At 43.2% G+C, this 288358-nt stretch overlaps 1 protein-coding gene across 1 annotated transcript; it reads left to right on the top strand.

Annotated features, from left to right (window-relative positions):
• Positions 1 to 89372: 89372 nt before the first annotated feature.
• Positions 89373 to 243978, top strand: LOC146780139 (vomeronasal type-2 receptor 1-like). The gene is made up of 6 exons (XM_085637124.1): positions 89373 to 89383; positions 92716 to 93007; positions 94296 to 95117; positions 111482 to 111706; positions 211064 to 211187; positions 243074 to 243978. The coding sequence occupies exons 1-6, from the start codon at positions 89373 to 89375 to the stop codon at positions 243976 to 243978; spliced, it is 2379 nt and encodes a 792-aa protein (XP_085493250.1).
• The last annotated feature ends 44380 nt before the right edge of the window (positions 243979 to 288358 follow it).

Raw genomic sequence — 288358 nt, 5'->3', positions numbered from 1 at the left:
TTCTCTATTGCCCCCTCTGCGTTGTGCAGGAATATTGTCAATAACAAAGTACTTGAGACAATTCAGGTCATTGTTATGGTATTTTTTAAAATGTCGCGCTACAGGGTAGCTAGAGTCATTGTTGACAATGGCTCTTAAGTGCTGAAGGATCCTGATATGGGCTTGGAGTTTTGTACTGCCTATATAGTTTAGTCCGCACGTGCAGTTTAGGACATATACCACGAATTCTGACCTATATGTGTAGTGGCCCTTAATTTGTCTTGCGATGGGGCTAAAGGGAACACGGTATTCAGTGGTGTTCTGACCGAATTTGCATGCCCTGCAGCTTGTGCATTTAAAGAATCCATTTTTTGGTTTAAGCCACGTGCTATTAGCGGGTTTGTCCCTGTTGGATCCCGTGAGTTCTCCCTTCATCGTTTTGGCCCTTCTGAATGTAATCACCGGTTTGGGAGGTAGCATTGGAGCCAGTACACCATCTGTAAGTAGAATGGGCCAATTTTTTGAAACAATGGCCCTTATTCTGTGGTGTTGCTTATTGTAGGTTGTATGTATATATATACACATACATATATATAAATGCATATGCATATATGTGAATATGTGAGCGTGTAGAGAAGTAGAGAGGTAGAGGTAGAGAGGTAGAGGTAGAGAGGTAGAGAGTAGTAGAGAGAGTAGCAGAGAGTGAGTAGGAGAGAGTAGTAGAGTGAGTAGTAGAGAGTAAGTAGTAGAGAGTAGTAGAGAGTGAGTAGTGGAGACTGAGTAGCAGAGAGAGAGTAGTAGAGAATGAGTAGCAGAGAATGAGTAGTAGAGTGAGTAGTAGAGAGTGAGTAGTAGAGAGTAGTAGAGAGTGAGTAGTAGAGAGCAGTACAGAGTGAGTAGTAGAGAGTGATTAGTAGAGAGTAGTGGGGTAGTAGAGAGTGAGTAGTAGAGAGTGAGTTGTAGAGAATGAGTAGTAGAGAGAGAGTAGTAGAGAGTGAGTAGTAGAGAGTAGTAGAGAGTGAGCAGTAGAGAGTGAGTAGTAGAGAGTAGTAGAGAGTGAGTAGTGGAGACTGAGTAGCAGAGAGAGAGTAGTAGAGAATGAGTAGCAGAGAATGAGTAGTAGAGTGAGTAGTAGAGAGTGAGTAGTAGAGAGTAGTAGAGAGTGAGTAGTAGAGAGCAGTACAGAGTGAGTAGTAGAGAGTGATTAGTAGAGAGTAGTGGGGTAGTAGAGAGTGAGTAGTAGAGAGTGAGTTGTAGAGAATGAGTAGTAGAGAGAGAGTAGTAGAGAGTGAGTAGTAGAGAGTAGTAGAGAGTGAGTAGTAGAGAGTGAGTAGTAGAGAGTAGTAGAGAGTGAGTAGTGGAGACTGAGTAGCAGAGAGAGAGTAGTAGAGAATGAGTAGCAGAGAATGAGTAGTAGAGTGAGTAGTAGAGAGTGAGTAGTAGAGAGTAGTAGAGAGTGAGTAGTAGAGAGCAGTACAGAGTGAGTAGTAGAGCGTGATTAGTAGAGAGTAGTGGAATAGTAGAGAGTGAGTAGTAGGGAGTAGTAGAGAGTGAGTAGTAGAGTGAGTAGTAGGGAGTAGTAAAGAGTGAGTAGTAGAGTGAGTAGTAGAGTGAGTAGTAGAGAGCAAGTAGTCGAGAGTGAGTAGTAGAGAGAGTAGTAGAGAGTAGTAGAGTAGTAGGGAGTGAGTAGTAGAGAGTAGTAGAGAGTGAGTAGCAGAAAGAGTAGTAGAGTAATAGAGAGTGAGTAGTAGAGTGAGTAGTAGAGAGTGGTAGAGAGTGAGTAGTAGAGAGTGAGTAGTGGAGAGTGAGTAGTAGAGTAGTAGAGAGTGAGTAGTAGAGAGTGAGTAGTAGAGAGAGTAGTAGAGAGTAGTAGAGTGAGTAGTAGAGAGTGAGTAGTAGAGAGAGAGTAGTAGAGAGTAGTAGAGAGTGCGTAGTAGAGTAGTAGAGAGTGAGTGGTAGAGAGTAGTAGAGAGTAGTAGAGTGAGTAGTAGAGAGTAGTAGAGAGTGAGTAGTAGAGAGAGTAGTAGAGAGTGAGTAGTTGAGAGTGAGTAGTAGAGAGTAAGTAGTAGAGAGTAGTAGAGTGAGTAGTAGAGAGTAGTAGAGAGTTAGTAGTAGAGAGTAGTAGAGAGTGAGTAGTAGAGAGTGAGTAGTAGAGAGTAGTACAGAGTGAGTAGTAGAGAGTGATTAGTAGAGAGTAGTGGAGTAGAAGAGAGTGAGTAGTAGAGATTAGTAGAGAGTGAGTAGTAGAGTGAGTAGTAGGGAGTAGTAGAGAGTGAGTAGTAGAGAGCAAGTAGTAGAGAGTGTGTAGTAGAGAGAGAGTAGTAGAGAATAGTAGAGAGTGAGTAGTAGAGAGTGAATAGTAGAGAGTAGTAGAGTAGTAGAGTAGTAGAGAGTGAGTAATAGAGAGTGAGTAGTAGAGAGTAGTAGAGAGTGAGTAGTAGAGAGTAGTAGAGAGTGAGTAGCAGAGAGAGTAGTAGAGAGTAGTAGAGTAGTAGAGAGGGAGTAGTAGAGAGTGAGTAGTAGAGAGAGAGTAGTAGTGAGTAGTAGAGAGTGAGTAGTAGAGAGTGAATAGTAGTGAGTAGTAGAGTAGTACAGTAGTAGAGAGTGAGTAGTAGAGAGTGAGTAGTAGAGAGTAGTAGAGAGTGAGTAGTAGAGAGTGAGTAGTGGAGAGTGAGTAGTAGAGTAGTAGAGTGTGAGTAGTAGAGAGTGAGTAGTAGAGAAAGAGTAGTAGCGAGTAGTTGAGTGAGTCGTAGAGAGTGAGTAGTAGAGTAGTAGAGAGTGAGTGGTAGAGAGTAGTAGAGAGTTGTGAGGTGATTAGTAGAGAGTAGTAGAGAGTAAGAACTAGAGAGAGTAGTAGAGAGTGAGTAGTTGAGAGTGAGTAGTAGAGAGTGAGTAGCAGAGTGTAGTAGAGAGTAGCAGAGTAGTAGAGAGTGAGTAGTAGAGAGTGAGTAGTAGAGAGTAGTAGAGTGATTAGTAGAGAGGGAGTAGTAGAGAGAGAGTAGTAAAGAGTAGTAGAGAGTGAGTAGTAGAGTAGTAGAGAGTGAGTGGTAGAGAGTGGTAGAGAGCAGTAGAGTGAGTAGTAGAGAGTGAGTAGTAGAGGGTAGTAGTATAGAGTAGTAGAGAGTAGTAGTGAGAGAGTAGTAGAGAGTGAGTAGTAGAAAGTAGTAGCGAGTGAGTAGTAGAGAGTGAGTAGTTTAATTTAAAAGGAACACAATGAGGAGGTTCATTTTGCCATAGAAATTATGATTAGTGCGGAAAAAAGAAAATTAGGGCACATTTTGAGTGACTTCTCAAATCCTCTTCTATTTCATTAAAGAATTCTGACATGCAGACTGAAACATGCACTTTCAATACCAGCAGCAGACTTCCCTGGTGAGCAGTAGCTTTACTACAGTGATCTAATAAGCAACTAGAGTGCTAACATTCCGAATTTATGGCAAATGTGTGACACATCTGAATGCCTTCTTGATGGAATGAAAGTAAAAAACCTGAGGAGACTGTTGTAAATGAGGAAATTAGGAAACTTGAAAACAAATAAGTCTCCCAAGATGGCCACCAGAGACACAAGAGTCCAAATGTAGCACAAATATCACCAAGATGTAGCCCAAGTATAGCCCAATGACAGAATGTCCCAGAGTGTTTTAAAGAACAACTAGAGCGCTAACAGTCTTACTTGTGACAAAAGTATGGCACACCCGAAGCCATCTTGATTTGAATAAAGTGGTAACACTTAAAACATTTAATTTGCAAAGGAACAAAATGAGGGGGTTCATTTTGCCATAGGAATTATGATTAGTGCTGCAGAAAGAAAGATTAGGGCACATTTTGACTTCTCAAATCCTCTTTCATTTCATTAAAAAATTATGACATGCAGACTGAAACATGCACTTTGAATACCAGCAGCAGACTTCCCTGGTGAGCAGTAGCTTTACTACAGTGATCTAATGAGCAACTAGAGTGCTACCATTCAGAATTTATGGAAAATGTGTGACACATCTGAATGCCTTCTTGATGGAATCAAAGTAAACAAGCATTGAAAATGCAATAGGTCTCGCCCTCGTTTAAGTTAAAGCAATTCTGTTTGTAATTAGCTGGCTTTTTATCTTTGCTTTTATTAGTGTTTTTCAAAATTTCATGTACATAACATGCATATATGTATATGTATGAATGCATTTATATTTGTATTTATATTGATATGCAGATTATATATATGTTTATATATGCATGTATATATATACACATACATATATATAAATGCATACGCATATATGTGCATATGTGTGCGTGCAGAGAGAGGTAGAGAGAGGTAGAGAGGTAGAGGTAGAGAGGTAGAGGTAGAGAGGTAGAGAGTAGTAGAGAGAGAGGTAGAGAGAGGTAGAGAGGTAGAGAGTAGAGGATGAGTAATAGAGAGTAGAGAGAGAGTAGTAGAGAGAGTAGCAGAGAGTGAGTAGGAGAGAGTAGTAGAGTGAGTAGTAGAGAGTGAATAGTAGAGAGTAGTAGAGAGTGAGAAGTAGAGAGGATTAAGGATCAGCTCCAGAAACAGGGCGCGAAGAAAGCAGTGGGGCCCGGCACCGACCCACAGGTGTCCCAGCTGAGCGAGAGAGAGATGGACGCAGACGCCGCACGTGCAGAGGACCCGATTGCAAAGGGCTTGCTGAAGAAGGTATTTAGCTCACTCCGAGACAATTTTGCGGGCCTAAGGCAAGACGTGGCCTCCGACATTAAACAGCTGTGAATGGAGCGTAAGGAAGTGGGAGATAGAGTGGGCACCCAAGAAGGTAAAAAAGACCACAGGGATAAAACACTCACCGAACATGCCCGGAAACTGGTTGACCTACACGAACGAAATGAGGAGCTTTAGCTCAAGCTTGAAGATCTGGAGAATCGCTCAAAGCTCTCTAACATCCGCCTCAAAGACGTGCCTCTCCAAGCGGAAGGTGGCAAACTGGAGGACTGGGTACTTCGCTTTTTTAAGCACGTAGCACCAGAACTGAGGGACACGGATATTACGCTTGACTGCATCCACCGTGCCGGGAGGCCCACCTCCAGCCCCGGCCAGCCCCAGGACATTCTCACCTGCCTACACTCCTACCGACAGGAGGAGATCATCATGACTGCCACCCGGGACCAAGCGACGGTGGAGTTTGAGGGGCTTCAAGTAGGTGTCTACCAGGACCTCTCACCATTCACTTTCCAGAGGCGCAAAGAGCTGCAACCAGTCACAACCTTCCTACGAGAGCAAGGAATCCGCTACAGGTGGGGACACCTGTTCAGATTGTCCTTCGTGTGGAACAAGGAGATGCGCGGAGTAAGTAACATGAAGGATGCAAGGGAGGTCCTTGGGAATGCCTTGACAGAGAAAGTCGACTGGGAGGAGCACGAGGAAGACCCATCTTCTGGGCAGGCCTGGGCGTAGTTCATGGAGTTTTGCAACGCGGAACTCCGCAAAGTTATAAAAATCTCCGTGAAGTTCCGCGAGTGGCGGAGTGCAGTGCAAACTGCAGTTTGTGCTGATATTCCTGCCACTCGGGAGAAATTCTACTCGAGAACTCACCGTTCGCAAGCGGGGAAAAAATCCACTGCAGATCGCGAAGCAGAGTTTTCTGCACTTCGCGAGCTCCGTGGAGTGCGGAGTGCAGAAAACTCTGCAAACTCTGCGAACAGAGCAAAGTTCGCCGCCCAGGCCTACTTCTGGGAAGCCATCTAGATCGACAAGGAGAAGAGGCGTCTGGAAAGCCAACAACACGAAGCCTTCTGAAGAGGAATGTCAGAAGGAAAGGGAAGCTCTTTTGTGAGAAATTCAAGCTTGGGAAGGTTCCAGTGACCAGGCCAAAGATTAAGCTGCCATCCTGAGAGCCAGCGGTGGAGTAGAAGAGTCAAGTCCAAGACATAGAGCTGTCGGCCTTGGTGAGGGGAGCCCCACTTCCAGAGGGTTGATGACCATTTGTCAGATACCTGGACCCTTGCACGATTGTGCGACCCATCATGGATGGAGGTTGTTATGGAGTTTCACTTGCTTTCTCTTATTTCATTCTATCTCTCTCCTCTCTCTTTCTCTTTTTCTTCCTACCCATAGGAGATCTGAAGCCCCCACATGGACAGGTAGGGTAATCCTTCAATGTTGGATATTTGGGGGGGTCAAGCAGGGACAAGAGAGGCTGGGCGTTGCTTATGCGGGAGGCGGGAGTGCTGCAGACGTTAGAATGGTGCAGTCAGGGGCTCCTGATGGTATTCTTGCCAGTGGGATCCACGAAGGGTTCGGGTTGGCAACGAAGCCCACACAACACCACACCCATAGGGTCTACTATTTTCCGTTAACTGGAAGGCGTTTCATACTGCGGGTAAGAGACGGTGGGATTATGGGGCCCCCCAATAGAATAAGGCAGGTAGTGGGGCGCAGGAGCTTAGGCGCAGAAGGGTTCGCAAGCCAAGGTCTGGATGCGGCGCAGGCGTACACCCAAACCTCTTTCCATGACTGGTCTTAAGGTGGTTATGATGAGCTTCAATGTCAGGGGCCTTAATTCATGTGTTAAGAGACAAATGCTCCTTGCCTTGTTGAGAGATGCCAAATGCGATATCTGTCTGATACAGGAGACCCACCTCCTGCGAGCTGACTGGAAGAGACTTCGGTCTAGATGGTTCGACTGACAATATTTTTCATCTGGACAGGGAAAGAGGGCAGGGGTGGCAATCCTATTATCCACGCAATTCCCGGGGACTGTTGTGGGGGTGCACAATGAGGTAGCAGGTAGACTATTGGCATTGAGGATAGCGATGGGGTCGCGCACCCACACAGTAGCCTTGGTTTATAGTCCCTATGAACAGCAGGAAGCCTTTCTCCGAGACACAATACACGCAGTTCTGGAGTCCCCGGACGAGGACTTGCTAATTGGTGGGGATTTTAATTTGGTTCAGGATGCCCAGCTGGACAGATCGGCGCTTAGAGCGGGACATTCAGGTTCCATCTCGGGTACTCTACTACAGAGGTTGGGGGAGGCTGGGCTTAAAGATGCCTGGAGCCATCGCATCCCGAGCACTCGGGAATATTCCTTCTTTTCGCACCAAACGTATGCTTGTATAGATCTCTTTTGGACCACCCGCGGTCACAGCAGCCACAGAAGACTTATCTATCGGGGTGGCGGCATTTTCGAACCATTCCCTGATTGTTTTAATACTGCTCCTCCCCGGAGGCTCTCCTCTGCAGGGTTCGTTGAGACTGAACCACAAGTTGCTCACATACGACTCTAACATTGCCGAAATACGGGGAGCCATCAAAGCCTATTTGGAGGTAAATGATGTGGGTTTTGTAGGTATTGACACACTCTGGTATGCCCTGAAAGCAGTCCTCCGAGGACGCTGTATAGCCATCGCAGCGGGCCTGAACAAAGACCATAGAGCCATAAAAGAGAAATTAGAATACCAAATTAAGGAGCTGGAGGGTGCCCACCATCGTACTGGGGCGGTTCAAACACAGCGGTTACTTACTTACCGTGAGGAAAACAGTTAAGAGCCCTGGATCTCGACCAGGCTAAATACGCTCTGCTTCGTACCAAGCAGCATTACCACTTCGGGCCGAGACGGCGGCACAACGGGTCGCGGAGATTAAAAATGACAGAGGAGAGATCCCAAGGTCGGACAAGGATATCACGGCCAAATTCGAGGCCACTACACCGCCCTTTACTCAGCAGAGTGCCTAGATCTGGCGGCGGCTAAGGAATATGCATGAGCTGCACCGGTGACCCCTTTACCGGCATCAGATGCGGTCTGACTAGATGCAGATATTAGACTCAAGGAGATCCTAGGAGCTATTCAGGGGCTCTCCACCGAGAAAGCCCCTGGCGAAGATGGCTTCCCAGTTGACTTCTATAAAATCTTTGCTCCGGACCTTGCCCCCCTTTTGACTCGCCTGTTTAACTTCTTTACCAGGACCGGGAGGCTAGTCCATGGCTGAGGTTGTGGTTATCCCCAAGATTGTGCATCATATTGCCCTATATCACTGCTTAATATGGATCTGAAAATATTTACAATAGTTTCAGTGTCGAGGCTTGCTACCCATAAGCAGGGCCTGGTCGATCCGGATCAGTCGGGCTTTATCCCGGATCATAATTGCAGCGACGGGACCCAGCAATTATGTCATCTCCTAGATAAGACCCAACGCACCCAGACCCCAGCGATCCTTCTATCAGTGGACGCCGAGAAGGCATTTGACCGGGTCGACTGGCCTTACCTCCATCAGGTCCTCCACCGGTTCAGCATAGGGGAGAGATACATGCAGTGGTTGAACTGTGTGTATCAGGGTCCGCAGGCTCGCATCAGAGTGAACAGAGTGACCTCCCGGCCCTTTCAGATCGGGCGAGGTACGAGCCAGGGGTGCTCACTCTCCCCTCTCCTATACGTGCTCTATATGGAGCCTTTTGCCGAAAGTGTTAGTCAGCTCCCCACAGTCACCGGGATTCGGATGGGAGATAGAGAGCACAATATTTCGCTCTACCCGGACAACGTGGTGCTCTTCTTGACTCGCCCGTTATTCTCTCTCCCCCCCTGTTGGCAGAGATCGATACATTCAGTGTGGTGTCGGGATTTAAAATCAACCTGAAAAAAAGACTCAGGCTCTTAGCTTAACGTTTGATTCAAAAGTTGGTCGCACTCTGCTCGTCACACCAGCAAGTTTCGAGGTAGTTGCCTCTCGTCAGCAGGGAGCAGGTCAGTGTAAAGGGGTGCCGCGTGGACTGCCAAAATGTAATTAAAACACGTGTGGACACGTGTTTTCTACATACATCGTGGCATAGGCGTACTCGCCGTCGCCACTACATCTACCACAGTTGCTTGGGGCAACTAGCTGGTGTGACGAGCAGAGTGCGACCAACTTTTGAATCATCTTAGATTAACGTTGCCTACTGCCGACCAACACCAAATAGCGACGCAGTTCTCATTCTCTTGGGCCCCTAGAGGTATCTCTTATTTGGGGATCCTGGTCTTCCGGACAACTGCGAGGATTGCCCAGGTGAATTACTCGGAGATATTGGCTGCCATTAAGATTACGATCTTGCCCCGTCTTCTCTACATAATGCAGACACTCTCCTCATGCCCACCACGCATGGCACTGGCTCAACTACAGTAACTAGTCGATGGTTTCATATGGGAGGGAGAAAGCACAAATTGCCTGCCACCTGACATATCTGAGGCAGGAGGATGGGGTCTTGGGGCTACGCATTTGAGGCGTTATTATGAGGCAGTGCAACTTTGTTGTAGAATGAAGTGGTACCAATTAGAATCCCAAAAACATTGGTGATTTATAGATAGATGAGTGGCTGGAATCCACACCTGGAAGGTCCCCTGGCTTCCCAAATGACACCGTCCACTGGTTTTTGAGATCCACCATGATGGTATGGGATAGGGTACAGGAGAGGTGTGACTCTCGACTGCCGTGTCGCCGTTGACGCCTTTTATATGGAACCCAGACTTTCCTCCGGCTTACATAGGGAATGCGTATGTGAAATGGCAGGAAGCTAACTGTAAACGCTTAGGCGACCTATTTGACATGCAGCGAGCCAAAGATTTCCCCCAACTGTTGATGGGTTATGGGATCCCCAAGGAGGTGTACTGGCAGTACTGGGCGCTTCGCCACTGGGTCACACAACCACTGGTGTGCCCACATGCAGGCCGCCCCCTCACCAAATTCGAGCTTTGGTTTGTCACCCTGCTACTCCAATAAACGTATCTTATCAAATATCCATAATTTACTCAACAAGGCAACAAACCCCGTCAAATCCCCGGCTCAGCGAAGGTGGGAATCAGAGTTGAAATGGGAATTCTCCCCAAAGTAGTGGGAAGATATCATCCACAGGGCCCAGGCTTCTTCATACAGTACCTCGGATAAGGAATTGCTACTAAAGATTGCGCATTATTGGTATTATACCCTGGCACGTATGGCCCACAGGAGACCCCGGAGCAATGACCTCTGCTGGTGCAACTGCGGACAGGTGGGCACTATGACTCACATATTATGGCAATGACCTAAGATACAATCCTTTTGGGACACAATCCTACCCGTTGTTGACCAGATCTATCAGACTGTGCTACCCAGGTTTACTAGCTACATTCTGTTGGGACTCCCTAACCCTCTGACATACCCCTTAAAATCCAGCAAGTGGAGGGCGATCACTTTGGCACTCGGAGCGGCCAAGCAGGTGCTACTAGCAAGGTGGGGCACGCATGACATCCCAACAAAACTGGACTGCCTTCATAGAGTTTGGGAGGTAGTGGGGATGGAAAGGATTACAGCTGGTATTAATCGTACATTGCCCAAGTTTGATAAGACCTGGGGAACCACGGTAGCCTACTTGTCCTCTGAGTTCGTTGAGCTCACCTGCCCCGGTTACTTAAGGGTCCTGCAGTTCCCACCACCCCCCCCAGATGAGGCTGCGCTGCACGTTAGCTAGAACCCTACTATGTCTTGCATTGGGCAATGGGTAGGCCCATATCTCTCGTCTCTCTCCTATCTCTCGGCTTTCCTCCTTCTCTCTTTCTCTTTCCTGTTGCTCTTCTTATCTTTTAAATGTTGCGTATAAGTCATCCTATTCCCCACTGGACAATGGTTGTTGGTGGGTGTGATGTTCATTATTTGCAAATAAAATTCAATAAAATGGATTAAACCATAAAAATGTATACGCATCACAGACATGTAGAGTTCCTCAAATGTGCTAGTACAAGTACCACATGTCTACTCAGGGGGACTTTGTTTTTCTCTGATTATGACTTGTGATAAACTGTAGACCAGGTCATAAAATCCTATGGCTGATGTTCTATCACAACATGATGAACGGGAAAGTGATATTACTTAAGATTGTCAATCTATAAACAAAGAGGCTTGGTTAAAAGAGCAAGAAACTTAGACATGAAAAACTGGTTTGTGGTAGCAAGGGAAATCTTGTTATGTACCATCAGATAATTTATGACGAAAGGCTATGGCAGGCTCCATTATTTAAAGATGGCTGGATATCTTGGAATTGCTAAGACTCTACCAGCAATAGGAAGATGCTTTAGGTGGTTTAGTTTATTTGTTGATGTTAAGAGTTAAGTACAAACAAAACAAATAAATTAGTTAATTGAGGCTTTTTCATGTTCTACCGTACCTTGGAATATGATGTGAATGGATAATATTGTAGAATTGCCCAAAAGGCAGGGTTACATAGTAATTCTAATTGTTGTGGACCATGCAACTAAGATAGATCATTTTCTATCCATGCCTGTTTTCTCATCGAACACAGATGGTTTCACAACATATTATTCAATTGCATGGCATGTCAAAGATTCTACTTACTGATCAAGTATCTCAAATTATTTTAAGAAATCTGGTAAGGCCCATGTACAGAAATGAATATGTAATTTTGTCTACTAGTTACCATCCTTAGATGGATACATATATGGAAAGATTCAACCAATGTATGAAGCAGAGATGTCAAGCTCTATCACAAAAGGAGGACTGCAGCAAAATATTGTGGCTGGCAGAGTTAACATGCAATAGCACATAACACTCATCTTTTGAAATTTCACCTTTCTTAGTTCTCCCTGACAGTTGGTCCTCTGGCAGAGCAGTGATAAATAAATTAATAAAGTAAAATTAAAATAACTGGCACTGAAGGGATCTACCTTGAGTGTGAATTTGATCACTGTGAGAGAGCAAAATGCAATCACTCAATGTAAAGTTAACCAGTGGCTTAAGAAGGCTGACCCATTACCTCATGTTGTATGCTATGGTGGGTGGAAGCAATATGTGAATGACAGAATAGAACAATCGATGCAAGCTGGCTGAAAGCCCTTTTAAGTATTTATATTACACATATAGTTTTAGTAAAATGAAAAGGTATTGGCTAATGCCAGACCTAAATAACACATGAAAAACAATCACTGCAAAGGGCTGGTTAAAAGGCCATTCTCTAGCTGTATTGTTTCTTGTACGTTTTTAAACTATTGGTAACAAATGCTCTCTCTGTGGGAAACATAAAAAGAAGACATTCACAGGCTGGATTTTTGATTTTTGCTTCTGTGAGATCTAAACGTGCACAGTGAGAACCCCAGCAATCTGGAAGCCACTGCTCTCCTGACAGAGCTATCCACACTTGAACTAACCAAAATTAATGATGCGCCCACGCACGTAGCAGGACACATCCTAGATATAATCCTCTCGAATTCACCTCACACTATCTACAAAACAACCTGCCCCCTGAATTGGTCAGATCACTCCAACATTGAATTCTGCTTAGTAGGCTCCAGAGAGCACAAGGGCCAGAAAGCACAAACTTCCAGAGCTACAGACAGTGGCATAAACTAACACCCAATCTCTTCAAAGACACATTCACACCTCCCCTTAATTCAGCTTTGACACAGTAGAAAAACGCTTAACAGATTTTCATAACAACATAAACTTCACATTAGACACTTTGATACCCCTGAAAAGGTCCCTAGCGATCCCCAAACGCCCCCAGACCCCTTGGTACACCACTGACCTCCGGGCGGAAAAGAGCCAATGCAAGAAATTAGAGCGACTATGGCGACAAACCCATGACCCCCTTGACAAAGAAGGTTTCAAATCTGCCCAGACCAAATACCATAGAAATTTGAAATCCGCCCGCAAGAAACATATCACCAACCAACTCGAGCAGACAGACAGACACCCCCAAAGCCTTTTTCCAGGTAATCAACACTTTCATCAATCCTAAAGCCTGTAACACGGAAAAAGCACCAACTCAGTTTCTATGTGACAGTATAGCAGGATACCTCACACAAAAAATGTATAACATCTACAACAAAATAACTGCTACCTCCAGCTCTCGCTCAAACCCCGGTTCCGAACCCCCTAGAGTCTCATTCAGCATTAACAAACTAGAGGAATTCCCTTTGCTTACCACCAAGGACACGGAATCCCTGCTGAAAAAGGCTAAATCAGGATCCCCCACTGATCTCATCCCAGCCAAAATCTCCGGATTACTCGCCGCTCAGCTTGCTGCCCCCATCTGCGCCATTCTAAACAGTTCCTTAAAGGAAGGCAAGCTCCCTAAAGAGTGGAAAGCTGCGCAGATCCTGCCCATCAGGAAAAACACCAAATTGCCCCCTGATGTTATTTCTAACTACTGTCCCATCTCACTGCTCCCTCTCCATAGCAAACTACTTGAGAAACACATTAACACTCACTTGTCCTCATTCATTAAATCCTCCAACAGCCTGGACCACTCACAGTCTGGCTTCCGCCCTAGACATAGCATGGAATCGGCCCTGGTAACAGTCACAGACAACATCCGAATGCTTGCGGACGGCGGCCGAGCAGTGATTCTCATACTGCTCGACCTGTCCTCAGCATTCAACACCATCTCGCACCAGATCCTGCTGGAGAGACTAAGAGCCATAAGCATTCAGGACAACGCACTAAAATGTCTGACCGATTTTCTGAAGGAGAGAACACAAACAGTCAACCTCGGTCCTTTTAAATCCCAGACCACCACGGTTTCCAAGGGAGTCCCCCAGGGTTCATGCTTAAGCCCCACCTTATTTAACATTTATGTCACCCCACTCGCATCACTTCTGAGAAAACTAGGGTTCATACCAATAACCTATGCTGACGACACACAACTACTCCTCTCCTTCGAAAAAAGATTCACAAACATCGAGGCCACCTTCCCGGAGGGCATGAAAACCATCCCTGAATGGATGAGCAACAACTTACTCCAGTTGAATGCAGAAAAGGCTGAAATTATGTTATTCAAAGATGCAGTAGCTAGATGGTCACCCGACTGGTGGCCCGCTGTACTGGGCCCAGCCCTGTCCCCAAAACAAGTGATTAAGAACCTAGGAGTCCAAATTGACCACAAGCATAGCTTCGAGGAGCATGCCACTGCAACCACTAGGGCCTGCTTCCATGTTTTAAGACTGCTTCGCAAAGTCTTCCCCCTTCTCCCATCCTCCACACGGAAAACCCTGGTACTAGCACTGGTCCTGAGTCGCCTAGACTACTGTAATGCCCTGCTGATCTCAGTCAAGGAAACCTCCCTGAACAGACTGCAAGTAGTCCAGAATATGGCTGCCCGCTTAGTGACCAGTGCCCCCCCAGAACAGCTTCACTTCCCCTACTCCGCAAACTACACTGGCTGCCCATATGCAAAAGAATCAATTTCAAAGGTTTGCTGTATGGTGTTTAAAGCCTTAAATAAAATGGGACCCAGATACCTGTCAGACAAGTTGGTCAGATACACCCCCCCCGAACCCTCCGGTCAGGGTTCAAAGATCTCCTAGTCTTACCACACATAAAACATACCAGATTAGGAGGCAAATCCTACACTTACCTAGCCCCCCAACTCTGGAACCAACTACCCAGGGACATCCATCTCTGTACCAACTACCTGTCATAAATAAATAAATACATAAATAGATAAATAAATAAATAAGTATGCTGTGTGTGTTTGTAATTGGGAGAGTAGTTGAATAGATTAATTGTTTTAGTTTTATTATAATGAATAAATATGAACCAAAATGTCTTCCTTTAACCACTGTAAAGAATACAAAGTAGTATCAGCTCATAGCTTGACTGCAGACCCCCCCTTCCCCCCCGGAGGCCTGGCCAGGCTGGGCATGGTGCAGGCAGACTTGTCTCAGGTGCTGCTAGTTTCAGAACCAGACACTTTCCAATTCAGTAATTATCTCAGGTCCCCTGAATTGCATAGTTGCTTAAAGACAGTCATTTCATAATAGGTTATTAAAAATAATTGCAAGTCTTTCCCTGCACCATTATTAGATGGCTCTGCCCAGTTTGGTTGTGTAACAATGTATAAAGGATCACTGGGAGCATTTGCGGTTCAGTGCTGGAATTTACATACACAGACATCATGCATTCAGACTTGACACCCCTGGGAAATATGGATGTGTAACGTTTGTATCTGACTCCATCAGAATCTAAAAGGCAACGCTTCAGACTGCCACTGCTGATCTCTCATAAAAGAGCCCTGTACCTACTCTTGGCCAAAAAGGTCCTCTCTCCTTGGCCCCTCTTCTTGATTGCCTTGAATCTGCAAAGATTGCAGTTGGATGTCTCCTGCAAAATCCCTCCTCTTCATGCTGTCTGCCATGCTCTGCTTGACTACTGGAGAGACTGGATGTGGGATACAAGGCCTGCAGGCAGAGGGGTACACCAAAACCGGGGACTTCATCTTGGGCGGCATCTTCCCTCTTCACTTCAGCCGCTTTACCTCCACCTTTGCATTTTCTGAGATGAAGGACGCCGTTCAATGCCACACGTAAATTTCTGTTGAATTGCATTGTGTGTTTAATGAATGTATTCTATTTAATGAGGGAATCTTTGCTATGTGTAGGGGGAATCAGGGTTCCCTGTCCACCGAGAGTGCCATTTACTATAACATTCCTAGGTGGTAAAATGCTCCGGTATCTAAAGAATGTCCCAACCCTAGGTTTGTGCATTTCTTCTCTGATCCAATAATGAAGTACTATTCACTTTACATCCAAACCTTGTTAGCTTTTCTAAATGGGAGCATTTTTAAAATAAAGCGGGTGGTGTGATGCATGTATTCCTAAGGCACACCTGGCATTTACACATCACATTTGATTTTTTCCTTTCAAGTTTTCTTGATGTAATGAAACATTGCACTGCTCGCATTGATAAAAAACCAATGCTGCCATTCTTTCTCAATGCCAGACCGGCTTTAGGCCAAGAATAGGAACAATCGGCCAGGTGTTTCAGCTGTTACTTATCTACTGGAAAGTAGTGGTGATCACAAGGGCAGTCTTTACCATGCATTTATCGATCTAAAGACTGCCTTTGACCTGGTGCCTAGGAGCAAACTGTGGCTGGGGCTCAAAGAAATGGGCATCCCTCACTTATCCTCAACCTGCTGGTCCTGCTACATGAAGGAAACTATGCCCAGGTCAGATGGGGGGTGCAAGGACAACTGATAGAGCATATCCCTGTCAATAGGGGAGTCCGACAGGGTTGTGTTTTGGATCCCACCCTATACTCTCTCTCTATATGAATGGGGTGGTCAGCCTTCTGCAAGAAGATCCAGCAGATGCACCAACCCTGGGAGGCGATAAGGTACCAACCCTCCTGTTCGCTGATGATACCCTGCTGGTGTCTAAGACCCCAGCAGGGTTTCAGCATCTACTTAACAGGTTTCAACTCTTTTGCGACAACTGGGGGTTGGTCGTTAACACTCTAAAAACCAAGTTTATGGCCTTCAACCCCCATAAGTCCTACAAAGGCAACCCATTTGCTGGGTGGGACACCCCTGGAAAGGGTCAGCCCCTTTGATTATCTTGGTGTCCGACTCATTGACAAAATGTATTCGAAGCCCCACTTATCAAAGATGCTGATGGGCCACAAGCGAGTAGTCAGAGCTCTTGGGAGAGAACATCGCTCCTCCTACAGCAGACCGGTAGCCCCAGCCCTCCAGGTTCACTACGCAAAAGCTGCTGGCACTGCGCTGTATGGAGCTGAGCTTTGGGTTTTTGATACCACTCATGATCTTTGTGGATCTGAGTACAAGTTTCTTAGGGACTTGGTGATGTTGCCACAAAACATTCCCTTTACCCCTTTAATGCCAGATATGGGCAGGTAATTGATTGGCGACATAGCAAGGTTGCACCTGCTGCACTTTTGGGCTTGCACTAAGCGGACCCCAGAGCTCCTTCCCTATGCTGTAGCTCTCACTGAGGTTCTACAGATGGACACCAGCTGTAAAATAGGCTGTATCTCCAATGCCAGGAAAATAATGACAGCTTTGGGGCTCCAAGCGCATTGGAACAGGCAGGAACCACCAAGGAAATGGGAGCTCAAATGTCTGTATTGGGAATGGATGGATCGTCTAGAAACCAGCAAACCAAATGTGGGTTGACTAACAGCAGTATTCTATCTCCATAAGCAGACTAGACATCTTGAACCCTTTCTTGATGTAATCCAGGTGCCTCGGGATAGGACGCTATACATTCACTTTAGGTTTGGCAAACTTCCCGTCTGCGAGACAACCACAAAATGGCACCCACCCAACCAAACACAAAAGGGATGTTCATGTTGCAGGGCCCAGATAGAAAGTGTTGCCCACCTTATGTTTGCATGCACGGCATATAACATTCCGAGGGGCGAGTGGTTAAAACCGATTTGCCGGCAACTAGGTACTCAGGACTTTCGGGCTGCCCTGCACATCCTTAGGTCTGATTCCAGACCTTTTTTTGCGCGTTGTGTGGCAAAGTTCCTTAGTCATGTATGGCGTATTAGACGGAATCCCGCGATAGGAATGGTACAGCATTCTGCCGAATGATGTCAATACGCAACTAATGAAGGGCTCTAAGGATGCTTATTTAGGTTCTAAAACCACATCTTATGCATGTGCACTCTCTGTTCTCAACCTTCGGCGCTGTGATCCCAAGGAGGGTTGGAACTTTTTAGAAGGTCTGTTGTGGTTTGTGACCTGAGCCCATTGCAAAGGATTTTATCATGAAGAATTGTCATGCGGTTCCCCCATGTAATTTTAATGGTTCAAAATGTATATTTTTACTGATAAGAAGTGTATTAATTTTTTAATTGCCTGGTCCCAGTAATAGCATTTTATACTGAGGGCGCAGCGGTGTACTTGGATGGATTATTTGTATATATTATTTGTAGTATGTTGCTGTATGATATGCTTCTCATGTGCCTCTTTTATAAAATGTTTTTATTAGCTTTTATGACACCAGTTGTCTAAATAAAGCATAGCTGATTTCCTCAGGTGAAAACTTCACATATATGTAATAGGATTTTTCAGCAAAGAAATTTTGAACTTTGGGACATACTTACAAGGTGATTGTGCCACCAGGACGTCACTTTTAGTGAAGTTCTTGTGGTGCAATGCCCTGCTCCATATTTATCAATTGATGTTAAGCCACTTTTGTGGTTAAATGACGCTTTGTAAATATGGTACTCTTTCTGTCTGCATGAGAGGGGCATGCAATGGGTGTTGCTATGGGTGTTCCACTGCAACACCCATTGCTTTCTTATGCTGTCCCAGATTTACAAGAATGTGTGGTGCAGTGAGGAGAAATACTTTTATTTCGCCTCATTTTTGCTTTTTCTATGTGTTCTGCATTGTGCAACACACTTAGAAAGAGCAAACCACCATAAATGATTGTTTATGTGCAGGAAGGTGTCCCTATCATTAATTAATGACGATTTGCTACTTTGATGTGTGCTGCAACAAGTGTCAAATTGCCATTATTGATTGTTTATGTGCAGGAAGGAACACCTTCCCTCACATAAACGATCACTCCCTGCAATGTAGGCACCCTTGCACTATAGTGCAAGGTTGTCTGTGTTGGCGCTAGGCAGCTATTTTCAGCACCAGCACTAGGGAAAACATAGGAGTGCGCCGTATTGTTGTAAATGTGGCACATCCGTACATTTTGGAAATGCTGAAGTGTGGCAGTGTAAAATTTGCCACAGCTCTGCCCTCTGCCCTTTCCTTGTAATTATGGCCCATTGGTTTTACAAGATTTGTGCCACAGTAAAAAACTGGTTATTTTTACTTCATACCTTTGGTAATAACACTTCTTATTTTGTTTTCCGTCGTGGGCTGACAATGGTCTCTGCACTTGCTACTTCACATTTGAAACCCTTTTTCAGTGGGGTAGAAGCAAGGCACATGTTTCCTCACATACTTTATTTTGTTCAGCACACCCCAGCTAGGTCCTTGCAATCTTTAAGTCCTAACAGTCGTTTTATGTATCTCTAGTAAAAGTAATGCCATAAGAATTAGTAGGTGCCCTGAATATGAGAAACTGAGCCTGAATTCACTGGATTTTGGGCTAATTGTGAGAATCATTATGTTGGAACCAATTCCTCTGTTTGGTATGCAAAGTTGCAAAGATGTTTTTGCAACCTTCATAAAAATCTATGGAAAACCTTTCTACCATCTACAACTCTATAAAGTGGTTCTGCTAAGGTATAGTTACCAGAAAACTGGGTCTTATCTTGTTTCATATCTCTACCCTGCAAAATCTGACACCTTCCCCAAGTTTGGGCTGGGGGAGTTCTCTAAGTGTGAATATTAGCTCACTAAGAAGAGAAAACACTTTTCATAGACATGGCCATAGAAAAACCAAAAATGGCATAATCTACACAATGGGTAAAAAGACTGAACTTCAAGGTCGAAAAAAAAAGTGAATCTTTGTGTAACCTTAAGCTGAAGTGTTTGGTTTGCATGGTCTGAGTAATATGAAGTTGTATCTCTGCCCACTGTTCAGTGTACTAGAGCTTGGCTGCTTTACAGCAACGAGGGACGGATATTATTTGAACTGAACTCATCTCCCTCACTCCATGTTGACATAACATTAATTATAAAGAAGCAACAAGGCTGCAGTGCCCAGTCTATTCCTTGTGCCTTGCAAATGTGGTTGACTAAACAACTACTCCACTGAACACATTGTTTATTTTTTGGCAGCAAATACTGTGTGGATTTGATTTGTCACAGAATATGCAGCAGGGATTAATGTAATCCTACAAAAAACAATGTGTTCTGTCCTCAATTCACACTCTCTGGGAGATTTAAATACAAATCAATCTCTTACATACATCTATTCTCTAAAAAAACAAAGCTTACAGGGATGTTATAGCTAGGTTTACATTTTACATGCACAAAACCATAGAAATTCAGCAGTTATAGTTAGAGTTATCTCAAGTAACTGTAACTTGTGCCCTAAGGTACCTAAAACTCGTACCCCCGCCATGCGCAGTTTTCTCATCAATAATTTCATAGCAAATGTTGCAATGATAATATCAATGATGTCATAGATGACGATATCAGGGATAAAATATTTGGGGTAATTAGCAGTGCATGGCGAGGGCGAGAGTTAATTTAACATCAAGTAACATTTAATTACTATACATTAATCTAACTGCTGCCACTTTGTGCACTTGCAGTGTGGGGTTGGCCACAGGGCCTGACCTGGGCTCTGTAGCCAACCCCCCCTCATTCAGCCCCCTTCCCAGGGCTGATTTCCTTGAGCATCTTATTTCAGAAATCAGTGATAGCATGAATACTCGAGAAGACAACAAGTCTACAAAGTTGTGAATCTCCTCCAAACAGAGGAAATGTGTCTTAACTATATGAAGTAAGTGCTTCAAGAAGTTAGGATCATTTGTCCTTTATGGAAGTGGAGCTTCAACTGGGGCACCTACTATGTTTATATTTGCAAGTGCTTCCCATTGAGGTAGCTTGTCAAGAGATGCCTGACCATTCTCCTCAGAGAGTAAGGAATGGGATGAGAACAATGTATATATTATGACTCTCAGTGTGTAATGCTACATCATCCGCACAACTTCTTAACATTCCTTGGTGCATACTGGTCAGTCACTAGCCTACTTCCTCTCTTCTATGTGTGCCTTGAGTTTGATGGAGACAACAATTGATATATCCGAGGTTTGCAAGCAAAAGCATGAATTAGGGGTTTCCAGGGATGGAACCCGTAACTCCAATCTCATCCTTCAGCAACCCTTCACTTCGTCATCTACACTCCTTAGTAGTGAGGAAAGCAACAACAGAAACAGAATGTAGGCAGGTCACTTGTTTCTGCATTTTCTGGACAAAAGTTCATCCTAGCAATGTTTTACGGTAGAGCAGGATCAAATGGTACATGCTGCCACTTCCCCAGCCTCATAATTAGTTCAGTGAATAAAACTGACACCCATAAGGGTATCAAAAACATCCAGGTGATAAGTGGTGATTTATCAATTTTAATTTCGCCACAGACAATGCTATTTTCAAATAAGCAGAGATGCCTGAAACTTTGGCAATGCAAAATTCTTTTGGTTTTAATGTGCCTCTACTTTTCACAGTTCTAGGGTGTAAATAAATTTTCTGATTTACATGTTTTGCCAAATTGAACTGTCTGTGTTAAACCACACATCGCTGGCATGGTTCTCCCCCAGGCGTTTTGCTTTCTCAACTTTTTTTTACTGAACCTGATTTTGTTGGCATTGGGGCTTTGTGCACTTTACCCTGCTAATCAGAGGTAAAGTGCTTGTGTTCCCTCGTCAAACATGGTAAAATTGGTATACACCTGACCGGTGCATTTAATTTTCATATATGTTCCTAGTAAATGGTACTACATGTACCCAGGGCCTGAACATTAATTGTTACTAGTGGGCTGAAGCACTTATTGTGCCACCCCCTAAAGTAGCACTGACAAACATGCCTACAGGACTGCCCCTGCAGCCACGTGTACAGTTTTCAAACAGCCATTTCGACCTAAGGTAGGCTGCAAAGACTCATAGGGATTAGACGTACACTGGGTTACCTTAGTGCACTTAAGGGATAACTTCAGTTTGGCAGCAGGTAAAGTGATACGTCTTCCATTCCTTTGAATTGCAATCTAAAATCCTCTTCAATGGTAATTTCCAATTTTAAGTTAGTATTCTGAAAATTACACTTTCAGAATGTTGGCATTGGCTGAATAAACCAGATGTACTTTTCTGCCAGTGTCCATAGTCATATGGCTGTGAATAGCGCTTTTGTGGTCTGATGTTTATTCAGTCCAATCATGGGTATGAAAGGGCTTGGGTGTAGATGGTAGTGGGTCTTCCTGGCAGGATGGTAGGGGATGAGCCATTCCCTGCCTTGAATACACTTCAACCGTGCCTGCAACACACACGAAGGAGCCTGACACCAGGCGTACCCTGACTTTTTTCCAACTAGACAGGTTGGAGTCAAACCCAGCAAAGAGGGGAGAAAGGGCCAGAATTAGTGTGGGAGTAGGCCAGGGGTTCCCTTAGGAAGATTCAGAAGAAGGCTGCCCTGCTGCCTGAAGAAGGATGATCTGACCTGCTAAACTTTGAACACAGGTTCCTCTGAAGTGACTCCAAGGGTCAGTTGGCTTGTTTTCTATTTGAGCTGCAGGGACACAAGAAGCTTCCAGATGCCTTCCCTGCAACTGCACAGCTTACAAGCTGAGTGAGTCCTGACCCCATGTTCCTGTGCCCGTGGTTGGTGTCAGTGTATCCTCCTCCTGCCCAAAACTGCAAGAACTGGACACTTAAAAACTTTTCTTGAAGTTTTTCCAAACAGAGACAGAGGCTTCCAAGGGGCCCCTGCCAAATTGAAAAGTTTCCAAGTCTAAACATAAAGGACTTAACTGGTACAGAAATCAATGAACAGCACGTCGTCAACAACCCCTTCTTGGGCCTGGCCTTCGCCCGCCTGGAACTTTCCCACTGTTGCCATCGAGAGTCTTCCACACTTCACCATGCAGGTAAACATTTCACTGGTACAAACCTGATCCTAGTATCTTTCCAGCGCTCCATCGCAGTCGGCCTGAACGTGTGACTTTGACCCTGTCTAACACAACCAGATAATTGTGGTTGGCGCTTGCGTCCTTCGGTGCTATTTTTCTTAAAACTTTACAAATTTATATAGATAGTTCTACTAATTACATGTATAAGTTCCATGTCATTTTATTTATTAAAATGTACTCTATTTGTCTAATTTGGTCTGGGATTTTCCGTGAGTAGCACTTTTACTTTTTTTCTGATTGAGTGCTGCATAAATACTTTACACATTAGATCTAAGGTAAGCTTGTCTGCTTTGTGCCAAGCTACCAGAGGCTTAAGCACAGGTTTATTTAGTGCCTTTTATGGTTCTCCCTGACAAGAATTGTGTTTATTATTTGGTGTGGCTCTCACCCCCTTAAACTAATAACCCAGTTTCTTACTGTCTGCTACTGTATTGACTCTCATCATGCTCTCCCTCTTTCCATACTAACTGGCAGAAGTAGGTAGGATCAGAAACCATAAAATAAATGTCCCTCTCAAAATTTCAATAACGCTCCAATGCACGTATTCCCATCTTGCACCTAGGAGACACCATCTATCCTGTTATGACCCCTACTCACACCCCAAGTTTCTGTATTTCTGCTGGCTGGTCAAAATATCAATCTACACAAATATCACTTTCACTGTATTAACTAATACTATATAATCAAGTAAATATATATTTACTTTGTTTATCTCCAAATTCACTTACCTTGACAATATAGTTGTAGTTGATATAGTGGATGCAATATTTTTACAGTTTGACATTTCAAAGGCTAAATGCCACCTGCTAACAGCAGCACTTATTGGGCCATCAATTGCAGTGTCATAGAAAACATTGCTCTAGCCCTACCACATGTAGTCTGACAGCAGCAGCATTAACCCTGCTGCGCGGACCTTTCAAAATCACTGTTTTGATAGGCAAGAAAATGTTATTGTAAAGTGGAACATGTGTGATATTAGGAATGGCATGTTTCCCCAATGAGAAGGCCCAAAACAACATTGCCATTGGTCAAGCTGCAACTGGATCATAGGAAAAGTAAAAGTATAGATTTTATACTTTCATCTATCATTTTTTAACTCACACGAGCTACACACTACACTCAAAGATTTAATTTTATATTTAATAAAAACAAATCAAATGGGGAAGTGGGATCTGTATGAAATATATTGCAAATGTATCTTTTCAAAAGACACCTTTGCCCTTCCTGAAGCTCCTGGAGATTAATACACTGTCCAGCTACAGCTCAGACCGTACTTGGCCTGAACGAGGTGTGAAAACTGCTGCCAAAGCAGAAACAAAGGCTTGGGTGTAGGGAGAAATGTTTTTTCTTTTGCAGGAAGACAAGTTAGGGATAACTTAAAGAGGCCTGCCCTGTCACAAGGCAGGTTTAGGTGCCACCTGGAGAGGGAGGAAAGCTACCCCAAAAAACAGTTTCCAGTAACCACAGAGGTGGCTGCTCATTACCCTGTCCATGCCTCTCGGTCATCATACAGGTTCTGAACAAGGGAAAAAGATTTTTATCATCTTGAGTTATGAGATTATTAGGCACTGTGGGATTGTTTGCAGTAGGGCAAACAGGAACTGCTGAAAAGGTGGGCAGGTGCTTCTGGAATTTTCCACATCGGTTAGTGAATGACTGAATGAATGAATGACATGTATTTATAAAGTGCACAGCTGCCCTATGAAGGGCATCCCTGCATTGCTCAAAGTCAAAATATGACATTCTTTTGAGCATACATTTTTTGTAATGGAGGGAGTGCGAAGGAGTCACCCCTACCCACTAGCTGGTGCCAGGCATACATTTGTCATGCCCAAGCACCCTTTTCAGAACACTTACTGGAACTTTGGAAAATCAGACAAGAACTGGGCCTGCTGTCTGTGACGTGAGATAAGCCCCAAAGGACTGTACCTCCTGCTCTCTCTTGTGCAAAGGACAACTAAGTGGACTCCAAAGGTCAATTGGCTGACCTCCTGGGTGGCTACAGGAACAAAGCAAGCTGCCAGAGGCCTTTTCCATGAAGTGCCCAGCTGACCAGTGGCAACTCAACATGGGCTGGGCTTCACTGTTTGCCTCTGTCTGACACCCGGAGAGTTTCTAAATGACCTCCACTGAGGTTCTGCGGGCCTGAAGTTGTTTGGGTATTAGAAGAATCCTTGTAAATGTATGGAAACGTTTCTTTCAGTGCTTCAGGTCTTCAACGGGACCTGCCAGGAAATGTATCTGACCAGCAGTTCCACAGTGTTGGACTGAATTTCAGCTTTGTCTTACTCAAAGGTCACCACACCTCTAAACAAATTACTGTTATGTTCTGAACTGAGAATTAGAAAAAATGTCAATGCTTTTCTTCAAAAAAGTTATAATGTCCTTTTCTAAAGTGAGACTTTGAAACTTTTTCAAACTTTTTAACTTCCAAACTTTCACCTGGACCAATCCACCAGATGTATCAGACCATTGCAGTTGGCCTCAAATCACACCTAGTTCTTCATACATTGCCCTAAGTTAAGCATGTCTGCTCTGTGCCATAGCTACTAGGGGCTTGAGCTGTTGAAATGTAGGAACTTGTGCTTGCTGTTGAGTGAAACATCTTTTGTGACTGCGCAACACTTGGTCCATTGCTCATCTGTTATCGGACGGCCCAAGTCTATTTCCCAGTCCTTGCCGATCTTATCATTGTTTACTGGTCTCATATTAGCACAAGTTTTACATAATTTGGAAGTTAAATGCGAACTGTTTGTGCTCTCTATTATCATCGTGAGAGGGGAAACGATTCGGGCTCAACCGGGAAGTTAGTCAGAGTGGCGCGTAACGTGGACCGGATGCGGCCTAGGGCAAATCTATCCATAATGCTACTAGCTTGGAAGTGGGCATCATCCGAGAGCGAGAAGATGTGACCCCCAGGATATAAATCGCCCATTGAGGAAATTTCGAATGTTGTCAGTGTGCTGCACCAGACGTTCACCAGAGATCGGGACCCAGCGGGCGTTGGGATGGGCAAGGCAGAGGAATATAATGTGGTGGTGCCGGTCAACCATCTCAGTTTATCCCATGCCCAGCTTGTAGTGGAAACGGTTTGGATGTCTTGGGGGTTCCTGGGAACGCCCTTGGGTAGGACAGTTGAGAGCCTCTCCGGGAGAACAAAGTCAGCTTCAGGCCGAAGATACGGTATCCTAGCGTCTGGATGAAACCAGGCGTATGCATAGCAGCATTGGGCCACTAAATAATACAACTATAAATCTGGGACACTGCCCCTCTGTTGTAGGGTAGAGTTAGCACGACAATCGGACCCATGCCTGTTTTCCACCCCTGACCATAGTGTAAGGAGAGCGCGGAGCATCCGCAAAAAAGCCGCTAGTGAGGGGAATTTGGATATTGTTAAAGAGGTATAAGAATTTGGGAAGTACCACCATCTTTAGGATCGCTACTCGGCCAGTGAGCGATAAGGGTAGTCGGAGCCGCTTTTCCACCTGCGTTTCTAGTGTGTCAATGGCTTGCCCATAGTTCAAGCGAATGATATGGGCAGCATCCAAGTGAATATGGATTCCTAAATATTTGAGCGAGTCACCGCACCATTCCAGCGTGAATTTACACTCCCATGGTTTTGCGCTCAAAGTTAAAGGAAATATAACGGATTTGTGCCAATTGATGCCAAGGCCAGAGAAGCAGCCGAATCTGAGAATTTCTCTGATCAGTGGGACTTAATTTACTTGGGGTTCCCTAACATAGAGGATCGTATCGTCCGCACAAAGCGAGACCAGGAGAGGGCCGGTATTGAATTGTAGTCCCCGATGCAAGTGTCGCTCCTGAAAATGGCGTATTAACAGGTCCATGGCCAGGATGAACAATAGAGGGGACAGAGGGCAGCCCTGGCGGGTACCGTGGGGAAGCCGAAAGGGCCAGGAGAGCATGCCATTTAAGCGAAGTCTCACCTTGGGTTTACTGTATAACAATGCGGTGGTAGCAATGAATCTTTGCATGCCCATGCGGAACAGTACAGAAATAAAGAAGGGCCACTCCAAGGAGTCCAAAGCTTTCTCCGCTTCTAGGAGGATTGCCGCTGCAGGGACTTCAGGGTTAATCCTGTGTAATACTGAAAAGTGTATTCTAAGATTGAGTGAGGTGGACCAGTGAGGGACGAAGCCAGATTGGGCCGGGGATATGATAAATCCCAATAATTGGGACAGGCGATTAGCGATGACCTTGGCTAAGATTTTATAGTCTAGATTTAGGAGGGACAAAGGTCTGTACGATCCACACTGCGTGGGATCCTTACCGGGTTTGGGAAGTAGGATTATGACAGCCTCATGAAGTGTAGGGGGAAGCAATTGTTTCTCTAAGGCCTCTGCATAGACCTCGATAAGTTGCGGTGCAAGCAGGTCTTTGTATTCCTTATAGAAGTCTCTGGTGAAGCCATCTAACCCAGGCACCAAGGAGCCGCGGAGGATGTCGATAGATCCAAGCACGTCTGCAACTGAAATGGGATCTGCCAAAAAATCTTGCATGTGTTTTTCAAGGTATACTAGTGCGATTTCGTCCAGGTATTCTTCCTGTGCCTCGTGGTTGCTCCCTAACTTAGTGGTGTATGGTGCCGAAAAATAGTCAAAAAATTAATTACGAATGTCTGATGTGGAGGTGAGGGTGCGGTTGTCAGCAGTATGAACCTCGGTGATATAGGCCTTGTTGTACGTTGGTCTCAGCATCTGAGCCAGTACCCTGCCAGGCCGTTTGCCCTCTCCGTATTGCCGAGCTGTCTAGAATTTGCCCAGGTACAATATTTCCTGATCTGCTGTTTCCCTGTATTTGTCCAGAAGGGCCAAGCGTTGTCCCTTGGCAGCGGGGTTGATCGAGTGTGTATAGAAGCCCCACCTAGTGCTGTGAGTTCTCGTTCGATGTGTGATAACATGTTTTGGAGATCTTTAGTACCCCAGCATGTTTGGCAATACAAGCACCCCTGATAACAGCTTTAAAACCCTCCCATAGGACTGCCCAGGAATCTACTGATCCGGTGTTAATGGCAATGTAGTCCTCAATAGCCTCGCATATCTCCGCCTTAAACAGGTCATCGTTAAGGGTGTGAGGAACTTCGATTTTCGATCACGATCGAATCGACATGCCATTTTGTGGCCCGCCGCCATTTTGTGTTGCCATCACTCAGGCAGCACGGCGAACAAAGTCTATTCTGCTTTTTCTGTAGCCTGGTGTCGAAATACGCCCTCGGCCTCTATTTGCAAAGCTGGTGTTAGAACTAGCCGAGTACACTAATCCCTGTCTGGCTTTTCTAATCCGCGTCTCAACTATCTGTTGGCTCACACTATTCTTTGCTGACCTTATCTTACCGACTGGCCTTCACTGTCTCCTGCTAGTATTCTCTCGTTTCACGACTGTCCTCCAATACACACAAACGTATCTTGCCACCTGCAAGTTAGTTATGAATCTGTAATGTATTAGCCTGAGGGTGGGGTGACAAACACAGTTGGAGGAGAGGTCTCTTCGAGTCATCTGATATTTCTGTTTTCAAACCTTTCCTATTGGTTCCGCCTTGTTTTCCAACTTTCCTTATTGGCTCCTTCTTATATGCTCTGAGAGTGTATTTCGTTAATAATTGTAACATTGTATAGTATTTAACCTGATGCGCCACAGAGTGAAGTGGCAGTCTCCTGAGAACCTACTTTGTGTACTTCTAGGATAACTGTACTAGCTGCAGCTAAATAAATCCAATCTTCTAACGCCGACAGAGTGTCCCATGTCTCTGTGTAGCGAAGCAGGTGAACTCCGGAGACCTTGGGCGTACCCTGCGCCGCCAGGCCCAAAAGGTTCTGGTTCTTCAACTGGCGCCCAATGTGGGGCGGCTTTAGTGGTACCGGTTCTGCTCGAAGGTCGTGAGGAACCCCGCAAGAAAATTCCGGAGGGTTCGCGAGCCACACTAAGCGACCCCTGTATGTCGAAAGTGGTCCGACGGTCTTTTCCAGCGCGGTTACTCCTTCCTGACGGCTACTGACGACCGCTGCCCTGACTGCCGCCCTGCTTTGGCCCATTCCTTTGATGATGTATGGTAAGGCGAGACGATAGACGGGCCTCTGTTGGTGGAAGAAGACGTCCTTAGTTAAGTATTTTCGTGGGTCGCGCCCACAATTTTGTTCTTTGTTTAATTTCCTTAGGTTTCTTAGATTTATATTTTGCAAAAGATAAAGCCGAGGGTAAGTGCATTTGTGCTCCGTAAACTGAGTTTTACTCCCTTGAAGTTTGTGAACAGTCCAGAGACATCTCGAGATGCCTGGCCTGACTAAGTTTGGAAGAATTTGTTGTCTTGGTTGTAATAGGGACTCCCGACTTGAGGACTCTTGTCCGATTCCTTCGGTTGGAACTCCCACATACGAGCTCTATTCAATCAAAACATGGTATCGGCCCCATTGCCTTTAACGAGACATGGACTCGATACACGAAGAAAGATGGTGTTCTCAAATGGCTAGAAAACGGTAGCTTCGATCCTGATGTGCTAGATCATTTAGAAGCAGTTTTGTTCAAAAGAAAAGCCAGGCCGGCAATGTTTGACTCTTTACGCCTTTGGCGTAAGGAAGCCAAACAGAAAGAAATTAAACAAGCAAAACAAGATAGGAAAGCACAGAGTATGAAAAGTATACAGGCTGCCCAACAGTTCAAAAATGATGAAATTGATAATGCGACTGAAATTTCAGAAAGACAACATCGTATGGCGATAGATAAATGCTATCCGGTGTTGCCTGTTTCTCCTTCTGATAATAAGAAAGATATAGAAGAAGATCCCCTAATGTCCCGTTAATTAAGGTTGCCTCCGCCCTATGCGCAAAATGCCAATGTACCTCAGCTGTTACAGCCTGCTCAGCTGCCAGTAGTACCTCCGCCGGTTCTGGCTCTTCAGCATTTGCCTCCTCCAGTATTACCGCCCTTGCCGGTTTTACCATTAGTCTCAACTTCTTTGCCTTCATCTCCTGATCTCAGATCTCCTTTGCCTTCTGCTCCTCCTGCAATTACCAGTTCTTCTCATGTCAGTTCCCCTAATACTCTGTCTCCAGTTCTAATGTCTAATTCACCGTCTGTGCGTAAGCGTCTCACAGACTCTGTCACTAGTATTCTATCTCCTTTCTTTGGAGCTTTTAATGTGTCTCCGGCTTTTGCTCAAAGACAATCTCGTAGTCAGTTCCCAGATTTTGAGGAACGAGAGAAGCTAGACTCTCTTGCACAAAGATGGATCAAGAAGGGTCCACAATATAGTGTGCTTGATATTATGCCTACCTTTTTGCAATGGAATGCGCCTACGCAAAGATATGTTTTCAATGTAATATGCGACATTCTCATTAAAGAATGGGAAGATGTGAGTTCAAATCCGATCTCACAAGATCTGTTAAATGTTCAGGCTGATTTTGAAAAAGGACATATTGTAGGTTCTAAAGTTGAGGAAGCTGTAAGGACACTTATCTCTTATAGATCCTTATTGTTTTCTCAGATTTTTCTTGATTCCGATCCGTCGGTTAAACTGACGTCGAAAAATTACCCTATGAGAGAGGTTCCTCCAGTTTGGAAGGAGGCAGTTGCGGCTGTAGGCGCTAATGCGCCTATTCCTGCTCATTTCCAACGTATATGGGTACATGTCCCTTAGAAGAGATCTGAAGTTTTGGCTCTTATACAGACTCTACCAGATCCTCGTAAGAACCCTGCAGGTTATTATAAAGAATTATCGCAGACAATTGATGCTTGCATTATGAACCTAGCAGACATCGATATGTTGATGGAAAATGTAGTCCCACAGACAATATGGGCTAAGATTCGTAGAGAGGATCACGCGCAGGAACTAGGAGCTACTTGGGATGTTATAACTAATACAGATAGAGACCAAGTGGGTGGCGCAAAGCCTGACGCTCTGATCTCGGAACTTCCTGGTAGAATTATTACGTTAATGAAAACTATGATGCCTGCACTGAGAGTTAATTGGGATAAACTAGCAGCATGCAAACAAAAGAAAGATGAAAGTGTCTCTGACTTCTTTACTCGTTTCGAGGAGACATTTATCGACCACAGTGATCAAGACATGGCTACTGAGGGTGGACAGCGATTATTCGTGGACAAATTTGTATTCAATTTGCTTCCCGAGCTGTCACACAAATTAAAGGATTCAGAAAGTTCATGGGCTGTTTCTTCTTCAGCCCAGATATTGGCTACTGCACAATATTATGAAAATAGGGACAAGGAAGAAAAAGAAAAGCAAGAGAAAAAGACAAAAGAATTAAAAACAAAGGTTCTCTTGCAACAAGCCTATCCGCCACGTTATGCTCAGCCTCAAATTCAGCAGCCTCCGCAGTTTCAGAGGTTGTATCAAAAACCTGAGCCATACAATCCGCGACCTTTGTTAGGTCCTAATCAATGTGCCTATTGTAGAGAGGAAGGTCATTTTAAAAATAGTTGTCCGGTTTTATTGCAGCGCAATGGAGCGTTATCTGCTCCACGAGGTCGTGCTGGCCTCCAGTCAGCAAACAGAGGTAGAGGTCGAGGTATGTTGACTCAAGAACAGCGTGCCCTTCCTTCTCCCAATTCCACGAACTACTTTGATCAGCAAAATGTGAGATCTACACAGTATTACAATGAAGACCATTATGTTGAAGGAGAGAATGAGAGTCTTCATGCTAACTAGGACAGCCATGGACAAAGTAAGGGAGTTGTGCCAATCCCAGTAGATCAAAATGGTCCTTATGTTAACATCACTACAATGGGTGTTTCAGAGCCATTTCTTCTGGATACTGGAGCAATGAGAAGTTCAATTATTCATTCTAAACTCCCTGGGGCACCTTTGTCTGGCTTAACGATTGTTTCTGTAGGATTCTCTGGCGCCCCTGTTCGCAATCCAGTTTCTTGTCCTTTGCCTATTTTAGTTGGTCCCTTTGATTTGGAAGCTCCACTTCTGTTAACAAATGGTTGCGGTGAGAATCTGTTGGGTCTAGACCTATTGAAAAGAATGCATGCTACCATATATTGTTCTCCTTCAGGCGTACATCTTACTCTAGGACAGAAATTGATCTCCCCAATGTATTTGTCCAAAGATCAGTTCCCTCCTGAATTACTTTCTCTTCCAGCAGCACTTTGGGCCACGGGTCCGAACGATGTGGGTTGTCTTGAGATTCCGCCTTATGTTGTCACTCTCAAGCCCAATGTTGAATTACCACGCATCCCACAGTATAGAATTTCTGCTGAAGGTGAGAAAGCGCTTTTGGAAATCATTCATGACTTGATTCGGAAGGGTGTGGTTGAAGAAACAAGAGGTAACACATGCAATAGACCTATTCTTCCTGTTCTTAAACGCACTGATCCTTCTCAGCCTCCTGTGTACCGTTTTGTAATTGATTTGCGAGAAGTAAACAAAATTGTGATTCCACAATTTCCTGTTGTTCCAGATATCACTGCTTTGTTGACAATGATACCTTCCACAGCGACTTGGTTTTCTGTTATCGATCTAAAGAATGCCTTCTTTAGTAGGACTGGGCGGCAAATTCCGTTCCGTTCGCGGAATTTGCGGAATTTTGGTAATTTCGCGTTCCGCGGAGAACGCGAAATTGCCCAAAAATCTGCGTTCCGCGACTTCGGGAAATTTTTTGCTTGTTGGCGTTCTCAATATGCGTGTTCACGAGATATGTTACCCCGAGCACGTAAACAGCGATCGCGAACAGGAAAAAAGTATCGCGAACAAGCAATTCCGCGTGTTTGCGGAATTTCTGCGTGTTCGCGGAGATTTTTTACCGTTTCGCGGAGATTTGCGTAACGCGATTCCGCCAATTCCGCCCACCCCGATTCTTTAGTATTCCCATTGCAGAAGAGAGTAGGGACATTTTTGGTTTCTCTCTTGGAGGCCGAAGTTTCCGGTTTAAGCGCGCACCCCAAGGCTATTGTGAAAGTCCCTCCATTTACAGCCAAGCTTTAAAATGTCATCTTGATACTTTTCACTTGCCGTCTGGTGCTGCTCCTATTCAATACATGGACGACTTGTTAGTCGCCGCTGATTCAGAAGATATCTGCAAAGATGTCACTGTTGCTTTGCTGCGCCACTTATTTAAACTGAATCACAAGGTTTCACCTTCCAAACTACAATATGTTTGTCGAGAGGTTACCTACTTGGGTCATCTCCTCTCAAAGGAGGGACGACGTTTGACACCAGAACGAATACAGGCGATTGCGTGAATGTCTGTACCATCCACACAAAGGGAAGTACGTGCCTTTCTGGGTATCACTTCTTATTGTAGACAGTGGATCCCTAACTTCTCTCTGATCGCCAAACCTTTGTTGGCACTCACTTTAAAAGATACGCCTCAGCCCCTTCCATGGACTGATGAGTGCCAAAAGAGTTTCACTGACTTACGTACCGCTCTGTGTTCTGCTCCTGTACTAGGCACTCCAGATTACACTAAGCCTTTCACGCTCTATGTGCATGAGAGAGAAGGTTGTGCATTGGCAGTTTTAGCACAGCAATTTGGAGACAAACAGAGGCCATGTGCCTATTTTTCGGCTACGTTGGATCCCATAGCTAAAGCTTTGCCCAGTTGTCTTAAATCGACAGCAGCAGCAGCAATTTCTATCCAACAGTCTGCTGGAATGGTGTTGGATAACACTCTCATTGTCATGGTGCCACATGCAGTGGATACTTTGCTAAACAGAACAAAAACACAGCATCTTACGAGTACACGTTTAACTGGTTACGAGCTGACGCTTTTGGCTAGTCACATACACATCAAATGATGTAATACCCTGAATCCAGCTACTTTGTTGCCACTTCCAAATAAGGACAGAGTTGAGGATCAGCATGATTGTTTCTTCCGTACTGAGGAAGAGACAAAAGGAAGAATTGACCTAAGAGACACACCGCTAGAGAGTCCGGATGGGACTCTATGGGTAGATGGTTCTTGTTTTAAGATGCCTAATGGAGATACGGTTTCAGCCTATGCTGTAACTACCTTACACACGATTGTGGAAACTGCACGTATTAGACACAATTCAGCGCAAGCAGCAGAATTGATGGCATTAACGAGAGCTTGTTTATTATCGAAAGGGAAGAGAGTGAACGTGTACACTGACAGCCAATACGCCTTTGGTGTAGCGTTCAATTTTGGGCGTCTCTGGAAGGAGAGGGGTTTCCTCACTTCACATGGCACCAAAATACAGCATGGTCAGTTAGTGACTGATCTCCTTGAGTCACTTGCTTTACCCACCCAAATAGCGATAGTGAAGTGTAGTGCACACAAGAAGATTACGGATGATGTTGGTCGAGGAAATGCATTTGCAGACGAAATAGCAAAGAAGACAGCGAGAGATTCAAAGAGTCAAATGTTTGTGGAAGGTCCTGCGAATTGGGTCAGAGAGAGAGGAATGTATGAGAATACAGTGGAAAGCGTGAAAGCGATTCAGAAAGAGGCTTCAGAAAGGGAGTTGAGCAAGTGGAAAGAAAGTACGGGAATGTTAGATGAGATGGGTTGTTGGCTTTTACCAGATGCCTATGTTCTCCCAGTGGTTACTATGGCTCATGGTCCAGCACACTTAAGTGCAAAAGGCATTTGCAAACTTCTGGCACCAGTGTGGCAGAATGAGAATATCCCAAAATGTGCAGACAATGTAGTAAAGCACTGTATTGTTTGTTTAATGTACAACCCAGGAAAGGGAACCCCAACTCTAGCAGGTCACTTTGCTCCTCCAACATATCCATTTGAGGTGTTGCAAATCGATTACATTCATATGGAGTGATGCAACAACCTCAAATATGTTCTGGTGGTAGTATGCGCCTTTTCAAGATGGATAGAAGCATACCCTCTAAAGGATAACACGGCCCTATCCACAGCTAAAATCCTTCTTAAAGAGTTCTTCCCCAGGTTTGGTTTGCCGCACATTGTCTGGAGTGAAAATTGGAGCGAATTTGTAGGCCAAGTCATGCAGAAAGTTTGTGCAGGTCTTGGTATCAAGCAAAAGTTTCATGCGGCAAATCATCCATGATCAGCGGGTTTAGTAGAGTGTTACAGTGGAACCTTGAAGTTAAAGTTAGGAAAGGTTCAAGCAAGTACAGGACTCAATTGGCCTGATGCTTTGCCGTTAGCTCTGCTATCCACCAGAACTGCAGTACACTCTCGTTTGGGACTTAGCCCTTACGAAGTGGTATTTGGCCGTCCGGCCAACGTATAGGGAATACCTCGCCCTAAGAAATTCTCAGACTTGCCATATCCAATGTTGATTGATTATCTGCATGACCTCACGACTAAATTGCGTGTTCTTCATCAACAGGTTCAGAGTGCTCTGCCGGAGGCCTCCACAGACCCAGGTCATTCCATCCGACCAGGTGACTGGGTGTGTGTGAAGAATTTTCAGAGGTCCAGCAATTTGCAACCCAGGTGGCGGGAGCCTCGAATGGTCTTGTTGACTACAAGGACAGCAGTTAAAGTCGAAGGAAAGAAAAATTGGATTCACGGTGTGCATTGCAAGAAAGTACCTTTGCCTTTTGATCAGGGGGTTCGTAGAGGGGTTGGTGACTGTGAAAACGAAAAGACTCCACGATTCGTGCCTTTTAGTGATGCACACCTGAATGGGACACTGTCTGAGAAAGAGGACGACAACATTTTACAGAAAGCAATTCCATCGTATCGTCGCTTGGATACGACTGAACCACGAACATTGTTCCAAAATCAGAATGTTCCAGGGAAAGAACACTACAACTTGAGACCCAGGCCAAAGAACATTTAAGACCTTTCTTCTCCCTTGTGTAGTATTCTGTCCCGGTTGCAGGGTCACGGTAGGAGTCTAGGTCACGACCTGAGTAGTGACAATAGGTCTGCAGGATCTTCAGTGTCATAGGACAGTAGAGCATCGTGACTTCAGTGATTGAGGAAGATTGCCGTGAGCATCCATTAGTAAGATGGAAACTACACTAAGTAATAAAGAAAGAAGAGATTAAATGAAGAAAACATCCTGTAAAATAATGTACAGTCGTTTTAGTATAACTTTATGTGTTTTTTTATATCATTATGTATTGTTATGGCGATTATTGGTTGGATAATTTATGCTTTGCAGCCAAAAAATACCTCCCCTTCTTCCTTTTTGCCTTCCTCTACTATCTCTCCACACCTCTTTTATACTCTCCCTTCACATGAACTCGTCAGAAGAACTGAGTATTATAACAATTCCTTTATCCAGCTATTACATCAGCACCAATTAGTGGTTAATACAACTGATTGTTGGGTGTGTGGTCTTATGCCACATACCACAGAGAAAGGAATGCCAATCTAGTCCTTCCTTTTTCTTATGAAGATTCTGCTTGGGCTTACTTCGTCATCTTCTCTAATGCTTATCAGAGCAAATTCAGACGACCTATTAATTCACATATTAATTATCCGGATTTTAGTCACAGTTCTTTGATTAAGGGTATGGTAGTTATGGCTAAAATCATGGAAAACAGCAAAATATCCGTTGACGAAAGAAAAGCATACACTAATTGGAACATCACCCAATATATGTCGAGTCTCAGTAGTAAGGTTGGAAAAGGAAAATCCTCGCCAATCTGGACTATACCACATCAGGGTAACTTCTGCTTACAGATCAATGATCGCCCTTCTGACACTACACAAAGGAATAACTGCTCCTACACGTACGTTTATTCCTCTCAGAACTCGCCTCCTCTAGTGCCTTCTCAAAGCACCTATTTCATCTGCTATGATAGAGCTTATACTTGGTTACCAACGGGTTTCTCCGGTACTTGGTATATAGCTTTTCTTCTTCCCCCTACTTACACTGCTTCCGCAAATCATCACCGAACCCGATATGGCAGAGGGATTATTGATTCAAAGGACACAGCAGGACAAGAAGGAGGAGATTTCCTTAAAGGTTTTCTTCCCTTCTGGGGTCCAATGGCTAACAGCAGAAATATAAGGCAATTGGTCCGTGTCGTAGAGACTACAATAGACACAATAGACATCACTGTAGGAGCCTTAAGTAATATCACGGCAGAACTACAGGCGGATCGTCTTATGACCTTGCAAAATCGAATTGCCTTAGACTTTGTTCTTGCCGATCGTGGTGGAGTGTGCAAATTGATCGGGTCAAGTTGCTGTATTTTCATTCCCAATGACGCTCCGACAGTATACCAAGCTATCTCCAAGTTGCACATAATCTCTGAGTCTATTCATCAGGATGAAGGAGATTGCTCTTTAACGGAATGGTTTTGGGGACTACTGTCCAAATGGGGTTGGAAAGCATTGACGTTCCTTGGTATAATCCTGACCATTATATTTTCCTGTTGCCTTTGTATGCACTGTGGTCCCGCTATCTGTGATCTTTGTGCTACTATGTGCATCCCAAAACCCAAGCCACAAGTAACAGAAAGCATAAGAATGATGTTACAGCAACAGCTCGATGACCTCATGGCTATTGATGTGGACTCAGATTACCATGAGTTTATCTTGCCTGAGTTCTGGCAAAAGGAGGGTCTGAGGAACTTCGATTTTCGATCACGATCAAATCGACCCGCCATTTTGTGGCCCGCCGCCATTTTGTGTTGCCATCACTCAGGCAGCCCGGCGAACAAAGTCTATTCTGCTTTTTCTGTAGCCTGGTGTCGAAATACGCCCTCGGCCTCTATTTGCAAAGCTGGTGTTAGAACTAGCCGAGTACACTAATCCCTGTCTGGCTTTTCTAATCCGCGTCTCAACTATCTGTTGGCTCACACTATTCTTTCCTGACCTTATCTTACCGACTGGCCTTCACTGTCTCCTGCTAGTATTCTCTCGTTTCACGACTGTCCTCCAATACCCACAAACGTATCTCGCCACCTGCAAGTTAGTTATGAATCTGTAATGTATTAGCCTGAGGGTGGGGTGACAAACACAGTTGGAGGAGAGGTCTCTTCGAGTCATCTGATATTTCTGTTTTCAAACCTTTCCTATTGGTTCCGCCTTGTTTTCCAACTTTCCTTATTGGCTCCTTCTTATATGCTCTGGGAGTGTATTTCGTTAATAATTGTAACATTGTATAGTATTTAACCTGATGCGCCACAGAGTGAAGTGGCAGTCTCCTGAGAACCTACTTTGTGTACTTCTAGGATAACTGTACTAGCTGCAGCTAAATAAATCCAATCTTCTAACGCCGAAGCAGGTGAACTCCGGAGACATTGGGCGTACCCTGCACCGCCAGGCCCAAAAGGTTCCGGTTCTTCAGGTGCGGCTGGGGAAGTGCCACTGTCATTCAAAGCCCTCGGGGCGGGGGACTTTTAGGCTTTACAGGACCAGAGATTGATATGAGTATGTCCTAGGGAGTGTCTCAATTGAGACGCACCAACCGGAAACATCAGGGGAAAGCAGCCAGAAATCTATTCTCATCCAGGTGTTGTGTTGGCCTGAGTAATGTGTGTGGTTTGTAAGGGTAAGGTTGCGTTCGCACCAAATGTCCAGAAGCGCAAACTGTTTGCAGAGCCTATCTAAAAGGGCGCGATGCACGCGTGGTTTAGTGTCTGAGCCTGTGGAAGTGCAATCTAACCTGGGGTTCAGCAGCAAGTTGAAATCTCCACCCATTAGCAAGATCTGTGGCTCCAGCCTCGCAAGCTGAGCGTGTAGGTCAAGAAAAAAGTCAGGGGGGTCAGAATTCGGGGCGTACACGCATATCAGAGCAGTACTGCAGCCCATCAGAGACCCTGTGACAATTAGGTACCTGCCCTCATCGTCCCGGATAATGGAACCAAAACTGAAGGGGACCCTCTTGTGGATCAAAATGGCTGTCCCCCTAGCATAGTTGCTGAAGTTGTGGAAGTATCTATACACGCCCCTGCTGGCACCAAAGCGTGCTGCGTCAGTTCTGGGAAGGTGCGTCTCCTGCAAGTAAGCGATATCCACATTATGTCTCAGGAGATAATGGATAACCTGTCTTCTTTTGCGAGTGTCGTTGAGACCTCCTACGTTCCAGGACACCAGGGACAGGTCAGAGGGGCCCTCTATATTACCCAACCTAGCCATCTGAAAAGCGCGTCATACTTGTCATAGTAAGAGAGCGACAATAAGAAAGGACTTGCGACAGTGAACTTCTCTGCAAACAACAATAAATGCATATGTAATCATGAGAATCCTCCCCCACCCAGACACACCCCGAACGGAGTAGGGCCAATCCCAAAAGAAAAGCTGAACATGAATTACCAATCGACTTTGTACTTACATGATGATCCCCATAAACGGTACCCCAGGGCGAGCAAAAACAAATCCAAAGGATACACCATGGGGGGTGGGAACACAAAGTCAATCAACCAGCTATTTAAAACAATATAACAGGATGGATAACTGTATTTCAGCAGCCAAACGTGGGCCTTGTAACAATGTTAACTAATGCCAGAGCCGGAGAAGAGGTCTGCACTGGCGTCTGAGCCACTATGTCGGGGAGAATGCCTCCCTGTGACCCCCGCAGTCTGATTGTTATTCTGTTTATAAACCTGACAGAATTCCTGGGCCTCAGTAGGAGTGTCAAAAATGCGAGCCCTGCCTTCCACATTATTATTATTATTATTTATGAAGCTTGTAAAGCGCACAGCTACCCCCAGAGGGGGTGTCCCGGCGCTGTAGACTGCAGACTTTGAAAGAGAAGCAATTTTAAGGGATGGTGAACAGCCAGGTTTTCAATTTATTACGAAAAAGAGATTCTGAAGGAATAAACCTAAGATCTAGTGGTAGGCTGTTCCAGAGTTTAGCCGTCATTTCGGTGAATGCCCTACCGCCCATTCTGGAGCGGCGAAAGCGAGGAACAGTAAGGAGACGTAGGTTGTTCGACCACAAGGATCTGACCGATTGGGATAGCACAAGTCTCTTTCTCAAGTAACCCGGGCCTGACCCATTAAGGGCCCGAAAAGCAAGAGTCAGCATCTTGAACTGAATGCGACGGGAGATGGGAAGCCAGTGTAACTTCTTACGGTAGGATGCAACCGACTGACGGTAGGGGATATTACCTATCAGTCTCGCCGCCGCATTCTGAACGATCTGAAGACGTTCAATTTGGTACAAGGGGGCACCGGCATAGAGACTGTTGGCATAATCCAGATGTGACGTAATCAGGGCGTGGATGACAGTTCTACGGGCATCCAAAGGAAGGTACAGAAAGATCTTTCTAATCATACGCAGATTCCCGAAGCAGGCTGCCGTGACCTTATTAATTTGAGCTTTACAGGAAAGAGCGTTGTCTAATTGAAAGCCCAGATTACGAGCTGTTTGGTCAGGAGTGGGAGGGGGGTTAAGCACAGTCGGCCACCACAAAGTGGCAGGTAGAGTAGTTTTCTGATTAAAAAATAAGACCTCCGTCTTATCGGTGTTGAGCCTGAGATGATTAGAAGTCATCCAGGAGCATATATTGCCAAGACAATGGCGAAAACTGGTGAAGCTGGAGTCAGAGTGATCTCTAAAGGAAAACATAAGCTGAGTATCATCAGCATAAGAGATCACTCTGACCCCCCAGGACTCCACCACCTCAGCCAAAGGGGCAAGATACACGTTGAAAAACAGAGGGCTCAGTGCAGAGCCCTGAGGCACACCACAGAGGAGGGGTTTACCCTCTGATTCGAACGGTTTGAGAAGAACCTTCTGAGTTCGTCCTGTAAGAAAGGAGGCAATCCAAGATAGAGCAGCGCCACCCAATCCAATCTGCCTCAGACGATCCAATAGAATTTCGTGGGACACTGTATCAAAAGCGGCGGATAGGTCGAGGAGGACCAACATGGCCTCCTCGCCCCTATCCACACACTCCCGGATCGTCTCAAAGACCTCTAATAGAGCAGTCTCAGTACTAAAACCAGTTCTAAATCCTGACTGTGAGTCATGAAGCAGTGAATTGGCTTCTAAATAATCTGCCAATTGTAACTGCACAGCCTTTTCCAGGACTTTCGCCGGTTTGGGGAGGAGATAGATGGGGCGATAATTGCAAAATTGCGCCGGGTCCGCATCCACTTTCTTCAGAATGGGGACTAACATGGCCTCCTTCCAAACAGTCGGGAACTGGCCCGTGCGCAATGATGAATTCCAAATAAAGAGGAATGGTCTGACCAACAGGGGAGCCAGGTTTACCATGACCTTAGCAGGGACCGGGTCTAGAGGGGAGCCAGACTTGCACTGGGTAAGCAGATTAAGTGCAGACTCAGTAGTAAGCTCTTTAAAAGCCACCAATGACGATCTCGCAGAGTCACTGGCACAGGAGATATGGGAGGTCAGCACAGTAGGAAAAGAAGACGTAATGTTGTTAATTTTGTCTTGAAGTACACCGACAAACCATTACATAAAGCCTGGCTAGAGGAATTCTGAGGCATCATAGCGGGGGGCTTAACAAAGTCCTTTACAATATTGAAGAGAGTTTTAGAGGAGTTATCTGCATTCTTGATTTGTAGAGCAAAGAAATCTCTCATTGTGGATTTTTTTTAATTTAAAACATTTTTTTAAAGCAGACTTGTAGATAGTTTTAACTTTCAATCTGGCGGGGAACAGTATAATGTATCTTAAACCCAAGATCCTAAGAGTGGCCGTGACCCCATTGTATTTACGACGGGCATTCTGCACCATGGCAGTGAAGTCTGGGTAGAATGACAATTTAGCCCCTGCCAATCAATGTCACCACACTCCCTAGCAAGCCTCAGAGCCAAATCACGGTTCTGAAAGTTCATAATGCGTGCAACGATGAGTGTGGGAGGGAGACCAGGATTAGGCCGAGGCCCCAATGATCTGTGCGCTTTATCTACCACAAAGCCAGAGGTGAATGATTCCTTGCCAAACAGATCAAATAACAGAGTCTCGACAAAAAGGTCCATGTGGCCAGTGGTGGCTGTCTCCGGAAACCCAAGGATGCGTATGTTGTTGCATCGACTACGCGCTTCCAGGTCCTTGTTTTTGGTTTTTGATAGCCACTTCTTTGAGGATACGCTCTACACGCTCCAGTCTTTTAATGGATTTGGCAGTCCCATCCACAATGTCAGAGATGCAAACCTCTGCTACATAGAGTCTCCTGCTGTGCACCTGCATCTTGGTCCCCAAGCTGGAGATATTTTTGTCAAGCAAATCAAACCGACTGTCCAGTGCTTTGAAGCCAGCCCTCATCTCCTGGAGCAGAGAGGCGGACAGGAGGAGTCATCTGCATGGTCAGTACTTTCCGCATTTTCTGCCATGTTGGAGCTGTCTAACGGAGCCCTGTCAACCAGTTTTTCAAATGGGAGTGTTTTTCGCTTGCGGTCTTTGCGGCCCATGCCGCGAAAAATCAAGATTGATAACCAAATGTAATAGCAGCCCTCCAGACAGCGCTACTTGGTCTCTGTGCACGACCACTATGGCACCACCATGCAATGAAGGAAACAAAGCAAGAATGGAGTGCTAGAATGGAAGGAGCTGTGATCACAGGCAATCCGGTGGAGAGGCAGGTGCTAATGTGTGAAGGTGGGAGGAAGCAGAGATCAGCACAGTGATACAGTTATGAAGTCTAGGCAACCCTGCACCAGTCTAACTGTGGCGATCTTTCTGCAGCGCTGAGAATCACTTGATGTACCAGAGACCAGGGGAGAGCAAGCATACAAGGCTTACAGTTCGTGTATCTGTTTGGTGAGTTGTCTGCGATCGTTGTTGTAGCCTAAGACGTGTTTGCCGGGAGGAGGGGGTCCCGCAGCGAAGCGCGCTGTTTTCGGCCCAGCGCCGGTATACACTTCAGGGTGCCAGTAGGTAGGCAGAGAATATGACCCAGGGGTGCAGGTGCCGGGCCCTGCTGCTGTACATGTGCAGTACTTGTGCCAGAGTTGATGGGAAGAGACCGCCACCTTGCAGAGGCTGTGGGCAAATAGACGGGCGGGCGCGGTCTCTCCCTGCAGGAGTGAAAGGCAAAGTGGGTGGCGGGCCCTCGTCAGGCCTTCTCCCCCCGTCTTGTGCCTTGACTCGTCCAGCTGGGCACCGATGGAATCGGCAGGCGGGCCCTGTTCCCGCCTGCGCCCTGGAGTGGGAGAGGTGAGAGCAGGCTATGTTTGAGGAAGCCTCGTTCCAAGCCCTACGGGGCTGGGGGGGGCAATGCGCAGCCGTTTCACATCCAGCGGCCGATCGCTGCAGTCTCGGCCCGGCTCACCTTGGTCCGCCATGTCACAGCTTGCAAAGGCCTGCCAGTGCGCCGATGGCGTAGTTCACTTCATTGTAGGCCGCACCCCCTGGCGCCTCACGGAGCTGTATCTTCGAGTTCAGGGGCACCTCCCATCCCGTTTTCAGACAAACTGGGCCCGGATGCGTTCAGCTCTTCAGCGCTACACGTCTCGTGGCATTATTCCGGCTTAGGTCCAGGGAATAGGTTGCTGAGCTGGAGTGCCCGTCGGAGCGTCAGAGACAGGCGGCCATCTTAGTCACCAGCTCAGCCACGCCCCTCCCACATATCAAATGTTTCATACAGCTATCAACTGTAGGCGCTCTTCCCCCCCAGTCCTTCACCATGTCCCTTCTAGCCAACAGAATTTCATAATTGCAAAAAATTTGGGTTATTTGGGTTTAGATGCATTTCTAAATACTTCCAGCTGTGCCATTTTCACTGAAATATCAAAAGCATCTGCAATCATATGATGAATCTGGTTTCCAACCTCTATCTGAAAATTTTGTAAGAGTCCCACCAACTTCGTAAGAAGGTAACTACTTTACAGTGCCTCCTTAGGCAATTACTTTCTGGAATCAATCCACATTTTAACAATTGTGTTCTAGTGCAGTATGCCCTAAGTAATATTTTAAGTCGCACCATTCTGAAACCCTCCCTGCAAGCTACTACTCATGGTTATTGGCATGCCTCTGAACAGTCCGAGTTTTTTTACTGTCCCTAAGTCCTTGGCCCATGTCTCATAACAATTTTTAAGCAGTTCTTGCATGTTTATAAGCAGTGTTTTGCAAATGATGTGCAATGGAGCCAATAGTTCTAAAATTTCCAACTGAAATCCTTCTTTACCTTCCATATTATCTAGGGAGTGCATTCCTAATGCATGTTTCATCCGAAGATATTTTTAATATTGGGTGTCACTTAGTTCACCTCTTTCTTTCAGTTCCTTATCTTAAATAATTTAAGGCCTTTGCAGCTCTGGAAATTACCTAATGTAGAGATACTCATAGACCCTATTTTCTAAACCCCTCCAGGGTCTGCAGTTCTTATAGTCCAATAAAAACCCACAGTGGGGCTTCAAAATTGAGAACTCCTTCTCATCCAATTTCCGGTTCATCATTTGCAAGAATTTAGCTGTGCGGTACGGTCAAGTGTTTGGTACCATCCCAACGTATAAATCCTTTTAGTGCCTGCCTCACCGGGCTCATTGTACTTCTATCTGCCATTATCAATGGTCCATGTTCGTGGAAAGTCCTGTTTACCAAGCATCTTTTACCCACAAAGAGTATATATATATATATATATATGTATATATATATATATATATATATATATATATATATATATTCAGTGAAAAAACCATAGGTTTCACACACGTTATAGTTAGCTGGACATTTCACTCGTAAAAAACCAATGATATTCCCCCGTTATAGTTAGTTAAGCTAACTATAACTCACGCACCCGCAATCCACTGCTGATGACGTCACATATTACATCACTCATGACATGGTCAGTGACATCACTCATGACATCACTGCAGACAAGTCGCTTTCAAATAAAAGATGGAACAAATAAGGAATACTTTGGCGAAAACTTGGATCTTCTGCATGTAGTCTTGTAGTCCGATACTCAGAAGCTGGAATCTGTTCTGGACGTTCATCGTATCGTCCTCCTTTTCCTGTAGGAAACAGCTGGGGAAAACATCGAGCTTCCAAGCTCTCCTCCCATACACTCACGGGAGCTCCTTTTGCTTTCTTCATCTGAAACAGATCAATAGTGTCTCCCATAACTTCTTTTGAATGAAGAGGATGTATGCTAAAATGTTCATAAATTTCTTCTTCCTTTGACTTGTCCACTTTTTCAATTTGTCCAGTTGGTGTTTCTGTGTCTTCTTGTAAATCTTCTTCTTCTTCTTCTTCTTCTTCTTCTTCTTCTATATAAATTGATTCATACCATTTGTTATTCCTTTTCAAATACAAATTTGCTCTTTGTACTTTCCGTACATCTACCAGCTCCTGCCAAATCTTCTTATTCTTTGGAGGTACACCATTAACCAGAATAACTAATGGTTCAGTTTCCAAAGTATCTGCATCAATAGTTTCCATATTTTTTTTCAAATCCAAGGGCAAATACACCACTCTACCTTTTAAACCTCTCAGTAAATCTGAAGGAGGTAATTTACCAGTTTTGGGTTCCATACGTACTATGGTCTGGAACAGATGAACACATTGAATGAGTATAGACTCATATGTATTTAATTCAGAAAGTTCTGCAGGAACTTCAACCAATTCTAAATTATTATGTACAGCTCTGGTCGGCATTCTATTTTCTTCTAACTTATTATAACAGTATTTACAAATACGCTGATCTTCACCCAATTCAAAACAATTTTCAAGAAATATATATGTTGCAAAATCCTTCCACTTATAATTATCTTCATTTTCACTTTTTCTGTAGAGATCAACATTCCTGGTTTGATTTCTATAATGAGTTCTGCGGCAACAAATACAAGTAATATTTGGTCTTTAATTAGAGATTATTGCAAATTTTGTCATTTGATCATCAAATTTCTTACTTACAGAGGGTTCTACATTCTCTTCCACATCTTCCTCAATAACTGTGTCATTACCTGCACTGTCTTGTTCTGGACCAAAGTAACTAAACTGAATTTCATCAGTAACCTTCTCTACATCTGATACCGATCCACGGAACAGAGCCCTATTCAATTCATCTAACTTTATTGCTGGACTTTTAGCAAAATACAATCGTCTCACAAACTTTCTAATTTCAGTATGATGAACAGCCAGCATCCTAAAATGATGAAAAACACTTTTACACACTTTTCTAGATAGACAAGCCAGAGAATGTCCCTGCAAACCAGTATTCTCTCTCACTCTGCATGGATCTAGACTTTGAAGCACCTTAATCTTCTGTTTAACACTTTTTTTACTATATTCTCTTAGAAACTCACAAAATTTATCAATAGATTCCTGACGCACAGTGCAAATACTACTACAATTCCAAGTATACACTGGGGCTTTAGGACGTCTCCCCATAACCTCATCCGCCATCACTTGTTCCTCATCTCTTGGAACCATTTTCTCCTTCTCCATTATACAACCATTTTTCACTTCATAAGCACGACCTCTGGTGTCAACTGCATGCAGCAAACTATTACTTTGAAGATAACTCTCTTCATTAAAAAAAGGTTCACTACTTGAACTATGCATCCATTCTCCTAAAAACACTTTACAAAAGTTTGTTCTTTTCACTAGTCTTTTCCTTTTGCTTTGTGATTTCAGTACATTGACCATTTTATCTAATGTACGCATCCTGTTCAAAATTAAAATGAATAGTTTCCTTTTTAATTCTAAAGCCTTTGCTACAATGGCTTCAATTTCTTTTTTTCTCTTATAAAATTTTGCTTTTTTCTTATATTTCTTCACATCCTTTATCAAATTGGACATAACTCTTCTCTGAAACATTTTTCTACGAATCTCTTTAAACGCTGTTTTTCTTTTTAAGTTAATCTTTATTGTTTCTGAAGGTATATTTGCATTAACTAAATGCTCAATTTTTTCCTGTTGTTTTCTATTTAAAACATTATTTCCAGTACAGACATTTTGTATATTTTTCCTTTTTTTGAAGATATTTTTAAAAAAATCTTTTGTCTGCTTACCAGAAGACTTTCTCTTTTTCCCAACATGAGCATCTCCAACTAACTTAGGTCCTCCAGTTGTCTTCAAATATAGATTTTTTTTGTGGTTTTTCCTTAGTCTGGATTTTGTAGGCATCTTAAATTTTGTTCACTGCTCTTCAGCAATACCTGAAAAAAACTAAAAAAAAATTCCTTTATTTTATTTAAATATATTACTATATTTTTTATGATCTTTTCAAATCTTAAAATACTATGTACCCCTTTCCTACAAGTGAAAATCACAATAAAACCATCACAAATTAAATATCTAAAAACAATTCCTGTGTGCACACAGAGTCATGGTTTTATACTAGGCAGAAAACGAAATTTCTTTGCCAATTTGAAAGCACACTTACTACTCTTTTTTTGGCAAGTGATAAGTACTTTTACAGTCTGACACATTTTCAATCCACTTTTCAGATTCTGAAAACAGCACATGTCCAAACAGCTTTTTCAGTGCAGGAACATGTGTAACCTGGGTGAATGACTACACTCCAGCAAAGGCAACCAGCCTTAGTGATGAGGAATGTATTTGCATTACTCACTTCAACCTCAAACCCCACTCGGTTGTGAATACTATGCATGATTCTACAGGATAAGCAGCTGGGTGTGTGCAAAGAGTCTGCTTCTGCAGAAAAATAGCTGCCCCTTTCCTACTAATGCAAATCTAAAATTACCAGAGTAATACGCAATAAATCTCTGTCAACAATTCCTCTTTGCACACAGAGTCATGGTTTGATATTAGGCAGTAAACGAAATTTCTTTGCCAATTTGAAAGCACACTTACTACTCTTTTTTTGGCAAGTGATAAGTACTTTTACAGTCTGACACATTTTCAATCCACTTTTCAGATTCTGAAAACAGCACATGTCCAAACAGCTTTTTGAGACCAGGAACATGTGTAACCTGGGTGAATGACTACACTCCAGCAAGGGCAACCAGCCTTAGTGATGCTGAATGTATTTGCATTACTCACTGCAACCTCAAACCCCACTCGGTTGTGAATACTATGCATGATTCTACAGGATAAGCAGCTGGGTGTGTGCAAAGAGTCTGCTTCTGCAGAAAAATAGCTGCCCCTCTCCTACTAATGCAAATCTAAAATTACCAGAGTAATACGCAATAAATCTCTGTCAACAATTCCTCTTTGCACACAGAGTCATGGTTTGATATTAGGCAGAAAACGAAATTTCTTTGCCAATTTGAAAGCACACTTACTACTCTTTTTGTGGCAAGTGATAAGTACTTTTACAGTCTGACACATTTTCAATCCACTTTTCAGATTCTGAAAACAGCACATTTCCAAACAGCTTTTTGAGACCTGGAACATGTGTAACCTGGGTGAATGACTACACTCCAGCAAGGGCAACCAGCCTTAGTGATGCTGAATGTATTTGCATTACTCACTGCAACCTCAAACCCCACTCGGTTGTGAATACTATGCATGATTCTACAGGATAAGCAGCTGGGTGTGTGCAAAGAGTCTGCTTCTGCAGAAAAATAGCTGCCCCTTTCCTACTAATGCAAATCTAAAATTACCAGAGTAATACGCAATAAATCTCTGTCAACAATTCCTCTTTGCACACAGAGTCATGGTTTGATATTAGGCAGAAAACGAAATTTCTTTGCCAATTTGAAAGCACACTTACTACTCTTTTTTTGGCAAGTGATAAGTACTTTTACAGTCTGACACATTTTCAATCCACTTTTCAGATTCTGAAAACAGCACATGTCCAAACAGCTTTTTGAGACCAGGAACATGTGTAACCTGGGTGAATGACTACACTCCAGCAAGGGCAACCAGCCTTAGTGATGCTGAATATATTTGCATTACTCACTGCAACCTCAAACCCCACTCGGTTGTGAATACTATGCATGATTCTACAGGATAAGGAGCTGGGTGTGTGCAAAGAGTCTGCTTCTGCAGAAAAATAGCTGCCCCTTTCCTACTAATGCAAATCTAAAATTACCAGAGTAATACGCAATAAATCTCTGTCAACAATTCCTCCTTGCACACAGAGTCATGGTTTGATATTAGGCAGAAAACGAAATTTCTTTGCCAATTTGAAAGCACACTTACTACTCTTTTTTTGGCAAGTGACAAGTACTTTTACAGTCTGACACATTTTCAATCCACTTTTCAGATTCTGAAAACAGCACATGTCGAAACAGCTTTTTCAGTCCAGGAACATGTGTAACCTGGGCGAATGACTACACTCCAGCAAAGGCAACCAGCCTTAGTGATGAGGAATGTATTTGCATTACTCACTGCAACCTCAAACCCCATTCGGTTGTGAATACTATGCATGATTCTACAGGGTAAGCAGCTGGGTGTGTGCAAAGAGTCTGCTTCTGCAGAAAAATAGCTGCCCCTTTCCTACTAATGCAAATGTAAAATTACCAGAGTAATACGCAATAAATCTCTGTCAACAATTTCTCTTTGCACACAGAGTCATGGTTTGATATTTGGCAGAAAACGAAATTTCTTTGCCAATTTGAAAGCACACTTACTACTCTTTTTTTGGCAAGTGATAAGTACTTTTACAGTCTGACACATTTTCAATCCACTTTTCAGATTCTGAAAACAGCACATGTCCAAACAGCTTTTTGAGTCCAGGAACATATGTAACCTGGGTGAATGACTACACTCCAGCAAAGGCAACCAGCGTTAGTGATGTTGAATGTATTTGCATTACTCACTGCAACCTCAAACCCCATTCGGTTGTGAATACTATGCATGTTTCTACAGGATAAGCAGCTGGGTGTGTGCAAAGAGTCTGCTTCTGCAGAAAATAGCTGCCCCTTCCTACTAATGCAAATCTAAAATTACCAGAGTAATACGCAATAAATCTCTGTCAACAATTCCTCTTTGCACACAGAGTCATCTTCTGATTCTATGCAGAAAACAGTATTCCTCATTTATACCAGTACACCTTAATTTATGGTGAAAACATAGTCCATAATATTTTACATGTTCCTTACATTTAAATTTCTACCAAAACACAAAATGATAAACACAACTTCAACAAAAGGAATTCCAATTCTATTATTCATTTCTAAATTTACCACATACATCCCCTCTCAAACTCATAACTCACCTTTAAAATTAGTTAGTTGTGATAGAAATGTGGCACTCAAACAGCAGATTATCAGAGCCAGGATCTCTGTTCTGTACACCTCTCTCCTCTCAGCAGAACCAGATAATGGCAATGTTCCCCTCTCTTTTTCCACACATAGACATGTTAATTTCAAATCTCAGTGCTTCCCCCTTTTTTTCAAATGTAATCACACATTTCTATTGGTTGAAAACCAACCCTTTTCCAAAAGTACCCTTCCCCCAACTTGACTTCTGCCTAGTACCCTTCCCCCAACTTGACTTCTGCCTGCTACCATAGCAACAGCTCATGGAACACTGCTGTGTGGAGTCAGGTCAGAAGTTCACCACACAATGTTTCATTTCCAAAGAGCAAGAGTGCTTGACTTTTCTAACCTAACAGCAAATCCATAGTAATGTTCTTTGGTAACACATTTTTCTGTACCAATACAAAACATGCTTCTATAAATTGACACATACAGCCTAGTTTTTAGTGTAGAATGGTATGAAACAGCCAATGAGTTCTTTTTATTTAAAACAAAATATGTATGCCTCCATTTCCAAACTGTCTTTCATTTCTTTTTCCCATTCTACTGAAATACACCTCCTGAGTGCATCCAGATCTCCTTTGAAGATGTTCACAGTGTGGATTGTAGGGCACAGCTATGTCTTCTGGAGTGAAAAGTATGCAGAGAAAACCGGTATTGTGAGAGACCTTGCTTTGCCAAATGTAGACATTAAATGGATTGGTCAGAGAGGGTCTGTTCCCTTCATCATTGAAATGTACACCGTCTCCTCTATAAATGTCTTGCATGTTGTAACACAAGTTGTTGTGATATATAGAACCCATACCATAGTCTCTGAGGAAAGCAGAAACAGACTTATTGACGTGCTTTCTTGCTTTGTCAATCTGCGGACAAAATTGGTTGGACCAGTTCCACTTTTGCCTTTGGCATATATTAGAATATACAAAGGCAGTTTGTGGAAAAAGTTACATCAATTGCAGAAAGGTGTCCTTAATAAGCATTTCCAGACCTACCCCAGTTAAAGTGCCTAGGTCATTACCACCACAGTGCACAATAATAAGGTTAGGCTGTGGGAGATGTAGAAAGGTTTTCACCAAAGGCATTAATTGGTGCCACTTTAACCCTCTCTGACCAATCCATTTAATGTCTACATTTGGCAAAGCAAGGTCTTTGAAAATACCTCTTTTTTCTGCATACTTTTCACTCCAGAAGACATAGCTATGACCTACAATCCACACTGTGAACATCTTCCAAGGAGAACAGGATGCACTCAGGAGGTGTCTTTCAGTAGAATGGCAATATGAAAGAAAGACAGTTGAAAAATGGAGGCATACATACTTTTTTTTAATAAAAAGAACTCATTGGCTGATTCAAACCATTTTACAGTTAAAACTAGGCTGTATGTTTACATTTTTAAAAGCATGTTTTGGATTGGTACAGAAAAATGTGTTCCCACTGAACATTACTTTGGATTTGCTGTTAGGTTTGAAAAGTCAAGCAATCTTGCTCTAAGGATTAGAAACATTGTGTGCTGAACTTCTGACCTCTCTGCTCACACCAGTGTTCCATGACCTGTTGCTATGGTAGCAGGCAGAAGTCATGTTGGGGGAAGGGATGATTTGGAAAGGGGTTGAAAGTTGCAACCAATAGAAATGTGTGATTCCATTTGAAAAAATGTGGGAAGGACTGTGATTTTACATGAACATGTATATGTGGGAAAAAAGAGAGGGAAAATTGCCATTTACTGGTTGTGGAGAGAGGAGAGAGGTGTACAGCTCTGAGATTCTGGCTCTGATAATCTGCTGTTTGAGTGCCACATTTCTTTCTCAACTAATTAATTTTAAAGGTGAGTTATGAGTTTGAGAGGGGAAGTATGTGGTGTATTTTGATATAAATATTAGAATTGTCATTCTTGTTTTAAAGTTGTGTTTTACATTTTGTGATTTAGGAGAAATTTAACTGTCTTGAACTTGTAAGATATTATGGAGTATGTCTTCACTGTAAGTTAAGGTGTACTGGTATCACTGAGGAATACTGTTTTGTGCCTAGAATCACATCATGAGTCTGTGTGCACACAGGATTTGTTGTGAGAGATTTAATTTGTGTTGCTCTTGTTCTGTTAGCCTTGCACTCGCAGAAAAGGGGCAGTTTGTTTGCTTAAAGTGTGATGGTTAGCATTCAGCAGAAATTAGTTACTCACAAAAAAGAGGCAAATGCAAACACATTTAAAAATAGCATGGTACATTTTCCTACCACTTTAAAAGTGGTGTTTTAAATTTTATGTTAAGGAAGATATTTAAGTGCCTTGAACATGTTAAATATTATGGAGTATGTCTTCACTATAAGTTAAGGTGTACTGGTATCACACAGGAATAATGTTTTCTGCCTAGAATCACACCATGACACAGTGTGCACACAGGAATTGTTATCAGAGATTTAATTCGTGTTGGTCTTGCTCTATTACACTTGCACTCGCAGGAAAGGGGCAGCTTGTTTTTTGTAATACATGGTCATGGTGTCAAGGAGCTGTTTGGACATGTGCTCTTTTCTGCTTGTCTAAAATATAAGAAAAACGTGTCAGGCTGTCACCGTAATTATCACTTACTCCACCACAGTACTAAATGTGCTTTCAAATTGCCAAAGAAAATATCGCTTTGTGCCTAGAATCACACCATGAGTCTGTGTGCACACAGGAATTGTTGTCAGAGATTTAATTTGTGTTGCTGTTGGTTTGTAAAACTTGCACTTTTAAGAAAGGGCAGTTTCTTTTTTCAACTGTGTTGCTTAGCACTCAGCAGAAATCACTATCTGAAAAATGAGAGGCAAATGCAAACACATCTGAAAATAGCATGGTACTTTTTCCTACCAATTTAAAAGTTGTGTTTTACATTTTATGTTAAGGAAGATATTTAAGTGCCTTGAACTTGAAAGATATTATGGAGTATGTCTTCACCATAAGTTAAGGTGTACTGGTATGACCCAGGAATACTGTTTTCTGTCTAGAATCACACCATGAGACAACATGCACACAGGAATTGTTGTCAGAGATTTAATTTGTGTTGCTGTTGTTCTGTAAAACTTGCACTCGCAGGAAAAGGGCAGCTTGTTTTCTTCAACTGTGATGGTTAGCACTCAGCAGAAATCACTATCTCACAAATGAGAGGTAAATGCTAACACATTTGAAAACCACAGGGTAGATTGTCCTTCCACTCCTGCAATGGGTGAGGTAGTTCCTACATGTTCAAAACTCCAATTAACCTTTACCAAACATGTACTCTTACACACATATCTGCAGTCTTCATGCAGTTGAAAACGTCTCCATGCAGATCTCTCTTGCAACTGACAATACACAGTCTCAGAAACACACTGTTTGCACACATGCAGCAGCTTCTCCTACACTCCCATGCATAATACTCAGCTGTGTGTTGTGTTTCAGATAGCAGTGTGTAACGCCAACAGATTGAATGTCACTAAGGCTCTTTTCCTTTGCTATACTCTAATCACTCACAATGTAACACATGCTGATGGCCTCAAGTAGCTATTAGGACATGTGCTCTTTTTTGCTTCTCTAAAATATAAGGGAAATGTGTGAGGCTGCCTCAGTAATTATCACTTGCTCCATCCACAGTACTAAATGTGCTTTCAAATTGCCAAAGGAAATATCATTTTCTGCCTAGAATCATAGCATGAGTCTGTGTGGATAGAGGAATTGTTGTCAGAGATTTTATTTGTGTTGCTGTTGTTCTGCAAAATTTGCACTTTCAGGAAAGGGCCAGCTTGTTTTGTTCAAATGTGTTGGTTAGTACTCAGCAGAAATCACTATCAGAAAAATGAGAGGCAAATGGTAACACATTTCAAATCAACAAGGTAGATTTTCCTTTCAATCATGGAATGGGTGAGGTAGTTCCTACATGTACAAAACTCCAATTAACCTTTACCAAACATGTAGTCCTACACACATATCTGCAGTCTTCATGCACTTGTAAAAGTCTCCATGCAGATCTCTCTTGCAACTGACAATACACAGTCTCCAGAAACACACTGTTTGCACACATGCAGCAGCTTCTCCTACACTCCCATGCATAATACTCCACTCTGTGTTGTGTTTCAGATAGCAGTGTATAACACAAACACATTCAACGTCACCAAGGCTCATTTCCTTTGCTCTACTCTAATCACTCACCCTGTAACACATGCTGATGGTCTCAAGTAGCTATTAGGACATGTGCTCTTTTTTGCCTCTCTAAAATATAAGGGAAATGTGTGAGGCTGTCTCAGTAATTATCACTTGCTCCATCCACAGTACTAAATGTGCTTTCAAATTGCCAAAGGAAATATCGTTTTCTGCCTAGAATCACAGCATGAGTCTGTGTGGACAGAGGAATTGTTGTCAGAGATTTTATTTGTGTTGCTGTTGTTCTGCAAAATTTGCACTTTCAGGAAAGGGGCAGCTTGTTTTGTTCAAATGTGTTGGTTAGTACTCAGCAGAAATCACTATCAGAAAAATGAGAGGCAAATGGTAACACATTTCAAATCAACAGGGTAGATTTTCCTTTCAATCTTGTAATGGGTGAGGTAGTTCCTACATGTTCAAAACTCCAATTAACCTTTACCAAACATGTACTCTTACACAAATATCTGCAGTCTTCATGCACTTGTAAAAGTCTCCATGCAGATCTCTCTTGCAACTGACAATACACAGTCTCCAGAAACACACTCTTTGCACACATGCAGCAGCTTCTCCTACACTCCCATGCGTAATACTCAGCTCTGTGTTGTGTTTCAGATAGCAGTGTATAACGCAAACACATTCAACGTCACCAAGGCTCATTTCCTTTGCTCTTCTCTAATCACTCACCCTGTAACACATGCTGATGGTCTCAAGGAGCTATTAGGACATGTGCTCTTTTTTTGCCTCTCTAAAATATAATGGAAATGTGTGAGGCTGTCTCAGTAATTATCACTTGCTCCATCCACAGTACTAAATGTGCTTTCAAATTGAAAGAAGGAAATATCGTTTTCTGCCTAGAATCACAGCATGAGTCTGTGTGGACAGAGGAATTGTTGTCAGAGATTTAATTTGTGTTGTTGTTGTTCTGTAAAACTTGCACTTTCAGGAAAGTGCCAGCTTGTTTTCTTCAAATGTGTTGGTTAGCACTCAGCACAAATCAGTATCAGAAAAATGAGGGGCAAATGGTAACACATTTCAAATTAACTAGGTAGATTTTCCATCAAATCTTGTAATGGGTGAGGTAGTTCCTACATGTACAAAACTCCAATTAACGTTTACCAAACATGTACTCTTACACACATATCTGCAGTCTTCATGCAGTTGAAAAAGTCTCCATGCAGATCTCTTTTGCAACTGATAATACACAGTCTCCAGAAACACACTCTTTGCACACATGCAGCAGTTTCTCCTACACTCCCATGCATAATACTCAGCTCTGTGTTGTGTTTCAGATAGCAGTGTGTAACGCAAACAGATTGAATGTCACTAAGGCTCTTTTCCTTTGCTCTAGTCTAATCACTCACCCTGTAACACATGGTCATGGTCTCAAATAGGTGTAAGGACATGTGCTCTTTTCTGCTTCTCTAAAATATAAGAAAAATGTGTCAGGCTGTCACAGTAATTATCATTTGCTCCTCAACAGAAGTAAATGTGCTTTCAAATTGCCAATCAAATATCGTTTTCTGCCTAGAATCACACCATGAGTCTGTGTGCACACAGGAATTGTTGTCAGAGATCTAATTCATGCTTCTCTTGTTTTGTAAGACTTGGACTCGTAGAAAAGGATCAGCTCATGTGATAGGATTTGAAAAGTTGAAAAAAAAATTGTAATGAATTAAAAATTACATAAAGGTATTTTTTTTTGTTTTTTGCAGGTATTGATGAGCAACAGTGAAAAAATATAAAGATGCCTATAAGGTCAAGAAAGAGAAAAGAAAAGAAACAACAACTATATTTGAAGACAACTGGTAAAAAAAAAATAGGAGGAGAAGCGTGTGTTGGAAAACAGAAAAAGTCGTCTGGTAAGCAAACTAAAGAATTTTTAAAAAATATCTTCCAAAAAAAAAAATGATCGAAAGATAAATTCAAACAGTGTTTCAAGTACAAAACAACAACAGAGTCGACAGCAAAAACAAAATGCTAATGTAGACTCAGAAGTAAGAAAGAGTGACTTAACACGGAAAATAGATTTTAAAAACATTCGTCGAAAAATGTTTCAGAGAAGAGTGATGTTAAATTTGCTAAAGGATGTGAAAAAATATAAGAAAAAACACAAATTTTATAAGAAAAAGAAATTAATTGAAAGTATTGTTACCAAGACATTGGAAATAAAAAAAACTATTCATTTTAATTTTGAACAGGATGCGTAGATTAGATAAATTAGTCAATGCAATGAAGTCACAAAGCAAAATGAAAAGAGAAGTAAAAAAAAAATAACTTTTGTAAAGTGTTCTTAGGAGAATGGAAGCATAGTTGAAGTACTGAACCATTTTTTAATAAAGAGATTTATCTTCAAAGTAATAGTTTGTTGCATGCAGTTGACACCAATGGAAGAGCATATGAAGTTAAGGATGGTTGTGTAATGGAAAAGGAGAAAATGGTTCCAAGAAATGAGGAAGAAGTGATGGCTGATGAGGTTATGGGGAGACCTCCTAAAGCCCCAGTGTACACTTGGAATTGTAGTAGTATTTGTACTGTGCGTCAGGAATCTATTGATAAATTACGTGACTTTCTAAGAGAATATAGTAAAAAGAGTGTTAAACAGAAAATTAAGGTGCTTCAAAGACTAGATCCATGCAGAGTGAGAGAGAATACTGGTTTGCAAGGACATTCTCTGGCTTGTCTATCTAGGAAAGTGTGTCAAAGTGTTTTTCACCGTTTTAGGATGCCCGCTGTTCATCATACTGAAATGAGAAAGTTTGTGAGAACATTGTATTTTGCTAAAAGTCCAGCACTAAAGTTGAATGAGTTGAATAATGCTCTGTTCCGTGGATCTGTATCAGATGTAGTGAAGGTTACTGATAAGATTCAGTTTTGTTACTTTGGTCCAGAACAAGAAAGTGCAGAAAATGACACAGTTATTGATGAAAATGTGGAAGAGAATGTAGAACTTACTGTTAGTAAAAATTTTGAAGATGAAATGACAAAATTTGCTATCATCTCTAATGAAAGACCAAATATTACTTGTATTTGTTGCCGGAGAAGCCATTACAAAATTCAAACAAGGAATGTTGATTTGTATAAAAAAAGTGAAAATGAAGATAATTATAAGTGGAAGGATTTTGCAACATATATATTTCTGGAAAATAGTTTTGATTTGGGTGAAGATCAGCGTATTTGTAAATACTGTTATAACAAGTTAGAAGAAAATAGAATGCCAGCAACAGCTGTACATAATACATTAGAATTGGTTGATATTCCTCCACAACTTTCTGATTTAAATACGTATGAGTCTATACTCATTCAATGTGTCCATCCGTTTCAGACCATAGTGCGTATGGAGCCAAAAACAGGTAAATTACCTCCTTCTGATTTACAAAGAGGTTTAAAAGGAAGAGTTGTCTATTTGCCATTGGATTTGAAAAAAAATATGGAAACAATTGATGCAGATAGATTGGAAACTGAACCATTAGTTATTCTGGTTAATGGAGTACCAACAAAGAATAGGAAAATTTGGCAGGAGCTGGTGGATGTACGAAAAGTACAACGAGCAAATTTGTATTTGAAAAAAATAATAAATGGTATGAAGCCATTTATATGGATGAAGATGAAGATGAAATACTAGAAGACACAGGAATACCAACTGGGCAAATTGAAAAAGTGGATAAGTCAAAAGAAGAAGAAATTTATGAACATTTCAGCATACATCCTCTTCATTCTAAAGAAGTTATGGGAAATGCTATTGATCTGTTTCAGATGAGGAAAGCAAAAGGAACTCCTGTGAGTGTATGGGAGGAGAGCTTGGGAGCTCGTTGTTTTCCCCAACTGTTTCCTACAGGAGAAGGTGGACGATATGATGAACGGCCAGTACAGATTCCTGCTTCGGAGTATCGGACTACAAGATTATATGCAGAAGATCCCAGATTTCGTCAAAGTATTCCTTATTTGTTCCATCTTTTATTTGAAAGTGACTTGTCTACACTATCTTATGCAGTAAATCACATTTTAAAAACTGGAGTACATCTACATAATGTGTCAGCAAAGGACTTTCTCAACAAAGTGCTACAGCGAGATGATCATTTGGAATCTCAATTGATCAATTTGATGGCTTGTCAGCGTGGAAATAATGAATATTGGTACCGACGCCATGGAGAATTGAAGTGTATGTTACGGAATTTAGGAACTCCTACATGGTTCCTTACCCTGAGCTGTGCTGAGTACGCTTGGGATGATTTACTGGATTTTTTGCGAGAGGCAAATTCAAACATTGAAAACATCCAATACAAGACAGCAGGAGAATTGTGCTCATTAGATCCGGTTAATGTTTGCAGATATTTCAATCATAGATTTGAGGCTATGATGTCCTTCATCTGCAATAAAAAAAATCCACCTCTTGGAGAAGTTGTGGATTTCTTTTGGAGAAAAGAGTACCAAGCAAGAGGTGCTCCTCATATTCATATGCTGTTGTGGATCAAGGATGCCCCAAAATTTGGAACAGATGCTGATGAAGCAGTTTTATCTTTCATTGAAGGATATGCAACATGTGCTATACCTAAAAGCACAGAAGAGAACAATTTAAAAGAGAAAGTTTTACGTTTCCAAAGTCATCGGTGTGGAAAATACTGTCGACAAAAGTACAAGAGTAAAGATAAATTCTACACAAAATGTCGATTTGGATTTCCACGACCTGTTCTTTCAAAAGGAAGAGTAAACAGTTTTATGTCAGCTGTGCGACATACTATTACAAGAAAATCGCCTAAGATTACCTACAACCTAAGAAGAAAAGAAGAGTCAAAATATATAAATGACTACAACCCAGTCATTTTATCCATGTGGAATGCTAACATGGATATACAGTATGTGGCTGACAATTCTATTGCTGTTGCTCGGAATGTCACATTTTACATCACTAAATCTGAGACAACGGAATTGAAGGAAATGTGGGAAGAAATTTCTCACGAGAAGACTGTCAGTAAGAAGCTATACAGTTTCAGTTTAAAGATGTTATCGCATCGAGAAATTGGATCCTACGAATGCTCAGCTAGGTTATCATCTGCAAGTCTGTACTGGAAATCCAGAAGAAGAATTTGGGTAAGTTTAGGCCTTGCAGGAATGCAAAATCGGGTACTGAAATCTATTTGAGAAATTGAATATTTAGCAGAGTTCGAACCAGAAAGTACAGACATTTTAAGAACAAACATGTTGGACACATATTACCCACAAAGAAGTCATCACCTTGAGGACATGTGTCTTTATGAAGTGCTGCAGAACTTCATTTTTAAACGGAATGCCACAGAAGATATCAACAATGGAAAATATAAAGTCAGTGGTGAGGAGGGATGTTTGGTGAAGCAAACAAAAGGAAGTTTGATAAATCACCGGAAGCTGAGTTGCGACACTCCTGACAAAAAGGAATTTTACTACTTGGCACTTTTGCAGCTGTTTAAACCATGGCGTTCAGAGGACGAACTACTTGGAGAATTCCAGAGTTATGAAGATTCCTTCAATGCTAGGAAAGACAGCATAGAATGCAGTACTTTCACAACTTATGTTCAAATGTTAAATGAAGAAATTGAACAAGAAGCAACAATTGCAGCTGAAGTAGCTAGAGACAGTTCTCAAGACAGTCAAAGTTCTGGGACATTCAGTCAAGATCCTCTAGGACAACCAATCGTAGAAAATGAAGCAGCAATAGCCATGAATGAAGTGGAAACAGCTATGAATCAAGCTCAGGAAGATTTAGTAGACTTAACATATTTGGAGCAGCAACTGAATGAAGAACAAAAACAAATTTATGAAGAAGTCAGGAAAAAAATTGATCACGGATTACTACATGAAAATAAAGAGTGCTCATGCACATCTTTTGAACCAATGAGAATGTATGTAAGTGGACAAAGTGGAACTGGAAAAAGTTTCTTAATTAATGTAATTAAAAGCTACCTACAGAAGAAAATGGATTCCATTTTGTCTTGTGTTGTTACTGCTCCAACTGGGTTAGCAGCGTATAACATAAAAGGAGTTACCTTACATCATTTGCTAATGTTACCAGTAGAGCATGAGAACAAAATACAGTACCACAAACTAGCAAGAGAAGCATGCTTGGAAGTTTCAAGAGTATAAGAAATTGAAAGTACTTATTATTGATGAGGTAAGCATGGTATCAAACTTAATGCTTGCCTTTGTGCATTTAAGAATGCAGCAAATTCTGAATACGGAGTATGACGTGTTATTTGGAGGAAAACACGTCATAGTTTTTGGGGATCTTTTGCAACTTACTCCAGTTAAAGGACAACCGGTATTCCATACTCTTACACATGAAGACACGAAAATATCGTTAGGAAGTATAGGTAATGTAAATATTTGGACATATTTTGAGTATAAGGAACTCATTACCAATATGAGGCAAACCAATGATGAGGACTATGCAAGTATTCCGAAAGATATAAGAATTGGACTACTCACAGAATAACTATTATATTGACAGGCAAATTGGCTACTAAATTGGATTCTCTGGAGAAAAACATTTCAAAAACAGCTGGTTTGGAAAAGAATCTTTATGTGTTTATGAACTGTAGAGTAATTTTAAGACGCAATTTGGATGTAGAAAAAGGTTTAGTGAATGGAGCTATGGGTAAAGTTGTGGGTTTTGTAAAGTACCAGAAAAAAGATGGAATTGAATTCTTAAAAATAAACTTTTCTCAGATTGAAGAGGTTAAAGTCATTAGTCGTTGTTCAGTTCATTTTTTGCTAGTGAAAGACTTATATGTACGTAGGAAGCAGTTTCCGATTTCTCTAGCATATGCTGTAACTATTCACAAGTCTCAAGGATTAACTGTTGATAGTGCTTTTGTAAACATTGGGTCTACTGTGTTCAAAGAAGGCATGGCATATGTTGCTTTGTCACGCGTGAAAAAATTATCTGGTTTATTCATGATAGACTTTGATGACTCAAAAGTAAGTGCTGATGCAAACTGTGTAAAGGAGTATAATAGATTAAGAAAAAGCTATGCTCCTCATTTAGGTCAGTATCCTGTGTTTGAAAAATGTGTTGTTTGTCGGAAAAGGAGATTTGAGAATATCTGTAATGAGGATGTACAGAAGAGAAAACAAAAAGATAGTGATCGACTGCAAGCAAAAAGAAAAAGGACAGTGTGGAAGAGGTTGTTGGTTGTCATTTTGAAAATAGCTCTGGTGTCAACTGCTACGCAAATGTAGTGCTGAATGTTGTATATTATCTTGAAACTTTGCAAGAGCAGATTATACTAAAACATGAAAAAAGATTCTGTTCTTTGCTGAGTCTCCTTTATGAGAAGCTGAGTAATGATAAAAAAAAATAGAAAGTGCTTCTGATGTTAGAAATCTATTAGATGTATGTTCTGGATGTACACAGTTTACACAAAATGTCCAGCAAGATGCACAGGAATTCTTGATGTATATCCTGATGGTACTGGAAGATGAAGGAGTAGAAGTAGAACATTTATTTGGTGTCTCTTATACATGGGAACATTGTTGTGATAATTGTATGAACACAAGCAGTAGTAATGTACATTCTGAAAGGTTCATATATTTACCATTACCAGAAAGTAAAACAGTGACTTTTAGTAAATTAGTTAAAGATGCTAATCACAACATGGAATGTTCTAAATGTAAATCTGAAATGTTGTCAACGTTATTTTTAAAGAAATATGTAATTTTAATGGTACAACGTTGTAGAGCTGATGGAACAAAATTGGAAACTTTACTAAAGAAGTTTGTTGGCAACCAATTATCTATATCTGGAAAAACTTTTGTAGCAGTTGCAATCATTTTTCATGATGGTCCTTCTATAACTTCTGGTCATTACTCAGTTTATCTTAAATGTGAAAAAGGATGGACACTGTGTAATGATTCTCAATTGATTTTCAAGCAACGTTTGCCTTATGATTTACCCAATTGTTACTTAATTTTTCTGAAACCCAAATTTTAAATACTAAAATCAGCAGCGGAAGAAAGCATTATTAAAATTTAAAAGGATTAAAATTGGATATTTCACTCAAAAGGAATTTTAAACTTACCATTTGGCCTCAAGGAAAGGTAAAACAAACAATTGTGGACTTCTTTGACAGATATTATTTTGGAAAATGTTCTTTTGCAACAAGGTTTACAGACGTTATTTCTTGTAAATTGTTATTGTTCTTAAAAGGTATTTTTGACATTTCTATTAAGGTATGTTTTAGTGAGGATACATTTGGGGCTTTTTTAAACAATCTTTCAGATTGTTTTTTTTTTTTGCCCGCTGTTAAATGATGAATACAATTGATTTCCCTATTTTCAGTGAAAATCAAAACTTTCTGAAAACAGCAAAAAAGGGCAAAAAATTGCTTTGCTAAATATGAAAAAACATGTACTGTTTAATAAAGTGTATTGTTGAATGTTAATACTTTTTTTCTTTTTTTCAGAACTAGAAAGAAAATTTAGAAGATGTAATTCAGTTTCCTTGCAATTAAATAAAAACATTTATTTCTAAATAATTTACTTTGATGGTCAGGTAAGTTTAACATATTTGTATGTGTCACTGCTTTCGTTTCATGCTTCCTTTTCTTCACCTCTCCTTACTCTGCTTTTCTCATTTCTCTTCTCACTCTCTCTTCCTGCTTTACTACTCTTTTGTAACTCTCTCACTCCTTCTCTACTACTCCCCTACCTTTACTACCTCCATCACTAATTTTTCATCCATGTTTCATCCCTGTATCCATATGTCTTAGTCTTTTTAACTGCCTTACTCCTTCTCAGTTGTTTGCTCTCTGTCTCTCTATCTGTCACTCTCGGTTTGTCTGTTTTACCCTTAATTTCCGTAACATCTCTGGGGCACATTTACAAGCCACCTGCACCACCAGTACGTCACTTTTCTTGACGTACTAGTGGCGCAGGGTGCTTTTCCATATTTACAAGGAGAGGATAAGCCACTCTGTGTGTCTTTTCCTCTCATTGTAAATACAGCCAATTCAAATGCAGCACTAAAATGAGCTATTATCTTTTTTGATAGGTTTAGGGTACCTATAAGTAAGTACTGATGCAGAGTTTAAAGTTTAATAGGAAGACTCTCTTCCCTTCATGTGTGAAATGTACACCATCTCTTTTTTAATTACTTTGCCACTCCCCTCTCTTTGTCAGGGAGTCCCTGAAGGTTTACTTAAGGTGAGAAAAATTATTTTTTTTTTTTTTTAAAATGTCATTGGGTGCGCGCTGCGCGCTGCGCGCACCAGAAAAAAAAAGGCAAATAGATTCAAAAAACAAGTTTTTGTGTTTTGATTTTAGGTGGCTCTAAAAAGAGCCCTTGAGTTAATGTAGGGACAGAGGAAGAGAAAAACGAAAAAAAAAAATAACAAAACTATGGCCTAGTGCAAGGGTGCTCCTCAAATTTCCTCTGAATGAGATCAATACTGCTCTCACCCATAGTAATAAGAGTACCACAATCCATGCACCGTGTACTCATCCTCCCAAAACAAGGATGAATATCCAGAGGTGTGTTAGAAGGTGAAGGCACCATCGCAGAAGAAGTGCTCGCCTGAGCTGCCGAAGATGTGCTCGGCTGAGCTGCTGCAGATGTCGTCGGCTGAGCAGGTGGAGGGTTTGCTCCAGAAGCTTGACGAAAAGTCACAGGATGCATTGCCTCAATGTGCCTCATCATAGTGTGAATACTAAAAGAGTACTTCTTATTAGCATTCCCACGTGACAAGGTGCACTGACACAGTGTGCAGGTGACCTTTGGTGCATTCACCTTCTTTTGTCCCTCAGGAAAAGTGAAAAACTGCCATATAAAGGAGTCTTTCTGCTTCCTCTGCCTCTGTCTCTCAAGAGTGTCCTGCTCACTCTCAGAAGGTGGCTGGTGCTCTGCCATTGTCTCACAAAAACAGAGTAGCTCCTTCTCCAAGGGAATCAGAACTAATAATGAGGGGAGTGGGTGTGGTTTTGGACGAATGTGGAACAGAAAGTACTTTGAACCAATGAAAAGTGATGTTTCTTGATCACATGACTTGCCATGAAAGTAATGAAAACCAATTAAAGTGTTGTTTTATTATTCACAAAACCCGAGGTGCGCGCACGGAGCAAGCTCAGAGCGCGCACCGTGCAATTACGAATGTGCGAACGCGTACGCGCGCATAAGTATTATGCGCGTACGTAATGCGCAAACGCAGCACGCGCGCATGCGCGAACGTCAGCGCGCGTACTCTACGCGTATACGCGAGTGTAGCACGTGTAGCACGTACGCCGCACGCATGCGTACGTACGCATGCGTACAGGGTTCGCGCTGCGAGCGCGTACTAAAACGTACGTATGCGTACGTATATAACGTACGCATGCGTACACAAAAAACATACGCATGCGTACTAGGTGCGCGCTGCGAGCGCGCACTAAAACGTATGTATGCGTACACCTGCATACATGAAAAACGTATGCAAACGTACTAGGTGCGCGCTCTGAGCGCGCACCCTAAGAATTTATAGAAAAAAAATAAAAATAAAGTGGACATAAGTTAATAGAAGATATTAACTATGCTGTTCAACTTTATCCAAATTCAAAGTAAAAAAAAATGACCCACACAAAATTAAAGGAAACAGATAATTTATAAATGTATACATAGGGAAATTTTTGAAAAAGAAATATATAAAAAATATATTAAAAAAATTAAAAATTAGCATTTAAAAAACCTTTGAAATTCACTGAAAAAAACATAGGTTTCACACACGTTATAGTTAGGAATTAGCATTTAAAAAACCTTGCAAATTCACTGAAAAAACCATAGGTTTCACACACGTTACAGTTAGGAATTAGCATTTAAAAAACCTTGCAAATTCACTGAAAAAACCATAGGTTTCACACATTTTATAGTTAGCTGGACATTTCACTCGTAAAAAACCAATGAAATTCCCCCGTTATAGTTAGTTCAGCTAACTATAACTGGCGCGCTCGCAATCCACTGCTGATGACGTCACATATTACATCACTCATGACATGGTCAGTGACATCACTCATGACATCACTGATGACATCTCAAATGACATCACTGATGACATCACTGATGATGTCATCCATGTGAAAAATTAGCACATCTTCTCACACCCTAATATAACCTTTGATACACCGACTCAAAATTTAAGATTTCCATTCTCAAAACCATACGTACTGCAATACCAATAGCTACATACCCACTTATTAACTCTTAGGTCTACATACACCTCCACTCCTTCACCTGTACAGTCACTCATACTTACAGTCACTCCATACAAGACTATCATATGCATTTATACACCTATATAGACACTCACACACTACCAATCATGCATAGAGGTACTCTCAGTCCTACTCAATCATGCAAATATTCACACTCCCATTTACTCACCTATGTGGTTATACACACGCAAGTTCACTTAGTCATAAAAAAGTACCACATTCTTACCCTCTTATAGAATCATTCATACAAGCAAACACTCATCCATACAGTCACTTTCACAATCACACACTCTCATATCTACTCATTTATATACTGTTACACGCACATATACTGCCTTTTACATATGTAGTTAGTCACAAATGTACTACTGAGATATACATTCAATCCCTAACACACCCATACATACACTCACTCAACCATACAGTCCATCACAGATGCACTCTTAAAACCATGCACCCATAGAATCACCCACTCACACATTTATGCATAGAGTCACACACACCCTACCCACACAAACACTTAGGCACCCATACAGATACTCAGACAACCAATCAATAACCCATATAGTCACTCATATAGCTATTCACAAAACCATGCAGCCACTTATACACCACCAACAGACACATACAGACATTCACACAGTTTAGTCACTAGTCTGCAATAAGATACATTTAATGACTCACTTACAGAGTCAGTTACGCACCTAGAAAATCATCCATTCACACACTTATACACCCACTCATTCTTCAACAGGCCTTTCCCTATATATATTAAACATATTAAAATTGGTCAGAAACACACATTCACTGGATGACATCATCAGTGATGTCATCAGTGATGTCATTTGAGATGTCATCAGTGATGTCATGAGTGATGTCACTGACCATGTCATGAGTGATGTAATATGTGACGTCATCAGCAGTGGATTGCGGGCGCGCGAGTTATAGTTAGCTGAACTAACTATAACGGGGGAATTTCATTGTTTTTTTACGAGTGAAATGTCCAGCTAACTATAAGATGTGTGAAACCTATGATTTTTTCAGTGAATTTGCAAGGTTTTTTAAATGCTAATTCCTAACTATAACGTGTGTGAAACCTATGGTTTTTTCAGTGAATATATATATATTTATATATATATTTATATATATCATATAAATATGAAAACACTTACAAATCAGTGGTAATAGAAAAAAAATGGATTTTAAATACCCTGTGGTGGGCCATGGTCTGGAGGGTCAGCCCAAGCATTTATAAAGGGGAGGGGTCACATGGCCCCTCTATCAAAGCCATTTTTGGTGCCATTTTACCCATCCCTTGGGCTGCTTTCCTTTAAATGTGGAGCGGGGTAGGCAACCCCCATTCATGAGCCTCTTTAATGTCCCAGGGACCCCATCTGTGAGCCCAAACTAATAATTTTAGGGAGGGGCATGGCACCACACTTCGACCATGTGCGGTGGGGGGGGGGTTGGACACTGGTGGGTGGGTGGACACCATTGCAGGGTTGGACGCCCGTCCTGTCCCGTGAACTCCACAATGTACATGGTGATGGACAGCTTACTTTTTGTTAAAAGAACAAAGAAATTAATCGAGAAAACAAAGGTGAAATTGACGTTATAGTTGGAATTTGTAATAATATATTAATTTACATTAAACAAAATCTTTAGAAATTTACTGAAAAGCATGTATATATATATATATATATATATATATATATATATATATATATATATATATATATATATATATGAAAAGCCAAAGGTTAAAGCTTAGTTATAGTTAGGAAAACTTATTTTCTTTATACAAACCATGTTTAAAAAACACAAATTATAAAATTTCGAACGTTATAGGTATAACTTTCCTTTACCATTCATCCACCTGTGGAAAAGTGGATTTTCCTGATCAGTTATGTCCCCTATCTTGGACCCCAACGGTTCTATATGCATGTTGCAAACACATGTATGCTCCCTCCAGTTTCAGTTTCGAAGACGCAAACACATGTGCGTCCACCATCAACATGTTCTCTGTCAGATCCGCCATCAATGGGCTGGATATTCGATTCCTAAGTATGAAAGGCCACCGACTTTATATGGCTAAGTTACTCCATTTTTACAGTTCAGGCGAAGTAGGCCCGATTCTGTCCTCACAGCCTTTCCCTGCTCTCTGTCTCTGACAAGCGTCAGCTTGAGCTCGCATCTGTATCCATGAACTTTGTCCTATTTCTTGTGCAGCTAACGGTGCTTGCCTCGGCCAGTTTTGCCTGCCTGCCAAGAAGCTGTATTTCACCTTCGAATTATCTACTTTGCTCTTCAGCCGATGCATTCCTGTCTAGTGAGTTAGGTAAACATTTCCTTTAGCTCGCGAGCAAAGGGCTTTGCCTCCCTGTCCTCATGCAAGTAATTCATAGCCCAGTTGCCATGGAAAGTTTTCTGCCTCTCGCATCTCATATAGACACTTAGACGTTTGTGCACGCACACAGTCAGTATAGAATAGATTCTGTCCGAGAGTCCTTCCTTGTGGATAACATAGTTCTTTAAACATAGGATGTTAGATATGATTTGGGATTAGGTTGACTTGACCCCCCAGACTTTTCGTCTCCACATGTAGAGTTAATGTCAAGTCCCCTTCACCCCCCCGTTGCACGTCAATTACACGTCATGCTGCTGCGCGCGCATCTATGCCAAGTATTATCTTATAGATCCACCTATATATGATAATCCTAACCAATCATGTTTCCTTTTTTTCCTTATTACGCCTAGTTTCGATTACGTATTTACTATGTCACTTTTCTTATCAATTGTTACGCCTTCTGCATTCGTTTCATTGTAATGTATGTTCTATAAAAGCAATTTCTTGTCAATAAAATATCGTACTTCACTTCCTGAACCTTCTTGGTGACGGAACCTGAAGGCCGCGACTCGAGTCGGCCATTTTGGAATAAAGCCCATTCAGAAACCTCTTATACCACGGATTCTGCCTCTTATTATTCTGAGCTATTTTGATTAAAGATCCAGTATGAAATTCAGTCAGGTAAAGAATTTATTTACCACATAATGGCGCCCGAATAGGGACACTTTCTCATCTCACGCGCCGGCGGTGCGTTGCAGGCCCGGTCTCCTGCCACAGCTGGACGGACCATAACGCGTACCAGCAGGATTTCCTGTAGCTCCCTCCGGTCAAGCGGGGGCGACTGAGGCTGCGATCAACCCAGACGAGGCGGTGAGAAGCGCGAAGTATCCCGACCAGAGCCTAGCTGAGAGAGCAAGATCCGAGGTATACAGAGGCCCACCAGGTTTTCGAAGTCCCGATGTCCAGAGGGTCCGATGTCCGAAATCAAGTCCAGTCCATTCTCCGAGGCCTTTTCGTTGTGAGCTACTCGGTGAGTACCATCGCCGGGGAGGCGTGTTGACGCGCACATAGGTTGTGCCGGTCAAGACGGATTTGGGTACACAAATCCGGTCTGCACTGTTTAGCAGTGTATATGTACGGTTTAGCCGTATATCAAGTATTCCGAAGTATCTAGTTATTGTCAAAAATTCTGCTTGGTGATTAGTTACGCAGACTATCATCATTGTTGGTCATTTTTTTAAATGTTTAATGTTTAATTTCTAACGTGTTAAAATGTCCTGCATATTGTGGTATGAATGATTGTCCATTGTGCATTGTTCATTATTGTGTTTTGTACTAAGTGTGTTCAAGATTAAGTATCAGATCAGTTGTGTTCAAGAGTAAGTACCAGATTAGTTGTCAATATGCCGCTCTTTTCGAAGTTAAGACAGATCACTACTAGAAAAGGGGTGCTTGAAGAGGCAGTTCCTATTCCTCCTAGGGACACTCCAGGGCACTTCATGTATCACAAGCATGGCTTAGACGCCATATTATTCCTAGATCTATGGGTGGACTACACCAGAGAGTTACCAGAAAATCAGAGATGGCCCGTAGCTGGGACCTGGGATGCAGAATGTATCATGAAAGTAGAAGAAGAGTTGTGGAAGAGGAAAGCTAGACAGTCACAGAAAGACGCTATTGAATTATGGCGTAAAGAATCGCATAGGCGCACCGAAAAAGCGCTAAGACAGGAAGAGAGAAGTAAAGAAAGTGCAAATAAGGTTCGAGAGAAGCAGTTGATTGAAGAAGGTACACGAGTACAAGCAGAACAAACAGAGAGACAAAGAAATGCCCTTATGAAAGGAATGTATCCCCTTCTGGCCGAAGGATTGCCTAAAGCCACTGCGGCCATACCAAAAGACTTGCCACCCCCATTGTTTCCAATAAAGGTACATCCTAAAGGACATGCTAGAACGGCAGAAGATATTTTTCTTTCCTCATATCTAGATGACGCAGTTCCCGAATATGCTAACCCCGCACCGCATAGACCGTCTGCTGGGGGGGTTCAACGTCAAGATCAAGCTGTCTCTGTGCAACAGCAAGCTCCGACACAAGTCACGACACAAGCTTCGGCAAGCACATCTGCTTCCGCGTCTGTCCCCGCAACTGATTCTACAGCCGTGTCTACACCTGTAGTGGCTGTAGCACGTTCAACGAATCCTTTCACGTCTGACACCTCAGAGGGGGCTACTGGAGGTACTACTAGCCTTCATTTCACGCCACCCAGAGGGAGTAAATTTTCTTTCCAAGAACCAGTACATGCACATACGCCCAAACTTGTAAATACCCGTATGCTTAAGGATCTTATGATAGATTGTAGATATGATCCGGTGCCCGGTAAAGAGGACGAAATGGTTCTAACATCATTACGTATTAGACGAGCTGCATCGTTTTTAGGGAGGCTGCCAGGAATGGCTATGCATTTAGATAACATATATCATTTTGTCCAAACAGGAAAAGATCCTGAATGCATTAACAGAGCTATGGAATATCAGAAAGTAGAGATACAAGGAGAATTGTTACGTTTTTTTGTAAATTGTGTGATCAGAAATCAAGACAGACCGGGGGTAGACCCGGGAATAATGCAAACTCTGACTAAGTGGAGTCAGAATATCTCGGATGGAAAACATGATAGACAAGGAAGTATAGTAGCCATGTGCCGAAAAATTAGGAAAGAAGTAGAACACATACATGCAGAGAGATTGGAAACGGATGAGTTCGAGCAGGATGAAGAGTCCGAATCAGGAGATTCAGGGAGACAGCCAGACACCATAGCCTATGTAGGCAGAGGAAGGTCCTGTAATAATACCAGGTGTTTTTCTGATCCAATTCATTCTGTATGTCCAAACAATAGCAGAACCTATCCGACACCTATAATAAATATGAAATCTCCCGAACGTTTGTTTCAAGCCGCAGATAAAATACTCCGGGAACGAAGGGGTTACCACCTCCTCGATTCTATGGACGAACAAGAATTAGCAAGGTCAGCTGTTCATTGGATGGACAGTCCCGGAAAATATGGTGATGTGACAGTCGCACACACGTTTTTGAACCTCAGTCCAGATGAACAACGTTTAGCTGGGATCTATATGATTCAGCAACTTCTTATATTATATAAGAGCCAACATGCTGATCCTGGTCCCTTACCAGATATATTAACTGAACTACTTGCGGATAGATGGAGAGGTTCTAGTAACAAGTTAATTAAAGAAATACTAATGTCACGTAAACAGTACGTTCTTTTTGTAAGTCCAGATCCTTTCTCGAACCCCAACAAAGAAGGAACACCGTACTACATGGATAGACAGAATCCCTTGCGAGAAGTACACCCAATAAAGGGTGAAGACAATAATTTTCACCGTGTATTTGTATACACACCCATAACAAAAATCGAATTGTTAGAAATGAAGAAAGTAGTACCAAGTCATGACAAGGACCCAGCGGGTTTCCACCGAGAAATTAAAGACATGTTACTAATGGGAGAATACACCTATCCTGATATTATGACGATATTAAAGGTGCTAATGCCTGCTGGCATTTATGAAAAACTGAAAGAAAAAGAGTGGGAAGTGGGAGACCAAAAGATAGATTGGGCAGCATTAGAAACAGAAGAGAAAGCCCGAACTGCAGGTTCAGGACTCGGGGATAAAGTTAAAGCATTACCAGGTTTACTAGTACAGGTACTGCCACGTTTATTAACTACGAAAAAGGAAGATTGGGGTGCAATCACAGCCTGTAAACAAAAGCAAGATGAAGACACAAGTGATTACTATGCGCGATTTGAAAAATGTTTTGGTATAAACAGTGGTATAAAAGCAAGTAGTGACTCATATCCGCATTTATTTGTGACAAAACTAGTAGAAAATGCATTGCCCCCAGTGAAGAATAGAATATTGAAATTCGAGAGTACCTGGCAAAGTAACACTCCGTCACAAATGCTACAAATGTTACAGTATCATCACAATAGAATTAGGGATGAACAAGAACACGAGCATAGACGCATGAAGGATACTAAAATGAAAATGCTAGTCTCTCAGACAGTACCAGCGGATGGTCACAAAAAGGGTGTGACACATTCTGGAGATTCTGCAGTTCCTGTAAAAGGAACCTGCAATTACTGTAAACAACTAGGCCATTATGTACACGATTGTCAAATCCTGAAACGTAATATAGCCACAGGTATTGCAAAAGAGAGACCACGGTTAGTTAGACAGGATCAGAATGAACAAGGAGCTATGCAGCATGGACAGTCCATGCCAGTTCAGCAACAGTCCATGCCAGCTCAGCAACAGTCTATGCCAGCCTCACAGCAGCCCATACAGTTTGTGCCAGCTGCACCGCCGTTGCCTACTGCTGCCACACAAATAACTTCACGACAATTGTACCAGAACGCACAGTATGAATATCCTGAGTACCAACGTTATGCATGAACCAGCCTAGAGAGGGAAGTTGACTTACCCCTTATCGAGATTCCGGTAGATCAAGAAGGACCTTATGTACATAGTGAATTATTAGGTTAAGACAGAAAATTTTTACTCGATACAGGGGCAAGTCGAACAACAATAAAACGTAGTGAAGTTCCAGGGGCACCCCTCTCAGGCTCTCAAAATGTTTCCCTTGGTTTTTCAGGAAAACCTATTGTTAATGAAGTATCACAGCCACTTCCGCTTACGATTGGTCCCTTAACACGAACTACTGACTTATTGCTTACCAAATCTTGTCCAGAAAACTTGTTAGGTATAAAGACATTGAAAGCCCTAGGGGCTATTATCTGTTGTTCTCCGGAAGGAGTAAGGTTGTTTTTACGAGATTTTAAAGGTCATTATGTATCCAGAGACATGGATCCCCGACTACAGACTTTACCAGCGCATCTATGGGCACAAGGCCCTACTGATGTTGGTTGCATGAACATTACACCATATCGAGTCACATTAAAGGCAGGAGTGGTATTGCCACGAATGCGACAATATAAGTTACCGCAAGATGCTGTAGCGGCTTTACTGAAAATTATTGACGAGCTAGTTGCCCAAGGAGTGGTTGTGGAAACCAACTCAAATGTATGCAATTCACCGATAATTCCGATTCTTAAACGAACTGATCCTATGGCCCCGCCAGTATATCGACTAGTTATTGATTTGCGCGAATTAAACAAGTGCATTGTGCCACAGTTTCCTGTGGTCCCCGATATCTCATCATTGTTGACAGCTATTGATTCTCAAGCCACATTCTTTACTGTAATTGATCTCAAGAATGCCTTTTTCAGCGTCCCAATAGATCCGGAAAGCCAATATTTATTCGGATTTAGTCTGAATGGACGAAGCTTTAAATTCACACGCGCTCCTCAAGGATTTACAGAAAGTCCCAGCATCTATAGCCAAGCACTGAAACGAGAACTTGACAGTATACACATGCCAGTTAACACTGCACTGCTTCAATACGTCGATGATCTGCTGATCACCGCACGAAGCGAACCCGAATGTGAAAAAGCATCACTGACAGTTTTACATTTTCTAGCCGACAAGGGGCACAAGGTGTCTCCTTCTAAGCTGCAATTCTGTGTCCAGCGAGTTATTTATCTTGGTCACTCGTTGTCCAAGGAGGGAAGGCAGCTTACACCAGACCGCATTCAGTTAATTGCAAACATGCCAATACCCAAGACACAAAAGGAAGTACGGGCTTTCATAGGCCTCACTTCATACTGTAGACAGTGGATCCCTCAATATGCATTTCTAGCGAAACCACTCATTCAGTTGACAACACAGGAGGCAGCCACGTCGACTGTCCTCCCTTGGACTCAGGAACACACACTAGCTTTTGAGAGCTTAAAGAAAGCTCTATGTCAAGCACCTGTTCTAGCGACACCATGTTACAGCAAACCTTTTACACTCTTTGTTACAGAACGTGCAGGTACTGCTTTGTCAGTGCTCACTCAGGAACAAGCAGGATCATGTAAACCATGTGCTTATTTCTCTAGTACATTAGATCCCGTAGCTCAAGCTCTTCCTGCGTGCCTGAAATCAGTAGCAGCAACAGCTTTAGCAATCAGACAAAGCGATGCCATAGTATTAGGACATCCATTGACAGTACAAGTACCACATGCAGTAGAGGTTCTTGTGAATCGAACGCAAACACAACATTTGACCATAGCAAGACTTACTGGTTATGAACTGACATTGTTTCAGCCACACATAGAAATCAGACGTTGTAATACATTGAATCCTGCTACACTTTTACCCGTAATTGGAGCAGACCCACTAGCTCATGATTGTGTTGAAGTTATTGAGATAAAGACGAAACCCAGACAAGACTTAACAGACGTTCCATTATTAGATCCAGACCTGACATTGTATGTAGACGGGTCATGCATGAGAACAAGTACAGGAAATTTAGTTGCCGCGTATGCAGTCACAACAGACACTGAAGTTATTGAAACCAACTGCATAGATACCTTGTCAGCCCAAGCAGCGGAGCTTATTGCTCTAACACAAGCCTGTATTCAAGCCACAGACAAGAAAGTCAACATATATACTGATTCACGTTATGCATTCGGAGTCGTACATGACTTCGGGGTGCTTTGGCGAGAGAGGGGTTATTTAACTTCTCATGGAACCCACATTCAGCACGGGTCCCTCATTCATGCTCTGTTAAATGCAATCCATTTACCGACTGCAATATCAATTATGAAATGTAAAGCACACACGAAGGTTACTGATATCATTTCCCAAGGCAATGATTTAGCTGACAGAACAGCTAAACAGACTGCTCAGACTCGTACATCCGACATGACAAAGCCAATAGTTCAGACACCAACACAGTGTATGACGATTAAGGATCCCATACTTGACGTAATTGACATACAGACACATGCCACAGCAGAAGAGATAAAGAAGTGGACTGAACTAGGAGGGATCCAGACAGATCAAGGATGGATGACGAAGGAGAAATCTGTGTGGTTTCTTCCTGACTCCATGGTCCAAGCAGTTATAGCTACAGTTCACAGTCCAGCACATTTAGGAGAGAAAGCTATGTTAGACAGTATTCAGCACATTTGGTTCAACAAACATTTACGAGCAGCAGCTAAACAAAAAGTTCGTACCTGTATGATATGTTGCCAGTTTAATCCAGGAAAGAGTGTCCCCGTAGAGCAAGGTGGATTTCAGCCTCCTGACCATCCTTTCGAAGTCCTCCAGATGGATTACATCCAGATGGAACGATGTCGAGGATTCAAATATGTTCTCGTAGTTGTCTGTGCTCTCTCCCGTTGGACAGAGGCGTACCCCGTATCAGATTACACTGCCCCGACTACTGCCAAGCAGCTAGTTCGAGAATTCTTCCCACGGTACGGTTTACCACGTGTTGTATATTCAGATAACGGTCAGCCTTTCTCATCCGAATTAATGAAACATGTTTCACTCTTGCTAGGATATCAGTGGAAATTCCATTGTGTCCGACACCCCGAGGCAGCAGGTCTCGTGGAACGACATAATCAACTTTTGAAAATCAGATTGTCTAAAATATGTCAGGAAAAAGGTGTGGACTGGATAGTAGCCTTACCAGTTGCACTGTTTTACATGAGAATGGTAGCACACTCTCGAACAGGGCTATCCCCTTATGAGGTGATCTTTGGTAGACCACCGAATATGTGGGGGACGCCTATACCCCGTAAAATAACTGATGTTGACTGTAATATGCTGACAGATTACCTGGCTTCCTTGATGTCTGCACTACAATCTTGTCGTTCACAGGTAGTCGCAGCTTTTCCCGACAACACTGAGGTGAAACCCCATGACGTAATTCCCGGCGACTTCGTTCTCGTCAGGAATTTTGATCGGAAGACTCAACTGGAGCCCAGGTGGAAGCTTCCTAAGTTGGTCCTGCTGACAACCAGAACAGCTGTGAAGATCGAAGGGAGAAAAGGCTGGGTGCATTCCAGTCATATCAAGAAATTTCATGGACTTCCTCCTGATATAAACAATCCTCCTCCCCGTGTGTCTTCCCCCATTGACTCAAAGCTACTTTTGGCTGAGGCCAGTAGCACCGAACTATATAAACTAAAACTCAGGTCCAGACCCAAACCGTCGGACGATTTGATTGTTTAAGTCCTCTCCAAGGTGAAGCGGTTGAATCTGTCCCGACATGTATCCCTTAGGTCTGAATCATGTACAGTCCCGAACAATATTGAAACGACATGCTTACTGTAAATTACTGCGTAGCCACTGTATTGTGACTTTATTAATTTTGTTTTTCTTGAGTTTTTTAATAGTTACTGCAAGTATATTGTTGCATATGTATTATCCTGTTTCTAAACGTGCTTTCAATATAACTGATGAACATTCTTTTAGTGACCTACCCCCACATGAGTTGTCCTATAGACTTGCGCTGCGTAATAACACTTTCATTAGTATGTTACATCATTCTCATCAGACTAGTAATGCCACTAATTGTTGGGTGTGTGGTCGACTCCCTCCCTATCAGAACAACAAAGGAGTTCTGCCTTTCTTTCCACATCCATTCACATATAATGGCACCTGTGGAGCATGGTTTAGTTTATTGAATTCCATAGATTCAGACACAGCAGTTTATCAACACCATTGGATATGGGGAAATCTGAATATAGTGTTATACAAAGTCTGTCACCCTGACAAGGAGGGTCATCCTAGTAGAACAGGAACGGATCTAGAAAACGAAGTATACAGATTAGGTAATTTTACACCTAATCTCATGATTCTGAATGTCGAATCCGAAGTTGAGCTAATTTTACCCACCATGTCAGTATTTCCAGTTAAAGGTGAATTATGTATACGAAAAGTTGGTTCCATACATATGGGCCACAGCAAATGCACCATTACAGTAGAATTTAGTGATGAAGGCAAATCTTCATTTAGAGCTTCACGCCACTCCTACTTCATATGTGGTCAGACTGCCTATATGGGTCTACCACCAAACTGGGATGGTACCTGTTACATAGCATTCCTTTTGCCACCTGTTTTCCTAGCTCCACCTGATTATTATCGAAATACTCATTTAGTACACAATAGAGAGCGAAGAGATCTCCCAGTTGTCGATTATACTGAGACGGCATGGGACAAGTATGTAGATTTCAATAAAGGTATCTTTCCATATATAGGTACAATTTCAAATAGTAAGCTGATACGTAGACTAACTAAGACTCTTGAAGCCGTAGTGAATGAGACTATAGCCGCCCTAGGCAATCTGACAGAGGAACAATCAGTGATGAGAATTGTTGTCCTTCAGAATCGGCTTGTCCTTGACGTCATCTTGGCCGATAGGGGCGGAGCTTGTAGGGTCATCGGATCCAGCTGCTGCGTATTCATACCAGAAAATTCGCCATCTGTATATAAAGCTATAACCCGCCTTCATAAGATTGTGAGCCAGATACACGAGAATCCAGGCACTTGGACTTGGTCCGGGTGGTTGTGGAGTGTGATATCAGCCTGGGGATGGAGAGTTCTATCCTTCCTAGGTATTGGCCTTCTTATACTCTTCAGTTGCTGCTTATGCCTGCAATGTGGACCAGCGATTTGTGGTCTGTGTGCCACATCGTGTATTCCACATCAAGGTTTTCGTTCAAAATCCCGGAAGAAGAAAGAAGAAGAAATGATGCTCCATGAGCAAATCGATGGATTAATGAAGATTGATGTTTCTTGACGGGCAAGTAGGGGACAAGGAGGGAATGTGGAAAAGTGGATTTTCCTGATCAGTTATGTCCCCTATCTTGGACCCCAACGGTTCTATATGCATGTTGCAAACACATGTATGCTCCCTCCAGTTTCAGTTTCGAAGACGCAAACACATGTGCGTCCACCATCAACATGTTCTCTGTCAGATCCGCCATCAATGGGCTGGATATTCGATTCCTAAGTATGAAAGGCCACCGACTTTATATGGCTAAGTTACTCCATTTTTACAGTTCAGGCGAAGTAGGCCCGATTCTGTCCTCACAGCCTTTCCCTGCTCTCTGTCTCTGACAAGCGTCAGCTTGAGCTCGCATCTGTATCCATGAACTTTGTCCTATTTCTTGTGCAGCTAACGGTGCTTGCCTCGGCCAGTTTTGCCTGCCTGCCAAGAAGCTGTATTTCACCTTCGAATTATCTACTTTGCTCTTCAGCCGATGCATTCCTGTCTAGTGAGTTAGGTAAACATTTCCTTTAGCTCGCGAGCAAAGGGCTTTGCCTCCCTGTCCTCATGCAAGTAATTCATAGCCCAGTTGCCATGGAAAGTTTTCTGCCTCTCGCATCTCATATAGACACTTAGACGTTTGTGCACGCACACAGTCAGTATAGAATAGATTCTGTCCGAGAGTCCTTCCTTGTGGATAACATAGTTCTTTAAACATAGGATGTTAGATATGATTTGGGATTAGGTTGACTTGACCCCCCAGACTTTTCGTCTCCACATGTAGAGTTAATGTCAAGTCCCCTTCACCCCCCCGTTGCACGTCAATTACACGTCATGCTGCTGCGCGCGCATCTATGCCAAGTATTATCTTATAGATCCACCTATATATGATAATCCTAACCAATCATGTTTCCTTTTTTTCCTTATTACGCCTAGTTTCGATTACGTATTTACTATGTCACTTTTCTTATCAATTGTTACGCCTTCTGCATTCGTTTCATTGTAATGTATGTTCTATAAAAGCAATTTCTTGTCAATAAAATATCGTACTTCACTTCCTGAACCTTCTTGGTGACGGAACCTGAAGGCCGCGACTCGAGTCGGCCATTTTGGAATAAAGCCCATTCAGAAACCTCTTATACCACGGATTCTGCCTCTTATTATTCTGAGCTATTTTGATTAAAGATCCAGTATGAAATTCAGTCAGGTAAAGAATTTATTTACCACACACCACCTTCAAATTATTAAAGTAGTAGACCTTGTGACACACTATTTTTCAATTTTGTCATTGAATTTCAATATTTCCTTGTCACGTTGAACAGTAGAGTAGGGTGTTGTGCACTATCACAGAGTGGAGTAGAGTGTTCTACAATGGAATAGGGGGAAGTTGAGTGTCATATGGTGGAGTATTGTCAAGTGGAGTGTTTTAGAGTACAGTAGAAGAGAATGTAATAGAGTGGAGTGCTGTGTCATATAGTGGAGTGCTGTGTCATATAGTTAAGTGGTGTATTGTAGAGAGAAGTTGTGTGCTGTGTCGTTGATTGTCATACAGTGTAGTACAGCGGTGTAGAGTGGATGAGTACAGAATAGAGTAGAGTGGCATAGAGTGCAGTACAGTGTTGCAGAGTGGAGTTGCATATAGTGGATTAGAGTGTTGGACAGTGGAGTGGTGAAGGGTGGAGTATAGTACAGTGGCCTAGAGTGGGATACAGTGGAGTATAGTGGAGTACACTGGGGTGGGGTGGGGTAGTGTAGAGTTAAGTAAGTGTCATCGAGTGGAGTGTCGTAGACTATCGAGGTGTGGCCTTCAGTAGAGTGATATAGCATACAGTTGAACAAAGTGTCATAAATTGTACTACCGTGTTGTACAGTAAAGTGTGCTAGGGTGTTGTACAGTATTGAAAAGTGATGTACACAACAGTAGAGTAGATTGGCATACAGCCTAGTTGATTTTTGTAGAATGGAGTGGCATACAGTACAGCACAGTGTTATAGAGTGTGATAGAGTGGATTGGCATACAGTGTATAGAGTACAATGGCATTGAGGGGTGTAGAGTGGGGTGGCACAGTGAAACAGTGGAGTACAGTGGAGTATTGTGTCACAGTGGGGTGCAGTGGTGTGGGTGCAGAGCACCATAGAGTAGCATGGAGTGGAGTGTTGTACTGTGGCCTACAGTATAGTATGGTGTTGTTTAGTGGAGTGAAGGGAAACAATGCAAAAAAGGAAATGCTCAGTACATTTTAGAAATGTGCATAAAGTTAAATAATTCAAATGTTCATCATAGCTAGATATACGGTGTCCCAAATAGTTTTATTTATGTCACAGAAAATCCTCTGAGTGCCACAGCTGGCAAATCAGCGATACTTTGCAGGCCCTACTTGCGAGTGATTTTATATGATTGCCAGAAAACAACATGAGACCTTACTAACCCTAAATTACATTGGCTGGGCTCAAGTGCGATGTTTGATGAACATAAATAAAACTATTTTGTGGACCGTATTATGGTGCCCACATCCTGATGAACTGAAAAGATGAAATAATTATGTGTCTATCCAGCTGTGTTGAACATTTGGATTATTGAACTTTTTTCAAATTTCTTAAACATATTGAGAGTTCCCTCTTTTGCGTTGTTTTCTGTTTATGTTTGCGGGTTTTTGAGCAGTGGGATCACAAGAGGTTGAGTGCAAGCTCTGCATATCGAAGTACTGACACGAGTGCGACCATTCAGGACCAACACTGCTCTTTTTAACTGTGAATATTTCAGTGGAGTGAAGGGGTATAGACAGGAATAAAGTATTGGAGAGTGGCATACAGTGTAGTAGAGTGTTGTAGAGTAGAGTTGCATAGAGTACAGTTGTGTGTGAAACAGTGAAGCTGCGTAGACTGGATTGTTATACAGTACCGTGAGGTAAAGTCTTGTACAGTAGAGTCGAGTGGAGTGATATAACATAGTGTGGAGTAAAGTGCAATAGAGTGTGTTGGTGTGTTGTAGAGTAACTTGGTATGGAGTGGAGTGCACTGGTGTAGCGTAGGTAGCAACCTCCTATAAATTGTTGTATAGAAAAGTGTCATATAGTGGAATAGAGTGCTGTACATTGGAGTGTACGGGCATAGAGTGGAGCATAGAGTTGGAGAGGGAATGCATGGGGATAGAGTGAAGTATAATGCCGTAGAGTGCCATGAAGTGTGGTAGACGTTTATAGTGCGGTCTTATACAGAATGGGGGAGAGTGCCATACAATGGAGCGGCGTAGACTTGAGTGACATAGAGTGGATTGCTGTAAAGTGGAGTACAATACAGTTGATTAGCGTACAGTGGAATACTGTACACCAGATTTCAGAAGAATGGAGTGGCATAAAGTGGAATAGTATAGAGTGGAGTGGAGTACAGTGAAATGATGTAGAGTGGAGTAGGGTGCAGTGGATTAGAGTAGAGTGGGCTGGCGTACATTGATGTTGGATAGCGTAGAGTCAAGGAAACTGTTATACAAGGACAAGGAGCTCCTTCGAACACATCTCTCTTCCACCAACTATGACCCATCTCCAGACCCCACATTGGCTTCAGCTAATTACTCTAATTGGCTTAACAATGCTTTTAACACCTTAGTACCGCGGAAAAATATCTCTAAACACAGAACCATGCCAACAGCCCCATGGTTCTCTGAGTTGCTCAGATTGGAAAAGCAACACTGTAGGAACCTGGAAAGACGTTGGCGCAGAAATTGCGACTGTAGAGAGAAGACCCTTTACAAGGAAGCCCTATCCAAATACAAGAACCTCATAACCATAGAGAAGAGCAAATACTACATCAACCAAATTGAATCGACCCAAAACTCTACCAAACAACTTTTTCAGGTCGTCGCCAAATTATCAGGATCAGAGACCATCCCTCCTCTAACCCCCACTCAAGACCAATGCTCCACTTTGGCCCGTTCCTTCCAAGACAAAGTCAGCAACATCTATAATAACTTCACTTCCCACTCCAAGGCAGGTCAGGCCGATTCATCTACAGACAAACACGTTACTCAACCTTCCCTCACATATTTCAGCCAAGTCTCCACGAAACAGATTATAGATCTCATTTTATCTACCAAATCAGGCTCCCTGCTGGACCCTTGTCCGGCCTCCACCCTAAAGCTATTCCCAGATCTATTAGCATCCAATTTAACCGGCATCTGTAATGCCAAGTTCACAACCGGCTCTTACCCTGATATTTGGAAAAAGGCCATCATCAAACCACTGCTGGAGAAACAACACCGGGACCACCTAGACCCCAAACATGACAGACCTATCACAAGTCTACCATTTCCGGCAAAAATATTTGAGAAACTAATGAACCAACAATTAGCCAAATATATTGAAGACGACAGTCTCCTAGATGAGACATAATTTGGCTTTAGGAAAGGTCACGGAACAGAAACCGCCCTTATCAAAGCGGCCAACATAGTAAGAACCATCCTAGACCAAGGGGGCACGGCAGTTCTGGTGCTGCTGGATCTGTCAGCAGCCTTTGACACGGTCGATCACACCACACTGATCGATCGTGTCTCAAACATAGGCGTGACTCACAAAGCTAAAGAACTACTAGCCTCGTTTTTCTCCAATCGCAAACAAGCTGTCGCCCTTGGCCACTTCAAATAAGCACCTTTTTCTGTCCCATGTGGTGTGCCACAAGGTTCATCCTTGAGTCCGACACTCTTTAACATTTATGTGTCGGACCTAGCCCGGGTCATCAGAGCCCACAGGATGGAACTTACCTCTTACGCCGACGACACACAACTGTTGCTCAATATCCATAATGATGGAGGAGCAATTGCTACCAGCTTCCAAGAGGGAATGCTTGCAATTAGCACCTGGATGGCCAATAATTGCTAAAAGTTAAACTCCGACAAAACGGAAGTTTTGATCTTCGGAAAGCTCCACCCGGTTTGGTCTTCTACTTGGTGGCCAACCCCCCTGGGCCCACCACCACTCCCGGTAACCAAAGTGAGAAATCTAGGTGTCATGTTCGATGACAAACTCTCCTTTATGCCCCATGCCAACTCAATTGTTTCATCAGCCTTTCACACGCTAAGAATCGTAAAAAAAACTCCTTCCATTCCTACCCCTTGGTGCCAGAAAATCCCTAATAAGCACATTAGTTTTGTCAAAAATCGATTATTGCAATGGTCCCTTTCTCAATGCACAGGCAAAGGTCACCAATAAACTTCAGATGCTGCAGAATGCTGCAGCTAGGTTGATAACAAACACCCCCAAATACCGGTCAATTGCTTCACAGTTCCGGAAACTCCACTGGTTACCAATCAGCGGCCGTATAAAATTCAAAGCTCTCTGCATCGCCTTCAAGGCCATCCCCAAAAATGGACCCCACTTTCTAACCAAAGCATTCTGTATCTATACCCCCAATAGAGCCTTGCGCTCTTTAACGGCCACCCTCCTGAAGGTCCCCCGGACAAAGAAGATTTCCTGGGGTGACAGAAGATTTGTTGTTGCCACAGCCAAATTATGGAGCACCCTTCCCACTCACATCAAATCATGTCAAAATCTGCTCTCCTTCAGGAAACTCTTGAAGACCTGGCTTTTTGACCAATAAATGTCCATCACTGATCTCATCCTCAAGACACTCCTTTGCGCCGAGACCCCATGGGTATTTGTGCACTCTATAAATTGCTTAAACATAAACATAAATTGGAGTGGTGTACAGTAGAGTGGGGTGCTGTGTCATGCATTGTTGGAAACTGCCATAGAGTGAAGTAGAGTGCACATTTAGGCAGTGGAGTGAATGGGGAAAGAGTCGAACAGTCTAGTAGAGTGGCATAGAGTGTAGAAGAGTTTTGTAGAGTGTAGTCATATAGAGTGGAGGAGAGTACACTTGACTGGAGCAGAGTGGAGAAATGTACAATGGAGTGACATAAAGTGGAATAGCGTAGAGTGGAGTAGCGTGGACTAGAGTGCCAAATATTGGAGTGGCGTAGAGTGTACTAGTGTATGATGTAGTACCATACAGTATCATACAGTGGAGTGGTGTACAGTGAAGTGGTTTAGACTGGAGTGGTGTATTGTGGGGTGGGCTAGAGTGTTATAGCATACAGTAGGGTGGCGTGTAGTGGAGTGGGATAGAGTGTAAAACCATACAGTAGCAGGGCAAAGATTGAAGATGTGTACAGTGTACTATAGTAGAATGGATTGGCATACAGTGGAATAACATAGAGTGGAGTACAGTGGAGTGGCATATAGTAGAATAGCATAGAGTGGAATAGCCTAGAGTAGAGTGGCATATAGTTGAGTGTTGTAGACTGGAGCGCAGTGGAGAAAATTGAAATAGCATATAGTGGAGTGGCATAGAGTGGAGTGGCATCCAATAGACTGCCGTAGAATAGAGTGGCACAGAGTGGAGCATCATAAAGTACAGTGGTGCACAGTGAAGGGGTTAGACTGGACTGTTGTACACTTGTGTGGGGTAGAGTGTAACAGCATACAGTGGAGTGGCATGCAGTTGAATGGCATCCTATGGAATTGCATAGAATGGAATCGGGTAGAGTGGAGTGGCATACACTGGAGTGCCATAGAGTGGAGAAGCATATCGGTGAGTGGCATGCAGTTGAATACCATAGAGCAACGTGGCATACAGTAGAATGGCGTAGAGTACAACTGCATACACTGGTGTAGGATATAGTGGAGTGGCATACAGTGAAGTGGCGTACACTGAAGAGGTATAGAGTGAAGTTGCATTCAGTGTAATAGCATAGAGTGGACTGGTGTAGAGTGAAGTTGTGTGCAGTGTAATTGCATAGACTGGAGTGGCGTAGAGGGGAGTAGTGTATAGCAGAGTAGCATACAGTGGAGTGGTGAAGACTGGAGTGTAATACAGTTCAGTGGGAGTAAATTGTAATAGAAAACATTGGAGTAGTGTACATTGGAGTAGGGTCCAATTGAATGACGTAGAATGAAATGGCATAGAGTGGAGTGCCATACACCGGAGTGGCATAAAGAGGATTAGTGTGCAATAGAGCGGCATACAGTGGAATAGCGTACAGTGGAATGTTGTAGAGTGAAGTGCCATACAGTGGAATGGAGTAGAGTGGAATTGCGTACAGTAGAATGGCATAGAATGGAATAGTGTATAGTGGAGTAGCATCCAGTGGAGTGGCGCACAGTGGAGTGGCATAGACTGGAGTGGCATGCAGTGGTGTTGTGTACAGTATCATTGAGTAAAGTGGAAATGGCATAGAGTGGATTGTTGTACAGTGGAGAGGTTTAGAGTGGAGGGAGTAGAGTGGAATAGTGTATAGTCAAGGGGCTAGAGTGGTGCGGCATATGGATGTATGTGAAATTTAGCAGCAATGTTAATTATGGTGTTACAAGTAACGTAAAACAATTAATTGTGCTGCCTTGCGTTTCTTCTGATTTGCCTATTTGAGTTTCTTTGTAAATCTGAAATAAGTTTGCATTGCACATGCAACACCATGAGTGATGCAAGGTTATCTCAATCCAATAATACAGCTAGGCCTTAGGTATATTTTAGGTCATGGTATACCGTGATAACACTGCATTATACCTTGGTACATTGCAATCACAAGCTAGTATATATTTGGGTAATGGCTGTTTTTTGAGAATGAAAAGGCAGACATATTGTTTTTACTACACTTTGGCTATATTCAGTGTTAGGGCCCCAGATATAGGTAAGTAATAGATGCCTACCTATTACCACTTTATTAAAGTGGTAATAAGTAGGGAAATGTATTCCTATTTTTCTCACCATTTGAGCAGGGACTGCCGGGGCCTTCAGGCTCCCCCTGCGGTCCCCGACATGAGAAACTGGGTGCCCTGGGTGGGACAAGAGTACCCAGTATTGTGGCCAGGCCCTGGGTAATAGGCTCCCCGGGGCCAAAATCAGCCCTGGAAAGGGATGCCACGTAGCCCTCCTTCCTTTATTAAAATTGTTTTTTCTAAAATGCAGGGCACTGGGGGATGGGGTACCTGGGGCCAAAATTGGTCCAGGGAAGGGGGCTACATGGCCCCCCTTTCTCTATAATAAAAAAAATGGAAAAAGCTACCGGCAGGACGCTGGAGACCCCGCCCCTTTCTGCATCACTCTGCAATCGCGCCTCCTGGCATTCTGCTAGTTGGGGGACATAGTCCCCATTGCTGCTCAAGGTCCTTGGGGGGCATCAACACCTCCTGTTACCTTCAGTAAGTCCCACAGAGTCGGATTGCTGAGAGGTGGTCTGAGGCCACGGTCCCTTTCTCCACCAGTCTGCAAAGGTGCCTCTCGGTGCACTACTCTTGGGGGTTGAAGTCCCCTTGGATGCTGAGGGTCCTTGGGGGACAACAAGCCATCCTGTTACATCCAGTAAGTCCCTCAAAGTGCGATTGGTGGTAGGGGGCCACGCTCTTTTCTCCATCACCCTGCAAATGTGCCTCCTGGCACACTGCTGGTTGATGGAGGATGTCCCCTTGGATACTGAGGGTCCTTGGGGGACAACAAGCCCTCCTCTTACCTCCAGTAAGTCTGACACAGCAGGATTCCTGAGAGCTGGTCAAAGGCCCACCCCCTTTGTCCACCACTCTGCAAACACAACTACTAGTTAAACAAGCATTGGCATAGCCAATAGGTCTTGCCTTTGGGACCTTATAAGTGTTTAGACATGCAACTGTTGATATTTTTGCACCAAGGATATTGTGCTGCAATAAATATAATATATGCAGATGCACAGAATCTAATACACTATTTTTTTTCACCATTGTTCCGTGTGAGGAGGGACCATGACTCACAAAAGTGGCCCCTCCCCTCCCTCAGCAATCCTAATAAAGTAACATATTATTACGCTCTGCACTTCTTCATACACAGGTTATACTATGGCGTCGTTTCGTGTTACTCTTGGGTAAGCCACCTCGCTGCGTCTGGAAATTGTAAATCTGTGAAATGTGTAACCAAAACGTGGAAATTCCCTCCTGATGCACACAATGTTGGATCTGTGGCCCCTGTCCCACAATTATTGTGTAGCTAGGATCGCTATGTAAACACTGACGCACAAGTCCTGACAGGGCGAGCGTCTCTGAGCTCTGTCACTAAAAGAGCGCATTAAGTGACCAGCACTTCAAATGGGCTGGTACCTGCACGTCTTTAATTTGAACTGAGGGAGTACCGGCACTTCTCAGTAACAAGCAATTACTTTAAAGAGTGAGTACCAGCAGTTCTGTATTTCCATTTAAAGAACTGTATTAGTTAGTGGGTGTGTGGCATGGTGCAACAGGCAGCGCCGAAGAGACAAACGTGAGTTGTGCCGGAAGGCGGAAGTGCTGTAAATATAGACACCTGTCTCTAATATATCTCACGTTTTAAGAGCAATCCGTGAAGAGGCTCGAACACACGCATACGGTAGACTGATGTATGTATGCCCTTGTGTGCTGTAAGGTACACTAGTTACATGCAAATATATCAGTTAGCATTTGTTTTATGTAAAAATGTATGTATTTAGAATGTAATGAAATGCAATGTAACTAAGAGATATTTAGACACACGCACACACAGTGATGGCACTGTCGGATTACGTCATTTGAATCTATGTTTCTGATTACACCTCTTATGAGTAACATATTTATTGGGGCCATTGATTGTCGCTGGTGTGTTGTAAGTGGGATAAAAAAAACTAGGGGGGGTGTGGGGGTTCTAAAAGGGGCGTGGCCGGTGTAATTAGGGCATGGCTTAAAAAGTAAGCTACAAATATGTGTTTAGCAAAGTGTGCTGCCCGACTGGTAATTTGCTGCTTCTGTCATCGCATCCAGCTATATAATACAACAATTAAAATCAGACCCAATGATTGTAAGTTGCATAAGATAATTAAGCATCAACTATGGCTTCGTTGGATATAATATTGAAAATGCTTCAGTTCTGAAATGATGAGGCTCATTCTGAGGGCAAAAATGCAGAGCCCGGTAGGGTCCCGTCTCAGCACCGGCTTTTCAGAACAGCCAGCGCTGGGCACCGGCAGGACCAGGCCCACTTAAAGCCATGTTTGTAAACATATACAACTTTATGTATGAATGAATGTCCAGTTATTTACATCCATAGCCATGTTTGTGTGTGTTTGTGTGTGTGTGCGCTGTCTGTATGTGTGCAGTCCCAGTAAAGTGTATAATGTTGTCCTCCTTATGCCTTAGGCAGGACTCTTTGACCACTATTTCAAACTGTTTACATCTATCTGCAGGTTGATTACTCGATCTGCAGAGAGCATAGATGTGCCCGGCTGCCTCGTGCCACACGCGCATTGACACATATGCAGTGTGGCTCGCGCCTCATGCGCAGATAGCCATTGTGCACGTTTACATCGCATCCTTATTCAGTGTCTTCCGCTGCTCCCTTGTGGCTGCGGGTTTTGTAAGAATGCCATCTGGGACCCCCACACACACACCCCAGGATAATTGTATTTGTTCTCCATTATTAGGGAAGTAAAATTAATTCTAAATATGATTTTTTTTTATGAGAAAAGATTCATTGACAGTGGTAAAAAATAACATTGCGCTTCCAAAAAAGAAACACAATGTAGCGTGCATTTTGAGAGAATGTGTATTTTGCACAATTGCAGGAATTGCTTTTGCTACACAAAAGCCATTTGATAGACCACATGCACATTTAGACATGGCTTTAACAGAACAAAGCGTAACTGTTTTCTTTTGTTTACATGCAAATGGTTTTCGTACGTGGAACTGATTTTCCTACGTGCAAATGATTTTTTGTTGTTTTTTAACCAGAAAAGTGTAACATCTAGAAAAATCACCTGTAGATACCTCCTTAGGCTAGGCTGTGTTTAGATGATAACTTGCAAGGGCCATGTGTGACCCTTGGGGCGAGGGGGCATAAACACAGACACAAACACTTGCTCACAACCACACACTCCCAAACACACACCCTCTCAAACTTATAAAGAGACAGACATACACACACACATGCTTACAATAACACCCTCGCACTTATCACTACACACAGACACACTCACAAATACACACACCCTCTCACGCTTATCAACACGCACCCAATCACACTGTTTCTGATTGTGCTGTGATACAACTCGGTCCACAGTCAGTCACACCTCACGCAGACATATTTTTTGACACGTCATTGGATGAGGATGTCAATATCTGTGCACTTCAGAGTTTCGATGCCGCGGTTGAAACTGTCTAAGTGTCTGTTTCTGCCCCCAGCTCGTCGCTCTCTGCAGTATGGTCTCTGGTTCTCTGGTACAGGGACCACACACAGGGTCGACTTGTGGGCCAGATTTGTGTGTGTGGGGGGGGGGTGTATGATGCCTACTTAGTTGCAATATTCTCCCGTCATGGCCCAACTGAGAAACTGATCGCCGCCGTCTGGTACATAGGTTCGTCTCACAAAGCTCACGCGCAGATTGGATGGGCAGAGCGAGCCCGGAGGCAGAGATGCAGACAGACGGGGGCAGTAAGGGGTAGAGAGATTGTGGAATGAAGTGTATCTGAGAGAGAAAGCGAGAAAGATAAAGCGAGAGAGAATTAAAGAGAGTTGAAGAGAGAGAAAGAGAAGCAAGAACGGAGAGAAGCGACATGAGAGTGCTAAAATGAGGTCAAGCTAAGGTGGAGTAACAGCCAGAGCTGCTGACTTTGGCACTGAGGGAACCGGGTTCGAGTCTCGCTGTCCGCTTAACATCTTGTGATCATGGGCAAATCATGTAATCTCCCAGTGGCTTTAAAAAACAAGCACAAGCGCGCCTCGCGTGGCAGCAGGGGGAGGGGTGAGAGGAGGGGGCCTGCGCAATTCACTTGCGGGAGCAAACGGCTGATGCCGCGATAATTGATAACATATGGCACCAGCCGCTCGCTCCTGCAAGTGAATCTCCACACGTGCACGCGTTGCCATTGAAAGCAATGGAACGCGTGCACGTTTTTGCCCGCAAAGCTGTGCTGTTGACTAAAGGTCTCTCCTAAGCAGCGCATACACGCTGCATAGGCGAGACCTAAATACCATAGAAATTCACTTACAAAAAACAAAGGTTGCAGGGATGTTCTACGTAGAAAGTTGATTTTAAAATACCTTAGAAATTCATTAAAAACAAAAAGGTTACACGGACGTTATAGTCAGCAAATAGAATTTAAAAAAAACCTTAGAAAATCACTGAAAAAACAAAGGTTACAGGGATGTTATAGTTAGGCTCATATTTCACTCATACCAGTGAAATTTAGCAGTAATAGTTACCTGAGCTAACTATAACTTACACCCCTGCCATGCACTGCTTATAACCTCAAATATTATAATCACTGATGACATGGTCAGTGACATCACTGATGATATCACTGATGACATCTGATGGTCACCTCCTTAATATGGCCCTGGCTCACAAGCAAGGAGGTTATAAACCAGCACAAATGCAAGCCGACAGAGGGGAGCATGCCATTGCCAGTTAGAATCTGGTAACTACGCACTCCTAGGGGGCGCCGACCAGGATGGACGTTTCACTCAACATCTGAGCCTGGGGCATGAGAGGTAACAAGCAAATCAGGCACAATGGTGACAGCTCAGAAAGGTGAAGAGACTGAGCAAGAACATATCATGGTTCAAAAAGTTCAACAACCCAGTGGAGAAGCGAGAAGATGACGAAGAGAGCCAGAAGGAGCTGGATACAATGGCAAGAGAAGATTTCATTTACTAACAATCAGGGGCTCAGAAGTCACTAGGTCATGTCCGCCAGGTAAGCACGGCCACCAGGCCGGGGATCAGTGTGAGCCAAGAAAGACCGATTCATATTCCCCAGAGCCAACACTTTGATCTGCGCCCAAACCAAGCCTAGCCAAAGACTGAATGGCTTTATATGTTGAACATAGATATAAGAGAATAAAGTGGGGAAGGGATGTAGTGAGCCACCCAGCCACTATGACTCGCCCCTATGACCCGGGAGTGCAGCACCATAACCCTCAAGGTCGGGCGCAGCCGAGGGTCCAAATATTAAGGCGTTCGACCGTTTGTGATCTTACTGCCTCTACACCTGTGTAATGCATATTTTGTGTCGACCATTTTACATAAGCCAACTTAACCATGTTTTAGAAAGTGAGCACAAGCACTTTAGCAGTGGGTAGCACTAGTAAAGTGCATAGAGTCCTAAGGCTAACAAAAATGTACTCAGGAAAAATAGGAGGGGTGAAAGCAAAAGGCTTGAGGGTGCCCCAGCAGAGAGGCCAAGTTCAACACCTTCCCATCATATCAGACCTTTGAGTGGCTTCGCAGGCCCATTGTACTCATATTTGCCATTATGGAGGGTTCAATTGGGATGCTGTATGCAAAGTTATAAACAAAAACTATTTTTTCCGGAAATCTGGCAGCACTATTCTGTATTATTCATAAATACTTCTGTGTAATATCATCATGGCTGTTCTGATTGGGCCTCATCCCACAGCAGAGTGCACAAGGTGCTACTGATTTTTCGGTAGTATGTATTTGGGACCATGTAAGGAGTATTTTTAACTACATATATCAAGTGTGGTAACAAAATAATTTATAAAAGTATGGCTCTACCTATCATTGAAAGCAGGATTTTCCTCCAGTTGGACACATCAGAGTCAAATCTGTTTAGGAGCACCCCCATAGTCATTTTCTATGAATCAGTCTTTATTTTCAATCATGTTTATCTCCAGGTATCTTAGCCCTACCTTGCTTATTCATAGTGCATATTCTTTATAATTTTAGAGGAATATATAATATAGAGGATATATGATTTATTTATGGCAATTATAATAGAGGCCTGATTAGTTGCCAAAAGTTCCAGTAATCTTAAGTACTTAGGGAAAGTTTGACATGGTTTGATAAATATAAAAATATACCATCTGTATAGAACAACTAGGCCTGGGCGAAGCACTACGCTACGCTCGCGTAGTTTGCGAAGTTCGCGCTACTTCGCACTACGCGAACTGCACGTAGCACAGTGCGAACACGCGTAGTGTAGTGTTGCGTAGTGCTGCGGTCATTTTTTGCTTGCTCGCGGTCCTCAACTTCAAGTTGGCGACCGCGAGCAAGCAAAATGACATCCTGGCGAGACTTTTTCCTTGTTCGCGATCGCGAGCATGGAAAATAAACCTCCCGGCGAGATTCCCAACGCGAGGAGGTCAGGTTTCTCATTGCGAGGGGTCGCGTATGCTCGCGACCGCTCGCGATGAGAAACTACCAGTTCGCGGTGATAAAGCTGCCGCTCGAGTAAAAATCTACTCGAGCAGCAGAAAACTACAGCTCGCACTGTGCAAGATGCCATTTTCAATGATTGCACAGTGCCGGTTGCTTGTCCGCACTGTGCAATCATTGAAAACAACATCTTGCACAGTGCGAACATGTTACTACGCAGTTCGCGAAGTGCTACGCGTAGCTCGCGTAGTGCGAACTTCACTTTGCGTAGCTTCGCGAAGTGCTACTTCGCGAACTACGCCCACCCTTAAGAACAACACTGAGTCCAGTGTACAAATGCAAGCCTCTAATTAGGGAATCTCTTCTTCACCAGGAGGTGAGTGGTTCCACAGCCAGGGCAAACATCATTTGGGACCATGGGCACCCTGCCTCCTCCCTCGAAATAAAAGGATGGTCTCAGAATTTGCACTCTTAACCAGTGATCTTGCATACAACAATGTATCCATTGTATATATTTTGGACTGAATCTCATCTTTTCCAATAGTAGCTTTAGGTACGGACATTCAACAGATTCAAATGCCTTTCTGGCATCCAGTGACGATATCACTATCGGTGTCTCTCACCATCTCTGTTTTAGCTAACCAACCTTACGAGCAGGATGTTTATGCCTTGTGGCTCTATGGGCCTAAACCCGGATTGATTAAGGTAGATTCATGTATCTAGTTTTGATATAAAAATCCTCTAATTCCATGTAACACTTTTGTATTGATCATTACTTGCCCATCTAGCCTGTAACTTCCCTATCAGAATTTGCAAATGTTACTTAGCATGTCTAATATCACTGCTCTCCCCCTACACCTACATCCCCATCACTCAACTTTCCTTAATTCCCAGTGTCTCTATTTTCTACCATACTGCATCTCAACTCTTCATACACAAGTAATTAAGGGCCAGATGTGCGAAAATTTTATTTTGCGCCTTGCAATTTGTGACTAATAGCGATTCGCAAATTGCGAGTCGCAAAATAAAATGTACAACAGTGTGTTTAACATTATTTGCGATTCCCAATGGGGTCGTAAATTGTGAGGCTCATTAATCCCTCCCAGGGATGGTGGCCTTCTGGGCTCAGCAGACCACCATTTCTGGGACTGCTTTGAAATGAAGCAGTTTTTTTTAAATGCAGCCCGCTTTCCTTAAAGAAAAATGGGATTAATTTTTTTTAAAAATGAAACGTTTTTCTTTCATTTTTTAAGGGCAGGCAGTGGTCCCTGGGACCACTGCCTGCCCTTAAAAAAGATTTATGCATGCATTTGCAAAGGGGAAGGTGTTCCATTTGCGAATACATTACCACCTACTTGAAGTCGGTGGCAAATGTGTTTTGCGACTGCAATTGCGGTCGCAAAAATTTAGTACATGGTTTTGAGACTCACTATTTGGAAGGGAGTGCCTCTTCCAAATAGTGAGTCACAAAACCTATTTAGCGAGTCACAAATAAATTGCGACTCACTAAATAGGAGTTGTACATGTTTTTGCACGTGCAAATGGGTTCGCAAACCCGTTTGCGCATGCAAAAACGGGTCGTACATCTGGCCCTTACTACTTTCCCTCAGTTGACTCACATGAAGACCAGGGATAAAACACCCATTTTAAACTGCACTGTCTTTGCACTCTCTTGATGTATCACATACTTATCTGTTTATGTCTATGCACTGCTAATATCTACCTATTAATCTGCCATGGCATTAAAAAAAGCACCTTAAGTGCACTGACACCCATCCTTGTGGCCCCAGTCCTTGCAATATAAAATCTAAATACTAACTAGAATAAATAAAAGATCACTTATGTACCAGAGGGTCTTGCATGATCTTTGAAATGACTATGAATATTGGTCTGTGTTCCTGTCTCTTCTAGGTTTCGATCCAATTTATACCAGAGACTTCTGGCTATGATATTTGCTATAGAAGAAATCAATCAGGATTCTTCTCTCCTCCCTGATGCCACACTTGGATTCTGGATGTACGACTCTTGCGGGGTGGTGCAAAGGACGCTGAAGGGTGCCTTATGGATGCTCACAGGCAGAGAAGAGATTATCCCACAGTACCGCTGTCAAAAGACCTCACCACTTGCAGCAATCATTGGAGATGCCGCCTCACTTGCCAGTATACCCATGGCTAGAGTTTTGGGGTTGCAGAGACAACCACAGGTAAGGTAATGCTGGATACTTGACTATCAACCATTCTAAGGCAATGCCAATGATTTACTTTCATTAATTCTTGTTTGTATGTTTCAGAATAATATACGTCTATAAATAATCCATTTTTATAGAATCAGTACACATGATTAGCAGTGATAGATATTTACATACATAAATCTGCTAGGATAGTGAATGATATGTGAGAGTACCATAATATGATAATACAGAATCGAGAAGTTGTCATTCACAGTGGTGGCAGTGCTGGAGTGGTCAATTTAATGAGGTCAGACTGTGTTGGATCTTCTTGACAGATAAACTGCCTCTTTAGGGACCAGATAATGTTTGCAGAGCTAGAGTAAATCTCAATACCATTGAGTGATTGTGTCTGCCAGGGTGATTTGAAAGCGAAAAATTGAGGATACAGAAAAAGAGTTTAAAGCACTGCTATGCTGCTGTAATGTGAAGTGGAGTGGTTGGTTCAGAGTGTAGAGTAAGATTACTGAATGAAAAATGTGGGGGGGTTCATGCCATATATGGTATGAAAACCCAGAGGGAAGAATTTGTGCAGACGCCTATTTTGTCTACTGACCCAACCTTGCAGGTGACAGGAGGGGATGAAATAGCGCAAGAGACGCTGAGTGCAGTCCATGTGGCAAGGTTGAGTCTCATGAAATAATTGTGTGAACAAATGAAAAAGGTTTTGCAATAGCTAGTTTGTCTCTAAAAACATAGTGGCGAACATGGATTTTGGTGAGTGGATTGTGGCAAGCAGTTTGGAACAAACGAGCAGCAAAGGTTGTTGAGGTGATTCAGGTCACCTACATGCTTCAATCAAAGAGGATTCAAGGTTCTAGGCTAAGGGTGAGTTGATTATGACAGTAGGAAGAAAGGACATATAACAAATCATGTATGATGGGAAATGGCTCTACATTCAATTGAAAAGAATTCAAAGCACAATTGTAGTGTGCAAATTCAATTTCAATTATCATCCCAGGAATCAAATTCCCAACACTTTCCATAGCAATAATGTATGATGATCTATCACTGGGCTCCACAAGTGGAGTCCTGGAGTTAACATTTCAAGGCAACACTTTAACTCTAAGATTAACTCTATAATATGCCTTCCAAACAGACATGTAGTTTACAAGATGCAAACCACCATCAAGCATATATTTTGTACTTGTTTTTTTAAATTTGTGCATACTTTCTAGGTTGTGCTTATTTTTAGAGACATTTGGGCTTTTTTTGACATTTTATCCATTTTCCGAAATGAATATTTTGTCTTTTTTATTTTCAGATCAGCTATGGATCCACTGTCTCACTCCTCAGTGACAAACGGCAGTTCCCCTCTTTCCTGCGCACTGTCCCAAGTGACGAGTACCAGTCCAGAGTACTGGCTGATATTATTGGTCACCTTGGCTGGACCTGGGTGGGGATTGTAGCAGAGGAGAGTGACTATGGGCAACTGGGCAGCCAGATCCTGAAAGAGGAACTGGGCAGGTATTCAGCATGTGCTGCTTTCCATGTGGGGCTTCCAGTGGTCTACTCAGAGAGGAGAGTTAACTATCTCATTAATGTGATCAAGGAATCCCAGGCAAAGGTTATTGTGAGTTTTTCTAACATGCAAAGCATGCTTCCTCTACTGAAGGAGGCAGCAAGACTCAACCTCACCGAGAAAGTTTGGATCGCAAGTGAAGGCTGGTCAGAAAAGGAGCACTTCTCAGACTCGGAGTTCAATAAGGTTCTAAATGGCTCCCTAACACTTGTATTCCAGAAGAGTTTGCTTCCGGGATTCCGAAATTTCATACTTGGCATTCAACCCTCTCTTACCTCTTCCGACATTTTCTTAAGAAGCTTCTGGGAAGATGTCTTTGGTTGTCAGTGGCCTACAAATGAGACAAAAAGAACATCTACAAATGTTAAAGACTGTTATGGTACAGAGGAGCTAGGACGCAACATCTCGTTTCTTGATGAAGCCAACTTCAATAATGCTGCTCCTGCTTACAAAGCTGCCTATGCCGTGGCTCATGCACTGCATGACCTGCGTGCTTGCAAAGATGGGGAGGGCCCTTTTCAGAACAAAAGCTGTGCAGACAGAGATCACTTTGTGCCCTGGCAGGTGAGGATATGGATTTTTGTGGAAAGGTTGATAGGTCTCTCAAAATCCCTGGTAGAAGTTTCCCAAGAGACAGGAGACAGTGGCATGGGTGACTTCTTTTGATGCTGGGACTTACCTCCTCTCAATTCTTTTACCTAAAAAAATGAAAGAAACCATTTAATATAGGCTTTTCAGTGGCCTTACAGTGCACATATCATGAATTTTTTTAAATAACAGTAGGTGAATTAAAAGTATTCGATCCAATAGAACTTCACCAAAAAGGCAGCAAAAGCCCCTGAAAAACCCCTACATAAACTATAACATTCGGAAAAATATTCTGCAGTCTTTGATGAAGAATAACAGTTGGATAGTTTTCAGCTGAGGCTATCTGGTAACAGTTGCTTATAGAGCAAGAGCGATCAAGGTAAAATAGGGTTCATCTAAGAGAATAGATCAGTACGGACAACATATTACACGACAAGGTGGCGGTAGGTGACCTGACACTGTCTTTACACAGTCTGAGATGTGATGGTACTCGGTCCAAATTAGCATTTCACATTTGAATGCATTAGTAAGCAGAAGATCAATAAATGTGATCAAACTGAGAAAGACACTCCTCTGCACATCCTCATTCCATTCACAGAAAACCTGCAAATTTAAATACTCTACCCTCAATGCAATATCAGATCTCTGAGACTTTCCCCTCACAGAGATTTTTCACAGTGCCTGCTTGGGAGATATGCTGTGCTTCCATTAATCCCTCATCTTGTTCTCCTTGTCTCAGTCCTGACTATATGAGGCATCCTCCACCTTAAACAGAGCTTTTACAATGCTTGTTAGATCTACGATATTAAAGTATAGTCCTTCTTCCTTTTCTTACAAGTGGAGTTGAAGAAGGCTCCTCTCCCTTACCTTGTATCCTGTGTTTTCCCAGTCTTTAGCAGAGGTAAGCCACACAGTGCTGTCTTTCTTTGTGCTAGCTTGTTCCATGTGATATTTCTTAGATTTATAATGTTGTCGACAGAGACGCACCAGTGAAGTTGAGATACCTGCACTGCAGCTGACGCACTCCTAGCTCATGTGCAGAGAGCTATTTGGGAGCCATCTTCGGGGTATACCGAGCTCATGTTGGTGTACTTTGTGCGACAGGTATGCAAAGGCTGCAGATATTGTTCTGCCTCTTCTACCTCAGGTGGAAGTTTGGGAAGGAGCAATATTATTTGAAAGGATGCCACTATAGCACAAATCTTGTTCACCGGCATCTTGCATGGAGGGGAGAAACACAACCTCCAAGTGCAATTATATGGAGTAGGCTTCAGAGGAAAGGCAAAGCGCTGCATATTTCTTGAATTGACCTGCAATGCCTAAATAAAGAGGCGGTCAACTCAGCCCTCGAATAAAGAGGCAGAGGGATGATAATGAGGGCACTGAGGGTGATCAGAAGAACAACTATGTGTAGTCCTCCCAAATACGAGATCTCTTTAATCATAACATGGAGACCATGGGTTTTGATTAAAGAAGAAGGGTTTTATGCCCAATATTGTGGGACCCAGGTGAAGGATTTGCCTGTTCATGATGTCATTGAGCAGTTGTTGATCAGGTAATGGAGATATATAGATAAAACGCCCATCCCTCGCTTCCTTTACCAAAGATATCTTTTAAAGGATTTTTATACAGAATGTTCTTGTATTCGGAAAGTGAATATAATTATGGAATGAATGGCGTCAACTTCAACACTGGCCTCAGAGGATTCCACCTTACCTGATGTAGTGGATAGGAAGGTCAAGGCTACACTTAAAAGGTGATTTAGGGCTGCTCATTTCACCATTATAGCAAACACATATGCTGCTTGTAAATAATTTCAAGCAATTGTTTAATGCTCTGCAAGAGAAGAAGGATCCTATGTCCCTATAGGCCAAAATGGTTAGTTCCTTTCTAATTTGTCATTTGATGGGCTTTGGGCAGCATCGTCTTCAAAAGGGGCAGTGGTTACTGGGCCCCGCCTCCTGTGAACGACATCATGGAAATTAGAGGCTGCACTGTGATCTCTTATTGAAAAGCTGACTTTTACACGATCAAACCTATTTGGTCCGGAATTTCATGATTTAGTCTGAAAGGTGGCTGAGGAATAGAAGATCTTCAAGCCCTTTCAGCTCTTTGAGAACACAAACTATTTCCTTGTGAAATCACAAAACAGGAATCTCAAGACAAGTGTCCCTTTCATGGCTGAGTGGTCATTGTAGTGGGGCTGCATATGCTTCTTAGACCTGACTAGGTAGTGTCCAGGATCAAGGACAGTCAGGTAAACGACGATCACAGAGTTGGAACGAGGTTTAAAGATTTTTCCCATCTTTGAGAGATGTTCATTTCCCTTTGCTCCTACTCCTCCAACAGCCCATTTTGATCACCTTATACTACAGAAAGACAATTGCAAGTGACAGTCCTCGCATCTGGGAATGCAAGCATTATTAATAAGGCGGCAGTGATTCTGGTGCCAATGCATGAAAGAGGAAAAAGATATTACTCTACTCTGTTTTTAGTCCTGAAGTCAGACGGAAGCTACCATCCAGTTTGGATCTGAAAGCCTTCATCGAGTATGTTTGAGTAGAGAATTTATGAATGGTGTGACTGCTGACAAATACTCCTTTGATGAAATGAGAAGATGACCTCTCCACTTTAGATTTACAGAATGCTTACTTCAACATGCCCATTCACAAAGTGAGTCTGTGTTTTTTTCTTTTCACAGTGGAGGGATAAGCATTCACAGTTTCAAGCCCTTCCTTTCGACCTGGCAACCTCTCCTATAGTCCTTACAAAGTTATTATCAGCAGTTGGAGAACATCTACAATTGGAAGGGATCATAATTATGCCATACCTTGATTATTGTCTGTTTGTCCTTTCCTTATGACTCAGATGTGAAGAAGGTGACAGAAGTGTTGCAACAGTTAGGATTCATTATCAACTTCAAAAATTCTCATCTCCAACCAGAAATGACTAAGACCTTGTTCTATATCTTATCAGTCTAGGGTGGACTTTTCTTCCTCAATTCTGGAATTCTGTGCTTCTGTAGTTGAAAGTGCAGGTTCTGATGGTAGCGGCATGGCAGTAGTCCCCTGAGCATGATTCCATCTGAAGCCTCTCATGAACCACCTCCTTCTGCATTGGTCCCTGAGCTCTCATGATTTTGAATACCTGCTGCCTGTCACTCCTTTCATATGGAACAGCTTGAGTTGGTGGTTAGAGACTCATAAACTAACACAAGGGGTTCCTTTCCATTATCCTCCTCAGATGTTGTTAACCACAGATGCCAGTCAGTGAGGGTGGGGAGGAATGTTGGGGATCAAGAAATTCAGGGTGATTGGTTGAGAGAAGAGAGCCATCGCTCCTCAAACTGAAAAGTTGTCAGTGGTTTGGTTAGCATTTCAAGCTTTTTCTTGCCAGTTGGAGGGTGCCAATGTTGTTGTGAGACCAGACAATCAGGTCACCAGATCTTTAACTTAATCAGCAGAGGGACATGAGATGCAAAGCGTTGAAAGAGGAGACAACCCATATACTTGGGTGAGCGGAGGAACACTTCTTGCACTGAAAGTAGTGTACATCCAGATGAGGTTGAACTCTAGAGTGGGAAGCTTGAGCTAGAACCTTCAGTCCTAAGTGAGATATCATCTGTCTGTTCAGGAGTTCAACTACATTTGTGCAACTTTCTGGACACCTTAGATGGATCTGTTTGCGTCCCCTCAGAACAGGATGCATCCAGAGTTTTTCACAGAGACAACCTGTCCCCAACTTGGGCGGTAGATGCTCTATCAGTTGCCCGGCCAGAAGGTCTTCCATATGCCTCCCCTTGAGTCCCCTCTTCAGAATACTCGGGAGGAGAGGGTGTTGGTAACTCTGGTGGCCCCATTCTGGCCTTGCCACTCCTGATTTTCTCTTCTTCTGTCATTGTCCAAGACAAACTTTGCAAAACTCACTTCTACAGTTTCCTCTTCCTCTCTTGATACTTGAGAGGGTAGTTTGCAGCAACAGGGGTGTTCAGAACTAGTACAGAAGAATATTCAAACCTCAAGAAAGCCCTCAACATTTGCTCACTATAAGAAGCATTGGAAATCTCTTTTGGTTGTGTTGCGAAAGTATTGGATCGAATGTCAGTGGATCCAGATAAGATCCTTGTTTTTTTATGGGACAGGTTTCAGAAAGGTCTAGCATCTTCTCCATTGTCTTTTCAATGGTCAGAAGTGAAGGCTTTAAGAATCAATAAGGACTAGTGTGTGCTTTCTCCTTTGGTGATGAGGCTTCTCAAAAATGTAGGTTGCAAAGGCCTCCAGCCCCCTGTCAAGTCTAACATGGAATCTGTAAGACCTGGGGTCTCCAGGCCCTAAGGGGGTAACGTGACACGAGCGGCTGGGCACCCAAAGGCCTGTGTGTTAAGCGACCATACAACACACGCATCCTCTGAAGCAGTAAATGCACACAATAATGGACGCCACAAAATAAAGTGAATGCAAATTAATCAGATTTTATCTAATCAAAGGAGCACACACGGTAATCTTGGAGGGCAATGTATCTTAATTTGTACACATTAACATTTGCATTACAGCTTCTCATTACCTGTACACTTTAGCATGTGCATTACAGCATCTCATTACCTGTACACTTTAACATGTGCAGTACAGTATCTCATTACGGTTACCTCAGCAATCCCTGCAGTATGAACTTCCCTAGTGCTGCGGGCCGGGGCCTGCACATGTGGCGCTACTGGGACATAGAACGCATTGAGCACTGGTAAATACGATGGAACGATCAGTGCTACTCCAACATAGAACGCATTGAGCACTGTTGAATACAAAGGAATGATCAGCGCTACTGAGACATAGAACGCATTGAGCACTGGTAAATACAATGGAATGATCAGCGCTACGGGGACATAGAACGCATTGAGCACCGTTGAGTCCTGTGAACGGCAGTCCCCAGGAGAGGGTAATCCCACGGAGGGGAGACTCACAATTACGGCGGGAAATCCCACGGAGGGGGGAAAGTCACAGTCTCTGCATGCGGTGTCGTTCCCACTTGGCAGGGGGCGCACCGGGCCTTCCCACGACTCCCGGGGAGCAGGGGGGGGCGAGTCTCAGGCCACCACACGGCTGCGCTACCTCCCAGCCCCCGGGGGTTACCTTGGTCTCATCGCTCGGTTCCGCTCCGGGCCCTTCTTCCGATGCGCGCAACGGCGCGGGACACTCCCGGACACTCGCTCTTCCTTCTGACTCTGCGACGGCAGCGGCGGGGCCCCGGGCTTCTCCGCAGGCCCCGACTTGGCACTGACACTTCCCTGAGGCCTACGGGCCGCGGCGGTGATCGCGTTGCGGGTCCTCGCACCAGGGGGGGTCATAAATTAAGCGGGAGCTCGGCCAGCTCCGCGCTCGACAGCAGATCCGCATAGGGGGTCACAGGTCAGGTCTGGCAGCGCAGGAAACACAGCGCCAGTACCTGGTCGATCCCCAGCAGTCAGGCAATCAGTCGTTTCATGAAGTTACAATATTCGCTTTGGCATGAAGTTTCAGGATGTCGCTTCTGCAGTTTCAATATTCAGTCTTTGTGGCGCAGATGATACTGGTGCCCTTGGGGTTCTGTTCCTTGGGGGGTAGGGGATGAGTTGGCGACTAGGTCCTTCCTAGTCAGGCTGGGCAGAGGTTCCTTGGGTCCTCCTACTGCTGGGCAAGATCAGTGGGTTTCACAGGATCCCTCACTCACTTAAGAGGCAGCACCTAAGCCCTGTCGCTCTCAGAGGCATAAGTCCCAGGCTAGGCCCTACCGCCTACACTCCGGCATGGATTCTCCAGCTCTGCTTCACCCCAACTGGCCAACTGACTGGAAAAAGTTCCCTCCCTCACTTATGTATCCCTAGGTCAGGTGACCTCTAGACAAGGCGGCAAAAGTAAAAACCACACCTCCCTTCTAGAAGGTTCCAGCACATTCCAGGAGCTTCCCCATTCTACCTATGGGACAAAAAAGGCGGGCTGGTGTCGCAACATTGTTGTGGGGTTCCAGCCAGCTCCTGGCAGCTAGGGTGCTACTATGAAAGACCACTCTGCAGTAGCAGGGGTCTGTGGCAGCCATCTTGGGAGAAGGGAGCACCTGCACCTTAACACTGGTTGGCAATGAAAAGGCGCCCGGAGACCTAAGTCCAACATCAAAAATGAGGGTGGAAAAAATGAGGCACGATCAAAAATAGATGGGGAGACTACCCTAGGGCTGACAGGTCCAACAGGATCTATCCAAGTTTCTGAAACTGTTAGAACTACATCCTTTTAAGCCCCTAGAAGATGCAGAATTGGGGTCATTATCACTGAATGCATCCTCCCTCATTGCCATCACAATCAGAAATATGTTTGGGTGATATTGGATCTCTGGTAATTTCTTATCCATATTCGTGTTTTATTCTCGATAGAGTGGTTCTTAAATTGGATCCTAAATTAGTACCTAAAGTACCTTCTCTTTTTCATTAGTCCCAAGAGAGTGGCTGCCAGTGTTTCCCTCAGAGGTTAATTCTGAGATTTCTTATTCCCTTGATGTAATGCAAGCCTTAACTATTTATCTACAACATACTAAATTTTTACATTGTCAAATGCTCTGTTTGTTTTGCATTGGCATGGCAAATAAGGGTAGAAATGTTTCCTCTCAAACTATCTGGAGGTGGGTCCACCAAGCTTTCTCTCAGGCATATATAAGTCTAGGTGATTTATCCACACCAGCGGTTCAGGGGAGATCAACTAGGGCTGTATCAACATCTTGTGCAGAGCTAAGGGGTGCCTCAGTATACATATTTGACAGGAGGCAACATGGTCAACCCATAAGACATTTGTAAAGCACAACTAGGTTAGATCTCTTTCAGAATTCTGATGGTAATTTTGCTTCCACTCTATTGAAATCAGAAATGGTGTTATTCTTGAATAAATCAAGTATTTACTTGTTTATATGAGTGGACTGTCAGTGCAACTTATTGTAGCTTGATAAGTCCTCATATAGTCAGCTGGGACTAGGAGGATGAGATGAGAGTGTAATGACTCAATTACTTACTGGAAATCTTCTTTAACCCCATTTATTGTCCTCCTCGTCCCAGTCCATATCCCTCCCTCCCCGCAAGGATTGCACCTTTATGTTTGCGCATAGGATTCACAGTAGACAAGGTAACGGGGAGCAGCCTTCTTCAACTCCACTTGGTGGAAAAGAAAGAAGGACCATACTTTGATATCATAGATCTCACAAGTGTGGTGAAAGCTCCGTCTGATGTGGAGGACATCTTATATAGTCTGGGATGGGACAAAGGGGATGTTGAAATGGCGTAATGAAGATTACTGATAAGTAATTGAATCATCACTTGCAAAAGTCCCCTTGCATCACACTCTATCGTTAAGTTTTCTGATGTGTCTCAGTCGCCAGCATAGAAAGTTAACTTAACAGAGCTACATTCCCATTAACACTACAGACAGCATAACTTCACCAAACAGTGTGAGGCTGGGGTCTGTGATGGAAACCTTGCAACTACTTGGAAAATCATCCGTAGCATGCCAAACAGAAATGAACATTTAGTCTAACAATTGCATGTGGATAGGTTCTGTCTAAACCCAATTTTGCTGTGTCTTCTCAGAGCCATGATGCGCGCATCATAGAATGTCTCATTTTTGGGACTAGGTTTATGGAAATTACGGACTTATTCTCCAGGGAAATTAATGATATTGAAAATGTTATTGTTAGCCAAAAATATTGAGAGCAACCTCTAGAAAATAAGCAAGATAACTCTGAATTGCACAGTACTCACAGTGGCATTGTGGGATCTGTGGCACAGAAAGATACAATGATCAATACAAAATATCAGTGTGTCCAGTGTAGAAGCTTAGATTAGGAACGGGCTTCTAGGAGACACCAGTAGTTTTTGCTTCAGCTCTAATAACAACTTTGGAGCTTATTCTTCTCAATCTCCCATTAATGCTGAAACAGGATTCCATGTAAGGAGGCACTATCCTATGCCATTTTTGTGAATGCGCGGCACTTATTTGCATGTGGTTACTTCTTGGCGGGAGTAGTGAACCGATCTAAAAATTATTAAATGGAATGCAGCCTGAGCAATTTACCAGTGGCAGAGACTTTTGCAAATATTTCATACATGACCTTTTGTTGCTTTAATTTAACACCCAAAGTGTATGGACATACCCATACGTGAGTCCAATGCTGACAGCCCAATCGGATCAAAAGATGAAACTTGTCTTGGATTGTTTGTGCTCCCATTCAGAGAAGACATGGTTTGGCAGTTCGGCCTGGACTGTTCTATCTGGAGCAGACGCAAGACTGATTTGCATTTTGTTACTCACCGCGGGAATGGGACAGCAGTCAAAAAAACATGGACTGTAATGAAGCCCAAAAAACTGCCAGACCCTGAGACTTTTCTGAGCATTCCATCCATCACCTTTGTTGTTTCACATGTGTTATTTGCCCATATGTAGATTTGTAGAACAGTATTTCCTCACAAGTGTATAGCAGTTAAATCCTGGTGAGGATTTTTATAGCAAATAGCATGAGCTTTCAGTGTGCACACTGGGTGCATTGCATGCAACTAATCAGAGCTTTACATTTTACACAGCAGAGCTATTTTTTATCAGACACGTAAGAGTCCCAGCACAAAAGAGCTATTCCACTAAATGCACAGAAGAAAAAGCATGACCAGCTGATCACTGGGAAGGATATATATCAGACGGCTGAAAAATATAAGGGATTTTGTTGCTACTTCTGACATTGGATGATACAAGTTACAGAGAAAGGATAAGGAGAGTCTGTTAGGTAAATTAAAACAGAGGCTAGGTAGAAACAAAACAAGAAAGTTGTTTTGGCTACTCCAGTATTACTCTTCAAAAGAAGGAAAAGCTTATAACCCAGCTACTTGAATCCACACTGCAAGACCTTCATTACTTTCTTCTAAGCCTTGGCGAATTGTATGTAATTTCATATAAATGAATTCTGCAAAATACCAAATAAATGACACAAAATCACTCTTTATTACCCAAAATGGATGTAAGATGCATTTAGCGCAAAAACAATTAGCACAGAAATTTAGAGTACATTTTTCATTTCATTCTCAGTGTTCCCAAGCTCTCACAATCAGATTTTAACCTGAACAAAATCTAAATTATGTGACGCGTAACATCATAATCTCTGGCATTTTGCTTACCAAGTTTAGTACAAACTGCCGCAATTTACCCAAGAGTACGTCAGCGTAAACTGAATGTTGCCCAAGCCTACTTTCTACCTGTACAAGACTGTATTGTCATCATCACCTGAAAGCTCAAGCTATGACTCCTCCAGAGTCTGAACCAGCAAAACCAATTAGCACAAGTCTGCCTTGAGCTTGACCCTTCTGGTCAAATTGAATTGCTCTGAAGTGTCTGCCAGCAATTTAAAAACCTTGCATAATGCCAAATAAGTATATTAATATCAAGGAGTTGAATGGGTACATTCTAAGTGTCATGACCCCATGCATTACAGCATAAAAACATTGGACTTTTCAAGTGAACCAGTCTGAATAGTAAGCCAAACTTCATAAGATAGGATGCCCATAATATTATGTTATATCTAGACATAACTTTAAATCAACAGGCAGAGCTGAACATTGCTGACAGTTCCCTGCAAAGTTGGATTTCAGATTTACAGACACAATTGTAACTAGCCCAGCTGCTAGAAGGAGGCACTGCCAGTATGATATTCAGAAGATGGTGAGTGAAGAAGAGACTCAAAAGTCAAGAACTGAACAAGTTAATCAAAGAGAAAAACAGTAATAACATGAAACAGCATGCTTCTTTATAGAAATTACAGCCATTATAAAATGAGAAAATACTGCCAGTGAACGACTCTCCCCTGATGATGGCAAATTCATTACCACTAGCAGCAAATGCATTATTAATGGCAATCATCATTAATTAAAATATATACTGTCCAAAACACATTTTAAGTTCTGAGTTTCTCTTAAAAATGGGAAACGCCATAACCAGCTTATGAAATGTGACACTTTGGCTATGTGTGGCCATTAAACAATGATGCAGGAGAGCTTTGTCCTGCCCAGTGGTACATTTTGACCATCAAGGGATGTGGCTAGGAAATGAAAACAGCCACCATTTTTAACCAAACATCTGAAGGCACCATCTTTACTTCTTTATTCACCCTTACAATTGTATTTATTTTTGTTCTCCCCAATGTACATTATCTCTCCGTCTCTACTTTCTCTTCAATCCCCATTCATGCTGTATGTCGAATTTAGTTATTGTACAGTAACTTCAGTATCATGCATATATCATTAAAGTTCTATGTACAGAATTGTAATAACCTTGGGTGAAATGGCACTACAAAAAAATACACTTAAGTAAATGAATCAAAAATAAATAAACGCCATGTAGCGACTGAGGCAAGAAAGCCCCATACTCCATAGAAGAGAAACCACCCTTTGACCCACCCATTCAACTAGCTACCCGTTCAGATACCCATTCTTGAATCCTTTCACCCTTACATCCATGCATCCAACCACCCATTTTTTTTACCAGTCAGTCCATCCACCTATTCACCCATCAATACATTCATTCATCTTTCCACCCATCCATCTTTTCATTGTTTTATCTGCCCACTCATCTTTTTACCATATATCTCTTCTTCCATATTACCATCATTATCATTGTACCACCTTACCATAAGAAATCAGTAGGAGGCATTGGTTTCTCAGTATAAGCTGCCAAGCTTTAGAACTTCTTGCTAGACTATTCCCTTGATAAATGCACCACCAGCAGCCAGGCGACAGAGCCCAGAAAACAGACAGACCTTCAAACCCAATCCTCAGCTTACAACCCACAAAGTGCACACAGCTCAACCAGAAAACTGCTTTCATTATGCAGGTAAGCAAAAAAGGGCTGACCTATGGGTCGCAATGACATTATATAGTCATGCAGTTCCATATATAACTGTTATGGCCTACAATAACTCTAAAACCATACTATACAGGGATCAAAAATGAATTGTAAGATATACCTCTTAAAAACACATAATCCATATCTTCTATGAGGGTTGTCAATCACCATTAATGTACAGTCAAAAAACTAACATCACCAAATAAATGAACAGGCATGGAACAACTGAAGAGATCTGAAACACATTACTAAACAGTTTTGGAGGACTTTAATCCAGTCTATTCACTAGCTACTAAATAGCTATACAATTTGACCCTTCTTTACATCTCTAATAGATTATGAGATATGGAATAATAGTAAAAATGGGCATTCCTACAGATCTCTCCACATCTCACTCCCTCCAACATGCCAGCTCAGGTACACAACTATACACAAAATCTCACATTGGACAACCCAGTGCAGCAACCAGCTAAGCACATTAAGCAGACTATATCATATGAAAAAACGTAAAAGGACCAGCAGAGCTGTTTAAAAGCTAACAGCATACTGAAACCATAAAAGTGTGTGACTTTCCCTTTCACTTCATCATCCAGGATATAATTTATTCTGGCGGTAATTCAAGAATACCAGCATTAATATTTAACTGCTTACCACCTTACAATACCATATGAGCTATAAGCTTTTCAACAAATCTCAGTTGGCATAGCTAATCGGACCCAATCAAGATTTGCAGGAAGAAATTCTGTACCAACACTTAGGACCCAATTCACAAACATAATGTTAGACCAACAGTTGAAGTTAAACCCAAAGTCTAACTTTACTACTTCTCAGTATTCACAAAGGTTAGTTACTACGAGTACATTTTGACTGTTATTCTAACTTTACCTTTGTGAATACCGAAAAGTAGTAAAGATAGACTTTTGATCTTACTTTACCTTTGTGACTACCAGAAAGGTGGTAAAGTTAGACCAAAAGCCTAACATAGACCAAAAATCTAACTTTACTACTTTTTGGTATTCACAAAGGTAAGTTACTATGGATAAAGTTAGACTTTTGTTCTAACTTTAACTTTGTGAATACTGAAAATTATTAAAATTAGACTTTTGATCTAAGGTAGTTTTTTGGTCTAACTCTACCTTTTTAAATGCCTGAAAGTAGTGAAGTTAGACTAGTGATCTAAGTTAGACTTTTGTTCTAACTTTACCTTTGTGAATTGGGCCCACAATGTATCATGTTCATTCGTCCCCACACACTGTTTAGGACTGCAGCCTTGCGGAAATGATGTATAGCATATCAGAAAAACTTTTTAGTTTTTCTAAAAAATTGCAGATTGGAGTTTTTTCTTTAACAAAAACAGAGTAACATCACATCGTGCCTTGATATGGCACAGCACGACTAGGCCATGTAGCATATTTACAAAATGGACACCCACCTTGTTCCTCTTCCTCCTGCACTTAGTCAGTTCCCCACCTACAGTGCCCTTTGTTAGGACAGTAAACTATAAAATAGTAAACAAATTGTTTAATTGAAATTTGTATAGGTATGAGCAATGTAGCAGATGAAATTCACTGGCCTGACCTTTGTTGTTACTGCTAATGAACACTTCTTTGGTTTCAAAATCCCATTCCTGCAATGCACTCATTTTATGCTATACTAGGTTACCAGTGAGTGGCTAAATAGACACCATTTGTATTCCTGTTATGCAACCCACTGAGTTATCCCCATAATGTGCAGGCTTCAGCTAGCAGGTGTGACTCCATTTTGTATTTCGGAATCCTTATTAGTAGAGGTGGGCGGAATTTGCGTAGGTGCCCTACGCAAATTATCGCAAAATTGCTCTAAATCTATGCGAGAACGCTGAACTTTCGCGAAGATGCAGAAATTGCTTTTCCCGCCCGTTTGCGATGTGTTTTTGCATGCTTGCGGCGAAATATATCTCTAACTTGCCCATGCGGTCGCTAATGGGCGCGCGTGCCCATCTTGCTCGCGATGCTTATTTCCTGTTCTGGGTCGAATGACGTGTTCGCGATCGCAAACTCTCGCTGGATAGCACGACCGGCTAGCAACAATCCAACATCTCGTGGCGCACGCAAACGGATAGGAAAACTTGTCGGCGAACGCAGGGATCCAGTAAGTCGCTACCGTGCACGCGAGAATGCATTTTTAAAGCGCAAACAAGAAAATACTTCCGTTTTCGCAGCGGACCGCGGAAGGTTTGACATCTCCGCATTCTCCGCGGAACGCGGAAATGCCAAAACTTCACAACTTCCACAAGCGGAACGGAAATTTTCGCCCAGGCCTACTTATTAGGCTGCTTAGACTGTGCCTGAACTAGGCCTCATTATTTCTATTGCTTGCCTCAGCAGAATACTGTATTGCATTATTATTTTCTCTTCTGTTCAAGGCTGCTTTCCGACTTACTAATGAAAAGGCCATTTGCATACCTACCCGAATGTGTAGTTCTGCTCCTACGTTAGGAGACGCTGGGACTCTGCGCGGTAACCTTGAATTACAGATAACATGTACCCATCTGGCAGGTGGTAGCCCATCCTTCTGTGCCTCCTTTGTTCATGTTCGGCCCAGGCCGGTAACTTTCCACTCTGGGCGTGGTTGGAGGCTCTTGGGAAGAATCATTACGTGTTGCAGACTGTTGGGGGGGTCAGTCCCTCGGCAGATAGGGTGCAGGTCAGATTGGACTCCTCTGCATAGTAGTGCTAATAAAAGCTTGTTTGTGTTCTCGACTGTCTGAGTGACTCTTCATTACTTGGGTAGGCATAGCAGGTGGTTGAAAGTAACCCGGGTGGCCCCTAAGGGCCACTTCCCTTCACACTTTTGTTTGCGCACAGTCTGCTATCAGTATGGCATTATAACACTTTTGCTGGTCTAAAGTGTTACTTTTAAAACATTTCCATCTTGCATCTCTGATTCTGCTTTTTTTATGTGGATGCAGAAAAAAAATTCAACATCATAATTCCACATCTTGATTGGCAGAATCATGGTGGAAACAGCAGCCATGTATTATCTGTGTTAATTAATTACGCATCCAATAAAAAACGGTAGTGGTGTGGGCTTCATAACACTGAATCATCGATACGAGGCCCAGGAGAGAGGGGCCAGTGGTGCAGCAATGGTGTCATAGGGCCTGGTCAAGCAAGGTAAATGATTCACCACCCTCCCCCATCCAATGGCTGGGCAATAAATTGTAGCCATAAATTGGGTACATTGGGCCCCATATGCCCCTGGACTCTGGTGCCACTGCAAGTTAGCTCATTCCCTGAGGTTCGCAGCAATGGTTGTGTGTTATGAGGGCAAGGAAAAGATCTTTCCTTAGGCTGCATAGGACCATGGCTCTGAAGCCCATGGAGTAGAGGCCAAAGGTGCAGTAATGGAGCCATGGGCCTAATTTGGGTGTATTTTGATGACATTACTTAAGTGCCTCAATGCCACAGCATGTGCTACACTGTTACATCCCCCAGAGGTGCCTCCTCTCCAAGCCCTAGCAACTATAGCGAAGTGCTGCGATGTCCAGGGGAGGATCTGGTTCTCCTGGACCCCCATCAGAGCTGGATCATGGCTTTAAGGCCCATGGAAGAGTTGGTACTGGTGTAGAAATGGCAAGCAAACCAAATTAGACCCCCTCCCAGTTGGTGGTCAGTAAAAACAGCCATAATTTTGTTGAATGGGATACCTAAGATTCCTGAGTCAGGGTGCTACTGCACCTGCTGCAGTACTGATAGATACACCCATCCATGGGGCCCCATTCTATGAGCCTCACAGCAATGACTTAGCGCTGTGAAGCACAAGGGGGGGTCTCCTCCTTTCCTAAGCCTTGCAGTGTACGACCAATGGCTGCAAGCTTAAGAGGAAGAGGGCCGCTTCTCTCCCTCACAACACTTGAACATGGCTGCAAGACCCATGGAAGAGCACCCTACTCTGCCCACAGGCTGCACAGTAAAAAACAGCCCCAAAATTGGTGGATTGGGGACTAAACACCACTGGGGCCACTGCACCCAGTAGACTACTGATGCCTATGGTTGAAGCATGCACATAGCCATGGTAAGGTGCTACGACTACCAGTAAGGGATTCTCCCTTCCCCGTGCTTGGCAGCCATGGTATAGCACTGCAAGGCCTAGGAGTGGGGCACCCCTCCATGCAGTCTCAAAGCTATGCACAAGCACATTGAGGCTCAGAAAAAGCCCTAGGACTGACAGCCAGTATCTATCTTTACAAGGTTCCGGGGTAGAGGCCACATTGCCATGGGCCTCGCAGCCATGATCCATCACTATGAGGCACAGAGCAAATTGTGTGAAGTCCAGTGGTGGGAAGCCATTTTCCGTGGGCCTCACAACCATGGTCTTGTGCTGTGAAGCATTTGGGGAGGCTGCCCCACTCCCATTGGTGTCAGAGCCCTTATCCAGCACAATGAGGCCCAGATTCAAGTCTGCAAGGACCTCCTCTCCAGGGCCATTTAACCATGGGCTAGCACTAAAGGCAGAGTGCTTCCTCCCTTTGGCTTCGCTGTAATGACACAGTGCTGTCAGGTCCAGGGGAGGAGGCCCCCAGGCATGGTTTAGCGCTGCTATAGCCATAGGAGAGTATTCTCCCCAAACCTCACAGCCATGGTCTAGTACTGTGAGGCCCAAGGGAGGGGGGACACACTCCCAAGGGCTTCACAGACATGGTCTAACTCTATGAGGCCCAGATGGGGTATTTCTCTCTCTCCTTCTGCTGGGCCTCACAGTACCAAGGGTAATAGTTGCAAGGTCCAGGAGACAGGATCTCTACCCTTTGGGCCTTGCAGCACTATACCAAAGTTGGGGGGCACCCTCTACTGAGCCTCACAGTGATGACCGAGCTGTGGGAGGCTCAGGAGAGGGGAACCTTTTTCTCTTTCTCTCTCTGCTGGATCTCGCAACTATGACCCAGTGAGACACAAATGAGGGAGAGAGAAAAAGAGAAGTTATTTATGGCACACTGGTGCAGGGCCACCTGTGATGGGCTGAGCATCGTACCCTGGTTAGCTGCCCTTACTACCCATGCCTGTGAGGGATGTCAGAGTGTATCAACAGAGCAGCTTCAACAGCTGGAGACCCTCTGTTGTTACATCTCTTTTCTGGTTTTCTGACTCTTTGAAAACATATAATAACTGAATATTTAAATTGGTAATCTATGCAAAGGACAACAAAAATGAAAAGATATGCCATAAGTTATGTGCTGTCTTTGTGACAGGAAGGATCCTGGGCCAGCAGCACCATGCAACTGAGGGGCGGCAGAGGCAGACTGTTAGCTCAACAACATTTTGGGTGGATTGTAGGTTTTAGAAGCAGCCTAAAGAAGGAACATATCTGCACAATAAATACTTTATTGATTTGCATTAGCACATTCAGAGGATTAAGAAGTTAATTACAATGCTAAAATACAGCATGACCTTTTTATCTTCACAGCTGCTGCACTATGTGAGAAATGTTAACTTCCAGAGCACAGCAGGGCACAAGATATTTTTTGATTCCAATGGGAACCCACCACCAGCCTACGAAATACTCAACTGGAAAATAACAGCAGAAGGAGCAGCAGAGAATGTGGTGGTGGGAACTTACCAGCTGGAACATACATCAGAGCCAGTGCTGACCCTTAACAACAGCCTCATCCATCTGGGCGTGTTTGAGAAGGTGACTAGAAAGGCCTATCCGTAATGAGCTTTTAGATTCCTATGGTATCATCCAGGGCTCCATGCAACCCAAGTGCATTTCCTTAGGAGGGAACCCCTAAAAGGTGGTATTGTTTTGTTTTCATGCTTTGGCACTTTGAATACGTTTTGTGCTCTTTGCATACCAACAGGAGGGGGGGGGGGGTGAGACCTTGTCTTTAGGGCTGACTCTGTTGGATACTGTGGGGATTTCATGAGGGGAGATGTAAAGTGTGTGTACAAAATTATCGCTACAGTGACTATTATGCTTGGATAAAGTGCCCTTTTCAGTTACTATTAATGGTGAAGGCTCAGCAGTTTTCTATGAGGTCTGATTAATATTTTGGATTTGATTGTACAACTGACATGCACAATTGAGCCTTGAAAAACTCAGCTTGTCCACTTCCCATTTCCTTCTTAGATACACATGCGCCTTGGCCTATAACTTCTAAAAGTGCTAGAAATAAACTAATGAATGACTGGTACTGTGTTCTTTGCCCACAGCCTGATTTAGTGTGCCCTGTTAAGAACTTCAGTCATAACTGTACTGTGCAGAGAGGATGAATGCCCTTTAATCAGGTCAAAAGACTTTCACACCATAAGCATTATCTCTGGTCAATTACCAGAACCAGCATAAGCATTATCAGTAGGTTACCTGCTAGATTCTGCTGATTACCAGGTATATTTTGGATGTCTCTGGCAGCTTTAACTGTCGAAGGAGATATGTATTAATCAATGGAAGAAACAATGTTTTCACTGTTTATTTTCCAGACAACTATTCTGGCTCCATATTTGTAGCAGAACTGGCTGTTGATAATTAAGTGCTATTGCCCACGCCTGTGGTCAACAGTGACTATTAATTACTCTCCCCATAATTATGGGTCTGAGATTTTGGTGATTCAGGTTGAGATTTAGTTCCCAGCCAGATATGTTCACACCTGTGGGAAAATACCCCTTTTTGTGTGGTCAACCCAATTTTCTTTTTAATTATATTGCTGGTTTTATGACTTTGTACACTGAGACTTTGTTGTTCAGTGCCCAGTGCATGAGATCTGACCCCTAAAACATGCAAACATCGTTTAATTCCTGCATTACATTTTAACTCTCCTGTATGACCATATTAAATAGTGTAGAAACTACACCTGTGGCATGGAAAGTTAAATATCACCTGTGGTCTGCAGCACTTATTGTGCCATCCACTAGTGTGACAAAGAAAACACAGCTTCAGGCCTATCAGTGTAGCCTGTCTGCTGCAGCAGTTTACACCTACAGTCATAACAGGGGAAAACATTCATTAAAATACTAATACGTCACTCCTCAGTAGCCCTTGTTGCACACAAATTAGGGTGCCTGGTATTTGAAGGTGGGGCATGTAGAAATATATTGTTGGATTGTCCCTACAGTGACAAGTGCCCAAAAGCTGTTTTCAATGTAGAAGACACTGGCTGTCGAATGAGGAGATTTATAGTGCAGATTATTCTATTAACTTTAATGTCACTGGTTAGGAAGAAGTTGTAGAAATGTATCAACCAGTATGTTTAATATTTAAAAAACATCTAATTCAATAGTGAAATCACTTTTTTAGTAAAGTGGAAAAAGTTGCCCCGGGATACTTTTCCTCATTTACTTAGGAGTGTCCAGGAGTCACCCATACACACTGGCTACCTCATCCTCAGCTCAAAAGAATACACTCTGGACCTGTGTAAGAACAGAAGAGGACTGCATCTGCTGCTGTATGAGGCTTGAAGGGCTGGCCTTGCTCCATCTTATGCCAGGACTTAGAAGTGGGCTCCAAGGGTCATTTGACTGTCCTTCTGTGTGGCTGTAAGGACATCAATAGCTGCAAGAGGTATTTTTCCCTAAAATGACCAGTGACTAACTGAAATTGGAAAAAGACTTGATCCTGTTGATGGCCTCTGAGATCTGTGATGATTAGTGGTGTTCAGAAAGACCTTTTCTAAAATCAGAAAAAAATATGGACTTAGGAAAATGTTGGATGTCCAGATCTCCGGTGGACCAACCACCCACATCAATCTGCCTAAAATGGAACCCCACCGAAGAATAAAGTCAGGTTTGTCCCACCCTGAGCTTTTTGCTGGCTGAGAATCCAACTCAGCGGACACTCGCACCAAGCCTATCCAACTTCAGTAAAACCTTCCCTGAATCAGCTTGCTTCCTTGCTCCACTGGAGGAATCAGAGTTCCAAAAAACAGACTAAAGGGCCAAATTATATCTGGGTGGATGGCCCATCCTCTGCCAGGACAAGAAGTGTCAACTGTCACATTTTGAAATGTCCATCAGCCTTGCAGACAGTTCAAGGAGGTTCCTTCCAATGCATTATAACTTTGCCAAATGGCTCCATCAAATATGATGGAGCCATACTGAGGTTCTGAAATTTGTCGTTTCTCGATCGTATCCAGACTCCATCTTGTGTTTTCCACCATCTTAGGTTGCCCTCACTCAGGCAGCTGGTAAACGAGATGTTTTTGTCATTTCTGCCCTTGCGTGTCAGGTAGCTTTTCGTCCCGTGTTTATTAACTAGTGTCAGTGTCTGGCCGAATACACTAATTAATGTCTGAGCCGGATAATCCCCGCCCGAACTATTTGTTAGCTCACACCATTCTTTCCACCCGCTTATCTTATCTACTGCCCTTCGCTACACATCTCATGCATTCTCTGGTCTCACGACTGTCCTTCTAGAACATACAACCATGTTTTCCTTTCTTGTAAACTGTATCATGTGGATTCTCTTTGCAATTTACTTAAAGGGGCCGGCAACAAACATCACGTGGAACCCGAGTCAGTTTTTAGCTTAAACCATTGTTGGTAACATTTGTCGATGTCTCAAATTTTATATGTGTTTGGGTTATACATTGGATCCATTGTATTTCACTGTATAAAAGTTTGTGCGCCACGGAGGTCAGGAGCAGTCTCTTGTGAACCCATCTCTGTGTGACTTCACGGACAACTGTACTAGCTGCAGCTAATAAAACTCGATCTTTTACGCCAGACGGAGTGTCCAGTGTCTCTGTATTGCAAGGCAGGAGAACTAGAGGATTTCAGGCGTACTCTGCGCCGCTTGGCCCTTAAGGGTCAGGTTCCTCAATACTGCAAACTTCCAATATTATTGTTTCATGTTTCCTAAAAGAAAATGCCAAAGCAGGATTTTCTTTTTGAAAATTAAAACAATAATGCCCCGTCACCTTGAGAGTTTACTTCCATGTTGACTGAGGCATCTGCACTTTTCTGTGCCCCTTACTTCCAGGTTATTCCTGGCTGTGATGGACATTTAAATATTGCTACATGTATGCTTATTTAAATTAGGTAGGCTGACATATAACCAAACTTCCAACAACCCTTACTCCGTTATGCCATTGGAAAAGTTTGACCATGGCAGAGATTAAGTTGTCTCCACCATTGTCAAACTATGGTCCGTCCACACTTAAGGTGGGCAGACGAACCATAGTCTTAGAGGGAAGGGAACTCTGTCGCCATTGCAATGGAGTTCCCTCACTGCCAAGATCTAATTCCCTCCCTAAATCTTAAGGTGGAAATCTTGATTGGGAAAGGTGCCACAAGTACCCAGCCGACTAGAGGACTTCTTTAGGTGCAGAATTGTACTTTTCTGGCTCAGAGTTACTGCTGTCAAAACAAATGGCTTTAGCGAGACCTCACTCAAACCCTATTCCTATTCGACTTCAAAGTGAAATTGTCAGATACAGTCTGCTGCCTTGCACTGCTGGAGCATCTTGACTTCTATTTCAGAGACTAAGTGGCTGACTTAGAGTTTGGCTGAGTACCCTCTCTGCCAAACTGAAGGTCCATTCATCTGATTTGTAGACAGGTGGACCTTAAGTATAAAAGCAAAGGAGTCTACTCCATTTCAATCGCTGACATACATAAGGGCCATTGGAGGTTTGGCCATTCGACATCCCACACAAAAAAGATACAAGGGACACTTCAAAGGTAATTTATAACTACAATTTTTAGATACAAATGGCCAACATGTGTTTTTTACAATGATCATCACTACTTTGCCTTTACACCTACATATTACCTTTGATCATAACAATTTTCGCCAAAATCTAAAAACATGGCTGTTCGACCTTTAGCTCTGTCCCTCCTATACTGACAACTCGGAGCCGTCCGCCAGCGCCATGAGACTTTCGGGTGATTTGTGTGTTAAATAAATGTCCCTGATTTGATTTGACTTCAAGAATAGACGTTTTTCCATGAAAATCATTATTAAGCAAATGCCAAAAAGAAAAAATCAAACATGGGATATATTGAATACTATAAATGTGAAATCCAATATTCATACTGATCAATATATACCTAGCAAACAATTTTCTCATTTCTGAGAGACGGTTAAATCATTTTGTCCATATAATTCCCCAGATTACCATCAGAATCTATTCTTAAAACAACTATACTTAATACATTTTATATTACTGCATTTCAACTACTTTGCAAATCTTATATCATTAAGAAAATCGTTACTATTCTCTGGCAACACTAAACAATACATTTGAGAATCTCTTTATGAAATGTAACTCCAGTTTAACATGTGACATAGAATTCAAATGAGACAGACACCTGATAATACTTCACAACAAAGTAGTAGATTAAGGTATTAATTGCATCAAGGTTTTCCACAGACCAAAAGTTTTTATCAACTAGTGACTTATTTGATATGACATAACAAGAACTCCATCCGCAGACACCAACAACTCATCCGAACTGCCAAAAGGACCTCCTTTAAGGAACGCATCGACAAAAACGCACACAACAGCAAAGAGCTCTTCAACATCATGAAGGAACTCTCCAACCCTAGCTCCAACTCTAACGACATCCTGCGGTTGCAAGACCTCTGCGACTCCCTAGCCACCTTCTTTCCCTGCAAGATCGCAGACATCCATGACAGCTTCAACAACCAGGCCCCCCTAACAGCCACGGACACCTCAGACTCACCTCCCCCCAGCCACACTGACTTCCTGCTCTCCTGGACCCACGTCAACGACGACGACACCATCAAAATCATGAACACCATCCACTCAGGCTCACCATCCGACCCCTGCCCGCACCACATCTTCAACAAAGCAAGCTCCACCATTGCACCCCATCTCTGGAAGATCATCAACAACTCCTTTGAGACCGCCACCTTCTCAGAGAGCTTAATGCAAGCCGAGATCAACGCCTTACTCAAGAAACCCAAGGCGGACCCTAAGGACCTCAAGAACTTCCGGCCCATCTTCCTACTCCCGTTCCCGGCGTAGGTCATTGAGAAGATTGTCAACAGACAACTCACCTGCTTCCTCGAGGAGAACAACACCCTGGACCCATCCCAATCAGGATTCCGCAGCAACCACAGCACCGGAACTGCCCTCATCGCCGCCAACGACGACATCAGGACCTTGCTGGACAATGGAGAAACCGCGCCCCTCATCCTCCTGGACCTTTCAGCCGCCTTCGACACCGTCAGCCACCATACCCTATGCATACGCATCTACAACGCAGGGATCCGCGACAAAGCCCTGGACTGGACGACCTCCTTCCTCACCGGCAGAACCCCGAGTCTCCGCCTTCCTCCATTCCGGTCTGAAGCCACCAAGATCATTTGCGGCGTACCCCAAGGATCATCCCTCAGCCCGACACTTTTCAACGTCTACATGGAAGCGCTCGCCAACATAGCCCGATCTCACAACCTCAACATCATCTCATACGCCAACGACACCCAGTTGATCCTCTCCCTCACCAAGGCCCCCACCACCGCCAAAATCAACATCCACAAAGGAATGAAGGCCATTGCCGAATGGATGAAGAAGAGCCGCCTGAAACTGAACTCTGACAAGACGGAGGTCCTCATCCTTGGCCTCACCCGCTCCGCCTGGGATGGCTTCTGGTGGCCGGCCACACTGGGAGCTGCACCGAAACCCACCGACCAGGCACGCATCCTGGGGTTCATCCTAGACTCCTCGCTATCAATGACCCAGCAAGTCAACGCCGTCTCCCCCTCCTGCTTCAACACCTTCTGCATGCTCCGCAAGATCTACAGATGGATCCCCACCGGAACCAGAAGGACGGTCACCCAGGCCCTCGTCAGCAGCAAACTGGACTACGGCAATGCCCTCTACGCGGGAACCACGGTCAAACGCCAGAAACACCTACAATGCATACAGAATGCCTCTGCACACCTGATCCTCAACATCCCCCGCCACATCACAGCCCACCTGAGAGACCTGCACTGGCTCCCCGTCAACAAGAGGATCACCTTCAAGCTCCTCCCCCATGATCACAAGGCACTCCACAACACCGGACCAGCATACCTCAACGAACGACTCACCTTCTACACCCCAAAACGCCAGCTTCGCTCCGCTGACCTCGCCCTCGCCACTGTTCCACGCATTCGCAGAACAACCGCCGGCAGCAGATCATTCTCCCACCTCGCTGCTAAGACATGGAACACCCTCCCCTTCCACCTGCGGCAAACCCAGGACCTGCTGACCTTCAGGAGACTTTTCAAGACCTGGCTGTTCGAGCAGTAGCAGCACCCCCCCAGCGCCTTGAGACCCTCACAGGTGAGTAGTGCGCTTTACAAATGTTTGATTGATTGATTGATTTATAATCTCACAGTATTTTGTAATTATTGGTGACATATTCTTAATACACCATTCTTTTCTAAATGGGTTTACAAGACGTGGTGACAATGAAAACTCTTCTACCTTTATTTAGGGGCAAGCAGATATTCTTGAAATCTCCCTTGCAGATTCTTTTCAGGCAGGGAAATCAATTGTTCCCAACAAAGCCCCTGGCCAAGACTGCATTCCCTTTGACTTGTATGCTTCAGTGGCAGATATTTGGGCCACACATTTAAATCTTATTGCGAGGACAATTATGAGGAGGGGTCCAATACCTAAGTGTTGGCACAGTGCAGAAATCATCCCAATTTATAAGAAAGGCCAGTGGGACAATCCCAGTAACTACACGCCTATCAGTTTACTAGCTGGGCTCCAAAAGATCTTTTGTCGACAGATACTGGGAAAACTGTCGGACTGGGCATCAACAAACAACATATTTACCAACCTGCAAACAGACATTTGCCCCAAAAGTAAGCACTTGAGATCAAATTTTTAGGTTTAATTTGATCTACTCGAAAAGCTGTTTTACTTGGTAAAGGCCATTTATATGTCATTTTTGTTGATCTTAATTCAGCCTTTGACATGGTTTCAAGATTGAAACTGTGGGAAGTTCTTGGCCACATGGGAGTACCAACTAATATTTTAGAAATCTTGATAAAGATTCATGATAATGATCAAGCACAGGCGAGATAAGGCAAGTATGGGGAACAAACCAAAGCTTTTAAAATAGAGCAATGAGTTAGGCAAGCCTGTGTTTTAGCCCCGACTCTCTTTTATTTGTATGTAAATGACCTGGCAGAAACCTTGGATTTCCAAAATTATAATGCTCCCAGGATTGGTGCTGTAAAATACCAAGGGGCAGATTTATGAGGGACTTGGGCCCCTTTTACGCTGCCGTTGCGTGACGCAGCGGCGGCTTAAACCCTGCGCCATGTTGCGCCCCATTTACATCGTGACGCATCTATGGAGATGCGTCACGGTGTAAAGCCCTGCGCCACATGAAACCTGCGTCAGGTTTCATGTGGGCGTTCCTACTCAGGGGGGGCGTTCCGTCGCAGGAACGCCCCTGAAAAGTGACTCAGTGAAATCTATAAGATTTCACTGAGTCACTTTCCCAACGCTGATGCGTCAAAACCCTGCGCCTGCTTGAAGCAGGCGTAAGGCTTGACGCACCATGTTAGGGATAGGGTAGGTTGGAACAGTGCTGGAGTTGCGTCGCGCTTGCGACGCAATTTCAGCACTGCGCCAACCTTACGCCGGCAGAAGCGTCACCTATCTGCTTGTCCTTGCACCACGATGCGCCGCATTGTAAATGCGGCGCATGTGAGGTGGCGCAAGGGCAAACTTGCGTGACGCATCTTCCCTGGCGCATCCATGCTGATTTGCAGGGATGCGCCAGGGAACATAAATCTGCCCCCAAATGCTGTTATTTGCAGATGACACTCTGCTCATCTCAAAGACCCATAGAGGCCTCCAAGAAACATTGAACCATTTCCTGCGCTGACCTGGGTCTAGAGTTGAACATAAATAGGACCAACTATGTGGTTTTCAACCTCTATAAATCTACAATACCAAAAATAATTGGCAACAACATACCTCTAGAGCAGGGTTCGAATTATAGGGGTTACTTTGTCACATAACCTTAGTTGGAAGGCAGAAAATAACAAGAGTGCATTAAAATTGGAGCAAGAGGCCGAGGCAACTCTGAGGATGGCAAGAAAGTTGAAAACAGCAATTGTAGCACCTGCACTAGCGGTTTACAAGATGAGGGCTAAAAGTGCCACTCTATATGGAGCAGAGCTTTGAGGCCACACTGCTACAAATGAGCTGTCACTCATAAAGAACAAATTTCTCAAGTGCTTAATGAAACTCCCAAAAAGCTCTCCAACATTTCCACTAATGCAGGATATGGGCTTATACCCCATTGCATTTACCATTCAGCGGAGGCCATTAATATTCTAGCACAGGATATGGTCAACACCACAGCTTGAATCCTATTGAGCACCCATGGGAGAGATTTTAAAAGCATCTGAGCATCTATGAATTCCTTGGGTGTTGTATGTGCAAAAAACATTCTGGTTTTTAAATCTTGAGAACCTCTGGGACTGTCCCGATGACTCACCCTTGACACCAAGGCAACTAATTAGAGAGTGGTGCAGGGAATATTTCTGGGGAGGAATGGTTAAAGATTGCAAACCAGGGAGCTTGACAGATCAAATCCACAACCATAAGATTGTGCCTTTTAATGAACCTCCTCTAGATGTCATCCAGGGTGAAGATCAGATATGGGACCCTGCACACACTAGAGCTTACAGCTGATGGGTAAAAACGAATAATTCTAATACTATCTGCCCTGCTTGTAATAAAGCTCAAGAATCTCTAGAACATCTTGTTTTTTTGTGAGGCCTATAAAGTAGGAGGTGGATTATCTCATTATGTAATTTACTAGACATCAGGTCTCTTTATCCAGCTTTGAGAATAATGGCAATTGATAGGCGTTAGGTGTTTTCGTTTTATAGTTTAGATACATATTTACACACTGCATGGCCAAGCCACAGTAGAAGGACGGAACGCTACTTGGGCAACTATTCTTAGTTAATCCACCAATACTTGGTATTTTATAAGAACTAACCCAGATCAGTGTATGTAAAACAGCGACCAAATCACAATAAAAAGCACTGTTCTAGGGTTTTAGATCATAATGTGTAATAATAAGTTGGAAAGGTTGCTGCTAATTTGATTCTTTTATAGTTTTTATGAAATATATCAGGAAACACTCACTTAAGAATTGTAAAATATGAATTATTGTGTACAGCTAAATTGTGCTAAAACCAACCTTATTTGGAGGATGTAACTGATTGTAGGATAAATTATTGGATTTTTATATTTTTTAACTACTGTACCGCAATAACTGTGCTCATTTTATGTGTGCTTTATGGATTTTTAATCTGAAATAAACAATTACAAACAAAATACTAAGGTGCCAATTCCGATCGGGTAAAAAATGTTCCCGTACCACTCGTATCCGTATTTTTTTACATACAAGTCGTACAAGTCCCGTACAAACGGCGAAGTACGATTCGTACCGTAAAATTACATACGAATTGCCTCGGGAAAAGTCTACGAGACGTCCCCGGACAGATTTACGTACGAGTCGTAAAACTGAAGTCCGAGCGCTCAAGTCCGATCCTTACCGGCGTCCCGAATACACAAGCGTATGGAAAACGTCCCGTACGGAGCGAACTTTGTACGACCACTAGCCCGGGTACACTTGGGCCTGGGGTATGAGTCGTACGGACCCCCACCCCACCCGCTTATGTACGCGCTGTAACCCAGCACCCGCGTATGTACGCGCCGGACCCCCCCACCTCAGCACCCGCACCTGTACTCGCCGTACCCCAGCACCCGCGTATGTACGGGTTGTACCCCCCCACCCCAGCACCCATGCATGTACGCGCCATACCCCAGCACCCACGTATGTAAGCGCTGTACCCCCACCACAGCACCCACTTATGTACGCGCCGTACCCCCCACCCCAGCACCCGCGCATGTACGCCCCGTACCCCCTACCCCAGCCCCGTACCTGGAAGCACCATACCACAACACTGTACCCCAGCATCGCGTATGTACGAGTCGTACAACACCATTGCACATGTGATCACTGTACAACAACATAGCCATGGAAGCACCTTACCTACGCGAAAAAGACTCGTACTGAACCAGGACACTGTAAAACAGCACAAGGACCGTTAATTCGACTTGCACAAAACCACAAAACACGTCTACAGGACAAAAAACAACTAAAAGACTGACCTGGCACATCCAAACAGTCAAACAGAGGCCCAAACTCACAACCACCTCTTATAACACACCCACCAAAAGTTCAAACACAGCCACACCCACAAATGGACCAATAAAAAGGGCCCACAATCACAAACCATGAGCCTTTGCAACAGACCCACTGCTGACAGACATCACACACAAACACCTGCACCCATACACCTTAACTTACACACCTTCATACAACCTTCTTCACACAGCCCCCTCTACACATACACACACACCTACACATTCATACTCACACACCCACAACCATCCACACCCACACCCCACACCGTGCCCACAGACAAAAATCCAAAGTTCACAAGGGAGGAGCTAACGAAATCACAGCTCTTTGGAACATTGGTCAGACAGACCAGCATATCCCAAAAAACTAGCCTGTGGCAGAGGATCGTCGATCGGGTGACTGCTGTTGCGCCCATCAGAAGGACCAGGAATGAATGTCAAGCCAGGTGGTACGATCTGCGCAGGGCAGTCAAGCGCAAAATGAACGAGGAATACGCCCAGAGTAACATCACAGGAGGTGGGCGGCCCCACAGACCGGTACATTACCATCCCTGGGAGGAGAAGGTGATGGCCCTGCTTCCGCCAATGGGAGTACACGGAGTCGAAGGAGTTCGAGAGCCTGGTGAGTACACAAACAACTCACGTAACATGGGGGGAATGGCATCCACACCCCAACTACAACAAATGCACTCACCTACCCCCAAGCCCTGACCTGACACAACCACACTCTAAACAATGCTCAGGCCACTAACATGAGTATGCCTCATTCACAAAGCAAGGCCATGCCATGTCCCAGCCTACACAAACCACAAACCCAAGACAGGATGTCCGGGATGCTGGGAGGGTGGGGATCACTAAACATATTGTACAACTCAGAAACAGACACCATTGCCCTCAGCCCATATGGCCCAGGTACATACCCATGCACCAGGCGCAATGCACAGGGACTGGCAAAGTACTGACAAGGTATCTGACACTTGGCCCTGCTGTAGGCAGCACAAGGCCCTCCTGTGACAACTGCAAAATCTAACACAAACACAACCAGCTCAGATATCTAGGACAGGAACTCACACTCGCTGACATGGCAGCATGCTCCATGGGGGGACAGATACATCACCTGGGAGACCAACTGCCAAATCACACTACACCCACCAGCAGGCACCGTCAATCAATCAACAATCGATCAGGGTACTTGTAAGGCGTGCTACTTACCTGTGAGGGTCTCAAGGCGCTGAGGGGGGGTGCCAATACTGCTCGAAGAGCCAGGTCTTGAGGGGTCATCTGAAGGCAAGTAGGTCTTGGATCAGTCGTAGGTGGGTTGGGAGGGTGTTCCAGGTCTTGGCGGTGAGGTAGTAGGAGAAGGATCTGCTGCAGGTGGGCGTACGTTGGATGCGGGGGACAGCTGCGAGGGCGAGGATGCCAGAGCGGAGCTGGCGGGGGGGTGTAGAAGCTGAGTCTGATGTGCAGGTAGACTTGTCTGGCAGTGTGGAGTGCCTTGTGTGTGTGGCTGAGGAGCCTACAGGTGATCCTCTTGTCGATGTGGACCCAGTGCAGGTCTCTCAGGAGGGGGGTGATGTTTCTGTGGCGGGGGCATTGACGATCACTTGTGCCGAGGCGTTTTAGAAGCGTAGTAGCCGCCATTGGTGTATGGATGGGAATCCTGCGTAGAGTGCAGTGGTGTAGTCCAGTTAGCTGCTGACGAGGGCCAGTGTCACTGTTCTACTTGTTTCGGGATCCACCAGTTGATCCGGCGGAGCATGCGTAGGGTGTCGTAGCAGGAGACGCCGTTGACCTGCTTGGACATGGAGAGGGAGGATGCGAGGATCAATCCTAGGTTGCGTGCGTGTTTGGTGGATGTCGGTGATGTCCCCAGAGCGATTGGCCACCAGGAGTCGTCCCAGGGTGAGGGTGTGGGTCCCAGGATGAGGACCTCCGTCTTGTCCGAGATCAGTTTCAGATGGCCACTCCGCATCCAGTCGTCGATGGCCCGCAGACCCTCGTGGATGTTTGTCTTGGCGGTGTGAGGGTCCTTGGTGAGGGAGAGGATGAGCTGGGTGTCATCGGTGTAGGAGATGTCTTAGAGGTTGTGTTGGCAGGCCACTTGTGTGAGGGGGGCCATGTGGATGTTGAACAGCGTCGGGCTGAGTGATGATCACTCACCCCTCACACAAGCACACAACCTCGGGGAAGCCAAGGGAGTCACACACTCTCACAATGGACATGTGACACAACAAGATCAAGCCACAGCCAAAAAAGCATCCAAGGCCAAATGCGACATGTCAAAGACCCTGGATAACATTTCAATCAGTCCCCTGCAACATACCCATCCACAAGTGAACATTGATGTGAATGCTAGGCACATACAACTACCTGGAGGAACTGTGGCAACCAGAACATGTATGAAACATGGATGTCGCATGAAACAGCATTAACATTGTCTCTCTCTCACACACAGGGCAACGTCATGGATCTCCCCCCAACACTGGGGGGGAACAATCACAGGCCCAGGCTCGGCAGGAAGATGATCCCACCGGCAGCGACGACTCTCAGCACTCTGTGGATGACCCCAACCGACCTGGACCCTCTGGTGCCCAAGCCCCTGCAGCACCTGCGTCAGGTACATCTGTGCCAACCACCACCCCCATTCTTGCCACATCCCAGGAGACACCCAGGAGCCCTGCCCGCACAGAACAACTGAGCCAGTCTGACCTGGAGGGACAAGGTTCTCCGGCCACCCAGGAGGAGGCAGACAACCCTGCAAATGGCATCACTCAGGGGTCCGGTAGACCCGATGTGCCCACAACGGCAGGCCAGGCTCGTGTGGGCAGGGGTGGTGGGAGTGGAGGCAGGCGGAGGCACGAACCTGACCAGCCAGCTGAGGGAACCGGTATGTCACACATACGCCACATCTTGGAGACATACCGGCGTGACACCAGGGGCATCAGCCAGGTAGTGGGGACCCTCAACGAGATTAAGAACCAGCAGGCCGAGCAACACGCCAGTCAACAACAACACCAAGGACGGATGGAGGCAAGACTGGCTGAGCTCCTGGCAGTGCAAACGGACATAAGCCGTTCACTCCGTCGGATCGCCAACAACATGGGCAACCCTCCCTGTGCCACCAGGCGAAGACCAGCACCAGCCACTGGGAGGGAGGAGGCGGAGGATTCGTCCGACGGAGCATCCCAAGCATCGTCAAGGCCTGCATCTGAGGGTCCCGCAAGGAAGGGGGGTTGTCCACGGAAAAGACTGTGAGAGGCAGCGGACCATCCACATCTCCCTGGTCACCTGGCCTGGCACCTGTCCCTCTGGCGCAACAGCAGCACCTCATCCAATGACATTCTCTGCCACATGGACTTGCTGGTCACAGTCTGACCAATGATGACCAACACTGTGGTCTGGACTCTGATGACTCCAACTGACAAGGATGCCATCTCCCCCTGTGAACTTTGGATTCCATGCACACTGTATAGCACCTATTTGTCCACACTAAACAGGCCCCCCACCGAGAATAAATCTCTTTTTCTACAATTACATGTTGCATTCATTTTGCATGAGTACACAACCTATGTGTGGGGAAATTTCAAACTATGCATGAGTGTTGAACTAACTCCAGCCATCCATACCCTGGAATCTGAGTCTGGGACAGGACACACATGGGTCACAGTGTATCATACTATAAAGACATGGAGCACAATACTCACCAGTGATGGCCTCAAGCTGCTGAGGGGGGGCATGCATTACTGTGCAGACAGACCAATTGGGAAGAGTATCCTGAAGGCGTAGAGGTCATGTGGATGTTGCCGGGGAGGGAGTAGCAGGTATGTCTTGCCAGGTGGGAGAACTATGTCCTGCATGCTGGAGTACGGTGGATGTGAAGAATGGTGGCCAGGGCAAGGTTAGATGCGCGGAGTTGGCACAACGGGGTCTCGGATGACAGACGGCCAAGGTTGGTGTGGGGTCTGGGTTTGTGGCCTGCCTCCTGAGTGTGGGTGAGGAGTCTGAAGGTCATCCTGCAGCACACAGTGATACATTGCAGCTATCTCTGGTGGACGGTGATGTGGCTGGGGTGCAGGATGTTGAAGCTGAGGTGTGCACATGCAGCCTGGATGTGGACTGGTTTCCCGGGAGTTAGGATGTACTTGCTCCGTAGAGGGCGGGGCAGTAGTTGACATGGCTGGTGTCGTGGGGCTGGGGCATGGTCTGTCTTTCCCTGGAGTGGATCTATCTGTGGATCATGTGCATCATGCAGAGGGTGTTGCACCCTGAGGTACAGATGCTGGTGATTAGCATGGCAAATGTGAGTGACAAATCCATGATGCACACGATCTTGTGTGCGTGGCCACTGGGTGCATGTGCAGGGCTCTTGCGGGTGGGACACAAGCAGTTGACCCACCTGTAAGGGGACAATCCTCAGATGATTACCTCAGTCCTGTACAAGTCCAGCCTCAGGTGGCTGATGTTCAGCCATTCATCAATGGATCTCATGCCTTCTTGAATGTTGGAACTGCCAATGGCTGCATCTTTGGTGAGGGTGAGGAGCACCTGGCTGTCAATGGCATACGAGCTGATGAAGATGTGCTGTGTGCATGTGATGCCGGTGAGGGGGACCTGGACACATTGAAGATTGACACGCTGATAGATGATACCTGGGCCATGTGCCAGATTATGCCACTATACTACATGCTGAAGGCTTAAGTCCCACTCTCATGGCCTTGCTGGTGTACGGAACCGGTGGGGAGTAGGAGGGACATTACCTGGTTGGTGTGACAGGGCCTGGAAGGCGGAGCAGCACTGTGTAGGCAGTTGGAGTTGCACAATCACCATGCAAAGGTGTCGTGTGTGCGCCTAGGGTATGCCTCAGAGCAGGCGGTAGCTCCTTGGATGGACAATGCTTGGAGGGTGGCTGCAACATCAGACTCTAGTGTGATGTGGGTCATGTAAGGACATGAGGGTCGTGCAATGTGCACGTTGCATGCGCTTACGGTCCAGCCTTTGGCACCGCGTGGGTGCAACAGTGGCACAGACAAGCTGATGCCAGCAAATGAATGGGTGGAGGGAGGAAGGGAGGAGCATCTTTGAGGTGTGTGTGTTGCCGAATCTGTAAACTCTCTGTGCCCTTGCTGCAGGGGCCGCAGCAGCAGGCGGCATGACCTGAAAACTATGCCACTAGTTGCACACAAAGACAAGGATGTCAGAAAGGACTACTGCAACAGGCGTATGTAAAGGAAGGAGTGTCCGGTTTCCCATGGCACACCCAGAGACAATGGATGCACAATCACCAAAGATGACTGACACCGGATCATTAAACTGAAGGATGAGCTGCGCACAGGATACACACCCTCAGCAGGTGTTGACAGTCTGTTGTGGTCACCAACATGCCCAAATACATGCACAACCATGGACATCATGCACAATGGATATTCAAATCCCTGAAGAACTGCATGCATGTTGCTAAACTACACATAGACTCATATGCACAATCTTTGACAACTATGCCAGGGATGCCGCATGCAAAGTGGCAAGAGACCTGCATTGACAGAGATGAGGCACCTTGGAGGGTGAGGAACACCTTTATTACTCAGGTTCACACCTAGGGAAATACATCAATATGAACAGACTCACAGGTCATTTGGCAGAACATGTGGGACCTACACTGGACACCCCCTTCACAACACAGATGCTGTAAATCCATTGAACTGGCACACAAGTGAAGGGTGTGAGCCAAACACCCCCTGCTGCACACGGAGGGGCTGCAATTCCCCATTTATCCTCTAATGGGGATGTCCCACAATATGTCCACCCGTAGCATCCCGTATGTTTCAGAGGGAAGTTGTACACACATTGATGCCTTCATCAGAATCCACAGTCCCATCACAGATGACTGCTACGAAGGGTGACTATCAATACATGGGAGTCATGCAACATGTCATGTGCCCCATGGAGAGTCAACATGTATGTATAGTAGCACAACATGCACAGGAGCAGTGCCCACACATTACAAACACCTACCAACACCAAAATGCCGTGCAGCAATCCTTAACCAAATAGACTTTTCCCCATGTCCATGCATGGGACGCTGATTCAGCACACGTTGCAATACTCATGAGAAATAGCGGGAGGCCAACGATGACACGAGCAGACAGCATGCAAAACTACCTGGGGATGACAGACACACAAGAAGTCAGGGAAGAGATTGTCATCCGCATGCATGGTCATTTACTCTACAGGAATAAGTGTGTCAACATGCTATATTAAAATTGAGTGTCTAAACAAAAATGTGTGGAAGGACATCATCACTCGAGTGACACATCTGAACACATATCTAAGTCACTTAGCATACAGTCAGCTGGACACACACATTGCAACACATGCCACACAAGGCTCCAGGCGTGCACACTCAGACCCATGGACTCACCATTATGAGAAGAAGTTGCGTATGTGCTGACTCCGGATGTCGTCCTCCTCCTCCTCCTCATCCTCACTTGCCTCGTGACCAAGCCCTTCATCCTCCACGGGTGGATGTTCCTGCTCATCCGGATCCAGGATGAGTGGCACAGCCTTCTCCACTGCCATCTTGTGCAGCATGCAGCACACGAGGACGATCTTGCAGGCCTTCACCGGTGCATATAGGAGGGACCCGCCTGTCTTGTGAAGGCACCGGAATCTGCTCTTCAGAAGGCCAAACGTCCTCTCAATGACTCGCCTGGTCTGCCCATGTGTGTTGTTGTAACGGTGATCTGCAGCTGTTCTGGGGTTGCGGAGGGGCGTCATCGGCCATGGCATGTTGGGATAGCCAGAGTCCCCTACATGGAAACATCATGTAAAGAAGTGTGTCAGGAGATGCCGTAAGATACAAAAATAGCGCTAAACAAAGGACAAACAGAGTATACCCACCAACAAGACATGCTCGTTCGTTGTGCAGCCCCAGCATCATTTCTGGCACCCTGCTATGCCTCATGATGTAGGCATCGTGTGCTGACGCTGGAAAACGTGCACAGATATGGGAAATCAGCATGTTAGCAAGACACACCACAAGGGCATTTATAGAGTGGTAATGTTTACGGTTGCGATAGGTGACCTCCTGTGCCTGTGGTGGTACCAAAGCCACATGTGTCCCATCAATAGACCCAATTACATGGGGCATCCCTCCCAGGGCATAGAACTCACCCTTGACACCTGTCAACTGCTCACGAGTTGGAAAATGGATGAATTCATCCAGGTGCTCCAACATGGCTTCTAAAAATCATGCAGGACACGGCTGAACATGGTCTGTGACATGCCACCCACATCAGCTATGGTGAATTGAAACATACCGGTGGCAAAAAAATGTAGGGCTGCCATCACCTTCATCTTGGGGGTCAGCGCAGTAGGCTACCTGTGTCGCGGTTGGAGGTGTTGTTCAAGCTTTGCGGTCAAGTTCTCAATCAACTGTTGCAAGAAGCGGTAACGCCTTATGCAGTCACGTTCCCTCATGGCACCCAAGTCTGGCATTGGTCGGGGGAGAGGCGATGCCCTGCAGAAAATTGGAAGGAATAACGAAGAGTTAGTACATAACAACATCAATGTCAATGAACTGAGCACATGCTCAACTGCTACTACACATCTGCTAAATACAGAGTCAGGTCTGTGCAATACATCCAGGACATGTATGCCAGCCAGGTGATACTCCTACGACAAGCCAGCTACACCCGTTGATAGTCAAGTTATACATGACATGGCCCGAAACTAGCTGTGGGCCAGTGTAAGTGAACAGCCAGAGACATCACAGGAGTGAGATACATCCACATATCTGCATTTGAACGATGTCATCTCATACAGACTGCTGGCGGCAAGCTAGACAAACAGGTCACATGTCATTGGATATGTACAGATCATACACATAGCAATGAAGGGGTACACGTGAAAAACGAAAACACAGACATGGATACGGCGCAGATATGTCCTCTTGTCATAAAATCATCTTTGAAGCATCCAGACACACGCAACGTGTGAATCCACATGTGGCATGGTGTGCGTATATGTGTGCCACCCCATCTACACACAGACATATGTTGGATGCAGCAACAGCAGATGCAGTTGACGGAACACCAACAGCAAGCTCATGGGAACACATGACACACACAGGACATAGTCACATCGGGGCACGCTGGTACTTAGATGTCAGGTGTTAGTGTCCCTGTCCCTGGCATCAGGGGACATTTGCGGGTGTTGGTGACTGTGCCATACCAGTGATGCAGTACTTGACACATTTGTACTACATGCACACATGTGCAAAGTGGGAAGGGGAAGTGTGGCACATACTGCCCCATCACACATGACATGTGTACACAGGGCATCACACATCTATTGTGCTAAAACATGAGGAGACATGTGCCATATCACTGCCTGACACACCTAGGCCCTGCACATGAAGGACTGCAATTACTATGACTTGATGTACAACCGTGCACGAGTCTGACACCTCCATTCCATTTGTGTGCGCCTCCTATCACCTGTGTAAGATGTGAAACGCACCGTACACACGCTCTGAGGGCATGTGAATGGTCTGTATCATCACATTGGTGTTCCCGCCGGAGTACGGGTGTGTGTACGGACCGTGTGTACAGGTACGTGTACAACCAGTGTGTACACTGCCGTAGTACACGTAGGTGTACACACTGGTCGTACCCATACGTGTACGACCATAGTCCACGTACATGTACACACTGGTAGTCCACATACGTGTACACACTGGTCGTACACGTACGTGTACACACTGCTCGTACACGTACGTGTACACACTGCTCGTACACGTACGTGTACACACTGGTAGTACACGTACGTGTACACACTGCTCGTACACGTACATGTACGACCAGTGTGTACACGTACTTGGACTACCAGTGTGTACACGCATGTGGACTACCGTAGTCCACGTACGTGTACACACTGGTCGTACACGTGGATGTATGACGTTACAACGCATGCTTTTACACCGCATGCCGTTACAACGCATTTTTTACACCGCAAGATCTGTTACAACGCCAGCCTTTACAACGCATGCTTTTACAACGACGTACACTAGATGGAGTGCTGACATTAGAAATGTATAATTTACTATTCTAACTCCAGTCCACGTTGCAGTAGGGAAGGTGTTTGGATAGTAAAACTACACTATTTCTAATGTTAGCACGCCATCTAGTGCATTTCGTTGTAATGGCATGCGTTGTAATGGCATGCGTTGTAACAGATTTTGCGTTGTAATAGTTTCGTTGTAATGGTAGTGCGGTGTAAAAGTTGCGTTGTAAAGGTTGTTCACCCGTACACGTACGTGTCAAACGCACTGTGCAACTGGTGCGGTAGGGGTATGTGTGAAACGCACCGTACCTGTGTGTGGATAGCTAAATTACATAGGGACACATGAGGGACAAGTATTAGGGCCTAAATGCATGCTGGTTGTCATGGATACCGATTTTTAAGTTCACATTTTCAATCATGTGGCCTGGAAAAGGCAGTTGGCAACTAAATACAATGTTGCAAAGTGGTTGTTGACTTCACATTATGCTCAAATTTTGAACCATGCAAAGGCCCTTACTGGGGTATGTTTAAAGGGATTGGAGGAAACGTAGGATGCAAATGAGACTGACCAATCACTCTGTACTCCTGTAAATTAAACAGCCCAGCAAGGCAGATATAAGGCAGCCAGAACCCATGAGAGGGCACTTGCCTGCACTACCTTTCACTCGACACCACTGCTGCTGCTTGTGCTTCCTCTGGCACCATGTCAGGGTCTGTGCGGAAGGCCCAGCCTTTCACCCATGAGGAGAATGAGGCATTGCTTGATGCCATCCTCCCACAGTACCCCAGCCTGTATGGGAGACCAGGGGAGCAGGTGTGTGCTGACTCCACTAGCTTTGACTGTGCACCTTTTTTGTGACTGTCACTTCTGGCATTGTGTCCAGGTGTGACAGACATGCAATCCCCAGGGGGGGAATGGCTTATGTCTCCCATGCAGAGCATGATGTAGTTCCTGTGTGCACTACTCACTTGCATTGTGCTTACTGTGACATACACTGCATAGTGCATGGCACATTCAGCCTGCCCAATCCTTAGGGCAATTTTTGTCCTATAGTCCAGAGGTGATTCACTGGCCCCCCCGGTGTGACAGGTGACTGTACCCAAAGATGTGTGTGAGTTGAGTGGAGCTGTGGTGAGAGTGTCCAAATGATGTGTACGCCCCCTGGACATTGATGTGTGTGAATGTTCCTTGTCATGTGGGTGAGTGTCTATGTGGAGTGTTGCACCACAGCTGCATGGAGGAGGCAACAGCTCCACCCATCTGATGTGAGAAGAAAACCGTGCAGAGTGTCTGACTTGCTGAGCTAGCACCACACCTGTGACACCCCACAGGCAAGTGGCACATGTGCAGAGTGAGGTTTGTATCCGCTGTTGCCAATGGCAGGTGATTGATCTGGGCCTGTGTACTCTGCTGGGGTTGCGTCAGTGGCCTGGGGCATGTGACTGCTTGGAGGTGCTGTCCATCAGCCTGGTGTTGCATGTGATGCACAGCATGTGCCATGATCAGGGAGTGTGTTGCACCCCTCATGCCACCTGTGTACATCCAATGCCATGTAGTGCATTGGAGCTTCCACATAGGCTAATGTCCCTATGACAAAGGTGCTATTTGTTGCCAGCATACTATGCCCTGTTCAACATATTAAAGATGTTCAAATGTGTGTCTCTGTGACATGGAGCAGGTGTAGTGATGTTGTCTCACTTTGTCATCCTCACAGGTAACTGCCTACGCCAAGGGGGGGATATGGAAGCGGGCCATCAGGGCCGTGAGATCGGTGGAGGGTCACAGTTGGCGCCTCGCCCAGGTGAGGAAACGCTGGCAGGACATCCGGTGCTGGTCCCGGAGGATCGCCCGGTGGCAGCTGAAGGACTCACCTCCACACAAGCACGGCGGGGGCCGACAACTGACCCACCAGATGAAGCGTGTCCTGGCGGTGGTCTTCACTGACTTGCATAGGCCGTTACAGGAGTTGCAGCAGCAGGAGGGGGGTAGGTGCATGTGTGTTTGTTGTGTGTCACCAGCTTTTGGAAGTGCTCAGTCGCCTGGATACACAGCGAGGGTTAATTTGTGCAGTGCATATCCTGTTCCCCAAAGTCAATCGGTGTTGTTCTTCCTCCCTTCCCCTCCTTGACATGTGTTCTCTGGTCTGTGTGTAATCACTATTGCACATGGTCAATTAGGCTGGCAGTTAATCCAAGTGCACATTGCTTTCTGCATCATGTGGGGGGGGTCTGAGACATGTGTTGTTACCTTGCCTGTGCCCTGTCCTGTTCAGTCATTTGGGGGTCCATATTAGTTGGCAATGATGCTGAGTCTCAACATAGGAGTGTGAGTTTTCAAATGAACAGACTTGCAGCATGCATGACCGATGTTGTGGCCTCAGACATGATGTGCATAGTGCCGGGACGGTAGCTCATGTTACAGTCAGATAAATCCAGGACCATGGAGCAGTGTTCCCACTACAGTCCCCTAAGACACCCTTGCATCGGAATCATGTGTGTCATCCAACACTGTGCCCATTCTCTGTGTGTTCAGCATAGTTAGGCCTCTGTGGCATTGTTCCCTGCCCTCATTTGTATTTATCTAAAGTATGCTACATGTGCCCATTGTACAGGCTGACCCCATTTTGCTTGTGCATCCTCACACTGGGCAGTGCCTGTGTGTCTATGTACAACTATCTGTTGATGGTTGTTGGTCACAAATATGTGTTGGCAGCCTCACGAGGTGATGTGGAGTGCATTTAGGAATTCTTGATGCACATTTGAGTAAACCCAGATTAAGAGGTGTAACTTCTGGATCTGTCTCAATAACATTGTCTCAGGTATGGGGGGTTTGTGCAGGCAAGGCTTACATGTCCAAACCTTATGTCTCCTTGCCGGGTCTGACCTGTGTGTGATAATTGTCTGGACAGACACTCAACATGCAGTGACCCAGTCATGTATTCTGGGTTTAATGTTTGTGCTTTGCACCATGTGTCAAAAATGCAAATACATGGCTCATGCTCATCCATTTTTGCCACCAGTGTGTGGTCGAGATGCTACGTAGTTTGGTCTGTGTGTGCTGAAATCTGTGTGGACATTCTTGCTTGCCATGAGGGTGTCTCCTCAGTGCAGGTGCTCCTTATCCCGACACATTGCAGGCCCATTAGCTAATGCATTGACCTGTGTTTGGACATGTGTGCCACTCCACATGACAGGCAGTGGGTCAGATGTGTTGCCAACTGTGTCATCTTGGTACGGATGTCCATGTGACAGGTGACATGATTCAAGTTTTTAGTCAATAAGTATTGTACCTTGGCACTCACTACACTTGTCAACATGTCTCAATTTTTCATATGCTTGATTTTGCTAGTTGGTTGTGAAGGACAATAATGTGCCTGCATGACAGATGTCTCCCAGGGAAGTGCAAAATAAAGTACTTTTACACTTTCCGTGGACACGCTGGCACATTTTACTGGAAGGCACAGTTTGATTACCACTTGTTTTCTGATTATACATATCCATGTTCACACAGTGTGTTTGCATGTGTGTAAGTCCTTTGTTGTTGCTGATACCAACTTACGAGTGTCAAGTCATCCAGACCACCATGGTGCCATGTATATGTACTTACTGATACCCCATTTCTTCTTTACACTGGCTTATTAGAATTCGGCTGCCAGCTCATACAATGACTGTGTAAATGTATTTTTGTGTGCACATCATTGTGTGACTTCTGTCATACAGGCACACATGTCTTCTGTTCACAAAGTGTCACATTCACACATTCTAAAGATGTCCATTGTTTAAAGTGTTGTGAGTCCCAAGGGATTGCAATGTTTTTGGCTATGGTTTTCAAAGTACTCACAGGTCTCAGAGTGTGGGGACACCTTCAGCATTGAGGTGTGTTATTTGGCCTTGGGTGCACCAATACTGTTTCATTCACAGTGAACAAGAGGTGGCATGGCTTCATAGTCTTGCTGTGCTCAACTGTCCCCAGACACTAGCTTCTCAGTATAATTCGATATCAAGTTATTTGCTGTTGTGTAATGATCTCCATTGTTTCCAAGTGTCATGATGGGTCAACAAACTGGGGAGTGCAGGGTTACATATGTGCGGACTATTCTAGATGTTACTATTGATGCATTTCCTGATATGCACTGTGACATTTTTGTTTGGACTCATGAGTCTGTTGTATACAGGTGACTGATTATTTTCTGTCTCTTCACCTTGCCCACAGCATCATCGGAGGACACCGAGGGAGACACCTGCACGGACGTGGAGGAGGGATCCAGCACCACTGCCACCACTGCTGCCGAGTCTGCGGGAGCAAGTGGCACGGAGGGCGAGGGGAGTCAGGCAGAGGACCTGTCTAGTGACAACACTGACTATGACGCTGACGGGTCCGAGGCTGAACTCCTCGAGGGGGCGGAGGCTGCTACGACACCTGGCAGCAGCACTACATCTGTCACCACCCCCTCCATTCCCATCACCGCCCTCCCAGTTGCTCCGGTCCCTTCTGTGCTAGGCAACACAGTGTTTCCTTCGTGCCAGGCACTGCACCCCCTGCCCCTGTCCCCCCTGCTGCCCTCACTGCAGAGTCTGTGGACATTCTGCGGAAGTTGCAGGTTGGCCAGACATCGATGCTGAATATCCTCCATGGCCACACCCGAATGATGACACAGATGGTGTCGTACATGGAGGGCATGTCATCAGCGATGTCTGACCAATGGATGTTGCAGAGGTCCATGGACTCTTCACTGACGGCAGCAGTGAGTCTCCTGCAGTGTTTCGGCCCCCCTATCCCTGCACCATCCACACTTCCCACTCCCATACCTGTCCCAAGCACACACAGACATTCCCAAGCATGCACCCCACCAGACACAGGAAGCACACCACCACGTAAGGGCAAGCGCACTCCTCCTGGCACGCACACTCAGGGGGATGAGGGCACACCCACTGGGTCTGCGGCACACAGGCATACACGCAGCCACAGTCCGAGGCCGCCTGGCGCACTACCCAGTCCCTCCAAAGGCACTCCCCTCGGCTTCCCTACCACACATCCTGAAAAAGAGTCCTACTTGGCTGTGCTGGGCCTCAGCCCCTCTGGCTCTCCAGCCCGCAAACGGGAACGGCACTCCACGGGTAGGGGAGTTGAGTCCCCCCGCCCACCAGTAGTGCTGCACCCCATCACTCCGACCCCCTCCCTCCTTTGAGGCTGTGTTTTCTTCGGGTGAAGGGGAGACGCTGGACGACCTGGCAGCAGTGTGCAGCGCCGAGCTGACCTCCACCTTTGGCGCTGTCCCACCCCCTGTGGTGGAGGCGTCCGTCCCTGCACCCACCACACCTACCCTTACACCACCTGTCCCTGCGGTGCCTGGTCCTTCCCGACATGATGCCCCCCCCCCCCCCAGTTGACGAACCTGAGGGTTCTAATGTGCAGGCAAGCTAGGGGAGACGCGTGGCCATGTGTCCCCCCCAAGGACTTCTGATCTGGACTGGCGATGTGCCTTTGTAAATAGTGTCCTTAAATGCATTTTCATTTAATGCTAAATAAAGCATTTTCTTTTCAGTTTTGTGGAAATGTGGATTTTCCTGATCAGTTATGTCCCCTATCTTGGACCCCAACGGTTCTATATGCATGTTACAAGCACATGTATGTTTCCTCCAGTTCCAGTTTCGAAAGACGCAAACAAATGTGCGTCCACCGTCCACATGTCCTCTGTCAGATCCGCCATTAATGGGTTGGATATTCGATTCCTAAGTATGAAAGGCCACCGACTTTATATGGCTAACTTACTCCATTTTTACAGTTCAGGCAAAGTAGGCCCGATTCTGTCCTCAAGCCTTTCCCTGCTCTCTGCCTCTGACAGCTTCAGCTTGAGCCCGCATCTGTATCCATGAACTTTGTCCTACTTCCTGTGCAGCTAACGGTGCCTGCCTCGGCCAGTTTCGCCTGCCTGCCAAGAAGCTGTATTTCACCTTCGAATTATCTACTTTGCTCCTCAGCCGATGCATTCCTGTCTAGTAGTTTAGGTAAACATTTCCTTCAAGCTACCGAGCAAAGGGCCCGGCCTCTCTGTCCTCATGCAAGTAATTCATAGCCCTGTTGCCATGGAAAGTTTTTCTGCCCCCTTGCATCTCATATAGACACTTAGACGCTTGTGCACGCACACACAGTCAGTATAGAATAGATTCTGTCCGAGAGCCCTTCCTTGTGGATAACATAGTTCTTTAAACATAGGATGTTAGATATGATTTGGGATTAGGTTGACTTGACCCCCCAGACTTTTCGTCTCCACATGTAGAGTTAAATGTCAAGTCCCCTTCACCCCCTAGTTGCACGTCAATTACACGTCATGCTGCTGCGCGCGCATCTATGCCAAATATTATCTTATAGATCCACCTATGCATGACATCATAACCAATCATGTTTCTTTTTACTCCTTATTACGCCCAGTTTCGGTTACGTATTAAAAGTATCGTTTCTCTTATCAATTGTTACGCCTTCTACATTTGTTTCATTGTAGTGTATGTTCTATAAAAGCAATTTCTTGTCAATAAAGTATCGTACTTCACTTCCTGAACCCTCGTGGTGACGGAACCTGAAGGCTGCCACTCGAGTCGGCCATTTTGGAATAAAGCCCATTCAGAAACCTCTTATACCACGGATTCTGCCTCTTATTATTCTGAGCTATTTTGTTTAAGGTCCAGTATGAAATTCAGTCTAGGTAATATTTTATTTACCACATAATGGCGCCCGAATAGGGACACTTTCTCATCTCACGCGCCGGCGGTGCGTTGCAGGCCCGGTCTCCTGCCACAGCTGGACGGACCATAACGCGTACCAGCAGGATTTCCTGTAGCTCCCTCCGGTCAAGCGGGGGCGACTGAGGCTGCGATCAACCCAGACGAGGCGGTGAGAAGTGCGAAGTATCCCGACCAGAGCCTAGCTGAGAGAGCAAGATCCGAGGTATACAGAGACCCACCAGGTTTTCGAAGTCCCGATGTCCAGAGGGTCCGATGTCCACAGTCGAGTCCAGTCCATTCTCCGAGGCCTTTCGTTTTGAGCTACCCGGTGAGTACCATCACGGGGGAGGCGTGCTGACGCGCACATAGGTTGTGCCGGTCAAGACGGATTTGGGTACACAAATCCGGTCTGCACTGTTTAGCAGTGTATATGTACTGTTTAGCAGTATATCAAGTATTCCGAAGTATCTAGTTATTGTCAAGACTTCTGCTTGGTGATCAGTTATGCAGACTATCATCATTGTTGGTCATTTTTTAAAAAATGTTTAATGTTTAATGTTTAATGTGTTAAAATGTCCTGCATATTGTGGTATGAATGATTGTTCATTGTTTATTGTTCATTATTGTGTTTTCCGTATTAAGCGTGTTCAAGATTAAGTATCAGATCAGTTGTCAATATGCCGCTCTTTTCAAAATTAAGACATCACTACTAGAAAGGGGGTGCTTGAAGAGGCAGTTCCTATTCCCCCTAGGGACACTCCAGGGCACTTTATGTATCACAAGCATGGCTTAGACGCCATATTATTCCTTGATCTATGGGTGGACTACACCAAAGAGTTACCAGAAAGTCAGAGATGGCCCGTCGCTGGGACCTGGGATGCAGAATGTATCATGAAAGTAGAAGAAGAGTTGTGGAAGAGGAAAGCTAGACAGTCACAGAAAGACGCTGTTGAGTTATGGCGTAAAGAATCGCATAGGCGCACCGAAAAAGCGCTAAGACAGGAAGAGAGAAGTAAAGAAAGTGCAAATAAGGTTCGAGAGAATCTGTTGATTGAAGAAGGTACACGAGTACAAGCAGAACAAACAGAGAGACAAAGGAATGCCCTTATAAAAGGAATGTATCCCCTTCTGGCCGAAGGATTGCCTAAAGCTACTACGGCCATACCAAAAGACTTGCCACCCCCATTGTTTCCGATAAAAGTACATCCTAAAGGACATCCCAGAACCGCAGAAGATATTTTTCTTTCCTCATATCTAGATGACGCAGCTCCAGAGTATACTAACCCCGCACCACATAGACCGTCTGCTGGGGGGGTTCAACGTCAAGATCAGGTATCTGTCCCTGTGTCACAGCAAGCTCCGGCACAAGTCCCGACACAAGCCCTGGCAAGTACATCTGCTTCCGCGTCTGTCCCCGCAACCGATTCTACAGCTGTGTCCACGCCTGTAGTGGCTGTAGCACGTTCAACGAATCCTTTCACGTCCGGTACCCTAGAGGGGGCTACTGGAGGTGCTACTAGCATTCATTCCACGCCACCCCGAGTGAGTAAATTTTCTTTCCAAGAACCAGTACATGCACGTACGCCCAAACTTATAAATACCCGTATGCTTAAGGATCTTATGATAGATTGTAGATATGATCCGGTGCCCGGTAAAGAGGACGAAATGGTTCTGGCATCATTACGTGTTAGACGAGCTGCATCGTTTTTAGGAAAGCTACCAGGAATGGCTATGCATTTAGATAGCATATATCATTTTGTTCAAACAGGGAAAGATCCTGAATGCATTAACAGAGCTATGGAATATCAGAAAGTAGAGATACAGGGAGAATTGTTACTTTTTCTTGTAAATTGTGTGATCAGAAATCAAGACCGACCGGGGGTAGACCCGGAAATAATGCAAACTCTTACTAAATGGAGTCAGAATATATCAGACGGAAAACATGATAAACAAGGAAGTATAGTAGCCATGTGCCGAAAAATTAGGAAAGAAGTAGAACGCATACATGAAGAAAGATTGGAGACAGACGAGTTTGAGCAAGATGAAGCGTCTGAATCAGGAGATTCTGTGAGACAGTCAGACACCATAGCCTATGTAGGCAGAGGGAGAACCTGTAATAATACTAGATGTTTTTCTGATCCGATACACTCTGTATGTCCAAACAAAAGCAGAACGTATCCGACGCCTATAATAAATCTGAAGTCTCCTGAGCATTTGTTTCAAGTCGCAGATAAGATACTCCGAGAACGAAGGGGTTACCACCTCCTCGATTCCATGGACGAGCAAGAATTAGCTAGGTCAGCTGTTCACTGGATTGACAGTCCCGGAAAATATGGTGATGTGACAGTCGCACACACGTTTTTAAACCTCAGTCCAGATGAACAACGTTTAGCTGGGATCTATATGATTCAGCAACTTCTTATATTATATAAGAGCCAACATGCTGATCCTGGTCCCTTACCTGATATATTAACTGAACTACTTGCTGATAGATGGAGAGGTTCTAGTAACAAGTTAATTAAAGAAATACTAATGTCACGTAAACAGTACGTTCTTTTCGTAAGCCCAGATCCTTTCTCGATCCCCAACAAAGAAGGAACACCGTACTACATGGATAGACAGAATCCCTTACGAGAAGTGCACCCAATAAAGGGCGAAGACAATCAGTTTCACCGTGTATTTGTATACACACCCATAACAAAAATCGAATTGTTAGAAATGAAGAAAGTAGTACCCAGTCATGACAAAGACCCAGCGGGTTTTCACCGAGAAATTAAAGACATGTTACTGATGGGAGAGTATACCTATCCTGATATCATGACGATATTAAAGGTGCTAATGCCTGCTGGCATTTATGAAAAACTGAAAGAGAAAGAGTGGGAAGTGGGAGACCAAAAGATAGACTGGACAGCATTAGAAGCAGAAGAAAAGGCCCGAACTGCAGGTTCAGGACTCGGGGATAAAGTTAAAGCATTACCAGGTTTACTAGTACAGGTACTGCCACGTTTATTAACTACGAAAAAGGAAGATTGGGGTGCAATTTCAGCCTGTAAACAAAAGCATGATGAAGACACAAGTGATTATTATGCCCGATTTGAAAAATGTTTTGGTATAAATAGTGGTATAAAAGCAAGTAGTGAGTCATATCCACATTTATTTGTGACAAAACTAGTGGAAAATGCCTTGCCCCCAGTGAAGAATAGAATATTGAAATTCGAGAGTACCTGGCAAAGTAACACTCCGTCACAAATGCTACAAATGTTACAGTATCATCACAATAGAATTAGAGATGAACAAGAACACGAACAAAGACGTATGAAGGATACTAAAATGAAAATGCTAGTTTCCCAGACAGTACCAGCGGATGGTCATAAAAAGGGTGTGACACATTCCGGAGATTCAGCAGTTCCTGTAAAAGGAACCTGCAATTACTGTAAACAACTAGGCCATTATGTACACGATTGTCAAGTCCTGAAGCGTAATATAGCCATAGGTATTGCAAAAGAAAGACCACGACTAGTCAGACAGGATCAGAATGAACAAGGAGCTACGCAGCATGGACAGTCCATGCCAGCTCAGCAACAGTCTATGCCAGTCTCACAACAGCCCATACAGTTTGTGCCAGCTGCACCACCGTTGCCTGCTGCTGCCACACAAACAACTTCACGACAATTGTACCAGACCGCACAGTTCGAATACCCTGAGTATCAACGTTACACATGAACCAGCCTAGAGAGGGAAGTTGACTTACCCCTTATTGAGATCCCAGTAGATCAAGAAAGACCTTATGTACATAGTGAATTATTAGGTCAAGACAGAAAATTTTTACTTGATACAGGGGCAAGTCGAACAACCATAAAACGTAGTGAAGTTCCAGGGGCACCCCTCTCAGGCTCTCAAAATGTTTCCCTTGGTTTTTCAGGAAAGCCTATTGTTAATGAAGTATCACAGCCACTTCCTCTTACGATTGGTCCCTTGACACGAACTACTGATTTATTACTTACCAAATCATGTCCAGAAAACTTGTTAGGTATAAAGACATTGAAAGCTCTAGGGGCTATTATATGTTGTTCTCCGGAAGGAGTAAGATTGTTTTTACGTGATTTTAAAGGTCATTATGTATCCAGAGACATGGATCCCCGACTACAGACCTTACCCGCACATCTATGGGCACAAGGCCCTACTGATGTTGGCTGCATGAACATTACACCATATCGAGTCACATTAAAGGCAGGAGTGGTATTACCACGAATGCGACAATACAAGTTACCGCAAGATGCTGTAGCGGCTTTACTGAAAATCATTGACGAGCTTATTGCCCAAGGAGTGGTTGTGGAAACGGACTCCAATGTATGTAATTCACCGATAATTCCGATTCTTAAACGAACTGATCCAATGGCCCCGCCAGTATATCGACTGGTTATTGATCTGCGTGAATTAAACAAATGCATTGTGCCACAATTTCCTGTGGTCCCCGATATCTCATCATTATTGACAGCTATTGATTCACAAGCAACGTTCTTTACTGTAATTGATCTCAAGAATGCCTTTTTCAGCGTCCCCATAGATCCGGAAAGCCAATATCTGTTCGGATTTAGTTTGAATGGACGAAGCTTTAAATTCACTCGCGCTCCTCAAGGATTTACAGAAAGCCCCAGCATCTATAGCCAAGCACTGAAACGAGAACTTGACAGTATACACATGCCAGTTAACACTGCACTGCTTCAATATGTCGATGATCTGCTGATCACCGCCCGAAGCGAACCCGAATGTGAAAAAGCATCTCTGACAGTTTTACAATTTCTAGCCGACAAGGGGCACAAGGTGTCTCCTTCTAAGCTGCAATTCTGTGTCCAGCGAGTTATTTATCTTGGTCACTCGCTGTCCAAGGAGGGAAGGCAGCTTACACCCGATCGCATCCAGTTAATTGCTAACATGCCAATACCCAAGACACAAAAGGAGGTGCGGGCTTTTATAGGCCTCACTTCGTACTGTAGGCAGTGGATCCCTCAATATGCATTTCTAGCAAAACCACTCATTCAGTTGACAACACAGGAGGCGGCCACATCGACTGTCCTCCCTTGGACTCAGGAACACACACTAGCTTTTGAAAGCTTAAAGAAAGCTCTATGTCAAGCACCTGTTTTAGCGACACCATGTTACAGCAAACATTTTACACTCTTTGTTACAGAACGTGAAGGTACTGCCTTGTCAGTGCTCACTCAGGAACAAGCAGGATCACGCAAGCCATGTGCTTATTTCTCTAGTACATTAGATCCCGTAGCTCAGGCTCTGCCTGCTTGTCTGAAATCAGTGGCAGCAACAGCTTTAGCAATCAGACAAAGCGATGCCATAGTGTTAGGGCATCCATTGACAGTACAAGTACCACACGCAGTAGAGGTTCTTGTGAACCGAACGCAAACACAACACTTGACCGTAGCCCGACTTACAGGATATGAACTGACATTGTTTCAGCCACACATAGAAATCAGACGTTGTAATACATTGAATCCTGCTACACTTTTACCTGTAATAGGAATAGACCCACTAGCTCATGATTGTGTTGAAGTTATTGAAATAAAGACGAAACCCAGACAAGACTTAACAGACGTTCCATTGTTAGATCCAGACCTGACGTTGTATGTAGATGGATCGTGCATGAGAACAAGTACAGGAGATTTAGTGGCCGCGTATGCAGTCACAACAGACACTGAAGTTATTGAAACAAACTGTATAGATACTTTGTCAGCCCAAGCAGCAGAGCTTATTGCTCTAACACAAGCCTGTATTCAAGCCACAAATAAGAAAGTTAACATATACACTGATTCACGTTATGCATTCGGAGTCGTACATGACTTCGGGGTGCTTTGGCGAGAGAGGGGTTATTTAACTTCTCATGGCACTCACATACAGCACGGGTCCCTCATTCATGCTTTGTTAGACGCAATTCATTTACCGACTGCAATATCGATTATGAAATGTAAAGCACACACGAAGGTTACTGATATCATTTCTCAAGGCAATGATTTAGCTGACAGAACAGCTAAGCAGACTGCTCAGACTCGCACATCCGACATGACAAAGCCAATAGTTCCGACACCAACACAGTGTATGACGATTAAGGATCCCACACTTGACATAATTGACATACAGTCACATGCCACAGTAGAAGAAATAAAGAAATGGACTGAACTAGGAGGGATCCAGACAGATCAAGGATGGATGACAAAGGAGAAATCTGTATGGTTTCTTCCTGATTCTATGGTCCAAGCCATTATAGCTACAATTCACAGTCCGGCGCATCTAGGAGAGAAAGCTATGCTAGACAGCATTCAACACATTTGGTTCAACAAACATTTACGAGCAGCAGCTAAACAAAAAGTCCGTACCTGTATGATATGTTGTCAGTTTAACCCAGGGAAAAGCGTTCCCGTAGAGCAGGGTGGATTTCAGCCTCCTGATCACCCTTTTGAAGTCCTCCAGATGGATTATATCCAAATGGAACGATGTCGAGGATTCAAATATGTTCTCGTAGTTGTCTGTGCTCTTTCCCGGTGGACTGAAGCATACCCAGTATCAGATTACACTGCCCCGACTACTGCCAAGCAGCTAGTTCGAGAATTCTTCCCACGGTATGGTTTACCACGTGTTGTATATTCAGATAACGGCCAGCCTTTCTCATCCGAATTGATGAAACATGTTTCACTCTTGCTAGGTTATCAGTGGAAATTTCATTGTGTCCGACACCCCGAGGCAGCAGGTCTCGTGGAACGACATAATCAAATTCTGAAAATCAGATTGTCTAAAATATGTCAGGAAAAAGGTGTTGACTGGATAGTAGCCTTACCAGTTGCACTATTTTACATGAGAATGGTAGCACACTCTCGAACAGGGCTATCCCCTTATGAGGTGATCTTTGGCAGACCACCGAATATGTGGGGGACGCCTATACCCCGCAAAATAACTGATGTTGACTGTAATATGCTGACAGATTACCTGGCTTCCTTGATGTCTGCACTACAATCTTGTCGTTCACAGGTAGCCGCAGCTTTTCCTGACAACACTGAGGTGAAACCCCATGACATAATCCCTGGCGATTATGTCCTTGTGAGAAACTTCGACCGAAAGTCTCAGCTGGAGCCCAGGTGGAAGACGCCCAAGCTAGTCCTGCTGACGACAAGGACAGCCGTGAAGATCGAAGGCAGGAAGGGTTGGGTCCATTCCAGCCACATCAAGAAATTTCATGGACTTCCTTCGGATATAAACAGTCCTCCCCGTATGTCTTCACCTATTGACTCAAAGCTACCTTTGGCTGAGGCCAGTAGCACGGACCTCTATAAACTGAAACTCAGATCCAGACCCAAGCCGTCGGACGATTTGATTGTTTAAGTCCTCTCCAAGGTGAAGCGGTTGAATCTGCCCCGACATGTATCCCTTAGGTCTGAATCATGAACAATCGAAAACAATGTTGAAACGACATGCTTACTGTAAATTATTGCGTAGCCACTGTATTGTGACTTTATTAATTTTGTTTTTCTTGAGTTTTATAATAATTACTGCAAGTATATTGTTGCATATATATTATCCTGTTTCTAAACATGTTTTCAATATAACTGATGAACATTCTTTTAGTGACCTACCCCCACATGAGTTGTCCTATAGACTTGCGCTGCGTAATAACACTTTCATTAGTATGTTACATCATTCCCATCAGACTAGTAATGCCACTAATTGTTGGGTGTGTGGCCGACTCCCTCCATATCAGAATAACAAAGGAGTTCTGCCTTTCTTTCCACATCCGTTCACACATAATGGCTCCTGTGGAGCATGGTTCAGTTTAATCAATTCTATAGACTCAGATACAGCAGTCTATCAACACCATTGGATATGGGGAAATCTGAACTTAGTTCTATTCAAAGTCTGTTACCCTGATAAGGAGGGTCACCCCAGTAGAACAGGAACGGATCTAGAAAATGAAGTATATAGATTAGGTAATTTTACACCTAATCTCATGATTCTGAATGTCGAATCCGAAGTTGAGCTAATTTTGCCCACCATGTCAGTATTTCCAGTTAAGGGTGAATTATGTGTAAGAAAAGTTGGTTCCATACATATGGGCCATAGCAAATGCACTACTACAGTAGAATTTAGTGATGAAGGCAAATCTTCATTTAGAGCTTTGCGCCACTCCTACTTCATATGTGGTCAGACTGCATATATGGGTCTACCACCAGACTGGGATGGTACCTGTTACATAGCATTCCTTTTGCCACCTGTTTTCCTAGCTCCTCCTGATTATTATCGAAATGTTCATTTAGTACACAATAGAGAGCGAAGAGATCTCCCAGTTGTCGATTATACTGAGACGGCATGGGACAAGTATGTAGATTTCAATAAAGGTATCTTTCCCTATATAGGTACAATTTCAAATAGTAAGCTGATACGTAGACTAACCAAGACTCTTGAAGCTGTAGTGAATGAAACTATAGCCGCCCTAGGCAATCTGACAGAGGAACAATCTGTGATGAGAATTGTTGTTCTTCAAAATCGGCTTGTCCTTGACGTCATCTTGGCCGATAGGGGCGGAGCTTGTAGGGTCATCGGATCAAGCTGCTGCGTATTTATACCAGAAAATTCGCCATCTGTATATAAAGCTATAACACGCCTTCATAAGATTGTGAGCCAGATACACGAGAATCCAGGCACTTGGACTTGGTACGGGTGGTTTTGGAGTGTGATATCAGCCTGGGGATGGAGAGTTCTATCCTTCCTAGGTATTGGCCTTCTTATACTATTCAGTTGCTGCTTATGCCTGCAATGTGGACCAGCGATTTGTGCTCTGTGTGCCACATCGTGTATTCCGCATCAAGGTTCTCACTCAAGATCACGGAAGAAGAAAGAAGAAGAAATGATGCTCCATGAGCAAATCGATGGATTAATGAAGATTGATGTTTCTTGACGGGCAAGTAGGGGACAAGGAGGGAATGTGGAAATGTGGATTTTCCTGATCAGTTATGTCCCCTATCTTGGACCCCAACGGTTCTATATGCATGTTACAAGCACATGTATGTTTCCTCCAGTTCCAGTTTCGAAAGACGCAAACAAATGTGCGTCCACCGTCCACATGTCCTCTGTCAGATCCGCCATTAATGGGTTGGATATTCGATTCCTAAGTATGAAAGGCCACCGACTTTATATGGCTAACTTACTCCATTTTTACAGTTCAGGCAAAGTAGGCCCGATTCTGTCCTCAAGCCTTTCCCTGCTCTCTGCCTCTGACAGCTTCAGCTTGAGCCCGCATCTGTATCCATGAACTTTGTCCTACTTCCTGTGCAGCTAACGGTGCCTGCCTCGGCCAGTTTCGCCTGCCTGCCAAGAAGCTGTATTTCACCTTCGAATTATCTACTTTGCTCCTCAGCCGATGCATTCCTGTCTAGTAGTTTAGGTAAACATTTCCTTCAAGCTACCGAGCAAAGGGCCCGGCCTCTCTGTCCTCATGCAAGTAATTCATAGCCCTGTTGCCATGGAAAGTTTTTCTGCCCCCTTGCATCTCATATAGACACTTAGACGCTTGTGCATGCACACACAGTCAGTATAGAATAGATTCTGTCCGAGAGCCCTTCCTTGTGGATAACATAGTTCTTTAAACATAGGATGTTAGATATGATTTGGGATTAGGTTGACTTGACCCCCCAGACTTTTCGTCTCCACATGTAGAGTTAAATGTCAAGTCCCCTTCACCCCCTAGTTGCACGTCAATTACACGTCATGCTGCTGCGCGCGCATCTATGCCAAATATTATCTTATAGATCCACCTATGCATGACATCATAACCAATCATGTTTCTTTTTACTCCTTATTACGCCCAGTTTCGGTTACGTATTAAAAGTATCGTTTCTCTTATCAATTGTTACGCCTTCTACATTTGTTTCATTGTAGTGTATGTTCTATAAAAGCAATTTCTTGTCAATAAAGTATCGTACTTCACTTCCTGAACCCTCGTGGTGACGGAACCTGAAGGCTGCCACTCGAGTCGGCCATTTTGGAATAAAGCCCATTCAGAAACCTCTTATACCACGGATTCTGCCTCTTATTATTCTGAGCTATTTTGTTTAAGGTCCAGTATGAAATTCAGTCTAGGTAATATTTTATTTACCACAGTTTGAACACATTTGCATTTCAGGTATTGATGTGGGTGCTGATGGTCCCGGAGTTGGGGTGGTGGTAATGTTTTATGTTTCAGGAAAAAGTTGTAGTCTGATGCTAATGGGGTGGACCATGGTAGCTGCGTGCCATCACAATGTCTCTGCAAAGTATCTTTGGCCGTGTGTGCTATTTGTGTTTGGAGACATTGTCCCAAGGAGTGTTCCTTCCTCTGTGGCACCTGACATCTACCCTGCAGGGAGTTGCACTTTTGTTGTGCTGACCTGTGTCTACATTTCCTTTGTTGGTGACGGATCCCTTCAACTATGGACATGCCTGCTCAGCAGTGTCTCCAGCTGCATCGTCTGTGCCATCCTTGCTAGTCACTGTACTTGTGTATTGAGTATGTTGTCATGCCTTAATGGCGACATTCAGCATTTTCCGCACTATGCATGTGTGTTATCCCAGCCTAGCACACATTTGGTACTTGTTCTGCAGGGTATTTGAGCACCTGACTGACAATTGTGGGCATTGTATCTGTGGGAAGTCCACCCTATTCCTTCCATGAGAGGCAACATCTTGGTGCCTGTCCCAGCACCTGTACATTCCTATCAGTCCTGGGATGTGCGTGACACTCTGTGTACCCTTTGGCTCTCTTAGTGTAGTGGCCATTGACATGAGTATACAGTCTTGTGGCATGATATCTGTGTGTGTATTGTGCTGCATCCGCCAGGGGTGGGTATGCATGTGTCTTTTGTCCTCACACCCACATGTGTTGTGTCATGCAGTGGGGGAAGGACATCCATCCTCATGGGAGTGGGACACTGCTGTCAGTGATGTGTTGTTATGGCACAATCAACATAGTCGAACATTAGGGATGCGTACATACACCCATGGAGTTGTGCTCATCTGATCATGATGTATACACCCCCATGACTCTGTCCACTGCTGGTATTCCTCTGCACCTACCCCTCACATGTCTCTGTCCACTGCTGGGAGTGATAGGCACCCACCCCTCACATGTCTCTGTCCACTGCTGGGAGTGATAGGCACCCACCCCTCACATGTCTCTGTCCACTGCTGGTATTCCTCTGCGCCCACCCCTCACATGTCTCTGTCCACTGCTGGGAGTGTTAGGCACCCACCCCTCACATGTCTCTGTCCACTGCTGGGAGTGATAGGCACCCACACCTCACATGTCTCTGTCCACTACTGGTATTCCTCTGCACCCACCCCACACATGTCTCTGTCCACTGCTGGTGTTCCTCTGCACCCACCCCTCACATGTCTCTGTCCACTGCTGGTATTCCTTTGCAACCACCCCTCACATGTCTCTGTCCACTGCTGGGAGTGTTAGGCACCTACCCCTCACATGTCTCTGTCCACTGCTGGGAGTGATAGGCACCCACCCCTCACATGTCTCTGTCCACTGCTGGTATTTCTCTGCACCCACCCCTCACATGTCTCTGTCCACTGCTGGGAGTGATAGGCACCCACCCCTCACATGTCTCTGTCCACTGCTGGGAGTGATAGGCACCCACCCCTCACATGTCTCTGTCCACTGCTGGTATTCCTCTGCACCCACCCCTCACCTGTCTCTGTCCACTGCTGGGAGTGTTAGGCACCCACCCCTCACATGTCTCTGTCCACTGCTGGGAGTGATAGGCACCCACCCCTCACATGTCTCTGTCCACTGCTGGTATTCCTCTGCACCCACCCCTCAAATGTCTCTGTCCACTGCTGGTATTCCTCTGCACCCACCTCTCACATGTCTCTGTCCACTGATGGGAGTGTTAGGCACCCACCCCTCACATGTCTCTGTCCACTGCTGGTATTCCTCTGCACCCACCCCTCAAATGTCCACTGCTGGTATTCCTCTGCACCCACCCCTCACATGTCTCTGTCCACTGCTGGGAGTGTTAGGCACCCACCCCTCACATGTCTCTGTCCACTGCTGGGAGTGATAGGCACCCACACCTCACATGTCTCTGTCCACTGCTGGTATTCCTCTGCACCCACCCCTCACATGTCTATGTCCACTGCTGGGAGTGATAGGCACCCACCCCTCACATGTCTCTGTCCACTGCTGGGACTCATTGGCAGACTGCACCCACCCACCCGCACCCTTGGTGCTGTACACTGCTGTCCTGGCCATGAACACATTCCAATATACTGGTTATATGCTGCACCAGGCCCTAAGCCAACATTCGTGGCGTGTGTATGCCTTGTATCACTAATGTACTGGTGCCCTAGAGGTATGGGTAATGCGGTCCGTACCCCCGCTCTGAGGGAGTGGGTACGGCCGTACCACCATTGTAGTGGTGATGTAGGTGTACGCGCCGTACCCACGCCCTCAGAGTGTGGGTACGGCCCGTACCACGCGTACCCCTACATCACCACTCCAATGGTGGTACGGGCCGTACCCACACCCTCCGAGCGTGGGTACGGCCCGTACCACCATTGGAGTGGTGATGTAGGGGTACGCGCGGTACGGGCCTTACCCACGCTTGGAGGGCGTGGTTACGGGCCGTACCACCATTGGAGTGGTGATGTAGGGGTATGCGTGGTATGGGCCGTACCCACGCTCTGAGGGCGTGGGTACGGCACGTACCCCTACATCACCACTTCAATGGTGGTACGGGCCGTACCCACGCTTGGAGGGCGTGGTTACGGGCCGTACCACCATTGTAGTGGTGACGGGTACGCGTACGCGGGGATTGGTGGACACGCCCCCCGAAGTGACCAGACCCTGGAGGTAATGTATGGGCAGTATATGGTATTTTTAAAATTAAGTAGCGGTTATGTTTTCGGCCCCTCGCCCCCCCTTTGCCCCTGGGTGTTGTGCTAACCTTCTGCGGCATGCGCGGCGGTTTCGGTGCACCAGGTCGTAGGCTAGGAGGGCCGGGATGACACGTAGGATGGGGTCCATGGCTGTCCGTCGCATACTGCTGCTCCTTCTTCGCGTCGTCCTCAATTTCCCGGGAGTTTGTGGCTGCCGTAAAAAATGATCCGTGCGGAGTGACGTAGGCACGAATCGTACTTGCTGGTCTGTAGAACGCTGCCTGACTCCGTCCGGACGTCACGTACGCGATGTCCCGGATCGGAATTGTGGGTATTTTTTCGTCGCACGTAGTTTTTTACGATTCGTACGGAAATGGTATTTCTGTACGAATCGTACTTGCTGGTTTGTAAGGTGCATTTCCCGAGTACGAGTCGTACAGAGAATACGCTCCGTATGACCATTCGTACCCAGGTTTTACAGGATCGGAATCGGCACCTAAATATATATTCTCTGTGTGGTCTTAGTCTTGTTTTCAAAAAACATTTCTCTATGTGATCTAATTAGTCTCTATCTTTCTGTTTGTAAAGGTCAGTGGATCTAATCCTAAAAATAAATACATAAAATTAGATTACAATCTATACATTACTAAAGACATGTAACCTTATGATCCAATTCTCTAAATAACTAGGGCTCATCTCGCTTTCAAATCATCCCAGTAACTGGCATAGTGCCTTTCTCTAATCCTTCAGGTAGTGGAAAAAAACCCTGTCAAGATGGCTCACTTCAGGTGCAGTGCTTAAAATCCCCAAACAAGCGAAAACAGATCTGGCGATATGTGCTGCAGCACGACCCTGATGTCCTTATGCTCCAAGAGACCCACCTGATGAGGGCTGATCTTCACCATATGTCACACCCAAAATACAGTAAGCAGCACTGGGCATACACAAAAACTAGATATTTAGAGGTGGGCATTCTCTGTAAGACTAGCAGTTACACCTCTGTCATAAAGGAGGGTCGTTGTCTGTCACTACTGCTACTTAAGTTGCGAGAGCAACAAGAAGGGGTGGAGGGTGACGCCATAGTTTGTGGGAACTTCAATCCGGTATGGGACCCAGCCTTAGACCGCAGTGGTATGAAGTTCCAGAACACCAGGGCTATGTCTGTACACTTGAAGAGAGATATTGAGGACTGTGGGCTGATAGTTGCATGGCTATACAAACACCCCATGTCCAAGACTATTCATTCTACTCACATGCACATGCTTCCTACCCTAACATAGATTATGCCTTTGTCACCCCATCTATCCTCTGTCTTCTGCACAGGGTAGAACTTTCAGATATCTCCATCTCAGAACATGCCTACCTAGAACTAGTCTGAAACACTGGAGGTGACTGCCCTTAGGCCATCCTGTGCTGGTGCCTAGCCCCCCACCTCCTGCACGACCCTGTAGATGTAGAGGAAATACATAAAGGAATCACTGATCACTTCCAACCTAATGCGCTCTCTGAGAGCTCCATGCACACACTCTGGGATGGGTTGGAAGCCACAATCATGACCATCACTATCGCATGGAGAATGGAGCTGAGACTACTAGAGTCTAAGCTCTCAGCTGAGTTCAAGCAACTAGTGCATCTAGACAAGGATACCCCATCTAGATGTACCAGACGATAGCTCGCTCTGCTGAGGATTCAACTGCACACCCACTGCACAAGCAAAGCAGAGAGCTCCCTCCTATCCCTCCAACGGAGATATTACAAAGGTAGGGACAAGGTGGGCAATCTTCTGACCTGCAGGTTGTGACACCTGCGCCCTATGACCCATATTGCTAAAATTCGGGTTGCAAACTCTGGATGGGTGATGGTGTAGAGGGATAAATTGGAGGCCTTCTGAAACTTTTACCAACAGTGTATTCCCGAGAGGATCCCTCTCTTGCGAGACTCCATTTTTACCTGGCTGAACGTAACTGGGAGCCCCTGCACCCGCACCATGCTGCCCTTCTGGGCAGCCCCTCACAGTGGAAGATCTGCGCAATGCAGTCTGGAACAACCCCTTAGGTAAAACACCTGGCCCGATGGGATCCCAGTGCTTTTCTACTGCCTATTTTTCCCCCAACTCCAAGACATCTCCTGCATCTGTTTAACTTCTTTTCCCAGGGCACATGCCTTACACCCACAATGGCTACAGCTGAGACTGCACTCATTCTCAAAACGGGGAGGGGCCCAGCACAGTGCTCCTCATACCGCCAAATAGCCCTTCTTAACACTGACACCAAGCTTTACACTAAAATACTGGCCACCCACGCGGACCCATTTCTCCCTGGCCTTATTAACCCTCACCAGGTGGGCTTTATTCGCCAGCACCAGGGGGCAGATAATGTCCGGCGCATAGCACAACTGGTGGAAAAGACACGCCGGATAGACATCCTGGCTTGCATTCTCTCACTTGGGACAGGGCTTCATCTCTAAAGTCATGGCCTCTTATGTTGTGCTGACAGCGTCCATACTGGTTAATGGTCAGACCATGAACCCGATATCTCTGCGACAAGGCACTCGGCAGGGCTGCCCGCTATCGCCCCTATTATTCACGCTGGCAGTAGAACCCCTGGCAATCCGAGCGCATGACTCAGATCAGATTAACGGCATACCATTTGGTGGTCAGATGCATAAAATTAATCTGTTCGCTGACAACCTTCTTCTCACCTTAACGCAGCCTGGCATATCGCTCCCCAGCATCATAGAAAGCTGAAAGGATTTTGAAGCCGTATTCGGCTTTAAGGACAACATGACTAAGTCATTCATACTTAATCTCCTGGCACCAGAGGTGTAAGCATTACAGAGCTCAATGCCTTTCCAGTGGTCCTCCGCCTCCATCAAATACCTAGGGCTAACTATCACTCCCACACTCACCTCCTGGTCCCTTGTTAATTGGTCTTCCCTTCATTGCTCTGTCCTTACCAACTTACAGAGGTGGAAACCTTTATAAATCTTCTGGCTGGGGCGTGTTAACGCTATTAAATGCTATTAAAATGAACATCCTCCCCAGGGCCCTCTACCTGTTCCAGGCACTATCCATGATGATCCCACAAGAAGATATACAACTAGGGGTGGGCGGAATTTGCGAAATTAACTTTTGCAAATTATCGCGAAAATGTTTAAAATTATCGCAAACAAGCGGAAATATCGCGAAGATGCGAAAGTTTTTTTCCGGCATGTTCGCGAGATTTTCTGCATGGTTGCGGGTCGCCAACTTACCCAAGTGGTTGCTTGCGGGCGCGGCCATCTTGTTTTGAGTTGTCTCGCGGTGCATGATCGCGAGAAGAAAGACGTGATCGCCCGACGCATGACGTCACTGCGAGCGCGAACTGTCGCGAGACAGCGCAAATGGCTAAAAACAATACAACATCTCATGGAGAACGAGACCGGATCAAGAAAACTTGTCGGCGAACGCAGGGATTCAGGTAAGGCGATCGAGCGCGCGCGAGAATGTATTATTTTACAGCGCGAGCAAGAAACAAATTATCGCCAAGCTGCGGAAACCGAAATTTTTGACATTTTCGCGCTCTCCGCGGAACGCGAAAATGTCAAATTATCGCAATTTCAGCGAACGGAACAAAATTTTCGCCCAGGCCTATATACAACACCTCCAGAGAGACGTACATGTCTTCATATGGAATGGGAAACAACCTTTGCGTCGCCCACTTGCTACTGTTGTGGCAGTGTGGCAGGGGGAGGCCTGGCCTGCCCCAACGTTTTGGAATACTACTGGGACTTAAGATATATCTCTGAGTGGGTAGTGCACAAAAGGGAAAAGCACTGGTTCCGAATGGACCGTGCAGTGGTGTGCAGGCCTTTATGTGACCTTGCTTGGCTGCCTAAGTGAGCCTGACCTCATAGCGCATACGTGGTGATGCTGACTAAGAAGGTTCTAGACATCCGGGGCAGAATAGTGATGAAGAAGGGACTGACCATGTTCTCGTCCCCTAACACTCCTATTGTACGCAACCCTGATTCTCTCCCAGGCTTCTCAACCTCCTCCTTCCGCGCTTGGAGTGACACATGGGGACCATTTTGTGGGGGACGCTATGAAATCCTTTGAAGACTGTAGGGCCGAATTCACTCTCTCAGCCAACGATCACCTCCAATATCACCAACCACACCACTGAGCACTACACCCTGGGGTCCATCTGGTGATTGTCCACCCCCTCACCCCCTTTGAGAAACTCATGTGTGTCTTCGATGGCACCCGGAGGCTGATATCTAGAACCTACCAGGTGCTGCAACACTCGATCCCTGACCCCACCTATAAATACCAATCTGCCTGGCATGGCACTACCCCTGGGGGAATCACTACTGAACAGTCGGAAACCCTCTGGCTGGACATCCCTAAAACCGCAGCCTCCCCCTGCATGAAACTGCGTAGAGCACTGATGTTTCAATGGTACTATACGCCTACTTAGTTGGTTTCCATCTACTGAAACGTCACTCGCATATGTTGACGATGTGACAAGGATGAGGCAACTCTCTGTCATATATGGTTATCCTGCAAAGTGCTTGCCACTATTGGAAGAAGCCCCTGGGGCACGAAATGGCATCATAGGCTTCCCGCAATTATATCACACAATAATTCTGGGTATTCGTCCCCCTGACATAACTGCAATGACCCAGGCTGAGTGGGCTCTCAGAAACCATTTGCTCTTAGCCGCACAACAACTTATACCCTGTGCATGAAAGCAAACATCACCCCCCTGAGTGGCAGGGTGGCGGCTAGCATAGTGGCGGCAAAACCTGACTCTGTATCTTACGGAGGTCCACTGCCTGCCCATTCCTTTGTTGTGCATTCACCGAGCTTCATGCCTTTTGAGACAGAGACTTGTAGTACGCTCCCAATATAAGAATGTGCCACTGCCTTTCGCTCTTACTATCTAACCCTTGTGAACAAACTCGGCTGGCCTAAAGAGGTTGTAGGCAACCTGCTGTGTATATACTGCATGTGACATCTCTTGCATATAATCGCGGACGGCACAATACAATGAAGACTGCTCTGTTAGAATAATCAATAAAAAAAGATTTGTTATAAAATGGCTCACTTTGATAGTTGATATTTCAAAATGGCAGCCACTCCAAGTGCTCACGGTGGCCAACTCTCTATGGGCACGTCTATGGTTAACACTCTATAGCTCTTATTTTTATTTGCCCAATAGCTTTAAAACCTTTCTCATTTTTTATCAATTAAATAACTAGTTCTGACCTACATAGTTTACTGACAGCATTAGTATCGACAATTACAAATAAATAGTTATAATTAGTTTAATCGTCATTTTAAAATTGCAAAAAAACACACAAGGCAAAGTTTTCAGTTCCATGCCTAGATTAAAACCCATTGCAACACTGAAAACCTATATACAGACTGTGCACAGCCACAACCTGATCATTATGAATGTTTTTTTTGTTGGATCTTAGTATAAACATACAGCTGTACCTCATGTGTAAAATCTACTAATACACTACTACTACATGTCAAGTTGTGTCTTTTTAGACCCTGATTGAAAATAATGAGGCGTAAGCATAACTTAATAACAAAACATAATTGTTAGGAAACACTCAATAATCTTCAGGAAGTGTCCAGTTCTTAATCTGTGTGTTTACTCCACCTTCAATTTCCTGTCCCCCTCTCCTACCAAAGGCAGCTTTCTAATTGACAGGATACACTCAGTAATCTTCTAGAAAGCTCAAGATGAACATTTGTATGACAGGCTATAAATATAACTTTCAAACACAGCCCTCTGGTTGGCTTTGTTGATCTGTGTTGAGGGAGTTCTCTGTCTCCTTCAGTGCCATTCTTGGGTTTTGAGTCAGCCGCCTGTGACACAAATAACCTGGACATCTTCACCTGAAAGCTTGGGGTCAGCAACCCCTCTTGAAACTACGTCCCTTTGAGACAGCTTGCAACAATTGTCTTAGTCGATCAGACAGGTCTGCTGGGCCTCCATCACCTTGACTACAACCATCTTTTCGCTGTTTATCCTTCAGCTATTCCAGCCCATTACATCGAAATCAGCTTAGTACAGTCACTGGATGTTTCTAGTTTACGCGTTCCCTTTTTCTTCAAGGACATCCTATCAATTTTAGTTTGAATAGGAAAGTCTTGGCTAAAGAAAAAGGACTGGTTGTGATAAGTAATATGAGTTTAAGGGCAGATAAAGCCTTCGGAATCCTCGGAGCAGACGTTAAAGTATACAGGGTCAGGATTGAGCTTTAGTGTCTGTGCTCAAGGGCCATTCAAATTAATTTGAATTCCTCATAGCAATATTTGTTTGTTGTGTTTCCTTAAGGACACCTTAGATGGATTGTAAAGTATTCATTCATGGTTGTCTGAAATGATTGGGTTCTTGTTGCAGAGTTCCTATCCTGAGTGAATGAGTGCACCTTGCCTCAAGGACATGAGTCATCCAGAACACCCACCTGCCATCCTTTTCATGGTAGCTCCAAAGTACACCAGAACCATCAATCTCTCTCCCCAACACTCCTTCCCACAGGGTTGTTCAACAGTATGAGTCATCTCTTCTGATGCTAAGGATTAACCTCAAGGAGAAGTAGTTAGAAGATCTTTGTTTTTGCAGAAGTACTGTGAATTCAGGTGAGTGGCCTTGGTGTGACACAATAATGTCCCAATACACCACATGAGTACACTTCCATAGCCCTCAGGACTTCAGAAAAGGCTCTCAGAGACTCACAGGGTGTTCGTTAGAGGACAAAAGTATGGTCCAGTCCATGTGCTAGTCATCTGCTGAACAGTTGCAGGGAAAAGCCTCTTGTAGATTGGAGTGTACCTGTAGCTTAAATAGAAGGTCAGCCCTATGACCTTTGGAGTCCACTTATTTGTCGTAGGTACAAGAGACAGCAGTACTTCAGGACTCTTCTCAGGTCGCAGACAGTAGATTAGGTCTGCCTCTGATCTTCCTCATGTCTAAGAGTGTTCTGAAGTAAGTTTCTGGAGGTCCACAATGTATGCCTGGCATGAGCTAGTGGGTGGTTATGACTCCTGGGCACACCCTAACTGACAGGATAAAAGAAAGTTCCACAGGTCAACCCTACATTGGACATTTTCAAGATGGCAAAAGCCTTTGGCCAAACTAAACCTGGGCTCTGGAGTCCGGGGGTATGAGTGGAGAATGGATTATGGTATTCCTAGTATTTTCCCACAACTGACACTGTTTACTTTCCTTTCAAGTGAACCCCCAGTGTTATATGTAAAAACCCAGAGAAGGAAATCTGATGGAGCAAAGTAGGTTGTTCAGCAACCAGACAGTAGATACACAAGAATTCCTTTGGCATCCTGTTTCTCTTCCTTTCAAGTGCACCCTTAGTGTTATATGTAAAATTTGAGTAGACCTGTCAAACAGGCTTTGACACTTAGGCAGGATTTCACACCGTACTGTCAAAAAAAGATGCTCACAGCCCCACCTTGTATGTTCTGCCATGTTCAGAGTAATTTGTGCCTATACAGATCAGTCTACTGTTTGCTCCTTGGAGGCACTTCAGGTGTTTTTCAAACCTATTTGAATGTTAATTGCTGGCTGGAAGACATGAGAGGACACAGGCAAATTTAGCTTCGGGGATCTTCAGACTGGGAAAAGGTAACTTTCTAAAAGTAACTTTTCTTTAATATTTCTTAAAAATTAAATTTCACCTTTGAATTAGATTATAATAATTATTTAAATTGTTGCTTAATTATTTTTCTTGCAACTCCCATTCCAGAGATACAGTATCATGATTTTTTTAAAATCTGTACTCTCATTTTCTACAAAGGACAGCTAGACCTGCCACAGGGAAAAATAGCTTTTGGGTTCTAGTTACTCTAAGAACATGGGTACATTATATTTTTACAAACCCTGCTTTTAAATACTGTGCACCCTGCCTTGTGGCCACAAGGCTTCAATGTTGTGACATTAATATTTAAAAGGGGTTTTTGACCTATGAAAACTGTTTATTTTTTATCAAATTAAAGTGTTTAATCTGCCACAGTCAGGCTATAATGGTAGGATGAAGCTGGGTTTTACACTGTCACTGTAGTGGGTGGCACAATAGGTGCTGCATTCACACTAGTGGTATTTCACTTACAGGCCCTGGGTACATTGTATATTGTATATTAGGGATGTACATGTAAGCTAAATATACCAATTAGGAATATGCTAATTCAAGCATGTTTAAAGGTGGAGTACAAGTACTTTAGCACTGCTTAGTAGGCTTAAATTGCACAGCAAAAATGGAGGGTCCAGCAAAAGGTGAATAATATGGAGTGACCATGCGCAAAAGGCAGGTTTCCTACACCAATAATCCATAGAACAACATGTAGATGCTACACTTTTTGAGACACCCACATTAGTCTAGAGGCAGGCATTCTCTTGTGCAAAGTAATGCACACTCTTGATTTGAGGCACAACAGTGTAGAGAGTTAAAACTTTAATGCCAAAGGCATCAATACATCTTCCAAATGATTAGCAGTCCTATACATGTTTAAATATACAAAATGTGGTATTTGACTCATCCAAAAGACTCATCACCTTGAAAAGAATTGGTTTCACCTCCTTCTGAGATAATTATCTTCATGGTATTTCTCCTCAGACACTGCCACAAAAGGAGGTGATGATCACTTTGCTGTCTTTGAGTGCATAATCCGAAGTTCTCGGAGTAGTATGGAATGACACAGGGGGATAAATAAGATAAAATGGAACTTGACCAAAGACACGCTACCTAATATATAGATAGCAAACACAAATCAGGAGGAGATTCATAAATTTACGATTGGAAGCATTGTGAGTATAGCAGAAGCATAACTGATAATCTGGGTGACCTCTCTAGTCAAGAACACTCTGAAAGACAGAGCGTCTATGACAAATGATCAGCTGGGTACAATTTCATAGGGGATATGATGTGCTTCGTAGATCTAGGCTTGCATCCTTTCATCTACATACTATTCAGTTTATTCCATCACACCTAAATCTATGCCAGATATGACCACTTCTTCGTAGGTACCTCACTTATCCCTTTAGTATCACATATAGACATAGGCAATATTGTGTTGTTGGATCATGCACAGATAACACACAACATAACACATCCAAATGCACCTGCATTAAAAAGGCAGTGGAGATTGAGTGAAGACTTGCTCAAAAGTGCTTCATTGAGGGAAGATCTGATTATGGCTATGAAAGAGTTTTTGAGAGAGAATGACAGGGAGGAGGAGAAATCTTGGCAGCTGAATCCTATTATCTGTATTCATAGGATGTGTGCAAGTAGGAACCTGGTCAAGCAGAGGTGTTTGAAAGGTTTGTGAAAGCTGAAACAATTGTTGAGGTATGCTGGACCTCTGTGTTATGTAGTACCTTGAAAGTGTAGAGAAAGGAGTTTGAAATGTGCTCTTTAGTGTATGAGGAGCCAGTGGGTGCCCCTCAGGTATGGTGTGATGGGAGTGCTCCATTGGAGGTATTTAGCAGAATGGTCGATAGCCTTCTGATGAGTTTTTTTTTAGATGATTCCAACATAGAGGCTGTTCCTATTGTCCAACCTGCTTCAGATAAGGGTGTTCTTGGTGGTTTTCCAATTGCTGATTGGAAGCCACTTGAAAATCTTCCTCAGCATCTTCAGAGTATGAAAGCATGAGGCGGTGGCTTGGATGGTCAAGTTGCATTTGCCTTAGATGACAATCCCAAGGTTCTTGGCTTGGGTGGTGGGTGTAGGACCTAGCTCTGTAGTCCATCATGTGCATTCCCACTGTGAAGTGCTCTTCTTCCAGTGGTCAATTTTAGACATGCAGGCATTGAACTTGATCCAGGTACTAGGTATCTTGTCTGAGCGGGACAGAATAAGTTATGTGTCATTGACGTAGGAAAGTATGTTGATGAGGTGAGAGTGGATGAAGGTCGGGTTCAAAGAACATCCTTGTAGAACTCCCCAGATGAGGTCATGTGCATCTAAGGTATAGAGTGCCAGGCTGACTGACTGGGTGCTTTCTGTAAGGAAGGGACATATCCCTCAGAGTGTGTGTCCTTGTATTCTAATGTCATTTGGGCATAGATGAGGATTGGGTGAAAGATCATGTCAAATGCTGCAGAGAGGTCCAGGAGGATAAGTCCTGCTGTGTATCCTCTGTCCAGAGTCATGTGAATGTCTTCCTTGGTGGTGATGAGGGCGGCCTCCGAGCTCTGGTTGGGTCTGAATACAGAGTGAGGCATGTAATTGAGGTATTCTGTGGGGTGATTGTTGAGGTTTTTCTGTAAGACCCTGGCCACGAATGGTCAAGGAAATCCGTCTGAAGTTGACGAGCATTGAAGGGTCTGCGGAGGGTTTCTTCAGCAATTAGGAGGATTATTGCATGTATTCAAGCATATGAGAAGGTCACAGAAGATGTGGAGTTTTTCAGAATGGTTATGAGAATGGTGCTGATGTGTTGCAGCCCTCTGGGCCCGATGGTGCCCAGATGAAATATACTTCATGTATGGTATTAACGGTTTCTTCTGAGGTGACACCTGGCCATTGATAAGTGGGTGCCAGAGTGAATGTACTTCATTTTTGGTAGCGCCGTTTTCTTCTGGGATGATAGTGGGCCATGTGCTTAGTAATATCATTGATATGCGCAGATGATGTCTTCATTAAGGTCATAGGCCTGATAAGCTTTGTGCCAACACTGCTCATTGAGATACAATAAATAAGGAGGCATCAGGCTTCAAAGTCAGGTTACAGAAATCACAGTCAAGCTTCAGAAATCACAATAAAAACATCTTTGCCCACAAGGATCACATACCCACTCTAAAAACACAGTTTCCATTCCAGTGGTCTGATGCTTGCCTGATGTACCTGGGCAAACAGATCTCTACTTCCACACACCAAACCATTCAGGTCAACTACATCCTCCTTTTACCAACAGTGTATTCCCGAGAGGATCCCTCTCTTGCGAGACTCCATTTTTACCTGGCTGAACGTAACTGGGAGCCCCTGCACCCGCACCATGCTGCCCTTCTGGGCAGCCCCTCACAGTGGAAGATCTGCGCAATGCAGTCTGGAACAACCCCTTAGGTAAAACACCTGGCCCGATGGGATCCCAGTGCTTTTCTACTGCCTATTTTTCCCCCAACTCCAAGACATCTCCTGCATCTGTTTAACTTCTTTTCCCAGGGCACATGCCTTACACCCACAATGGCTACAGCTGAGACTGCACTCATTCTCAAAACGGGAAGGGGCCCAGCACAGTGCTCCTCATACCGCCAAATAGCCCTTCTTAACACTGACACCAAGCTTTACACTAAAATACTGGCCACCCACGCGGACCCATTTCTCCCTGGCCTTATTAACCCTCACCAGGTGGGCTTTATTCGCCAGCACCAGGGGGCAGATAATGTCCGGCGCATAGCACAACTGGTGGAAAAGACACGCCGGATAGACATCCTGGCTTGCATTCTCTCACTTGGGACTGGGCTTCATCTCTAAAGTCATGGCCTCTTATGTTGTGCTGACAGCGTCCATACTGGTTAATGGTCAGACCATGAACCCGATATCTCTGCGACAAGGCACTCGGCAGGGCTGCCCGCTATCGCCCCTATTATTCACGCTGGCAGTAGAACCCCTGGCAATCCGAGCGCATGACTCAGATCAGATTAAAGGCATACCATTTGGTGGTCAGATGCATAAAATTAATCTGTTCGCTGACAACCTTCTTCTCACCTTAACGCAGCCTGGCATATCGCTCCCCAGCATCATAGAAAGCTGAAAGGATTTTGAAGCCGTATTCGGCTTTAAGGACAACATGACTAAGTCATTCATACTTAATCTCCTGGCACCAGAGGTGTAAGCATTACAGAGCTCAATGCCTTTCCAGTGGTCCTCCGCCTCCATCAAATACCTAGGGCTAACTATCACTCCCACACTCACCTCCTGGTCCCTTGTTAATTGGTCTTCCCTTCATTGCTCTGTCCTTACCAACTTACAGAGGTGGAAACCTTTATAATTCTTCTGGCTGGGGCGTGTTAACGCTATTAAATGCTATTAAAATGAACATCCTCCCCAGGGCCCTCTACCTGTTCCAGGCACTATCCATGATGATCCCACAAGAAGATATACAACTAGGGGTGGGCGGAATTTGCGAAATTAACTTTTGCAAATTATCGCGAAAATGTTTAAAATTATCGCAAACAAGCGGAAATATCGCGAAGATGCGGAAGTTTTTTTCCGGCATGTTCGCGAGATTTTCTGCATGGTTGCGGGTCGCCAACTTACCCAAGTGGTTGCTTGCGGGCGCGGCCATCTTGTTTTGAGTTGTCTCGCGGTGCATGATCGCGAGAAGAAAGACGTGATCGCCCGACGCATGACGTCACTGCGGGCGCGAACTGTCGCGAGACAGCGCAAATGACTAAAAACAATACAACATCTCATGGAGAACGAGACCGGATCAAGAAAACTTGTCGGCGAACGCAGGGATTCAGGTAAGGCGATCGTGCGCGCGCGAGAATGTATTATTTTACAGCGCGACCAAGAAACAAATTATCGCCAAGCTGCGGAAACCGGAATTTTTGACATTTTCGCGCTCTCCGCGGAACGCGAAAATGTCAAATTATCGCAATTTCAGCGAACGGAACGAAATTTTCGCCCAGGCCTATATACAACACCTCCAGAGAGACGTACATGTCTTCATATGGAATGGGAAACAACCTTTGCGTCGCCCACTTGCTACTGTTGTGGCAGTGTGGCAGGGGGAGGCCTGGCCTGCCCCAACGTTTTGGAATACTACTGGGACTTAAGATATATCTCTGAGTGGGTAGTGCACAAAAGGGAAAAGCACTGGTTCCGAATGGACCGTGCAGTGGTGTGCAGGCCTTTATGTGACCTTGCTTGGCTGCCTAAGTGAGCCTGACCTCATAGCGCATACGTGGTGATGCTGACAAAGAAGGTTCTAGACATCCGGGGCAGAATAGTGATGAAGAAGGGACTGACCATGTTCTCGTCCCCTAACACTCCTATTGTACGCAACCCTGATTCTCTCCCAGGCTTCTCAACCTCCTCCTTCCGCGCTTGGAGTGACACATGGGGACCATTTTGTGGGGGACGCTATGAAATCCTTTGAAGACTGTAGGGCCGAATTCACTCTCCCAGCCAACGATCACCTCCAATATCACCAACCACACCACTGATCACTACACCCTGGGGTCCATCTGGTGATTGTCCACCCCCTCACCCCCTTTGAGAAACTCATCTGTGTCTTCGATGGCACCCGGAGGCTGATATCTAGAACCTACCAGGTGCTGCAACACTCGATCCCTGACCCCACCTATAAATACCAATCTGCCTGGCATGGCACTACCCCTGGGGGAATCACTACTGAACAGTCGGAAACCCTCTGGCTGGACATCCCTAAAACCTACCGCAGCCTCCCCCTGCATGAAACAGCGTAGAGCACTGATGTTTCAATGGTACTATACGCCTACTTAGTTGGTTTCCATCTACTGAAACGTCACTCGCATATGTTGACGATGTGACAAGGATGAGGCAACTCTCTGTCATATATGGTTATCCTGCAAAGTGCTTGCCACTATTGGAAGAAGCCCCTGGGGCACGAAATGGCATCATAGGCTTCCCCCAATTATATCACACAATAATTCTGGGTATTCGTCCCCCTGACATAACTGCAATGACCCAGGCTGAGTGGGCTGTCAGAAACCATTTGCTCTTAGCCGCACAACAACTTATACCCTGTGCATGAAAGCAAACATCACCCCCCTGAGTGGCAGGGTGGCGGCTAGCATAGTGGGGGCAAAACCTGACTCTGTATCTTACGGAGGTCCACTGCCTGCCCATTCCTCTGTTGTGCATTCACCGAGCTTCATGCCTTTTGAGACAGAGACTTGTAGTACGCTCCCAATATAAGAATGTGCCACTGCCTTTCGCTCTTACTATCTAACCCTTGTGAACAAACTCGGCTGGCCTAAAGAGGTTGTAGGCAACCTGCTGTGTATATACTGCATGTGACATCTCTTGCATATAATCGCGGACGGCACAATACAATGAAGACTGCTCTGTTAGAATAATCAATAAAAAAAGATTTGTTATAAAATGGCTCACTTTGATAGTTGATATTTCAAAATGGCAGCCACTCCAAGTGCTCACGGTGGCCAACTCTCTATGGGCACGTCTATGGTTAACACTCTATAGCTCTTATTTTTATTTGCCCAATTGCTTTAAAACCTTTCTCATTTTTTATCAATTAAATAACTAGTTCTGACCTACATAGTTTACTGACAGCATTAGTATCGACAATTACAAATAAATAGTTATAATCAGTTTAATCGTAATTTTAAAATTGCAAAAAAACACACAAGGCAAAGTTTTCAGTTCCATGCCTAGATTAAAACCCATTGCAACACTGAAAACCTATATACAGACTGTGCACAGCCACAACCTGATCATTATGAATGTTTTTTTGTTGGATCTTAGTATAAACATACAGCTGTACCTCATGTGTAAAATCTACTAATACACTACTACTACATGTCAAGTTGTGTCTTTTTAGACCCTGATTGAAAATAATGAGGCGTAAGCATAACTTAATAACAAAACATAATTGTTAGGAAACACTCAATAATCTTCAGGAAGTGTCCAGTTCTTAATCTGTGTGTTTACTCCACCTTCAATTTCCTGTCCCCCTCTCCTACCAAAGGCAGCTTTCTAATTGACAGGATACACTCAGTAATCTTCTAGAAAGCTCAAGATGAACATTTGTATGACAGGCTATAAATATAACTTTCAAACACAGCCCTCTGGTTGGCTTTGTTGATCTGTGTTGAGGGAGTTCTCTGTCTCCTTCAGTGCCATTCTTGGGTTTTGAGTCAGCCGCCTGTGACACAAATAACCTGGACATCTTCACCTGAAAGCTTGGGGTCAGCAACCCCTCTTGAAACTACGTCCCTTTGAGACAGCTTGCAACAATTGTCTTAGTCGATCAGACAGGTCTGCTGGGCCTCCATCACCTTGACTACAACCATCTTTTCGCTGTTTATCCTTCAGCTATTCCAGCCCATTACATCGAAATCAGCTTAGTACAGTCACTGGATGTTTCTAGTTTACGCGTTCCCTTTTTCTTCAAGGACATCCTATCAATTTTAGTTTGAATAGGAAAGTCTTGGCTAAAGAAAAAGGACTGGTTGTGACAAGTAATATGAGTTTAAGGGCAGATAAAGCCTTCGGAATCCTCGGAGCAGACATTAAAGTATACAGGGTCAGGATTGAGCTTTAGTGTCTGTGCTCAAGGGCCATTCAAATTAATTTGAATTCCTCATAGCAATATTTGTTTGTTGTGTTTCCTTAAGGACACCTTAGATGGATTGTAAAGTATTCATTCATGGTTGTCTGAAATGATTGGGTTCTTGTTGCAGAGTTCCTATCCTGAGTGAATGAGTGCACCTTGCCTCAAGGACATGAGTCATCCAGAACACCCACCTGCCATCCTTTTCATGGTAGCTCCAAAGTACACCAGAACCATCAATCTCTCTCCCCAACACTCCTTCCCACAGGGTTGTTCAACAGTATGAGTCATCTCTTCTGATGCTAAGGATTAACCTCAAGGAGAAGTAGTTAGAAGATCTTTGTTTTTGCAGAAGTACTGTGAATTCAGGTGAGTGGCCTTGGTGTGACACAATAATGTCCCAATACACCACATGAGTACACTTCCATAGCCCTCAGGACTTCAGAAAAGGCTCTCAGAGACTCACAGGGTGTTCGTTAGAGGACAAAAGTATGGTCCAGTCCATGTGCTAGTCATCTGCTGAACAGTTGCAGGGAAAAGCCTCTTGTAGATTGGAGTGTACCTGTAGCTTAAATAGAAGGTCAGCCCTATGACCTTTGGAGTCCACTTATTTGTCGTAGGTACAAGAGACAGCAGTACTTCAGGACTCTTCTCAGGTCGCAGACAGTAGATTAGGTCTGCCTCTGATCTTCCTCATGTCTAAGAGTGTTCTGAAGTAAGTTTCTGGAGGTCCACAATGTATGCCTGGCATGAGCTAGTGGGTGGTTATGACTCCTGGGCACACCCTAACTGACAGGATAAAAGAAAGTTCCACAGGTCAACCCTACATTGGACATTTTCAAGATGGCAAAAGCCTTTGGCCAAACTAAACCTGGGCTCTGGAGTCCGGGGGTATGAGTGGAGAATGGATTATGGTATTCCTAGTATTTTCCCACAACTGACACTGTTTACTTTCCTTTCAAGTGAACCCCCAGTGTTATATGTAAAAACCCAGAGAAGGAAATCTGATGGAGCAAAGTAGGTTGTTCAGCAACCAGACAGTAGATACACAAGAATTCCTTTGGCATCCTGTTTCTCTTCCTTTCAAGTGCACCCTTAGTGTTATATGTAAAATTTGAGTAGACCTGTCAAACAGGCTTTGACACTTAGGCAGGATTTCACACCGTACTGTCAAAAAAAGATGCTCACAGCCCCACCTTGTATGTTCTGCCATGTTCAGAGTAATTTGTGCCTATACAGATCAGTCTACTGTTTGCTCCTTGGAGGCACTTCAGGTGTTTTTCAAACCTATTTGAATGTTAATTGCTGGCTGGAAGACATGAGAGGACACAGGCAAATTTAGCTTCTGGGATCTTCAGACTGGGAAAAGGTAACTTTCTAAAAGTAACTTTTCTTTAATATTTATTAAAAATTAAATTTCACCTTTGAATTAGATTATAATAATTATTTAAATTGTTGCTTAATTATTTTTCTTGCAACTCCCATTCCAGAGATACAGTATCATGATTTTTTTAAAATCTGTACTCTCATTTTCTACAAAGGACAGCTAGACCTGCCACAGGGAAAAATAGCTTTTGGGTTCTAGTTACTCTAAGAACATGGGTACATTATATTTTTACAAACCCTGCTTTTAAATACTGTGCACCCTGCCTTGTGGCCACAAGGCTTCAATGTTGTGACATTAATATTTAAAAGGGGTTTTTGACCTATGAAAACTGTTTATTTTTTATCAAATTAAAGTGTTTAATCTGCCACAGTCAGGCTATAAAGGTAGGATGAAGCTGGGTTTTACACTGTCACTGTAGTGGGTGGCACAATAGGTGCTGCATTCACACTAGTGGTATTTCACTTACAGGCCCTGGGTACATTGTATATTGTATATTAGGGATGTACATGTAAGCTAAATATACCAATTAGGAATATGCTAATTCAAGCATGTTTAAAGGTGGAGTACAAGTACTTTAGCACTGCTTAGTAGGCTTAAATTGCACAGCAAAAATGGAGGGTCCAGCAAAAGGTGAATAATATGGAGTGACCATGCGCAAAAGGCAGGTTTCCTACACCAATAATCCATAGAACAACATGTAGATGCTACACTTTTTGAGACACCCACATTAGTCTAGAGGCAGGCATTCTCTTGTGCAAAGTAATGCACACTCTTGATTTGAGGCACAACAGTGTAGAGAGTTAAAACTTTAATGCCAAAGGCATCAATACATCTTCCAAATGATTAGCAGTCCTATACATGTTTAAATATACAAAATGTGGTATTTGACTCATCCAAAAGACTCATCACCTTGAAAAGAATTGGTTTCACCTCCTTCTGAGATAATTATCTTCATGGTATTTCTCCTCAGACACTGCCACAAAAGGAGGTGATGATCACTTTGCTGTCTTTGAGTGCATAATCCGAAGTTCTCGGAGTAGTATGGAATGACACAGGGGGATAAATAAGATAAAATGGAACTTGACCAAAGACACGCTACCTAATATATAGATAGCAAACACAAATCAGGAGGAGATTCATAAATTTACGATTGGAAGCATTGTGAGTATAGCAGAAGCATAACTGATAATCTGGGTGACCTCTCTAGTCAAGAACACTCTGAAAGACAGAGCGTCTATGACAAATGATCAGCTGGGTACAATTTCATAGGGGATATGATGTGCTTCGTAGATCTAGGCTTGCATCCTTTCATCTACATACTATTCAGTTTATTCCATCACACCTAAATCTATGCCAGATATGACCACTTCTTCGTAGGTACCTCACTTATCCCTTTAGTATCACATATAGACATAGGCAATATTGTGTTGTTGGATCATGCATAGATAACACACAACATAACACATCCAAATGCACCTGCATTAAAAAGGCAGTGGAGATTGAGTGAAGACTTGCTCAAAAGTGCTTCATTGAGGGAAGATCTGATTATGGCTATGAAAGAGTTTTTGAGAGAGAATGACAGGGAGGAGGAGAAATCTTGGCAGCTGAATCCTATTATCTGTATTCATAGGATGTGTGCAAGTAGGAACCTGGTCAAGCAGAGGTGTTTGAAAGGTTTGTGAAAGCTGAAACAATTGTTGAGGTATGCTGGACCTCTGTGTTATGTAGTACCTTGAAAGTGTAAAGAAAGGAGTTTGAAATGTGCTCTTTAGTGTATGAGGAGCCAGTGGGTGCCCCTCAGGTATGGTGTGATGGGAGTGCTCCATTGGAGGTATTTAGCAGAATGGTCGATAGCCTTCTGATGAGTTTTTTTTAGATGATTCCAACATAGAGGCTGTTCCTATTGTCCAACCTGCTTCAGATAAGGGTGTTCTTGGTGGTTTTCCAGGTGCTGATTGGAAGCCACTTGAAAATCTTCCTCAGCATCTTCAGAGTATGAAAGCATGAGGCGGTGGCTTGGATGGTCAAGTTGCATTTGCCTTAGATGACAATCCCAAGGTTCTTGGCTTGGGTGGTGGGTGTAGGACCTAGCTCTGTAGTCCATCATGTGCATTCCCACTGTGAAGTGCTCTTCTTCCAGTGGTCAATTTTAGACATGCAGGCATTGAACTTGATCCAGGTACTAGGTATCTTGTCTGAGCGGGACAGAATAAGTTATGTGTCATTGACGTAGGAAAGTATGTTGATGAGGTGAGAGTGGATGAAGGTCGGGTTCAAAGAACATCCTTGCAGAACTCCCCAGATGAGGTCATGTGCATCTAAGGTATAGAGTGCCAGGCTGACTGACTGGGTGCTTTCTGTAAGGAAGGGACATATCCCTCAGAGTGTGTGTCCTTGTATTCTAATGTCATTTGGGCATAGATGAGGATTGGGTGAAAGATCATGTCAAATGCTGCAGAGAGGTCCAGGAGGATAAGTCCTGCTGTGTATCCTCTGTCCAGAGTCATGTGAATGTCTTCCTTGGTGGTGATGAGGGCGGCCTCCGAGCTCTGGTTGGGTCTGAATACAGAGTGAGGCATGTAATTGAGGTATTCTGTGGGGTGATTGTTGAGGTTTTTCTGTAAGACCCTGGCCACGAATGGTCAAGGAAATCCGTCTGAAGTTGACGAGCATTGAAGGGTCTGCGGAGGGTTTCTTCAGCAATTAGGAGGATTATTGCATGTATTCAAGCATATGAGAAGGTCACAGAAGATGTGGAGTTTTTCAGAATGGTTATGAGAATGGTGCTGATGTGTTGCAGCCCTCTGGGCCCGATGGTGCCCAGAGGAAATATACTTCATGTATGGTATTAACGGTTTCTTCTGAGGTGACACCTGGCCATTGATAAGTGGGTGCCAGAGTGAATGTACTTCATTTTTGGTAGCGCCGTTTTCTTCTGGGATGATAGTGGGCCATGTGCTTAGTAATATCATTGATATGCGCAGATGATGTCTTCATTAAGGTCATAGGCCTGATAAGCTTTGTGCCAACACTGCTCATTGAGATACAATAAATAAGGAGGCATCAGGCTTCAAAGTCAGGTTACAGAAATCACAGTCAAGCTTCAGAAATCACAATAAAAACATCTTTGCCCACAAGGATCACATACCCACTATAAAAACACAGTTTCGATTCCAGTGGTCTGATGCTTGCCTGATGTACCTGGGCAAACAGATCTCTACTTCCACACACCAAACCATTCAGGTCAACTACATCCTCCTTTTACCAACAGTGTATTCCCGAGAGGATCCCTCTCTTGCGAGACTCCATTTTTACCTGGCTGAACGTAACTGGGAGCCCCTGCACCCGCACCATGCTGCCCTTCGTGGCAGCCCCTCACAGTGGAAGATCTGCGCAATGCAGTCTGGAACAACCCCTTAGGTAAAACACCTGGCCCGATGGGATCCCAGTGCTTTTCTACTGCCTATTTTTCCCCCAACTCCAAGACATCTCCTGCATCTGTTTAACTTCTTTTCCCAGGGCACATGCCTTACACCCACAATGGCTACAGCTGAGACTGCACTCATTCTCAAAACGGGAAGGGGCCCAGCACAGTGCTCCTCATACCGCCAAATAGCCCTTCTTAACACTGACACCAAGCTTTACACTAAAATACTGGCCACCCACGCGGACCCATTTCTCCCTGGCCTTATTAACCCTCACCAGGTGGGCTTTATTCGCCAGCACCAGGGGGCAGATAATGTCCGGCGCATAGCACAACTGGTGGAAAAGACACGCCGGATAGACATCCTGGCTTGCATTCTCTCACTTGGGACTGGGCTTCATCTCTAAAGTCATGGCCTCTTATGTTGTGCTGACAGCGTCCATACTGGTTAATGGTCAGACCATGAACCCGATATCTCTGCGACAAGGCACTCGGCAGGGCTGCCCGCTATCGCCCCTATTATTCACGCTGGCAGTAGAACCCCTGGCAATCCGAGCGCATGACTCAGATCAGATTAAAGGCATACCATTTGGTGGTCAGATGCATAAAATTAATCTGTTCGCTGACAACCTTCTTCTCACCTTAACGCAGCCTGGCATATCGCTCCCCAGCATCATAGAAAGCTGAAAGGATTTTGAAGCCGTATTCGGCTTTAAGGACAACATGACTAAGTCATTCATACTTAATCTCCTGGCACCAGAGGTGTAAGCATTACAGAGCTCAATGCCTTTCCAGTGGTCCTCCGCCTCCATCAAATGCCTAGGGCTAACTATCACTCCCACACTCACCTCCTGGTCCCTTGTTAATTGGTCTTCCCTTCATTGCTCTGTCCTTACCAACTTACAGAGGTGGAAACCTTTATAATTCTTCTGGCTGGGGCGTGTTAACGCTATTAAATGCTATTAAAATGAACATCCTCCCCAGGGCCCTCTACCTGTTCCAGGCACTATCCATGATGATCCCACAAGAAGATATACAACTAGGGGTGGGCGGAATTTGCGAAATTAACTTTTGCAAATTATCGCGAAAATGTTTAAAATTATCGCAAACAAGCGGAAATATCGCGAAGATGCGGAAGTTTTTTTCCGGCATGTTCGCGAGATTTTCTGCATGGTTGCGGGTCGCCAACTTACCCAAGTGGTTGCTTGCGGGCGCGGCCATCTTGTTTTGAGTTGTCTCGCGGTGCATGATCGCGAGAAGAAAGACGTGATCGCCCGACGCATGACGTCACTGCGGGCGCAAATTGTCGCGAGACAGCGCAAATGACTAAAAACAATACAACATCTCATGGAGAACGAGACCGGATCAAGAAAACTTGTCGGCGAACGCAGGGATTCAGGTAAGGCGATCGAGCGCGCGCGAGAATGTATTATTTTACAGCGCGACCAAGAAACAAATTATCGCCAAGCTGCGGAAACCGGAATTTTTGACATTTTCGCGCTCTCCGCGGAACGCGAAAATGTCAAATTATCGCAATTTCAGCGAACGGAACGAAATTTTCGCCCAGGCCTATATACAACACCTCCAGAGAGACGTACATGTCTTCATATGGAATGGGAAACAACCTTTGCGTCGCCCACTTGCTACTGTTGTGGCAGTGTGGCAGGGGGAGGCCTGGCCTGCCCCAACGTTTTGGAATACTACTGGGACTTAAGATATATCTCTGAGTGGGTAGTGCACAAAAGGGAAAAGCACTGGTTCCGAATGGACCGTGCAGTGGTGTGCAGGCCTTTATGTGACCTTGCTTGGCTGCCTAAGTGAGCCTGACCTCATAGCGCATACGTGGTGATGCTGACTAAGAAGGTTCTAGACATCCGGGGCAGAATAGTGATGAAGAAGGGACTGACCATGTTCTCGTCCCCTAACACTCCTATTGTACGCAACCCTGATTCTCTCCCAGGCTTCTCAACCTCCTCCTTCCGCGCTTGGAGTGACACATGGGGACCATTTTGTGGGGGACGCTATGAAATCCTTTGAAGACTGTAGGGCCGAATTCACTCTCCCAGCCAACGATCACCTCCAATATCACCAACCACACCACTGATCACTACACCCTGGGGTCCATCTGGTGATTGTCCACCCCCTCACCCCCTTTGAGAAACTCATCTGTGTCTTCGATGGCACCCGGAGGCTGATATCTAGAACCTACCAGGTGCTGCAACACTCGATCCCTGACCCCACCTATAAATACCAATCTGCCTGGCATGGCACTACCCCTGGGGGAATCACTACTGAACAGTCGGAAACCCTCTGGCTGGACATCCCTAAAACCTACCGCAGCCTCCCCCTGCATGAAACTGCGTAGAGCACTGATGTTTCAATGGTACTATACGCCTACTTAGTTGGTTTCCATCTACTGAAACGTCACTCGCATATGTTGACGATGTGACAAGGATGAGGCAACTCTCTGTCATATATGGTTATCCTGCAAAGTGCTTGCCACTATTGGAAGAAGCCCCTGGGGCACGAAATGGCATCATAGGCTTCCCGCAATTATATCACACAATAATTCTGGGTATTCGTCCCCCTGACATAACTGCAATGACCCAGGCTGAGTGGGCTCTCAGAAACCATTTGCTCTTAGCCGCACAACAACTTATACCCTGTGCATGAAAGCAAACATCACCCCCCTGAGTGGCAGGGTGGCGGCTAGCATAGTGGCGGCAAAACCTGACTCTGTATCTTACGGAGGTCCACTGCCTGCCCATTCCTCTGTTGTGCATTCACCGAGCTTCATGCCTTTTGAGACAGAGACTTGTAGTACGCTCCCAATATAAGAATGTGCCACTGCCTTTCGCTCTTACTATCTAACCCTTGTGAACAAACTCGGCTGGCCTAAAGAGGTTGTAGGCAACCTGCTGTGTATATACTGCATGTGACATCTCTTGCATATAATCGCGGACGGCACAATACAATGAAGACTGCTCTGTTAGAATAATCAATAAAAAAAGATTTGTTATAAAATGGCTCACTTTGATAGTTGATATTTCAAAATGGCAGCCACTCCAAGTGCTCACGGTGGCCAACTCTCTATGGGCACGTCTATGGTTAACACTCTATAGCTCTTATTTTTATTTGCCCAATAGCTTTAAAACCTTTCTCATTTTTTATCAATTAAATAACTAGTTCTGACCTACATAGTTTACTGACAGCATTAGTATCGACAATTACAAATAAATAGTTATAATCAGTTTAATCGTAATTTTAAAATTGCAAAAAAACACACAAGGCAAAGTTTTCAGTTCCATGCCTAGATTAAAACCCATTGCAACACTGAAAACCTATATACAGACTGTGCACAGCCACAACCTGATCATTATGAATGTTTTTTTTGTTGGATCTTAGTATAAACATACAGCTGTACCTCATGTGTAAAATCTACTAATACACTACTACTACATGTCAAGTTGTGTCTTTTTAGACCCTGATTGAAAATAATGAGGCGTAAGCATAACTTAATAACAAAACATAATTGTTAGGAAACACTCAATAATCTTCAGGAAGTGTCCAGTTCTTAATCTGTGTGTTTACTCCACCTTCAATTTCCTGTCCCCCTCTCCTACCAAAGGCAGCTTTCTAATTGACAGGATACACTCAGTAATCTTCTAGAAAGCTCAAGATGAACATTTGTATGACAGGCTATAAATATAACTTTCAAACACAGCCCTCTGGTTGGCTTTGTTGATCTGTGTTGAGGGAGTTCTCTGTCTCCTTCAGTGCCATTCTTGGGTTTTGAGTCAGCCGCCTGTGACACAAATAACCTGGACATCTTCACCTGAAAGCTTGGGGTCAGCAACCCCTCTTGAAACTACGTTCCTTTGAGACAGCTTGCAACAATTGTCTTAGTCGATCAGACAGGTCTGCTGGGCCTCCATCACCTTGACTACAACCATCTTTTCGCTGTTTATCCTTCAGCTATTCCAGCCCATTACATCAAAATCAGCTTAGTACAGTCACTGGATGTTTCTAGTTTACGCGTTCCCTTTTTCTTCAAGGACATCCTATCAATTTTAGTTTGAATAGGAAAGTCTTGGCTAAAGAAAAAGGACTGGTTGTGATAAGTAATATGAGTTTAAGGGCAGATAAAGCCTTCGGAATCCTCGGAGCAGACGTTAAAGTATACAGGGTCAGGATTGAGCTTTAGTGTCTGTGCTCAAGGGCCATTCAAATTAATTTGAATTCCTCATAGCAATATTTGTTTGTTGTGTTTCCTTAAGGACACCTTAGATGGATTGTAAAGTATTCATTCATGGTTGTCTGAAATGATTGGGTTCTTGTTGCAGAGTTCCTATCCTGAGTGAATGAGTGCACCTTGCCTCAAGGACATGAGTCATCCAGAACACCCACCTGCCATCCTTTTCATGGTAGCTCCAAAGTACACCAGAACCATCAATCTCTCTCCCCAACACTCCTTCCCACAGGGTTGTTCAACAGTATGAGTCATCTCTTCTGATGCTAAGGATTAACCTCAAGGAGAAGTAGTTAGAAGATCTTTGTTTTTGCAGAAGTACTGTGAATTCAGGTGAGTGGCCTTGGTGTGACACAATAATGTCCCAATACACCACATGAGTACACTTCCATAGCCCTCAGGACTTCAGAAAAGGCTCTCAGAGACTCACAGGGTGTTCGTTAGAGGACAAAAGTATGGTCCAGTCCATGTGCTAGTCATCTGCTGAACAGTTGCAGGGAAAAGCCTCTTGTAGATTGGAGTGTACCTGTAGCTTAAATAGAAGGTCAGCCCTATGACCTTTGGAGTCCACTTATTTGTCGTAGGTACAAGAGACAGCAGTACTTCAGGACTCTTCTCAGGTCGCAGACAGTAGATTAGGTCTGCCTCTGATCTTCCTCATGTCTAAGAGTGTTCTGAAGTAAGTTTCTGGAGGTCCACAATGTATGCCTGGCATGAGCTAGTGGGTGGTTATGACTCCTGGGCACACCCTAACTGACAGGATAAAAGAAAGTTCCACAGGTCAACCCTACATTGGACATTTTCAAGATGGCAAAAGCCTTTGGCCAAACTAAACCTGGACTCTGGAGTCCGGGGGTATGAGTGGAGAATGGATTATGGTATTCCTAGTATTTTCCCACAACTGACACTGTTTACTTTCCTTTCAAGTGAACCCCCAGTGTTATATGTAAAAACCCAGAGAAGGAAATCTGATGGAGCAAAGTAGGTTGTTCAGCAACCAGACAGTAGATACACAAGAATTCCTTTGGCATCCTGTTTCTCTTCCTTTCAAGTGCACCCTTAGTGTTATATGTAAAATTTGAGTAGACCTGTCAAACAGGCTTTGACACTTAGGCAGGATTTCACACCGTACTGTCAAAAAAAGATGCTCACAGCCCCACCTTGTATGTTCTGCCATGTTCAGAGTAATTTGTGCCTATACAGATCAGTCTACTGTTTGCTCCTTGGAGGCACTTCAGGTGTTTTTCAAACCTATTTGAATGTTAATTGCTGGCTGGAAGACATGAGAGGACACAGGCAAATTTAGCTTCTGGGATCTTCAGACTGGGAAAAGGTAACTTTCTAAAAGTAACTTTTCTTTAATATTTATTAAAAATTAAATTTCACCTTTGAATTAGATTATAATAATTATTTAAATTGTTGCTTAATTATTTTTCTTGCAACTCCCATTCCAGAGATACAGTATCATGATTTTTTTAAAATCTGTACTCTCATTTTCTACAAAGGACAGCTAGACCTGCCACAGGGAAAAATAGCTTTTGGGTTCTAGTTACTCTAAGAACATGGGTACATTATATTTTTACAAACCCTGCTTTTAAATACTGTGCACCCTGCTTTGTGGCCACAAGGCTTCAATGTTGTGACATTAATATTTAAAAGGGGTTTTTGACCTATGAAAACTGTTTATTTTTTATCAAATTAAAGTGTTTAATCTGCCACAGTCAGGCTATAATGGTAGGATGAAGCTGGGTTTTACACTGTCACTGTAGTGGGTGGCACAATAGGTGCTGCATTCACACTAGTGGTATTTCACTTACAGGCCCTGGGTACATTGTATATTGTATATTAGGGATGTACATGTAAGCTAAATATACCAATTAGGAATATGCTAATTCAAGCATGTTTAAAGGTGGAGTACAAGTACTTTAGCACTGCTTAGTAGGCTTAAATTGCACAGCAAAAATGGAGGGTCCAGCAAAAGGTGAATAATATGGAGTGACCATGCGCAAAAGGCAGGTTTCCTACACCAATAATCCATAGAACAACATGTAGATGCTACACTTTTTGAGACACCCACATTAGTCTAGAGGCAGGCATTCTCTTGTGCAAAGTAATGCACACTCTTGATTTGAGGCACAACAGTGTAGAGAGTTAAAACTTTAATGCCAAAGGCATCGATACATCTTCCAAATGATTAGCAGTCCTATACATGTTTAAATATACAAAATGTGGTATTTGACTCATCCAAAAGACTCATCACCTTGAAAAGAATTGGTTTCACCTCCTTCTGAGATAATTATCTTCATGGTATTTCTCCTCAGACACTGCCACAAAAGGAGGTGATGATCACTTTGCTGTCTTTGAGTGCATAATCCGAAGTTCTCGGAGTAGTATGGAATGACACAGGGGGATAAATAAGATAAAATGGAACTTGACCAAAGACACGCTACCTAATATATAGATAGCAAACACAAATCAGGAGGAGATTCATAAATTTACGATTGGAAGCATTGTGAGTATAGCAGAAGCATAACTGATAATCTGGGTGACCTCTCTAGTCAAGAACACTCTGAAAGACAGAGCGTCTATGACAAATGATCAGCTGGGTACAATTTCATAGGGGATATGATGTGCTTCGTAGATCTAGGCTTGCATCCTTTCATCTACATACTATTCAGTTTATTCCATCACACCTAAATCTATGCCAGATATGACCACTTCTTCGTAGGTACCTCACTTATCCCTTTAGTATCACATATAGACATAGGCAATATTGTGTTGTTGGATCATGCACAGATAACACACAACATAACACATCCAAATGCACCTGCATTAAAAAGGCAGTGGAGATTGAGTGAAGACTTGCTCAAAAGTGCTTCATTGAGGGAAGATCTGATTATGGCTATGAAAGAGTTTTTGAGAGAGAATGACAGGGAGGAGGAGAAATCTTGGCAGCTGAATCCTATTATCTGTATTCATAGGATGTGTGCAAGTAGGAACCTGGTCAAGCAGAGGTGTTTGAAAGGTTTGTGAAAGCTGAAACAATTGTTGAGGTATGCTGGACCTCTGTGTTATGTAGTACCTTGAAAGTGTAGAGAAAGGAGTTTGAAATGTGCTCTTTAGTGTATGAGGAGCCAGTGGGTGCCCCTCAGGTATGGTGTGATGGGAGTGCTCCATTGGAGGTATTTAGCAGAATGGTCGATAGCCTTCTGATGAGTTTTTTTTAGATGATTCCAACATAGAGGCTGTTCCTATTGTCCAACCTGCTTCAGATAAGGGTGTTCTTGGTGGTTTTCCAATTGCTGATTGGAAGCCACTTGAAAATCTTCCTCAGCATCTTCAGAGTATGAAAGCATGAGGCGGTGGCTTGGATGGTCAAGTTGCATTTGCCTTAGATGACAATCCCAAGGTTCTTGGCTTGGGTGGTGGGTGTAGGACCTAGCTCTGTAGTCCATCATGTGCATTCCCACTGTGAAGTGCTCTTCTTCCAGTGGTCAATTTTAGACATGCAGGCATTGAACTTGATCCAGGTACTAGGTATCTTGTCTGAGCGGGACAGAATAAGTTATGTGTCATTGACGTAGGAAAGTATGTTGATGAGGTGAGAGTGGATGAAGGTCGGGTTCAAAGAACATCCTTGCAGAACTCCCCAGATGAGGTCATGTGCATCTAAGGTATAGAGTGCCAGGCTGACTGACTGGGTGCTTTCTGTAAGGAAGGGACATATCCCTCAGAGTGTGTGTCCTTGTATTCTAATGTCATTTGGGCATAGATGAGGATTGGGTGAAAGATCATGTCAAATGCTGCAGAGAGGTCCAGGAGGATAAGTCCTGCTGTGTATCCTCTGTCCAGAGTCATGTGAATGTCTTCCTTGGTGGTGATGAGGGCGGCCTCCGAGCTCTGGTTGGGTCTGAATACAGAGTGAGGCATGTAATTGAGGTATTCTGTGGGGTAATTGTTGAGGTTTTTCTGTAAGACCCTGGCCACGAATGGTCAAGGAAATCCGTCTGAAGTTGACGAGCATTGAAGGGTCTGCGGAGGGTTTCTTCAGCAATTAGGAGGATTATTGCATGTATTCAAGCATATGAGAAGGTCACAGAAGATGTGGAGTTTTTCAGAATGGTTATGAGAATGGTGCTGATGTGTTGCAGCCCTCTGGGCCCGATGGTGCCCAGAGGAAATATACTTCATGTATGGTATTAACGGTTTCTTCTGAGGTGACACCTGGCCATTGATAAGTGGGTGCCAGAGTGAATGTACTTCATTTTTGGTAGCGCCGTTTTCTTCTGGGATGATAGTGGGCCATGTGTTTAGTAATATCATTGATATGCGCAGATGATGTCTTCATTAAGGTCATAGGCCTGATAAGCTTTGTGCCAACACTGCTCATTGAGATACAATAAATAAGGAGGCATCAGGCTTCAAAGTCAGGTTACAGAAATCACAGTCAAGCTTCAGAAATCACAATAAAAACATCTTTGCCCACAAGGATCACATACCCACTCTAAAAACACAGTTTCCATTCCAGTGGTCTGATGCTTGCCTGATGTACCTGGGCAAACAGATCTCTACTTCCACACACCCAACCATTCAGGTCAACTACATCCTCCTTTTACCAACAGTGTATTCCCGAGAGGATCCCTCTCTTGCGAGACTCCATTTTTACCTGGCTGAACGTAACTGGGAGCCCCTGCACCCGCACCATGCTGCCCTTCTGGGCAGCCCCTCACAGTGGAAGATCTGCGCAATGCAGTCTGGAACAACCCCTTAGGTAAAACACCTGGCCCGATGGGATCCCAGTGCTTTTCTACTGCCTATTTTTCCCCCAACTCCAAGACATCTCCTGCATCTGTTTAACTTCTTTTCCCAGGGCACATGCCTTACACCCACAATGGCTACAGCTGAGACTGCACTCATTCTCAAAACGGGAAGGGGCCCAGCACAGTGCTCCTCATACCGCCAAATAGCCCTTCTTAACACTGACACCAAGCTTTACACTAAAATACTGGCCACCCACGCGGACCCATTTCTCCCTGGCCTTATTAACCCTCACCAGGTGGGCTTTATTCGCCAGCACCAGGGGGCAGATAATGTCCGGCGCATAGCACAACTGGTGGAAAAGACACGCCGGATAGACATCCTGGCTTGCATTCTCTCACTTGGGACTGGGCTTCATCTCTAAAGTCATGGCCTCTTATGTTGTGCTGACAGCGTCCATACTGGTTAATGGTCAGACCATGAACCCGATATCTCTGCGACAAGGCACTCGGCAGGGCTGCCCGCTATCGCCCCTATTATTCACGCTGGCAGTAGAACCCCTGGCAATCCGAGCGCATGACTCAGATCAGATTAAAGGCATACCATTTGGTGGTCAGATGCATAAAATTAATCTGTTCGCTGACAACCTTCTTCTCACCTTAACGCAGCCTGGCATATCGCTCCCCAGCATCATAGAAAGCTGAAAGGATTTTGAAGCCGTATTCGGCTTTAAGGACAACATGACTAAGTCATTCATACTTAATCTCCTGGCACCAGAGGTGTAAGCATTACAGAGCTCAATGCCTTTCCAGTGGTCCTCCGCCTCCATCAAATACCTAGGGCTAACTATCACTCCCACACTCACCTCCTGGTCCCTTGTTAATTGGTCTTCCCTTCATTGCTCTGTCCTTACCAACTTACAGAGGTGGAAACCTTTATAATTCTTCTGGCTGGGGCGTGTTAACGCTATTAAATGCTATTAAAATGAACATCCTCCCCAGGGCCCTCTACCTGTTCCAGGCACTATCCATGATGATCCCACAAGAAGATATACAACTAGGGGTGGGCGGAATTTGCGAAATTAACTTTTGCAAATTATCGCGAAAATGTTTAAAATGATCGCAAACAAGCGGAAATATCGCGAAGATGCGGAAGTTTTTTTCCGGCATGTTCGCGAGATTTTCTGCATGGTTGCGGGTCGCCAACTTACCCAAGTGGTTGCTTGCGGGCGCGGCCATCTTGTTTTGAGTTGTCTCGCGGTGCATGATCGCGAGAAGAAAGACGTGATCGCCCGACGCATGACGACACTGCGGGCGCGAACTGTCGCGAGACAGCGCAAATGACTAAAAACAATACAACATCTCATGGAGAACGAGACCGGATCAAGAAAACTTGTCGGCGAACGCAGGGATTCAGGTAAGGCGATCGTGCGCGCGCGAGAATGTATTATTTTACAGCGCGACCAAGAAACAAATTATCGCCAAGCTGCGGAAACCGGAATTTTTGACATTTTCGCGCTCTCCGCGGAACGCGAAAATGTCAAATTATCGCAATTTCAGCGAACGGAACGAAATTTTCGCCCAGGCCTATATACAACACCTCCAGAGAGACGTACATGTCTTCATATGGAATGGGAAACAACCTTTGCGTCGCCCACTTGCTACTGTTGTGGCAGTGTGGCAGGGGGAGGCCTGGCCTGCCCCAACGTTTTGGAATACTACTGGGACTTAAGATATATCTCTGAGTGGGTAGTGCACAAAAGGGAAAAGCACTGGTTCCGAATGGACCGTGCAGTGGTGTGCAGGCCTTTATGTGACCTTGCTTGGCTGCCTAAGTGAGCCTGACCTCATAGCGCATACGTGGTGATGCTGACTAAGAAGGTTCTAGACATCCGGGGCAGAATAGTGATGAAGAAGGGACTGACCATGTTCTCGTCCCCTAACACTCCTATTGTACGCAACCCTGATTCTCTCCCAGGCTTCTCAACCTCCTCCTTCCGCGCTTGGAGTGACACATGGGGACCATTTTGTGGGGGACGCTATGAAATCCTTTGAAGACTGTAGGGCCGAATTCACTCTCCCAGCCAACGATCACCTCCAATATCACCAACCACACCACTGATCACTACACCCTGGGGTCCATCTGGTGATTGTCCACCCCCTCACCCCCTTTGAGAAACTCATCTGTGTCTTCGATGGCACCCGGAGGCTGATATCTAGAACCTACCAGGTGCTGCAACACTCGATCCCTGACCCCACCTATAAATACCAATCTGCCTGGCATGGCACTACCCCTGGGGGAATCACTACTGAACAGTCGGAAACCCTCTGGCTGGACATCCCTAAAACCTACCGCAGCCTCCCCCTGCATGAAACTGCGTAGAGCACTGATGTTTCAATGGTACTATACGCCTACTTAGTTGGTTTCCATCTACTGAAACGTCACTCGCATATGTTGACGATGTGACAAGGATGAGGCAACTCTCTGTCATATATGGTTATCCTGCAAAGTGCTTGCCACTATTGGAAGAAGCCCCTGGGGCACGAAATGGCATCATAGGCTTCCCGCAATTATATCACACAATAATTCTGGGTATTCGTCCCCCTGACATAACTGCAATGACCCAGGCTGAGTGGGCTCTCAGAAACCATTTGCTCTTAGCCGCACAACAACTTATACCCTGTGCATGAAAGCAAACATCACCCCCCTGAGTGGCAGGGTGGCGGCTAGCATAGTGGCGGCAAAACCTGACTCTGTATCTTACGGAGGTCCACTGCCTGCCCATTCCTCTGTTGTGCATTCACCGAGCTTCATGCCTTTTGAGACAGAGACTTGTAGTACGCTCCCAATATAAGAATGTGCCACTGCCTTTCGCTCTTACTATCTAACCCTTGTGAACAAACTCGGCTGGCCTAAAGAGGTTGTAGGCAACCTGCTGTGTATATACTGCATGTGACATCTCTTGCATATAATCGCGGACGGCACAATACAATGAAGACTGCTCTGTTAGAATAATCAATAAAAAAAGATTTGTTATAAAATGGCTCACTTTGATAGTTGATATTTCAAAATGGCAGCCACTCCAAGTGCTCACGGTGGCCAACTCTCTATGGGCACGTCTATGGTTAACACTCTATAGCTCTTATTTTTATTTGCCCAATAGCTTTAAAACCTTTCTCATTTTTTATCAATTAAATAACTAGTTCTGACCTACATAGTTTACTGACAGCATTAGTATCGACAATTACAAATAAATAGTTATAATCAGTTTAATCGTAATTTTAAAATTGCAAAAAAACACACAAGGCAAAGTTTTCAGTTCCATGCCTAGATTAAAACCCATTGCAACACTGAAAACCTATATACAGACTGTGCACAGCCACAACCTGATCATTATGAATGTTTTTTTTGTTGGATCTTAGTATAAACATACAGCTGTACCTCATGTGTAAAATCTACTAATACACTACTACTACATGTCAAGTTGTGTCTTTTTAGACCCTGATTGAAAATAATGAGGCGTAAGCATAACTTAATAACAAAACATAATTGTTAGGAAACACTCAATAATCTTCAGGAAGTGTCCAGTTCTTAATCTGTGTGTTTACTCCACCTTCAATTTCCTGTCCCCCTCTCCTACCAAAGGCAGCTTTCTAATTGACAGGATACACTCAGTAATCTTCTAGAAAGCTCAAGATGAACATTTGTATGACAGGCTATAAATATAACTTTCAAACACAGCCCTCTGGTTGGCTTTGTTGATCTGTGTTGAGGGAGTTCTCTGTCTCCTTCAGTGCCATTCTTGGGTTTTGAGTCAGCCGCCTGTGACACAAATAACCTGGACATCTTCACCTGAAAGCTTGGGGTCAGCAACCCCTCTTGAAACTACGTCCCTTTGAGACAGCTTGCAACAATTGTCTTAGTCGATCAGACAGGTCTGCTGGGCCTCCATCACCTTGACTACAACCATCTTTTCGCTGTTTATCCTTCAGCTATTCCAGCCCATTACATCGAAATCAGCTTAGTACAGTCACTGGATGTTTCTAGTTTACGCGTTCCCTTTTTCTTCAAGGACATCCTTTCAATTTTAGTTTGAATAGGAAAGTCTTGGCTAAAGAAAAAGGACTGGTTGTGATAAGTAATATGAGTTTAAGGGCAGATAAAGCCTTCGGAATCCTCGGAGCAGACGTTAAAGTATACAGGGTCAGGATTGAGCTTTAGTGTCTGTGCTCAAGGGCCATTCAAATTCATTTGAATTCCTCATAGCAATATTTGTTTGTTGTGTTTCCTTAAGGACACCTTAGATGGATTGTAAAGTGTTCATTCATGGTTGTCTGAAATGATTGGGTTCTTGTTGCAGAGTTCCTATCCTGAGTGAATGAGTGCACCTTGCCTCAAGGACATGAGTCATCCAGAACACCCACCTGCCATCCTTTTCATGGTAGCTCCAAAGTACACCAGAACCATCAATCTCTCTCCCCAACACTCCTTCCCACAGGGTTGTTCAACAGTATGAGTCATCTCTTCTGATGCTAAGGATTAACCTCAAGGAGAAGTAGTTAGAAGATCTTTGTTTTTGCAGAAGTACTGTGAATTCAGGTGAGTGGCCTTGGTGTGACACAATAATGTCCCAATACACCACATGAGTACACTTCCATAGCTCTCAGGACTTCAGAAAAGGCTCTCAGAGACTCACAGGGTGTTCGTTAGAGGACAAAAGTATGGTCCAGTCCATGTGCTAGTCATCTGCTGAACAGTTGCAGGGAAAAGCCTCTTGTAGATTGGAGTGTACCTGTAGCTTAAATAGAAGGTCAGCCCTATGACCTTTGGAGTCCACTTATTTGTCGTAGGTACAAGAGACAGCAGTACTTCAGGACTCTTCTCAGGTCGCAGACAGTAGATTAGGTCTGCCTCTGATCTTCCTCATGTCTAAGAGTGTTCTGAAGTAAGTTTCTGGAGGTCCACAATGTATGCCTGGCATGAGCTAGTGGGTGGTTATGACTCCTGGGCACACCCTAACTGACAGGATAAAAGAAAGTTCCACAGGTCAACCCTACATTGGACATTTTCAAGATGGCAAAAGCCTTTGGCCAAACTAAACCTGGGCTCTGGAGTCCGGGGGTATGAGTGGAGAATGGATTATGGTATTCCTAGTATTTTCCCACAACTGACACTGTTTACTTTCCTTTCAAGTGAACCCCCAGTGTTATATGTAAAAACCCAGAGAAGGAAATCTGATGGAGCAAAGTAGGTTGTTCAGCAACCAGACAGTAGATACACAAGAATTCCTTTGGCATCCTGTTTCTCTTCCTTTCAAGTGCACCCTTAGTGTTATATGTAAAATTTGAGTAGACCTGTCAAACAGGCTTTGACACTTAGGCAGGATTTCACACCGTACTGTCAAAAAAAGATGCTCACAGCCCCACCTTGTATGTTCTGCCATGTTCAGAGTAATTTGTGCCTATACAGATCAGTCTACTGTTTGCTCCTTGGAGGCACTTCAGGTGTTTTTCAAACCTATTTGAATGTTAATTGCTGGCTGGAAGACATGAGAGGACACAGGCAAATTTAGCTTCTGGGATCTTCAGACTGGGAAAAGGTAACTTTCTAAAAGTAACTTTTCTTTAATATTTATTAAAAATTAAATTTCACCTTTGAATTAGATTATAATAATTATTTAAATTGTTGCTTAATTATTTTTCTTGCAACTCCCATTCCAGAGATACAGTATCATGATTTTTTTAAAATCTGTACTCTCATTTTCTACAAAGGACAGCTAGACCTGCCACAGGGAAAAATAGCTTTTGGGTTCTAGTTACTCTAAGAACATGGGTACATTATATTTTTACAAACCCTGCTTTTAAATACTGTGCACCCTGCCTTGTGGCCACAAGGCTTCAATGTTGTGACATTAATATTTAAAAGGGGTTTTTGACCTATGAAAACTGTTTATTTTTTATCAAATTAAAGTGTTTAATCTGCCACAGTCAGGCTATAATGGTAGGATGAAGCTGGGTTTTACACTGTCACTGTAGTGGGTGGCACAATAGGTGCTGCATTCACACTAGTGGTATTTCACTTACAGGCCCTGGGTACATTGTATATTGTATATTAGGGATGTACATGTAAGCTAAATATACCAATTAGGAATATGCTAATTCAAGCATGTTTAAAGGTGGAGTACAAGTACTTTAGCACTGCTTAGTAGGCTTAAATTGCACAGCAAAAATGGAGGGTCCAGCAAAAGGTGAATAATATGGAGTGACCATGCGCAAAAGGCAGGTTTCCTACACCAATAATCCATAGAACAACATGTAGATGCTACACTTTTTGAGACACCCACATTAGTCTAGAGGCAGGCATTCTCTTGTGCAAAGTAATGCACACTCTTGATTTGAGGCACAACAGTGTAGAGAGTTAAAACTTTAATGCCAAAGGCATCAATACATCTTCCAAATGATTAGCAGTCCTATACATGTTTAAATATACAAAATGTGGTATTTGACTCATCCAAAAGACTCATCACCTTGAAAAGAATTGGTTTCACCTCCTTCTGAGATAATTATCTTCATGGTATTTCTCCTCAGACACTGCCACAAAAGGAGGTGATGATCACTTTGCTGTCTTTGAGTGCATAATCCGAAGTTCTCGGAGTAGTATGGAATGACACAGGGGGATAAATAAGATAAAATGGAACTTGACCAAAGACACGCTACCTAATATATAGATAGCAAACACAAATCAGGAGGAGATTCATAAATTTACGATTGGAAGCATTGTGAGTATAGCAGAAGCATAACTGATAATCTGGGTGACCTCTCTAGTCAGGAACACTCTGAAAGACAGAGCGTCTATGACAAATGATCAGCTGGGTACAATTTCATAGGGGATATGATGTGCTTCGTAGATCTAGGCTTGCATCCTTTCATCTACATACTATTCAGTTTATTCCATCACACCTAAATCTATGCCAGATATGACCACTTCTTCGTAGGTACCTCACTTATCCCTTTAGTATCACATATAGACATAGGCAATATTGTGTTGTTGGATCATGCACAGATAACACACAACATAACACATCCAAATGCACCTGCATTAAAAAGGCAGTGGAGATTGAGTGAAGACTTGCTCAAAAGTGCTTCATTGAGGGAAGATCTGATTATGGCTATGAAAGAGTTTTTGAGAGAGAATGACAGGGAGGAGGAGAAATCTTGGCAGCTGAATCCTATTATCTGTATTCATAGGATGTGTGCAAGTAGGAACCTGGTCAAGCAGAGGTGTTTGAAAGGTTTGTGAAAGCTGAAACAATTGTTGAGATATGCTGGACCTCTGTGTTATGTAGTACCTTGAAAGTGTAGAGAAAGGAGTTTGAAATGTGCTCTTTAGTGTATGAGGAGCCAGTGGGTGCCCCTCAGGTATGGTGTGATGGGAGTGCTCCATTGGAGGTATTTAGCAGAATGGTCGATAGCCTTCTGATGAGTTTTTTTTAGATGATTCCAACATAGAGGCTGTTCCTATTGTCCAACCTGCTTCAGATAAGGGTGTTCTTGGTGGTTTTCCAGGTGCTGATTGGAAGCCACTTGAAAATCTTCCTCAGCATCTTCAGAGTATGAAAGCATGAGGCGGTGGCTTGGATGGTCAAGTTGCATTTGCCTTAGATGACAATCCCAAGGTTCTTGGCTTGGGTGGTGGGTGTAGGACCTAGCTCTGTAGTCCATCATGTGCATTCCCACTGTGAAGTGCTCTTCTTCCAGTGATCAATTTTAGACATGCAGGCATTGAACTTGATCCAGGTACTAGGTATCTTGTCTGAGCGGGACAGAATAAGTTATGTGTCATTGACGTAGGAAAGTATGTTGATGAGGTGAGAGTGGATGAAGGTCGGGTTCAAAGAACATCCTTGCAGAACTCCCCAGATGAGGTCATGTGCATCTAAGGTATAGAGTGCCAGGCTGACTGACTGGGTGCTTTCTGTAAGGAAGGGACATATCCCTCAGAGTGTGTGTCCTTGTATTCTAATGTCATTTGGGCATAGATGAGGATTGGGTGAAAGATCATGTCAAATGCTGCAGAGAGGTCCAGGAGGATAAGTCCTGCTGTGTATCCTCTGTCCAGAGTCATGTGAATGTCTTCCTTGGTGGTGATGAGGGCGGCCTCCGAGCTCTGGTTGGGTCTGAATACAGAGTGAGGCATGTAATTGAGGTATTCTGTGGGGTGATTGTTGAGGTTTTTCTGTAAGACCCTGGCCACGAATGGTCAAGGAAATCCGTCTGAAGTTGACGAGCATTGAAGGGTCTGCGGAGGGTTTCTTCAGCAATTAGGAGGATTATTGCATGTATTCAAGCATATGAGAAGGTCACAGAAGATGTGGAGTTTTTCAGAATGGTTATGAGAATGGTGCTGATGTGTTGCAGCCCTCTGGGCCCGATGGTGCCCAGAGGAAATATACTTCATGTATGGTATTAACGGTTTCTTCTGAGGTGACACCTGGCCATTGATAAGTGGGTGCCAGAGTGAATGTACTTCATTTTTGGTAGCGCCGTTTTCTTCTGGGATGATAGTGGGCCATGTGCTTAGTAATATCATTGATATGCGCAGATGATGTCTTCATTAAGGTCATAGGCCTGATAAGCTTTGTGCCAACACTGCTCATTGAGATACAATAAATAAGGAGGCATCAGGCTTCAAAGTAAGGTTACAGAAATCACAGTCAAGCTTCAGAAATCACAATAAAAACATCTTTGCCCACAAGGATCACATACCCACTCTAAAAACACAGTTTCGATTCCAGTGGTCTGATGCTTGCCTGATGTACCTGGGCAAACAGATCTCTACTTCCACACACCAAACCATTCAGGTCAACTACATCCTCCTTTTACCAACAGTGTATTCCCGAGAGGATCCCTCTCTTGCGAGACTCCATTTTTACCGGGCTGAACGTAACTGGGAGCCCCTGCACCCGCACCATGCTGCCCTTCTGGGCAGCCCCTCACAGTGGAAGATCTGCGCAATGCAGTCTGGAACAACCCCTTAGGTAAAACACCTGGCCCGATGGGATCCCAGTGCTTTTCTACTGCCTATTTTTCCCCCAACTCCAAGACATCTCCTGCATCTGTTTAACTTCTTTTCCCAGGGCACATGCCTTACACCCACAATGGCTACAGCTGAGACTGCACTCATTCTCAAAACGGGAAGGGGCCCAGCACAGTGCTCCTCATACCGCCAAATAGCCCTTCTTAACACTGACACCAAGCTTTACACTAAAATACTGGCCACCCACGCGGACCCATTTCTCCCTGGCCTTATTAACCCTCACCAGGTGGGCTTTATTCGCCAGCACCAGGGGGCAGATAATGTCCGGCGCATAGCACAACTGGTGGAAAAGACACGCCGGATAGACATCCTGGCTTGCATTCTCTCACTTGGGACTGGGCTTCATCTCTAAAGTCATGGCCTCTTATGTTGTGCTGACAGCGTCCATACTGGTTAATGGTCAGACCATGAACCCGATATCTCTGCGACAAGGCACTCGGCAGGGCTGCCCGCTATCGCCCCTATTATTCACGCTGGCAGTAGAACCCCTGGCAATCCGAGCGCATGACTCAGATCAGATTAAAGGCATACCATTTGGTGGTCAGATGCATAAAATTAATCTGTTCGCTGACAACCTTCTTCTCACCTTAACGCAGCCTGGCATATCGCTCCCCAGCATCATAGAAAGCTGAAAGGATTTTGAAGCCGTATTCGGCTTTAAGGACAACATGACTAAGTCATTCATACTTAATCTCCTGGCACCAGAGGTGTAAGCATTACAGAGCTCAATGCCTTTCCAGTGGTCCTCCGCCTCCATCAAATACCTAGGGCTAACTATCACTCCCACACTCACCTCCTGGTCCCTTGTTAATTGGTCTTCCCTTCATTGCTCTGTCCTTACCAACTTACAGAGGTGGAAACCTTTATAATTCTTCTGGCTGGGGCGTGTTAACGCTATTAAATGCTATTAAAATGAACATCCTCCCCAGGGCCCTCTACCTGTTCCAGGCACTATCCATGATGATCCCACAAGAAGATATACAACTAGGGGTGGGCGGAATTTGCGAAATTAACTTTTGCAAATTATCGCGAAAATGTTTAAAATTATCGCAAACAAGCGGAAATATCGCGAAGATGCGGAAGTTTTTTTCCGGCATGTTCGCGAGATTTTCTGCATGGTTGCGGGTCGCCAACTTACCCAAGTGGTTGCTTGCGGGCGCGGCCATCTTGTTTTGAGTTGTCTCGCGGTGCATGATCGCGAGAAGAAAGACGTGATCGCCCGACGCATGACGTCACTGCGGGCGCAAATTGTCGCGAGACAGCGCAAATGACTAAAAACAATACAACATCTCATGGAGAACGAGCCCGGATCAAGAAAACTTGTCGGCGAACGCAGGGATTCAGGTAAGGCGATCGAGCGCGCGCGAGAATGTATTATTTTACAGCGCGACCAAGAAACAAATTATCGCCAAGCTGCGGAAACCGGAATTTTTGACATTTTCGCGCTCTCCGCGGAACGCGAAAATGTCAAATTATCGCAATTTCAGCGAACGGAACGAAATTTTCGCCCAGGCCTATATACAACACCTCCAGAGAGACGTACATGTCTTCATATGGAATGGGAAACAACCTTTGCGTCGCCCACTTGCTACTGTTGTGGCAGTGTGGCAGGGGGAGGCCTGGCCTGCCCCAACGTTTTGGAATACTACTGGGACTTAAGATATATCTCTGAGTGGGTAGTGCACAAAAGGGAAAAGCACTGGTTCCGAATGGACCATGCAGTGGTGTGCAGGCCTTTATGTGACCTTGCTTGGCTGCCTAAGTGAGCCTGACCTCATAGCGCATACGTGGTGATGCTGACTAAGAAGGTTCTAGACATCCGGGGCAGAATAGTGATGAAGAAGGGACTGACCATGTTCTCGTCCCCTAACACTCCTATTGTACGCAACCCTGATTCTCTCCCAGGCTTCTCAACCTCCTCCTTCCGCGCTTGGAGTGACACATGGGGACCATTTTGTGGGGGACGCTATGAAATCCTTTGAAGACTGTAGGGCCGAATTCACTCTCCCAGCCAACGATCACCTCCAATATCACCAACCACACCACTGATCACTACACCCTGGGGTCCATCTGGTGATTGTCCACCCCCTCACCCCCTTTGAGAAACTCATCTGTGTCTTCGATGGCACCCGGAGGCTGATATCTAGAACCTACCAGGTGCTGCAACACTCGATCCCTGACCCCACCTATAAATACCAATCTGCCTGGCATGGCACTACCCCTGGGGGAATCACTACTGAACAGTCGGAAACCCTCTGGCTGGACATCCCTAAAGCCTACCGCAGCCTCCCCCTGCATGAAACTGCGTAGAGCACTGATGTTTCAATGGTACTATACGCCTACTTAGTTGGTTTCCATCTACTGAAACGTCACTCGCATATGTTGACGATGTGACAAGGATGAGGCAACTCTCTGTCATATATGGTTATCCTGCAAAGTGCTTGCCACTATTGGAAGAAGCCCCTGGGGCACGAAATGGCATCATAGGCTTCCCGCAATTATATCACACAATAATTCTGGGTATTCGTCCCCCTGACATAACTGCAATGACCCAGGCTGAGTGGGCTCTCAGAAACCATTTGCTCTTAGCCGCACAACAACTTATACCCTGTGCATGAAAGCAAACATCACCCCCCTGAGTGGCAGGGTGGCGGCTAGCATAGTGGCGGCAAAACCTGACTCTGTATCTTACGGAGGTCCACTGCCTGCCCATTCCTCTGTTGTGCATTCACCGAGCTTCATGCCTTTTGAGACAGAGACTTGTAGTACGCTCCCAATATAAGAATGTGCCACTGCCTTTCGCTCTTACTATCTAACCCTTGTGAACAAACTCGGCTGGCCTAAAGAGGTTGTAGGCAACCTGCTGTGTATATACTGCATGTGACATCTCTTGCATATAATCGCGGACGGCACAATACAATGAAGACTGCTCTGTTAGAATAATCAATAAAAAAAGATTTGTTATAAAATGGCTCACTTTGATAGTTGATATTTCAAAATGGCAGCCACTCCAAGTGCTCACGGTGGCCAACTCTCTATGGGCACGTCTATGGTTAACACTCTATAGCTCTTATTTTTATTTGCCCAATAGCTTTAAAACCTTTCTCATTTTTTATCAATTAAATAACTAGTTCTGACCTACATAGTTTACTGACAGCATTAGTATCGACAATTACAAATAAATAGTTATAATCAGTTTAATCGTAATTTTAAAATTGCAAAAAAACACACAAGGCAAAGTTTTCAGTTCCATGCCTAGATTAAAACCCATTGCAACACTGAAAACCTATATACAGACTGTGCACAGCCACAACCTGATCATTATGAATGTTTTTTTTGTTGGATCTTAGTATAAACATACAGCTGTACCTCATGTGTAAAATCTACTAATACACTACTACTACATGTCAAGTTGTGTCTTTTTAGACCCTGATTGAAAATAATGAGGCGTAAGCATAACTTAATAACAAAACATAATTGTTAGGAAACACTCAATAATCTTCAGGAAGTGTCCAGTTCTTAATCTGTGTGTTTACTCCACCTTCATTTCCTGTCCCCCTCTCCTACCAAAGGCAGCTTTCTAATTGACAGGATACACTCAGTAATCTTCTAGAAAGCTCAAGATGAACATTTGTATGACAGGCTATAAATATAACTTTCAAACACAGCCCTCTGGTTGGCTTTGTTGATCTGTGTTGAGGGAGTTCTCTGTCTCCTTCAGTGCCATTCTTGGGTTTTGAGTCAGCCGCCTGTGACACAAATAACCTGGACATCTTCACCTGAAAGCTTGGGGTCAGCAACCCCTCTTGAAACTACGTCCCTTTGAGACAGCTTGCAACAATTGTCTTAGTCGATCAGACAGGTCTGCTGGGCCTCCATCACCTTGACTACAACCATCTTTTCGCTGTTTATCCTTCAGCTATTCCAGCCCATTACATCGAAATCAGCTTAGTACAGTCACTGGATGTTTCTAGTTTACGCGTTCCCTTTTTCTTCAAGGACATCCTATCAATTTTAGTTTGAATAGGAAAGTCTTGGCTAAAGAAAAAGGACTGGTTGTGATAAGTAATATGAGTTTAAGGGCAGATAAAGCCTTCGGAATCCTCGGAGCAGACGTTAAAGTATACAGGGTCAGGATTGAGCTTTAGTGTCTGTGCTCAAGGGCCATTCAAATTAATTTGAATTCCTCATAGCAATATTTGTTTGTTGTGTTTCCTTAAGGACACCTTAGATGGATTGTAAAGTATTCATTCATGGTTGTCTGAAATGATTGGGTTCTTGTTGCAGAGTTCCTATCCTGAGTGAATGAGTGCACCTTGCCTCAAGGACATGAGTCATCCAGAACACCCACCTGCCATCCTTTTCATGGTAGCTCCAAAGTACACCAGAACCATCAATCTTTCTCCCCAACACTCCTTCCCACAGGGTTGTTCAACAGTATGAGTCATCTCTTCTGATGCTAAGGATTAACCTCAAGGAGAAGTAGTTAGAAGATCTTTGTTTTTGCAGAAGTACTGTGAATTCAGGTGAGTGGCCTTGGTGTGACACAATAATGTCCCAATACACCACATGAGTACACTTCCATAGCCCTCAGGACTTCAGAAAAGGCTCTCAGAGACTCACAGGGTGTTCGTTAGAGGACAAAAGTATGGTCCAGTCCATGTGCTAGTCATCTGCTGAACAGTTGCAGGGAAAAGCCTCTTGTAGATTGGAGTGTACCTGTAGCTTAAATAGAAGGTCAGCCCTATGACCTTTGGAGTCCACTTATTTGTCGTAGGTACAAGAGACAGCAGTACTTCAGGACTCTTCTCAGGTCGCAGACAGTAGATTAGGTCTGCCTCTGATCTTCCTCATGTCTAAGAGTGTTCTGAAGTAAGTTTCTGGAGGTCCACAATGTATGCCTGGCATGAGCTAGTGGGTGGTTATGACTCCTGGGCACACCCTAACTGACAGGATAAAAGAAAGTTCCACAGGTCAACCCTACATTGGACATTTTCAAGATGGCAAAAGCCTTTGGCCAAACTAAACCTGGGCTCTGGAGTCCGGGGGTATGAGTGGAGAATGGATTATGGTATTCCTAGTATTTTCCCACAACTGACACTGTTTACTTTCCTTTCAAGTGAACCCCCAGTGTTATATGTAAAAACCCAGAGAAGGAAATCTGATGGAGCAAAGTAGGTTGTTCAGCAACCAGACAGTAGATACACAAGAATTCCTTTGGGATCCTGTTTCTCTTCCTTTCAAGTGCACCCTTAGTGTTATATGTAAAATTTGAGTAGACCTGTCAAACAGGCTTTGACACTTAGGCAGGATTTCACACCGTACTGTCAAAAAAAGATGCTCACAGCCCCACCTTGTATGTTCTGCCATGTTCAGAGTAATTTGTGCCTATACAGATCAGTCTACTGTTTGCTCCTTGGAGGCACTTCAGGTGTTTTTCAAACCTATTTGAATGTTAATTGCTGGCTGGAAGACATGAGAGGACACAGGCAAATTTAGCTTCTGGGATCTTCAGACTGGGAAAAGGTAACTTTCTAAAAGTAACTTTTCTTTAATATTTATTAAAAATTAAATTTCACCTTTGAATTAGATTATAATAATTATTTAAATTGTTGCTTAATTATTTTTCTTGCAACTCCCATTCCAGAGATACAGTATCATGATTTTTTTTAAATCTGTACTCTCATTTTCTACAAAGGACAGCTAGACCTGCCACAGGGAAAAATAGCTTTTGGGTTCTAGTTACTCTAAGAACATGGGTACATTATATTTTTACAAACCCTGCTTTTAAATACTGTGCACCCTGCCTTGTGGCCACAAGGCTTCAATGTTGTGACATTAACATTTAAAAGGGGTTTTTGACCTATGAAAACTGTTTATTTTTTATCAAATTAAAGTGTTTAATCTGCCACAGTCAGGCTATAATGGTAGGATGAAGCTGGGTTTTACACTGTCACTGTAGTGGGTGGCACAATAGGTGCTGCATTCACACTAGTGGTATTTCACTTACAGGCCCTGGGTACATTGTATATTGTATATTAGGGATGTACATGTAAGCTAAATATACCAATTAGGAATATGCTAATTCAAGCATGTTTAAAGGTGGAGTACAAGTACTTTAGCACTGCTTAGTAGGCTTAAATTGCACAGCAAAAATGGAGGGTCCAGCAAAAGGTGAATAATATGGAGTGACCATGCGCAAAAGGCAGGTTTCCTACACCAATAATCCATAGAACAACATGTAGATGCTACACTTTTTGAGACACCCACATTAGTCTAGAGGCAGGCATTCTCTTGTGCAAAGTAATGCACACTCTTGATTTGAGGCACAACAGTGTAGAGAGTTAAAACTTTAATGCCAAAGGCATCAATACATCTTCCAAATGATTAGCAGTCCTATACATGTTTAAATATACAAAATGTGGTATTTGACTCATCCAAAAGACTCATCACCTTGAAAAGAATTGGTTTCACCTCCTTCTGAGATAATTATCTTCATGGTATTTCTCCTCAGACACTGCCACAAAAGGAGGTGATGATCACTTTGCTGTCTTTGAGTGCATAATCCGAAGTTCTCGGAGTAGTATGGAATGACACAGGGGGATAAATAAGATAAAATGGAACTTGACCAAAGACACGCTACCTAATATATAGATAGCAAACACAAATCAGGAGGAGATTCATAAATTTACGATTGGAAGCATTGTGAGTATAGCAGAAGCATAACTGATAATCTGGGTGACCTCTCTAGTCAAGAACACTCTGAAAGACAGAGCGTCTATGACAAATGATCAGCTGGGTACAATTTCATAGGGGATATGATGTGCTTCGTAGATCTAGGCTTGCATCCTTTCATCTACATACTATTCAGTTTATTCCATCACACCTAAATCTATGCCAGATATGACCACTTCTTCGTAGGTACCTCACTTATCCCTTTAGTATCACATATAGACATAGGCAATATTGTGTTGTTGGATCATGCACAGATAACACACAACATAACACATCCAAATGCACCTGCATTAAAAAGGCAGTGGAGATTGAGTGAAGACTTGCTCAAAAGTGCTTCATTGAGGGAAGATCTGATTATGGCTATGAAAGAGTTTTTGAGAGAGAATGACAGGGAGGAGGAGAAATCTTGGCAGCTGAATCCTATTATCTGTATTCATAGGATGTGTGCAAGTAGGAACCTGGTCAAGCAGAGGTGTTTGAAAGGTTTGTGAAAGCTGAAACAATTGTTGAGGTATGCTGGACCTCTGTGTTATGTAGTACCTTGAAAGTGTATAGAAAGGAGTTTGAAATGTGCTCTTTAGTGTATGAGGAGCCAGTGGGTGCCCCTCAGGTATGGTGTGATGGGAGTGCTCCATTGGAGGTATTTAGCAGAATGGTCGATAGCCTTCTGATGAGTTTTTTTTAGATGATTCCAACATAGAGGCTGTTCCTATTGTCCAACCTGCTTCAGATAAGGGTGTTCTTGGTGGTTTTCCAGGTGCTGATTGGAAGCCACTTGAAAATCTTCCTCAGCATCTTCAGAGTATGAAAGCATGAGGCGGTGGCTTGGATGGTCAAGTTGCATTTGCCTTAGATGACAATCCCAAGGTTCTTGGCTTGGGTGGTGGGTGTAGGACCTAGCTCTGTAGTCCATCATGTGCATTCCCACTGTGAAGTGCTCTTCTTCCAGTGGTCGATTTTAGACATGCAGGCATTGAACTTGATCCAGGTACTAGGTATCTTGTCTGAGCGGGACAGAATAAGTTATGTGTCATTGACGTAGGAAAGTATGTTGATGAGGTGAGAGTGGATGAAGGTCGGGTTCAAAGAACATCCTTGCAGAACTCCCCAGATGAGGTCATGTGCATCTAAGGTATAGAGTGCCAGGCTGACTGACTGGGTGCTTTCTGTAAGGAAGGGACATATCCCTCAGAGTGTGTGTCCTTGTATTCTAATGTCATTTGGGCATAGATGAGGATTGGGTGAAAGATCATGTCAAATGCTGCAGAGAGGTCCAGGAGGATAAGTCCTGCTGTGTATCCTCTGTCCAGAGTCATGTGAATGTCTTCCTTGGTGGTGATGAGGGCGGCCTCCGAGCTCTGGTTGGGTCTGAATACAGAGTGAGGCATGTAATTGAGGTATTCTGTGGGGTGATTGTTGAGGTTTTTCTGTAAGACCCTGGCCACGAATGGTCAAGGAAATCCGTCTGAAGTTGACGAGCATTGAAGGGTCTGCGGAGGGTTTCTTCAGCAATTAGGAGGATTATTGCATGTATTCAAGCATATGAGAAGGTCACAGAAGATGTGGAGTTTTTCAGAATGGTTATGAGAATGGTGCTGATGTGTTGCAGCCCTCTGGGCCCGATGGTGCCCAGAGGAAATATACTTCATGTATGGTATTAACGGTTTCTTCTGAGGTGACACCTGGCCATTGATAAGTGGGTGCCAGAGTGAATGTACTTCATTTTTGGTAGCGCCGTTTTCTTCTGGGATGATAGTGGGCCATGTGCTTAGTAATATCATTGATATGCGCAGATGATGTCTTCATTAAGGTCATAGGCCTGATAAGCTTTGTGCCAACACTGCTCATTGAGATACAATAAATAAGGAGGCATCAGGCTTCAAAGTCAGGTTACAGAAATCACAGTCAAGCTTCAGAAATCACAATAAAAACATCTTTGCCCACAAGGATCACATACCCACTATAAAAACACAGTTTCCATTCCAGTGGTCTGATGCTTGCCTGATGTACCTGGGCAAACAGATCTCTACTTCCACACACCAAACCATTCAGGTCAACTACATCCTCCTGCTAACAGAATTTCTGAAGCACTTACAGATGTGGCACATAGGTGGCTGCCCTAACTCGGAAAACTGCCTGTGAGAAACCTGTGCTGTATCTGTTGGAGACAATTCCACTGCATATTCTCACGTCATTGTTCCACAGGGTCCAAAGATCATTAGATGAGCTTATCTGGGTATGGAAAAAACCCAGGATAGGTATACAACTCATGACACTAGATCCTGGAGAGAGGGCTGCGACTACCCTGCTGGTGAAGATAAGGAGTGTGAATCCACTAAATGGTAGATACAAAAATCAAAGGTGGTTCTTTGATGAAACCATAGTGGGAACACAAATGTGGTAAGTACCATGGTTAAGTTAGGCAAACTAATGTTGGGGACTCTTCGTCTTTAGTCACAATGGTGGGAATGACAGTTTGGGATGGGGTGGGTCTGACGTTGCGTTTTAAGTCCTGCCCATCCTTTTTAACACTGGTTATAAGCAATGCTGACTTTAACCCAAGGATGGAGTAAAAATAATTTGCCAAATGGTACTCTGAAAGCTGTAGATGAATGGGGAAGTTCTGTGAAGTATATGGGCTCAAACCCTCCAAAATGATTAGAAGAGAATTTGAACTTCTGAAACAATCAGAGAAACCTTTTGTCTTTGGGAAAGTTATCCCATTTGATAAATTGATGTTCACCAAGGAGGGAGACCTTATATATTTTTTGTTTACTTTGTACGATGGACTTAGCTGATGGTACTTAAGATGTGGGTAAGGTAACAGCAAGAAATTCTGGATCTATTCTGTATGAACATAAAAAAGAACAAACCTTTAATGAGCTACGGAGAGAAATATTATAGACAACATCTGCAGCACAAATCCATTGTTTCAAATTTTCCCGAGACACTGACTGTTAATTTTTTTATTGACTCTCTCGGTTTGGCAATCAGATTGTGGATGATAATTGCTTGCCTTGTGTGACTGAATCCCCAATGTTGTCAAAAGTGTGAACTAGAATTTGGAAATGCACAAACCTCTCTCTGGAACGATTATTTTCTGATGCATATGAAATCTCGCTAACTGCTTCAAAAAAATGCTTTTCAAAATCTTGTGCCGAACTATGGTTGGAAGAACATAATGGGTCATCTCAGTAAATGGGTCACTTATTAGCCACAGTGCTATAAATCCATTGAATAATGATAATTCTATGATAATGCCCATAGAGATTGTTTCCTGTGGCTATACTGGAATTGGCAAAGGATGTAACAACCCTCTGAGCTTTCCTCGTTTATGTTTTACTTGAATATAAACAATGCAGATTCTCACATAATCACTGACCATGTTCTTCATATTGGGCGGCCAAACAATGGGTTAAGTGATTTTGTGTATGTCTTAGTCACAAATGGCCTGCTATGGAAGCATCAAGCCATCATTTGATGAAGATATTATATTGTAACTACTTATTTGAAATTAACAATGTGCCTTTCTTAATAGTAAGCCACTCTGAGCCTGACATGACTTTGATTCATTTGGAACCTATTTCTATTCATGAATTTCTTCATTGGCTTTTTCCACAGTGAGCAAAAAAAAACAGTATTTCTCCCAGAAATCTCTTTTACTGGAAGAAGATTTGGAGAAGGATGCTTTTAACATCTCTTCTAAAGTGCATGTCAGAGCATCATCTTTCCAATGCGTATTTCCAGATCTGTAATGATGTTAAAATTAAATCTAGAAACAAAGCATTGAGCTAGTTTGTGATATTCACATAGACTTTAAAAATCAATGATTTGTCCACACTGTGACCTAATGATTAGCCACCTCCAGATTATGACACCTGTAAATAAATTAGCCCTTAATAGCTAATAGTTCTCAATCATAAATTATATAATGTCGCTCTGTGGGTCAAATAGATTGAGAATAATAAGCTACAAGGTGCAGGTCCTCCTTATGTGCATCTCGCTGTGAAAGAACCACACCAGTCGCTGAAGCCTCTGTTTTCACAATCAAGGGAGCAAGGACATTAGGATGATATATAATTGGTGCTGTAGTAAAGGACTGCTTTGATTTTTTAATGACTTTTTCTTGTTTTCTCTCTCCAAATGAACGGAATCTTTTTTGTGTCTGTCTTTTGATTAGTGCAATCACGGATGAAAAAGATGCAATAAATTGGGTATAAAAGTTAGAAAATCTTACAAAAAATAAGGGGCCAGATGTCCGACCCACCAATTTGCAACTCACAAATTGGGATGTATAACATTGTCTCAGACACTTTTTTTGCAATTCCTAATGGGTTGCAAATTCCATTCCTCATAAATATTAATGAGGCATGTGCAATTTGTGACCCATTAGGAATGGCTAGCACTCCCAGGTCTGGTGGCCTTAAAGGAAAACAGGATGCATTTAAAAAATAAAAAGAAAACTTTTCAGTTTAGTTTTTTTAAGGGCAGGCAGTGGTCCCTGGGGCCACTGTCTGCTCTTAAAAATATTTTCTGACATACTCACAAAGGGGAAGGGGTCCCCTGGGGACTCCTTCCTGTTTGCAAGTGGTTTCCCACCTACTTGAAGTAGGTGGTAAACTGCGAGTGTTTTGCGGCCGCAAAACAATTTGACATGGCATGGTGGCTCGCTATTAGGAAGGGGCGCCCCTTCCTAATAGCGGGAGTTGCAAATGCTATTTTTTTTCGAGTTCAGTGACTCGCAAAATAGCATTTGTACATGCCATTACCCTTTTCTGCAGTCGCAAAGGGGAGGATCTCCCATTTGCGGCCGCATAAAAGGGTCGTACATCTGTCCCGTAATCTCTTCTACATTTTTAGGTGTAAGACATTCTATGACTGCTTCACTTTTCATTGCCCAAGCAAATTTGGAAGATCCCAAAAAAGAGAGTCACTATACACCTCAAACAAGCATTTAAATATTTGAGCTTATTGTCAATGTCTTCTCAGCCATCGCAAGTCCTCCATTACTTCTTGACGATGTTCACTCCCGGAGTTGGACTAGATTAGGATATTATCCAAACATACTACAGCAAATTGATATAATACATTTTGAAGAATATCATTGGTGAAATGGTGGATAATGGTGGGAGCATTGCATTACATGAATAGCATTGCTAAACATTCTTAGTGACTTTATTTTGTATTAAATGCTCTTTTGCATCCATCTCTAGCTCTAATGCAAACTAGGATATATACACTCCTTTTAAATCCAACTTTGTTAACCATTGATCTGTTTTGAAGTGGTCTAGCAAGATGAATATAAGCAGCAAAGGTTGTCAAGTCCTAATTGTAATAGCATTTAATTCTCTGTAATCTATGCACAGATGCATTTTATCATGTGGTTTTGGGACAAAAAAATGGGTGGGCCCGAGGATGATGTTGAGTGTCGCATAAATCATTTTGGCAAGTTATTTTCAATTAACATTGTAATTCTTTTCCTTGTTTGTGAGTAAGGGCTTACATTTTTCTGAGCAGCATCATTGCCTTAGGCACAATTCTATATATTATATTGGGATACATCTTTCACCCCTTTACACAAATACATCAACAAAATAAGCATATTCCTATGGTAATGTCTCTTACATGCCTGCTGTCTTAGTGCTTGTTGTGACTGAAAGTCATGGGAAGTCATTGGACACCAAATATTCTGTCAGAATTCAGAATCAAAAGATACAAAGCCTCTGTCTAATTTAACCTAGGTTTCTATTTGTTGAGCCTTGGAGTACCGACTATACCTGTAAATACGGGAGCAGTAATGATATCAGAAGTTATAATTTCAAGTTGTCTAATCAGAGAAGCAATGGGCAGACTTGTTGTTTCTTGAACAATATCTCCAAACATCAGACGGGATCCATCCATAGTACTAACAAACTCTCTGCTTTCCTTAGACACTAGAGGTAGATGATTATCTGAAGCAAATCTTTTATTCATGAATATTTCTTAAGCTCCAGAATCAGTTAGTGCAGGAAACTTCACTGAACTTGTTGGTAACAATATTATCAGTTTAATATAAAAAGAAATACTTAAAAGCAGGGTACACTGGATATACCACTGCCATCTACGATTGAATGTTGAAGTTTCCATAATCTATAAACATTGTTGTATATAGTTAATTCATTTTGGATCTCATTATACCTCAAAGAATGGACTTCAGAGGGTTGCCTATAGGATCCATTGCATGGCAATCTGTCATGAACCTGAGCAGTAATTCTGCATGCTTCCCCAAATCATTCCTGAAATATAGTTCCCAGCTAATGAATGGAAGAACAGTTATATTTTGAGGGCAACAAGGAAGATGGGCTGGAAATGGAAAAACACTCAACTTCTGGCAAGATTCCTGATGTGATAATTCCTAACTGGTAACCATATTCCGTTATAAACATAGTGAATTAACAAAGTTAAAAATATGTGTAGTTGACAATTATAGTTCACCAACAATATGTATGCAGTAAGTATCACCCCCTATAGGTTCTCTTGAAGAAGCAAACAAGAAGACGAACTATGAAAATTCGGGGAGGGGAGACAGGTTGAACAAGCCAATCTCAGTTTCCTGTAAGGACGAGTGAAAAGTGAACCGAAAGGGCACATGGAAACACAAAAAAGGTGCCGCTAAGGAGGTGAGGTGTGAGCTCTGCAAATGAAGGATGCCTACCAACAATGCACTATGAAAAATGATCTGTGCACTTTTTTACTGATTTCTTGATTCCTGCTTCCTTCCTTGACCCAGAAGTGAACTTCTTGAAATCTTGAATTGAAAGAGTTTTGTTGCTTTTTTAAGGTCAAGCTGCCATGTTACATTGGGTTTCATACCAATTCAGGTGATACTTTGCTAATCTCTAGGTTGCCATATTTTCAAAAAACGTTTCGGCTAAGTCTTACCTGTTTTTATTCATCTTACCGGGACTCTTCTTACACATGTGAACCCAGGTTTCCTGCCTTTATTGCTCTGTGTCTGCTGACCATATAAACCTGTGAGTTCTTACAGTGTGGGTATAAATGAGGTTGAGGTAGAATCTTACATATTTAAAACTTCCAGATGTCATGTTGTTAGAATTGAGTCTCTAGTTGGCAGGCGGGTGCACCGTGTACGAGTGGGGACCTCAGGGAAGTCCTCGGATTAGCACTGCTTCATTTTAGGCGGCACAAAATCATCACTGCATTGCTTTTTACAGGAAAACCTACTTTCAATGCCCAGGAGAGGATATGCACCTCTTGGCAGGGCAGGACTCACAGTTGGAAAAGTCCAGCAGCTGAAGCAGAGTTGAAGGAAGTCTTTGCTGACCCTGAAACTTCATGAACCGGGGGCAAATCAGCAAGCCCTTTGAGAAACTTGGGTTCAAGGATGAAGGGAGCAAATCTAGTCCTGGTCGCTCCCAGGCAAAAAGCAGAAGGCAGCAGGCCAACACAGCAAAACAGGGAGCAACATGGCATTCCCTACTGCAGCACACAAATCAGCAGGCCAACACAGCAACGCCGTTAGCAAAGTGTAAGTCCCTCCTGCAGCCCAGCAGCTCTTCTTTCAGGCAGAATGTTCTTGGTTCCAGCACATTTCTGATTTGGTGGTGTCAGGTGTCCAGCATGTATACCCCTAGAGGTCAGGGTGACTTCAAAAAGAACTTTGAAGATCACAAGGTCGCTGCCTTTCCTGTCCTGGCTCCAGTCTCACTACAGGGGGTATGCAGCTCTTTGTGTGGGGACAGGCATAGCCCTATTCAAGTGTAAGTGTCAGCTCCTCCCTCCCAATCTACCTCAAGAAGGCCCATCAGCCTGGTGATGGGCCATAAGGATGCAAATCCCACACACCATCCCCCTTTGTGTGTCTGACTAGAGGGAATGCACAAGCCCAGCTGTCACTCAATGCAAACATGCATTCAGAGACAGGCAGAGGCACAGAATGGTTAAAGTAAGTAAAAGGCAACATTCTAAAAGTAAGACTCAAATAAGGGGGAGGGGGGGGTTGATGTAGTGTGCACAGGTCACTCCGCTTCCATTTCATATTTATTTTTAATCAAAAGAGAGTTATCACTGTGGGTTCCATAGGGTCTGGCATTCCAAGATTGACCCAAAACCCTCAACCAATCATTGCCACTGGTGGTGTATAGTGATCACCAATATGGTGTATTGTTGAGCGGCAGCATAATTGGGTTCCCTAGCTGAGTACCGTCTCTATATGAGGGAAAGTACTGGCGGGATCCGTAAGGAGTTTATCTAAAATTACCTCCTGTACCCCTGCAAATTTTTTAATGAAGGTAAAGTATACAGGGGTAAGATTAAAATTGTACAACGGTCATATTAGACAGATGTGTGAATTGTCTTTTACATCACACATTGGTAGCTGATGGTCAACATGTTTCAGCCTGTGTCACCCAAAAGGGTCTGGGCTTTTGTCAGGACCAAAAAAAGAGGTTTAACGGGTCCCTCTCTGATGAATATTGTGTTATGTAGACTTGAACGTTGTTTACTTACATGCCTTCAGTTCAATCTATTTTTTCAGAAAGTTAGGTGGGCTTTCATTGAGCCAAAACCTTGTTAAAACGGAGTAAAGAAAAAAGGTTAATGAGGATCAAGGGCGCCCAGTCAGTGCGCCTTATCCGTTACTGTTAAGAAGGCGTCATTTACTTCCTCAAAATAAAACCCATGTATTGACATGTTAGTTTGCATCTTTGCAAGAGATAAACTTATTCTGTATCAATGCATTTCATTAATCCAACATTTTACTGTGCCAGCTGTAGTCCTTTTTGTGTAGTATTGTGTTCAAACCGTGGAAATCCTGCATAGAAATAGTATTGAATGTTAGGAGATATGGTAAAATCTTTGCACAGCATTCAGTATGATTTGTCCTTACTTCTGTTGTGAACACTTATGACTGGCCTCAATTTTATTATTATTAATAGTCGGTACCTCATAATAAGTACGGTAGATATAGTAATTACTTTGCTAAGGACTCCTGACCAGCATCATAGGTACAGATGAGGTGGCATGGTGTGGCAATCCGTGCATTGGGGTTGAAAGAGTAGTGAAAAAAAGATGAGAGTACATGATCTTTTGATTTCAAACAAATGGGAAATAGATTGGCTTTTGACAGCTATTCTAATCTGTCTGTTGTACTAAAGAGATGGAGTTCTTATTGAGTGCTAAATGATGGCTCCATTTACTCCTTCATTAGACACATTTTTTCTCTTTCTTGTGTTTTTTATGGGAGCCCTTGCCAAGTGTGCCGTGCTAGAGGTTCACATGTTATGTGGTACTGTGCTTATTATACGTACAAACAGGCCTTATGCCAGCCTCACAGGATCTGATAAAGTTAGTTGTTGATAAAAGCCCCTAACAGAACTTAAGCATGCTCTCTAATGCTGCAACATACTGCTCCTCCCTGGCATTCTGGAAATGATATGGGGAAGTATCCATGGTACATGCTACTTACTTGCTGACATAGAATCCCTGTGGTATAGCCCAAGTCTCCATCTTACATCCTGGAGTGAGGATTTTAGGTCGGAATGGACAGAATTTAAAGGCCGCGTGTGGTGGTTCAAGTTTTTATCATCACCATCAGGTGTGGCGTATGCATGTCAAAGTTTCTTAGAAAAGGGGCCAAATGTTTCACTTTGTAAATGACCCAGACAGGGTACATAATATTCTCTCCTGTACATGTATAGACATGGAATTTTCTTCATGCCATCTGTTTTCGAATCTTCTTTGTCAAGAAGGGCATTTATAAAGTTCTGACACCATTCGTATTTGTGTGTTGTCTATTTTATAATGTTGATGTCATGTCGGGAGTTCTTCTGGGGGGGTGTATTATATTTATTTATTTTCTGGCATCCTATTGTGATATTTTAGTAAATACTGATTATTCATGATATTGTTCTTTATGTTGCCATGGTGACTATTTGTTGAATGCTACCCAGGGTAAAAGAGTACTATTAGGGCTAACAGTGGAACCTCTTGGCTTACAGCACCTGTTCTAATGTCACCCCTTAAAGTGTTCTCCCCAATAGAGTGTTATCACACATCAATTAAGGAAGTGTGTGCATTCTGAATAGCACCCACTGTTACAATGCTAGTTCCCAAGGGAACTTAATCAAACAGATCCAAAAAAAAAGCCAAGATGCACCACTCATTTGTGAAAAGCAGTCAAATGAAACGATATATGTAGTCCAAATCCAATTGAAAAGACAAATAAGTGTTCCTTAATTTAGTCTTTTTATTCCAAGTTCATTAGGCAGTGAACAATACAATGCGACACAGCCGACGCGTTTCGTCCTGAGACAGGACTTCTTCAGGGCAAATTGTGTGAAAGATCACTTGTGTACGTCATGATAGTTGTCAATGAGATGAGGAAAAGATCTTCTATGTAGGTTCTTTTCTTCCATACAAGGTTGTCTTCTCTAGATAGAGTTTGTCCTGGACCGTAGATTTTTCATCGGTTTGAATAGCAGGTTATTTTGTATCGTATATTTAAGGAAAATATTTATCAGATCGCAATATGCTAGTCGCGACTGGAAACGAAAAATGTATGCTCACAAACAGGTCCTCCGAGCCAGGATATGTTCTCGTTGAGACCACGTTCATAGGTCTTAAGTCTGTATACCAATGTTGGTATTTTTAAGAGTGTTGTTTTTTCATTCTTGTTGATGGTGTCCAATGTGTCGAGGATTATCCACTCCATATTATTCTCTGCGTGTTTCTCTGTGCAGAAATGATTACTCATTTGTGTAGTTATCTTGCCACATCTGATATTACTGTGGTGTTCGCCAATTCACATCTTTACTTTTGTGCAGGTCATGCTAATGTATCTCAGTTGGCATGGCCAAGTAATAATATAGATGGCATGGGTGGTGTTACAATTGGTATCTTTTTGCATCCAGATTTACGATTTGGGTCTTTTTTTTAAAGTGGAAAACTGAGCATGTCCCACATTGAAAATGCCCTGTCATCGATTGTAGACCCCATGATGTGGATACAGTCACTTTCTTTTGGGGGGCATGGTATAGGTCTGGTGTGTACCAAGTAGTTCTTATTGTTCTTCCCTCGTTATTTGGTGAACCTGAATTTTGGCCAATCAAGGGTGCCTGAGGTGATGATGTTCCAATGCTTATTGATGGCTTTCTTTATATAGTTGATGTGCAGCAGGAGGTGACACATGTTAGGGTATTTTCTTCTGGGTGTTTCAGGACCTATTTCTATTTTGGTTCTTAGCATGTTTGTTGCATTTCCTTATGGTATGTGTTGGATATTTTTTTTGCTGCAGTTTTTTGGCCTTGTCCTGGGCTTGTCTTATGTATATTGAAGATTGCTACAGTTGCTCCAAATTCTCAAGAATGGGCTGTATGGAAGATTTTCTCTCAGGGCGCTTGGATAGAAACTATCAAAGGGTAAGATTCTGTTCCTATCAGTTGGTTTATAATAAGTTGTTGTCCTGAATCTTGTCCCCTCCAGAAAGATGGTAACATCTAGAAAGGCCAATTTGCTCTTGTGTGTAGTGCATGTGAATTTGAGAAAGTTGCCCCATCGTTAAGCCACCTCATGAACTCTTGTACAGATTGTTAGTCTCCTTGCCAAATAATAAACAAATCATTGATGTATCTTTTCAAAAAATGGATCTCCTGTCTGCAGGGGTTAGTTACTGTGACTATGTGCTTCTTTTCAAATTACTTGGATACAATCCATCCACGCATTTGCCAAAAGTACTGCCCATCGAAGATCCGTGCTTTTGAAGATAGAGTGAGCCTTCATATTCGATAAGGTTTTCAGTTAGTGCCAGTCTGCAGCACTCTAGGATGAAGTGTCTAGGGGGGCTGTATTCCCACCGTTCTCTAACAAGTATGTCCTCGATGGTTTCCAAGGTTGCCTCTTGTGGCAGACTCCTATATAGACACTCTATATCGAGTCCCTACAAAATGCTTTAGGGTTGGGGCAAAGTATATCTTGGCTAGTTGATTCAATAGGTCAATAGTGCCTTTAAGATAGGTGGGTATTTGTTTTACAATGGGAGGGAGAAAGTGATCTGTAAATTGTGAAAGTGATTTCAGAATGGAACTGATTCCAGACACTATCGGAATGCCGGGGGGAGCAGTACATTGCAGCGTTAGCGAGCATGCTTAAGTTTCTCTAGAACCAACAAAATGTCCCCCCAACCTTCACTGGCAGTACAGTGCCACATTCTCCACCATGACTTGCAATCGAAAGCAGAGCACCCTTCACTTTAGGAATACATGACAGGACTATGTGGGTTACAGGCGGCATTTTTATGAAAGCACTGCCACAATCATACAGAGCACAGTCTTGTATTTTGATATCGGGCATAAATGACTAAATGTAGCTGGCTCTGTTAGGGGCTTTGATCAACAACATAACTTTATTAGATCCCGTTAGGCTGACATACTGTCCGTTTGTGGGTATAATATACACACTACCACAAAACATGGGAACCTCAGGCATGACACACTTGGCCAAGGGCTCCCATATACAAAACACAAGAAAGAGAAAAGATTGTCTAATAAAGGAGTGAATAGAGGCATCATTTATTATTATTATTATTATTATTACCGAGTTTTATATAGCGCCTGGTTACCAACCGGCATCCCAGCGCTTGCCAGCACATGATGCTACCGCAGAGGAGAGGGGATTAAAGAGCGAACAGAAAAGTTTTTAAAAGTTTACGGAAGCGAAGGAGACTGGTTTCCAAGCGCAACTGTAGGGGCAATGAGTTCCATAAAGAGGCCACATTTATAGAAAATCTTCTGCCACCTGTTCTTGCCTTTTTCACTCTGCCAACCTGGAGGAGATGCTGATGATCAGAGCGGAGAGAACGAGGAGCCTTATAGGGCTGGACCAATTCCTCCAGAATCGGTGGGCCTACCCCATGCAGAACTTTATGGGCGATACAAAGTGACTTAAATTTTACCCTGTCCCTCACTGGGAGCCAATGCAATGCCCTCAACGCCGGGCGGGCACTTCAGAACTTCATCTCTTCAGTACAACAAACAGATTAGAATACCTGTCAAAAGCCAATCTATTTCCCATATTTTGGAGATCAAAAGATCATATACTCTTCTTCTTTTTTTCACCACTCTTTCAAAGCACTATTTCTAAGGTTTTGAACACTATGCTACACAAAAAGGACTACAACTTGCACAGTAAAATGTTGGATTAATGAAATGCATTGATACAGAATACATTTATCTCTTGAATAGATGCAAATTAACATGTCAATACTTGGGTTTCTATTCTGAGAAATTAAATGACTCCTTCTTAATAGTAACGGATAAGACTGGGTACCCTTGTTCCTCATTAACCTTTTTTATTTCCCCTATTTTAACAAGGTTCAGGCTCAATGAAAGCCCACCTAACTTTCTGACAATATAAATTGGACTGAAGACAGGTAAGTAAAAGACTTACGGGTCTACATAACACACAAAAACCATCAGAGAAGGGACCCGCTGAACCTCTATTTCCGTGTCCCGAAGAAAACCCAGACCCTTTTGGGCGACACGGACTGAAAAATGTTGACCATCAACTACCAATGTGTGATGTAAAGGGCAATTCACACATCTGTCTATCTCCACCATTGCACCATTTTACTCCTGTATACATCACCTTTATGAAAGAAATTGCAGTGATGCAGGAGGTCATTTTAGATAAACAACTTACGGATCCTGACAATACTTTCCTTCATATAGAGGCAGTACTCACATAGATAAGCAATATCTAGGTGTGAAACCCAATGATGACACCGTGCAGCAATACACCAAAGTGGTGATCACTATACACCACCAATGACAAAGATTGGTCGAGGGTTCTGGGTCAATCTTGGAATGCCCAGCCCTATGGAACCCACATGGATCACTGTCTTTTGGTTAAAGATAACTTTCTAAAAGTGGCATTTTCAGACTTACAATTTAAATCCAGCTTTACCATAAGTTGTGATTTTAATTTGTGAATCCAGAGACACCAGAATCTAAATCTCTTTCTTTTCCCAATTGAAAATTACACCTAAAAGATGTTTTTAGATAATCCCAATGTTAACCAATCGGAAAGACAGGCCTCGCAGTAAATGTTTTTTATTACCAGGACATGTAAAACTCCAAAGCACATGTTCTACCTTTTTAATACACGGCATCATGCCCATAGGGCTGCCTAGGACCAACCTTAGGGGTGACTTATAGGAAATTTAAGGAAAGGTTGGGCCTGACAAGAAGGTTAACGTGCCAGTTCGAATTGGCAGTATGAAGTGCACACATAGGCTCTACAGCGACTGGCATGTACCATGTTTAAAGGGCTACTGAAGTGGGTGGCTCAAACAGTGCTGCAGGCCCACTAGCAGCATTTAATGTACAGGCCCTGGGCACACATAGTGCACTTTACTAGGGACTTATAAGTAAATTAAATATGCCATTTGTGGATACGACAATGTTATAATTTTTTAGGTACAGGGCATATGTAATTTAGCACTGGCTAGCAGTGGTAAAGTGGCCAGAATCCTAAAGCCAGCAAGAATGAAGTCAGCAAAACAGAAGGTCAGAAGGTAGAAAGCAAGGGGAAACCATGCAAAGGATGCTAGGTCTAACACGTCACCACCTCACAAATGCTAGTATGTCTGGCGCAAAGCTAGAGACCTAGAATAATGATGGATATTGATTACTTCTAGTAATGGGGTAGATATTTTATATCTGGGTCCCGGTGGCAAGGAAGCAGATAGTTCCACATGTAACCCATGTTTATTGATAATTGGGTAGGACTGAGGCTATCAGTCTCATTCCAAGCCAGTGCTTGTGAGGGATGGGCATATTCATACATAAACTGTTCCAGTGCTTCAGGAAGAGAAGGAGAGCTGCAATGGATTCATTCTCTTATTGAGTCTGTGTCTATGCAAACTAGTCAGGTTGGGTGAGAAGCAATTATGTGCCATGCTGATTTCTACTGATATCCTGCAGTGCAAGTGCACCCATCAGTCAAGTGTTGAAAGCCTGTTTGTGTTTTGTCACAGTCAATAAAGATGCCAAACCTGGAGAACTATTGTTACAGGGAAGTAACTTTACACTTTAATCATAATGTGTCTCTGGAAAGCTTGAGCTGTACCATGCACTCTTTTAGTAACTGAATAAACCCTATTTTCATACTAACAAGGGTACCCATTCAAAGCAAAGTTTGTCTCTGTCTCCAGATACCAAAGTCCTCATGCAGTGAAGTGTGCACAGTTGGCTTCAGAAAATCCACTCGTGAGGGCCAAGGAGTCTGCTGCTATGACTGCCTTCCATGCTCAGATGGAGAGATCTCCAACCAGACAGGTGAGCTTAGATGGCTCCACCTTACAGAGCCGCCATCTGCCTCCATACATTCTCCACAATCTTATTTAAAGGCATACTGTGTGGGCTTTTGTATATACCTCAGAGATCAGTATCTGTAATCAAACCAAATAGCCAGGAGAAGGGCTTTATATATAAGCTAAAGCAGAGAATCCGTTTATAAGAGTCACAGGGGAGGCTTGTCATGTGACATTTGTATACCATGAACCTAGCTGACAGGAATATGCTCAAACACAAAGATAGAGTCAACAAGTAATTGGAGTTGGGGCAGGGTTCTGAGAATGGAATTATGCTGTGATTTAGTATTCTATAAAGAGATATGTCTTCAGCTATTTCCTAAACTGGAACAGGGTTGCTGTGGACTTGATGAATACAGAATATTTTCCCAGATCGTGGATGTATAGAAGGAGCATGGCTGTTGTCTTATTTTTTCTCTTTCTTACACTTCCTCATTTCCAGTCTGATGATGTCCTGATGGCTAGTGTGCAGATATCCACCTAAGCTGGGGAGCCTACCAGTCATTTAGGTAGGGGTGATTGTCATGATGACGTTGCATGAATTTGTGAGGTGGCTGTTCATTTGTAGCTTAGAGATGTGTGTCTCCATAGAAACCAATTGGGTGCAAGTTATAGTGGAGTCCAAGGGGATAGCAGGACGACATTTCAAAAAGAGGGACAGTGACATTTAGTCAAAATATCTGTCAGGGGACTTGGCCTGTGATCTGATGGGAACAATGTTCGATCAATGACCTCCAGATCTGGGATCTACTAAGAGCCTATCCGTGGTACTATTGGTCTTTATGTTGCCTTTGGTCATCAGATATTGGGGGCTAAACATCTATGACAGCACCTGACATGTGAGATGACCTGCTGGGGTGATGTTTTGCCTGTTCTCTTACCTGGCATTTGAACTCCAAGTGAGTGGTGCTGGTGGCCATCTTGCAGCCTGCTTCTAGAATATGTGATAGAATGCGAGGCCAACCTTCACTAGATCACTTGGTCTGCATAGTGGGCCCTGATGACTAGGACAGGGCTGGTGCTCCAGTGTTGAAACCCAGTTACACTTCATAAATGTACCACAATGGCCACTAAAAAAGGGGAGAAGGGGAACTCCCATATAGAAGGACATCCTACTGAGTACCTGGGAAAAAATTTCAAATATGGTCAGAAAGCAAATGCAGGCCTTGAAGGCAGACTTAGCTTCTAGTCTCTTGATAGTAGTAAAATACAGTCCCTGGGTGACCGAGTGGTGACCAATCAGGATGACATTGTGGCCATGGACCAGGAGGTTGAAAAACTGCAGCACGCCCAGTGTGTCTGTCATAAAAGAAGGTCGTACCAATCCAAGCTGCTCCTCAGAAGCCTGGCTACTTGCAGCAAGGCAATATACTACATTTCAAACACAAACAGATGATGGACGGAGACCTGAAACTTTTCAGACACTCACCCCCAGTCACAGATCTGGGTTGAATCCACCATCATTCTTTAGCTCACTTTGCAACCTCAGTTCAGACACAGCCATATGCATATCAGTCTTGACCCTGTTCCTTATGGGAACAGTCCAGCCGGAACTGCCAAGCAAGGTCTTCCCTGGACCTTAAACAAGCATCCAGGACCGGTTTCGAGTTAACATCCTTCATCAGCCAGACTAGCTTGAAACCAGTGACAAAGTGAGCAAGGGACCCACGCCTGAGCATACCCTCCTAACTAAGGGCGAACAAAGCAAACACAAGAAGATGATGGACGGAGTGCTGAAACTTTTCAGATACTAACCCCAGTCACGGACCTGGGTTGAATCCATCATCATTCTTTACCTCACTCTGCCACCCCACTTCAGACCCAGACATATGCAAATCAGTCTTGAGCCTGTTCCTTATGGGTATGGCTGGGTCTGAATTGGGGTGGCGAGCCCATCCTAGCCTTTAGGAGCCAGGATGAAGCCAATGATGAAGCATGTCACTATTAAAGAGCTTGGGGGTTATATATAAAAAAGAGAAAGATTCCCTAGTATCTTGAGTCATATTACATGTGCACTGGATGTGTTATTGTGTAGACAGACGGATTCAGCCCAAGTGCCTTTATAATTGTCTGGAATGTCCTCTCTGAGGTAACAGGCAGAAAGAAGTTGGGACTCAGACCTACACAAGCTGTTTAATTCTCAGAGAACAAGGACCTGGCAAAGTACATACACAGAAGATGGTGTCTTATTCCATTTAGGTACTAAAATAATCTGCTTCAATATCTTGATTAGTGTTTACACTCAATGGACAGTTCAGACAAAAGAAGATGAACCAGATCATATGCAGTAGCCATTTACAGAAAACGTAGGTGGACTAGGCTGAAGGTGCTGGTGTCCACTTATACACCCTTGCTGCACTTATTCTGGGGTGTGCCCATAAATCTGTGTTGCAGTTATAGTGGACTGAGGGTTGTCATTGTCCTAGATGCACCGTCAATGCAACCTTCTTGTCTGGGGATTACATTTTATTAAGAAACATAATTACATCCTCAAATCAATGTTATACATATACTACAAATAAGCATGAGTGCCCTCATTTAATGTTTGGTAGGCCATCCACTAGTCTGGGCAACAGATGCATCACTCTTACTGGTCCAGCCATGTCTGATCTGATAACATTTGAGCTTATCACCGGATGCAAATTTATGTTGTATCAAAGTCACTCCTGTCCTTTTGGTAAAAAAGTGAGGGACGGATGGCCCCCTTGTCGCTGTGATGTGCTAGATCCAACAACTCTCATTTTACTTTTCTGAAGATAGACCTCCAAGGTTGGATTATTCTTCAGAAAAAACAGATTCTATTGACATGCTAGAAGCTGAATCCCAGTGCATGGGGGAACATTTTAGTTATTGTTGTTTCTGATACTGCCATGTTGTCCCAACACAGGAAGATAGCAGTGGAAATTGTGTGAAATGGGCTGCCTTAAATAGGGTTGCACTTTTGATGCAATGTAATTCAATGGGTCCCTAGCAAAGAACGTTTTTCAGAAGAAGTAGATGTCAGTGGCACCACTGAAAACCAATATGAGAGCTGTCAGGATATGCAACAAATTGTTGTGGGTGTGTTGGTACTGATGCCCTTTGGTGGACCTGGCCCTTTTTGCAATTTTACCATCACCACCAGATTTTGCCTTCTGTTGTTGAACCTGCTTTTTTGGCATTAGGATTCACTCTTTCTCTGCTAACCAGTGGTAACGTGCTGGTGCTCTCGCCCCAAAATATGGTGACCTGGCAAATACGTGATTGGTTTACTTATTTAAAATTAAATGCTATGAGTGGGCTGTAGCATTCATTGTGCCACCCACTGTTTTAGCCTTGTAAAACATGTTTCAGGCCTGCTTCAATTGTGTGTGTGTGCAGTTTTAAAACTGCCAGTTGAACCTGGCAAAATAATCCTTTTGCCAGGCCTAAACCTTCCTTTTCAATACACATAAGTCACCACTAAGGTGGACCCTAAAGGCTCAGAGAGCAGGGTGCATGGTATTTGAAAAAGGTATTCAGACAAAATATTGAGTAAAAAATATTTGAGATGCAGAAATATCGAGTCTTTAATATTACAATCCACAAATATCACGATGCAAGAATATCGTTGAGAAGAATATTGATTTTGTAAGGTAGGTAATATTTTTGTCAAAAATATCAATGTTGTTATTATCATTTGCAAAAATATAGTTGTTAATAATATCATTTTTTATTATTTTTATATATTTTAATTATTTAATAAATTGTTCACATAATTATCGTTAATACAGTATATACATTTTTAGTTGTTTTTATTTCAAAAGTTTATTGCAATTTGTAGTGTTTTAGTGGGTTGTGGGGTTTGTAGGGGTACAGGGTGGGAAGTAAATTAATTATAATTAATAAATAATTATTTTTAAATATTATACATTATTTAATTGATTAATGTAAATTATGTAATACATTTTTTAGATTACATTTTAGGTGCGGGTTGTGGGGGCTGTAGGGATGCAGGGGGGGAAGTAATGTTATTATAATTAATTATTAATCAAAGTTGAATTATTATTAATAATTTAGTTGATAATCAATTATGTAAATTGAGTAATTCATTAAATTACGAATATATATTTGTGGTGCAAGTTGTGGGGTTTGAAAGAGCAAAGGGCAGGAAGGTAAATAATTCTAATATTTAATAATTACTAATACGTAATAGTTATTCAATTGATAATTGATTGTCATTTGGGTAATTAAGATATTGCTTTAAGGTATAAATCGGGTGATGATTGTTGTGTTTGTAGGGGTAAAGAGTGGGAAGGTAATTCAATATGATTAATTAATTATCAGCATATTATTAATTGTTTATTGGATAAGTAATTATGTAAATTGTTATACATTTTAATATATATTTTAGGGTGGGTCGATGGGTTTTTAGGGGCACAGGGTTGGAAGTTAATTAAGAAATAATGTATTGATAATTAATTATTAATTTTGTATTACCTTATTTAATTGATAGTTATGTAAACTGTGAAATTATCAAATTTGTTAAGTTATACTTTAGGTGTGTGTTGTTTAGTTTGTAGAGGTATAGGGTGGGAAGTTAATCAATTAATAATTCGTTTAACAATATTTATTCATTTATTGAAAATTGTATTATTTATTACAGTATATGTTAGTTATGTTATGCGGTTTCATTTAAATTATATTTTATTTGTTGGTTGTTATGATTGTGGGAATATAGTTTGGCATTATTTGTTTTAATGTATAATAATTATTAACCATTGTAATAAATATGTTTAATTTTAGTAAATATATAGACATATAGTTCTAAATTTGAATGTTTATATTTTTTCGTATTTAATAGAGTTGTTAAAATGTGTTATTTGTTTGAAGTGAGCTACCCTCTCTCTACAGTTGCATCGACTGGAGTCGGCAAAGAAATGATTACCCCTCCTGTGTCCAAACTCTCCCTACTGTTGCACTGATTGAAGTGGGAGCAGTAATTTTTGCCCCTCCTGAGTCCAACGCTTTCCCTTCTGTTGCACCGACTGGAGTGGGAATAGTGAATGTAACTCTTCTGAGTCCAGTGCTTTCCCTTCTGTTGCACCGACTGGAGTGGGAATAGTACACTTTGCCCCTTCTCAGTTCAACGCTTTCCCTACTGTTGCACAGACTGGAGTGGGAATTGTAAATTTTACCCTTCTGCATTCTAATGCTTTCCCTACTATTGCACCGACTAGAGTGGGAATAGTCAGTGCTACCCTTCCGCAATCCAACACTCCCCCTAGTGATGCAACGACTGGAGTGGGAAAAGTACATTTTACCTCTCCTGAGTCCAACGCTTTTCCCACTGTTGCACAGACTGGAATTGGATTAGTAAATGTTACCCCTTTTGAATCCAACGCTTTCCCTACTGTTGAACAGACTGTAATGGGAATAATAATGTTTGCCCCTTTTGAGCCAATGCTTCCTCTACTGTTGCACAGACTAGAATGGGAAGAGTAAATTTAACCCGTCATGAGTACAGCACTTTCCCTACCTTTGCACCCACTAGAGTGGGAATAGTACATTTTGTCCCTCCTAAATTTAAAATTTGCTCGACTGTTGTATACGATGGAGTGGAAGTAGCTTATTTATTATTTATACGGTTTTATTTATTTGGTAATATTGATTACATATATATTATTAGTTCGCGTTTGTGTATTTGATGTAATATTTTTATATATATAAATGTATGTAATTTGTAAGATATTGGGATCGTCTTTGACATATCGAACAGGAGGAAGGAGCAAGATGGCAGACTGATGCTGTTAGGGAGCGCAGCCACAAGGAGCGGCTCCTGAATCTAACACACTCACCGTTTTTCAACGAGATGTTCAATGACAAACTTTGTGGAAACCATTTAATTGAGGAGGTGAAGGCGGCAAAAAGGTGAACGAAAAGGAAAAAGCAGCGGTTTAATTGGCGTGTGGTTGCTGAGACGGATGCAGGCAGTAGTGACTCGTCGGATACAGCGGCTTCTTGGCACATTCTGGATCGCCCGCCTGGCGACTGGGAGGAAATCGGCGTTCCACTGGCAGTGGCTAGTTTTTGGTTCACGCACCGGCTCAGGGCAAGGAAAGTGCACAGATATGGATCCTCCGAAGACAACAGCAAGAACAACACGTGCTGGAAGGGTGCTGGTGAGCGTGTCAGGAATGGCTCCCGCTGAGGGATCCAGCGAAGCGGAAGAAGTACTGGAGACAACGGTGAGGCAGTGAGGGGACGCCATTATGAGAGTCGATAAGCCTCTACTCCAAGTCTTACAGTCAGGGAAGGCAGCGGAGTAGCTTGAGTTGGGTGATCCCTCCGACTACACTAGCGGCAACAAAATAGCGAATATTTTAATGGAGGCAATCCCTGTGCAACAATGTTGCTCTGTGACTGAACTCAGCAATCAACGTGGCGATGAAAGTATTTTGGGGACCAGGGGTGGTTCATGCTCTGGGCAGATGAGAGGGGCTGATGGTTCTAACAATTAAAGAGCTTGGGGGTTATATATAAAAAAGAGAAAGATTCCCTAGTATCTTGAGTCATATTACATGTGCACTGGATGTGTTATTGTGTAGACAGACGGATTCAGCCCAAGTGCCTTTATAATTGTCTGGAATGTCCTCTCTGAGGTAACAGGCAGAAAGAAGTTGGGATTCAGACCTACACAAGCTGTTTAATTCTCAGAGAACAAGGACCTGGCAAAGTACATACACAGAAGATGGTGTCTTATTCCATTTAGGTACTAAAATAATCTGCTTCAATATCTTGATTAGTGTTTACACTCAATGGACAGTTCAGACAAAAGAAGATGAACCAGATCATATGCAGTAGCCATTTACAGAAAACGTAGGTGGACTAGGCTGAAGGTGCTGGTGTCCACTTATACACCCTTGCTGCACTTATTCTGGGGTGTGCCCATAAATCTGTGTTGCAGTTATAGTGGACTGAGGGTTGTCATTGTCCTAGATGCACCGTCAATGCAACCTTCTTGTCTGGGGATTACATTTTATTAAGAAACATAATTACATCCTCAAATCAATGTTATACATATACTACAAATAAGCATGAGTGCCCTCATTTAATGTTTGGTAGGCCATCCACTAGTCTGGGCAACAGATGCATCACTCTTACTGGTCCAGCCATGTCTGATCTGATAACATTTGAGCTTATCACCGGATGCAAATTTATGTTGTATCAAAGTCACTCCTGTCCTTTTGGTAAAAAAGTGAGGGACGGATGGCCCCCTTGTCGCTGTGATGTGCTAGATCCAACAACTCTCATTTTACTTTTCTGAAGATAGACCTCCAAGGTTGGATTATTCTTCAGAAAAAACAGATTCTATTGACATGCTAGAAGCTGAATCCCAGTGCATGGGGGAACATTTTAGTTATTGTTGTTTCTGATACTGCCATGTTGTCCCAACACAGGAAGATAGCAGTGGAAATTGTGTGAAATGGGCTGCCTTAAATAGGGTTGCACTTTTGATGCAATGTAATTCAATGGGTCCCTAGCAAAGAACGTTTTTCAGAAGAAGTAGATGTCAGTGGCACCACTGAAAACCAATATGAGAGCTGTCAGGATATGCAACAAATTGTTGTGGGTGTGTTGGTACTGATGCCCTTTGGTGGACCTGGCCCTTTTTGCAATTTTACTATCACCACCAGATTTTGCCTTCTGTTGTTGAACCTGCTTTTTTGGCATTAGGATTCACTCTTTCTCTGCTAACCAGTGGTAACGTGCTGGTGCTCTCGCCCCAAAATATGGTGACCTGGCAAATACGTGATTGGTTTACTTATTTAAAATTAAATGCTATGAGTGGGCTGTAGCATTCATTGTGCCACCCACTGTTTTAGCCTTGTAAAACATGTTTCAGGCCTGCTTCAATTGTGTGTGTGTGCAGTTTTAAAACTGCCAGTTGAACCTGGCAAAATAATCCTTTTGCCAGGCCTAAACCTTCCTTTTCAATACACATAAGTCACCACTAAAGTGGACCCTAAAGGCTCAGAGAGCAGGGTGCATGGTATTTGAAAAAGGTATTCAGACAAAATATTGAGTAAAAAAATTTGAGATGCAGAAATATCGAGTCTTTAATATTACAATCTACAAATATCACGATGCAAGAATATCGTTGAGAAGAATATTGATTTTGTAAGGTAGGTAATATTTTTGTCAAAAATATCAATGTTGTTATTATCATTTGCAAAAATATAGTTGTTAATAATATAATTTTTTATTATTTTTATGTATTTTAGTATATATTTTAAATATTTGATAAATTGTTCACATAATTATCGTTAATACAGTACATACATTTTTAGTTGTATTTATTTCAAAAGTTTATTGCAATTTGTAGTGTTTTAGTGGGTTGTGGGGTTTGTAGGGGTACAGGGTGGGAAGTAAATTAATTATAATTAATAAATAATTATTTTTAAATATTATAAATTATTTAATTGATTAATGTAAATTATGTAATACATTTTTTAGATTACATTTTAGGTGCAGGTTGTGGGGGCTGTAGGGAGGCAGGGGGGAAGTAATGTTATTATAATTAATTATTAATCAAAGTTGAATTATTATTAATAATTTAGTTGATAATTAATTATGTAAATTGAGTAATTAATTAAATTACGAATATATATTTGTGATGCAAGTTGTGGGGTTTGAAAGAGCAAAGGGCAGGAAGGTAAATAATTCTAATATTTAATAATTACTGCTACGTAATAATTATTCAATTGATAATTGATTGTCATTTGGGTGATTAAGATATTGCTTTAAGGTATAAATCGGGTGATGATTGTTGTGTTTGTAGGGGTAAAGAGTGGGAAGGTAATTCAATATGATTAATTAATTATCAGCATATTATTAATTGTTTATTGGATAAGTAATTATGTAAATTGTTATACATTATAAGATATATTTTAGGGTGGGTCGATGGGTTTTTAGGGGCACAGGGTTGGAAGTTAATTAATAAATAATGTATTGATAATTAATTATTAATTTTGTATTACCTTATTCAATTGATAGTTATGTAAACTGTGAAATTATCATATTTGTTAAGTTATACTTTAGGTGTGTGTTGTTTAGTTTGTAGATGTATAGGGTGGGAAGTTAATCAGTTAATAATTAGTTTAACAATATTTATTCATTTATTGAAAATTGTAATATTTATTACAGTATTTGTTAGTTATGTTATGCGTTTTCATTTAAATTATATTTTATTTGTTGGTTGTTATGATTGTGGGAATATAGTTTGGCATTATTTGTTTTAATGTATAATAATTATTAACCATTGTAATACATATGTTTAATTTTAGTAAATATGTAGACATATAATTCTAAATTTGAATGTTTATATTTTTTCGTATTTAATAGAGTTGTTAAAATGTGTTATTTGTTTGAAGTGAGCTACCCTCTCTCTACTGTTGCATCGACTGGAGTCAGCAAAGAAATGATTACCCATCCTGTGTCCAAACTTTCCCTACTGTTGCACTGATTGAAGTGGGAGCAGTCATTTTTGCCCCTCCTGAGTCCAACGCTTTCCCTTCTGTTGCACCGACTGGAGTGGGAATAGTGAATGTAACTCTTCTGAGTCCAGTGCTTTCCCTAATGTTGCACCGACTGGAGTGGGAATAGTATACTTTGCCCCTTCTCAGTTCAACGCTTTCCTTACTGTTGCACAGACTGGAGTGGGAATTGTAAATTTTACCCTTCTGCATTCTACTGCTTTCCCTACTATTGCACCGACTAGAGTGGGAATAGTCAGTGCTACCCTTCCGCAATCCAACACTCCCCCTAGTGATGCAACGACTGGAGTGGGAAAAGTACATTTTACCTCTCCTGAGTCCAACGCTTTTCCCACTGTTGCACAGACTGGAATTGGATTAGTAAATGTTACCCCTTTTGAATCCAACGCTTTCCCTACTGTTGAACAGACTGTAATGGGAATAATAATGTTTGCCCCTTTTGAGCCAATGCTTCCTCTACTGTTGCACAGACTAGAATGGGAAGAGTAAATTTAACCCGTCATGAGTACAGCACTTTCCCTACCTTTGCACCCACTAGAGTGGGAATAGTACATTTTATCCCTCCTAAATTTAAAATTTGCTCGACTGTTGTATACGATGGAGTGGAAATAGCTTATTTATTATTTATACAGTTTTATTTATTTGGTAATATTGATTACATATATATTATTAGTTCGCGTTTGTGTATTTGATGTAATATTTTTATATATATAAATGTATGTAATTTGTAAGATATTGGGATCGTCTTTGACATATCGAACAGGAGGAAGGAGCAAGATGGCAGACTGATGCCGTTAGGGAGCGCAGCCACAAGGAGCGGCTCCTGAATCTAACACACTCACCGTTTTTCAACGAGATGTTCAATGACAAACTTTGTGGAAACCATTTAATTGAGGAGGTGAAGGCGGCAAAAAGGTGAACGAAAAGGAAAAAGCAGCGGTTTAATTGGCGTGTGGTTGCTGAGACGGATGCAGGCAGTAGTGACTCGTCGTATTTACAGCGGCTTCTTTGCACATTCTGGATCGCCCGCCTGGCGACTGGGAGGAAATCGGCGTTCCACTGGCAGTGGCTAGTTTTTGGTTCACGCGCCGGCTCAGGGCAAGGAAAGTGCACAGATATGGATCCTCCGAAGACAACAGCAAGAACAACATGTGCTGGAAGGGTGCTGGTGAGCGTGTCAGGAATGGCTCCCGCTGAGGGATCCAGCGAAGCGGAAGAAGTACTGGAGACAACGGTGAGGCAGTGAGGGGACGCCATTATGAGAGTCGATAAGCCTCTACACCAAGTCTTACAGTCAGGGAAGGCAGCGGAGTAGCTTGAGCTGGGTGATCCCTCCGACTACACTAGCGGCAACAAAATAGCGGATATTTTAATGGAGGCAATCCCTGTGCAACAATGTTGCTCTGTGACTGAACTCAGCAATCAACGTGGCGATGAAAGTATTTTGGGGACCAGGGGTGGTTCATGCTCTGGGCAGATGAGAGGGGCTGATGGCTCTAAGAATAGTCCCACACAGGTAGTGGCTTTGGATCCTCTTGAATCAATAGGAGAATCAGCAACTGAGCCCTCTAGGACGAAGATAATGAGCGTGACTGGAGAGACTGGCAAGAGCAGTTTACACAGCGAGTCTGCTTGCAATACATACAGTCCATGTACAGCTCAGAGATTCACGAAGTATTAGATCCTGAGCAGGGTCTTGGGGTAAAGGATTGTATTTTGGACACGGTTGTAGTAACAGCACACCCCTCGACACCTCTAAGTTCTAGCTCTAATATAGAATTGAGATGCGAACCACAACTTTCAGTACAGATGTTGCTGGGTGATAGTGGGGTATGTTCTGCAGATGGTCAACAAGAATTACAAACGTCCCCACTAATCCCTGATAGATCTCTGGGAAAGAGAATGGAGGTGACACCCAACATATTGACTAAGAAGAAAAAAACAAGGGTTAAAACCATTAAGGGTAGCAAAAAAACTCCAACTAGATTGGACCAACAGCGTATTGCTTCTCCACAAAAAAAAAGGACGTAACAGCTGACTCTCTGCGTCGCTGGGTTCAAGCAAAAGGGGGGTCAAATCAATAATCTCTCGGTTGTCGGGTACTAGCCCAGTCGAGGCTGGCCCTGGTCATATAGGAGTGATAGAATTTGAGCCAAGCAATTGTGCGCATGGGCATGGACCTGCCTCATCTCCTGATCAGGTATCTAGCTCTAACCTAGCTAGTTCTTTATCGGAACACGATGTATTACATGTATCACAACATGGAGATACTGATCAATTAACGGCACAGCTCTTCAACCATGCGAAACCAACACTCACTTTGATTCTCCAGGCCTTAAAAGCTCAGAGACAGGAAGCACAGGAGCATTATGCTCACGTCAGAGCTGATAACTATGGTATTCAACAGGTATTGCAGGAGGTGAAACTTAAATTTGGGACTCTGGTTCATGATGTCACAGAACTACAGCAGCGGGTTGCAGACAACGAGGAGGTTATCACACAAACGGCAGACTCGCTTCAGACTCACGATGTTCATATCACAGAGCTGCAATTAAAAGTTGAGGACTTGGAGAATCACCAGCGTCGGCATAATTTAAGACTGTTTGGTATTCCAGAGGGGATGGAGGGGGCAGATCCTTGAGCTTTTTTTGTATAACTCTTACAGAAGGCTTTCCCAGACCTGGGGGATTGGGATTGGGACTGTCAGGTGCAAAGGGCCCATAGGCTTCCGCTGGTGCAGCATAAGCAGGGGTTTCACTATCCACTGCCATTTTTGATTTTTTGTTTTGTGGCAATTTTCTGTTACGGCAGGCTGTATATTTGAAGGCTTGCCCGAGCTCCCCAGTGAAGGTTGATTCTGATTCTGTTACTTTTTTTGTATGGTCAGACCTTTGTAAAGTATCACTGGATAAACACTGGCAATTGTGCCAATTAATAGAGCAGTTAAAGGCCACCAGAGCACAAGTGTTTTTGCAGGAACCTGCACATTTGAAGGTCTTGCGGGGTGGTCAAACGTATTTTTTCTGCCTGTAAAAGATGCAGAAGAGGCTATTATCAAATGGCAAAGTGAGAAGGGAGGCAAGGCTTGAGGAGTATATTGTTGGTTTTCTATATAGCTTCTCTTCTTTTTATTTATTCCTCTCTCTTTGGGGTTTCCTTTCTTCTTTTTCTACTCTTTTTGTCCAGTGGGTGTTGGTTTTGTTTGGTAACCACCGTGATCGCACTGACTCCTTGTAGCTGCCCATCAGCAGCAGCTCTGAAAAAGGGGCTGATTCCTCCTTCACGATATGGGGTGGGGCTTGCTAAGGGTTTTGGTTGGGGTGGTTGGTTTCTAGTAGGACAAAAAGGAAAGGTAAAAATGAGGGCACTGGCAGATTTCAGATATTTCCCGGTATTTTCGGTGTAGGAGCTGGATGGATGGACTTTGATTGCAGAGGGAATTTTCCCAGACTACCCCCCTTGAGTATAACGGAGGAGGACTAACTGCCGCATCACAGCACATCACATACGTTTTGGACCTGCACGGGGTCAGGCTTGAAGATATATTCCCTAGCTACTAGAATATTGCCCTTTGATTATTTATTTCTTGAGACTACTGACATCACAACTACGATTGCTATCTACAACTACAATTGCTATCCTTGGGACTGCATCGGCGTGCTCTAACATCGTGTGTTTTATGTTGCGAGTTAGAGGACCCTACAGTGGAAACGGTTTATTTGGACTTTCGCCTGACAGGAATTAATAAAGTAGGCTGGTCGTTTTGTTCATAATCCAATTGAACCAACCTTTCCGTTACTAGAGAAGAGTATCTGCAACATCCCTTCAGTTTCCCATCGGAATTTGGGCTGTCATTTGCAACTTTGAACATCACTCCGTCTTGGTACATGATGAACAGAAGTCGTCTTTTGACCATTAATTCTCCACGTTCACTGCCAAGATCTTCCCTCCAGGCCTCACTATCAGCAGTCTCATACGAACAATAAACCTTCCCCTAACTAATGAGAATCATGATAATGCACCTGCGAAAAGAAGGAAAGAATATGCTGGCGAAGCTAAATGCACTTCACTTGAGGCCTGTAGTCAACAGTTAATATGAACTGCGAATACATGGTTATACATACACATGTATAATGTCAAGAATGTAAAACGTAAATAAAATTACATGATTACGTGTTTCAACTGAACATAAGTGTACATGCAACATTTCCACCATAGAATCCACCGAGGTCCGTTGGGCGGCGTTTAAGGAGCTGGGCGAGGAGCAGCAGCCCGACGAGCTGGAGAGTCTGTGCCTGCAGTGCTACTGTAATGCAGGTAGCAGCTTGAATCCTCCGAGTGATGTCCCACCCTGGATCCTTTGAGGAACCCCCCGTGTTGTTGTGGGGATCGGATCCTGTCTTTAGGGCTTTTGCAAAACTATATATAAAAGACATCCTTGAACTGAAGCAGTCGAAAAGGTTTCAGGTGTATTTTTCTGCAAACGGCACCCAATAAAGCAAGTCGACATTTTAGGAATTGTGGTTGATAAAAGAGAGAAAAATAATTTTTACCGCTATGGAGTGGATGACAGCATAGGTGTTATAAGCTGTACGTCGCGAAGAAGAGTGGTCTGCTTGAGAATTCATCCTTTGTGGCAGACGTTTAACTCAATAGGAAGCGGATGGTGCTTCCCAGCAATGCCATGACTGGTGTTTTACGATCGATCTACGACGATGCCCTCTGGGCGGATACCATAACTGCGGAGCCTGAGCAACCTTGGCCGATGCCCGGTGGAGCTGTCCTATGCAGCTATAAAGGAGTTTGGCCCTGGTTCCCCCCCTCGGCCGGCACCTACCCAGTCGGACATGTGACTTTGTTTTTCTCGTCTCCCCGTTGTGTTTCCTTCCCTCTAACTTTCATTCCCCTTAAGACATGTGTCTTGGCAATGCTACGCTCTAATATCTCATATTATTGTGTAATCTCATGTTTTTCTCCTATGTCTATACTTGGAACCTGTAATTGAAGTAATTATGTAACCTGCAACTTGCTGATCCTCATGTAAAGCGCTCTAAATAAAGATATAATTCCTCAAATGAAGACAATAAGGAAGGAATTTGCATGGGAATAAGAGTACAATTGGTATTTGGTAACAATCTATTTGAAATCAATGATCTGGACAATGGATCCGATTAAATGTTTAGCTTGGAATGTTGCTGGTCTCAATAGCAAACTTAAGAGGCAGCTAGTGCAACAAGATTTACAAATGTATGACCCTCAGTTAGTTTTGCTAAGAGAAACACATCTTCCTTTTTGGGATTGGAATCTTTTGCAACATTTGGGTTATGAAACAATTCTATGTACGTCACTGGCTTGCTCAATCAGGGGAGTTGCAATTTTAAAACACAAATGTTTTGTATGTGTGACACATAAGATACTGGCCAATCAGGCAGGTAGATGGGTATTTGCACAGCTGGCAATAAGGGGGAAGAAGTATGTTTTTTCTGCTTTATTAGGTTCTAATGTGGATGACTCCTCAGTTATTGACTCACTGAATATGGAAATGCTGAATTGGGAGGGAGAAAGGGTGGTAATGGGAGATTTTAATTGCATCATGGATTACAGTATTGATACTACTCGATGTGAGGCTACTGATAGAATGCGCAAGACTCGGGCTGCAATAGTCCAATTAGGTCGGTTGCAGCTCAGTAGGGATGTATGGAGGTATTTTTATCCAGCCATTCCCTGGTATATGTACTATTCTGCTCCACATCAATCGTATTCAAGAATAGATATGGCATGGGTCTCAGATCAAATAATGCTGACATCGGCTGTGGAAGTATGCCCACGTGTTACGTCCGATCACAACCCTATATTACTATCATATGAGATGTTAGCAGGAGATAAGATACTTAGACCCTTTTCTTTTCCAAGATACTTGCTTTCGGGTAGTGCATATATCGCTCTTACCAAGATATAGTTAGAAATGTTTCTTGAAGAAAATGTTGGGCCTGCTTCATCACTGGTGGTTTGGGACACCTGGAAAGCAGTTATCAGAGGAACAACTCAACAATATCTATGGCAACAGAATAAAGCAAGGAAAACTGCAATTAAGGAGGCTGTCAAAGCCATTCAGAGGTTGGAAGAGCAACACACAGAGGCAGTCTTGCGGGGTATCTGTAATCAAGAACAATTATTTCTGTCTCTAATAGATCTTAGAGTAGCTACAAAAAAGGTATTTAGAGAAAGCATAGCGGCTAGATTTGATAGATATAATTTTGCACAATACGAGTATGGCAAGCAAATAGGTAAGATTTTAGCTCATAAGGTCGCAGATGATCGTGCCAAAACTTATATTAGAAGAATAAAAGGGTCAGACGGCATACTCTATACACAACCGCAGGAGATCCTAAAGCAATTTTCTATTTACTATCAGGATCTATATACTTCAGATATAACATCAAGAAAGGAAGATATTCAGTTTTACGTGCAGGGCAGATATTTATCTGCTCTGAGCGAGAAGATTGCAACTTCATTGGAAAAAGAAATCACGAGGGAAGAGATAGAACTGGTAATATCGACCCTACCATCAGGTAAAGCGACTGGGGAAGATTCTTTACCTCTCGAATTTGATAAATTATTTAAAGATTTATTGATTGAACCATTTAGATCTGTTATACAACACATTGGCATCAAGGGGGTGGTACCGGAGTCTTGGAATATGACTCAGATAGTTTTTTTTCTGAAAAAAAAATAATCCTCCTTAGTAGCGGGGGTCATATAGACCATTCTCACTCATTAATGCGGACACTAAAATATTCTCAAAAATACTTGCTAACCGTCTTGCCCCTGTTATGTTGGTGGTGGTTTTCCCTCAACAAAATGGCTTCATTCAAGGGAGGGATACCACCGCTCATGTCAACACAGCAGTCTGCGCTTTTGATATGGCAGAGAAGCGGTCAACACTTCTAGGTATGATACTCCTAGACGCTGAAAAAGCTTTTGACAGGGTGGGGTGGGATTTACTGTGGTTTATATTAACAAGGGTTGGGATTAAGGGATTATATAAACAATGGATTCAGGCTCTGTATCTCAAACCCCAAGCCAAATTGATATACCTAGGCTTACAATCATCAACTTTTCCAATCTTTTGGGGTACACAGCAGGGCTGTCCTCTCTCACCCCTGCTGTTCGCCTTATATATCAAACGATTTATTTTCGCTATACAATCTAACTCCCAAATCATGCCATTGAAGTCCAGTGCAACTCTGTTTAAAGTTATTGCCTATGCAGATGATATTGTGGTCCTTACAACAGAGCCAGCTAGAGAGATTAAGAATATCGAGGGTGAGGCGGCTAGGTTTGGCTCTGTATCCGGGTATAAATTAAATACTAATAAAACTCAATTAATCCTTAATTTCAAACCTAGTGCTGCAATTCATGGGGTCTGCTCTGTGGCTACCTATCTTGGGGTCAAAATCTCTGTACGGATAGATAAAATATTTTCCTTGAATTAGGAATCTTTACTTAAAGACACGGCTAAACTATTGAAGGGCTGGCATAAACTGCCTATTAGCATTATTGAACGTTCTATTATCATTAAAATGAAGATATTACCAACTGTTTTTTATTTATTGCGATCTATTCCCCTGCGGGTGCCCAATATTTTTTTTAAGAGATTAGAGGGTGTTTTAGGGAAGCTTTATTTGGGACTACAAAAAAGCTTGGTGAGCTATTGATTTGTTGAAGCTTCCATATAAACAGGGAGAGGTGGATTTCTCCGACTTTAAAATGTATTATTGATCTGCCTTTGCTGGTCGTTTTCGTAGTCTTTTAAATCCACTGTACACTACTTTTTTCACCAATTTATGTTGGCAGAGAACAGTGGCATGTATCTATATAGAATCAATGACCCAAATTACTTCAAAAGGGTCAAATGTAAGACTATACGAGATATTTCGTACATATGGCATGCTATCTTCTCTAGATGTAACTTATCAGTCTATCATGACCGACTTCCCTTATGGGGTAACCCGTTATACCCAGAGGTATTTCAAGACGTTGCCAGTGAATGATGGGCTACTTATGGGATTGTTTCCCTTGGGGATCTTTTTGAATATAGCGGTCTTGCATCTTTTGCAAGGTTAAGGTACAGTTTAGGCTGCTGAATTATATGTTTTTTAAATATCTCCAAATCAAGGATTATTTGATGAATCACTTAAATCTGACAAAAATATCTAATGCAGAGGTTTGGGATCATTTGTATAAGGAGCAGACAAAATCTCTCATAAGTCATATGTATAAATGTTTTATCGGTTATAGAAAAGATGATGGCGAAAGACTGGCAGAAAGGTGGAGCAAGATTTTGGGAATAGCTGTTACGGCAGGGGCTATTGAACAAGCTCTAAGCACTATTGGCGATTCAGTTAATTCTATTAACCTTCGATTACAACAATTTTGCACTGTGTGCCTGCTTTATTATATGTCGGAGAGAATAGCTAAATGGGCTCTGCCAGGTTTAGTCAGCGCTCAGACAAAATGTTCTAGATGTGACCTATATGCAGCAAGTATAACACATATGTTTGTTACATGTCCAAAATTGGGTATATTCTGGCAGCAGGTGGGTCATGTATGTTCTCAGAGATTGGGGACAGATCCATCTCTGTCCATTAGGGAAATCATGATTGGTTCAGGGAATCTGAGTTATGGATCTGCTCGTCTATTTTTGATTCTACTTGTTGCTGCAAGGTTGGTAATAACCTGGCTATGGATTAGTCCGTGTCCTCCTTCTGTAAATGACTGGTGGATTTTAGTTAAGGAAATTTATGCGATGGAATATGCATTGGCACATGCCAGGGGTGATCTTTCAATGATAAAAATTAAATGCTATATGGGGGTTTCTATTCTAGCGATTCGCTTCTAAGTTTGCAATGAGGCTCGAAATTGATGTTGTGTTTTTTTTTTATTTGTTTGTTTGTGTGAATTTATAAATTTTGTCTCATTTAAGGCACAGATACTTTAATTTCTAATCACTGCTATTGTGAAGATTTCTTTTCTCTATTGTCGTTTCTCTTATGTCCATTTTTTTTCTTGTGTAATGGATGTGTAATTATTTGTTATACCATCTTGTTTACCAATACATTTTTTTTAAAAAAGTAATTTGTATGATATTTTTTGTAAAACTTATTTTTATATATTGTTTACTTTTTATGTACAATTAAGTAGGAAATATTTTACATTTTTTTGCAGTTTATTTGTTGTACTTTTTATTTTTTTGATGTGTAGGTGAATAAATATATAGACACACACACACACACATATTGTTATATTGGTAAATTTAAAAACCATTATACAAATATAATATAGGTTAAAATTATTATTTTTAAAATGATTTTATATTATCTATGTGTATATAAGCATACACACTTTTATATATGTGTATGTTTGTTTAATTTAGGAAATATTTATACATATTTATAAATATTATGTAAACATATTTAAGCTACATTATATTAATGTTATGTAAGTTTTACTTATTTAAACTACATATATAGTTGAGAATGATTTTTTGTACATATTTTTGTAAATTAATGTGAAACAATATTTTTTCATATTTTTGTACTTACTATTATTTGTATAAAAACTGTATTTTTGTGATTGATATTTTTGACATAATATTTTGGTATTACAATATTTAGGGTTTCGATATTGTGTCAGGGATCCATTTAAAAAGTAGCGCATGTGTGATTTAAGTTTTACATGTCCTGGCAGTGAAAAAGTGCTAGAGTCATCTTTCACTGCTGTAAGGCTATCTCTCTCATAGTCTATCACTGGGTTACCTTATTACACTTAATAAGTGATAACTTCAGTTTGGGAACAGATAGAAACATTCATCTTCCACTTAAATAAATTGTAATTTTAAATCCTCTTTAATGGTAAAGTCAGACTTTAAGTTACTTTCCTGAATATGCCACTTTTAGAAAGTTGATGTTTTTTTACCTAAGAGGCTTATACGAGTCTCGCGTTCCATGGACTGCCAGACTTGCAGCTGTACGGCAGTGTCAGTGTTCCGACTGCCTTTTATGACCAGGGCGGTTGGGCCACCTTAGGACCACCGCCATAGATCAGAGATCCCTGGTGGTGGTGCGGCGGTCATGAGGCTGCAATATGCTTGGCCTTATGCCATAGAAGTAGGGGGATTCCACCTTAATCTTATCACCTAAATGGGCCAAACCTGTATTTGAAAGGCACATAAAGGCGGGAGTAAATTGGTGAACAGCCAACAATCTGCTCAGAAATGTTTTTTCTACCTGCTGTCATGGCCCAGGGCATTTATATCCCCACAGAGATGCCTTTATTCTTCAAAATCTCAATCCTTTCTCTAATTGTTTTTTGACTAAGCCTTCTGGGAAAACCAATTAGGAGAGGGGGACCCCAAGAGAACAATAACGAACCGGTATATGCGGGGTAAATAACAAAAAAATGCTCAGAAGAGAAACCAAGACCGGTTCAAAAGGTATATATTAGGGGCTAAAAAATAGGTACCTGATAGAATGCAAGACTGAACTGGAAAGTAATGGACAGATAGGAATATATAAAACACTCAACAAAAGTTATAGGTATAAAGATAGACCTTTTGTATTTATTTTACTTTTTGGTTGAAAAACTCATTTTAATTTTATACAAAAGTTTTTTTATATCAAATAGGTACATATGTCAATTTTATACAAACAATCAAACCCATCAATAAATATCTCTATTAATCAAAAACATAGTTAATGCCCCACATAGAACTCAAAATCATCCATACATACACTCAATCAAAACCACATTTATTACATCAAATCAAAATGGGGGTGAGAACAAATTATCCTTGGGTGTTCAAATGGATGAAGTGATTGTATCTCATCCAGAAGAGGCCAGATGGTACTCGAAAAGGAAGAAGGTCATCAAATCAAGCGCCAACGTGCGTTTCGGTATAGGACCCACACAGGGGCCCCACCTTCATCAGGGCATAGACCAGGGATAATAGGGGGCAAGAACAAGATCTAGAAAATCAAAATAAACATAAATAAAACAATACAATAAAGTGAATTCAACAAACAGTTTAGTATGTTAACATAATTTCATATTCAAAGGCAATATTAATATATTTATGTCCAGAACGGTTCCAGTTACTAACAGATAACTAATCAGTCAAAAACCCGATAAATATGGCCCAAAGGGTCCAGCAGTAGCTAAACAGAGCAAATCACCCGTAGTATGTCAGTGTAACATGATAGGAAACGGTGAGCCCAACCACCAAGATCAAAGAAATAAAGTTAGGCAGAAAAGAGGGAAAGGGAAAAGGACTGATGTGTCATCAAAAATCACGTGACAAAAAAGGTGATTAAAAAAGAAACACCGAACCCAATATTGAAGGTTCTCAAGTGCATGGAGTGGATATTAGGCCAGTAAGAGGAGAAAAACAAACGCCCAATGATAATACATACTAAAAGCTAAATCCTTGGAAGGCCGTGGATATCCAACTGCCGAACCTATATGCCAACGCAGTTCGGTGTCCCGTAGGAGAGTCCAGTAGAGCTCAACAATAAAGGAGATTCCTTTTGTTTAGCTGGAAGGTAGACGTGAAGTATATGCTCAAGACGTGAGCACCAGAGATCTAGGAAAGCCAATATGTATCCTTAATATTAAACGAAGTTAACAATATATCGGTATCTCCTTAGACATAATATTCTACAAGGACATAACTAAGTATGGCAACAAAAAAATATATATACTTAATCAACAACATACTTGGATCAGTGATGATTCCCTCTAAGTGCGAGCAACGAATGCTTCAAAGGATGTCTCGAGGGATTAGGAACATAAAGATACAAGATTTAGCATTGAAGAATGGGTAACCAAATATCCGATAACAGAAAGGTTGCTGGCGAGCATACACAAAATTTCTATAAGAGAAGAGGAACAAGCATGGATAAGTAATGGCGGCCCCTGGAGCTAACTAGGAACAGCCTTAAAACAATCCAATTTCTTCACATGCTGTTCTAAAACGGTATGGAAATTACCGGAAAGCAAAATAAATACATAATCCGGTCTGGACTGCAACGTATGGAACGCCGAAATTAAACAGTCCGTGGCTGATAGAAACAAAAAAGCGGGCACAATAGGAGTTATATTAGCACCAATCAGCGTTGGTAAGCAAGCGTCAACTCTATAAAAATGCCGCCGCAGAGTAACTACTGACTAATGAAGGGTGCAGAGACGGGCAAGGAGAATGGAGGTTATATTTGCGTAAGTGGACGTTAGCGAATAAACGTCTGCTGAATACAGAACTCACACAAAGTACTTACTAACTGATGCAAGGTCCAGATCCCACATCTGTCGATATGGCAGGGACGGCAAAGGAACGGCGTTGCTGTAACCTTCGCTAAAAGCATAGAGAAACCCGCCCCTCTCAAATACCTGTCTCCAATTGGCTACCAACCAATGAGGTCATGGGTAAGAGGGGAGAGACTAAACATGGAAAGAGGGTTAAATGAGTAAAGCTCTACACGCTATTCGAAAGCATGGCGCCATCTTAGAATGCTTGGTAATGAATCAAAAAGAATGGTAATGCTATATAACAAGTGCTGAGCAAAGTAAGTATAGCGATCTATCATGATGACTAATGGAAATAATAAAGGGGTGCTATCTCTGACAAAGACTGAGACAATAAATAATAAAAATTAAAAAATAAAAATACAAACTGGGCATCAATAATCCATCCTTGTCACAATAATGTTAAGAACATCGTCCAGGTCGCTACAAGTGCACCGAACGCCTGCCTTCGGCTTGAGGGGCATAGGGATGGTTGCAAATAGAAATGAGAATGGTGGATACTCGGCGAACCCGAAAAAATATAAAGATAAATCCCCAGGAAATGCTAAAGATAAGAATAAACGAAGACCACCACAGAAAAGAATAGAATTTTTTTTTTAAATAGTGTGGCAGGTCCAAGGTCAGACCCTGAAACAAACTTTGTTCATAAATGAGTAAATGAATGGACCAGGTCCATCATCCATAGAAGAGAATTGGTTCATACATAATCTAATAAGGAGAGAGATTAGGTCACAGGCAAGGCGATTATATGATGGCATTCTCCCATAAGATAATTTCATTTAGGCCATGCTGAACAGAGTCCAGATAAAAAATCCAGAATGTTTCCCTTTTCTTCCTGATAGAGGTGGGATTCCTTCCAGGAGGAGTGTGTATCTTTTCCAAAATAGTTCATTTCAGGTCGGTGTCCTTGTGATTCATACTCAGCCAGTGGTTAACTAGAGGGGCGGATGTTTTACTAATGCGAATGTTAGACTTGTGTTCGCAAATTCGCAGTCTTATTTCCCGACTCGTTTCACCGATATAGGGAAGATTACAAGGACAACTGATAATGTAAACCACATTGGATGACCGGCAATTGGTCATTCCGTGAAGGGTAAACGTCCGGTTGTTGGCCAGAATGGTATTGCCAACAATAGCTTGGGGACATGCTTGGCAAGTGCCGCAACGATGGTTACCCTCAACCGGTTTGAGTCCGACAATGGCAGTTTGGATGGGTGCTGTTTTCTCCATAATTTTACCTCTGATCAAGCAGTTTTTTAGGTTCTTGTTCCGCTTGAAGGCAAAAAGAGGTTTGGGAATACTAATCCCATCATTGCCGATATTTAACAGGTACCAAAGAGAATTGATGGTCTGTCTAACCCTGTGGTTAATATTGGAGTGCTTGGTGACATATACCAATTTATCCATCGGGTCGGGTTCCCTTCGCTCAAACATGGCTTCCTTGTTAAAGTATCGTGCTCTTTTAAAAGAGTCTTTGATGAGTTTGTGTGGATAACCACGTTTCAGGAATTTGGATTTGAGGATGTCTGCTTGAATGAGGAAGTCTTTCATATATGAGCAATTTCTACGGAGCCGTAGAAATTGACTAAATGGGATACTATCCCTCTGACTCCTCGGATGATAGCTGCCATACAGAAGAAGGGTGTTCCGGGCAGTGGGCTTGGTGTATAAGGACACACTTATTTTATTGTCGTGATGTTCGACCCACACGTCTAGAAATTCAACCTTCAAATTGCTTGAATGAACAGTAAATTTGAGGTTGATGTCTGCTGCATTTAGCCAGGCTACGAATTCTCCCAGAGAGCTATGGTCACCGCTCCAGATAAAGAATATATCATCTATGAAGCGTGACCATGCTCGGACGTTCTCATAGAAAGGTGCCATGTTGTTGTAGATGTTAAATTGTTCAAATTTGCCCATATAGAGGCACGCTATGCTGGGAGCACAGGACGCCCCCATACTGACGCCCTGTATTTGATGAAAGAAGTCACCATTAAATTCAAAGTAGTTGTCATTCAAGACAATCTCAAGACACTGGATGATAAATGAAGAGTTAGTGATTCGATTGTCATTGGTAAGGACTTCTTGTACAGCCGCTAATGCTCCCTCCTGCGGAATATTCGTGTATAAGGCTTCCAGATCAAGGGTGACCAAAAGGTCCCTGTCTGGATTAAAGGGGATGTTTTCGATCTTGGAGATAAAGTGGCCGGTATCTCTCACATACGACTCCAAATCACTCATCAAGGGTTTCAAGAAACAATCCACATATTTCGCTAGGGGTTCAAGAGCCGAGCCAATCGTAGAAACAATGGGCCGCAGAGGCGGGTCCAAAATGTTCTTGTGTGTCTTAGGTACCCCGTAAATATTGGATATACGGGTATAGCTAGGTGTTAGATATTCTGCCTCTTTGGTACAAATGAATTCCCGATCTATTGCATTTTTAACCAGGGACAAGATGCGAGTTTTGAGGTTGGTCTCTGGGTTACCTCTAATTTGTTTGTAATGTGTGGTGGAAGATAACAACATATTCATTTTCTCAATGTAATTGGCGGTATTGAATAAAACAATGCCACCGCCCTTGTCACATGGCTTAATTGTAAGAGATTTGTTGTTTTGAAGAGATGTGAGCGCCTTCTGTTCCGCAGGAGGTAAGTTGTTGATAGGTTTAGGCACATGTTTGATGATTTTCAACATTTTGGAAATAACAGCTTTCTCAAAAATCCCTACCTCTGGACCGACTAGATCAAGTCCAGGAGTGAAGTCTGAAGGGGGTTTTAATCCCGACATGTTGTTTTGAACATCAGGAGATGGTCTATTAGAAAAGAATTTCTTCAATCTAATTTTCCTGAAAAAGGAGTGTAAATCCTTTAAGAACTCAAATTTATTAAAAGTAGTAGTTGGAACAAACGTAAGGCAATTAGATAAAAGGCTCAAGGATTCCTGGTCAACCTCAGACGCAGACAGATTAAACACAGGGATGTCTACTGTGTTTTCCAATACTGGTTGTGTCTGGTTTGTATATACATCTGAGGTTGACCCCGAGCTTGATGGTAGTTCCTCATCCGAGGTGCTCGGGTTCTGGGGCGATAATTCCCCCTGCGATTGCCTAAAAAAAGATCCGGGGTCATTGGTCTATCGAATTGTTCTTGTCGGGGTTGATAGTTGGGGTTATAATTGGACTCGTAGTCACCAGATCCTTCCCCTTCCGAGTCAGTGGTATCCGAAAATGTTACCACTTTATTATTGTTCCCCCATCTCATGTTGCTAGCACCAGGGCCACTAGGATCCACCGTGTTATAGAAGTTTGACATGAGATAGGGGTAAGTGCGTTCCTGCGAAAATAGCCTTATATCTTTCTTTAGTTTATCTGTTTTCCTTTTAAGGAGGTAGGTAGATAAAGAGTCTAGCTCTTGGGCAATCTCATCCAGTTTTTTAGTTGCTATTTTGATCGAATTGTCTTTCTTGAGTTTATCCTCAAGAGCCTCTATTTCTTTGGACATGATAGCTAGTACCTCTCTCGCTGTCTCGATGATTAACATCGTCCAGTCGCGAGAGCATCTGTTAGAAATAAGTGCCCATTTCTCTAAAAATAATCTTATTTCAACAAATAGACCGGGAACATTACGAACACGTAACCCAAAGGGTATGGTTCCAGCCTTAAGGTACTCAAGCATAAAATTGGCGTGAGCTTCAGTACGTTTAGATTTTTTCTTAAGGTTAAGTAATTTCGTCCATTCCCCTTCAAGGCCCTTTGACAGCGAGAATTGACCATCACTGCCAGCTGCAAGACCGATCATTCGGGCAAAGTCCTCGTCAGAAAACCCAAAGGTTTTAATGCTTTCCATGGTATAGATAGGAAAGCACGGTGACTCAACGCAACGTATGGCCCAGTGAGAGAGCAACCAAAATTAAATACCTCTATAGCCTGCAAAACAAAAAAATATAACCAAAATATAAAGCAAGTCAGCACCAGTGACAAAGAAACATCATTGAACACATACAAACGGGGGTGAAGAAGATAAGCTACTACACTCAAGAAAGCGCAACCCCCACAGCAACAAGGCTGTGACGAGAAAACCAATTAGGAGAGGGGGACCCCAAGAGAACAATAACGAACCGGTATATGCGGGGTAAAAAACAAAAAATGCTCAGAAGAGAAACCAAGACCGGTTCAAAAGGTATATATTAGGGCCTAATAAATAGGTACCTGATAGAATGTAAGACTGAACTGGAAAGGAATGGACAGATAGGAATATATAAAACACTCAACAAAAGTTATAGGTATAAAGATAGACCTTTTGTATTTATTTTACTTTTTGGTTGAAAAACTCATTTTAATTTTATACAAAAGTTTTTTTATATCAAATAGGTACATATGTCAATTTTATACAAACAATCAAAACCCATCAATAAATATCTCTATTAATCAAAAACATAGTTAATGCCCCACATAGAACTCAAAATCATCCATACATACACTCAATCAAAACCACATTCATTACATCAAATCAAAATGGGGGTGAGAACAAATTATCCTTGGGTGTTCAAATGGATGAAGTGATTGTATCTCATCCAGAAGAGGCCAGATGGTACTCGAAAAGGAAGAAGGTCATCAAATCAAGTGCCAACGCGCGTTTCGGTATAGGACCCACACAGGGGCCCCACCTTCATCAGGGCATAGACCAGGGATAATAGGGGGCAAGAACAAGATCTAGAAAATCAAAATAAACATAAATAAAACAATACAATAAAGTGAATTCAACAAACAGTTTAGTATGTTAACATAATTTCATATTCAAAGGCAATATTAATATATTTATGTCCAGAACGGTTCCAGTTACTAACAGATAACTAATCAGTCAAAAACTCGATAAATATGGCCCAAAGGGTCCAGCAGTAGCTAAACAGAGCAAATCACCCCCAGTATGTTAGTGTAACATGATAGGAAACGTTGAGCCCAACCACCAAGATCAAAGAAATCAAGTTAGGCAGAAAAGAGGGAAAGGGAAAAGGACTGATGTGTCATCAAAAATCACGTGACAAAAAAGGTGATTAAAAAAGAAACACCGAACCCAATATTGAAGGTTCTCAAGTGCATGGAGTGGATATTACGCCAGTAAGAGGAGAAAAACAAACGCCCAATGATAATACAACCTAAAAGCTAAATCCTTGGAAGGCCGTGGATATCCAACTGCCGAACCTATATGCCAACGCAGTTCGGTGTCCCGTAGGAGAGTCCAGTAGAGCTCAACAATAAAGGAGATTCCTTTTGTTTAGCTGGAAGGTAGACGTGAAGTATATGCTCAAGACGTGAGCACCAGAGATCTAGGAAAGCCAATATGTATCCTTAATATTAAACGAAGTTAACAATATATCGGTATCTCCTTAGACATAATATTCTACAAGGACATAACTAAGTATGGCAACAAAAAAATATATATACTTAATCAACAACATACTTGGATCAGTGATGATTCCCTCTAAGTGCGAGCAACGAATGCTTCAAAGGAGGTCTCGAGGGATTAGGAACATAAAGATACAAGATTTAGCATTGAAGAATGGGTAACCAAATATCCGATAACAGGAAGGTTGCTGGCGAGCATACACAAAATTTCTATAAGAGAAGAGGAACAAGCATGGATAAGTAATGGCGGCCCCTGGAGCTAACTAGGAACAGCCTTAAAACAATCCAATTTCTTTGACATGCTGTTCTAAAACGGTATGGAAATTACCGGAAAGCAAAATAAATACATAATCCGGTCTGGACTGCAACGTATGGAACGCCGAAATTAAACAGTCCGCAGCTGATAGAAACAAAAAAGCGGGCACAATAGGAGTTATATTAGAACCAATCAGCGTTGGTAAGCAAGCGTCAACTCGATAAAAATGCTGCCACAGAGTAACTACTGACTAATGAAGGGTGCAGAGACGGGCAAGCAGAATGGAGGTTATATTTGCGTAAGTGGACGTTAGCAAATAAACGTCTGCTGAATACAGAACTCACACAAAGTACTTACTAACTGATGCAAGGTCCAGATCCCACATCTGTCGATATGGCAGGGACGGCAAAGGAACGGCGTTGCTGTAACCTTCGCTAAAAGCATACAGAAACCCGCCCCTCTCAAATACCTGTCTCCAATTGGCTACCAACCAATGAGGTCATGGGTGAGAGGGGAGAGACTAAACATGGAAAGAGGGTTGAAGTGAGTAAAGCTCTACACGCTATTCGAAAGCATGGCGCCATCTTAGAATGCTAGGTAATGAATCAAAAAGAATGGTAATGCTATATAACAAGTGCTGAGCAAAGTAAGTTTCATGATGACTAATGGAAATAATAAAGGGGTGCTATCTCTGACAAAGACTGAGACAATAAAAAATAAAAATTAAAAAATAAAAATACAAACTGGGCATCAATAATCCATCCTTGTCACAATAATGTTAAGAACATCGTCCAGGTCGCTACAAGTGCACCGAACGCCTGCCTTCGGCTTGAGGGGCATAGGGATGGTTGCAAATAGAAATGAGAACGGTGGATATTTGGCAAACCCGAAAAAATATAAAGATAAATCCCCAGGAAATGCTAAAGATAAGAATAAACGAAGACCACCACAGAAAAGAATAGAATTTTTTTTAAAATAGTGCGGCAGGTCCAAGGTCAGACCCTGAGTTTTGATTGTTTGTATAAATTTGACATATGTACCTATTTGATATAAAAAAACTTTTGTATAAAATTAAAATGAGTTTTTCAACCAAAAAGTAAAATAAATACAAAAGGTCTATCTTTATACCTATAACTTTTGTTGAGTGTTTTATATATTCCTATCTGTCCATTCCTTTCCAGTTCAGTCTTGCATTCTATCAGGTACCTATTTATTAGGCCCTAATATATACCTTTTGAACTGGTCTTGGTTTCTCTTCTGAGCATTTTTTGTTAAGCCTTCTGGGAAAACAAAAGACTGACTCCACAGCTCTTTGACTTTGGGCAGCCCTGATATAGTACAAATCTATCCAGGATAGATTTTGGTCTCATGGGAGACCCAAATACCTTAAAGTCTTATCATTTCAGTCCACCCTAGATAAAATGACCTAGTTTTCACATTTCATGGGCCAATGCTCATTGCAAAAGATTTTTGTTGATTTGTTTTAAGATCCAGACCCACATAAATCTATAAAATCCATCGAATAGGACCTGTGAGTCATTGTCAGTCCTCGCCATTAAAACTGCATCATCTGCAAACAGTAAATATGAGAGAACTCTAGACTTGATTTTGGGCAGATTTTTCCCTATTTTATCCAGGTGTGATTCTAAATCATTAATGTAGATAAGAAACAAGAGTGGAGCTATCGCACAACCTTGTCTAACCTTGTCTAACTCCTAACTGTGACTGAATATTCAGGGAGAGTTCCCCAACTTTGAAATACCTCACCCTAGAAGTGGTGTTCTAGTGCATTCTTTATGATAGCCCTATTAAGCCTTAAAATCATTGGTTGGGATGGGGACCCATAGGAGTTAATTTTCTTTAAAAAGTTCCAGTAGGACCCCGCCTGGGTCAGGAGCCTTTCACACAGGGCTAGAAGTAATAGCAGTAATTACATCCTTTTTATACATAGGGCATCATACATTGCTGAATTATAAGCTGCTACTTCATTATATCGTCAGGGTTAAAGATATTACTGAAATTGTCCGCTGATATAACTGTTTCTAATCTTGGTTTATCTTATCTAGTAAAAAAAGGTTGGTTAACCACCTTCTAGAAGACAGCAATGCCCCTCAATCTGGTAGCCTTACCCAGTTCTACCCAGGCTTTCCCTTCTCAACTCAGATCTCCTGGCCCCCAGGCTAGCTTTAGAAGACCATTGTGCATTCAAAAACTTGTTGAAGGATATTTAGATATACCTACTTTCAAACTCTTATGAGCCAAAGTGCATGCATAGTTAAGCCAACTTAAAGGGGACAATGATTTAGCTGCTCTAGTACACCTCAGACCTTTGTCGACCTCAGCACAAAGGGCACTAACAGCATCTATAATAGACCCAGGGGGTTCCTCCACCGAAGCCCATATTGAAATAGAATTAAAGTTTCCCAGATTAGTCATGAAGGAGCCCTTATTTAGTTTCTCCCATTTTATCCTTTGGCCGTTATTACCCAAGTTGGTTAGCGATAAGGTCTCCCGACTCCCTGCGTTACAGCCAGGTGCAAATCACAGGCCAAAACCAGGGGGTTATAATCACTAATACAGTACGCATTGACCTCATAACCCAATATAATTTCTGTCAAGTCAAAGCCAGAGATAAAATAAATAAAACTCAATCTTGCTTCCCTTAGTGGACCCCATATAGAGGGAAGCAAAGGAGACCCTTTCGCCCTGAATTTTCTGGAAAAAACCAGGGGCTGGATATAACAAGCATTTTTCTGGTCTCAAACAACCCGATTCTGAGAATCGGGTCGGTTGTGAATGGACAAATGAATGTTGGTATGTATCAATCACAAATTGCGTTTGGTAACATGTTTCTGAAGGGCAGTTTGGAATTGCAAATATATACCGGTTAGGTTTTAGGAAGAGGCGTGTTTATAATATCCCTTTCCTAATACAAAATCAGTGTGGTAAGTATTACTGTTTTGCAACTGAATTCCGGTCGCAAAACATTAATACTTTACCACTAGTTTGCACTGGTGGTAACCCTTTCACAAAGGGGAAGGGGTCCCATGGGAATAAAAACAAAATATTAAAACCAGGCAGTGGTCCCAGGGACCACTGCCTACACTTAAAAAATGAAACTGCATAGTTTCATTTTTTTCTTTTTAAATGCATCCTGTTTTCCTTTTAGGGAAATGGGCTGATTTAAAAAACAAAAACATAAAGATTGCTTTATAAAAAGCAATCACTTACATGGTGGTCTGCTGACCTCAGCATGCCACCAGCCCTGTGATGCCTTTCATTCCTAATGGGTGTCAAATTCCAACCGTTATGTCAAATTACGACCCATTAAGATCAGTAGTTTGCACAACAACCATTAGTTCTTAGGTGACTTCACAAATTAGCACACTGGTTGTAAAAAGACTGGTTGCAAATTGCAACTAGTATTTTGCGACCAGTTGTATCTACATCTAGCCCCAGATTCCTAGAGTCCATGACCCCATTCAGAAACTCCCCAGTTGGCGAGTGATGGAAATGGGGAGAGTCCTCCCATTCTTGTCTTTGGCTCCACAGGCTGGAGGATCATTATTACCACAGAGCTGAATGTTAAAATCGCCTGTCCATACTGTAAGCATCTCCCTCTTGTAGTTCTTCATAAAGGTTTCTACAACTGCCTCCACACCCTCAATTACATCCGTCACTCTTGGGTCCAATACATTATTTTACAAATTAATCAAAATCACTTAAAATGAGTATGAGATCTGTAATAAACTCATCTGAAAATGAGATGAGAGAGGTGAGATGCCTATAAGCCTAACAGAAATGAAAATAGCTTGGCCCCCTCTTGATCTGCACCAAGTTTGACGGGGAAGCTGCAAAAAGCTGCAAAACGAATGGTAACCATCAACACTAAAGTCATGTAGGGAGCATGTTTTCTGCAGTAATACAATTACTGCTTTCCCTAGTTCAGAGATCCAAACTGGATTTATTAGCTTGTTATGGAGATCAGCAATATTCCATTATAGGAGCATTAACCCATGCATTTCTGCCACAGAACTACTGCAGCTACCAAGGTTGGGCATAGAAACCTCTGAGACCATACTGAAAACCAATCTCCTAGGGCCCCTCTTGACTCACAGGCACATGAACCCCCACCCCATTATGTTGAATTAAACTCCCAGTTGCTTTGCCCCCTCCGCCATGACACCCTCTTCAAAATTAAATTGCGTCATATGAAAAGATAAATATAATGTACTATTTTTTTACACATTTAAGTCTCCTGTAGGCAATTATTTCATTTTTGTTGTCCTCTCATGGACATTTCTCTCTTTTTCTAGATTCACCAGACTGTATCAAGTGCCCAGATGACCAATGGTCCAGCGTGGAACGTGATCACTGCATCCCCAAAACTATCGAGTTTCTTTCCTTCCAAGAAGCCTTAGGTTATATCTTGGTTGCTGTGGCAACAGTCAGTGCCTTGGTTCCAATTGTGATCCTTGTTGTCTTCTTCAAACATCGAGAGACTCCAATAGTTAAAGCCAACAATCGAACACTGAGCTGCCTTCTTCTTGTGGCCTTGACACTCTGCCTTCTGAGCACATTCTTCTTCCTAGGACACCCGACAGACATCACTTGTATGCTCCGGCAGGTTACCTTCAGCATCCTCTTTGTCATGTGTGTGTCTTGCTTATTGGCAAAGACGGTGTTGGTGCTGATGGCATTTGAAGCCACTTACCCAAACACCACCCTCAGAAGTGGTTTTAGCACTAAGGTACCAGCTATGATAGTTTCTTCTTGTACACTTGTGCAGACTCTAATATGTGGGGTCTGGTTGGCCTCATGCCCTCCTCACGCACAACGGAATATGAAGTCCCTGATTGGGAAGGTGGTGATTGAGTGCAATGAAGGTTCCCCTCAAGCCTTTTGGTGTGTTCTGGGATATATGGGGCTATTGGCTCTTGCTTGTTTCCTGGTTGCATTTCGAGCTAGAAAGTTGCCTGACAGCTTCAATGAGGCCCAGCTCATCACATTCAGCATGGTCACATTCCTAACTGTCTGGACCCTGTTCCTTCCAGCATACCAGAACACCAAAGGGAAGTACATGGTTGCTGTGGAAGTCTTCACCATTATCTCTTCCTCAATGGGTATCGTAGTTTGCATATTTCTTCCGAAGTGCTACATCATTTTGATCCGACCTGATTTGAACATCCGAAATCATATGAAGGGTAAGCTAAGTCACTGAGCTGGGTCTGGTGGCTTAGTGGACTAATGCGTCCACTGCAGCGGCCTGTGTTCGACATCATGGTCACAGGTTCAAATCCTGGTGGGTCCACTCAGCCTTTCATCCATCTGAGGTGGATAAAATGAGTACCATTGAGTTGGGTAACAATAAACATCTGTTATTCAGAGCCAAGATACCCAAGGGTGACTGTGCGCTTTACAAATTCACATGTTATGTTATTGAGGTCTTAGAACTAAATACACCCAGTCATGGACTGAAGAAAAAAATTGGTGAAGGATGGACAAGTTCAATAAGAGACTTGTTTATTCTGGACATCTCATTTGACATTGTGCATGATACTGAAGATGTTACTTATCTTTCTGTTCTGCTTCTGAAATTCCTAAACATTGAAAATCGCAATGGTTACGTAAATGAATTGTATAAATACCCTTTTAACATGATTGATTTGCTCTTTGACTGATTGCAGTATCGTCCACCATCTACCACACTTTAGTTTTCTTACAATTGCAACTGGTATTTTGGAAATATATTTATGAAAGTGTGATTTAAGTTGATCCAGTTGTCAGGGGTATAAATGTCTCCTATACAGCAATGCATAGGCAAAGATCAATGTAAAACTGTCTTTTGAGATTCTCAGCATTAGAGACAATGGCCCATATATATCAAGGTTTTGCATCAACCTTGTGCCATGCAAGGGAAACACAAAACCTAAATGAGCTTTACCAAGCCACACATGGCCATCTTGCATAGCCATGTGTCATTCAATAAATCTAGAGTAAGACAAGGCAGTTCAAATTGCTGCCTTGTGTTACTCTGCGGCACCTAAGCGTGCCATGTGTAGAGCATTGGTGTTCTCATGCATCCACCCATGTACTCTGTCACATTCCCAGATTTACCATACTGATAGACCTAGGAGTGTGTCAGAATTGTACACTTCCCCACCAGAGGTGAAATGAGTCGAAATATCATTATTTCTCCTCGTTGTTAACTCTTTATAACTGTACTGCATTTCACAGGACACTTAGAAAGAGGGAAATGCACCTTAGGATTATTTTTGTGCAGGAAGATGCCCCTTCCTCAACAAAAACAATCTTGCCTACAATGCAGGCACCCTCAAATCATGGTGCAAGAATGCCTGCACTGCCACCAGGCAGCAGTTTGTACACCAGCGCAGGCAGAGAGCCAGAATTGTCTGTATAATGTTAAATATGACGCATTCCTGCCCTATGCCTTTAACACAGCAAGGAGGCTTGCTAAGTTGCGTCAAATATTGAAAATATGGGCCAATATTTTTTCCACTCATGAGAAATGAAGATAATGCATACACCTAGAAAACGTTTTTGTGAAATTTACCCATAACATGATACATCAGAAAATGGAGTCAATCTGCCAGCTCCCACAACAACTACATGTAAAGTGTAAAGCATTTAATGCTAAACTTGGGGTTGTGCCCTGGGATGTGGAGCTCTTGTAGGGTCAGGGTTGAACAACAGAGCTTTATAGGTGCATGTACATACCATACAGGGGTGCAGGTTTGAGAAATGAATCACTATCATCATTCAACCCAATCATATCCTATGAAGGCATTCTTCTTCATGGGAAAAGAACACCAAAACTAACATTGATAGTACTGCATAGAAGGACTTATCAGTCTGCATTGTCAACAGAACTCCTATTACTCTCTGGCTGTGGCTCCTCCAATGTCCAAGTGCCTCTTATAGTGCTCTCATAAAGAACATCTCCGGGTCAGTTGGAAAGGAAGTTGAAAATAGAGAGAGACTTGATGTGAATAAGTTACTTGAGAAGGAGGCTAGGAAAGATTGGAGTAAAGTGGACAAGCTAAAACACTGACTAGACTACTCAATAAGAATAACAGAAACCCCTTTTAGTAGATGACATGTAAGGCAGTCACATTTACATCATCCTTCAGTGACTCACCAGAGACGCAAAAGTATTTTTTTCCTTTTCTATCAAATTCACAGGCCTTCATCAAGAAATTACCTTGTGTTGTAACAGTAAAAGAAGTCCAGGTAGCAGTACAGTTGATAGCAGAAGAGGGTTTATTAAGACTTAGTTACAGGTTATCAAGATGGTAAGTTTGGGGTAAGTATATAGAAGATAGCCCCACCAGGAGCAGCCTCCCTGCTGCTTAGCATGCACGCTTCAACTGACACTCAGCATCACACCAGACACCCAGGCATTCCATGACATCACCAAGCATTCAGCATTCCACTACATCACCAAGTACTTGACCATTCATACTGGCTGAGAAGTACGGAAGGTGTAACTAAGGGAAGAGTGTATGATAACACTCAAGTCACAACACCTTGGACCATGGTTCCTTTTTTGAAAGAACAAGCTCAGACCTCTCTCATCCGCACATAAATTCCCTGGTGAGAAAGGTTGAAGAGAGCCTGGTCCTTTGTATCAAAAAAACACTTGTAGGACATTCCTACTGGGGTTCTTGCACTTTATGCCATTATAGTAACATTGCGCTACAAAGCATCCTGGATGATGTGTCATAGAAAAGGCGGGCTTCGCTTCTTTTCTTGCATTCAATCTTTCATAGATACTGTTTTGAATATTTCAAACACATATAAGGCTATGAATTCAAGGAAATAATTTTTGCAAAGGGAAACCATGTTTCACAATTTGCGCACTTTGATAGATATTGTGAGACCCACCTCCCTCCTTCAGGCTCCTTAGCTCACATTTAATAGTTGTGGGGCTTGCAAAGCATTGCTAAAAGAGGCTGCTTGAGACTTTTTTCCAATTCTCTGCTGAAAGCAGTCACTGGCTCCGTCGTCATCTTTCAGACTTTTTTCAGAGAATATATTTTCCAAACCTATAAAAATAAAATTCCTCTACTTCTCAAAGGATTGTGTTGTCCTTGTATCATGCAGGGTGACTGGAGGGCAACAAAGTGCTTAAGTCAGATTTACCAAGCCGTGCACGGCCAACTGGTGTGGCCCTGTGTGACTAGGTAAATCTGGAGTAACGCAAGGCAGCGCAAGTTGCTGCCTTGCGGTACTCTGTGCCGGGATAGCATCACATGGGTGGAAAGGGGGGGTTCCCATGCATCCACCTATGTATTTTGCATATTGCCAGAATTACCAAGACAAGTAGACCTGGGAATGAATCAAAATTGTATGCCTTCCCAGTAGAACCACAACAAGAAGAAATATCTCCTTGTTTTCTGCATTCTGCAACACACTAAGAAAAAGGATGACGCCTCTCAGGACTGTTTTTGCACAAGAATATATGCCTTCCTGGACAAAAATAATATTGCCTGCTGTGCAGGCACCTTTGCACCATGGTTCCTATGTTGGTGCTAGGTAGAGCATAGTGCGCAAGTGCAGTGAGAGAGCGGGAATGCTGTATATATCAGTAAATATGGTGCATTTCTGCCCTCTCTATTTGACGCAGTATAGCAAGCTGTCTTTCTGCATTGCATTGCTTTGCCTCAAGTATTGATAAATCTGACCTCCAGTGTCAGCAGTCATTTATTATGCTGTTATTACAAACTGTATTCCTACTGAAGAATATGCTCTTTACGAAACAACCTCAACTATATAACATTATATTCCTCTGACGACACGCTCATGTTCATTTACCACCAGTTTTTGATTTAATTTTAGTGTCTTTACCACCATTTATTCTCTGCACCTGTTATAACTTATTTGTGCCTTTACAGTTTATTTAATTTCTTTCATCATCTACATAGTTATTGCCACTCCTCTTGCGCATGACTCCCTTTATTTTTTGGGTGCGTTCATAATGGCGGTGTATTATGCTTGTGCCACATCGAGTTATACAGTCATTTCTTTTGGTGGACTTTATACAGATGCAAGATCTGTGGTAACTTGCAAGATGCAGGAACCTATTTTTGGCTTTAAATAGCCACGTTTTGTTCTTTTGATGTTTCATCTTACGATTTCCATTTCATCTTCTAAATCCCCTTAGTTAAATATCAGATGTTTCCAGCGAATGACAGAACCACAAACTAATGGACAATGTCTGTGTGCAAACCACTGTAAGCAACTATGTTATACACATACTTTTAGTAAAATCAAAAGGTCTAGGCTAGCACACCAAGTAAAAGCCAATCAGTCTGGCATTGGTAGTCAGCCTCCTGCAAGAAAGAAAGAAAAAAAAAAAACAAAGGATGAAAGAAAGATGAACAGCAAACAAAAGAAAGAAAGAAAGAAAGATGAATACAGAAAGAAATATAGGACAGAAATGAAAGCGACAGGCAAAAAAGAATGAGAGAGGGAGAAGAAGGCAAAACAGAAAGAAAGACAGAGGAAGACAAGAAAGAAAGAGGAAAGTGAGAAAGTATGAAGAAAGAAGGAAAGAAAGAAGGAAGGAAAGAAAGAAAGAAGGAAGGAAGGATAAAAAACAAATATAGAAGAAAGCAAGAAGGAAAGAATGAATGGAAGAAATAGGAATGAAAGATGAAAAATGCAAATAAGGAAAGAAGGAAAAAGACGAATGAGGAGCAAAAGAAAGAAGAGGGAAAGAGGGAATGACACAGATAGTTAGGGTTGCACAGACAGAGCACCCTCATGAGCTTATATTCAGAGTTCATGTGAGCTACTGGTATGGTGTGAAATAGCAGCAGTCAGAAAAACAAAGATTATTTCAAAAGAAATTCACAGCAGCATTACGGAGACAGGAACTGAGAAAGCGGGAAACTGGTAGAAAGTATCCTGCTATCACATCAGGCTCTTCAAAGCAAAGGCAATACTAAAGTAGTAATAAAGTTAAAGGGAACTACCTCCATGTGAAAGGGCTGAATACAGTCACTCAATGTGTGTCAGTGACTTAAGTAGGCTGCCTTATATCCCGATGCTGTATGCTAAAGAGGGCAGGACTATCTAGAGTGAGTGGGTAGTTTGCTGTCGTGAAGCCTACAGCTGTCTTATACTTGCCTTTGTGAAATATGTTTGCTGGGACTATTAATTGATCATTAACAGATCTGAACATTTGTAGAATCAATTTGAGGAATATATTCTTTTTTGCAGTTGTTAGACCTGACGTCCTTTGCATGACTTCCCCTGACTTTTTGTCTTCTGACCTCCTGTTTTTGCTGACCTCGGTTTGCTATCTTTAGGAATCTAGGCACTTTACCACTGCTAACCAGTGCCAAAGTGCATGTGCTCCTTACTTAAAACATGGTAACATTGGTTTGTCCACTAATGGCATATTTGATTTATTTATAAGTACTAAGGGCCTGATTGCGAGTTTGGCAGTCCGGGAGCCGGACAGCATGCCACCGCCCCATTCGTGCACCGCCAAACTCGACCGCCAGCTGCCCAGCATATTAGGAGTTTTCTCCTGGTCAGTCAGGTGGTCCTTTGGCCTTCCCATGACTGTGAAGTCCATGCTGTGCAGGAAAGGGGGTGCATGCACACAGGGGGTACACCATGGGCCCCCATTCATGCCTCCCATGGTCATGAGAAAGCAGGGGGCTCCCTAGGGCCCCCTTTCATTCCTCACCACCACCCGAACAAAAGAAGTCTTACCACCGTGGTTAGGGTTGCAGTGAGGAAACTTGTAATATGATTGGCAGTGCTGTGAGAATGACTAAACCTGCCTCTCTACATTCCAGAGCCAAAGTATCTCCGACAGCTTGTTGGCTTGCCTCCTGTGTCTGCAGTCTCAAGAATGTCAAACACTTCATCCTGCAACCTACATAGAGCACCTGGACTCTGTCTGCTGTGCGACTTGCTCAGCCAAGTGGTGCCAATCTTGTCCTGGGCCCTTGGGAGTGAATTTTTAGTACTGCAACCTAAAATATCTACACATACACAATGTTGCTGCAATCAGAACTGGCGCATTTCCTTCAACATGATGCATTGCCATGGCTGCACCGACTGCAGACACTGCATCATCGACAACACGACACGTCTTCCTCTGTTTACGACATTTCTTCGACTTTGCACGACTCGTCGCCAATGCATCACTATGTGATGCAGCATTGCCTTCAGCTCAGTGGTTTGATGTTGATGCATCATTGACTTTGCGCAACTTGAAACTGATGCATCACCACATCTGCGAAATCGACAGCGACGCATCGACTCCTCTGCCCCATGCATTGTCCTTAACACATCCAAGGTACTGTTCAGAGGACCAAGGCTGGTCCCTGTATCCGATTCGCGCTCCATCATGATCGGCCTGAACTTTTTGCTTTTACCACTGTGACGCGCGACCTGATAGGCCCGGGTGGCACTATTTTTTCCTAAGCAATACAAAACAGTTAATTCTTTAAAAATTCATATCTTGACTCCTGCTTATTGGATTTTTGTCACTTCGTTCTTATTTTACTCAAAATAAATATTCTCTGTTTTTCTAAACTGGTGTGGAGTCTGTGGTGATTTCACTGTGTTACTGTGTTGTGTGGAGACATACTTTACACATTGCCTCTTAGTTAATTAAGCCTGACTGCTGTATGCCAAGCTACCAGAGTGTATTACTGATTTACCCTGACTAGGATTGAGGTTCCTGCTTGGACAGGGTGCATAGCTCTGCCAACCAAACCTAATTTCTAACAGCAGTGAATTGGTATGGGCGACTGGGCAGCTCTAGGAGTTAGTATATTTTCCGATTGGATTTGATACAGACGGATGAGAGATCTGCATTTTAGCATCTACATTCCTGGAATAGTTTGGTCTGCTGGCTCTAAATGACATTGGAGATTAGAGCGCGAAGGTACTGGATCACAGTAGATGAGTAGCACATTGTATAACCAGTGGATCTAGTAGTTACCTATGTTTTTGTTCCCTGGATCAACCTTGAATCCAAAGTTGATTCTGCAGTTTTACCATTGGTAGGACTGCCATTTGGAATTTGGCCCCCTTGTGTAAGTTACACCCTTTTTGGGTTTGCGAGAGTATATGGTTCTGGTACCTCTTGGGATTATGGATGTGTGGTTATTTCCCTGTTATACACATGTTTTTGGGTTAACTGTGGTTTTATGGGATGTAATATTCGATGTGTACATGGGTGTTGGTGGAGTATGCGCACTCTTTTATTGGTGGATGTATATCCTGGTACATCTCAGTTATTTCTTCCCGAGTACACAGACACTAGTTCTATGTTGTATTTTTTAAATCTATGTGGTATAGGCGTAGACAATACTAGTTCATTATTAATTCACATTTCTGTTTAATCTAGGTGTGGCTGCTAATCTCGCTATCATCTCTCCTTTTGTTCGGATTATCGAATTATAATGTGCCCAAAGGATGGCGTATGGCCGTTATTCGCTCTCTTACCGAAACCTGTGTCGGCACTACATTGGGGATTTAGCAATACCATGAAATTTGGATCACAAGCATTGAGATGACATATTGTATATACTTGGCCAATGAAGGCAATCAATGTTTGCACAGTGTTGGAAATTGAGAAAACAACATTCATGTATTGATTATGTTTAAGGGCTACAATACAGAGTAGTGTATACCAAAGGGAGAAGGGATTCAACCACATATGCAATGAAAATAGAACATAGATATTTTGCGAGATGTAGTTGTGAAAAATCATTGCTAGTATATTTATGCTGGCACATACAAAGCACAGGTTTTTGTTGGTACCCACATTGTTTTAGCTGCATTGAGATGTTGACTAAAGTTGTGGTTTGACCGAAGGATGAATGGTTGAATGGGTGAATGTAGTATGATCACAACATTTTAGAGAGCTGAGGGAGGGTGTAGCTTTAGGCTAATAGGGAGTACATTTTAGAGTTGTTCTTTGTACTATTATGCCTATCTATATGACATTTGGCATGTGAGAATATTTTTCTTTTTTTAAGAATAAATAAAAGAAATTTATGAGACTACAGGCTTGCACGTTACGTGTTTGGCTCAACGTATGTGTATTGTAATATATTGATTTTTTTTTACTTTGGTAATATACAAATATAGAGGGTTTGATGTCACAGAATGTGCTATCCCCCTGGTTCCACATCCACAAATGAATGTAACATGGACCCTCTTTTCTGTTTTCGACAACCTCAGCTGTCCTTGACTGATCCACACTCCACCATCCTACCCGAAAGTTATTTTCAATGAGGTCAGTGAGGGCCTGAGCAGGCAGCACCTGCCAGCTGCAATTTTTACTATCTCTCCTTCCCCCTTCAAATCAGGCCTTGGCCTATACATCACCAAGTTTCTCAAAAACCTCTGCTTCTCTCAGTAGGGGGTGATGCTGCCCTTTCTCTTCCGCCTTTCCTCTGTTATAAATATGTTTAAATAAAAGCAGTAATCAGTGCTGGAATTGGAAAAACTTTACTCCAGAAACCCATAGATTGGGGGGGTGTTAGACCTGACAGCCTTAGGGTGGTCTTTCTCCCAACATTTCGCCTGCCTACCTCCATTGTTGACCTTGTTTGTGCTTGTATAAAGACTCTATGCACTTTAACACTGCTACCCAGTGCTAAAGTGCTTGTGCTCTCTCACCTATGAATCGTAACATTGGTACCTCCCCAGTTGGCATATTTAGTTTACTTAAAAGTTCCTAGTAAATTGGTGCCTCTTTCATCCAGAGCCTGTAAATGTAATACTATTAGTGGGCCTGCAGTACTAATTGTGACACCCACTTAAGTAGCCATTTAACCATGTCTCCAGCCTGCCACTGCTGAGCCGCGTGTGTAGTTTTACATTGCCATTTCGACTGGAAAAAGGACCATTTCACAAGGCCCAACCTTCCCATTTTATACATATAAGTTGCCCCTAAGGAAGGACATCGTATAACCCACAAGGCAGGGTGAAATGCATTTAAAAGGCAGGACATATACTTGAACGTTTTATATGTCTTGATAGCGAAAAGCTACCAAAGTTGTATGGTAAAGTTGGATTGTTAATTGCAATTTTGAAAATGTCACTTTTAGAAAGTTGGCATTTTCTTACTATAGCCATTTAGTGCCTGCTGACTGTCTATTTTTAGTCTGGGTGGGGTGACATCTGGGCTTACTTTATTCCCTCTAGATAGCAGCACACAAATCGAACTTAGGTGTGACTGCTCGATGTTCCTGAGAGGGTCGGAGGGAAGAACTGGGCTCAACCTCACACTTACACATGAATAGGATGTGTCCTGTCCACATACAAAGGCTTGAATACCCCCTGTAGTTAGTCAGGAGCCAGGACAGGAAGGGTGGACCTCTGTGCACCATAAAGACTCTTCTTTGAAGTCTCCTCTATTTCAAAGGCATAAGTGGGCATAAGCAGTGGACCTCCGACACCATGACTTGAGTACACATCTGGACCTGTGACCACTCTGTTCAGCGGGCATAAGTGAGTCCCTGTATCCGGCCCACGCTCCATCATAGTCAGCTTGAACTTTTGACTTTTACATGGTCCGGTGCGATCAGATATCCCAATAGGCCCTTATTGCTTCTAAACACTATTTTCATATATTCTTTACAAAATTCATATCTTGACTTACTGGGATTTTGTCATTTTGGTCTTGTTTTATTTACTACTTTTTGTGTAGTCTTTATATTGTTTTTCTGTTTGAAGTGTTGTACAAATACTTTACACATAGAGTCTTGAGTTAAGTCTGACAGCTCTGTGCCAAGCTACCAGAGTGTTTTGTGACTTACTCTAACTAGGATTGTGGTTCCTTCTTGGACAGGGTGCAAACCTCTGCCAACCAGAAACCCAATTTCTAACAGGAATCAAAGTGTGGCAACAAAAACATGGGTGGAGTTATGAGAGGCAAAGTCATAAAGCACTCTGATAGTCAACTTAGACATTTCTTTTTTTTAAAGTCTGTCACAAATAGGGATTGAACAAAATCAAACGTTTGCCTCTGAATCATAGTTCCTCCTAACTACTTGTGAAGTGACAATAAGCTATGTTTTATTGTTTCACATCCATTGCATTAGTATCAAAGTGTTAAGCTCCAGATAGCTCACAGCCATAGTTATACTCACAAAAAAAAAGGGTTGATGGCTCTTTACATGTGTTCTTTGTTTTGGAGCCAGCTTTAATCTAAAATATGAAAACCACCTGGATGTTGCTGCAGAAAAATGAACAGGCACTGCTGAATTGTGTCTTGGTGCTTCTAAATTCAGTGGGGCATATTCAGCATGTGTCACTGGGGCCACAAGGATTCCCAATCTGCCTCAATAACAACTGCTGAAAACAGGATCCAACTGGATCCCCCTTTCCTTCCAGCACTGGTGGCAGTCCTTTCTAAAAACATACCTACTTCATCAAATCCTCCTGTCCAACCTTTCCCTCAGCACTTTGTTTCTTTGATTAATATTTATTTTCACTACTTATGAACAGGCGCGGCCAGCGCAGGTAGGAGCTGTGGGGTGGGGGCGGGGAGGGAGTTGACAGATGACGGAATAGGGAAAACAATTTAAAAAATATATAAAACCACTTACCTTGCGCTTGCCGAATTGCCGACTTGGTGATGCGGTAAGAGCAAGGAAAGTGGTTTTATTGTTTTTATATTTTGTTTCCCTATTCCGTCATCTGCCGACTTACTCCCTGCCTCACCGCACAACCACCCCCGCTCTTACCTGCGTTGGCCGCGCCTGCTTATGAATTATGGTGAGCCACATCTTTCAAGTGCATGCCATTGTGTTTTGCTCATTATACATATGGTTCCATTTCCTGTAACTGTAACATCTTCAGGTGTTGCTACGTTGTTATAATTTCCAGAGAAGTTTGGGACTCTACTTCTTACAACACACCAACAGCAGGAAAGCCTGTAGACAGAGCCGAGGGCAGGAAGTGAACCACACATAGCCAGACTAAAAGGTGATGCCATCTAAGACAGTAACAGCTTTACATCACTCTCTGAAACATGCTTGTAAACAGATACAATAATTTCTTATCATGATGAGAACACTAATTATATGAAAGCAGTGGTTTGGACGTAGTCTGAAGGAGATGTGGGTATTACCTCCTCGTCCCTCTTCCTCACCGCAGTCATTAAGCCAGAACCAACTTGAGGCAGTTTTAAAAAGATCTAAGGGGCATATTAGGATCTCTGGTGGATCGCCACTGCCGGGCCGGCGGTGGCCACCGCCGGCTCAGCGGTGGTGATCCGCCCGCCAAATACTCCTGTGCTACCCCCCAGCCATATTAGTATGGTGAGGGGCTCTGCGGCGAACAGAAACACCATCTGCCGCTTTTCCACCGGTCGGATTGCCGGCCGGGCGGAAAAGGCAGACAATATGGTGGCGGTGCCTTGCAGGCACCGCCATCCATATTATCATGTGCAATTCGAAAGGCCTTTCCATGGCGGCAATGCCGCCATGGAAAGGCCGTGGGAAAATGCTTTGGGGGCATGTTACAGGCCCCTGAGGGGGTGGGGGATTGGGGGGCTGCACTTAGGGGGTACCTATGGTAACCCCCTTCATTGGCATACACAAGCTGGCAGGCACCGCGCAGTGCCTGTCACGTTGTGCATGCCAATGCACAACATGCATATTTCACATTGTGGCGGGTGCTGCTTACAGCACCGCCCGCTGCAATGTAAAATATGCGGGGTGCGATCATCAGGGTGGGGGTCGCATCCTAATGGGCCTAGCGGGACCGCCGCACCTCGGTCCCGTTTACCATTACGGTGGCCATCGTGAAAAAAAGCCCTAAGTGCTGTCTTCACTATTTTCCCTTCTTAATGTGACTTGGACTAGGGTGAAGGAAAAGAGGGATTTGACTCCCATAACCCCCCCCACATTTTGCATGACTCATTCCCTGATAATGGACTCCTTGCTCATGATACCCTGGTCGCAGAACCTGTGGTAACGCAGGTTTCACTGTGGAACACTGTAGGAAAGTAGGTTATTATCTGTAGTGAGTGCTTGCCCACCCCAAGCAGTCCATTAAATGAAAAAAGTGCAGGTACTCACCAAAAGAGCAGTGGACTAGTGTGGAGTGTGGAACAGGCAAGAGGGCGGTGCAAGGGGTGGGACTAGGTTTTCGACCTTTCCAAGATTTGAATGCAAGAAATCTGCATGTGTTCTAAAATAGTAAGAATTATCTGTCCGATAGTTATGACACTAATAACCATTTACACAGCATTTACCAATAACTGTTTATTACTACCAAAAGTAACCCTCTTTCATAACAACCTTAAAATAACAAAAGATTGAGGAAAAAAACAGCGAGGTTCCAAATGTATGTCTTGTCCTTTGCTTGCAGCTCCTTGATACATGTTCATAACTCACTAAGCATTATGACAAGGATTTTAACTTGTGACCTGCATATAATAGAAGGATTTCTGCAATAAAAACCATAACCAGCTGAGCTATCTACATAAAGACGAATCTGTTGCATGCAGTGCTTTCCAACAAGCACATTGACCCTCAAGACAATTTTATGGTAAATTGAACCTTTGTTTAGAATGGACTCAGATCTTTCAAGCAAGTGCTTTAACCACCTCCTGCATAACATTTCCACTTCAGGCCTAGATATACTAAGGCTTTTCATCAGCGCAAAGCTCTGCATGCTATTTAGTATCCAGTATAAAAGGTATTTTACGCTGGAAAGGTTTCATTTTCCCTCTGCAGCAAAACTTTTCGCTGCCTTGCATTGTTTTACATCAGGTAGGCTTTTTTGAGTGGATTAGGGAAAAAACCCAAAGGTTCTCATACACCTCCTGCTCATCCTAATATGGCCAGGCCAGGGTTTGTGACACAAACTAACACCTCCTTAACCAGAAAGGCAGCAGATGTCAGTGGAAGAGGAGGAAACATAAATGGGAGAAGAATGTAAGTGCAGAGTAGAGTAACATGAGTAGTGTCAGGATGAGAGAGCAGACAATGAGATATATATGAAAGAGATAGGTGAGGGACATGTCAGAGGAAGCAGGAGGACGTTTGCAGGAGAGAAGCCCCATGGAAGGGGGCTGAGCGCAGGCGAGAGACAGAGCAAGGGAGCGAAGAGTGTGTGCCTAGGGAACATATAAGGAACACAACGGAAAAAGAGTCAGGAGAGAGAGAGAGAGAGGGAAAGAGGCTGCATGAAAGAGACACATGGGCACAAGAGGGTGGGAAGCAAAGGAGAGGACAAGGGAGAGAGGCTTAAAGATGGGTTTCATTGAAGACTCGTTCTATGGAATAGTTCTCAAGGTGTCTTGAACTCAAGTTAAATACACAGCAAGGAGGGACAGGAAAACAGGTACCCCACACTTAAAGTGCCTGCTTCCAGTTCTCTTATGCACATTTCCAATCCAATACAAACCATCTTTATTCAACATATCGTCATAAAAGCACATACAAATTATGATATTTACAATAAAAGTGTCATTCAATTATATATAAAAGCCTACCTGGACAATGGTTACACTTTATATATCCCCATGGTTCATACTTTCCTAAACAAAACTCTGTATTCACAGTTTGTCTGACTTAACACAATCATTTCATAGCGTATAATAATTTATAAACAAAGTTCATAAAATTCATAATAAACAGTATTAAAAAAGAATGTAATTAAACAAGTTGGCTAAAACCCAATGGATATAAAAAACACTGTTTGATAGGACATATTTTTAGGACTCATGATGATAAAAATAAATTAACACAGTTTAACACAGTTTAGCAAGGCACAATTTTAAATAACGATAGACTTTGCCCTAATTGTCCACATCCATCCTAGGTATTTGGCAACTGCTACGAATATGGGGGATGAAATATTCGTACGCAATATTCTTTCAGCTGCCAGACTACATCTTGTCCCCAAAAGCTTACATACGGGCCTTAGCCAAACTCTACGAGGATTTTTGTAGGCTTGGCAGGCAAATAACATATGCGCAACAGATTCGTTGGGGGCCGAGCAGCAAGGACACTTACTCTCACCAAGTTTAGTCCACCTCGAAGTAAAAGACCTTAGTTGCAACAAACCCACTCTCAGCTGAAAATAAAGCTTCCTGTCTAAAGGTTTAGTGACAGTATCCCAATATAGTTCATCTGTCGAGATGGGTTTGAATTCCAAGAATTTACCTGTTAAGGAGGATGCTTCAGTGGCACTAAAGACACTTAAAAAAACCATCTCCCAATATTTCTCTTTTAAAATCTTCTTAGTTGGAAAGCAGGCTGAAGTTGGTTCGTCCCAAAGTGTTGACATTCCAATTTTAACTAAGATTTTTTTCACACCACACAAACAACTAAGTTTACGAACGGTATCAGCTTTTATAATATCCATGAAACCTTCAGCATAATCTTTCAATTCCGGTGTTGTCCACAGTCTACGCCAGTATAACACAGTGCGTAGCTTTGCAATATCCTTGGGAGGTTTCCTCCCAAGATCATGGAACAGCGGACAGAGCGGTGTACTTTGTGGGAGATTGGTAATGCCTCTCAGGAACTTATTTTCAGATAAACTTAGTTTCAACAAGTTCTCTAACCCCCAAAGTTCTACGCCATACAATGCAGAGCTTACCACTTTAGCGTTGTAAACTTGGAGCACTGGTTTAATGGGTTTCGTCAAAGACCTATTGTGCTCAAGGTGTAGAGCCCCTGACAGCTGCCAATGTTTCAGGGTGGCCATGTCAATCTGGTGGTTCCACTTTAAATCATTCTGAATATTCACCCCTAGGTATGTAAAGTCCCTAACTTGTTCCAGGGGACGACTGTTCATTAAAATGCCACCTTTAAAAACTTTATGTTGATTAAATATCATGAGTTTTGTTTTTGACATATTGACTTCGAGTCCCCGAGTGGAGCAGAACTCCTCAAATACTCTCAGAGCTCTTTGGAGCCCACTCGGGGTCTTCGAAATTATCAGAGTGTCATCGGCAGAGATTCAAATTGGGATTTTAATCCCTGCCAAAACCGGAGCATCTGTATTGACTCGTGCCATACAATCAACTATCCCATTTATGAACACAGTAAATAATGTCGGGGCCATGACACATCCCTGACGCACCCCACGCTCAACCGGGAAAGAATCAGTCACCTGGCCCTGTGAACCCCAGCGTTTTGTTGCATAGTTGCCCTCATGCAATCTCTGTAGGAGCGTCAAAAGTTCAGCGGATAGACCTAAATCTTGAAGGGTCGTCCATAGCCTAGAGCGGGGGACGAGATCGAAGGGCGATTTTAGGTCCACAAAGGCAGCATACATGCTGCCTTTGCCCAGAACCACCACCTTCAAGTATAATAAAACAAAACAAAACACCTGATCAATAGTGCTTGTATAGGCGCGAAAACCAGCTTGCAGTGGTGATAGTATACTGTGCTCGTCAACCCAGTCATGGATCTTGTTAAGAATTAATCTCCCCAATGTTTTCTGTAGTGCGTCAATCAAACTAATGGGACGATAATTCCCCGGCAAGGATTTATCACCTTCCTTATACACGGGGATTATTTCAGCCCCTTTCCAGGAGTCCGGTATGGGAGCTCCTAGTGCAATTGCGTTAACCAGTAGTAAGATGTATTTTCCCCATCTGATTTTGTCATATAAAAACACGTCAGCGGGGATACTATCTTGGCCATGGGCTCTCCCTCCAACGACTGCACAAAGGGCTACCTCAACATCATTAATAATGAAAGCCTCATCTACAAAAAATACACAGTTTGTCTCACCCACTGTAGACTCCAAGAGCTACATGCGTATTGTGGTCCAAAGTTTGTTACCCACTCTTCCTGGGAAACGTGATTAATTGGGGAGTCAGGAATGCAATCTCTGTCCCAATTAATAACGGCCCAGAAGTGCTTGCTATCCTTCTTATTACTGGCCTCTTTCAAATCCTGTCATCTCTTTTCATCCCAGGAACGTTTTGCTTTGGCCTTGGAGTTTTTGTATGTCTGTCTAGCAACACGCACTGTGGCTAGGTCCCCTCCTTTAACGGACTTCCCTAGGAGGGCTCTTGTCTGCCGGCAGTCACTATTGTACCACCGACAGGTATTCTGACGTGTTGTCATCTTTTTCTTGTATGCTTTAAAAAAATAAGATCTCAAGTGTAAAAAAGGCTATCATGTTACTGGGTGACATTCTCCAGACTGATATTATTGGGATTTGTGCTATTCAGCATTACTAGAGCGTGGTCAACTTCCTTAGCTACTTTGTCCAAGGCTTGTGGGTCTTCAACTACGCTTGACCACTTAAGTCTTCTCATATTATTCATAGGGAACACATCGTGGGAGTGTAATTCTGCCTCTCTGGCAATCGCTTGTTCAGGTAACCAACGTTTAAAAGCAACACAGAGAGGATTGTGATCACTTTCCAGTCGATCCCTCACTTCCATGTCATCCACAATGTGCCAGAGATTCAGGCTGACGAGTATATAGTCAATCCTACTTTTACTAAACCCGTTATTGAACGTATTAAGCCCTGACTTATCTAGAGGAGTCCTACCGTTTAATGCCCTAAGCCCTTTCTCTAAACAGACAGAGTTTATCTGAACTACCAGCTCAGTCCATTTCTTAATGGGAGCAAGCTCTAGCTTTGGGACTCCCCACTCGACATCTTCCTCTTCAGTGAGGGGCCATTCCTCCCCGACAAGTGGTTCAAATGTTGTATTTAAATCACCTACTATGACTATTATACTTTCTGAGGAATGGAAATCGAGGAGTTCATCTAAAGCCGCTATACCTTACGACCTACCCCCTCTTGTTCCCCTCGCATAGATATTAAAAATATCTACTTTACCTAAAGAACCCAAATTTAATCTTAATGCCTGGATATCATTGTTATTAGTAGGAAGTTCCTTAATACTAATGCCTAAAGATTGCAGGACTCATATGGTTAGGACACCCGAGGGGTGCCCTTTTGCCCCTTTGACTGCTGGTACATAAAAAGTTAAAAAGCCTTCCCGATGTTGCGCAGTTAACAGCCACGTTTCTTGGAAGCAGCAGATATCTAAGAGGTCAATAAAGGCAACCCAGTCTGGAGAAAGTATTTTAGAGCCAATTCCTGCAATGTTCCATGATAACAGAGTCTCTCTTTTAGTATCATTATTGTTGGATATAGGGTCCAGGCAAAGCTCTAGACGAGGGTAGCTGTGCCTTTTTCCAGCCACACTTGCTAATGCATTTGGAATTAGATTTTGGACAACCTCAATCAACCCGCCTTGGGTACTACAGGACCACGTCAATTTGAGATCACTCTCCCCAGATGAGGATTATGCACATTACACAGACACAGATATAAGGATCCCACCCGAGGCTGTAGCTGGGAAGAAAGGGGGAGGGGCGGGAGGGGAGCTGGCCCAATCCATATTATGATTTGCCAAAGCTAAATTTCTCAAACAGAAGTCAGAAGGACTGCTTAATTCAGCTGTCACCTCGCGGTAAAACGCGTTTGTTTTCGGAGTATGCACAGCAGGCCCACTGAAGTGGAAAGCGTGCTTTGCAGTGTACAATACATATCCCAAGAATGGCAAACTTTTCCTTCTCTTTAAAAGTAACGAACAAATCAAAAATGGTGAGCTCCGGCATTGTCAAAAAGATTGCGAGGTTTCCGAATAGTAGACTATAGTCATTTTGCTAGAAGTGGGACTTAAAAGTAGACTTTGATATTATTTGGCCACAGGCACATAGAACGAAGCTTAAAACGTGTTGTGAATGTCCCTCACATTCTCCCACAATGTTTAGGGATCTCTGTGCCATCCCACCCCCAAAATAGACCTCCATAACTCTCCATAGCGAATGATGCACTTCTCTAGTTCACCTGCATCCACCCAGAGCTCCCAAGTTACCTCGTGTCAGAGGCTTGCTATCAGTCTGTCCACCTTTTAGCATGCAACACACAGTATGAATGATATGCAATCCATACTTTTTACGGTAAAACAAACAACTTCCAGAGATCTAGTGAAAGCTTTTTCTATGCCATTATAGATCATTGGTCAGTAGGTCATTTCTTGGGGGCTTGTGTAACTTTCTATTGCAGGACTTATGCTGGGTATGCACCGAGAGAGTCGCAAACTGGACCACTGCACTCTCGATTTGCTCCTTCGTCTGCTCCTCTAATGTTACAGAAGGAAGAATGAATGAAGAACTTGCACGTTCCGCGTTCTTTGAAAAATAATATCTTAGTAATCTTTTATATAGTGCCTTTGCCTGGGTGTCTTACATACAGTTATTATACGCCATTTAAAAATGGTAAGCATTTTGTCAATGATGAAAAGATGAAAGTCTGAGTCAGTCTTCATAGGATGCTGGTTTGTCAATTACACACAAACCTCAACACCCAAAAAATGTACTCACTGAACCATTTTGCAGCCGTACCAGATTAAACCAAGCACATCAAGAACTAAAGGGCTGATTACAATGGCAGGGAGACCGCCACCGACAGGCTCTCGGTGGCAGTCTCCCCGCCATCGTAACTAACTTTACCGCCCACCATATTATGATGACAGGCGGATGTGTGGCTGTCGCATAAAGACCACACACCCGACAGTCTCCTTGAGCCTACACGTGCGGCGGAGGGACTCGTAGTCCTAACAATGCTGTTGGTGCCTACCAGGCACCCCCGCACGGATTACGATGTCCCTTTCTGCCAGCTGTTTCATCTTGGGTTACCCACCATGAAAAGGTGTTATATGGCCGTTTGGGTCATTCTCCACATTGCTAGGTTAGCATGAGCCCTGCTGCCATGATGCTGCTTTTGCGCACGTTATTGCATGACTTTATTTTTCAAGACTCTGTTTGTGCCTTTCACAGGAGAACTGTCTGGTTTCTGCATTCTCTGCTTACTCCTGGAGTTTAGTCTGAACACGATGTGCAAGGTCGATAAACATGGCCCTTGTTATTCTTTTCTGGTCAGTCCCTAGCACCTAGACAAAAAATGCTAAACACAGCTGCACTGCTGGAAACTCGTGCTTTGATATTACGGGGATGTATGTTGATCACACACACTTGGAGAGAGACCTTTCCTTGGAGAAGAGCTATGCTGTTCCTATGATGTAAACCTACCATCTAGGCTCTAAGGAATGGGGTCTGCTGACAAAGCCCAGTGATCTTCCTTTATATATTAAATTTCAACTTACCAAGGAGAGGGTGGTTAGGCCTTATAGTTCTTTTTCCACTGTCTGTATATGATGACATTCCCCTTTATAGTCTATGGTATTGTAACAATGCTAACTGTTTTAGGTTTATGCATTTTGCTGCTGGTAGTGGCTTGTATACTGCATTATAAAGCACTATAGTTAAAATAACCATTTTGAACTATACAGTGACTCTGACAATCCTTATTGTGGACAAGTACGAGTGAGTGAGTGAAAGGGTATGTCTTGCTACCATAATTTCTGAGAGAGTCGGGAGTGTTGTGTTCTGGGTTGTCTAATCATTTGTAGCTTCATGATTACGTAGGAGAACAAATGAGACATTATAGCTAGTTAAGTTTAAGTTTATGTTATTTAGCACAGTTACTTAAAACCATTGCTACAAAAATATATCATTGCATATCATCAATTTAAAAAAAATAAAACCACTTTGCTATAGCTAGTTGCTTTTGGGATTTTGGGTACTAAGGTGGTAGAAAGGTACAACCCCTATACACCGAGGTCCTGTTTTCCTGCGCATAGTTCTGTGTATGTGCAGAATCCCTGCAACAAAGGCTGGTGGAAAGGGAAAATGGGGGCCCGTAGCGGGCCCCTCTTGCCTTCTGGCCGTTGGTTTTGGGTGTTGGGGGCCACCTATGGTGCCCCCCTACATATCCCTGTACCATGTGGCAGGCACAACATGGTGCCTGACACGTAGTGCAGGGATATGTAAAATGTCCCGTTTTTACATTGCGGCGGGAGCTGCAGCCAGCAGCACCCGTCGCAATGTAAAGGATAGGCGATGCAACTGCTGTGGTGGTGGTTGCATTGTAATTGCACGGGTGGGACCATTGCCTTGTAGGTGGGTGGTCCCACTACCCGATATGATGGCGGATGGACTGAAGTCCGTCTGCCATCGTAAGCAGTCCCTAGGAGTTATTAATGAATGCTGGGTTATGAAATGTTTTCAATTAAGATATGGCAACCTTGCTGAGAATAGCGATTCTCCAAAGAAAGTGCCTGGAGAATCTGGATCTCATTAAAGGCATGGAGTCAAGCCTCATGCTTTAATCCTTTAATACTACTCCTGCAGACCTTTAATGAACAGATTACTTCATAAAAGCCCAACAATCCAGAACAAGAACCATCCTTCATATAAATAGTCCCTTCACTGAATCCTCTTCCTCTTTCAAATGCGAAACGCGTTCTGTTTTTTACAGTCCTTTTATTTGCAAACCTTCTTCTTCCTTAAAAGCATCTATTGTCCAATGGTGTCTTACTGACTGCCTTCTGAAAAAGAAAAGAATCGTTATGAATCTCTTTCCAAACAAATTAATCAAAGTCATTCACAGAAAAAACCTTCTTATAACTTTTACTTCCACATTTTTTTTACATTGCTGATTCCATTAACAGGAAGCGACAGCCGGGATAATGCTAGCTTCTGTTTCTTTAATGAAATTCAGATTCTCTAGGCACTTTATCTGGAGAATCGCAATTACTTTACAAGGCCAGAGGCTATCATTATGCATTTTGGCAGCCCTCTAAAACCCCATTTGCCATATGCTCAATCGTCTTACAATAATGTTTTGTGAAACCAGAATCATTCAACCAAAAAGCCGCTCTCATAATTTGCTCCAATCTCCCACCTTTCCAAAAGACACCTCTCATTGAATGAGCTTTAAAATTTTGTAAATCAACACCTGCTTGTTGCATATTCCACTTCACACATCTCGCAAAAGTAGCTGTTGTCACCGCCTTGAATCGCCTTGCAAAAGAAATCAACAATTGATCCACTCCATCTAGACGATACTCTTCCTTCTAGACTCATATTCTTTCACACAGTCTACCACACACAGTTTCTTACATGCATCAAACTTTGGAATGAATAAATGGTTTCAAACATAGACTTCGCCATTTTAGTAATATCAAAAGCTGCTCCAAAGGCGTCATAAACTCTGTTACTCACCTCCAAAGCATTCACATTTGTAACTCTGTCGACATGAAACCAAACACAACAAGGCTGCTAAGTTTATAGGCACTTTCAAAGGTATGCAGTTCTATAGAGTAAGGGGATGGGGGAACAGGTCGAGAGCTATTGAGAGATCAGTTCAAGGGATCTGATTCATCAGGGGCAAGAGCCCTCACACACCCCAAGGTGTGTCATGCTTCATCATTGGAAAGCTCCTTGTTGGGATGCCCCAACAGGCCCCTAAAAGGGGGCTCTTTGCTGGAGTTCTTTTCAGTTACCGATGTGAACAGTGAGGTTCTGTGTATGTGTGATAGGGTAAGTAGATTGCAATGAAGTGAGTTAAAATAGGCTAATTCAAGCAAAATGTAATATCTGGTTTGCTTTGCTATAATAAAAACAGATAGCGGCCACATAGCTTTTTAGAGCAATCTTGGACCATTGCATCAATTTCTTGCTGCTGTTTTTGACCTGGGTGGTGACAGAAGATGCTTGGGAGGGGTACCTAAGAGAAATATATGGGGAATGTGTAGAACCAGCAAGGCAGAGAATCACATGTTGGCCAGGTATTAGGGAGGATATCAGGTCCCTCTTTACTGCAAACAATGTCAAACATATAGCAAAATTAACTCTGACCCGAGAAGCTGGCCCAGATAACCTCCCAGCAGTGATTTTAAAGACCTGGCCTGATTAGTGGGCAGAATTCTTCTCACAAATGTGTGTTGGTATACTCGACTTGGGGCATATGCCCGAAAACTGGAGTGCAGCAATTATCAGACATATCCATAAACGGGGAGATATTAAGACCCCCAAGAACTGTAGCTAAATTAACTTACTGCATGTGGGAAAAAAGGTATTTGCAAAAATACATTTCAAAAGACTTAAGGAATGGGCAGAAGTAAAACAGATTATGCCTCCCAAACAGGGGGGTTTTAAGGAGGACCACTCTACAGTTGATCATTGTTTTTCCCTTTGGTCCATTGCGCAGAAGTCGATGGAGCAGGGGGGCAGTTTGTTCTGCTGCTTCGTTGACTTACGGGCGGTATGCAATCGGGTAGACCGAAAGTAATTATGGGAGACGTTGACCAGGTGGGATATCCCTAAAGGTCTGCTGGCCATAAACCAAGAGCTGCATAGCTATAATTGGGCCCATGTTATTTAGGATATAGAGGGGACCTCACCGCAGAAGATTTTAGTTGGAAACATGTTAAGACAAGGGTGCGTCTTGGCCCCCTTTCTTTTTCCCCTATTCATAGCTGATTTATTCTCGGTTTTGAGCGTGTCTCGGGGTGCCAGCCCTAAGTTAGATGGGAAACACATTGCATGATTGCTTTATGCAGACACTTGTAATCATAGATCAAACTGAGATAGGTCTGCAAAGAAAGTTGAATGAGTTTAGTGAACATTGCAGCTCAGAAAAACTGATTGTAAACATGGAAAAATACTAAGGTTCTGAGCTTTGGTAAAGAGATGACAAACTTTTGCCAGTTCTTGGGGCTATATGAAATTGGAAATTATAAATGAAAACAATAATTTAGTGAAGTGGTCTGATAAATCCCTAAAATGGCATACCCATCTGGATGCATTGAGAATAAGGGCCCTTGTTTCATTAGTGGTCTAAAAAAAATGTCATAAATATTAAGGAGAAATGTCAGCTAGACCTGTTCTGAAAGCTTATACGGCCATGATAACAGGCGGTAAGAATAGAGTCTGGAATGGTATCATGGGATATAATGGCACGTATCGCGAAAAAAAGATTCTGGCTATGCCTGGGCTGCACGGAGGAGCATAAAATATCACAATGAGATACTGCAGAGTGAATTAAAGTGGGCTGTGGGGGTTAGGGAAACCATAAAAAAGGCTTGCAGGGACATGAACGTCAAGTTGTGCCTACAGAAGTTATAAATAGAGGTTGCTAAGAGGGAACTCAGGGCATTAGGGAAAAAAAGATCTTGAGACCACAACCAGTAGTATCTTGAGAGGAAAACATTTGTGTGTTTTATGGTTAACTCGTGGCAAATTGAACAACAGTTCTCGTATAGAGATGTACCACCCAATCGTTGTCTTAGAAATGAACTACTAAGGATAAGGATTGGAATCAATTCCTGCTATGCCAATGACAGGCTAAAAGGAGCTATGATTGACCCCAAAGGGAAGTGTACCTGTAATTTAGATACAAAATGCGATACTTTGCACATAATAATAGATTTTCTAAAGGTCCTTGATGCAGAGAAAATGTTTTTGCACCCAATTTTCTTAAAATATGTTATTGAAAATCGGGCACAAGTTGTAGATCTGTTAATTGAAATGCGTTTTTTAGACATAGCATGTGCTATTGGGAGGGTTATGCTCTAAGTTAAAAAAAGTTTTTAAAAGCGTATAGAATTGGAGTTTTTAGATATTTTTATGAAGTTATCAATTCATTTTGAATTTTATGTAAGGTTTTACTTTTTTATATAGTTTATATATAGGATTGTATTTATGGATGTTTATATATGTTTAAGGACCAATTGGTTTAAATAAAAATTATTTTTTGATTGATTGATACATTTTCCATCGCATGTAAATACTGTGCTCTCAGCCTGATTTTGTGTTCCAATTAAAATGGCCAAAGTTCTTTAGCTTATTCTGTCAATCCCAGTGACCTTGTGCTCCATTAATCGATTTATATATGCCACTGCAGAAACATTGTCCATCTTTAGCAAAACTGCTTTGCTAAGTAGAATTTGACTGAAACTCCTGAGAGCATAAAGGCCTGCTGTCAACTCTAAACAATGTATGTGTTGCTCTTTTTCCAAATTTGATCACAATCCACCAGACTCTTCTGCACCCAAACGTTCACCTCATCCTGTCCGCCTTGCATTTGATTCCACAACAGAATCTGGAGTAAAACCAAAAATTGCCCACCCATTCCAAGCATCCGATTCTCCAACCAATAAGTTAACTCCATTCTCACCTGCTGATCCAGAATAACTTTGCTTCCATACCATAAACCTGTTCATAAAGCGCTTGCCTTTACCCTTTGCAATACTGGATAATGAAGGGGATCTGCCTAAATCGAAGAAGATTATTGACCTATTAGTCTCTCTAATTCTTTTTGGGTCAAAATATCCCTTCCCAATTTATAATGAATGTCCTTCTTTATCTTGCTCGACTTGACCATTTCTATCTGGAATTCCAGAAACTCCAAAGTGAGTGTCAGAGCTAACACCGATTTTTCCTTTTTCACAATAAAGCCCAAACTCTCCAACAAACTCCTTACCACCTCCAACTCCTAAATAAGTTGCTTCAAACATTGAGACATAATCAATATGTCGTCTAGGTGAATAATCAACTGACTCCCTCTCTCTCTCAAGTATGCCACTACTGCTCTCATTACCTTGGTGAAACACCAAGGTGCGGCAGTCAGACTGAATGGAAGGCACCAGAACTGATATATTTGATCTTTTGAAATGAACTGAAGGAAGGGTTGCATGTTCTTTGCCATTAGTATGATAAAGTAAGAATTCTTGAGATTCAACTTTACCAACCAATTGTTGCTCGATAACATGTACCTTAACAGATGGATAACCTCCATCTTGAAATGTCTGTACACCAGAAACTTGTTTAACTCTCTTAATTGTATAACAGACCTCCATCCTTTGTCCTATTTATCTACCAGGAAAAGGGTACTCACAAAGACTTTGCTCTCTTTTACAATTGCATCCTTTCTACAACATACTCTTTATTTCTTTCTCTACCACCTTTTGTTCGGCCTGCGTTCAATACCAATTCCCTTGGATGGACATATTAAAAGGATATCACTGTAAACTCTATCTTGAATCCTTGAATCATTTTTAACACCCATAGATCTTAAGGTTTTTCCTCCCATTGTTTTGTAAAATAGTTTAGTTGACCACATACTTTTCCTTGGTAGGAAGAAACCACTGTATTCAAGCTGGAAACTTGTTGGTCCCTGATCTCTCAACTTATTTCATCTTCCACTTTGAAAACGACCCCTTTGAGGGTAGAAAGACAGTCCTGCATCAGCCTGGTACCCTCTGACAAAAGTATCTTTGTCTGAAACTATTATAATGGGACCTCTGGCATCCACGGCTGGCTGAAAGTCCCCTTCTGCTACCCTGCCAAAAACTCTCCCACTAAAAATGCCTATTATTCTGCGCCTTGTCCAAGGCATTAAAAGTTGCAACATATTTCCCGAAACTATATACTCACCAAACATTAGTCCTTTAGGATTCTCGCTCACTTCCATTGTTGCTAAATTACCTAATTCAGTAACACTGCCTTCTGTTTTTTTCTGCATTCAGGCCCCCATTTGCATTGCCGAGCACAACTATAGCTCTTTGACTCCAGCCCATCAGTGAGTCTAAGTCAAAATCACAACCCTTAATATAAGCTTCCTCTGACAAATCAATAATTCAAGCTACGGACCAACTACATCCAGGGGCCCATCCTGGCTCTGCTTTAAGGACCTTTCAAGTTCTTTCCTGGGATCCCTGCCTATTTTAAACCAAAAATTTTATCATTTTGGGATCTAAATTAGGATAAGACAAACTTTGTCATCAGTTCGCCTTCAACACATTCCTCACCTCTTTCTCAACAGTATTTCGGAACCATTTTTTTATAAAATTACCCACATGCTCGAGGGGCCACTATTCCGCACTTCTTGGGTGCTTAATACTGAGGAGTAAAACAATTTCTTCTCTAAGAGATTCTTTAGAACATCCTCTGATGTAGAGGGGGAAACCTCCTCTCCAAAGAGATCTTCAGGCTCTTCATCATCCTGATGGAGATCTAATGCATACTCATCAAATGTATCTTCCCCTTCGAAATAATCAGTTTCAGAAAACTAATTTTCTTGAGTCTCAAAATCTTGTGTGCTGCCAAGGACAACTCTCTCCAGAGTGCCGCATACAACACCTTTCTTTTTATGACTTTGTGCTAGCAGGTACTCCCCTCTGTTCAAAGGTTCTCTGACCTACCACCCCTCTTAGAGGACTACTTCCCTGTTCAATATGTTTAATTTTCCTCTTTTCACCACAATCAAAATCTCCCTTGTTCCTACTCTCCATTACCTCATTAACAGTCTCCTGAATACAGGATCTCATTTTATGTTGAATTGAACTCTTAATAATTTCCTAATTGGTTTTCCCCTCAGGGATTTCTGGCACTTCTTTTCCTTTCCTATTCATAATAATGACTTAATCCTTCCACAAGATTATGAAAAAACTGTGAAAAAATATCAACAAATAAATTTTTCCTTCCAATATCAACCTAAGCTCCTGACCTGACTTCTACCTCTAACCGTCCTTCTACCTCAGAAACTCCCAACGTAACTGTCACTAAACAGATTATGAGTCAGTTAGGAATAAACACATCAGCATTGAATGTATTATTTACATGGGGACAAGCCTGATTCAAAATGGCGCCTAAATCTCTCGGGAGCTAAGGTCATGCGTCTGCCAACAAATTTCCTTTAATGGAGCTCAGGCAGCTTATGCTCAGAACTTGGACACACAAACAGCTGCTTTTTAAAACTTTCTCCTGCCCGTACAGAGCCCAGCCAGCCACCACAAAGCCTGAGAAAGCACATGCTCCCTGCCGTAGTCCATGACTTGCCATCAAACACTGAGGCACTCAAAGACACGTGCCTCCTACCGCGAGGTAATCTCTGCTCAACACGTGTAGCGCATGCTGATCTCTAATTAACATTCAAGTGTGGCCTGACCAGTGGTATGAGAAAATCACCGTACCACAGCCCAATTATGAAATAATTGTAAACTTGAAATACCGGCACTAAATTCACTACCATTAAACTCTAAATGCACCTCAACCGGCCCTTTCTGGATTTGTTCTTAAAACATCACTCAGAACTCACAATTTCCATAAATTGGAAACTTTTAACACAACTAGGAATCCAAATCAAACAATAACATTAAAAAAAATTACCACACTGTACAATACATTACCACATATAATATTTTCATGAAAGGTGAGAATAAAACATGCAATATCCTTATATGCAGTTGATCTCCTTATATGTATTCAGGGTTTCAGGAGGACCCCAGATACCGCACCTGCTATACTCAGTCAGTTTGCCCATCTATCAGGGATACAGGTTAATTGGGTTAAGTCCTGTCTGTTTCCATTTGAGCCTACCACACCTGACCCGATTTTCTCTATGATGACACCCCAGTCTCGTGGCAGCCATCCATGTTCCGTTACCTACGCATCAAGATATACCATAGCGACCAGGACCTCCTGGATGGCAAACTTACTAGAGCACTTACATTCCTGTCATTGCAGATGACCTTTTGGAAATCACCGGCTATCTCAGTGGCGGTAGGGATCTCACTTATCAAAATGGTGCTACTCCCCCGCCTTCTTTATTTCTTTGCCAATTTGCCACTATATTTGCAGCCAACCTTTTTTTTTTAAAATTAACATCTGATCCGTGGCTTTAAATGGCACACATCACACTGCAGAGTGGCGCTCACAAAGCTGTACCTTCCAATGGGTCAGGGAGGGCTAGCTGTACCTAATCTGGAATATTATTATATAGCTTCACAGCTTCAGTGAGTGGATCGATGGGTGGAGGGTAGACACTTATCAGACACCGGGGACGGAAGGCTCCCCTACCAGTCCGTGCTATCCTTTCTATTTTCGAGCCCTGTAAAGGGAAAGGTAACTCACTCCCCCTATTGCTACAAGTAGCTTACAGATGTTTCCTTAGAGCGTTGTTCCTTCCCAGAAATGTAAAACCATATGCCCCAGCGATTCCTTTACTTGGGATGCCCAGAGGGACCAGATCCACCACCCCCTTGACTTGGTAGGCTGGCACAATGTGAGAATCCATACACTCAGAGACCTGTACTCGAACGGATGCTTGTACCATTTAATGATTTGGTGCGAGAGTAAGGAATGCCCCAGGGACATTTTCTTATACATATTTCTTGCATTAGTTTATTACAAAACAAATGGTGGGATATTATGCGAGAATTACAAACTAACATGGTACTTAAATACATAAATGCAATGGGGAAGGGTAGCCACCTTATTCGCTGGTTCACGGATGCCCTTCGTCTCCACACGGTGGCGGACCCGACCCCACTGCGTACGAAATGGGAATCTGATTTAGGCCACTCATGCACAGATACAGAATTGAATGCAATACTAACAAGTCCCACACATGTTCCCCGCAATGCTAGGTTTAAACGAATACAATTTTACATAGTACACCGTACATTCCTTACCCCAGAGAAAATGAATCGGTATTTTCACAGAACCGACCCACACTGTCCTCGCTGAACCCATTTATATGCAGACATTGTACACATGTTATGGACATATCACAAGTTTCAACAGTTCTGGGAAAAGGTTATAGTACACCTATCACAGTGCACAGGTAGACAACTACCAAACTCCTGGGAATCATGCATACTGGGGTTATTCCCTAGGGGTAAAGAGCCCAGGGCTACAACTCAGTTCCTAGATTAGGGCCTTGCGGTGGCTAAAGGACTTATAACACAACATTGGAGGTGCAGGGACCCCCCGGTGTTACTGGCCTGGTCCCTCTCTGTCCTAAATTGGACAACAGCTGAGGGCGTTGAAGAACCAGAACCTTATGGGCCTGGCGGCGCAGGGTACACCTTAATCTCTGGGGTTCACCTGCTCAGCTACACAGAGACACGGGACACTCTGTCAGGCGTTAAAAGATCGGATATATTAGCTGCAGCTAGTACAGTTATCCCAGAAGTACACAAGGTAGGTTCTCAGGAGACTGCCACTTTACTCCGTGGCGCACAATCTTATATAGTACATATGTGAAATATACATTAACCAAAAACACACCCAAAACATACAAGAAAGAGCCAATAAGAAAGGTTGGAAAACAGAACAGAACCAATAGAAAAGGTTTGAAAATAAAGTATCAGGTAACTCGAAGAAGCCTCTCCTCCAACTGTGTTTGTCACCCCTCCCACGAACTAATTCATTTACAGGTTTTTAACCGACTCGCAGGTGGCGAGATACGTTTGTGTGTGTTGGAGGGCAGTTGTGAAACGAGAGAATACTAGCAGAGGACAGCAAAGGCCAGACGATAAGATAAAGTCAGGAGAGAATAGTGTGAACCAACAGAAAGTTGAGATGGGGATTAGAAAAACCAGACGGGGATTAGTGTACTCGGCCAGTCCTAACACCAGCTTTGTAAATAGAGGCAAAAGGTTTATTTCGACACGATGCTGCAGGAAAAGGAGAATAGACGTTGTTCGCCGTGCTGCCTGAGTGAGGGCAACACAAAATGGCGGAGGGGCACAAAATGGCGGGTCGATTCGACCACGATCGAAAATCGAATTTTCTCAGACCCTCCTTTTGCCAGAACTCAGGTAAAATACATAGACTCACGTTAATCTGAGTCAATGTCGATGGCCATGAGGTCATCGAGCTGTTTCTGTAGCATCATTCTAATATTCTCTGTTCTTTGTGATTTGGGTTTAGGGATGCACATAGTAGCACAAAGGTCACAGAGGGCGGGACCACAGTGCATACAAAGGCTACAAGAGAAAATGATGGTCAAAACTACTCCAAGGAATGTCAATGCCTTCCAGCCCCATTTGGACAGTAGTCCCCAAAACCACTCCAATAATGACCAATCTCCTTCGTCCTGATGAATCGACTCAGAGATTATATGTAATTTAGAGATAGCTTGGTATACTGTCGGAGCGTCATCAGGTATGAAAATACAGCAGCTTGACCCGATCAATTTGCACACTCCACCACGATCCGCAAGAACAAAATCTAAGGCAACTCGGTTTTGTAAGGTCATAAGACGATCCGCCTGTAGTTCTGCTGTGATATTACTTAAGGCTCCTACAGTGATGTCTATAGTGGTTTCTACGACACGAACCAGTTGCCTTATATTTCTGCTGTTGGGCATTGGACCCCAAAAAGGAAGAAATCCTTTGAGGAAATCTCCTCCCTCTTGTCCTGCTGTGTCTTTAGAATCAATAATCCCTCTGCCATATCTGTTTCGATGATAATTTGCAGAAGCAGTGTATGTAGGGGGAAGAAGGAAAGCTATATAACAGGTACCAGAAAAACCAGTTGGCAACCTCGTGTAAACCCTATCGTGGCAGATAAAATACGTGCCTTGAGATGGCACTAGAGGCGGCGAGTTCTGAGAGGAGTAGACGTATGTGTGGGTACAGTTGTTTCTTTGTATGGTGTCAGAAGACTGACCATTTATTTGCAGACAGAAATTTCCCTGATGAGGAATAGTCCAAATCGGTGGAGATTTTCCTTGTCTAACTTTATCACTAAGGCTAGTAACATAATGGGTGACGTTCCAGTTTGTGTACGCTTTTCTTTCGTCAACGGAAATGTTACTATTTTCCATGATTTTAGCCATAGCTACCATACCCTTTATCAAAGAACTATGACTAAAATCCGGACCACCAATATATGAACTAATGGATCATCTGAATTTGCTTTGATAGGCATTGGAGAAGATAACAAAATAAGCCCAAGCAGAACCCTCATAAGAGAACGGAAGAACTAAATATGGCATTCCTTTTTCTGTGGTATGTGGCATAAATTCACACACCCAACAGTCAGTTGTATTGATCACTAATTGGTGTTGATGTAATAACTGGACAAAGGAATTGTTGTAATATTCGGTTCTTCTAATGAGTTCATGTTGAGGAAGGGTATGAAATAGCTGTGGAGAGACAGTAGAAGAAGACGAAGAGGTAGAAGGAGAGACAACTTTTTGCTGCAGAGCATAAATAATCCAACTTATAAACGCCAAAAGGATACACAATAATATAATAATACATAAGGTTATACTAAAACGACTGTACATTAATCTACAGGATTCTTTTTTCATTTCATCCTTTCTCTCTCTTTTGCCTAATGTAGTTTCCATCTTTCTAAATGGATGCTCACGGCAATCTTCCTCAATCACTTAATTATGATTATCTGCCGTCCTATGACACTGGAAGTCCTGCAGGCCTATTGCCACTACTCAGGTCACAACCAAGACTCCTACCGTGACCCTGCAACCGGGATAGAATACTACTTAGGAGAGAAAAAATGTTAAGTGTTCTTTAGTCTAGGTCTTAGGTTATAGTGTTCTTTATCAGGTGCAGTTTGGTCTCGGAACAATGTTCGCGGATTTGTCGTATTCAAGCGACGATGTGGTGTTATCGCCTCCTGAAGAATGTCGTCGTCGTCTTTCTCCGACAATGTTCCATTCAGGCGTACATCGCTAAAAGGTACGAATCATGGAACCTTCTCACTCTCAGAGTCACCAATGCCCCTACGCACCCATTGATCGAAGGGTAGAGGCAAAGGCACTTTCTTACAATGCACGCCGTGAATCCAATTTTTCTCTCCTTCGACTTTTACTGCTGGTCTCGTGACCAAGAGAACCAACCGAGGCTCCCTCCACCGGGGCTCCAAATTTTTCGTCCTTTGGAAATTCTTTATGCAAACCCAGTCACCTGGTCGGATAGAATGACCTGGGTCTGTGGAAGCCTCAGGTAAAGCACTCTGAACCTGTTGATGGAGAACACGCAATTTAGTTGTAAGTTCATGCAAGTAGTCAATCAACATTGGATATGGTAAGTCTGAGTATTTCTTAGGGCGAGGAACTCCCCATATATTAGCTGGGCGCCCAAAAACCATCTCGTAAGGGCTAAGTCCCAAACGAGAGTGCACAGCAGTTCTGGTGGACAGAAGAGCCAGTGGTAAAGCATCGGGCCAATTAGGTCCTGTACTAGCCTGCACTTTCGCTAGCTTGAGTTTTAAAGTTCCGTTGTAGCATTCCACTAAACCCGCTGACTGTGGATGGTTTGCCGCGTGGAACTTTTGCTTGATACCAAGACCCGCACAAACTTTTTACATGACTTGGCCCACAAATTCGCTCCCATTGTCACTCCAGACAATGCGCGGAAAACCAAACCTGGGGAAAAATTCTTTTAGTGTAACTTTGGCTGTGGATAAGGCTGTATTATCTTTTAGAGGGTATGCTTCTATCCACCTAGAAAAGGCGTATACTACCACCAGAACATATTTGAGATTGTTGCATCGTTCCATGTGAATGTAATCGATCTGCAACACCTCAAATGGATATGTCGGAGGAGCAAAGTGACCCGCTGGAGTTGGGGTTCCCTTTCCTGGATTGTACATCAAACAAACAATACAATGTTTCACTACATTGTCTGCACACTTTGGGATTCCTTCATTTTGCCACACTGGAGCCAGAAGCTTGCATATACCTTTCACACTTAAGTGGGCTGGACCATGCGACATAGTAAATACTGGGAGTACATAGGCATCTGGTAACAGCCAACGTTGGTGTTCAGATAATTCCACCCAACATCCCATCTCATCTAACATTCCCGTACTTTCTTTCCACTTGCTCAATTCTTTCACTGTAGCCTCTTTCTGAATCGATCTTACACTTTCTACTGTATCCTCATACATTCCTCTTTCTCTGACCCAATTTGCAGGGCCCGCAACATACATTCGACTTGTAGCGTCTCTCGCTGTCTTTTTCGGTACTTCATCTGTAAATGCATTTCCTCGACCAACATCATCTGTAATCTTTTTGTGTGCACTACACTTCACAATTGCTATTTGGGTGGGCAAAGCAAGTGACTCAAGAAGATCAGTCACCAACTGACCATGTTGTATTTTAGTGCCATGTGAAGTAAGGAATCCCCTTTCTTTCCACAAACGTCCAAAATTGAACGCTACACCAAAAGCGTATTGACTGTCGGTGTACACGTTCACTCTTTTTCCTTTTGACAACACACATGCTCTTGTTAAAGCTATCAATTCTGCTGCTTGAGCTGAATTGTGTCTGATACGTGCTGTTTCCACAACTGTATGTAAAGTAGTAACAGCATAGGCTGAAACTGTATCTCCATTAGGGAGCTTAAAACAAGAACCATCCACCCATAGAATTCCATCCAGATTCTCTAGCGGCGTATCTTTCAAGTCAATTCTTCCTTTTGTCTCTTCCTCAGTACGGAGGAAACAATCATGTTGCTCCTGAACACCTTTCTCCTCTGGAAGGGGCAACAGAGTAGCTGGATTTAAGGTATTACATCGTTTGATATGCACGTGACTAGCCAAAAGCGTCAGCTCGTATCCAGTTAAACGAGCATTCATAAGATGCTGCGTTTTCGTTCTGTTTAGTAAAGTATCCACTGCATGTGGCACCATAACAATGAGAGTATTATCTAGCTCCACTCCAGCAGACTGTCGAATAGAAATTGCTGCTGCTGCTGTCGCTTTGAGACAACTGGACAATGCTTTAGCTACTGGATCTAACGTAGCCGAAAAATAGGCACATGGCCGCTGTTTGTCTCCAAATTGCTGTGTTAAAACTGACAACGCACAACCCTCTTTCTCATGGACATAGAGCGTAAAAGGCTTATTGTAATCAGGAGCACCTAGTACAGCAGCGGAACACAGAGCAGCACGTAAATCAGTAAAACTCTTCTGACACTCGTCAGTCGAAGGAAGGGGCTGAGGTGTATCTTTCAAAGTGAGTGCCAACAGAGGTTTAGCAAACAAAGAAAAGTTCGGAATCCACTGCCTACAATAAGAAGTAATACCCAGAAAGGCACGTACCTCCCTTTGTGTGGATGGCACAGACATTTGCGCAAACGCCTGAATTTGTTCTGGGGTTAATCGTCGTCCCTCCTTTGATAGGAGATGACCCAAATAGGTAACCTCTCGACTAACACATTGTAGTTTGGAAGGTGAAACCTTATGATTCAGATTAAACAAATGGCGTAACAATGCAACAGTCAAATTTTTGCAAATATCTTTTGAATCAGCAGTGATTAAGAAGTCGTCCATGTACTGAATAAGAGCAGCACCAGACGGCAAATGAAAAGTATCAAGATGGCATGATGGCATTTTAAAGCTTGGCTGTAAATAGAGGGACTTTCACAATAGCCCTGAGGTGAGCGCTTGAACCGGAAGCTTCGGCCTCCAAGAGAGAAGCCAAAAATATCCCTACTCTCTTCTGCAATCGGAATACTAAAGAAGGAATTCTTTAGATCGATAACAGAAAACCAAGTCGCTGTGGAGGGTACCATTGTCAGCAGAGCGGTGATATCTGGGACAACAGGAAATTGTGGTACAACAATTTTGTTTACCTCCCGAAGATCAATTACGAAACGATATACAGGAGGCTGAGAAGGATCAGTGCGTTTAAGAACAGGGTGAATAGGGCTATTGCATATGTTCACTCTCGTTTCTTCAACCACACCCTTCTGAATCAAATCATGAATTATTTCCAAAAGCGCTTTTTCACCTTCAGTGGAAATTCTATACTGCGGAATACGTGGCAATTCAACATTAGGCTTGAGAGTGACAACATAAGGTGGAATCTCAAGACAGCCCACATCGTTCGGACCCGTGGCCCAAAGCGTTGCCGGAAGAGAAAGCAATTCAGGTGGAAACAGATCTTTGGACAAATACATTGGAGAAGTCAGTTTCTGTCCTAAAGTAAGATGTACACCAGAAGGAGAACAATATATCGTAGCCAACAGATTCTCGCTGCAACCATTCGTCAAAAGAAGCAGAACTTCCAAATCATAAGGGCCAATTGAAATAGGCAAAGGGCAAGAAACCGGATTACGAACAGGGGCACCAGAAAATCCTACAGATACATTTGTTGAGCCAGACAAAGGTGCCCCAGGGAGTTTAGAATGAATTATAGAACTTCTCGTCGCCCCAGTATCTAGAAGAAATGGCTCTAAAATACCCATTGTAGTGACATTACCACAAGGTCCATTCTGATCTACTGGAACCGACACAACTCCCTTACTTTGTCCAAGGCTGTCCTAGTTAGCATGAAGACTTTCATTCTTGCTCTCTAATATAATGGTCTTCATTGTAGTACTGTGTAGACCTAACATTTTGCTGGTCTAAGTAATTCACGGAATTAGGAGGAGGAAGGGCACGCTGTTCTTGAGTCAACACACCTCGACCTCTACCTCTATTTGCTGACTGGAGGCCACCACAACCTCGTGGAGCAGATAATGCTCCACTACGCTGCAATAAAACCGGACAACTATTCTTGAAATGACCTTCCTCTCTACAATCGGCACATTGATTAGGTCCTAACAAAGGTCGCGGAATGTATGGCTCAGGTTTTTGATACAACCTCTGAAACTGCGGAGGCTGTTGAAACTGAGGCAGAGCATAGCGAGGAGGATAAGCTTGTTGCAAGAGAACCTTCATTTTTAAGTCTTTCGTCTTTCGTCTTTTTCTCTTGCTTTTCTTTTTCTTCTTTATCTCTGTTCTCATAATATTGTGCAGTAGCCAATATCTGCGCAGAAGAAGAAACAGCCCATGAGCTTTCAGAATCTTTCAATTTGTGTGACAGCTCGGGAAGCAAATTAAATACAAATTTGTCCACAAATAATCGCTGTCCACCCTCTGTAGCCATATCTTGACCACTGTGATCAATAAATGTCTCCTCAAAACGAGTAAAGAAATCAGAGACACTTTCATCTTTCTTTTGTTTGCATGCTGCTAATTTATCCCAATTAACTCTCAAGGCAGGCATCATCGTTTTCATTAATGTAATAATCCTACCAGGGAGCTCTGAAATCAAAGCATCAGGCTTCGCACCACCCACTTTGTCTCTATCTGCGGCAATTATAGTATTCCAATCAGCACCTAATTCCTGTGCGTGATTCTCCTTACGAATCCTAGCCCATAATGTTTGTGGGACTACATTTCCCATCAACATATCGATATCAGCTAGATTCATGATGCAAGCATCAACCGTCTGTGATAATTCTTTATAATAACCTGCAGGGTTTTTACGAGGATCCGGTAGAGTCTGTTTAAGTGCTAAAACTTCAGATCTCTTCCAGGGGACATGTACCCATATACGTTGAAAATGAGCGGGAATAACTGGATTATTACCTTGAGCTGCAACCTCTTCCTTCCATACTGGAGGAACCTCTCTCATGGGACAGTTTTTCAGTGTCAGTCTAACCGACGGATCGTAATCAAGGAAAGTCTGAGAGGACAATAAGTTTCTAAAGGAAATAAGTGTCCTTACAGCGTTTTCAACCTTGGAACCCACAATAAGTCCTTTATCAAAGTCAGCCTGAACATCTAACAGACCCTGTGGAACCGAATCCAAATTCACATCCTCCCATTCTTTAATGAGAGTATCACACATTACATTGAAAACATATCTTTGCGTAGGTGCATTCCATTGTGAGAAGGTAGGCATAATATCGGGCACACTGTACTGGGGACCCTTTTTGATCCATTTACGTGCGAGAGATTCCAAATTTTCTCGTTCTTCGGTAGCTGGGAATTGACTACGAGATTGTCTTCGAGTAAAAGCCGGAGATACATTTAAATCTTCAAAGAAAGGAGATAGAATACCCGAGACAGTGTCTGTGAGTCGCCTACGCACAGACGGAGAATTGGACATGAGAATAGGGGACAAGGTATTAGACGAACTAACAGAAGGAGAACCGGTAATTGCAGGAGGAGCAGAAGGCAAAGGAGATCGTAGATCAGGAGATGAGGGCAAAGAAGTCGAGGTTATAGGCAAAACCGGTAGAGGCGGTAATACTGGGAGAGGCAAATGTGGAAGAGCTGGAACAGGCAGAGGTACTGCTGGCGGCTGAACAGGCCTTGTGCATAGGGCGGAGGCAATCTCAATAAATGAGACATTAGGGGATCTTCTTCTAAATCTTTCTTGTTATCGGAAGGGGAAACAGGCAACACCGGATAGCATTTATCTATCGCCATACGATGCTGTCTCTCTGAAATTTCCATCGCATTATCAATTTCATCGTCTTTAAATCGTTGGGCAGCCTGTATAATTGTCATACCCTGTGCTTTCCTATCTCGTTTTGTTTGCTTAATTTCTCTCTGTTTGGCTTCCTTACGCCAAAGGTGGAAAGAGTCAAACATTGCCGGCCAGATTTTTCTTTTGAATAAAACTGCTTCTAAATTATCTAGCACATCAGACTCAAAACTACCATTTTCTGGCCATTTTAAAACACCATCTTCCTTCGTGTATCGGGTCCATGCCTCGTTAAAGGCAATGGGGCCAATACCATGTTTTGAATAGAGCACATATGTGGGAGTTCCAACCGAAAGAATCGGACAAGAGTCCTCGAGCCGGGAATCCCTATTACAACCAAAGCAACAACATTTTCCAAACTTAGTCAGACCAGGTATCTCGTGATTTCACCGGACTGTTCACAAACTTCAAGGGGGTAAAACTCAGTTTACGCAGCACAAATGCACTTACCCCTCGGCTTCAGCTATTGCAATAGTCGAATCTAAGGACCAAAGAAACAAAGGAACAAAGAAACAAAGGACCAAAATTGTGGGAGCGACCCACCAAATACTTAACTAAGGATGTCTTCTCATGCAAACAGAGGCCAGTCTATCGTCTCGCCTTACCATACATCACCTAAGGAAGGGCCAAGGCAGGGTGGCATCAGGGCAGCAGTCGTCAGTAGCCGTCAGGAAGGAGTAACCACGCTGAAAAAGACCTTCGGACCACTTTCGAGATACAGGGGTCGCTTGACGTGGCTCGCGAATCCTCCAGAATTTTCTTGCGGGGTTCCTCACGACCTTCAGGCAGAACCGGTACCACTGAAGCCGCCCCACGCTGGGCGCCAGTTGAAGAACCAGAACCTTATGGGCCTGGCGGCGCAGGGTATGCCTTAATCTCCGGGGTTCACCTGCTCAGCTACACAGAGACACGGGACACTCTGACAGGCGTTAAAAGATCGGATTTATTAGCTAGTACAGTTATCCCAGAAGTACACGAGGTAGGTTCTCAGGAGACTGCCACTTTACTCCGTGGCACACAATCTTATATAGTACATATGTGAAATATACATTAACCAAAAACACACCCAAAACATACAGAACAGAACCAATAGAAAAGGTTTGAAAATAAAGTATCAGGTAACTCGAAGAAGCCTCTCCTCCAACTGTGTTTGTCACCCCTCCCACGAACTAATTCATTAACAGGTTTGTAACCGACTCGCAGGTGGCGAGATACGTTTGTGTGTTTTGTTGGGCAGTTGTGAAACGAGAGAATACTAGCAGAGGCCAGCGAAGGCCAGACGATAAGATAAAGTCAGGAGAGAATAGTGTGAACCAACAGATAGTTGAGACGGGGATTATAAAAACCAGACGGGGATTAGTGTACTCGGCCAGTCCTAACACCAGCTTTGTAAATAGAGGCAAAATGTTTATTTCTTCACGATGCTGCAGGAAAAGCAGAATAGACTTTGTTCGCCGTGCTGCCTGAGAGAGGGCAACACAAAATGGCGGCGGAGCACAAAATGGCGGGTCGATTCGACCACGATCGAAAATCGAATTTTCTCAGCGTTTCCCTCAGAAGAGAGGATACACTGGGGCTACGGAGGTTTCCACTCTCGGATAGCTGGAGCCCAATTCCTGCAGCTCTGCGAATAAATCTACAGTCTGAATCAGAAACACAACACTCACAACAAATAGAACCCGAAATCAGTCAAGCTAAGTGATGGGAATAAGCCTTACATGCGCTGGAAAGAATGCAGTGACTCCAGTGACAGCACATATATATGGGATACTGTTTTATTTGGAGAGTATTGGATACATGACATTGTGGTTATACAAAATTTCTGCTAGGTGGATGTCTTTGAGCTCTGTTTGTTAATTTAGTATTTGCATTGATCTTTAAATAGCATGTGGGAAACTGTCAAGGTCCCTGTAAACGTTGTGGGAAGAACAGAACACAATGTGAAATGTATCAGTATATGTATAATAATAAGTTCACTGAATGTAGTCAGTTGATATAATGTCTTCCTGCTAATCTTGTGTAAAGATGCCTTATATACGTGTACCATGCACCTGGAAGAAATTACCGTATTATTATGTATTACTGTTAAAATAACAATAAACAGATCAAACAAAAAAATGAAAGGCGAGAATAAAAGTGCTACTTACCTGAATGAGGAGCAGCATTTAAAAGAGGAAGAGGATTCAGTTGAGGCACTATTTATATGAAGGATGGCTCTAGTTCTGGATTGTTTGGGTTTTATGATGTAATGTGTTCTTTAAAGCGCTCCAAGAGTAGCATTGAAGGATTGATGCATAATGATAGTCTCCGGTCTTGTATTGAAAATGTTGTTCCTGTCCAAGTATAGCAGCCAGCTAAGTATAGTGCCGACATTGTTCATTAAATGAATAGCAGCTATGATCAGAAGCATTTGTACTTTCACATAAAGGGACAGCATACTTGCTGTTAAGTATTGGTATTGATTGGTAAATGTATTGCAGCCCTGTTGACGTATGTATATACTGCCCATGTGAGGTAGAACAGCCCGCCTAAGAAGTCCTACCATGGCTCTTTGAGTCGTTTTTGTGTTTTCATCAAAAGCAATAGCAGCATTGTCAAGAAAGGACTTTACTGTAATGCTCACATTGAAGCCTTAATGGTAGTAATGGTCCTGTGCATGAAATGTATGGTAGCTCTACCGTGAAATGTTAGTATAGCAATGACTGGTTTGCTGAGACATTTATGGTTTGCAGTAAAAGCATAACTACTGAGAAGTGTTGGTGCTCTCAATAAACGTTTGATTGCTCTGCTGAGAAATGCTTGTACTCTCCATAAAAAATAAAACAGCCCTGCTTAGAAGTATTGTCTCTGTCCATGAAAAGTATAACAGTCCCATTAAGTCCATAAAAGGCCTGAAAAGATGTTTTGGTACCAGTAAAGGTATGGTAGCCTTACTGAGAAGTGCTGCCACTGTCCACAAATTGTATATCAGCTTTGGTAATGACAATTGTTATAATCAAGACATGCACAGAATGCGTTCTACAAAACAACTCTAAGCACAGGTCATCCTCGTGTTTTCATGGTGGTGGGGAGTTCACATTAGGTACAGTGGGATTGTTGCCTCATAGAATTAGGAATACTGTTTTACTAGCTTACTTATAGTAGTGACTGTTGCCCACATCTGAATTAATAGATTACCTCCACTTCAGTATAGAGTCCTGTGTAGGCAGAAATCTCTCATTTTATTTTTCAGGTATAAGGCAGTACTGTCCCCCTTCCATCTAAATAAAAGGAAAAGAAGCTTGTATAATTTGTGCTACGAACAACAACCAGAGTACAGTTCTCATAGCTTCAGTTACAATTGGTTTTTAAATCTAGCTACATTGTGTTGCGCTATAGCGTGAGCTATCTGGAGTGTAGCTAACCCCTTTTTACTGATACCTTGATGCATAACTTTGCAATAGTCTAGTCTCCAGTCTGCCATTGGGTAGTCCTGCCATGGTCTAGTCTTCAATGGATCCAAATAGACTGTTCCTGACTCTTGTTGGTGCATACTGAATTCTTTTATTTAGGCAATTCAAGTGAGCATTTTTTACATTATCTTTAGGATATATGATATGGTCAAATATACAGTGTGAAAGTTTTCAAAGGGGCTCTATTCCGTTTGTTTTAATTTCTACTTTCAGTATCTCTGTGCAAATAGTGCTTAATTTGTGTTGGTGATTGCAGGTGGTGGTGAACAGCACTCTTTTCTGGGAAGTAGTATGTATTTTTCATTTACTCAGCAGAACAGAGAAAAGGTAGAAAAGAGGAGGAAGAGAAAGTTAGCAAAAATGACAGAGCTAAAGCAGGGATGAAAAAGAACCTGCAAGAGTGAGTTAAAGAGGCAGGAAATGTAGGTAGTTCATATGTTCTATGAAGTGGAAGCAAAAGCAGGCATACTTGGTAATTGGTAACTCCAGCGTTTAGCAGCAACAGATTTCTTGGAAGAAATGTGAGCTCCTGCTCTTATTTAATTATTTTTACAAATTAAGCAGTGTCCATTCAGCCTGAGGAGTTATTCGAACATCTATGACTAAGTCTCTATTAAACACAAAGTTAGAGTGACCAACTTGGAATTAATCCTATCCACCCTAATTAAATAGGGCCATCATTTGCATGTGACTAATACTTATGATAATGGCTGTGGATGATATCCATTAGTAGTCTTAGGTATATATTAAAAAGACAGAGGGCCTGATTTAGATCTTGCCGGACGGGTTACTCCACCACAAAGGCGACCAATATCTCGCCCACCAAAATATAAAGCCCATTATATTCTGGGATTTATATTTCAGCAGATAGGATTTCCATCACCATTGTGATGATGTAACCCATCCACCAAAATCTAAATCAGGCCCTTAGAAGTAGAAGTGACTATTTAGAAACGTAATAAGCAATCTAGATAATTGGAATTCTCAAGTTGTATTGCTTGGACTCTATGATTCCAAAGGACACAAACAACTTAGATCAAAGATCATTAACATTGGGGACTGATATCAATGTGTGACCAAGATATCATGGTCCACCACATCGAAGGCTGCGACCAGCTCCAGTAACACAAATATCTCAGTGTCTCATTAAGCAATGGTTTCCATCAGATTATCTATTATATCTGTCAATGTGGTCTTGATCTCAAAACATAATGTTTTTCCAGATGGTCCCAGAATTGTTTAGTGTCTTTCTCAAGACTCTTGCTGATAGCTGATAGTCCTGCCTTAGGTCGAAAATATCAGGATTGGTTGGGTCTAATTGATGACTTTTATCAACGTCATACTAATTTCTGCTTAGGTAATAGGTGTCAAGTACTCTACAAGGCATGCATTAATAATGGAGGCAATGTTTGAAAATATAATTCCAGATTAAAATCAATGTAGTCAAGGAGGAACAAAGAGTGTTGACATTTTCACCATGTATGTATGTCTACAGAGGATTAGTCTGCTGGCAAGAGGAGACGTCCATGAAGATATTAAAAGATGAGAATGGTGTATTTATTTCTGTGTTTGAATGGGACGTCTCCTACCAAAGTCAAAGTCTAACCAGGCAACAGCAGAGAAAGAGAGTACAGATTACGGCAGGAGTATGGCCCAACTAGTGGCACTGTCACTTGCTGCCACAGCCTCAGCGTCCCCTGCTCTCATTTGAGGGAAGAGTTACTGCCTGGTCTGCTGCGTTGACTGTAGCTAAAGATTGACCCAATACCCAACAGCTAGTCAACAAGCTTCACAAGTAACTCATGCCTGCATACAATAAATGCATTCCTTATAATGTCCAGGTTCATCTTGTCAGCATGTCCTGCTGTAGACTGTCTGATCGTTCTCTCGTGTGTAAAAACGAACCCAAAAGTGCTGCCTGACTGTAAGTAGGGACATATGTCTCTATCTGTACATCCGTGGCAATTTGCTCTTCTATTGAGAACTGCTTTTAAAACACATCCATTTTCCTCAGATGCCTTTTTTAAGTCTATTTAAACATTCACCAATTTCTGCTGAACTTTTCAGTATTTCTTTGGGAGGTTATTTCCCAAGACCTGTACACAAGTGTGCTAAAATCTTATCTTGTTTCGACCGGTGTCGATTAAATGGGGACATATGCCAATAACATATTTTTACAAAAAAAACGTGTGTGGACCACACCACACCCTTTCAATTCTGTTTTCAAATGTTGTTGACATTAATGTTACTGGTTTAAAATATTTTAAAACGCAACATTCAATACTATTTTCCAAAGAGTCTTTGCCGCAAATATCTTTTCAGGGCCCTAGCGCCCGACACTTTGCATTCATATTCCATTAGGTTTTGACTAAAGTACTCTTCTGGTGTGCTGAAAATATATAATTCCAAGACAAATCTGTGGTGAGAATTGTCAGCCTCCTGCTTTTGACCGTTATTGCTGATCTGTTGCACTTTAAATTGCTCTAATTCCTAATAATTGAAAGAAATATTCCTGTGTAGAATAATAACAATAAACTCAAGGTGCCAGAAATGTATTGCATTCTTTAAAATGTTGGCATATTGAACAGTGGTATTAAAAAATCATTCCACCCGAGAGTAGCATACAGACCCCTCACCCGAGTCCACTATTATTTTAATGTTTGCCAATCATAGCCCCCCTAAAAAAAATATAGAGTGAGAGAGAAAGAAAGATGAGGCTGCAGGGCGAGAAAGTGCTGCGCGGGAGCTGCGAGCAGGGATCAGTCAGTGTCCCCATACATCAAAATCCGCCCATCCCTCCTAGAACTCGCCCATCTGCACCCCGTCGAGGGACAAAAAGCACATGCACATTCTCACCAAAGCCCAGTCATTCCGAGGAGCCATCCGTTCCCCTGCCTCACTGACTCCATCAGAGATTAGAGAGGGAAAATATGTTTTGGAGACCTTATACCTCAACTAGTTTCTTTTCACAGTCTTGCTGAGGGTACTGGCACATGGCGTTTTCCTCTTTACTATTTCTGCGGAAAGAGGCAAGGGCAGGATTTAAATGTCATAGATTAGTTATAGCAAGGTTGCACAAATTGGGCACCAGAAAACAGCACTACAAAGGAAGTATCAAAAATAACTGCACCAACAGATGTTCCTGAAAATCTAGAATATATAAATATAGCCCTTTGTAATTTAAATGTCCAGAAATTCAGACCAACTAGAAAGTCAGACCATTCATCAATTAAAACCTTTTAGCCAAGTGTTGGCTTTTTAATACTGATAGCTTAATATAGGCTGGGAGTGCTTTAAAACAATGGCGATACATGCTGCAGAACTGCAATGGTTCTTCTTTCTTATGTCCTTTCTGGGATGCTCCTCAGACACAACCTTTGTGCTGGGATATCCCTCACAGAAGGATCATCTCCAGCCTGGAGCACTCACAAGAGAGGCACAGAGGTGAGAGGTTTTGCATTTGTTGACTTAAGCCCAACTGAAAGTGTGATCAAGGAAGATATTAGGCCCCACCTAAGGGGCCCCATTCACCTTGCAGAACAGAATCTGCAATTCCATCCCTCATCCCTACCAAAAGGCAGTGCTCGAGGAAGGTTATTGAATTTCACAAAGAGTTTATTGAATTTCAGTGTCAGTATCTCCACCCTCCTACCACATGAAGGATGACAATATACATCGGGCCCAGATTTACTAAAAAGTCATGTAATGCAACACAGCAAGATGAATTGCTGCACTGCGCGGTGTGATAGGGAGAGAGCAGGAATGTGCCGTAGCTTCTAAGATACAACACATTCTTGCTCTCTACCTGCATTGGTGCAATGAGTGCTGCCTAGCACCAATCCAGGCACCTTTGCTCAATGGTGCAAGAGTGCCTGTGCTACCAGCAGGATTGTTTTTGTGCTGGAAAGGACATCCTACTGCACAAAAACAATCCTCAGAGTCATGTTCCTCTTTATATGTGTGCTGCAGAATAAGGCTTATATAGAAAGAGGGAATAACAAAGAGAAATACATATTTTTCTCCTTGTTACGCCTTGGTTGGTCTGTTATAGCATTTTGAGGCATTCTCAAGTTTACTAATCTTAGTAAATCTGGCAATACACAGAAATGTGTAGGTGGATGAGTTTGAATGCCCACACTCCACTCAGGGAATGCCTTCCCAATG

This window comes from Triturus cristatus, chromosome 12, assembly GCF_964204655.1.
Source record: "Triturus cristatus chromosome 12, aTriCri1.1, whole genome shotgun sequence".
In the NCBI taxonomy this organism is placed as follows: Eukaryota; Metazoa; Chordata; class Amphibia; order Caudata; family Salamandridae; genus Triturus; species Triturus cristatus.
This window is presented reverse-complemented; position numbering and strand designations above follow the sequence as displayed.

What these genes read in the sequence shown, in the direction of transcription:
- LOC146780139 (XM_085637124.1), top strand. An exon ending in GGTTGCAGAGACAACCACAG is followed by an intron (nt 93,008 to 94,295) that starts GTAAGGTAATGC and finishes TTTTATTTTCAG; the next exon opens with ATCAGCTATGGATCCACTGT. An exon ending in AGAGATCTCCAACCAGACAG is followed by an intron (nt 211,188 to 243,073) that starts GTGAGCTTAGAT and finishes CTCTTTTTCTAG; the next exon opens with ATTCACCAGACTGTATCAAG.